At 32.9% G+C, this 253,343-nt stretch overlaps 4 protein-coding genes and 1 long non-coding RNA gene across 6 annotated transcripts; 3 read left to right on the top strand and 2 right to left on the bottom strand.

Moving 5' to 3' along the window:
- Positions 1–25,693: 25,693 nt before the first annotated feature.
- LOC127728505 (mediator of RNA polymerase II transcription subunit 1-like) lies at positions 25,694–124,937 on the top strand. Its single transcript, XM_052235889.1, has 15 exons — positions 25,694–25,993; positions 50,275–50,393; positions 59,494–59,572; positions 67,847–68,034; positions 71,898–71,998; positions 75,886–75,960; positions 76,838–76,905; positions 88,019–88,105; positions 88,661–88,775; positions 103,097–103,221; positions 103,553–103,647; positions 104,248–104,440; positions 108,436–108,525; positions 109,092–109,197; positions 112,766–124,937. Exons 1-15 carry the CDS (start codon positions 25,936–25,938, stop codon positions 117,204–117,206), a joined length of 5,940 nt encoding a protein of 1,979 aa, XP_052091849.1. The 5' UTR covers positions 25,694–25,935; the 3' UTR covers positions 117,207–124,937.
- Positions 124,938–132,085: 7,148 nt separating this feature from the next.
- Positions 132,086–163,532, bottom strand: LOC127728506 (uncharacterized). Its single transcript, XM_052235890.1, has 11 exons — positions 163,265–163,532; positions 153,969–154,114; positions 151,885–152,073; positions 150,987–151,034; positions 150,641–150,698; positions 150,408–150,463; positions 149,782–149,833; positions 147,642–147,900; positions 145,259–145,406; positions 141,407–141,558; positions 132,086–140,142 (listed from the first exon to the last, which is right to left on the bottom strand). The coding sequence occupies exons 1-11, from the start codon at positions 163,293–163,295 to the stop codon at positions 137,055–137,057; spliced, it is 4,227 nt and encodes a 1,408-aa protein (XP_052091850.1). The 5' UTR covers positions 163,296–163,532; the 3' UTR covers positions 132,086–137,054.
- Positions 163,533–176,180: 12,648 nt separating this feature from the next.
- On the top strand, positions 176,181–177,381 carry LOC127728534 (WD repeat-containing protein 74-like). Its single transcript, XM_052235979.1, has one exon. The coding sequence runs from the start codon at positions 176,191–176,193 to the stop codon at positions 177,334–177,336; it is 1,146 nt and encodes a 381-aa protein (XP_052091939.1). The 5' UTR covers positions 176,181–176,190; the 3' UTR covers positions 177,337–177,381.
- Positions 177,382–191,415: 14,034 nt separating this feature from the next.
- LOC127728535 (uncharacterized) lies at positions 191,416–209,416 on the top strand. Of its 2 annotated transcripts, XM_052235982.1 has the most exons (9): positions 191,416–191,471; positions 193,719–193,805; positions 194,323–194,408; positions 195,962–196,276; positions 196,895–196,973; positions 197,845–197,966; positions 198,758–198,847; positions 204,878–205,144; positions 207,079–209,416. In XM_052235982.1, the coding sequence occupies exons 3-9, from the start codon at positions 194,342–194,344 to the stop codon at positions 207,228–207,230; spliced, it is 1,092 nt and encodes a 363-aa protein (XP_052091942.1). In that variant the 5' UTR covers positions 191,416–191,471; positions 193,719–193,805; positions 194,323–194,341; the 3' UTR covers positions 207,231–209,416. The 2 variants fall into 2 exon arrangements, with proteins under 2 accessions (XP_052091942.1, XP_052091940.1); XM_052235980.1 differs by lacking the exon at positions 193,719–193,805 and having other exon boundaries at positions 191,427–191,471.
- Positions 209,417–228,834: 19,418 nt separating this feature from the next.
- On the bottom strand, positions 228,835–234,162 carry LOC127728561 (uncharacterized). Its single transcript, XR_007994181.1, has 3 exons — positions 234,144–234,162; positions 229,856–229,870; positions 228,835–229,064 (listed from the first exon to the last, which is right to left on the bottom strand). It is a non-coding gene; the product is annotated as an uncharacterized LOC127728561 (long non-coding RNA).
- Positions 234,163–253,343: the final 19,181 nt, after the last annotated feature.

The raw sequence follows: 253,343 nt of genomic DNA, 5'->3' as shown, positions 1-253,343 counted from the left end.
AATATCACTTTTTTTTATAAGATCAGCAATACCCTAACATAATTTACATTTCCATATTTTATAACATAATTTGCACTATCAAATACAAGTATATCAACCACTACTAACACAACGCCTCTTTCTGGGATTTCGTTAACATATCTTGATGTGTCTTTATTTTTAAATTTATGTCTTTCAACCCTTTTAATAAAAATTAAGTCATATTAAAATAGACCTCGGTCGTCAAATTTGCGAGAGTTTCATTTGGATTACAAAACTAAAAATACAGTGTTTAGATTTTTTTAAAAAGGCTCGACAACCATGAAAGGCAAAAAAAAAATAGTTGATATCATTATGAAGCTGAAACCTTATTCTAGAATTTATGTTTCTGGAATAATTTCTGAATTTTTTGGCATTTCATTATTCTGTCAAATTGTGTCTTTCAATCTGGCAGTTTATAGTTCGAATTTTCAAAATGTTGAAAAGTAAAAAAGAACAAACTGTCAAAATGAGATATCATTTTAACGAAGGAATATGTTGCTACAATTTGGTGTAAATTACGTATGTTAAATTTTATTAATATATTGTAAATGATTTTCTTTCGAAACATGCATGCATGCTAAAAAATTTAAGTAGTGCGTAAAAAAATAGACCCACACGCTACATTCTAGTAAAGGTTAAATAACAACTTGAACTAGACATGTAAATGAAATAGCAATTCAAAAGCCTTATCCTTTGTTCTATAACATCGTCTTGGTTTTATGAAAATGGTAATAACAATGAATTTTCTATGATTTCTCCAAAAACATGTTTACAGTTTACATTGACGCCATTTTGTTCAGTCAAGTTCCATACCGACGAAGTCTGAAAGTACAGACAAAATATATAAATATAATAGATTTTCCTTTTAGAAATCATAGTTTTATTTCATACACGATTTAATTCTTTTTTTCTAAATCCCTTTTCTTAAACTTAATCATTATTTGGTATTGCAGTTTATGTCACAGTTAACGGCGTTGCTGTAAAATTATACCACAAGACAGCATCGTCTAGAGGTCCGCAAATTAATTCTTAACGGTGTTAAAAAAAGAGTTAAATGTGTGAATGTGTGATATTATAAACTGTTTCTGATGAAAATGTTTATTGCACCGAGGCATTCATTAACCGGTGTGCTCGTCGCAATTCGTTTTTCAAATCTTAAACATACGACACGAATTAGTTGTCCCGTTAAGATTTTCGTATAAATGTTAGATTATACCTGCAAATTGGAATAACCAATACCGGTGTTTATTATAACACCTTTGTACTCTTAAGTTCGAATTATTCTATCTTCTAATACTACATCTGTTTACGATCATCTTCCTTTAAACTGATTACTGTAAATTCAGAAATTATTGCGAGGTTTTTATTAATGCGAATAATGCGACTGGTGAAGTATCGCAATAATAAGAACTCGCATTCTGATATCTGAGACATATATTGTATTCAGCTTTTCCGGAAATCGCAATAATTAATCTCGCATTTGTGATAATTGCTCCAAAATCGCAATAATAAATGCACACAATAATTTCTTAGTATCATACCATCATAAAATATATGAGAAGAACATAACCCGTATCATGCCAACAACTGGTTTAAGAATAAATGTGTTTATTTCCGATGCAAAGACCCTATGAGTGAATCAATATTAAAACCAAAATATGCCATCTTTAATGACCTGACAACAGTATCGTAACTATATATATATATCCCTTCTTAACAAGTCTGTTTAAAGGTTTGGTAAGCTTATGAGGTGAATGCCGACATTTTTGTGCTTTGTAAAAAATATTACCATAAAAGATTGGATATGAAATACCTGAACGTATAAGATGTCTGCATGTTGATTTATATTTACGAATGATGTCCTTGTACCGGTGCGGATGATAAAATTTAGTAAATGTTTTGACTAGTTTGTGATATCAAATATTAAAATCAAATACGTTGTTACATTCACGAGCGAATCGAACATGTTGAGATATATAAACAACATAAGATGGTGACAAGGAAACGTCACCATCTAAAAATGGATAATTAACAATAGGAAATGAAAAATCATCTCTTTTATCATACATTTTGGTATTAAGCTTCCCGTTAAAGATATAGATTTCAAGATCCAAGTTCATTTGTAGATCGGAAAGTAAAAAAATAAAGACTAGGTTGCAGCCTCAAAAATCATTTATATATTGTAATACATTTGCCTTTTGACAAAACATATGTGATTTTAATAATGCGAATTTTTTATTAAATATCAACATGGATTTGTATAGTAAGAGTATAATGTATAATGACAGAAGTCCATTGTCTAGTAATGGACTTCTGATAATGTTAACGCAATTATATAGATCATGTTTTGAGACGGTCCCTGTGTGCGTTGTGTGTGTAGTATTTAATACAGCGTGCTATTGTGCATTGTGCCAATACACCTAGGATATAATATCTCAGAACAAGTTGCTTTCTTTAAAAAAAGAAATGCAATCGTGAACCTAAATGCCTGTTTTGGCATGAACGATCTGATAATTGGTACATAAAGAAGCATGATTTTACCTCATTTTTTTAATATAAAATGTAGAAAAACTGATATGGATCCTTAATGAAGCTGCTGTTCTATGTGGGGTAAAATTTTCTTGTTAAAGAAATAATTTCTCTCTCTCCCATCCCTCTCTCTTCCGATAGATAACATTACAACATGCAATCTGATTAAAATTCAGATCTGTCTTAAAGGGAAACTTCGCAAAAAAATAAAAAATTGATATTATGTCCATTCTGTATAAAAAAGCACAAATTCATAAATATTAAAGTTTTATTCTGCTAGATAATTTAGAATATCAATTCTCTGCGTGCGGCCATTTTGACATCTTCTCGGTTTAGAAACCCCGATATACCTATAAACCACAAAGGACCAAAACCAGCAGTAACCTAACGTAGTCGCATTTATCCGACTAACTAACTTGATACGGAAAATGTAATTATTTTTTTAAATAACTATGGTCTGTCGTTTTAAAACTGTTTTTTCTTTACGATGTTTTTGAAACAAGAAATTTATATGGGAATTAGTTAAAAAGTCAAAGTTCAAAGTCATAAATAAGTGTTCCGTGTAAAATCGTTTTCGAAAATCTAATTTGTTCATAATTCTTTTATGTAATAAACTTATTTAAATAAATTCGGACCTTCTCTTATCTGATCACCAGCATGGCTAAAGGAATTATTCCCTGAGGTATTGTGAGGTGACACGTCCAGGTATTCAAGCGATTTCCTGTCGGGTTTAAAAACTCTTATTTCACAATTACATAAAGCATGTTCATGCATCGCTTCACTTCGGAGGGTATTGATTAGTGTACACGGCCGATAACTTGTAACTTTCCATTTTAAAACTATCAGGTGTACTATACATCTTTGTCTTGCGTGTCCGATAGTGATATACTAGTCATTACTAAACTCATACGCTTGTTTATAAATAACATTTCTAGTGTAAAGAATGATATTTATGAAAATCTAAATAATTCCAAAAAAAGATTTGATAAAATAAAAATCTATTTACATATTTTTCCAAGGGTAAATTGGGGAAAATGTAAGTATATACTCGTTGTCAATAATGATGGACATTTTGAAACATGAAAAACTATTGATTTAAAAAATACGCACTTGTCGATCATTGGTTTATACGCCTAGATAGAAAGTTACGGAACTATAGATAGTCGCAATTTAAAATTGTATATTGAATATAAGAAAGAACATCTAGAACCAATTTGATTTAAATACAGGTCGATATCTAACTTGCTTTGGTTCATCGAAGTTATGGACATAGTAAAATCACAGATTTATATTTCAATTAGATTGTTCTCGAACAGTTGAAGAAATTCGTCATCATCACAATTGTTGGGTATAATGTATATTAATGTGAACATGGTTCTAATAGAACCTTATGCCAATTTTCCTGTTCCGACATGCATGTAATATATATGCCACTGGACGTACACTAATGATCCCCAAAAGTTTATTTGAAGAAATAAAGAAACTTCACTCCGGATAGACTGATAGTAGTTGTAATAACGCCTGATCAGCTTGAGGGTTGATTAATTTATCCTGCAACCATCCCTCTATTGTACAAATAACAGGTACACAAATAAATTTTTGCTTTATTTGTACTTGTACAAATAAAGTCTCCTGGTACCCACTTTCATGTTGAGCAAGCGGTAATATGAATATTTCTTTCTGGGTAACAGTTCATTTTGGGGTCCTCTTCGCGGTCCGCGTTTAAACTATGTCGATTTCTTTGAAAAATCAGAGACAATGATTGGGAATTAAACAACTAAAGCTCAAGTGCCGGGTGTTGGTTGCAGGATAAAAACAATATATGTACATTGTCGGAAATATAAAATGTATTTGTACTCGCTGCGAAACAGGAGAAAAGCTCGGCGAGCCTCGCTTTTCGTCCTGTTTCTAAAGCTCGTACAAATACATTTTATATTTTCCGACAATGTACATATATTGTATATTTATTACGTTAGCTTGTGGGGGAATAAACCATTCCCACTATTGCACTTATGCATAAAATATTAAATAAGAGTAATATAAGAGAAAATATAAATACGAAAAGTCGCATATCTGGTAAAAAAAAAAAGTCTCACCAACTATAGGATTTCACGTACAATTGTCATTATGATCGAAATAACGGACAGTCATAAAAATACATGCATGTACGCTTTGATAAAAAGGGGTGCCGCAGTTGCATATTATTCATCATAAATCTATTTCAAGTTTATACTTTCCTGTTATTCTTATCAGTTAACGCAGAGACATGTAACTATACATCTCTAGTTAACGACAATCAACTATATAAATATCTGAATCTGATGTGACTTACCGTTCATCTCTAGTGGTTCATCTCTTTCTTTTTTTTTTTCTTCTTTTTTTTTTTATTTGGGCAGGAACATAAACACATTGTTAGATATAATGTTCCCAGGTTTGAAAGGGGGGGGGGGGGGTGGGACGTTGTATTTATGAATTTACAAGAAGAATTCTGTTCTTGGACGTTGTTTTCTCCTTTCTTTTTTTTTTTAGTTCAGTGATTTAAATTGAGAAAAAATCTAGTCAGAATTTAAATCACACTTCTGCATGTTCTGTATACCAGTTTCTTATCTTATTTTCAGACCGAATGAGGATGTGAATATTTTCCAGGAAAAATATTGAGTATCAAAGTATCAAAGTATCAAATTAATTTCGGGATTTTTTTCTTTCTTGGTATTTAAATCACAGAAATTTAAAGATAATACTGCTTATAGATACAAGAAGATGTGGTATGAGTGCAAATGAGACAACTCTCCATCCAAGTCACAATTTATAAAAGTAAACCATTATAGGTCAAAGTACGGTCTTCAACACGGAGCCTTGGCTCACTCCGAACAGCAATTAAGCTATAAAGGGCCCCAACAAATTACTAGTGTAAAACCAGGAGTATTCTTGTCAGTTAAGACAGACATATAATCATATGTATATATATGTCTGCGGTATAGACATGGTTTATGAATGAATGATAAGTCTTACAAAGGTACAAGATATAAAGCACATTGAACATTGATTCCGCCGGTCTGTCTCCATTCAATAAAGGCAAGTTGACGTTAGATTGATTCTGTAAAAAAATTTTAAACATCGTTGGTCAAATAGCTAAAGTATTTGTTGTGAGATGTAGAATATTTTAATAAGGACATTCCCGATTAGGTAAATGTAGATCGCTTTGGACGGACCAAACTATATTAATGTAACTGATAATTTTCTCTGCACATTTAAATATTCAAGGTTACCGATGATAATTCAAAATAGCACAGTTTTTGGTTTATACGCTCGTTTTCGTGGGCCATTTTTATTTATAAAATTATTTCATTGAAAGTTATTCAGAATTCCGATGTTACAACAAAGTACTCACCCATCTATTTAAAAACTGAGCTAACGCAAAATATAAAAAATATATATAACGGCGATTCAGGTATTTTGCCACCATATTCCTCCCCAAATAATTATTTTTTTCTGTCTCAAACCCACATTTCTCTTTTATCATTTTTTTTATGTTTTTCAAACCGGAAAATAATTTTTGTTTTTAATTATTCGATCTCATTCCAATAAGACAAAGTTGACCTTAAATTTCCTGTCAACTTTTTAATTATCTTTCTTCAAATGGCTGAAGTATATTTATACGTTGTGAGATTTAAAATATTTTGATAAGGACATTAATTCCTGAATATGTAAATAAAGATCGCTTTGGACGGACCAAATTATATAATTGCAATTGGTAATTATCTATTTCAAATATTCAAGGTTACCGATTCTAATTTAAAATAGTACAATTTTTAGTTCATACACTCGTGTTTAGAATGCCATTATTATTTATTCAATTAAATTAATTCAGTATTTCATTGTTACAAAAATATTCAGCAGTCATAATTCATTTTAAACTGAGCTTACGGAAAATATAAAAATATACCACGGCTATCCAGTTATTGTGCCACCATATTACTCCCTCAAAATAATTATATTTCTTTTTTTATTTTCTGTCTCAAACTATCACTCCCGTTTATCATTCATACGAAATGATGTTCACACCTGGAACGGTGAACCGTGACGGCTAAAATTCACTGAGTGAAGATCAAAAGATTAGAATTACAGAATGCAAACCTTTAAATACCTTGAATTTAACCACGCATTCAACAGGTAGTCACTAAGTGTGACAGTACAATACACATTGTATTTACACGGTACTAGCGGAAAATGTTTGCTAGACTGAAGTAAAAGGTGAGAATACAAACATGCATTTTTAATACACTATCAGTTAAATATGTTTGTTGAAAATATCCGTCGGAAAAAAAATTCATAAAAATATTCTATTTTATGATTTACTTTTATTACTATAACGACTATAATCATATCAGAAATCCTTAAAATATAAATCGTACATTTTATTTTTAAAAGTTGCACGGCTGATCACTTTACTTTCTTAATTATTAGTTGGTTAATAGCTACGCCAAAAGTCGTCGATGCGCTTTAAATCGCGTTATTAGATGATTAACGAACAAGACTTAATTAAATGAGATTAATTCCACTCCCGGCATGCAAAAAGACTTAAACTACGTCACAGAAGTCAGGAAGTTCGAATAAATAAAATTAATAATTCCCAATTTTCTTCTTTATTAGTTTTCATATCCAGATTAAACTTGGTGAATATGTTTTTTATGGTATTATGAACATAATAAGAAGATAAGTAAAAAATCGCGAATTTTCCCTTTAACTGACGTGCCCGTACACATAAGCATATGAGGATAACGAAACTGACATATCTCTATATTTAGATTAGATTGTAAAACATGCTAAATAAGAGGCAACCACTATTTGTTCCATTCTGAGGTGCTATTTTGGAAATTAGAGGTAGCTTCCTGGCTAAAGTCTTTGTTTTAAAGAAGTTTATGAAATGAATCATGATTATTTGTTTGTAGCAAGTTTGAAAATAGTTCAAAACCCTAAGCTATACTCATATAATTTGTTGATTCCGAACTAAGACCGTTTTGGAAAATCAATTACACTGGTTTATATTGTTTGGTCATTGGCTATCATATTCGAGATATGCTTAATCCCAATTTATTTATACCCCCAGGCAACAAACTCAAAACAGACTTTTAGAGTAGAAACAATTTGAAACCCCAACTTTATACTTAAATCAGTTTGCTCAGACATTTCGTTTTATACGGATATTGATTTTAAGAAAAATAATTTTTTACTAAGTTGTCGCCAAAAACGCTCAAGACCTCTGACTACATATTGGCTCGACTTCCTGAAAACAAATTGACGGAATTCCCAGAAACTTGCACTGATTCTTCTTTAGGTTGGACATGAAGTTGTGCACCAGCTACTTCAACTTTTAGTCTGATTTTATTTTGAGTGGGAGATGGGTTGTTTCACATACCGAAAACAAAAGAATTCACTTTGCCATTTATAACTATATGGTTTGGAGAAGGAAGTCGACACACGTGCCCTTTGGAAAACTCACACATTTTCCTAAAAAAACATACGCATCTCTTATTCTATAAAAGAATCATGAATAGATAATACTCATTTTCCTGTTATTATAAGTCTTTGGACAATTGCTAATCTATCCTCGCAAACCGCATACCGGTAGTAATTTATGACAGTTTTCAATGCCAAACATCAAGGAATATATTATACCTAAATCTTTTCATATCTTTAGAATTATTTTAAGGACTCAAACGCATATTCATTTATGAACTGTTTCGATGTGACTTGTAAATTTCGCATTTAACACACATAAAAGGTGCCTTTAAATTTCGTCGTAAATTTCCAGAGTGAACTTGTATTTTTAAATAAGATTAAGTATGTTTGCCAATGAGACAACTCTCCACTAGAGACCAAGTGACGTAGAAGTTAACAGCTATTTGTCTCCGTACGGTCTTCAACAATAAGCAAAACCCATACCGCATAGTAAGCTATAAAAGGCCCCGAAATGACAATGTAAAACAACTCATACGAGAAAACTAACTACCTGATTTCATCGCGTTGTCATTTATTATAATTATTGCTTTTGTTTCCTTATTTATCAACCAATATACATGCGTGAACCTTCAGGGGTTCACACAATAAACTGATTATTTCTGACTGTTTGCCACGTGATATTTTATATTTCAATCATAGCCTGGGAAAATGTCGGATGTTATAAATATTTATCTTAGGTCGGAAACACAGTGGTCGGAAAGCCGAAAGATAATTAAACAAAAGGATTGGGAAAATGTCGGATGTTATAAATATTAATCTTAGGTCGGAAACACAGTGGTCGGAAAGCCGAAAGATAATTAAACAAAATGATTGTTGTGTCAAAAATGATTAATTTCATTAATAGATACTAGGCCCAAGACCACAATGGTAAATTCGACCACAATTAATGATCCCGCTTTTCGTTGTCCAATATAGTTCCTTTTAATTAGAGTGTATTTTTTCTTAATTTTTTTTCTTTCCCTTCCTCACTCATTTCTTAGTTTTTTTTGGGTGGAAATAAAAGAAGAGAGATGAAATAATCTTTTGGATGTTGTATTTTAACTGATTTTGATATGGAAAGAGTGATTAGGCCAGGTGCAAAAAGGAATTCTAGACAGTTCGGTACCCAGACAAATCGGCATCCGGACAAATCGGCACCCGAGAAAGACACTTCGGCACCCAGACAAATCGGCATCTAGACAAATCGGCATCTAACATAGACAAATCGGCACCTTATAAAGATAAAATCAATTATTTTATCCTTGATCAAAATATAGTGAACCAAACATTAAAGTTACCTGGCACTGATATATGTATGTGGGTATGAACTCAATTTACAAGTTTAGTGTTAATATAGCGATTATGTTTGACTGTTTTTACAAATTACCAATTTACTTCCTGCACTATTTATGACATTATTGTCAATATTGTATATGGTATCTTTGAAGAAGTATCTTATTCTTTTTGGGTTTTTTTATTTGTGAAGACTGTATTGCAGCTTAGTCATTTGGATAGCTGTCTTGTCAACTTATTCGTAGATCTAATTTTGTTGAACATTTTTGTCACTTAAAGTTTCCCTTCATCTATTATACTTTCTTAAAAATAACTTGAAAATTTAATTTAAAAAAAAATGCCTTTCAAGCCAATAACTCCTACATGTATAAGGGATAAATTTACAATTTCGGTCAGTTAACTTAGTTAACTTAGTTGTAGATAACTTAGTTAACTTAGTTGTAGATCTCAACTTGCTGTTCAAAATTTCTCTTTATCAGCATTTAAGATAATAATAAAAAAAAAAAAAAAAAAAAAAAAAAAAAAACAGAGATATTTCGTAAAATTTATAATTCCAGATGCAATAACTGCAAATAGGGTTGTCCAATTGGTTTGAAAAATTACGTGGCAGATAAAATTTAACATGCTTATCATTTTTATCCTTATAAAAATAAGGAGATGAGGTATGATTGCCAATGAGGCAACTATCCACCAAAGTTCAAATAAAGTGGATGTAAGCAATTATAGGCAAGCCTTCAACAATGTAAATGTATTAGCAGCCATGCTCAGTTAATTGTAGATATTAAATCAGATACCTCGTGTAGGGAGAATGTAGCAATTCACTCTTTCATGGTGCCATCAGTTGTATTATGGAAGGCAACATTTTTTTTAAATTTCCGCAACTTTTATTTAAAACGGCCTCTATTACATAACGGAGATTGCAGTAGTTTCTAACTGAAGTCATAAAAAAAATCGGTCTTCACACGCTCTTATTTTTTTAGATTACAATCCCAACTAGTGTTAATCCCGAATAACTGCAACAATTTAGGCCCAATCCTAAATTCCCGGTATGATAATAGAACCTATATACAGTATTTATTGTTAACATGATTTCGTTCAAATAATGCATGAAATATTTGGCACTGGATGTTATTTCTCTTGTTCGTGTGTCTTTAGTGATGCTCGAAACCTAAAATTTATTAGAATATTAGAATATTAATATAAAAGGCATCATCGGAGTTTATTAGCAACTCATAATTTACAGAGTAAACGATTAATTATACTGCACTAGAATTATATGTATGTTCGCTCTTAATGAGCATGAAATACTTGCAACTGGACAATAAGCAAATTCAGTCAAAAGTTAATTCATATGTTACATATTAAATTTGCAATTATGATAATCATTAACAACCGGCATTGAACAAACTAATGCTTATAAATTACTACCTCATCAACTGTTTCCCCATCATAGAATTGCCGTAAACGTTATTGATTTTATTTAGGACATACATGTATTGGCGCTAAAAGACGTGAGACGTTATGGCGTTTAACAGTGGACACGTTTTGGCGAATAACAATTATCGGACACGTTTGGGGGCTTTGAAATCGGACACGTTTGGGCCATATTGAATATTACGGACACGTTTGGGGAGAATAGACACGTTTGGGGGATGGACACGTTTGGGAGTGTTACATATGTTTCTGGGTTTTTACTCATTATGGCTTGCACGCGCTTTTATGTTTATGGGTTTTAATATTAAAACAATAAAATATAGTTTTCAGGTATTGTGTTGTCTTTACAGATGTAAGAATCAAACCAGAACACAAGCTGAAACACAAGCTATACTCATTTGTCTCTATTGAGTAATTATCAGATTTATACATAAAATACTGATTAATGCATAACTACAATTAATTATGATTTTATTTTAATTAAATGATGTTTATTCAAACACCGTCATATCTAACAATCAATTATGATTTAATTAAATGATGTTTTACTATTCATACACAATCATTTAGGATTTAATTAAATGATGATTTCAAATTTTGTTATTGTATATTTTATCAACGGATTATAATATTACGGTAACAATTCTTTTATTTTTCCTAATATATATATTTTAAAAAAATGAGGTGCCGAATTGTCTTGGTCCCGAAATGTCCGGATCCCGAACTGTCCAAAATGGATGCCGAAATGTCTTCGGACTTGGGTGCCGATTTGTCTGGGTGCCGAAATGTCTTGTTACCTGCAAAAAGGTGATATTTACAGTTTTCGGAACATCTCTTGACTTGTCCATAGGGGTATGGATGTGTATTGGCTAAATTTGTAAGAGTCATTGGTTCAATCTTTCTGAATTTTGGATATATTTTTGGACTAGTACTATACATTATACACACAAAAGATTTGACAAAAATGCAAGGTGCAATTTTTTTAATGAAACAAAACGTTATAAAGAACTAATAGGGGAATTTAATTGTGGTCTGTGGCCTAAGAGGTGAATTCAGGAAATATTGAATTTGTACTTTGACAACTTCCCTGAATGATCTATTGGTATTAATTTGTCAAACTACATGAGAATAAATGATTTCCACTTTTATTTGATAGAAATTTTGTAAAAAAGTGACATTTCAGCCTACATGCCCAAAATTGAACTTTTTCAGTTGTTTCAATATTTTTACAAAAGTAGCATGCTTACTTTCTCTCTGACAGATTTTTCTGGTTTTCTATTTGTGTTTGTGGTATCTAATGTAGATGTTTAACTCATTTTTGAACACTGAACACAAAAAAAAGTAGATAAAAATCAGAATAAGAGTGCAAAATGTGCTGCTTTAATGGTCTTAGTCTAACGGTCAGTATGAAGCAAGTGAAAAATGAGGTTCTATGCACATACAAGTTGAATTCCTTTTAGCAGATTTCACTGAATCTGTATCAAAAGCACTTATTACTGGTTGTTTGACCTTGTCTGTTTCACAGACTTCCTTTATTTTCTTTTGTTTGATAGCTAGTGGTTAAAATATTGGCCTTTTGAGGCTGAAATTTCATGCCGGTTTTAAAAAGTAAAGTAAATAACTTTGCATCAAATCATACTGTCTACATATATAGTTGAAAGTGACAGTCATGTTACATCCAGGCTCCATGTTTTATCATATCTAAACAAAGATTTGAGCAAAAAGAAGCATATCTCTATCTACCATATCATTTATATGCTTTTTAATATGCAAATGTGGGGAACGACCTAAATTGACAACCTGTTTTTTTTAAGCTTGACATTGCTGAAGACCATTTTATTCACATGTGTTATGCTATTTGAAACTTATATTTCCATTAAAAGTACATTTATAACATGTAAAAGGTGTTTTTATAACTTAACAACTTCAGAAAATTGTGGTAAGTGAAAAATATTACATTTCATATAAGGCTTCGATTCATTTGAAAACCTCTATTTTTTGGCACAGGCTCATATAAAATTTACTTCTGGCCATTTTTTATAAGTCTGAAACATGAAGTATGCTATCTGTTGCTTTTAATAGGTGATAACTTATACATAGAAACATTAAAAAATGTAAGTTTTGGTATATTTTGGTTTTTAGAAGCCCAAATTTGATAGTTGAAATTGTTCTAATTCAACGCCACAATTCAGCACCCAAAGTTCAGATATAAAAAATGCCACATTTTTTATAATTGGTATCATATGGCTTTGAAACTTTGTAAACTGTTTTATAATACACTAAGCTTAAATCATGCCAAGTTTTATTAGAATTGGTCAAGTTTTAGACCCCTAATAGGCCCAAGACCACAATTAATGATCCCGCTTTTCGTTGTCCACGAATATAGTTCCTTTTAATTAGAGTGTATTTTTTCTTAATTTTTTTTCTTTCCCTTCCTCACTCATTTCTTAGTTTTTTTTGGGTGGAAATAAAAGAAGAGAGATGAAATAATCTTTTGGATGTTGTATTTTAACTGATTTTGATATGGAAAGAGTGATTAGGCCAGGTGCAAAAAGGTGATATTTACAGTTTTCGGAACATCTCTTGACTTGTCCATAGGGGTATGGATGTGTATTGGCTAAATTTGTAAGAGTCATTGGTTCAATCTTTCTGAATTTTGGATATATTTTTGGACTAGTACTATACATTATACACACAAAAGATTTGACAAAAATGCAAGGTGCAATTTTTTTAATGAAACAAAACGTTATAAAGAACTAATAGGGGAATTTAATTGTGGTCTGTGGCCACTACCAGACCAAGAGAATATTCATTCAAATTATTAAGTTTAAACTGAGACCTGGGACTATTATACTAACTATTAGTATAATAGTCCGGGGCCCAGCTGAGACTAAATTCATCCTTAATAGAATATACTTAGAAATGTTATATGTGTATTATATCTCACAGGTTTGAACACTAGTGAATCATTTATGAAAATTATATGCAACTTATGAGCACCAATGAGCAGGGATAGGTACACATAAGTTAATTAGTATCTAAATTTCAAACGGTAGTGAATGAAAAAAAATACTTGCATGGTTTCAATTCACAAGGATTTTAAATCCTTGCATTTCACAAAAAACGTAATTAATAGTTTACAATAATCATAAAAAAATAATAATTACTACGTTAATTATTTTATTCTATTTTAGTATGGTTTTATAAGTCTCTGCTTATATTTTGTATAGCAATATATTCATATAGTGGAAAGTAAGACTTTAAGAAGAGATTGATTTGATAGATAAAATGTCCATCAGTAAATTCTTTGTGTTTATTGATATTTTATTCTTAATTTTCGGAAAAGATTCATTAACAGGAATGTATGTTAATTAAATTTCAATTCTTTTTGTTCTTCAGTGTTTTTAATAGTTCAACCTTATAGCATTTAAACCTTTGCTATATGATACGATTTTGAAAATTGTATTCATTGTGTTGACTAGCTATCCTACACACGTCTTGATTCATTTACATTATATATCACCCTGTTCACACGACACACTATCGGTTTGCGTTCACCCAAATTCCAGATTAAAGGGCAATGAATCGAGTCAAAACAATTGAGGTTGGTAGTTTGACATCCGAATTCAACTATTACGTAAACATTAGATTTGAGCCTATGTTTTTTTTTTTTTTCTTTTTAAAATTTCTTTATTTCCATCAGTTGCTTGTTACATTGTCTTCAACAAGTCCAAGCTTCTTGTGAAGAATAAATATAATTTTCAATTCTATTATATTAATAAATAAAACATCAATCTAATAAATGTTTCTTAACATTAACTAAAAATTTAACTTCTTCTAACTTTTTTGAATAATACATTCGTTTTGTAAATTCTCTAATGAATAGACAAAAAACATCAAGTCTTTTCATTTTCTGATCAGATACATAGTAGGATTTATAAATTGAAAACCCAATTATAGTAATAAGATAGTTAAAGCCAAAATAATATTTATCAGATATTTTATAGCCAAAAACAATATCTTTCAATGTGATAGCTTTTTCTATATTTACTTTTTGCAATAAATTATGAATTTTTCTCCAAAAATCGTTTAAAAAAGAACATGACATAAAATAATGTTGATAATCTTCTTCAGTAAAGCATTTGTTACATAAATCATTGTCTGTTACCTTCCATCTAAACAATAACTTTTTAGTAGGTAATATACTTTGTAAAAGTTTCCATCGATACATCTTCAATTTATTTTCTTCTAAATAGTGAAAAATAAAGTTGTACAATGGTTTCAAATGAAATTCTGTCTGTAATGGTAGTACATTTAACCATACATTTATACCAATCGGTTTCACAACTTTTTTCTTTACTAATCTGTTATATAATAACTTATTTGACAAAAAAGAAATGTCAATATAATTACCACTTATTGACAAACATTGTCTGTTTACATTGACTATACTTCTCGTGGAATTCTCTGATCTAAGACATTGTAACCAATCTTTTGGAATTGCTTTTTTTATGGATGTCAACTCAGCTATCCAGTTGGATTTATTTTCAATTTTTTGCAAAATTACATCTTGTGAAATTTCCCCATTTTCATCTAAAATATCATTTATATAAATCAAATTACCTTTTATCCAATTTTTGAAAAAAAGACTTTTGTTATTAAATTTAATGTATTTATTCCCCCAAATAATTTGTTTTCTAATTTCGTAAAAGGTTTTTGGTATATCTGTCTGTCCTCCTCCTACTTTCATCCAGCATTTTAATACATTTTTATAAAATTTTGGTAAAGTAGGTAGATATTGATCAACTTTATTATAATCCATATTCATATAAACTGCTAGTCAATTTTTTCCTGAGCCTTGTAAATATTTTAAAGGTATAAGTTGCCATCTGGCAATATCTTTATTTAAGATTCTACCTATCCATGATGCTTTTAGTGATTCAAAGTGACTTTCAATGTCAATCATATTCAAACCCCCGTTTTCATAACTACCAATCATCGTATTTCTTTTAACTTTATCTGGTTTGTCATTCCAGATAAATTTAAAACATTTTCTTTCTATGTCTTTTTTATATTTTTCTGGAAATACACATGAGCTAGCTAAAAAGGTGAAGAGTGGTATAATCAAAGACTTTATTATCAAAATTTTCCCTAACATAGTGAGATTTCGCTTTTTCCAAAGAGTAAGTAATTTATCCATTTTATCTATTTTATTTTCAAAATTTAATTTCTCACATTCTTCATTATCATTTCCAAAATAAATCCCTAAAGCTTTTACAGGTTTATCTGTCCAGCTAATATTTGCAATTTTGTCTTTACTATTTTTGAGTTTTCCTATCCATATCCCTTCTGTTTTATTTTTATTTATAATTAATCCCGAATAAGATCCAAAGATTTCAATTTCATTCAATGCTAGTTCGATGTCATTTTTATCATTAAAAAATAAAGTTGTGTCATCAGCTAATTGGCTTATTTTAATACAATGTGTTTTTCTATCAAATTTTATCTGAAATCCCTTTCATATTTATTATAGATTATGCAGATATATATAATATAGAAGGGGCTATTGTTTTTGTCGATTTTAAAAAAGCTTTTGACACTCTTGAATGGAAATTTATGTTAGATACTTTATATCACTTTGGATTCAATGAATCATTCATAAATTGGGTTAAAACTTTGTATACTGATATTCAAACATGTATTATTAATAATGGGTGGATTTCAGAAATGTTTAAGAATTCAAGAGGGATTAGACAAGGGTGTCCTTTATCTGCTCTACTCTTTGTAATATCCGTTGAAATATTGGCACTGAGACTTCGAAATAACGAAGATATAAAGGGATTTCAGATTTGAGCCTATGTTGATATAATTTATGTGATGACGCAAATGCTTATTCTTATCCAGAGTATCAGTGCGTATGCTTTCCATTTACTATTTCTTGCGCAAGAAAACCATGTGCATTCATAAATATTAATTTCCCTCACGAATGTGAATTTTCACATTTCTTATCTAAATGCAGGACACGGCAGTAAGAGCTTGACATGTGACTTTCAAGTATGGTCATCATTTCTAAAGGTATTCTGACCTCTAGCTGTTTCTTTTCCTTTTTTTGAGTGACTGTCCTTTTATAAACTTTGACATTTGAAATGCTAAAGATTTTCTACCCAGGGAATAGATTACCTTAGATGTATTCGACAAAACCTTTGTTTCGAAATTTTGGGTCCTCAATGACTTTCAACTTCGTACTTTATTTGGATTTTGTAAGTTTTTTATTCGAGCGTCACTGATGATTCTTTATTAAACTAAACTCGAGTCTGGCGTACAACATTTTAATCCTGTTATCTTTATATATCTACATATCTTTTTATATAAATTGGTTTCTTTTGAGAGTATGTTCGGGTATTCATAAAACTTCTGAAAATAAGATATTCTTCAAAACCAAATTTTCCTGTAGAATATTTGGATTGATTTAAGTAACTTCTGGAAATCCTTAAAATTTGAGATGTTTATGAGACCAAAATAATTGTCGGTATATAAGAGGTCCCAATGAAGCTGATGTGTTACTTTCAAGAAAAGTATACGAAACCTTCTTATAAGTTGCATGCCACAGGGTTTCACTTCACACGGAAGTTGGACTTTAAATTTATCTATACAAAATCTACCATGAGTACAGACAGCTTCAATAATGAGTATAAGAATAATAGAAGGCATTCAGGAAACAAAATATGAAGATATGATAGATACAATAAATGCGTCCAGATTATAAAGCAAACTGAGTGCTTAAATTTGTATTGCGATTGGTTTGTGCAATTTGCATTAGACATCCGGTTTGCAGAAACTGGGATTTGCAATAGGATTAAGAAGAAGAAATCATGTACACTCCCACGTAATGAATGAAATAATTAAGCTATAAAAGGTAAATTCAAATAGTAGCTTTATATATATACACGTTTCTATTCACAACTAAAATTTAACATTGCTTTCAATAGACATGTGCAAGAATCTACACACATTGACAATTACATATTTTCAATAAAGGTGTTTTAACATCATCATTACCTTATTCTATTCACAGTCAATTATTTCAAATCCAAAGCAAAAAAAAAAATCAATAATTGTTTATGATGTCATGCAGCGCGCTCGGGTTCACGTATTGCTTTTCTTTTTTTAAAGAATCACTTTTTGCATTATCTTTGTTTCGGATAAAACTCGTATGTCTGATTTCATTCCATCATATTTCATACCTCCATGAAATATCAAGGTGAAAACAAAGATAAAAGCGTTTTTCATCGGTGACTTTGCACTGGGACTATTATGTGACTGTCCTAGCTTTGCATGTGGTTGCATTGTTTTTTTTGTGTATTTCATTTATTTTTATATTTACTCATGATTTATATATTACCCAATATACTCCCTTCGGACTGCAGAGTTCAAGTACCAATAATTTACAACATAGTCCGACAACTGGTGTCAGATTAGATGACCAAGTTCGAAAACTGATGCATGACAAGTAATCATGTATATGAGCCGGTGTAATTAACGCATCGCCCGAAAAAGAGATGCATAATATAATTTTCTTTGCAGTCGACCGCGTTTCCATTCCTTAAGAAATAATTCATTGGGGCTTGAATTTATACTGATTTTACCACGGGTTGGCCCTTTCTGCTAAATATTTTACCACGAGCGATAGAGTTGAATTATTTCTATTACGGCAATTCTTTTGGATCGAAGCACTCTATGTGAAGGCAAACATTTGCCGTTCCCGTAATTAAACACACTATTAATATTGAACTCTGTAACTAAAAAATAAAATAAACTACACAAAGGATTTACTTCTGGAGAAATGCCTATTATTGCTGCTTTAATTTTAACTGAACTTAATTATAATCGAAGCCACTATATATAGGACGAAATCACCACTATATGTGGCTCTAATGGATGCAAGGAAAGCCTTTGACATTGTTTGGCATCTCGGCTTAATGAGAGAAATGCATAAGTTTGGTTTAAACGGGGACAACTGGTTATTTTTTTAAAAATGGTATGAAAATCTCAAATCAAAAATTAAATGGAAAGGGTTGCTTTCAAAATCAATAGAGGAACGACAAGGTGTACGGCAAGGAGATATTTGGTCACCGATAGCATACAGGTTTTTATAGATTCACTTTTACAAACTTTTGAAAGAAATCAATTAGGAGCATGTATAGGACCCATTTATTGTGGTATTCCAACTGTAGCGGACGATGTTACCCTAATTTCAACAGATCCTTATGAATTATAAACTATGCTAAATGTACAGGCAGAGCATGCCAACAAACTACGATATTGACTTAGTGAGCAAAAATCAACAATTTTGGTGTATAATGCCAAATTGTCAAAGTCTTGGACACTAAATGGTAAACCTGTATCACTTTCTGAATCGGCAGTTAATCTGGGAATAGATAGAAATATAACTACAAATACCGGGGTGAAAGAAGTTGTGAGTAAGCGTATTATTACTGCGAGAAAAAACCGTATACTCTCTCATGGGTGCTGGTTTGCACGGTTTGAATGGAGTCAATCCCAAAGTTTCTGTGCACTTGATGTACAAATTTACGTTATGCCTAGACTTCTGTATGGTTTAGATGTCATATAATATCTCTCAAATGCAGATATCCAAAAGATAGAATTTTTTTAGACAACTATTAAAGCAAATACAGCACTTGCCTAAACGCACATCAATAGCTGCAACTTTATTATTATTAGGACGTATCCCTATAGGAGAAGAAATACATAAGAAAATTTTGAAAACATTTGGATATATAATTAGAAATGATAAATCTGTTGAAAGAGAAATTGCTTTTAGACAGTTGGCCATGAAAGATGAAAAATCTGGAAGCTGGTTAACAAAACTTCACAATTTAACTGAAACTTATGGATTACCGTCGCCTCATGATATCACTGAGCATCCACCAACAAAATTAAGCTGGAATAGACATGTGAATAACTGTATTAATAATAATTTTTTTACAAAATTTAAAGATGGAAGCAAAAGGGAAGTCATCCTTGAAATATATTAATTTTAATGATTCCAATATAGGAACTGTTCATAATATTTGGAAAAGCAGTAGGACTGACCCATAGTCCGTAAATATGGCTACTATTAAAGTAAAAATTGCCACAGGCATAATGATTCTTCAAGAGACAACTAATCTATGGTCGGGTTGTTGTCTCTTTGACACATTCCCCTTTTCCATTCTCAATTTTATTCAGTATCAGAGGTCTAGATTTTCAAAAAAAACTGTATTTCAGTATACTGCCAATTATGTAACATTGAACCAGAAGATATGACTCACTTTATACTAAGCTGTGTCAAGCATAAGAAATCACTTTATTCAAGAGCTGAAATCTTTTCTTATTAATAGTAATAAGCCGTCTATGCTGATACAAGAACTATTCGATAATGAAGAGAAACTTTTACATTTTATTATAGACTGCACAACATATCATTTTTCTTACCTTTAAGGAACAGGTCCGTATAGAGACATTAACAAGAGGTCTATGCTACAAACTTTATCACAAACGTTTACTTTTAATGTCGGAGTAAATTTATTCTCAGGATGGAGGTGTCAAGGAAAACAAAATTATAACTATTTATTTCTGCTAGCATTTCGATATGCATTTTGATTTATATTTTACTGGATTTTATCAATGGAATTTATTCTATTATATATTGAGGTGGATAGTGTTTGAACTGTAAACTCGTATCCAAGGCTTATAAGATGTCAACTGATTTTAGATTTTAATTAAGTTTATCATATTAGGATAAACGGGTTTAATAAAAGTAGAACTCCGTTTTTTCCGGAATCAAATTATCTCCACAAAAGCTGAGCACCATTACAAATTTGCACGTGTGGACACCTGCTTTCGTCATCTTTATGGGTATAATGCTAGAAAAATGGCCTAATAAAGGTCAAGAGTTCCTAAAATACATGTATAACGTTCGCCTAGCTTCATCTAGAGGGTTTGGCTCAGGTTGAGCTATATATGATGAACACTACCGCCTTCGTAAGGCTAGATGTCCACAATCATCTTTGGCAGAGCTGGGCATGGAGCTGTGGGTATCGGACGTCTCTACTCCTCCGAGATTTGTTCATTCAGATACTAATCATTCTTTTGGGGGTCAAAAGGGATCACAGTATGTCCAAAATACTAAATTTGAACAGGTACAAAGATTCTCGGCACCATGCAAAGGTTACAACTTCGGCAGATGTACTTATGGGGCAGCATGTAAATTTGAACATAAATGTTTCAGATGCTCTGAAAACCACCCTATTGGGGCCTGCAAAAAGAGGTAAGGATTACCAGTTGTACTCTTTGGGATACTCCCCTATTTGTGTGAATAAAGTAGAAGAATCTTTAAAATTTTATCCATCAAAAGCAACAGCAAACGAACTAATAAATGGTCTTCGATTTGGTTTCAAATTGCAATATTCCGGTTCACGATTACCTGTTCATGCAAACAATTCAAAAAGTGTGACTGTACATGCAGATCTTGTCAGAGAAAAAATTAATAAAGAGATTACTTTTGACCACCCATCTTTACCAACTCTACGCATTTCTCCTATATTTTTGGCCGAAAAGAAGAACGGGGATTATCGTTTAATTCATAATCTTTCCCATCCCCTGCATAACTCTGTAAATGACTTTATAGATGAGAAATATTGCTCTGTGCAGTATTCGGGTATTGACGACGCCGTTAGGTTGGTGCAAAATATAGGAATAGCCGGAAAACTTTCAAAGTCCGACGTTAAAAGTGCATTTCGTTTATGAAGGGTTTCACCTTCTGATTTGGACCAGTTCGGTTTACCACAGGGAGCCTCAATCAGCTGTTCACTCTTTGAAAAGTTCTCAACAGCACTTCATTGGTTTACGGAACTTACCAGTGGAAATCCTAATATACTTCACTATCTAGACGATTTCCTTTTTGGAGGCGAAGCAAATAGTCCAACTTGTCAGAAAACACTTGAAACGTTCAAGGAAATTTGTTCAGCTTGGGGATTCCATTAGCAGAAGACAAAACCGTTCAACCCACAGAAATTTTGACCTTCTTAGGTATTGAATTTGATACCTTAAAAATAGAAATGAGGCTCCCTGGGGGAAAATTGACCAATTTAAAACAAACTTTGCAGCTGTTTCTACATTCAAAAAAAGTAACCTTGCGTCAGTTACAGTCACTGATAGGGTTGTTAAACTTTGCATGCCAAGTTATCGCCCCTGGAAGGGCTTTTTGCCGAAGATTAATAGATGCTACTTGTAACATAAGAAAAGCACACCACAGGGTACGGGTATCATGCAACATGCGTGAAGACATTATAGTTTGGAGCTCTTTTTTAGACCAATATAACGGAGTCACGGTCATGATTGATAGTTTATGGACTTCCAACGATACGCTTGAACTGTTTACAGACAGTGCCGGGGGTCAAAACAGAGGAGCACTTGAAAAGCCGTTCGATCATGACACCAGGAGGAGCAGTTAGTTTTCCTCAGTGAAATTATAAGAACTGCTATAAATGAGATTATTTTAATAACAAGTGAAACTCGGTTGGGAACAATCCGTTTAATTAGGGTTCAAGGGTAATTTGTTTGGCAGTGAGTGGGTATGCCCCACCCATTTGGCGGGCTATGGCAAGATGAAAATGGAACATATCCCCAGATTGTACGCTAGCTTATATTTGGGGTTATTGTCTTCTGTGTTCCCACAGAGATTAGATTGGGTCTTCTTTGAATGTACCAAAGAGACCGGTTTCATACGATCTCTCTATTTAGCATTTAACGTAGAGGATTGTAGCTTTCATTGCCTAACAGTGAAGCATAGGCTTGTCTGCGCAAAAAATTAATACTGTAGCCATATCATCCCAAATTCTAGATCTTTGTTGATTATATTTATCCTTGAAAAACAAAAGGAGCCGAATTTTACATTGCACACATACTATTATGGTTCGAGAAAGGGTTTGATCGCACATGAGACATATTTAAAACGAAAGCAAAATTTGTTGATCGCCCATGAAACATGTATATAAAATGAAAGCAGTTTTGATCTTTGATTAAGTATTACGTTATTCCGTGTGATTTTAGCGAGAGAAATTTATGATTACTGAAAATTTTTTACACCAGGGTTTTCGATATCATAAACTAGTCAAAACATTTACTAAATTTTATCATCGGTATAAGGACATCATTCGTAAATATAACTCAACATGCAGACATCTTATACGTTCGGGTATTTCACATCCAATCTTTTATGGTAATATTCTTTACTAAGCACAAAAATGTCAGTATTCACCTCAAAAGCTAACAAAACCTTTAAACAGACTTATTAAGAAGGGATATAGTTACGATACTGTTGTCAGGTCATTAAAGGTTGCATATTTTGGCTTTAATATTGATTCACTTATAGGGTCTTTGCATCGGAATTAAACACATTTATTCTAAAACCAGTGATTGGCATGACACGGGTTATGTTCTTCTCATATATTTTATGATGGTATAATACTAAACCCCTAACAGGAGGGATTGTGCCTGATATTCATATGATGAAGACATAATCTTTCAATCAGTTTAATTGAGGTCTGGAGCTGGCATGTCAGTAACTGCTAGTAGTCTGTTGTTATTTATGTGTTATTGTCATTTTGTTTATTTTCTTTTGTTTCCTATCTAGACTCCTATCATCTGACATCGGACTCGGACTTCTCTTAAACTGAAGTTTACTGTGCGTACTGTTGTGCGTTTGTTTTTTCTACATTGGATAGAGGTATAGGGGGAGGGTTGAGATCTCAAAAAACATGTTTAACCCCGCCGCATTTTTGTGTCTGTCCCAAGTCAGGAGCCTCTGGCCTTTGTTAGTCTTGTATCATTTTTAATTTTAGTTTCTTGTGTATAATTTGGAGTTTAGTATACGACGTCCATTATCACTGAACTAGTATACATATTTGTTTAGGGGCCATGCAGCTGAAGGACGCCTCCGGGTGCGGGAGTTTCTCGCTGCATTGAAGACCCATTGGTGGCCTTCGGCTGTTGTCTGCTTTATGGTCGGGTTGTTGTCTCTTTGACACATTCCCCATTTCTATTCTCAATTTTACTAAAAGCGTTTGAGGAACGTCATATTAGAATTTGAAATATACAGTACAATTCCTTGAATAAACACAAATTTCACTATATGTTTTATTCTATTTTAGATAAGAAAAGCAAAGACAGTAAAGGATTGCATGACAATATAATGGTGTTCTAAATGCATAAAGCATATAAACAATATGATTATAAACAATAACATATGCAATGCAATCTAGACAATAGATATGTAACATGTGTAATTATAATAAAAAAACAACAAAAAACAACAAAAAAACAACAAAAAACACACACAACAAAATAATTGCAATTAATATTATGTTGACATTGACCCAAGTGCACCAGGTGAGTTTATTTTGACTTAAATAAACAAGAGGCTTGAGTAGTTTGTGCGAACAAATCTCTATATAAAAAAAAACAAAACAAGGTATACTGCAAATAACATTGAAAAAAGGATATTATGACTAATCTGCAGTAAGCCCCAAGAGCCAATGCTTAAAGGGAAGTCCCTACTTGTACTTAATGCAGATGAGTCAAACTCCTAAATTATCTTAAAAAAAATATTTTAGAAATCATACTTTTAAGATTATAGATTCTGTGTCTAGTCAGCGAAGATCATCAAGGGACGGTGCCAGAGAATATAAAATTCTTTTTATGATCAGTGCAGGCTTAACAGAGAATCCAAACTCATGTGTAAGAGTTTAATTGAAATTAGTTATTGCAGATTATGTTTTCCTTTAATTATTAGTATCTTCTATATATTTATAAAATGCAAATAGTACATTGGGATCCTCATTATTCATTATCCAAAATAATTTGTTGTTAGTTTGTAAATATTGGAAGTTTGGACACGATTTTAATATACTTTGCATCAATTCCTCTCTTTTTAATAAATGAGTGTCACGTTTAAATAAAAAATGAACTGCATCTTCAACCTCACCAGACAAATTCGGTTTTGTCGAAGAGTACCCTGGTTTCTGCCAGATTCAATCTGCAATTTGTGAGCAGATATTCTTAATCTAATAATACATTTCCTTTGCTCAAAAAGTCGCATTATTGACAAATAATTTTCAAAACCAAAACTACACTTGAATGTTACATAAATTCGTAGTTTACCATATTTATGTATATCTAGCTGTTTTTTTCCACAATGCAGTATATATAGTATTCCTTAACAATCAGACCACAGTGTATTTTAAATGTTGAATATTTTGATGGTATATGTTTTTCTATACCTGACATTTTTCTCCATTAAAACATCAATTGATCCATACCAAGAGGGCTTTTTTGTTTCAAATAGCTTTCTAGAACAATCATGCAGCTTTTAACAAGGGAAATGAGGAACCAATATTTTCTAAACGATGCCAATATCCTAAAACATGTTTGACTATGTCATAATGCAGTGGAAAACGTCCTAATTCAGACAAAACTGCAAAATTTGTACTTTTTCTATGAACACCTAAAATATACTTGCAGAATTTAATATGTAGTTTTTCACAAAATATCCTAGAGTAAATTGTATCCACCGATATGGTTTCTTTTTTAAAACGTGCAATAAGGGATTGAAATACCCCCAAATTTCAAACCCATATAAAAGTATGGGCTTTTTGTATGGTCAAAAACATGAATTGCATTTTTTACAGTAGGATTATGCACTAAAAAAATATGTCAGCTAAAGCTAAGTGCGGTCGAACAAGAACTTTAGAAAAATGAAATGAAATGCGGAATTCGTTTCGTTATATTCACAGACGTCATTTTTATAAATTCAGACGAAAATTTACAAGTGACGTCACTGTGAAACTGACCAACCTCGAAACATTTTGATGACCCCGACAAGACCCAATTTTATTATGGAGGTGCGAGAATTTCCACCTCGATAAACCATGGAAACTGTCATCCCTTAGTAGATTACAGCTATATACATTCTTTAATTTAGGAAATATTTTACATTATGATAAATATTTACTCATAACTGGGATGTAATAAGCCTGGTTAGTGCAAAACATCGCTACCAGAGGCCGCTGAACTCCGAATGCAGATAAATCAAATATGGCAGCCGAGGACGGGGTATACCCCGCTCGCTGGGAAAATCAGTGCGATTATCAAGGTATGCGTGTGAAATTTAAAGAACCACTACCTGTGTTGTATTCATTAATGATATGGGTATGAGTCCAGCTGGCAATTTGTTCATATTCACTGATGATCGCAGTTTGTATTGATCGCAAATATCTGCATCCCCATTGTGGCTTCAACTGTTGGTGTATTTTGATATTTTCCATGCCTGTGTATTATGCTACTTGGCTAGATAAATGTCTACAATTTATAGTAATATGAATGTAAGTTCACTTGTCCATTTCAATAGGGAAGGAAATACTGTTTGGGAAGTGGTTATCATTATATTTTGTAAATGTCTTCCTCTTTGCAGTAAATTGTACAGTACCATTTGTAGACGATATAGAATTGATACACTGCTTATCTATCTGTTGGTTTTTCTTTTAACCAACAGATATATATGCTCATGGAAGTGCAGATTTATTTTAAACTGATAAATTGTTGCAGGGTAGAGATTTTTTTGGGAGGGAATTGCTACAATACACCTTATCGCTATTTGGAAATCTGTGCTGGTTGACCAGAGAATCTGTGCCGCTTGAACTAATGACACCATACAACAATCACTTATTTCCATTGTGGCGTCAGATATTTTGTAACATGATGTCAAAATTTTACGGAAACCTTTGTGATGTCCAGTAATGGCGGACAAATAGCGATAAGGCTGTATTGTAAAGAATAAGGCTGTATTTGACCTAAATTTTTGCTAAAATTAAAAAAATTTAATTTCAGAATTATCTCCCATACTTTGTTATTCTGTTTTTTCAGTCCTATGTTTTCTGTTTGGACTGCTATTTATCTTTTTGGCCATTGTGTTGTTTTCTTCAAATTACTATTTTTAATTGTCCCCATGGTATCTTCTGTCTTCCTATTATATTTAGTTGAGGAAATACAAAAGTAAAAATGGTATAGGGTCTGTTCACTCCCAAAACACATTCGTACCCTACACGATTGCCCCCACATGTTCGCCCCCTTGGTTCGTTTGCACCCTATTTTTTATTAGTCCCTTACCAACGAAGTTAAAGGGGACTTTAGGTTTGCACTCCGTCTGTCTGCCTGTCCATCCGTCAGTTCGGCAAATCAGTTTTCCACATTTTTTTTCTTCGTGCTTGAAGATATTGATTTGATATTTGGTGTATTGTTTTATCATGACAAGTTACAGATCAAGTTCGAATTTTGTTCCAGTCTGATGATTTTGTGCAGAGTTATAGTCCTTGGAATTAGAAAATTCACTCAAATAATCAGTTTTCTGCACTTTTTTTGTCATACTTGAAGATATTGATTTGATAATTGGTATATAGTTTTATCATGACAAGTTACGGATCAAGTTCGAGTTTTGTTCCGGTCTGATGATTTTGTGCAGTTATGGTCCTTGGAATTCAAAATTCACTTTATTAGATAATCAGTTTTCAACACTTTTTTGGTCATGCTTGAAGATATTGACTTGATATTTGTTATAAAGTTTACACCATTACAAGTTATAGATCAAGTTAGCATTTTGTTCCAATACAATGACTACTGTATGTACAAAAATGTATTGCCATGCAATACTCTCAGAATACTTGTTCAAATACAGTTTGAATTATTAGATGTATATATCAAAATATTAGGCACAGGACGTTTGCGCTTTTTTACCTGTACCACAATAGGACATTTGCGCTCCAAACACTATGGACATTTGTGCTTTAAATGTTGATACACCTGTATTAAATTGACCAGACGCGTTTGTGCTTTTAACCTATAGTCGTCAACCTAATTTTAAGGAGTTGTAATCATAACGTAAATAAATTCAACTTATATTTGAGGCTAATAAGTTAACATTGGCACAGTCTTAAACATAGAGTTATATACTAGTAAAGGAAAAAAATATTAATGTCACAATGGATTTTTATTATTGAACAACAGTCGGTTAATTACATTAAATTCGTTATAATGAAGAATAGGGACCTCAGTCAAAAATTGAGGAAGAGAAACTAGAATATTTATTTGAAATGTTGGCGAAATACCAGTCAGGGCAGATTACAAGAGCTAAATTTGTTCATTCCCTGAGCTTCAGATATCAAGCAAAAACTGACCTGTGATGACTATGTGTGTCTTTATGTCTTTTTAATGGTTTTTTTTAGCTATATATACATTTTTGTACATTGTAACTATATGTATGTGCTGTGAAATGACTTTTTAACACGAATGTGTTATGAAATGACAATTAAACTTTTAACCATAATGGAAATTATGACTTTAACTCTTCCGGTCCTAAGCCAGGATGAAATAGGAGGGAAGTCATAAGAAGCAAATATTGTAAAAGCGCAAATGTCTATATATAAAAAGTGCAAATGTCCTATGAAAAAGAGCAAACATCCTGCTCCGAAAATATTTATATAGAAATATTTTTGGGGTGATTAGATGATTAATTATTAAATGTTAATTTTTATGCCCCACCTACGATAGTTGTAGGGGCATTATGTTTTCTGGTCTGTGCCTCCATTCGTCCGTCCGTCTGTCCCTCTTCAGGTTAAAGTTATTGGTCAAGGTAGTTTTGGATGAAGTTGAAGTCCAATTAACTTGAGCCTTAGTACACATGTTCCCTATGATATGATCTTTCTAATTTTAATGCCAAATTAAGAGTTTTGACCCCCAGTTTCACGGTCCACTGAACATAGAAAATGATAGTGCAAGTGGGGCATCCATGTACTATGGACACATTCTTGTTTATGATTACTATTGAATGGTATTTACAAAGCTACATGTAATTTGGTATGGTTGTTTTGTGTTTGAAAATCATGATTGCTGATATAACTAGCATTTGGATGTTGGGTCCTTCATTTCTGTATTCTTTATACATGTATATTAGCACCCCATTATTCTGTACTATTATTCTTTTTTGCCTATTTTTCTCAATTTTTAGGCAGTTAAGCTGCCTTATGCGAGCACCCTAGATTTGTGTTCTACCCAATAAATGCTGAAATACGTGCCATTGTTATTATCTAGCTGGCTATTATGTTATTTATAACTAATTGGACATTTTTTTAATACTTTTATTTCTGGAATACAAAAAATATGACCAGAAAAACCTTAAATGATCGTCGAACTACCCAAAACTTTTGAAGTTGCACATAGGAAGTAGTGCTCAATAGAAATCCGTACGTAGTTTATTATCCCCTGTGCTTTTGGCTACGATGTCAAAGAACAATTGTATGAAATATTTCATCGCCGAAAATCGGTAATTACAAGTCGTTTATATTTCCCAAATGGCAAAATGCGCAGGAATATTGTTCATGTACAACAAATCTCTATGATAGAGGAAATAAAGTTATATAAGTGGGGGTAATTTCTAACTTATCTTGCCAAATAAGGTTGTTGTTATTTTATGAATGAAACGAGGTCATGAAAACAGATGTGGAAATCGACGTTGATGGGATGTTTTAAGTAATGTGGACAACTCGTCCCCGAGACAAGTCGGACCGAATCCACTCAAACCGTCTAAGAAGACAACTTTGACCGTTTGTCAGATTTACTTAGGGTTTCATAAAATATTAGACTAACATGTCTAGCGGAGCCATTTATCTTTTGTTTGTGCATTGGGGTCTATTTAGGGGTATTTTGAGGGGCCCGAAGAAGGGAGGGGTTTACTATAGAACCCTATGGGATTTTATTTTTTTAAATTTTCAAATGACTATTTCTCGAAAAACAGTAGGTGATAGACACATGCAGTCTTCAGTAATGAGAACAGGACAATACAAAAAATCAACCAAAATATAGGGTGAGTCCCTGGGGGACATCCCAACCCCCTTTAATTTGAAAATGTACTTTGATCTTGTAACCGTCGCGATCCCCACCCCTAAACAATATATATACTTGAATGGGACAATTAAAGAAATCAAATGAAAATAATTTGGGGGAGTCCCCAGTGTTGTCCCACCCCCTCCTGTTTGAGAACTTGGAAATGGTCAAGATCCCCACCCCTAAAACATATATATTCATGTATGGGACAATAAAACAAATCAAAAATGAAATATAGAGTGAGTCCCTGGGGTCACCCCACCCCCTCCTGTTTGAGAACCGTTGTAAATGGTCGAGATCCCCACCCCTAAATCATATATATTCATGTATGGGACAATATAACAAATCAAATGAAATATATGGGGAGTCCCTGGGGTCACCCCAACCCCTCCTGTTTGAGAACTTGGAAATGGTTGAGATCCCCACCCCTAAACCATATACATTCATGTATGGGACAATAAAACAAATCAAATGAAAAATAGGGGGAGTCCCTAGGGACACCCCCGCCCCTCCTGTTTGAGAACTTGTAAACAGTCAAGATCCCCACCCCTAAACCATATATATTCATGTATGGGACAATATAACAAATCAAATGAAATGTATGGGGAGTTCCTCGGGTCACCCCACCCCCTCCTGTTTGAGAACTTGGAAATGGTCGAGATCCCCACCCCTAAACCATATATATTCATGTATGGGACAATAAAACAAATCAAATGAAATATAGGGGGAGTCCATGGGGACACCCCACCCCCTCTTGTTTGAGAACTTGTAAACAGCCAAGATCCCCACCCCTAAACCATATATATTCATGTATGGGACAATATAACAAATCAAATGAAATATTTGGGGAGTCCCTGGGGTCACCCCACCCCCTCCTGTTTGAGAACTTGGAAATTGTCGAGATCCCCACCCTAAACCATATGTATTCATGTATGGGACAATATAACAAATCAAATGAAATATAGGGGAGTCCCTGGGGTCACCCCACCCCCTCCTGTTTGAGAACTTGGAAATGGTCGAGATCCCCACCCTAAACCATATGTATTCATGTATGGGACAATATAACAAATCAAATGAAATATAGGGGGAGTCCCTGGGGTCACCCCAACCCCTCCTGTTTGAGAACTTGTAAACGGTCGAGATACCCACACCTAAACCATATTAATTCCTGTTCATCATTTCAAAAAGATTTGAATGACATACAGGGTCAATCTCCTTGGTGTCACATATGCATATCACTTTACTAGACCAAACCAATATGAACTGGACTTTGCCCAATGTCAGGAGACCATGGGAATGACGAATTATGGGGGCTTTGTTTGGGAGACTTCGTAACGGCATCCTGTTACAGTTATTTCTTGTTTATTATAAAAAAAAATTGATCCAAAAAATGCGTCTAGATTATTGAATTTACTTTAATTGTTTATTAAATTATTTCTGGGCCTATAATAATTTTCATTTATGGCTCATTTTAAAGAAAACATATAAATCTTTCAAGCAGTGTAAAGCCCGAGAATGTTTGACCAACTGTTTTATAATCACCTGTCATTTTATTCCAAACTTGGTATGGAGTAACATCATGCACTTGGGGGTGAAGATGGGGGTCATTTACATTGATATATGAGTTGCTTTTGAAAACCTTGATGAAATATTAATTAATTTGCCTTAATAATCAATTCATTTAATGAACATAAATGTACAATATACGAATGTTTAATGTTTGTTCTTTCAAATCTTAAAAGAAAATTGAAGCAACATTGCCACAGTTTTCATAATTACGTTTGCCTTGGTTTTTGGTTAACTGCCTACAGCGCTTACAGTGCTTTGATTTATTTTTTGGGCCCATTTGTCTGTAGTATTGGTCCACTATTCTCTATTCTGTAAACCCCATTCAGACCCTCATGGTAATGCACCTAATAAACATGTGCTTTGTAGCCTGGTTTTTGTTTTATTCGTTGTTGTTATAGCAATTGCATTGTGACTAGTCTGATGGTATCTTCCACCTTTTTATTACAAGTCTTAGAGAGCAATTACTTGGCCTTTGATCATATTGATCATCATGACAATATTCATTATTCATTTTGTCAAAATAATTCACAAAACAAAACCTGTTTTAGAATGTCACTTTATTTTTAAACAAAAGATAAAAATTATCTTTATTTTATAGCAATACACTGACTAAAGCATGATTAAAAAATGATTTTAAACATAACTTTAAAAAGGATGCAAATGTGTAGGGTGCGATCAGACCCAGGATGTGAACATGTGGGATGCTAACGTGGATGGGAGCGAACAAGTTTTTGGGCGAACGCACACGGATCAAGTAAAAAAAAGCAGTTTATACTGAATCATGTCGTACAAAATGTAATAAATGCAGTCATGATAATCATATCTTTAAAAAAAAAAACAGAACAAAACATAGATTTTGGTAAAATTAAATAATTTTGGGGCCTGCAAAAAAAATACAACCTGTATGAATCAATTAATTTGTTTACCATTTGTACATAACTCTTATGCTTATATTTCATGTATTTACTTGGTACTTGCACGCTCATTAAGTCCGAAGTGCTCACAGAAATACTTTATCAAAATTATGCATTTTTGGCAAAAGTAAAATTAGTCATCCTAAAACCTAGGCTATACCGCTGTAATCAAAGTTTTTTTGTCTTTCAATTATACACTTGGATTTCATGAGAACCACTTCATTCTTCAATAAGCATGTCAACGAAAATGACACTTTACAGATTTGATGCCTCAGAATGTAGGTCGGCCAAAAACTAGTCATTAACAATACCTGTATAGATCGGTTTCAAAGAAAACAAGTTAGGCAAGAGTTACTTCCCTTTTGATGCCATATTGGAGTTCTATGTGCACAAATTTCTTCATACAATAGCCAAATAGACATTAGAAAAGTTTTTTTCTGAACAAATTTTATTTCTTTTAGCCTTACTTTTAAATTCATTGATCACTACAATCAATAAAAGGATTTCTTATCAGACTTGTGTGTATCGCATGTTTCAATTTGGTTAGTCAAATAAGAAAATTAACTGTTAATCCCTCCAAAATGGTGGCAAAGGGAAATAACTCAAACTCTGGTTAACTTCATTCATAATCTATCTATTGACCAGGTAAGTGTCTACTAGGTCAATGGTAAAAACCGGCAAATACTAGACATTTGATATTTTAAGTTGATATTACTAGAAAAAGCTATCTCCTACCACATTAATTTTGTATTGTCTTGAGAATATGAAAGTGTTCAACTCAGCAATAGGAATCATTATGCCCTTGCTGTAGTGGATGAGGGCATTAAGTTTTACCCTTGTCCGTCTGTACATCCGTCCGTACGTCCCAAAATTGGTTTCTGCTCTCTAACTTTAGTTTGCCTTGACCAAATGTTATGAAACTTATACACAATGCTTATTACCTCAAAACACAGATCAAGTTTGACTTTTGGTGGCGTCACGTTTACCATTCTAGAGTTATGCCCCTTTACAATGGAAAAATTGCTGAATTATTCGTTTCCGTTCTCTAACTTAAGTTTGCCTCAACCAAATGTTATGAAACTTATGCACAATGCTTATAACCACAAAACACAGATCATGGTTTGAATATGGTGGTGTCACTTATACCGTTCTAGAGTTATGCCCCTTTACAAATGGAAAAATTGCTGAATTTTTCGATTCTGTTCTCTAACTTTAGTTTGCCTCAACCAAATGTTATGAAACTTATGCACAATGCTTATTACCACAAAACACAGACTCAGTTTGAATTTTGTTGGTGTAACTATTTCTATCCACCAAAACGTGTCCAATTTACAACACCAGAATGTTTTAAAACATGAAGTGCTAATATGTCCTCTATGATGTGAATAATGTCTACAGCAGTCATAAAGGACTCAAATTAGAACATCAGGTGTTTGCTGGAGTCCAAACACAAATCAAAATCAGGAGTGCGATACAAGGACATCAATGCAAAATTACTAAGTTACAAGAATGGAATCCAAAGTGGAAACCTCGAAAAATTGCAGAGTGGTAAAATTGCAGAGATGGTGAGAAAAGTCACAGAAAGAATAATAAAAAGGAATGCGAACACATTGAAAATCTTAATGTCAGTCACAGAAAATGCTTGACAAAAGATTAAACAGTAGCCCATATGTTTTCGTCCAGAATATGCATGGATAATTTTCTTTTTGTGCACTTTAAGATGAGGTTCGGGTCCCTGTAATAATATTGACTTGATTTGTTTTCAAACAACACTGTTTGATCAATTAGAAAGAGATTAAAATAATTTATTGAGAGTAAAGGTCCTTCATACTTTCCATTTCATGCATTTTGCCTCAATTTAATATACAAGAAATTTTATTCATTTTTTAGCAGTCCTTGCATAAATCACTTATTACTTTTTATACGAACGAAAAATTTTTGCGGTCGTATATTGGTATCACATATTCGTTGTTGTCGTCGTCAGCGTCATCCGAAGACATTTGGTTTACGGACAATAACTTTAGTATAAGTAAATATAAATCTATGAAATTTAAACACAAGATTTATGACCACAAAAGGAAGGTTTGGATTGATTTTGGGGGTTATGGTCCCAACAGTTTAGGAATTAGTGGGGCAAAAGGGGGCCCAAATAAGCATTTTTCTAGTTTCCAGACAATAACTTTTGGAGCAGTGTATGGAATTGTCTGAAATTATACCACAAGTTTCCATACCACAAAGGGATGGTAAGAATGGGCTTTGGGGGGTTATGGCTCAAACCGTTTAGGAATTAGGGGCAAAAAAGGGGGATAAACAAGAGTTTCCAGGTTAATGGACAATTACTTAAGTACAAAACATAATTTAAAAGCAGTGTAGGGGAGGTAATTCAAACACAACATTGACAATGTGTTTGAACTACCTCCCTTACACTGCTTTTAAATTATGTATAAAGAAATGTTGTATTGTCTTGAGGTGATTAGCTGTCAATTTATTTTTAGAAGTTACTTTTTTAAAAATGCAAGGTAATTTAGTTTTAGCCATGCTTAGGTATGTCATTTTCTATTTTAAGACTTTTATGATGTATTTAAATGGGTTATTATGGTTGCAAACTCCATTGGAAATTTGACAATAACTATAAGTAATTATAAATCTATGATATTTCAACACAAGGTTTGAAACCTCAAAAGGAAGGTTGGGATTGATTATGGGGGTTATGGTCCCTACGGTTTAGGAATTAGGGGTAAAAAAGGGGCCCAAATAAGCATTTTTCTAGTTTCCAGACAATAACTTGTGGAACAGTGTCTGGAATTGTCTGAAATTGTATCACAAGTTTCCACAAAGGGTGGTTAGGATTGGCCTTTGGGGTTATGGCTCAGTCTGTTTATGAATTAGGGGCAAAAAAGGGGGAAAAAACAAGGGTTTCCTGATTAATGGACAATTACTTTAGCTTTGTTACTTTATGTTGGTACTTTTTGCTATTTGTTTGCTAGTATGAAATATTTTTCAGCTGTTTCTAGAAACATCAAATACTGTGATTGTCTCGCCTTGACGTAGTCAAAATGCGAGACATAGGTATGCTGTTTCCGGCGTCAGCAGCGGCATCAACAATGTATTAGTTTGTGATTAGGTCTAGTTCATGGTGAACCACTAGTGGTAGGTCAATGATATTTGGTATGCAGTTGTATTAGCATTGGCACATCTCATTACCATGGAGATTATTTGGCCCCGCCCCCTCAGTCAAGGTCTATTGACTTTGAAACTTTTCATAGTTTACATGTATTAGTTTGTGATTAGGTCAATTTATGGGGAACCACTAGTGGTAGGTCAATGATATTTGGTTTGCAGTTGTATAAGCATTGGCATATCTCATTTCCATGGAGATTATTTGGCTCCACCCCCTTAGTCATGGTCTATAGACTTTGAACATTTTGCTAAGTTAACATGTATTAGTTTGTGATTAGGTCAGTTCAAGGGGAACCATTAGTGGTAGGCCAATGTTAATTGGTGTTCAGTTGTATAAGCATTAGCACATCTCATTTCCATGGAGAATATTTGGCCCCGCCCCCTCAGTCAAGGTCTATTGACTTTGAAACTTTTCATAGTTTACATGTATTAGTTTGTGATTAGGTCAATTTATGGGGAATCACTAGTGGTAGGTAAATGATATTTGGTATGCAGTTGTATAAGCATTGGCATATCTCATTTCCATGGAGATTATTTGGCTCCACCCCCTTAGTCATGGTCTATAGACTTTGAAAAAGTTAACATGTATTAGTTTGTGATTAGGTCAGTTCAAGGGGAACCATCAGTGGTAGGCCAATGTTAATTGGTGTTCAGTTGTATAAGCATTAGCACATCTCATTTCCATGGAGAATATTTGGCCCGCCCCCTCAGTCATGGTCTATTTACTTTCAAACTTTTGCTTAGTTTACATGTATTAGTTTGTTATTAGATCAGTTTAGATGAACTGCTAATGTTAAGTCAATAATATTTGGTATGCAAATTTATTGGCATTTGCAAGTATTGTTTCCATGGAGATTATATAGTCCCACCCCTGATCATGGTTCATTGACTTTGAAACTTTTACATAGTTTACAAGTTAATGTTTGTGTTTAGGTTTGTTTAAAGGGAACAACTTATAATAAGTCAATGGTATTTGGTATGCAGTTGTTTTAGCATTGACACATCTCATTCCATGGAGATTGTTTAGCCATGTACCTTCAGTCATGGTTCATCGACTTTGAATATTTGCATAACTTACATGTTAAAGTATTGCTATTTAAATTTCAACATTTGCATTATCAAAATTACAAAAAGGCGAGACATATCTCTGTGATAACAGTTTATTTGTTATTATTTTGAATATTATTATAGATATATATAAACTGTAAGCAGCAATAATGTTCAGCAAAGTAAGATCTACAAAAAAGTTAATATGACCATAATTATCAATTGACCCCTTAAGGAGTTATTGCCCTTTAAAGACAATTTTACACAATTTGTTCATCAAGTTTGCTAACATTTTAAAATCTTCTCCTCTGAAACTACTAGGCCAATTACCTTCAAAATTTAAATAAATGGTGCTTAGGGTATCTTGTTTATAAATTGTATCTGAAGTTTGTATCCAATCGACAAACATGGCCTCCATGGCTAAAAATAGAACATAAGGGTCAAATGCACTTTTTGGCTTATATCTCAAAAACTAAATCTTTTAGAGCAAATGTGACATGGAGTAAAATTGTTTAATTGGTCAAGATCTATCGGCCCTGAAATTAACAGATGAATCGAACAACTCATTGTTGGGTTGCTGCCACCGAATTGGTAGTTTTAACAAAATTTTGCAGTTTTTATACGACCGCAAAAAAATTTTTGTGGTCGTATATTGGGATGACGTTGGTGTCGTCGTCGTCCGAAGACGCATTAGTTTTCGCACTCTAACTTTAGTTTAAGTGAATGGATCTCTATGAAATTTTACCATAAGGTTCAATACAACAAAAGGAAGGTGGGGATTGATTTTGGGGGTTATGGTACCAACAGTTAAGGAATTAGGGGCCAAAAAGGGGCCAAAAATAAGCATTTTCTAGTTTCCAGACAATAACTGTGGAACGGTGTATGGATCTCTCTGAAATTATACTACAAGTTTCCATACCACAAAGGATTGGTTAGGATTTGCTTTGGGGGGTTATGGCTCAAACCGTTTAAGAATTAGGGGCAAAAAAGGGGGAAAACAAGGTTGTCCTGGTTAATGGACAAATACTTTAGTACAAAACATAATTTAAAGCAGTGTAAGGGAGATAAATCAAATACATCATTGAAATTATCTCCCTTACACTGCTTTTAAATTATGTACAAAGTAATGGTTAATGAACAATTAAGATAATTTAAAAGAGTGTAAGGGAGGTAATCCAAATACCATGTTTTGGTTACTTCCCTTACACTGCTTTTAAATTATGTTTAAAGAAATGCATATTTATAAAGGAAGACCAGTAAAAATATCTGCAAATGTTGCATCTTTTTTTTTTACAAAAAAATCCATATGAAAGATTTGACACTATATTTTAAATTCTATTATAAAATAGATTAAGTTAGCACTATGGTAAATTATGGTTTGGGGGAAAAAAGGGGGGGGGGGGGTAAAAAGAAATTGTGGGGGGTCAATTTTTTCTCATTTCACATTTCAGAAATTAAAAAGAATTATTCTTTAAATATTATTTTTTTTTCAAATTTCAAATATTGAAAAATTTCAAGAAGTAATCTTTAATTGCACAGTATGGCGCATTAGATTTTTAAAATCTTTGACCACATTTATTTATTTGTTATGCCGAATCTAACCGTGTATTTAGATTTTTAATTTTGGATCCAGTTTTCAAATTGGTCTTCATTAAGGTCCAAAGGGTCCAAAATTAAACTTTGTTTGATTTTAACAAAAATTGAATATATGGGGTTCTTTGATATGCTGAATCTAAACATGTATTTAGATTTTAGATTTTTGGCCCAGTTTTCAAGTTGGTCCAAACTGGGGTCCAAAATTAAACTTTGTTTGATTTCAACAAAAATTGAATATATGGGGTTCTTTGATATGCTGAATCTTACCATGTATTTAGATTTTTTATTTGTGGGCCCGCTATCAAATTGGTTCATATTGAGGTCAAAAGGGTCCAAAATTAAACTTTGTTTGATTTCATCAAAAATTTAATTATTGGGGTTCTTTGATATGCCAAATCTAACCGTGTATTTAGATTTTTAATTTTGGGTCCCGTTTTTTAAATTGGTCTACATTAAGGTCCAAAGGGTCCAAAATTAAACTTAGTTTGATTTTGACAAAAATTGAATTTTTGGGATTCTTTGATATGCTGAATCTTAACATGTGTTTAGATTTTTGATTATGAGCCCAGTTTTCAAGTTGGTCCAAGTTGGGGTCCAACAAAATTAATTTTGTTTGATTTCAACAAAAATTGAATATATGGGGTTCTTTGATATGCTGAATCTAAACATGTATTTAGATTTTAGATTTTTGGCCAAGTTTTCAAGTTAGTCCAAATTGGGGTCCAAAATTAAACTTTGTTTGATTTCAACAAAAATTGAATATATGGGGTTCATTGGTATGTTGAATCTTACCTTGTATTTAGATTTTTTATTTGTGGGCCCGCTATCAAATTGGTTCATATTGAGGTCAAAAGGGTCCAAAATCAAACTTTGTTTGATTTCATCAAAAATTGAATTATTGGGGTTCTTTGATATGCCAAATCTAACCGTGTTTTTAGATTTTTAATTTTGGGTCCGGTTTTTTAAATTGGTCTACATTAAGGTCCAAAGGGTCCAAAATTAAACTTAGTTTGATTTTAACAAAAAATGAATTCTTGGGGTACTTTGATATGCTGAATCTAAACATGTGTTTAGATTTTTGATTATGGGACCAGTTTTCAAGTTTGTCCAAGTTGGGGTCCAAAATTAAACTTTGTTTGATTTCAACAAAAATTGAATATATGGGGTTCTTTGATATGCTGAATCTAACCATGTATTTTGATTTTGGACATTGGACCATTATAGGTAAATTAAAAAAATTGAAGTTCTTAGACCACATTCTTTCTGTGTCAGAAACCTATGCTGTGTCAAATATTTAATCACAATCCAAATTCAGAGCTGTATCAAGCTTGAATGTTGTGTCCATACTTGCCCCAACTGTTCAGGGTTCGACCTCTGCGGTCGTATCAAGCTGCGCCCAGCGAAGCATTTTATTTGTTATTATTTTGAATATTATTATAGATATATATAAACTGTAAGCAGCAATAATGTTCAGCAAAGTAAGATCTACAAAAGAGTTAATATGACCAAAATTGTCAATTGACCCCTTAAGGAGTTATTGCCCTTTAAAGACAATTTTACACAATTTGTTTATCAAGTTTGCTAACATTTAAAAATCTTCTCCTCTGAAATACAGGTGAGCGATTCAGGCTCTTGAGAGCCTCTTGTTTTTTTGCATTAGAGTTACCTCCCTTACAAACATTGTTTGATTTCAACTAGAATTAAATTTTTGGTTTTTATACGACTGCAAAAAAAATTTTGGGATCGTATAAAGGTATGATGTTGTCATCGTTGTCTGCGTCGTCGTCCGAAGACACATTGGTTTCCGGACAATAACTTTAGTTTAAGTAAATGGATCTCTATGAAATTTTTTGATAAGGTTCAATACCACAAAAGGAAGTTTGGGATTGATTTTGGGGATGATGGTCCCAACCGTTTAGGAATTAGGGGCCCAAACCAAGCATTTTTCTAGTTTCAGGATAATAACTTGTGTATAAGTATTTCGATTGCTCTGAAATTGTACCACAATGTTTAATACCACAAGTAGAAGGTTGGGATACATTTTAGGGGTTATGGGGCCAACAGTTTAGGAACTGAGGGCCAAGAAGGGGCCAAAAACAAGCATTTTTCTAGTTTCCAGACAATAACATGTGTGTAAGTGTATGCATCTCTCTGACATTGTAACTTAAGGTTCCATATTACAAAGGGAAGGCTGGGATTGAGTTTGGGGTTAATTGCCCCAAACACGTATGAATTAGGGGCCAAAAAAGGGCCAAAAACAAGCATTTTTTAGTTTCCAGACAATAACTTGTGTGTAGGTGTATGGATCTCTCTGAAATTGTACTACAAGGTTCCATACTTCAAAGGAAAGGCTGGGATTGAGTTTTGGGGTTATTGCTCCGAGGGGGGTTTCAAAAAGTTGGGGGGGGGGGGGGATTTTTTTAAGGGATTCATAGTTTTTTTTGAAAATTTTGAAAATTTTGAATTTTTGAAAAGTTTCAAGAAGAAATCTTCAATTGCACAGTATTGCGCAATGGATTTATAAGATCTTTGACCACATGTATTATGTGTCAGAAACCTATAATTTGTCAAAAATTTGATCACAATCCAAATTCAGACAGTATCAAGCTTGAATATTGTGTCCAAATTTGCCCCAACTGTTCAGGGTTCGACCTCCGCAGTCGTATCAGGCTGCGCTCAGCGAAGCATTTTATTTTTTATTTGCTGAATCTAACCATGTTGTTAAATTTTAGATATAGGACCATTCTAGGTAAATTAAATGTCCCATTTCAAATTGTTAAGATCTTTGAACACATTTATTTTGTGTCAGAAACCTGTATTGTGTCAAAAAATTTGATCACAATCCAAATTCAGACAGTATCAAGCTTGAATATTTGTGTCCAAACTTGCCCCAACTATTCAGGGTTCAACCTCTGCGGTCGTATCAGGCTGCGCTCAGCGAAGCATTTTGTTTTCTGGATGTAAATTAAATGAGGGCTCTTGTTCAAATACATTGTTTTGTAAGTAATTAAACCTTCACGCCTTTCAAATGTTACAGCCAGGTGATAGGTAAGGCCAGGTAATTTAGTCACCTTTGATTATATTTACTTGTGAAAATCTTGAATTTTCAAGAAAAAAAAAGTTGTGAGTTTTACATGTTGAAATAATTAATATAGAAATTTATATATCTTCAGTATGCAATAAGGTAACAAGAGTGCAATTACACTGTATTCGTAATGTATTTTTCATAGGATACTAGTGGTGTCTCATATTTTATTTCTTGAAGGCTACAAAAACTAGAAAAAAATTGGTAGCAATTCCTGTTACTAGAAATATCCCAGTTGTTTCACAGCCAAAAAAATATGGATGGTCATGCAGCAAAAGTTGACTTATAATGCTGTTGAAGAACACCGTCTATTTTTTTTTGCTTATTGAAATATATGTTTGTTTACAGTCATGACAGTTACCCGACCATTCCAAATTTTGAGCGCCGACCCTAAGTCATTTTATTTCCGTTGTAAAATGAAAAATTTACTGATCACGTGTCAAAAGTGATGTTAAAGTTGTCAATGAAATAAATCAATTGCCTGATATATCTTAATGTTCACAATCGTGAATATGACAGCTGTTTAAAGGAAACTCACGACTCCTGTGATGAAATAAACACTTTGTTGCCATTTTTTTCCAACCAATAACCAAGGGAAATAATCCAAACATTAAAAATATAGGTAAACTCAGCCCATGCACAACTCGTACCAAGGCAAGACGTACCGCACGACTCAAAATCATGTCGCAAGAAATAAAATGGAAATACCGCCCTATTTACCCTATATTTTTTTAATGATGTACAAATGTAACCTTAGACATATATTTTTTTTTTGGCCTAACCATATTGGACCCCTATGGACTTATATTGATTAGTAATTATACTGCTTTTCCCCCTTCTTTCCTTCTGTCCAACCCATGAATGTTCAGTGATTTATCTCAGGAACTACAATTCAGAGCTTTATTAGATTTGGTTTCAAGCTACATGTGAGAATGCTTTACCATGTGACACTTTCTCACATTGACAATCAGTACTCATCAACTCCTTGCATGTAGACCAAATACTTATATATTCTTATACAATAATGGCCATGTATGAAAGTTTTCTCGGAAACTGCAAATAAGAGATTCTTGAAATCTGATATGAGGCTTCATATTAACATGCTATATCCTGTGATGCAATATCTCATTTCTCACTTATCAACTTCCTGTTTAAAAGAATAACTTACATATTCTTACACAAATGACCATTGATGAAATTTTCCACTCATTTTTATCAGGAATTATGAATTAAAACTCCATGAAATTTGATATTAGAATTCATGTGAGCCTGCTATACAATGTGATGTGTTTTCTCATCCATTGTTCTTCAACTTTCTTTTAACCGAAAATTTTACAAGGTATCATTAGTTTAAGTTAGCAGTAGCTCACAATTCTACTTGTTATTGATGTAACTGATTAGGAGGAAAAACATGTCTGTAGTCTATACTGTATTCTGACTGTCCTTAATTTCCAAGAGCCAGTACTAGTTCTAACCTTTTTGACTGAGAATTGGGCAAATAATGTTTTAACTGGAATAATTTTTTGAGTGATGTTCTTTATGTTCAACGCTAGCTTAATGTCGAAAATCATCAACAAGTATTGTGTAAAATAGAGTCATATCTGACTGACAAAAAGAACTTCAACAAATGGAAGCTACATGTATCTGAAAATATCAGTGAATGCAATACAATTTTAAGTTCAGTCTAGGTGGCTGAGTGGTCTAGAGCGCTGGACACAGTGCAGGCGGTGTTGTCTGGATATCTCAATAGCATGAGTTCGAATCCCAGCGAGGGAAGAACAAAAAAATTTGCTTCCACAAATTTGCAGATTTAACATTGTTGTGCTGATATTTAGAGTGATTATGAATATAATATGTGTTTCCTCAGACGATTGGAAGATACAAACCAAATTTAGAGATTGTCTTTGAAGAAGAAGTTCGATTCCTGTATAATTTCTCAAAATTTTGTTATGATATTTGTCTGTTGTATTTGTGTAAATTTTTCAAATCTCCAACACTACAAAAAATGAAATATCTGTAGGTGAATGTTTTTAAATGAGATTTGCCAGATCACATGTGAAAGCAATCACCAATCAAAATTTTAAAGATAAACCCTCACTTTACATATATTATACTGAAGTGAAATATCCCGGATAATCCTGCAATTTGATTGGTTACCTAAACACCGGATATGAGCCCATATCCCCTATGAAGGAAAACATTTAAAAAATGGTAATTTAAAGAAGTGTTGAAATCAGGACACTGCAGTATAATATGATTGTTAATAGGGCTTCACAGTGGATATGGGCTCATATTCCCTGTCAGTGCCCTATCCCCTTCACCTGGTGCCTCAGGAGGTATAAAACATGTACACTTGACAGGGAATATGAGCCCATATCCCCTTTGAAGATCCTGAATAACATATATATTAAACAAAAAGACATCTATAGGTGTACAAACAGTCATCGACAATAGACAGATGTCTTACAATATACATGTATGTCAATCTGTTCATTACCTTACATGTGTGTCTAAAAGACGGGGAATGAATATAAAAGAGTCCATCAAAGATCAACCATCAACATCAAAATCTAATAATTTAAAAAAAAAACAATAACATTAAGATAAGACAAAAGACAACCACTGATGCTGTTCTTGACTTAGGGATATGTAAATGAACATGTTGCTGGGTTAGCGTTAAACTAGTATTTTGAGGTCTCATTCCTCTCCTATTTTGAGATCTCATTCCTCACCAATTTTAATCTCATTCCTCCCCTAATTTAATCTCATTCCTCTCCTATTTAATCTCATTCCTCCCCTATTTTTAGCTCACCGGGCCCGAAGGTCCCCATGTGAGCTTATGCCATCACTTGGCATCCGTCGTCGTCTGTCGTCGTAAACTATTTCAAAAATCTTCATCTCTGAAACTACTGGGCCAAATACCTTCAAACTTTAAGTAAATGTTCCTTAGGGTATCTAGTTTATAAATTGTATCCGAAGTTTTGATCCATCGACAAACATGGCTGCCATGGCTAAAAATAGAACATAGGGGTCAAATGCAGTTTTTATACGACCGCAAAAATTGAAAATTTTTTGGTCGTATATTGGTATGACGTTGGCGTCGTCGTCGTCGTCCGGCGTCGGCGTCGTCGTCCGGCGTCGTCTGGCGTCGTCCGAAGACACATTGGTTTTCGCACTCTAACTTTAGTTTAAGTGAATGGATCTCCATGAAATTTTACCATAAGGTTCAATACCATGAAAGGAAGGTTGGGATTGATTTTGGGGGTTATGGTACCAACAGTTGAGGAATTAGGGGCCAAAAAGGGGCCAACAATAAGCATTTTTGTAACTTCCAGACAATAACTTGTGTGTAAGTGTATGGATCTCTCTGACATTGTACCACAAGGTTCCATATCACAAAGGGAAGGCTGTAATTGATTTTGGGGGTAATTGCCTCAAAATGTTAGGAATTAGGGGCCAAAAAAGGGGCAAAAAACAAGCATTTTTCTAGTTTCATGACAATAACTTGTGTGTAAGTGTTTGGATATTTCTGAAATTGTACTACAAGGTTCCATATCACAAAGGGAAAGCTGGAATTGAGTTTGGGGGTAATTGCCCGAAACGTTTAGGAATTGGGGGCCAAAAAGGGGCCAAAAATAAGCATTTTTCTAGTTTCCAGACAATAACTTGTGTTCAAGTGTATGGATCTCTCTGAAATTGTACTGCAAGGTACCATACCACAAAGGGAAGGCTGAGATTGAGTTTGGGGGTGATGAATCATAAGGGGGTTCAAAAAATTTTGGGGGGGGATTTTTTTTTTTATTTTTATTTTCTATTTTTCCTTTTTTTTTTCTTTTAAAATTTTCCATTTTTAGTTGGTTATTTCTGATTTATATTTAAAAGCAAATAATAATGATATGGTAGGAGATACACACCAAACAGGATGTGTAAATTATTATATAATAAGTATTGTGCTATAGCAAGAAATTTTCAATTGCACAGTATTGCACAATAGCAAGAAATCTTCAATTGCACAGTATTGCGCAATAGCAAGAAATCTTCAATTGCACAGTATTGCGCAATAGCAAGAAATATCCAATAGCACAATATTGCACAATAGCAAGAAATTGTCAATTGTACAGTATTGCGCAATAGCAAGAAATAATCAATTGCACAGTATTGTGCAAAAGAAGATACTTCGTATAAATTGCTTATTTCTTGATCAATTTCAATGGGGTTTTATTCTTGAATTCTTGGGGTTCTTTAATATGCTGAATCTAACCGTGTATTAAGTTTTTGGATTTTGGGCCCCGTTTTTAAATTGGTCCACATTGAGGTCCAAAGGGTCCAAAATTTAACTTTGTTTGATTTCATCAAAAATTGAATTATTAGGGTTCTTTGATATGCCGAATCTAACCGTGTATTTAGATTCTTAATTTTTGGTTCTGTTTTCAAATTGGTCTACATAAAGGTCCAAAGGGTCCAAAATTAAACTTAGTTTGATTTCAACAAAAATTGAATATATGGGGTTCTTTGATATGCTGAATCTAACCATGTATTTAGATTTTTGATTATGGGCCCAGTTTTCAAGTTGGTCCAAATCGGGGTCCAAAATTAAACTTTGTTTGATTTCAACAAAAATTGAATATATGGGGTTCTTTGATATGCTGAACCTAACCATGTATTTAGATTTTTGATTATGGGCCCAGTTTTCAAGTTGGTCCAAATCGGGGTCCAAAATTAAACTTTGTTTGATTTCAACAAAAATTGAATATATGGGGTTCTTTGATATGCTGAATCTAACCATGTATTTAGATTTTTGATTGTTGGGCCCCGTTATCAACTTTGTCCACATTGAGATCAAAAGGGTCCAAAATTAAACTTTGTTTGATTTCATCAAAAATTGAATATATGGGGTTCTTTGATATGCTGAATCTAACCATGTATTTAGATTTTTGATTATGGGTCCAGTTTTCAAGTTGGTCCAAATCGGGGTCCAAAATTAAACTTTGTTTGATTTCGACAAAAATTGAATATATGGGGTTCTTTGATATGCTGAATCTAACCATGTATTTAGATTTTTGATTATGGGCCCAGTTTTCAAGTTGGTCCAAATCGGGGTCCAAAATTAAAATTTGTTTGATTTCAACAAAAATTGAATATATGGGGTTCTTTGATATGCTGAATCTAACCATGTATTTAGATTTTTGATTTTTGGGCCCTGTTATCATTTTTGTCCACATTGAGATCAAAAGGGTCCAAAATTCAACTTTGTTTGATTTCATCAAAAATTTAATTCTTGGGGTTCTTTGATATGCTGAATCTAACCATGTATTTAGATTTTGGATATTGGACCATAATAGGTGAATGTCCAATCTAAAATTTTTAAGTTCTTAGACCACATTCATTCTGTGTCAGAAACCTATGCTGTGTCAAATATTTAATAACAATCCAAATTCAGAGCTGTATCAAGCTTGAATGTTGTGTCCATACTTGCCCCAACTGTTCAGGGTTCGACCTCTGCGGTCGTATCAAGCTGCGCCCTGCGGAGCATTTTATTGGCTTATATCTCAAAAACCAAATCTTTTAGAGCAAATATGACATGGGGTAAAATTGTTTAATTGGTCAAGATCTATCAGCCCTGAAATTTTCAGATGAATCGAACAACCCATTGTTGGGTTGCTGCCACCGAATTGGTAGTTTTAACAAAATTTTGCAGTTTTTAAAGATTATTTTGAATATTATTATAGATATACATAAACTGTAAGCAGCAATAATGTTCAGCAAAGTAAGATCTACAAAAAAGTTAATATGATCATAATTGTCAATTGACCCCTTAAGGAGTTATTGCCCTTTAAAGACAATTTTACACAATTTGTTCATCAAGTTTGCTAACATTTAAAAATCTTCTCGGAAATACAGGTGAGCGATTCAGGCTCTTGAGAGCCTCTTGTAATCTCATTCTTCCCCTATTTTAATCTCATTCCTCCCCTATTTTAATCTCATTCAGTGGACTAACAAAAGGTGCATGTGATGAAAATAAGTCATGAAAAAGTATATAACTCTATAACTACTTGTAATTATCTATTGCTAACTATACTAGTAGAATGCTTTAGATATCTGAATGTTTAAAAACTTATGAAAACAAGAAGAATATTTCAGATAGTATCAGACTATTATGGCCATTTCCTATCTGAGTATCTCTGATCATATTAGATTGAAAATAGAAATTTTAAGTTATATTGATTTTGTGTAAATTATTAATGAAATGTTTGTTAATGCAGCACTAATAAAATTGCCTTTAAAATATAAAATTTCAACCTTTTCTGTGCATGTAAACACCTGTTTTATAGTTATAACTGAAATATTTTAGAGTAAAAATTCTTCGATTCATCAGTTAAAAAGTGCTATTTGAAACACTGCTAGCCTTTGAAAACAGATCAGTAATAAAACTTGGTTAAAAAGGAATAATCCTAATGTTACAAATAAACCAGTGTTTCAATGATTTTGAATTTATATTAATAGATATGAATTTTTCACATGATTTTTTGAGGGAAAAAAGCGGTTATTAAAATGGTGAAGTACGGAAGTGGGCAGGCAGCTGCCAATAGTTTTCTTGAATAAGTTATGAACCGTTTAACCAGTGCTTTTCAAATTTTAAAATGTTATCTGCTCTTTGGTCGGGTTGTTGTCTCTTTGACATATTCCCCATTTCCATTCTCAAATTTATTTTCAAATTTTAAAATGTTACTCCTGTCAGACGAAATGGAGGTGACATATTACTATAATTTAACATGCTGTAAATTCAGAAATCATTGCGAGATTTTTATTTATGCAAATAATGCGACTGAGTGAGTATCGCGATAATAAGAACTCGCATTCTGATATCTGATACAAACATATGTTTGAAGATTTTCCTGAAATCGCAAAAATTAATCTCGCTTTTTTTTTTCTTTCTTCACAAATCGCTATAATAAATGCACGCAATAATTTCTGAATTTACAGTAATTGTTTTTCCACATACACAATTATCAACTCAAAAAGGGTGAGCAGGATTGTAAACTTAATCACAAACTGCTGCTACACAGGCTAATTGGGAAACTTTGAATAACTCCTTAAGTATTAACACTCAATCATGCTTATCACGATTTTCATTAACTGCATATGCATGTACCTGTAAAAGCTGCATTGTAGGTATATGCCACCCAATCACACATGTGCTTAGCATGATCACAAACACCTGTTTATAGTGAACAAATATTTGAACAATGCTACCTATTGTGTCCTATAACTTTAGTAAATATATTTCTACTGTTCAAGAGTTATGGTTCTTGATAGATTGATGATAGGTTGGAAAATGGCACTTTATGGCTTTTCGGTGCATTAACGTATGAAGTGTTTAAACAAAGTTTTTCAGATTTTCATATGTTGTTACTGATGACAAAGTGGAGGTCAAGTTTGATATTGACGACTTTCACTTTTGCCATGATTTTTGATAGATTGGGAAAAAGGCACAGAATGTGGCAGGTCAAAGCCTGAAAGCCACATACATTAGAATACATTTTTCTTACATCAATTTCATTTGTTCTAGCTATCCTTATAAGTTCAACAATGGTTACCTCAAAGTTACAATTAGGGCTTCAAACTGGAGGACATCTTGTTCAATAGAGAATGTGAAATTATATATACATGTACATGTAGGTCTGTGTATCATTTTTAGCTCACCTGGCCCGAAGGGCCAAGTGAGCTTTTCTCATCACTTGGCGTCCGTTGTCCGTCGGCGTTGTCGTCGCCGTGGTTAGCTTTTTACAAAAATCTTCTCCTCTGAAACCACTGGGACACATTTTAACCAAACTTGGCCACAATCATCATTAGGGTATTTAGTTTAAAAAATGTGTCCGATGACCCCGCCAACCAACCAAGATGGCCACCATGGCTAAAAATAGAACATAGGGGTAAAATGTAGATTTTGGCTTATATCTCTGAAACCAAAGCATTTAGAGTAAATCTGACATAGGGTAAAACTGATAATCAGGTCAAGATCTATCTGCCCTGAAATTTTCAGACAAATCTGACAACCTGATGTTGGGTTGCTGCCCCTGAATTGGTAATTTTAAGGAAATTTTGCAGTTTTTGGTTATTATCTTGAATATTATTATAGATAGAGATAAACTGTAAACAGCAATAATGTTCAGCAAAGTAAGATCTACAAATAAGTTGTCAAGACCAAAATTGTCAGTCAACTACTTTAGGAGTTATTGCCCTTAATAGTCAATTTTTAACAATTTTTCGTAAATTTTTGTAATCTTTTACAAAAATCTTCTTCTCTGAAACTACCTAGACAAATTTAACCATACTTGGCCATAATCATTATTAGGATATCTTGTTTAAAAAATTTGTCCAATGACCCCGCCTTCCAACCATCATGGCCAACTTGGTTAAAAATAGAACATAGTGGTAAAATGCAGTTTTTGGTTTATATCTCTGAAACTAAAGCATTTAGAGCAAATCTGACAGGTGGCAAAAATGTTCATCAGATTTAGATTTATCTGTCCTGATATTTTCAGACGAATTAGACAACCCGTTGTTGGGTTGCTGCCCCTGAGTTAGTAATTTTTCAAAAATTTTGCAGTTTTTTGTTATTATCTTAGATATCACTATAATATCTAATATCTAATACTATTAATTATGATTTTAACCTTATTTTACATGATTTCCAAAGCATCTGAGTAAATACAGGTGAGCGACACAGGCTCTTGAGAGCCTCTAGTTTAAGATACTAGCAATTGAAAAAATGGAATGTTATTGTAGGATAAAAATTAATGTCTTTGGATTTTTCAAATGAATTGTGTGAAAAGGAATGAATGTTAATTAAATGTAATAGAATTAATAAGACTTTGAAAATATTTTTTCAGAAGTGTATTTGAGATGTACCGGTACGTTTGTATGTTCATAAAAAGTATTGAAAATAATATTCATAGCTTTGGCTTGGAAAATTTAAAACTGTCTTGAACAAAGCTTTTATATAAGAATTTCATTTTGTTTTTATTGAATAGTAATTAAATCACTGCAATGACAATGAGATGGTTTATGTTGCTTGTTGCTACTGATTATTCATTTTTATTTCAGTATTGACTCCAGATGACTTTAATGAACTACGCATGTTAATGGAGAAGTTACAGTCGCGTAGTTCCCAGAATCGTAACTGGACAGAAATTATCAAGGCAGTCATAGTTGCAATAACAAATGTAAGTTAGAATTTATCCCCATAATGCATGTACTTCTTTTTATAAAGATGAATAAAGGGAGATGTGGGTTATGCATCAATGAAACAGCAACCCAGCAAAAAAAATCCCTTCTACTTAAGTTATAAATCATGTATGGATGGATTATTCAGTGATTTTATAAGATAAGATAAGAACATTTTATTTTGATTCTGCATTTATAAAACTATACAACTCAAGCTCGAAAGAGCATTTGACCGAATATGATTTTTTATACAACTGCAAACATTTTTTGCGGTCGTATATTGGTCCGAGTACACAGTTATCGTCCTTTGATTTTCGTTGTCCACGAATATAGTCCCTAGTGTGGACAGTGTGTTACTTGCTAATTTTTTTTATACCCCTTCCAAATTTATTTCTCCATGTTTTATGACTCAAATAGCAAGTAGGGGGGTGAAATGACACTGTAAAAAAATTTGGGTCATGAATTTTAAAGTAAAGTAGTGATTTGGTCCAGCTGAAAAATGTTAAAAATTAGCACTTCGGGAGCTGTCAAAAGATTTGAAGACCCCCTTAACATAAAATTGTCCATATTTTGAGTTAGAGCCGATGAAGTTTTCTATAATTTTGATATAATTTGTCCCAAAAGTAGTACAGCACACTGTAAAAATATTATTGAGAAAGCGCAGATGGGATTTTTTTAATTTTCATTTATTGTCTAAAAGAAATGCACTACGAAATAACTGTGTACTCGGACCTAAGAGGTGAAATCAGGAAATATAGAATCTGTACTTTGGCAACTTCCCCGAATGATTTGATGGTGTCAATTTGTCAAATAGCATAAAACTAAAGTATTTAAACTTTTATTTCATAGAATTTCTGCAAAAATGACCAATTTGGGCATTTTATGGTCAAAATAAGCATTTCATAGCTTTTTCAATTTTGATGCATAAGTGGCATTCTGACTTTCTATCCAACAGGTTTTTATGTGTAAATATTTGTGTTTCTATGCTTCAATTCAGTTGTATTACTCATTTGTGAACTCTGAATCTACAGAAAAGAAGATTATCTCATACAATATGTGCAAAATGTGTTGTGTATATGACCCTCGTCTAACGCCCTGTTTGGATCAAGTTAAATGTGAGGAGCTTGGAACATAAAAGTTGAAGTCCATAATAAAGACCTCACTAAATTTGTATAAAAAGCACTTAACAATGTCTTTTGTACCTGTTTCATGTCACATAATATCTTTCTTTTCTTCTTTAGGATAGCAAGTGGTTCAAATATTAGCCTAATGAGACTAAAATTGCATGCATGTTTTTCACTAAAAAGTGAAAAATCTTTGTATCAGACCATACTGTCTGCAAAAAAAGTTGAATGCAACAGTCTTTTTGTGCTCAGATTTATTGTATCATGTCACCTGAGTATAGAAATGATAGAAAAGACACAAATTTTTATTTCCTATAGCTTCAATATGCATTTTTATACGACCGCAAAAATTAAAAATTTTTTAGTCGTATATTGGTATGACGTTGGTGTCGTCGTCGTCCGGCGTCGTCGTCGTCCGGCGTCGTCGTCGTCGGCGTCGTCCGGCGTCGTCCGAAGACACATTGGTTTTCGCACTCTAACTTTAGTTTAAGTGAATGGATCTCCATGAAATTTTACCATAAGGTTCAATACCACGAAAGGAAGGTTGGGATTGATTTTGGGGGTTATGGTACCAACAGTTAAGGAATTAGGGGCCAAAAAGGGGCCAAAAATAAGCATTTTTGTAACTTCCAGACAATAACTTGTGTGTAAGTGTATGGATCTCTCTGACATTGTACCACAAGGTTCCATATCACAAAGGAAAGGCTGTAATTGATTTTGGGGGTAATTGCCTCAAAATTTTAGGAATTAGGGGCCAAAAAAGGGGCAAAAAACAAGCATTTTTCTAGTTTCATGACAATAACTTGTGTGTAAGTGTTTGGATATTTCTGAAATTGTACTACAAGGTTCCATATCACAAAGGGAAAGCTGGAATTGAGTTTGGGGGTAATTGCCCGAAACATTTAGGAATTGGGGGCCAAAAAGGGGCCAAAAATAAGCATTTTTCTAGTTTCCAGACAATAACTTGTGTTCAAGTGTATGGATCTCTCTGAAATTGTACTGCAAGGTACCATACCACAAAGGGAAGGCTGGGATTGAGTTTGGGGGTGATGAATCATAAGGGGGTTCAAAAAATTTGGGGGGGGATTTTTTTTTTTTCTTTTTTTTTCTTTTTTTCCTTTTTTTTTCTTTTAAAATTTTCCATTTTAAGTTGGTTATTTCTGATTAATATTTAAAAGCAAATAATAATGATATGGTAGGAGATACACACCAAACAGGATGTGTAAATTATTATCTAATAAGTATTGTGCAATAGCAAGAAATTTTCAATTGCACAGTATTGCACAATAGCAAGAAATCTTCAATTGCACAGTATTGCGCAATAGCAAGAAATCTTCAATTGCACAGTATTGCGCAATAGCAAGAAATATCCAATAGCACAATATTGCGCAATAGCAAGAAATTGTCAATTGCACAGTATTGCGCAATAGCAAGAAATATTCAATTGCACAGTATTGTGCAAAAGAAGATACTTCGTATAAATTGCTTATTTCTTGATCAATTTCAATGGGGTTTTATTCTTGAATTCTTGGGGTTCTTTAATATGCTGAATCTAACCGTGTATTAAGTTTTTGGATTTTGGGCCCTTTTTAAATTGGTCCACATTGAGGTCCAAAGGGTCCAAAATTTAACTTTGTTTGATTTCATCAAAAATTGAATTATTGGGGTTCTTTGATATGCTGAGTCTAACCGTGTATTTAGATTCTTAATTTTTGGTTCCGTTTTCAAATTGGTCTACATTAAGGTCCAAAGGGTCCAAAATTAAACTTAGTTTGATTTTAACAAAAATTGAATTTTTAGGGTTCTTTGATATGCTGAATCTAAACATGTATTTAGATTTTTGATTATGGGCCCAGTTTTCAAGTTGGTCCAAATCGGGGTCCAAAATTAAACTTTGTTTGATTTCAACAAAAATTGAATATATGGGGTTCTTTGATATGCTGAATCTAACCATGTATTTAGATTTTTGATTTTTGGGCCCTGTTATCAACTTTGTCCACATTGAGGTCAAAAGGGTCCAAAATTTAACATTGTTTGATTTCATCAAAAATTGAATTATTGGGGTTCTTTGATATGCCGAATCTAACCGTGTATTTAGATTCTTAATTTTTGGTTCCGTTTTCAAATTGGTCTACATTAAGGTCCAAAGGGTCCAAAATTAAACTTAGTTTGATTTTAACAAAAATTGAATTTTTAGGGTTCTTTGATATGCTGAATCTAAACATGTATTTAGATTTTTGATTATGGGCCCAGTTTTCAAGTTGGTCCAAATCGGGGTCCAAAATTAAACTTTGTTTGATTTCATCAAAAATTGAATTCTTGGGGTTCTTTGATATGCTGAATCTAACCATGTATTTAGATTTTGGATATTGGACCATAATAGGTGAATGTCCAATTTAAAATTTTTAAGTTCTTAGACCACATTCATTCTGTGTCAGAAACCTATGCTGTGTCAAATATTTAATCACAATCCAAATGCAGAGCTGTATCAAGCTTGAATGTTGTGTCCATACTTGCCCCAACTGTTCAGGGTTCGACCTCTGCGGTCGTATCAAGCTGCGCCCTGCGGAGCATTTTATTAAATGTAAATATGTGCTACGGCCTAAATTGACCCTAAATTATTTTCAGTCTTACTTGGCCTAAGACCCTTTTAAACTAATATGATATGTTATTTGTAAGTTTTCTTTCCATTTAAAGTACATTAAATACATATATAAGGATTATTTATAACCAAAAAGCTTTACAAATTTAAAATTGCTGGAAAATATTACATCTTCATGTAAGGCCCCCCTTCATTGGAAAACCTCCATTTTTAGGCACAGGTGCATATAAATTTGACTTTTTAATGATTATGTTAAGTCTGATAAATCAAATGAGTACTCTATTGCTTTTAATACATTATATATTATATATTAAGGCATTTCAAAAGTATTTTTTTGCAATATTTTAATTTTTTAAGCCCCAAATGTTGATAGTTGAAATTTTTCAATTTTAACGTCTAAATTTAACATGCAAAGTTGAATATAGAATTAGTCATATTGTCTATAATATATATCCTATTGCCATGAAACTTTGTAAACAGTCTTATAATTTATTAAGCTTTGGTCATACCAAGTTTCATTAAGATTGGTCAACTTTTTCTACCCTATTAGGTCCGAGTACACAGTTATCGTCCTTTGATTTTCGTTGTCCACGAATATAGTCCCTAGTGTGGACAGTGTGTTACTTGCTAATTTTTTTTATACCCCTTCCAAATTTATTTCTCCATGTTTTATGACTCAAATAGCAAGTAGGGGGGTGAAATGACACTGTAAAAAAATTTGGGTCATGAATTTTAAAGTAAAGTAGTGATTTGGTCCAGCTGAAAAATGTTAAAAATTAGCACTTCGGGAGCTGTCAAAAGATTTGAAGACCCCCTTAACATAAAATTGTCCATATTTTGAGTTAGAGCCGATGAAGTTTTCTATAATTTTGATATAATTTGTCCCAAAAGTAGTACAGCATACTGTAAAAATATTATTGAGAAAGCGCAGGTGGGATTTTTTTAATTTTCATTTATTGTCTAAAAGAAATGCACTACGAAATAACTGTGTACTCGGACCTATTGGTATGACATTGGCATCGTCATCGTCGTCCAAAGACACATTGGTTTTCGCACAATAACTTAAGTTTAAGTGAATGGATCTCTATGAAATTTTACCATAAGGTTCAATACCACAAAAGGAAGGTTGGGATTGATTTTGGGGGAAATGGTACTAATAGTTAAGGAATTAGGGGCCAAAAAGGGGCCACAAATAAGTATTTTTGTAACTTCCAGACAATAACTTGTGTTTAAGTGTATGGATCTCTCTGACATTGTACCACAAGGTTCCATATCACAAAGGGAATGCTGGGATTGATTTTGGGGGTAATTGCCTCAAAATGTTAGGAATTAGGGGCCAAAAAAGGGGCAAAAAACAAGCATTTTTCTAGTTTCATGACAATAACTTGTGTGTAAGTGTATGAATCTTTCTGAAATTGTACTACAAGGTTCCATATCACAAAGGGAAAGCTGAAATTGAGTTTGGGGTTAATTGCCCAAAACGCTTAGGAACAAGGGGCCAAAAAGGGGCCAAAAATAAGCATTTTTCTAGTTTCCAGACAATAACTTGTGTTCAAGTGTATGGATCTCTCTGAAATTGTACTGCAAGGTACCATACCACTTAGGGAAGGCTGGGATTGAGATCGGGAGTGATGAATCATAAGGGGGTTAAAAAAAATTTAGGGGGGAGGGATTTTTTTTCCCTTTTTTTTCCTTTTTTTTTCTTTAAAATCTTCCATTTTAAGTTGGTTATTTTTGATTTATATATAAAGGCAAATAATATTGATATGGTTTGATTTCATCAAAAATTGAAATATTTGGGTTCTTTGATATGCTGAATCTAACCGAGTTTTTAGATTCTTAATTTTTGGTCCCGTTTTCAAATTGGTCTACATTAAGGTCCAAAGGGTCCAAAATTAAACTTAGTTTGATTTTAACAAAAATTGAATTCTCGGGGTTATTTGATATGCTGAATCTAACCGTGTATGTATTTAGATTTTGGATATTGGACCATAATAGGTAAATTGAAAATTTTTAAGTTCTTAGACCACATTGATTCTGTGTCAGAAACCTATGCTGTGTCAAATATTTAATCACAATCCAAATTCAGAGCTGTATCAAGCTTGAATGTTGTGTCCATACTTGCCCCAACTGTTCAGGGTTCGACCTCTGCGGTTGTATCAAGCTGCGCCCAGCGGAGCATTTCATTGTTATTTTACTTTTTGCATAATAAAAGCTGATAGTGGTTTATTATTAAAATATGAGCCAAAGCCTTACCCAAAAAAACACATTTTACTACAAGATGTCTAATGCAAATATATGTTATTGTTAATGTGGGTAACATATCTTTTTGGGTTTGGCTGTGGCTCATTTCTGATTTTGAGAAAAATTCTTAAAATGGCCATTTTATGTCAAATATATCAGTTTTTTTATGCTTTTGACATCATAGTGACATCACAATTGACATTAAGCACTGACTAGATCATCAAATCAATTTCTAAATAGATTCAACTTAATTTTAAAGCATTGAAGAATTTAACTGTTTTTGTAATTTCATGGGCCAGATAATGTCTCTTATCATACCTCCTGGCGTTTAAATAGATAAATTTCATTAATTCATATATTTTGATTGGTTTTGTGTAAATAAAATCCAAGTGTAAGTGATTGTCTCTAATTATAAGTGTAAAATGTTGATTTCCTGTTGTTTGAGTGAAAATCCCAGAGGAATTGTGAAAGTTAATATCATTCATTGTCTCCATGTCTTGATTGATTAAGACTAATATTTAGATTGATTTATTTGTAAGTGTACATACAGACAGTTATTCAATAGAAAATCATGGAATTTGGTAATAGTTATATGTACATGTATACATATAAAGTATTTAAAGATATAATAATGGCCCTGCATGAAGGATAAGGCAGCCCTATAGTTTTTACTTTGCCTGTATGTCTGTCAACAATTATTATAATTATCTCCAAAAGAATGGATAGGATGCTAATAAAATTTTGCAGAACTTTGTTTTTGCATTATATGTAGATATGCATATTATTTTTTTGTAAAAAGGTGAATATTTTTGTGGGAATAATAACTATATTTTTTTTGTTTAAAAATCACACATTCTGAGAAACAGTTTTTATAAACACAAAAATTCCAAAAATATTGGTAGGATGTCAATGAAATATTGCACAGTTGTTGTGCGTAATACATTGAATGTAGATTGCATATATTTTTGTTTGGTGATAATTTGCCATTTAATATTTTAGATATTGTTAATAAATTACACATTTTATGAAATGGTTTTTGTCTCGCCTTGACGGAGTCAAAAAGTGAGACAAAGGTATGCTGTTTCCCGGCGTCGGCGGTGTCAACTATGTATTAGTTTGTGATTAGTTCAATTAATGGGGAACCACTAGTGGTAGGTCAAGGATATTTGGTATGCAGTTGTATAAGCATTGGCATATCTCATTTCCATGGAGAATATTTGGCTCCGCCCCCTTAGTCATGGTCTATAGACTTTGAAAATTTTGCTAAGTTAACATGTATTAGTTTGTGATTAGGTCAGTTCAAGGGGAACCATTAGTGGTAGGCCAATGTTAATTGGTGTTCAGTTGTATAAGCATTAGCACATCTCATTTCCATGGAGAATATTTGGACCCGCCACGTCAGTCATGGTCTATTTACTTTAAAACTATTGCTTAGTTTACATGTATTAGTTTGTGATTAGATCAGTTTAAGATGAACTGCTAATGTTAAGTCAATGATATTTGGTATGCAAATTTATTGGCATTTGCAAGTATCGTTTCCATGGAGATTATATAGCCTCACCCCTGATCATGGTTCATTGACTTTGAAACTTTTACATAGTTTACAAGTTAATGTTTGTGTTTATGTTTGTTTAAAGGAAACGACTTATAATAAGTCAATGATATTTGGTATGCAGTTGTATTAGCATTGGCACATCTCATTCCATGGAGATTGTTTAGCCATGTACCTTCAGTCATGGTTCATCGACTTTGAATATTTGCATAACTTACATGTTAAAGTATTGCTATTTTAATTTCAACATTTGCATTATCAAAATTACAAAAAGGCGAGACATATCTCTGTGATAACAGTTTATTGGTTTTTTTGAAAACAAAAGTATAGCTTAGGATACTAATTAAATATTGCACAGTTGTGCATATTTTATTGATGTTCAATATTTTTTTTATTTTGAGAAAATTTGCAAATCAGCTTTGGGAAAACTTGGCTTTTGTTTTAATATATCATAAAACTTGAGAAACATTCTATTTATGCTGAGAACTGATATAATGATATAATATTCTACTATAAATTGATTCCTGGTGTCAAAAAAATTATTTAAAAAAATTTTTTTGTTGTTGTTTAAAAGATACCAGATTTTGAAAAACATATCTTTATGCTAGGATTTAAATAAAAATTGATATATAGGTAAATTATACTTTTCCAAACTGTTAACTATGTCAAAATTAATGCATTGACCACCATTTTTGAATGGCTGCTACAAATGTATAATACATAAAGAAGTCAGTCAGCTTGGATTTTATTGAAACTTGACAATCACATACATGTAGAACATATCCTGAATTGTTTCCTGCTGTCAAAATTTATGAAAATTTTAACCTTTTCAAATGTATTGGTTTGTTTGTATCAGAATTTATTATTTTCTTTATGTGCCTCACTCAAAAATATGCATGGGTACTAATGACTGAATCTTTTGCCAACATGGTTGTGTTGGAGATGAAAAGGAAAACATTTCCAAAGGGCAGGTGGAAATAATATCCTAATAACAACCATGACTCTTTCTTCAAAGTCAACTTTCGCCGCGATATAGCCTTTCTGTGCTAATGTGCTAATGTGGCGTAAAGCAAACAACAATCAATCAATCAATCAAAGTCAACTTGAACAGCCGTTGGTTTGAAAATCAAATTTAGATCTTCACTAATTGAAAGAGGCTGAGATAAACAATGATTGCAGATGATAAGAGTTCAGCTCAACAGCTGACTTTCCAGGCAAAGGATGAACACAAGAGGAGTATAGTTTCCATTTTTAATTCCATGAGTCGTATAAATCTGTTTGGAGAATTTATGGCAACATTTGAATGTTCCATCCATGAAATTCTGAAACATACCACAAACACACCTAAATTTGTCATACATGTAAAAATAATAATTCCATTTACAGGTTAATTTTTATAGATAAAATGTGAAAAATGTCCGGTCAATTTCATGTAGGTGTATCAAAGCTTAAAGTGCAAATGTCCATAGTTTTTGGGGGGCAAATGTCCTTTTGTGTTACAGGTAAAAAAATGCAAATGTCCTGTGCCCTTGGGTGTATCACATAGTAATATTACTTGTTTTATCATTAATTTATAGGACAAGCGTTGCCAATCAGATGCATTGGAGAGGTCCAGCATACTGTCATGTGTGGACAAGCTACAAAAGGCAATTAAAGGTAACATATTATGAGAGCAGTTTAGTGAATACTTTTTATATTGGTATCAAGTCGTTGTCAGCGTCGTCCGAAGACATTTGGTTTCCGGACAATAACTTTAGTAAATGTAAATAGAAATCTATGAAATTTAAACACAAGGTTTATAACCACAAAAGGAAGGTTGGGATTGATTTTGGGGGTCATAGTCCTAACAGTTTAGGAATTAGGGGCCAAAAAGGGGCCCAAATAAGCATTTTTATACGCCCGTCAAAATTTTGACGGGACGTATTATGGTATACAAATGTCGTCTGTCCGTCTCTGTCCGGCGTAAACATGTCGCACCGTAACTTGAGAACAACTTATCAAAATTTCATGAAACTTAACATAGTTGTTTCTAATGATGGTCAAACGATCTGTATACTTTTTGGTGAAAATAAGATTAAAACTTTTTGAGTTACAGGACTTAGTAACTAAAACAGGTGTGTGTTTTTTTTCACATGTCGCACCCTATCTCAAAAACGATTTATGATTATTGCTTAAAATTTTACACACTTCTTAGTTATATTAATCTAAAGATCTGTATACTTTTTGGTTTTTATTCAAAATTTTATTTTAGAGATATTGAGTTTTTTGTAAAAAAAAGGGGGGTTTTCGCATGTCGCGCCGTATGTCAGAAACTATTTATGATTATTGCATAAAAATTCACACACAAGACGACGGGCGTATCATGCGCTCATGGCGCAGCTGTTAATTCTAGTTTCCAGACAATAACTTGTGGAACGGTGTATGGATCTCTCTGAAATTATACCACAAAGGGATGGTTAGGATTGGCTTTGTAGGGTTATGGCTCAAACCTATAGGAATTAGGGGCAAAAAAGGGGGAAAAACAAGGGTTTCCTGGTTAATGGACAATTAAAAAAAAGTACAATGTTATGTTTGGATTACCTCCCTTACACTGCTTTTAAATTATGTATAAAGAAATGTTGTATTGTCTTGAGGTGATTAGCTGTCAATTTATTTTTAAAAGTTACTATTTAAAAATGCTGATTAAGGAATATTAATTTTAGCCATGATTATGTACCGTCATTTGGGGTGTATAGTGCGCACCCCCTTTATGGTCCAAGAAACGTGAGAAAAAAGTTTATTGTTCGTATAAGACTCATAGAGGTTTTCGGAAAAGTTACAGCTCCAAAATCGACTAACAAGAAGTCTATCGGTAAACAGGAAGTTTTTTAAATGGACACCAATGTCGGAAAATTCCGTACGGAATACGTAATTAATATGAAGTTGCAAATATTCTGACAAATGAATAAGAATTTCATTAGATTGAGATAAATCTATATTTAAGTTTGTTTTTTTAAAACCAAATTTAAAAGATTGTTTGAGTATCAAGGACAAGATTAAATATCCAAATTAATGTTCTGATTGAAACAATAACATAATTACGATTCAGTCAAATGATTATCATTAACATCATTAGTGCTGTAATAAATTGTTAAAATCTCATTATTTTTATTTTTATACGACCGCAAAAATTAAAAATTTTTTGGTCGTATATTGGTATGACGTTGGCGTCGTCGGCGTCGTCGTCGTCGTCCGGCGTCGTCCGAAGACACATTGGTTTTCGCACTCTAACTTTAGTTTAAGTGAATGGATCTCCATGAAATTTTACCATTAGGTTCAATACCACGAAAGGAAGGTTGGGATTGATTTTAGGGGTTATGGTACCAACAGTTAAGGAATTAGGGGCCAAAAATAAGCATTTTTGTAACTTCCAGACAATAACTTGTGTGTAAGTGTATGGATCTCTCTGACATTGTACCACAAGGTTCCATATCACAAAGGGAAGGCTGTAATTGATTTTGGGGGTAATTGCCTCAAAATTTTAGGAATTAGGGGCCAAAAAAGGGGCAAAAAACAAGCATTTTTCTAGTTTCATGACAATAACTTGTGTGTAAGTGTTTGGATATTTCTGAAATTGTACTACAAGGTTCCATATCACAAAGGGAAAGCTGGAATTGAGTTTGGGGGTAATTGCCCGAAACGTTTAGGAATTGGGGGCCAAAAAGGGGTCAAAAATAAGCATTTTTCTAGTTTCCAGACAATAACTTGTGTTCAAGTGTATGGATCTCTCTGAAATTGTACTGCAAAGTACCATACCACAAAGGGAAGACTGGGATTGAGTTTGGGGGTGATGAATCATAAGGGGGTTCAAAAAATTTGGGGGGGGGGGGGGGTTTCTTTTTTTTTCTTTTTTTCCTTTTTTTTTCTTTTAAAATTTTCCTTTTTAAGTTGGTTATTTCTGATTTATATTTAAAAGCAAATAATAATGATATGGTAGGAGATACACACCAAACAGGATGTGTAAATTATTAAATAATAAGTATTGTGCAATAACAAGAAATTTTCAATTGCACAGTATTGCACAATAACAATAAATCTTCAATTGCACAGTATTGTGCAATAGCAAGAAATCTTCCATTGCACAGTACTGCGCAATAGCAAGAAATATCCAATAGCACAATATTGCGCAATAGCAAGAAATTGTCAATTGTACAGTATTGCGCAATAGCAAGAAATATTCAATTGCACAGTATTGTGCAAAAGAAGATACTTCGTATAAATTGCTTATTTCTTGATCAATTTCAATGGGGTTTTATTCTTGAATTCTTGGGGTTCTTTAATATGCTGAATCTAACCGTGTATTCAGTTTTTGGATTTTGGGCCCCATTTTTAAATTGGTCCACATTGAGGTCCAAAGGGTCCAAAATTTAACTTTGTTTGATTTCATCAAAAATTGAATTATTGGGGTTCTTTGATATGCCGAATCTAACCGTGTATTTAGATTCTTAATTTTTGGTTCTGTTTTCAAATTGGTCTACATTAAGGTCCAAAGGGTCCAAAATTAAACTTAGTTTGATTTTAACAAAAATTGAATTTTTAGGGTTCTTTTATATGCTGAATCTAAACATGTATTTAGATTTTTGATTATGGGCCCAGTTTTCAAGTTGGTCCAAATCGGGGTCCAAAACTAAACTTTGTTTGATTTCAACAAAAATTGAATATATGGGGTTCTTTGATATGCTGAATCTAACCATGTATTTAGATTTTTGATTTTTGGGCCCCGTTATCAACTTTGTCCACATTGAGGTCAAAAGGGTCCAAAATTAAACTTTGTTTGATTTCATCAAAAATTGAATTCTTGGGGTTCATTGATATACTGAATCTAACCATGTATTTAGATTTTGGATATTGGACCATAATAGGTGAATGTCCAATTTAAAATTTTTAAGTTCTTAGACCACATTCATTCTGTGTCAGAAACCTATGCTGTGTCAAATATTTAATCACAATCCAAATGCAAAGCTGTATCAAGCTTGAATGTTGTGTCCATACTTGCCCCAACTGTTCAGGGTTAGACCTCTGTGGTCGTATCAAGCTGCGCCCTGCGGAGCATTTTATTTGTTTGTTGATTCTAGCTGTTAATCCTGATTATCACACCTCAATCAGTTTTCAATTATAATTTCTTGAACGGTTTTAAACAGTTATTTAAAAGTTACAAAGTAGAAACGAATTTATAAAAATAAACTTCTCATAGACTAAATCATCACTTTACAATATCAAGTCACATGACTGGCCCACATAACTGGCGATCACCTGATACATTAGAAAAAATGGTGGTTTATCTTTTCAAAACGAGCCTGGTTTATTCAATTTTCATAATCTTTTCTTCTAATCTCCATGATGAAAACATACAAAAACAGTAAGTTATGACAACAAGGAACACAGAGGCTAATTTAACCGACAACAAAAGCTTTATTGTGTCTTTATTAAGACATGGCAAATTTCCGGATTGCAAACAGATGGACAAATTTACAAGATAAACGTAACTACAGAGATATAAAATGTTTTTTATTTGAATAAAACATGACAAATCAAGAGCAATAATATACATATTACAAATATAACATGTAAAACATAAAAACAATCCAGGTTTTAGCAAAAATATTCGTACTCCTCACTTCTCCTGGAAATTTCTTTGTGGGAGTTTGGACCTGAAAAAAGACTTAAGAAAATGTCTGTACGCATGTATAACGTGCACCCCTCTTACAAGAAACATGACCCTGGGTATAAATGTGCGCACTATACATACCAAAAGATGGTATGTCATTTTCTATTTTAAAACTTTTATGATGTATTTAAATGGGTTATGATGTATTTAAATGGGTAATTATGGTTGCAAACTCCATTGGAAATTTGAAATTGAGATTATGACCATATCTTTAGGGAAAGATTTTTTTTCTTTTTTAAAAAGTGGGGGGGGGGGGGGGGGGGGGGGAGTGAAAAAAAAATTGGGGAGGGGGGTAAAAAAGAAATTGTGAGTGGGGGGGACAATTTTTTCTCATTTCAGATTTAGGAAATTACAAAGAAAAGTTCATCAATTTTTTTTTTTTGCAAAAAAAGGAGGGGGGGGGGGGGGGGGGGAGTTTCGCAACAGCAAAGTGTATTGCACAAAAGCAAAAAATCTAATATAAATTCAAATCATATAACCATTTCTAAGTTCTTTGACTACAGTTATTCTGTGTCAGAAACCTATTGTGTGTCAAATATTTGATTACAATCCAAAATCAGACCTGTATCAAGCATGAATATTGTGTCCATTTTTGCCCCTACTGTTCAGGGTTTGACCTCTGCAGTCGTATCCAGCTGTGCTTGGCGAAGCAATTTATTGGTTGGTTGCAGAAAATCATCAATTTAGGACCTATTGGAATCTTGTTTCATTTGTAATTTTGTATCATCATATTTGTAGGTAAAGCTTGGATATAGTAGTTTTCAAAAACATATCTTCATGATAATTAATTTTATCATTAGACTAAAAATTGGGTTTGAACAAAATTATACAATTCAAGATATATATAGTAATAAAGAAATCACTTTTATAAATTTCTTTTTCATTATTATACAAGTTTAATAATTAAGACGAACCACTAAAAATTAGTAAGTTTTGCAATGTTCTAATATTTGCTATTTTCCTATACGTAGGACTCATAAAAAAATGACTATTAATATCCACATGGAATCTTGTCTATGCAACAGATCTGCTGTGCTGTATATCGTTCTCCTGTGTATTTGTTCAATTTTGAATATATGCTTTTACATGGTGGATAATAATGCAGGAGTTGTGTGGACAAACACAACTCCTGCATTATTATCCAGGTTTTCCGAAGGCGAAGGGAAAAAATCTTGTTTTTGAACTAGTAAAGTATGAGGGGCGGTCGGCTGCCAACAGTTTCAATGCAAAAACTCATAAACTGTTCAACCAATGTTTTTCAAATTTTATATGTTGTTACTGATGACAAAATGGAGGTCAAGTTCAATATTGACAATTTTGACTTTTGCCCTTCTGGAGTTATGGTTCTTGGTATATTGGTAAATGACACTTTCTGTCTTTTCCATGTAGTAGATTATTTGCCGTTCCAAGAATGCTTTTTAATTTGATATGTTGTTATTGATGACAAAATGGAGGTCACTTTCGATATTGACTCTATTAACTTTAACTGTTCAGGAATTATGGCCCTTGATAGATTGAAAAATGGCACTTTCAACCTTTCAACCAATACATTTTAGATTTTAAAATGTTATTTTTAACCAAAAACCAAATGAATGTCAAATTCGATATTGATGATTATTTTTACTTTTGCTGGAAAATATACATAGGCATAGAACATGGCAGGTCAAACAAGCAAGAAAGGGCTTTTGAAATACAGAAATCATGTTTGCTGTCAATTTGACAGCTCAGCTAAGTGTGTATATTATAAGGATTTCGTTTTTTTGTGAATTTTAACCAATTGACAGTTAAACAATGTTGAAGTCAGTCTTTATAAAGTTTAACTATATGGTGCACTTTTTCTCTACTTAAGTCCTCCTACAATTATCTTAAGCTAGAATGTTTAAATTGTGCAAATTGTTCTTGCACAAACTGAAGGTTGGGTTGATTTTAGAAATTTTAAAGTGCACTGTTAACAAAATGAGGTCAGGTGAACCTAGTATATTTTTTTTTTAATACTTCCATAAATGTTGCACTGTTCAACCACTCAGCTCTTCCCACAGTTTTACAACTAGAAGGTTTATATTTTTGTCACATACACATACTAAAGGTGGATTAGGATTTTCTTTGACTATTCCAAATATTTATGAATATACATGTCTTTGACCCAATTTTCACATTCCAGTGGTCATGCTAAATTTTAAGGCTGAAGTCTGTTCTTTAATAAATATACATGTCAGAAAATAAAAAATAAAAAATAAAAATGTAAAGTGAACCAACACCTTTTGGCAGTACAAGCTGGTAGAGTCATCAGAATGGATACTGGAGTATACTTCAGTTGTTTTAAAACCTCATAAATTATAAAAAGTCAGCACCATCCTGGTTACTGCAAGGAAATATTTTATGGTGATTAACATATTTTGCCGCTTAAGAGTGGTTGGTGTCTTCAGGACAATATAAAGATAGGAAACAAACACTGCAGTACATAACAAAATGAATCATGGGAAGAATTTATTCTAAATTTTGAATTTTAAAAAAGTCAATTCAAAATATTTAATAAACTGGCTAATGGCAGACTGAAAAAGTCCAATTGGGTTGGAGAGATGCCATTTTTATACGACCTCAAAATTTTTTACGTTTGTATTATGTTATAGAAATGTCTGCATCATCGTCCGAAGACATTTGTCGTCCAAAGACATATTGGTTTCCAGACAATAACTTGAGTATAAGTGTATGGATCTCTATGAAATTGTAGCAAAAAGTTCCATACCACAATAGGAAGGTTGGGATTGATTTTGGGGGTTATTGTCCTAACTGTTTAGAAATTAAGGGCCAAATACAAGCATTTTTCTTGTCTTCCGAAGACATTTTGGTTTCCAGACGATAACTTATGTATAAGTGTATGGATCTATGAAATTGTACCACAAGGTTCCATATCTCAAAAGGAAGGTTGGGATTGATTTTGGGGGTTAAAGCCCAAACAGTTTAGGATCCATAAAAGGAATGTTGAGATTGATTTTGGTTATGTCCCAAACCGTTTAGGAAAAAGGGGCCAAAAATAATACTTTGTATAAATTGCTTATTTTTTTTACCAATTTCAATTGGGTTTAATTCAAAGTCTTGAATTCTATGGGTTCTTTAATCTGCTGAATCTAACCGTGTATTTAGATTTTGGATTTGGGCCCTGTTTTTGAATTGGTATACATTAAGGTCCAAAGGGTCCAACATATATCTTTGTTTGATTTCATCAAAAATTGAATTATTGTTGTTCTTTGATAAGGGAATCAAACCATGTATTTAGATTTTTAATTTTTAGGGCCTGTTTTCAAATAAATCCACATTATAGTCCAAACTGTCCAAAATTTAACTTTGTTTGATTTAAAAAAAAAATTGAATTCAAGGGGTTCTTTGATATGCTGAATCTAAACATGTATTAAGATTTTTGGTTTTAGGCCCAGTTTTCAAGTTGGTCCAAATCAGGGTCCAAAATTAAATTTGATTTAAAAAAAAAATTGAGTATATGGGGTTCTTTGATATGCTGAATCTAACCTTGTAGGGTCCAAAATTAAACTTTATTTGATTTCATTAAAAATTTAATTCTTGGGTTTCTTTGATACATGTGCAATTTCAAATTTTTCAGTTCCAGAACCACATTCATTATGTGTCAGAAACCTATGATGTGTCAAATATTTAATCACAAACCAGATTCAGAGCTGTGTCAAGCTTGAATTTAGTGTCCATACTTGCCCCAACTGTTGAGGGTTCGAGCTCTGCGTTCGTACCAAGCTGCGCCCGTGAAGCATTTATTTTATATGTGGTTACATGCAGATCCAAGTTATCAATTCAGGTGACTGTGAGTTGTTTTGAGTTACAACTAAGAGCTGTATGTATAGATACAGAAATTTCATTACACAGCGGTTGAACACATGTGCCATCTGTTTGATATTTTAAACTTTGGTTTTAAAACAATAAATTCTAGTACAACATGTTTCACACTATATTTGCTTAGAATAAATATTAATGATTATTGATATAAAATTCAGGAATTTGCTTAAATGTAGGTTTATCAAAATATAGATAAACAACTTTGGGTTATGGTCAGCTTCTGTGATTATGTGAAAGGATATGTAATAAGAAAAAAAATTATTTTCCATTGATTGAGGAAAATTATAAATTAAAAGGAGGGAATGATTTGTAACAAAAAAAAAAAGTGGTTATAAAAATGTAATTGAAAACATATTTTTCAGTTGAAAATCAGCAAACCCTGCTGGAAAAACTGGAATCCATTGCCCGGCAGCAAAGCTTGAGGTTTAATCCACCAGCACTTCCAGATAAACCAGCATGCATCAGCTGTGAAATGTTTACTGTTGAAATCTCCATGGATACAAAGGGAATTGTAAAAGATGTCAGAGTTTGTCACCAGGGAGAAGCCATGGTTAGTTATGTGATTCAAAATTCACATCCTTCTTGATTAACTGGTTAAGGTGATAGAAATGCAAGCTTTTACATTTATTGCAAAGTTAAGGTCAAAAACTTTACATCTCTGTATAAAATATACAAAGTCACATCAGACTCAGAGCTTTTGAATGTCGTGAAAGATATATACATGTATATCATGCTTGGTGTTGTTGTTGCCCACCACCAGAGAGTTTGTTGCAAATAAGTTTGGAATGTGTGTGTGCATGGTAAAGGTCAATACTTTGTATATTAAAATGAATGGAAGGAGCTTATGATATCATTTTGTGAGCCTTGCTTTTTTTATACGACCGCAAAAAAAATTTTGTGGTCGCATATTGGTATGACGTTGGTGTCGTCGTCGTTGTTGTTGTTGTCCGAAGACACATTGGTTTTCGCACTCTAACTTTAGTTTAAATGAATGGATTTCTATGAAATTTTACCACAAGGTTCAATACCACAAAAGGAAGGTTGGGATTGATTTTTGGGGTTATGGTACCAACAGTTAAGGAATTAGGGGCCATAAAGGGGCCAAAAATAAGCTTTTTTGTAACTTCCAGACATAACTTGTGTGTTAGTGTATGGATCTCTCTGACATTGTACCATAAGGTTCCATATCACAAAGGGAATGCTGGGATTGATTTTGGGGGTAATTGCCTCCAAATTTTAGGAATTAGGGGCCAAAAAGGGAAAAAAAACAAGCAGTTTTCTAGTTTCATGACAATAACTTGTGTGTAAGTGTATGGATCTTTATGAAATTGTACTACAAGGTTCCATATCACAAAGGGAAAGCTGGAATTGAGTTTGGGGGTAATTGCCCAAAACGTTTAGGAATAAGGGGCCATAAAGGGGCCAAAAATAAGCATTTTTCTAGTTTCCAGACAATAACTTGTGTTCAAGTGTATGGATCTCTCTGAAATTGTACTGCAAGGTACCATACCACAAAGGGAATGCTGGGATTGATTTTGGGGGTAATTGCCTCAAAATTTTAGGAATTAGGGGCCATAAAGGTGCAAAAAAACAAGCATTTTTCTAGTTTCAGGACAATAACTTGTGTGTAAGTGTATGGATCTTTATGAAATTGTACTACAAGGTTCCATATCACAAAGGGAAAGCTGGGTATGAGTTTGGGGGTAATTGCCCTAAACGTTTAGGAATTTGGGGCCAAAAAGGGGCCAAAAAACAAGCATTTTTCTAGTTTCCAGACAATTACTTGTGTTCAAGTGTATGGATCTCTCTGAAATTGTACTGCAAGGTACCATACCACAAAGGGAAGGCTGGGATTGAGTTTGGGGGTGATGAATCATAAGGGGGTTCAAAAAATTGGGGGGGGGGATTTTTTTTCCCTTTTTTTTCTTTAAAATTTTCCATTTTAAATTGGTTATTTCTGATTTATATATAAAAGCAAATAATAATGATATGGTTTGAATAGGTAAATTAAAATTTTTTAAGTTCTTAGACCACATTCATTCTGTGTCAGAAACCTATGCTGTGTCAAATATTTAATTACAATCCAAATTCAGTGCTGTATCAAGCTTGAATGTTGTGTCCATACTTGCCCCAACTGTTCAGGGTTAGACCTCTGTGGTCGTATCAAGCTGCGCCCCAGCGGAGCATTTAAAGAAAATTGGAGTTATGTTCCATTGTCCATGATTATAGTTGAATCAACTACAATTAATGCTTTATACAATGCAATGTTTAATTTTGACTTCCACTGATAAAACACAGATCAAGTTGAATTTGGGTAGTGTCACTTTAACCATTATTGAGTTATGCCCCTTTATAAATCAAAAGATTGCAAAATTTTTAGTTTGCATTCTGTAACTTAATTTTGCCCCAACCAAACATTATGAAACCTATACACAATATTCATTACCACAAAACTAAGATCAAGTACAAATTTTTTGTTTCTGTTTTCTTACTTTATTTAGTTTGCCTCAACCAAATGTTATGAAACTTATAATTATACACAATGCTTATTACTACATAATACAGATTAAGTATGAAATTTGGTGGCAACACTTTACCATCCTTGAGTTATGTCCCTTTATAAACATGAAAATTTCTGAATTTTTCGTTTCTGTTCTTTAACTTTAGTTTGTCTCAACCAAATGTTATAAAACTTATACACAACCGTACTAAAGTAATGCGTGTTTACAAATAGAAAAATTGCTGAATTTTTAGTTTCTGTTCTCTACTTAAGTTAGCCTCAACGAAATGTTATGAGACTTACACACAATGCTTATTACCACAAAACTCAGATCAAGTTCAAATTTGGGTAGCGTCACTTTTACCGTTCTTCAGTTATGTCCCTTTATAACTATATGATATGCAAGCGGTGGCATCATCTGTGTCCACATGTGGACACTATCCACATTTATTTCACATGTGAGTCATTCATGAGTAACTCCACTCCCTGCAGGGAAAATGAAAAGCTAAACATTATTAAGCAATGGTTATCCATAAAAATATAAGAAATGATTTGAAAGGAATAACTCAGCTTTTTTTTTGCATGATCAGGGTTTAAGCTAGGATTTTGAGGGCTTAAGTCACTTTTGTGCGGGATGTAAAATCAACCTTATTTTGGGTAGCAGCAAGGGACCTAGGATGTATATTACTATCTATACATCTTTGTCAGACTTTAAAGGACTAAGGCATACTAGGCAGTTACTGCATGATTTGACTGGTTGTGGCACTTTTGTACGAAGATTAGGATATAAGATTTAGAAATCTACATTTGTAGTTCACAATTTCACTTCAGTTAGTTTCAGGGTATATCCTAATCAGCAATTTGAGCAAAAGTTGGGATCCATTTTTTTAAACCAGGAATCACAGCATAAATGAACTTGTAAGGAATATTTTGGTGCATTATTCATACTCATTATCCTTAAAAACATTTTAAAGCGTTCAATAAAGTTGGAACAATTCTAATGACTTTGAATTGTAAATTTATCATAAATAGATCACGTTTACTTTCGAATTCCAAATGAAATGAAATCAGGAAGTGACAAGTGGATAATAAATTCAGAATGAATCCGGATTCATATACGGATTGGTGTGTGTTTAAAAAAGGCAGGAAATTATAATTTTTTAAATTCAATTTGCTTAATAAGATCTATACTTGTCTCTCTTGTTTTATTTGACACTTAATTAATTTCGTATTTTAAGTTTTAGTGTCTTTAAATTCATAAGAATACTTTCACGCACGCACAGTTCATCGTAAAGGAAGCACCTGTTTGACTCGTGAAAACATTTCTGATGTTATGAATAAAGTTCTATCATTTTAATCGAAATTGTCGAAACTTTTTTATTAAAAAACTTTATATCAAATATGACGAAAATACGTTCATTTGACGAAACTACGACAAGCGAACTGCAAATTAAGATCGTATGAGAAATATTGAAATTAAAATGCGACCTGTCCGAGGGAAAACTCAAATGAAGAAACTACGAAAAACAAACTGCAAATTGTGCTTGTTTGATAAATATTGAAATTGAAATGCCGACTGACTGATTTACTGGGGAAAATAATTATGATGATCAATTATGAGATTGATAAATAATTAACGGATTAGTGACCCATCCTATGGCGATAAGCGGATTATCAGTAATCACAACTTATAACACCTGTTGTAAATGTTAATTAGCCGAGGGTCATAAATTTGTCAGAAACAATAAGACAGGTAGAATTATAGTATTTTCATGCGAAAATATTTTTACTCTTTCCAAATTAAGTGACGAAATTGATTTGGAATACTTTCGTCATTTTGAAAACCGTTTTGTAAATGACGAAAATGACGAGCGCTAGCAAAATCACTGTACATGATGAATTATTGATTTCAGAGTTGTGAAGAGCTGACAGAAGTCCTCAGTAGAGAGCAGTATGATGAATTTTCTGGACATTTGGAAGGGTTTTCCTCTATTTACAAGATACCTGGAGACAAGTAAGTTTTTTTCTGTGGTCAATAAGAAGACAGCAAGGGACACTTGCATGTAGTACATACACATGCCTCAGACAGATAGATAACTGATGAAAAAACCTGTTTCACTGCTTAAAAAATTTATGCTTTCTACATTCCCAGGGGTCACCACACTTCATAATGTAGAGAGAATTGAGACTTCTGGCAGCCAAATAGGGAGAAATGAATATCTAACGGGGAGGTTTCAGTGAGTTGTGAGGTTTCATGATAATGCTTGTTATGTGATACATTTTTAGGAGCCTTTTTAATGACTAATGTTAACAGTGTTCTCCCTAGGCTGTTTTAGCGCTGTGGTAATCAGCGCTGTGCTATTGGGCAGACCGCAGCGGTATCCAATCAAATATCAGTGCTATTGTTTTTCAATTTTCAAATTTCTGGTGTTTTTCTGTACAATTTCGATCACGTGATTGACTGGTTGATTTGTCTGAGATTGTTTATCCACCTGACGAAGTCAAATATCAGAGGGACCAGTTCAATGAAAGAACAAAATGGCGTTATTGGCAGAACTTTTACTGTCAAAAAGACCTATTTATTTCCCAGAGTTTTTCTCTTTAAGAAGAAAAAGGTGCAGAAACTTCATGAAAGGGTGGATGGTGCTCAATAAATCATTCCCAAAGTAGTTAAGTAAAGTTTTACTCTTTCTCTGACAGCGTGGTCTTGTCCATTTTTTTAATTATCTACGATTATTTCAAGACTGTCTCATGTTTACAACTAAACTGTTGAACATGCATTGCTTTAGGGAAGCATTCCCGTTGTCCAAGGATTCCTTACAAGCCCGTATTTTACGATTACTTGTCCTTGCATTGCTTTTTCAAAATGAAATAGAGGATAAAACAAAACGAAAAAATCTTGTAAATAAATATAAAATATCGTGTTTTGCCATCCAAATTTCAATAAATATTAATTGAATATTATTTTAAAATTAATATTAACAGAGGATTGCTTGGATAAGAAATGGCATTTAATGATACATAGAAACAGCCATTTGGTCAAAGTATAAACAGGAACAGGAAGTTGCGGAAGGGAGACAATTTAGGAGGGATAAAGTACTAAAACCAGTGAAGACCAAGTCAAATCTTGTCAAATATTTCTGGTGGCAATCATTCAAATATTTATAAATAAATCAAACACAACATTTAAAGGTTGTAGTTTCAATTGGCAAATATAATTTTTTTAATTGATAATCCACCTTAAGAAAAAAATTTAAAAATCGTTAAAAAAAATTATCTTGAAGCATCTTGGTATATGTTAGCCTTTTTTTAAACATGTCTGTGATAACATTTCAGTACTTATAGAAAGTAATTAGGGCCCTGCCAAATTGCGGACACCCTATAGTGACCAGTCTGTCCGTCCTTCAGTCCGTCCGTAGCAAATTGTGTCCACTCTATATCTAGAGAACCGTTATGATTTCAAAGTTTATACTTGACATGTATATTAACCAACACCAGAGGGTGTGTCATAATTTATGTACAACTTCCTAGGTCAAAGGTCAAGGTCAAAAACTTTAGTTTCAGTTGACAACCCCATGTCCTATGGTAAAGATGCAAAAAATTTTTACCACACATTATTCACAGCAGGGCCCACAGAGATGGCTGCCATCTCATTGATATCCTTTGAAAGTATATAATATACCAATTTTAATTGCGAATTCGTAATTTGAAAGATGTAAATAAAAGTCAATGAAAAAAGTCCCAATTTTGTTTGTAAATATGAAATACATAACTAGTTTAAGTCAAACAACTAAAAGTGAGAGAAAAGATATACCTACTGTGCTACATTGTATATACTTACTCTTTAAAGAAAAGGTGGAGAGGGGTGGTAATGAAATCAAGTTATTTATATTATCTAGGCATTTTAATTTTTAAAGCTAAATAATAAAAATGTAACTTATTTCCATTTCTGTTATAGCATATGTATAAAAAATGCAGGTCTTTGTCTATTAAATATAATATAACCAACATGGCAGTTATAAGTAAATGTAACATTGCATTGCCAATGCGAAAGGTGAATCAATCTAATATCGTGTGCTTACCACAGCGCTATAAAAAAATCCTGGGGAGAACACTGGTTAAGATTTGATTTTCTTGACATGTAGTCTGAATGAGTTGATAGAGTTGAAAATAAAGTATTTTGTTTAATCTCAAAAGCCAATTCATTCAAAAGTTTGTTTAGATTTTCTTATTTTTGCTTAACACTTTCCTTACTGATTTGTTTGTTCCGCGACTTTGTGTAGCCTGTTCAAATTTCGTGCGCAGTCTGCCTGGCCTGAATTAATTTGCCATGTGCAGGGAGAAAAAGTGACGTTTTTGGAAATAAGTTCTTATCTTCCTTGTTTCTCTACAAATCAGTGTCAAACTCGGCAGTGATACATTTTAGTGAGTAAGGATCGTTGCTTAATGGTTAATTATACATGACAATACCATTTTTATACGCCCGTTTACGAGACGTATTATGGTATACTGTTGACCGTCTGTCCGTCCATCCATCCGTCGTCAACATGTCGGGCATTAATTCAAAAACGCTTTAACCAATATGGATGAAACTTTGGTGAATTGTTTATATCTATTGACGTGAGCTCCCTTTTGTTTTTTTATAAATTTCAGATTTACCATTTCTTAGTTTTGGGGTTTTATTCATTAAAAAAGGGGGGATTTTCCAGTTTTCGGACAATAACTCAAAAACAATTTCACCAATTTGCATGAAACTTTTGTGAATTGTTCATAATTATTGACGCGAGCTCCCTTTCATTTTTTTTATAAATTTAGGATTTACTGTTTCCAAGTTTTGGGGTTTTATTCATTAAAAAAGGGGGGATTTTCCAGATTTCGGACAATAACTCAAAAAAAATTTCACCAATTTGCAAGAAACTTTTGTGAATTGTTCATATCTATTGACGTGAGCTCCCTTTTGTTTTTTTTAAATTTCGGATTTACCGTTTCCAGGTTTTGGGGTTTTATTCATTAAAAAAGGGGGGATTTTACAGTTTTCAGACAATAACTCAAAAACAATTTCACCAATTTGCAAGAAACTTTGGTGAATTATTTATTTCTATCGACATGAGCTCCCTTTTGATTTTTATAAATTTCAGACTATACGTTACCGATTTATGGGGTTTTATTCATTACAAAAAGGGTGATTTTCCAGTTTTCGGACAATAACTCAAAAATGCTTTCAGCATTTTTTATGAAACTTTGGTAAATTGTTTATATCTATTTTTGTAAGCTCCCTTTTGATTTTTATAAATTTTCGATTTTATGTTTCCAAGTTATAAGATTTTATTTGTTTATAGTCTGACAACAGTCGACAGATTTACTAAGTATTACTCAACAGCACAGTGTATTGCACAACAGCAAGAATAACCAATTTCAAGTTCTTTGACTACATTTATTCAGAAACCTATAATATGTCAAATATTTAATTACAATCCAAATTCAGACCTGTATCAAGCTTGAATATTGTGTCCATTTTTGCCCCAACTGTTCAGGTTGGACCTCTGCGGGCGTATCCAGCTGCCCACAGTGAAGCAGTTTATTATGTGTTTTAAACCTTTTGTGTGAGAAAAATGACGTTGGATACACGAAAATGTAATTTTTTTGTGACTAGTTTTTATTATTGCCTTTCATCTGCATATTTCACATTAAAAAACGGAAATTAACAATTTCGAGTGTTTATCATAATAGAACTCTTTTCTATCTTTGAATAATCAGTTAATAGTAATAGCCGTTTTTCCATATTTTCTCAGCAAAAAAAGGTAATTGTGAACAAAAAAGTTAATAAAAATATTTACCATGCTTTTGCTTTGTCATCTTAATTTTCAGATATTATGAAAAAATAATTAATTTCTTTTGCAGGAAGCAGAAGTCCAAAGCATACTTGGCTTTACAGTCTCTAGAAACAGATCTCAATGACCTTGCTCAGTTACAAAGGTGAAAATTTACCACTATTACTGTCAATTCAAAAACATATGGTGATGTTTTTATTATTATGGCTTTTATTTTGTTAATATTTATCTTCAATGATAACTAGTGAATGAAACTCCTCTACCCCCTTTATCAGAAAGCTTTCATATTTGGTAAGATTGTTTGTTATTGTGTGTAGATGCAAAACTTGACCATAATTTTGAATTGACCATTTTTGTACCTATTGTAATACACAATGACCAGTGAATGAAACTCCTCTTCTCCCCTTTATCTGACTTGTGTATGAACGATTCTGTAATGTCATTCTGTTTGAGTTGTTGAACTTTCACTATCATGTTTACCTTTGTAAGTAACAATATGATACCTTGTTAACACAACTCGTCGGATACAATTTGACAGAAAGCTTTCGTACTCAGTAAGATAGTTTTCCATTATATGTAAGTTGGAATACTCTACAGTCATTTGTATTTGAAATTTTCTGATGGAGTTTGACCATTTTTATATCAAATTTTGAAGGACAGAATAAACTAGTTTACATATGTCCATCCATCCTTGTTTCTGTTTGAATGTCCCATGAAATTTTTGTACCTATTTTCTCAGAAACTACAAATCAGAACTTCCTGTAATTCATTCTCAAGCTCCATGTGAGAATGTACATTGTGTATATACCTTTAGATGTGTTTTCACATTCATTGGTTATCAACTTCCTGTTTACTGAATACTTGTATATATTCCTTCACATTATAGCCATGACATCTTATATTCAGCATTACACAGGGAGGAATTGAACATTTCACAAGAGTTCAACTATACTGTTACTATACAACATGAAAAAGAGCAAGAAATACTATTAATGTTCTTAAACTAGAATTTTTTATTTCAGCTCTATCAAAGGTGTTTCTAACTGTATCCACAAGTCTCCACTGGGTATACTGCTGCCAAGGAAAGGTGGTAAGTAAAACTCATTATACGATTGCAAAAAATTTTTGCGGTCGTATATTGGTATGACGTTGGCGTCGTCGTTGTCGTCCGAAGACACATTGGTTTTTGCACAATAACTTTAGTGTAAGTGAATGGATCTCTATGAAATTTTACCATAAGGTTCAATACCACAAAAGGAAGGTTTGGATTGATTTTGGGGGTTTTGGTACCAACAGTTAAGGAATGAGGGGCCAAAAAGGGGTCAAAAATAAGCATTTTTGTATCTTCCATACAATAACTTGTGTTTAAGTGTATGGATCTCTCTAAAATTATACCACAAGTTTCCATACCACAAAGGGATGGTTAGGATTGGCTTTGGGGGGTTATGGCTCAAACCTATAGGAATTAAGGGCAAAAAAGGGGAAAAAACAAGGGTTTCCTGGTTAATGGACAATTTAAAAGCAGTGTTAGGGAGGTAATCCAAAAACAAATTTGTACAATTGGGGGGGGGGGGGGGGGGATGTAAAAAACAATAATTTTTTTTGGAGGGGGGTCAATACGCAACAGCATAGTGTATTTCACAAAAGCCAAAAATTGAATATAAATTCAAATCATATAACCAATTCTTAGTTCTTTGACTACAGTTATTTGGTGTCAGAAACCTATTATGTGTCAAATATTTAATTACAATCCAAATTCAGACCTGTATCAAGCGCGAATATTGTGTCCATTTTCGCCCCAACTGTTCAGGGTTGGACCTCTGCGGTCGTATCCAGCTGCGCTCAGTGAAGCATTTTATTTTTTATTGCTTTAATTTTAACAAAGGCATGATAAAAGTATTTATTACTGAATTTGAAGCAAAAATCTATTCATGGGAGTGTTGGTAACTGCTATTTGATTCATTACTGCCAAGAAATATCATTGCCAAAGGAGAAAACCGATTATTTGACTCACTTGGATTAATAAAATAATTTTATAAAAAAATGCTACGAAAAATCTTAAAACAGATCTGTGTACATATGAATGTAGTGCCAATTCTCAAATACTGATATATACATGTATATGCACCTTGATTAAACTGACTATCAAACGTAAAATGAGGTCACAAGACTCATATTGATTGGTTTACTAACTTATACATTTCATGATAAAAAGTAACCTTGGAGTAAGGATACATCTAGATGAGCATAACAACCTGCAAACTGTGACCTTAATTTCATGCTTATGGTCTTAGATCAATTTTATTTCTTGAGTTCAGTTGATAAGGGACCTACAGTCCCATAACTTTGTGGATGTAAGTATGCATCTAAGACACTATTATACCTGAAAATTAAAATTCAGTCTGACACTTAAGTCTAAATTAATTTTTGTCGAGCCTTCGACTTTTGTCGAAAAAGCGAGACATAGCAATCCTACATTCCGTCGGCGTCATCGTCTTCGTCAGTGGAGTCCACAAATATTCACTCTGTGGTTAAAGTTTTTGAAATTTTAATAACTTTCTTAAACTATCCTGGATTTCTACCAAACTTGGACAGAAGCTTGTTTATGATCATAAGATAGTATCCAGAAGTAAATTTTGTTAAAAAAAATTCCTGTTTTCCGTATTTTACTTATAAATGGACTTAGTTTTTCTGCCAGGAAACATTACATTCACTCTGTGGTTAAAGTTTTTAAGATTTTAATAACTTTCTCAAACTATCCTGGATTTCTACCAAACTATCCTGGATTTCTACCAAACTTGGACAGAAGCTTGTTTATGATCATACCGTAAGATAGTATCCAGAAGTAAATTTTAAAAAAAAAAATCCTGTTTTTCCGTATTTTACTTATAAATGGACTTAGTTTTTCTGCCAGGAAACGTTACATTCACTCTGTGGTTAAAGTTTTTAAAATTTTGATAACTTTCTTAAACTATCCTGGATTTGTAACAAACATGGACAGAAGTTTGTTTATGATCAAAAGCTAGTATCTAGAAGGAAATTTTTATTAAAATTTTGTACTTGTTTATCCATATTTTACTTATAAATGGACTTAGTTTTTCTTCCAGTTAACATTAGATACAGTCTGCAGTTAAATTTTTTAAAACATTTATTAGATTCATAAACTATTCTGGATTTTTACCAAACTTGGACAGAAGCTTCTTACAATAAAAAAATTGTATCGAGAGGAATATTTTTATTAAATTTTTTCCTCATTTCATTTTTGTTGAGCCTGCGATTAACAGCAAAAGTAGGCAAGACACTGGGTTCCGCGGAACCCTTACAAATTTTTAATTTAGCATTGTTCACATGCATAAATCAACATTTTTCTGAGATTGTGTATATTTCTATATGTAACCTCTTACAACCTATTTGTAGAGTCAAGGGTGTGGCCAATGTTTTTCACTTCCAAAGGAAAATAGACCTAATTTAAAAAGCATGTAAATAGCTAATCTCGCTACAAACTTAAATGTTCTATGTTTTATGGGAATAACACTGTCTGATGCAAACAGTGCATAAACAAATGTTTGGTTTATTTGATTTGAAAATTAGGAAAAAAGTATTTGTTTATTAGTGCAAATTATATGGGGTCCATGGCCCTACTACTTTTCCTTAGATAATTATATTTCAACAGCAACAAAATAAAACCTACAAATAAAGTTGGCATAGTTAGGACTAAAAACTTTTATTCAGATATATTACAGGGAGGAAAAAACAAGAAAAACTAACGTGATTCAATTTATGAATAGCTAATGGATTATGAGATAATAGAAAAATAAAACTTTTATTGAAAACATTACAGTAATGAAGTGTTAAAAAATCTAATGATATTTAAGTTCGTTGGCTGTAGTGACAGATTGATCCAAATTGAGCATGTTTAATTTGTTGTTCAAACATGGATAGACATAACATGAAGATTAGTCTTCACTAGAATAGAAAATAGATATATAAGAGATTTCCAGTAAAAACTATGAGTAAACTTGTGTCAAGTCATTCAATATATTAAATCAACTTTGACAATTTTTATAATAGATATAAGAAGATGTGGTACGAGTGCCAATGAGACAACTCTCCATCCAAGTAACACATAACCCTGTCTTGAAAAGGGGGGTGTATAAAGTGATGCTCATGTCTATCTATCCCGTCACAATTTTGGTTTTAGATTTTAACACAATGTCAGTATGAACCATAAAATGTAGTTCAAGTTTGATTTTGTCAGTTTTAGCAGTTGTTTGTTTCCAGATGTTAACTAAAGTACTACCTGACAGTACCTTTTAATTTTAACATAATGTTGTGGACGATAAACTACAGGTGAAGTTTGATTTTGAGGGATTTGACACTTACTGAAAGTTATGCCCCTTTATGGATATTCCACTTAATAGTATCTTTTTGAATTTAAAGGCAATGTTATAGACCATATTAATATACCGGTCAAGTTTGATTCTGACGGTGGGTATTTACCGTATAAGAGTTATGCTGTGAGCCATAGTATCAGGGATCATTAGATCACCTTATTCTGGTTGAATTTGTTATTCTAGAGTTATGGGACTTTTAACTGTAAATTCTTCAATTTAGAGCATGTTTCAATGGCTTGTCAATTTTTTATACGACCGCAAAAAAAATTTTGTGGTCGTATATTGGTATGACGTTGGCGTCGTCGTCGTCGTCCGAAGACACATTGGTTTTCGCACTCTAACTTTAGTTTAAGTGAATGGATCTCTATGAAATTTTACCACAAGGTTCAATACCACAAAAGGAAGGTTGGGATTGATTTTGGGGGTTCTGGTACCAACAGTAAAGAAATTAGGGGCCAAAAAGGGGCCAAAAATAAGCATTTTTGTAACTTCCAGACATAACTTGTGTGTTAGTGAATGGATCTCTCTGACATTGTACCACAAGGTTCCATATCACAAAAGGAATGCTGGGATTGATTTTGGGGGTAATTGCCTCAAAATTTTAGGAATTAGGGGCCAAAAAAGGGGCAAAAAACAAGCAGTTTTCTAGTTTCATGACAATAACTTGTGTGTAAGTGTATGGATCTTTCTGAAATTGTACTACAAGGTTCCATATCACAAAGGGAAAGCTGGAATTGAGTTTTGGGGTAATTGCCAAAACATTTAGGAATTGGGGGCCAAAAAGGGGCCAAAAATAAGCATTTTTCTAGTTTCCAGACAATAACTTGTGTTCAAGTGTATGGATCTCTCTGAAATTGTACTACAAGGTACCATACCACAAAGGGAAGGCTGGGATTGATGATGGGGGTAATTGCCTCAATATTTTAGGAATTAGGGGCCAAAATGGGGCAAAAAACAAGCATTTTTCTAGTTTCAGGACAATAACTTGTGTGTAAGTGTATGAATCTTTCTGAAATTGTACTACAAGGTTCCATATCACAAAGGGAAAGCTGGGTTTGAGTTTGGGGGTAATTGCCCAAAACGTTTAGGAATTTTGGGCCAAAAAGGGGCCAAAAAACAAGCATTTTTCTAGTTTCAGGACAATAACTTGTGTGTAAGTGTATGGATCTCTCTGAAATTGTACTACAAGGTTACTTATCACAAAGGTAAAGCTGGGTATGAGTTTGGGGGTAATTACCCTAAACGTTTAGGAATTTGGGGCCAAAAAGGGCCCAAAAAACACATTTTTGTCGAGCCTTCGACTTTAGTCGAAAAAGAGAGACAAAGCGATCCTACATTCCGTCGGCGTCGTCGGCGGCGTCCACAAATATTCACTCTGTGGTTAAAGATTTTGAAATTTTAATAACTTTCTTAAACTATCCTGGATTTCTACCAAACTTGGACAGAAGCTTATTTATGATCATAAGATAGTATCCAGAAGTAAATTTTGTAAAAATAAAATTCCATTTTTTCCGTATTTTACTTATAAATGGACTTAGTTTTTCTGCCGGGAAATATTACATTCACTCTGTGGTTAAAGTTTTTAAAATTTTAATAACTTTCTTAAACTATCCTGGGTTTGTACCAAACTTGGACAGAAGCTTGTTTATGATCATAAGATAGTATCCAGAAGTAAATTTTGTAAAAAAATAAATCCATTTTTTCCATTTTTATACGACCGCAAAAAAATTTTGTGGTCGTATATTGGTATGACGTTGGCGTCGTCGTCTGAATACATATTGGTTTTCGCACTCTAACTTTAGTTTAAGTGAATGGATCTTTTTGAAATTTGACCATAAGGTTAAATACCACAAAAAGAAGGTTGGGATTCATTTTGGGGGTTATGGTACCAACAGTTAAGGAATTAGGGGCCAAAAAGGGGCCAAAAATGAGCATTTTCTAGTTTCCAGACAATAAATGTGGAATGGTGTATGGATCTCTCTGAAATTATACTACAAGTTTCCATACCACAAAGGGATGGTTAGGATTTGCTTTGGGGGGTTATGGCTCAAACCATTTAGGAATTAGGGGCAAAAAAGGGGGAAAAACAAGGTTGTCCTGGTTAATGGACAAATACTTTAGTACAAAACATAATTTAAAGCAGTGTAAGGGAGATAAATCAAATACATCATTGAAATTATCTCCCTTACACTGCTTTTAAATTATGTATAAAGTAATGGTTAATGAACAATAAAGATAATCTAAAACAGTGTAAGGGAGTTAATCCAAATACAACGTTTTGGTTACTTCCCTTACACTGCTTTTAAATTATGTTTAAAGAAATGCATATTTATAAAGGAAGACCAGTAAAAATATCTGCAAATGTTTTCATCTTTTTTTTTTACAAAAAAATCCATATGAAAGATTTGACACTATATTTTTATTAATTCTATTATAAAATAGATTAAGTTAGCACTATGGTAAATTTAAATGGGTAATTATGGTTGCCAACTCCATTGGAAATTTGAATTGAGATTATGACCATATCTTGAGGGAAAGAATTTTTTTGGGGGAAAAAGGGGGGGGGGATAAAAAGAAATTGTGGGGGGCCAATTTTTTCTCATTTCAGATTTCAGAAATTAAAAAGAATTATTCTTCAAATATTATTTTTTTTTCAAATTTCAAATATTGAAAAATTTCAAGAAGTAATCTTTAATTGCACAGTATGGCGCATTAGATTTGTAAAATCTTTGATCACATTTATTTATTTGTTATGCCGAATCTAACAGTGTATTTAGATTTTTAATTTTGGGTCCAGTTTTCAAATTGGTCTACATTAATGTCCAAAGGGTCCAAAATTAAACTTTGTTTGATTTTAGCAAAAATTGAATATATGAGGTTCTTTGATATGCTGAATCTAAACATGTATTTAGATTTTTGATTTTTGGCCCAGTTTTCAAGTTGGTCCAAATTGGGGTCCAAAATTAAACTTTGTTTGATTTCAACAAAAATTGAATACATGGGGTTCTTTGATATGCTGAATCTAACCATGTATTTAGATTTTTTATTTGTGGACCCCGTTATCTAATTGGTTCATATTGAGGTCAAAAGGGTCCAAAATTAACCTTTGTTTGATTTCATCTAAAATTGAATTATTGGGGTTCTTTGATATTCACAATCTAACCGTGTATTTAGGTTTTTAATTTTGGGTCCTGTTTTTTAAATTGGTCTACATTGAGGTCCAAAGGGTCCAAAATTAAACTTAGTTTGATTTTAACAAAAATTGAATTATTGGGGTTCTTTGATTTGCTGAATCTAAACATGTGTTTAGATTTTTGATTATGGGCCCAGTTTTCAAGTTGGTCCAAGATAGGGTCCAGTATTTAAACTTTGTTTGATTTCAACAAAAATTGAATATATGGGGTTCTTTGATATGCTGAATCTAAACATGTATTTAGATTTTTGATTATGGGCCCAGTTTTCAAGTTGGTCCAAATTGGGGTCCAAAATTAAACTTTGTTTGATTTCAACAAAAATTGAATATATGAGGTTCTTTGATATGCTGAATCTAACCATGTATTTAGATTTTTTATTTGTAGGCCCCGCTATCAAATTGGTTAATATTGAGGTCAAAAGGGTCCAAAATTAAACTTTGTTTGATTTCATCAAAAATTGAATTATTGGGGTTCTTTGATATGCCAAATCTAACCGTGTTTTTAGATTTTTAATTTGGGTCCCGTTTTTTAAATTGGTCTTCATTGAGGTCCAAAGGGTCCAAAATTAAACTTAGTTTGATTTTAACAAAAATTGAATTCTTGGGGTTCTTTGATATGCTGAATCTAAACATGTGTTTAGATTTTTGATTATGGGCCCAGTTTTCAAGTTGGTCCAAGTTGGGGTCCAAAATTAAACTTTTTTTGATTTCAACAAAAATTGAATATATGGGGTTCTTTGATATGCTGAATCTAACCATGAATTTAGAATTTTTATTTGTGGGCCCCGCTATCAAATTGGTTTATATTGAAGTCAAAAGGGTCCAAAATTAAACTTTGTTTGATTTCATCAAAAATTGAATTATTGGGGTTCTTTGATATTCCAAATCTAACCGTGTATTTAGATTTTTAATTTTAAGTCCTGTTTTTTAAATTGGTCTACATTAAGGTCCAAAGGGTCCAAAATTAAACTTAGTTTGATTTTAGCAAAAATTGAATTCTTGGGGTTCTTTGATATGCTGAATCTAAACATGTGTTTAGATTTTTGATTATGGGCCCAGTTTTCAAGTTTGTCCAAGTTGGGGTCCAAAATTAAACTTTGTTTGATTTTAACAAAAATTGAATATATGGGGTACTTTGATATGCTGAATCTAACCATGTATTTTGATTTTGGACATTGGACCATAATAGGTAAATTAAAAAAATTCAAGTTCTTAGACCACATTCTTTCTGTGTCAGAAACCTATGCTGTGTCAAATATTTAATAACAATCCAAATTCAGAGCTGTATCAAGCTTGAATGTTGTGTCCATACTTGCCCCAACTGTTCAGGGTTCGACCTCTGCGGTCGTATCAAGCTGCGCCCCAGCGTAGCATTTTATTTACTTTTAAATGGACTTAGATTTTCTGCCAGGAAACAACACATTCACTCTGTGGTTAAAGTTTTTAAAATTTCAATAACTTTCTTATACTATTTTGGATTTGTACCAAACTTGGACAGCAGCTTGTTTATGATTTTTTTTTTCCTTTTTTTCCTTTTTTTTTTTCTTTTAAAATTTTCCATTTTAAGTTGGTTATTTCTGATTTATATTTAAAAGCAAATGATAATGATATGGTAGGAGATACACACCAAACAGGATGTGTAAATTATTATATAATAAGTATTGTGCAATAGCAAGAAATTTTCAATTGCACAGTATTGCACAATAGCAAGAAATCTTCAATTGCACAGTATTGCGCAATAGCAAGAAATCTTCAATTGCACAGTATTGCGCAATAGCAAGAAATATCCAATAGCACAATATTGCGCAATAGCAAGAAATTGTCAATTGTACAGTATTGCGCAATAGCAAGAAATATTTAATTGCACAGTATTGTGCAAAAGAAGATACTTCGTATAAATTGCTTATTTCTTGACCAATTTCAATGGGGTTTTATTCTTGAATTCGTGGGGTTCTTTAATATGCTGAATCTAACCGTGTATTTAGTTTTTGGATTTTGGGCCCCGTTTTTAAATTGGTCCACATTGAGGTCCAAAGGGTCAAAAATTAAACTTTGTTTGATTTCATCAAAAATTGAATTATTGGGGTTCTTTGATATGCCGAATCTAACCGTGTATTTGGATTCTTAATTTTTGGTTCTGTTTTCAAATTGGTCTACATTAAGGTCCACAGGGTCCAAAATTAAACTTAGTTTGATTTTAACAAAAATTGAATTCTTAGGGTTCTTTGATATGCTGAATCTAAACATGTGTTTAGATTTTTGATTATGGGCCCAGTTTTCAAGTTGGTCCAAATCGGGGTCCAAAATTAAACTTTGTTTGATTCCAAAAAAAATTGAATATATGGGGTTCTTTGATATGCTGAATCTAACCATGTATTTAGATTTTTGATTTTTGGGCCCCGTTATCAACTTTGTCCACATTGAGGTCAAAAGGGTCCAAAATTAAACTTTGTTTGATTTCATCAAAAATTGAATTCTTGGGGTTCTTTGATATGCTGAATCTAACCATGTATTTGATTTTGGATATTGGACCATAATAGGTGAATGTCCAATTTAAAATTTTTAAGTTCTTAGACCACATTCATTCTGTGTCAGAAACCTATGCTGTTTCAAATATTTAATCACAATCCAAATGCAAAGCTGTATCAAGCTTGAATGTTGTGTCCATACTTGCCCCAACTGTTCAGGGTTCGACCTCTGCGGTCGTATCAAGCTGCGCCCTGCGGAGCATTTTATTGTTTTTATGATATTTTTTTAATTGTTGCTTGATACTTATTGGAACTTAACTATTCTACAATTGGAACTTAAATATTCTACAATTCAAAGCCAGTATTATGGTTAGCCTCATTTGCTCTGTGAAATTTTTACACAATCTGGTTTAAACAGGGGAAAGAGTGAGACTTTAATAGTGCTTGTTAAAAAATGACAAAGAAATCTTATGGGTGGGTACTAAAAATTAAGGTAGGTAGGGTTAGCAGAAACAAATTTTTGTCGAGCCTGCGACTTTTGTCGCAGAAAGCTCGACATAGGGATAGTGATCCGGCGGCGGCGGCTACGGCGGCGGCGGCGTTAGCTAACTTCTTAAAAGCTTTATATTTTAGAAGGTGGAAGGTCTGGATGCTTCATACTTTGTATATGGATGCCTCATGTTACGAAGTTTCCGTCAGTCACATGTCCAATGTCCTTGACCTCATTTTCATGGTTCAGTGACTACTTGAAAAAAAAGTTAAGATTTTTTGTAATGTTAGATTCTCTCTTATTATAAGTAATAGGATAACTATATTTGGTATGTACGTACCTTGCAAGGTCCTCATGCCCGTCAGACAGTTTTCACTTGACCTCGACCTCATTTCATGGATCAATGAACAAGGTTAAGTTTTGGTGGTCAAGTCCATATCTCAGATACTATAAGCAATAGGTCTAGTATATTCGGTGTATGGAAGGACTGTAAGGTGTACATGTCCAACTGGCAGGTGTCATCTGACCTTGACCTCATTTTCATGGTTCAGTGGTTATAGTTAAGTTTTTGTGTTTTGGTCTGTTTTTCTTATACTGTATGCCATAGGTCTACTATATTTGGTGTATGGAATGATTGTAAGGTGTACATGTCTAGCGGGCAGGTGTCATCTGACCTTGACCTCAGTTTCAAGGTTCAGTGGTCAAAGTTAAGTTTTTGAGTTTTGGTCTTTTTTTCTAATACTATATGCAATAGTTCAACTATATTTGGTATGTGCGTACCTTGCAAGGTCCTCATGCCCGTCAGACAGTTTTCACTTGACCTTGACCTCATTTCATGGATCAGTGAACAAGGTTAAGTTTTGGTGGTCAAGTCCATATCTCAGATACTATAGGCAATAGGTCTAGTATATTTGGTGTATGGAAGGACTGTAAGGTGTACATGTCCAACTGGCAGGTGTCATCTGACCTTGACCTCATTTTCATGGTTCAGTGGTTATAGTTAAGTTTTTGTGTTTTGGTCTGTTTTTCTTATACTGTATGCCATAGGTCTACTATATTTGGTGTATGGAATGATTGTAAGGTGTACATGTCTAGCGGGCAGGTGTCATCTGACCTTGACCTCATTTTCATGGTTCAGTGGTCAAAGTTAAGTTTTTTGAGTTTTGGTCTTTTTTTCTAATACTATATGCAATAGTTCAACTATATTTGGTGTATGGAAATATTTTATGATCTATTTGGCAGTCACGCAGGCTTTATTTGACCTTGACCTCATTTTCAAGGTTCATTGCTCAGTGTTAAGTTTTTGTGTTTTGGTCTGTTTTTCTTAAACTATAAGCAATAGGTCAACTATATTTGTTGTATGGAAGAATTGATAGCTGTACATGCCTGCCTAGCATGGTTCATCTGACCTTGACCTCATTTTCATGGTTCATTGGTCAATGATAAGGTTACTTGGTTAATGTTAAGTTTATGTGACAGTTGTAATAAAGCTTTATATTTAGGACTATCAACATAATATCAATGATTAGTAAAGAAGGCGAGACATTTCAGCGTGTGCACTCTTGTTTTTATGAGTCGTTACTTACATAGTTACTTACAAAAAGTTAAGATCTTTGTTCTTTGATTTAACTTTGTGATTTATTAATTGTTTTTTTTAGGTTATCCTATGAAGTTAATTTACTTTGTTTCACCCTATGACCTATTGGACAAGAGAAGTAACTCACCGCATCCATTGACAGTTGAAGGTAACTAATTTACTGGAAAGCCAGTCTTGTACAAATGTAATGCTTGTAATGTTCAGGAAGAATTAATTGTGTAAAATGTTTATTAGGAAATTCTAGGCACAAGTATTTGTGATATGATTTTTAGCTCCTGTGGCATTTATTATTGTCATCATTAGTACATGGTATTGAGAATGACTCAGTATTAAACATACATAATGGTTGATTGATACAGCTTTTTATGCCCCCGCCGTAGCAGAGGGGGCATTAAGTTTTATCCTTGTCCGTCTGTACGTACATACGTACGTCCATCTGTACGTCCGTTCGTACGTACGTCCCAAAGTTTGTTTTCGTTCTCTAACTTTAGTTTGCCTCAACCAAATGTTATGAAACTTATACACAATGCTTATTACCACAAAACACAGACTAAGTTTGAAATTTGGTGCCGTCACGATAACAGTTCTAGAGTTATGCCCCTTTATAATTTTTTGCTAAAATACATTCATGATCATTTTCAATTGAAGACAACATTTTAAGTGAGATAGTCTAAATGTTTGTAAAATGAATTATTCTTTATAGCTATAACAGAATATGAGTGTGGACAGAGTGTAACTGTATGCATACAACAGTGTTCGGTGTCAAGCAGACTTCAGACAATGCCATTGATGAGTGTGGTTACACAAGATGGTAAAAGGTACGAAAATGATACTGACAGAAAAAATATCTCAAATCTCAGAAAATACAGTAGTCAACATTATATTTAGTTACAGTAATTAAAGTTATTCTGTATATGAACTAAAGGTTGACCAGAGCAGTAAAGCTGTAACATGAATTGAAAAAAAAAATACATTGTATTTTATGCGGTATGTGGTTTGTTCTACCTTGTGTTAAGTATCTTCTGTGTATTTGTGTATTGAAAGTTTTTGTCTTGCTGCCTATGATAGTTGCAAAATGCAAGATATAACTATGTTTGGTGTATGAAATAATTGTTAGGTGTAAATGTCTGTCTGACAGGGTTCACCTGACCTTGACCTCATTTCATGGATCATTGATCAAAGTTACTTTTCATGATTAGGTCTGTTTCTCAAGATACTATAAGCAGGAGGTCAACTTATTTTGGTGTTTGGAGTAATTGTAAGGTGTATATGTTTTCTGGCAGGGTTTTTTCTGACCTTGACCTCATTTTCATGGTTCATTTTTTGTCTCGCTTGACGGAGTCAAAAAGCAGGACATAGGTATGCTGTTTCCGGCGTCGGTGATGACGGCGGCATCAACATTGAACAATGTATTAGTTTGTGATTAGGTCTTGTTTATAGTGAACCACTAGTGGTAAGTTAAAGATATTTGGTATGCAGTTTTATTAGTATTGGCACATCTCATTACCATTGAGATTATTTGGCCCAGCCCTCTCAGTTATGGTCTATAGACTTTGAAATTTTTGCATAGTTTTCATGTATTAGTTTGTGATTAGGTCAGTTAATGAGGAACCACTAGCAGTCAGAGCTCTGACATAAACAAGTCAGAATAAAATGACTTCTTCAAGTCAGAAAGTGTTTAGAAATTCTGACCTGTACGCGTAAATTTTTGTTTTGCGTAGTTTTCACTCGAGTCCGTCAAACCAGAAGTTATTTTGAATTTGCCGCCGATCTACGACACATACGATCACGTGGTTTTTTGCAAGAGATCACGTGTTTGAGAGTCGTTGTTTTGGAAGTGTCTCGAACGAGAAGTCATTGAATATTATATTGATTATTTACGATTTTTAGTGAAAATCTAGGTCATTGTGGGCATTTTTAGAAAGGTAATTCATATTACCTCCGTATTTTCATGGGCATTTTTATATTTTTTGCCTATAAAGAAGTTCCTTGCAAGTGATTTTTTTGCTGTTGCATGAAGGCGCGCGACCTGTAAATACGGACGCGTGGTCTTTTAGATGACCTGGTGTTTGACAATTCTGACTTGTTCAGGTCAGAAAATGTTGTTATGATAATGAATTGTTATTTTCGGGAGATAACTCGTGTTGTCTTAAACAATATTAACATTATTAACCAGTCAGTGCAATTTAAAAAGTAAACTTATTGCTTCGAGCTGAACATCGTCACGTGATTTTTCTATTTTTAAACTCAATCACGAACTGATTTTTTAACCTTTCTGATTCGTTTCTCCCTATGAGAAAAACGATCATTGTGAATACTGATATGATGATAATGAAACGAAAATGGGAAAAATTTTGATAAAAGAAAAAAGAAGGGAGGGGTTTAACTAAAGAACCCAAGGGTTTTTTTTTTATTTTTATACGACCGCAAAAAAATTTTGAGGTCGTATATTGGTATGACGTTGGCGTCGTCGTCGTCGTCGTCGTCGTCGTCGTCGTCGTCCGGCGTCGTCGTCCGAATACACAATGGTTTTCGCACTCTAACTTTAGTTTAAGTGAATGGATCTCTATGAAATTTTACCATAAGGTTCAATACCACAATAGGAAGGTGGGGATTGATTTTGGGGGTTATGGTACCAACAGTTAAGGAATTAAGGGCCAAAAAGGGGCCGAAAATAAGCATTTTTGTAACTTCCAGACATAACTTGTGTGTTAGCATATGGATCTCTTTGACATTGTACCACAAGATTCCATATCACAAAGGGTCAATGCTGGGATTGATTTTGGGGTTAATTGCCTCAAAATTTTAGGAATAAGGGGCCAAAAGGGGGCAAAAAACAAGCATTTTTCTAGTTTCATGACAATAACTTGTGTGTAAGTGTATGGATCTTTCTGAAATTTTACTACAAGGTTCCATTTCACAAAGGGAAAGCTGGATTTGAGTGTTGTGGTAATTGCCCAAAACGTTTAGTAATAAGGGGCCTAAAAAGGGGTTTAAAATAAGCATTTTTTAGTTTCTAGACAATAACTTGTGTTCAAGTGTATGGATCTCTCTAAAATTGTATTACAAGGTACCATACCACAAAGGCAAGGCTGTTATTGAGCTTGGTTTGGGGGGAAAGGGGGGTGGGGGTGATGAATCATAAGGGGGGCGGGGTCAAAAAAGGGGTAATTTTTTTTTTTCATTTTTTTTTTGTTTAAAATTTACATTTTAAGTTAGTTATTTTTTATCACGAAGAGAAAGTAGGAATTGAGTTTTGGGGTTAATTGCTCAAACATTTATGAATAAGGGGCCAAATATTGGTCAAAAATAAGGATTTTTTTAGTTTGCAACAAAAAATTGTGTTCAAGTGTATGGATCTCTGTGAAATTGTATTGCAATGTACCATACCACAAATTGAAGGTTGTGATTGAGGTGGGGGATGATGAATCAAAAGGGGGTTGAAAAAATGTGTGGGAGGTAGGATTTTTTTTTTCCTTTTTTTTCTTTAAAATTTTCCATTTAAAGATGGTTGTTTCAGATTTATATATGAAAGAAAATAATAATGATACGGTTATATATCATGAGGAATTGAAATTTAAAATTATGTATATTGGAAATTTAAGTTACATTGGAAAGTAATAATTGGCTTTGGGGGGGGGGGGGGGTGGTTATGGCTCTAATGTTTAAGGAATAAGGGGAAAAAAGGTTAAAAAAACAAGGGTTTCCATTTTAATAGACAAATAATTGAGTAAAGAACATTATTTAAAAGCAGTGTAAGGTTGGTAATTCAAACTCATTTAAATATCTCATCCACACTGCTTTTAAATTATGTAAATTGGAAATTTGCCAATAACTTTATTGTTAATAAATGCATTGGAAATTTGCCAACAATTTTAGTGTAATAAACTTCATTGGAAATTTGCCAATATAAAATTTTGCTGATGAAGGTTTTTTGTTTACCTTTAGCCTTGACTATGAAGTCATTTTCAATTTTTATAGCCTTATGGTGTAGTTGAATTATTTAATACTTTTATGATGTGTTTAAATGGGGTTTTATCATGTTTATGGTTGCAAATTTATTGTTTTAGTATAATAAACTCCATTTAAAATTTGCCAATAAAAAAAATTTTTGTTTATTTTTAGCTATGATTATGATGTCATTTTCTATTTTACTTTTATGGTTGCAAAGAAATTTTTATTTTTAGATATTACTGTTAAATGATGCTGATTAAGGTTTTTGCTATGTTTAGCCATGACTATGATGTCATTTTCTATTTTAATATCTGTTATGATGTATTTAAATGGGCTTTTATGGTTACAAAGGAATTTTATTTTTAGATATTACTATAAAATGTTGCTGATGCTGATTAAGGATTTTCTTTATTTTTAGCCATGACTATGATGTCATTTTCTATTTTAATACCTTTATGATGTAATTTCCATTTTTAGATATTACTGTTAAATGATGCTGATTAAGGGTTTTTTGCTATGTTTAGCCATGACTATGATGTCATTTTCTATTTTAATATCTTTATGATGTATTTAAATGGGCTTTTATGGTTACAAAGGAATTTTATTTTTAGATATTACTTTAAATGTTGCTGATTAAGGATTTTTGTTTATTTTTAGCCCTGACTATGATGTCACTTTCTATTTTAATACCTTTATGATGTATTTAAATGGGCTCCCATGTATTTAGATTTTTGATTATTTATACATGTTACCAAATTGGTCCACATTGAACAAAAACGGTCCAAATTTCAACTTTATTACATTACATCAAGCATTGAATTCTACATATTCTTTGATATATTGAAATTAACAAACAATTTAGTTTATGGATATTCCACCATAATAGGTAAATTAAATTTTTTCCAGTTCTTACACCACATTCATCCTGTGTCAGAAACCTATGCTGTGTCAAATATTTAATGACAATCCAAAGTCATAGCTGTATCAAGCTTGAATTTTGTGTCCATACTTGCCCCAACTGTTCAGGGTTCGACCTCTGCGGTCGTATCAAGCTGCGCCCCAGCGAAGCATTTTATTAAAGTTATAACTTTAGAACAATAAGTGATGCACACACCTGGTCTTCATTTATGATCATGGGACATGATAAAACAAATCAAATGAAATGTAGGGCAAGTCTCCAGGGATCACCCCTATCCCTGTCATTTCTCTATTCCTCTTTATAATGTCAAATTGATTTGAATGAAATATACAGGGCTAGTCTCCAGGTTTACCCCCACCCCCTGCCATTTGCAAATGTTCTTATATTTTGTAAACGGTAGAGATCCCCACCCCTAAACCATATATATTCTTGTATGGGACAATTTAACAAATCAAATGATATGTTGGGGAGGTCCCTGGGGGTCACCCCTACCCCTCCTGTTTGAAAACTTGTAAACGGTCGAGATCCCCACCCCTAAACCATATATTTTCTTGAATAGGACAATAAAACAAATCAAATGAAGTATAGGGGAAGTACCTTGGGGTCACCCCCACCCCCTCCTGTGTGAAAACTTGTAAACGGTCGGGATCCCCACCCCTTAACCATATATATTCTTGTAAGGGTCAATAAGACAAATCAAATGAAATAAAGGTGGAGTCCCTGAGGGTCACCCCACCCCCTCATGTTTGAAAACTTGTAAACGGTCGAGATCGCCACCCCTACACCATATACATTCTTGCACAGGACAATAAAACAAATCAAATGAAATATAGGGGAAGTCCATTGGGGTCATCCCCATCCCCCTTTTTGAAATGTTCTGGATCACCACCCCTAAAGGTAAACCATATGATATTCCTGTTCGTCATTTCAAGAAGATTTGAATGACATGCAGGGTCAAACCCTAGGCGTCACTTATGCATATCACTTTACTAGACAAAACCAATTTGTACTGGAACTTGCCCAATGTCAGGCAACCATGGGAATGACGAATTATGGGAGCTTAAATTTGTTTGGGAGACTTCGTAACAGCATCCTGTTACAATTATTTCTTGTCTATTTTAATCTGCTGAGAGACCACCTTTACATATTATATTTATCAGTGTTTGTGCAAACAGAATTGTCTATTCAGTAATATATTCCTCTCACATGCATCACATCTTATTAATTACATGGATATAGGAAGATGTGGTATGAGTGCCAATGAGACAACACTCCATCCAAGTTACAATTTATAAAAGTAAACCATTATAGGTCAAGGTACGGCCTTCAACACGGAGCATTGGCTCACACCGAACAGCAAGCTATAAGGGCCTCAAAAAATTACTAGTGTAAAACCATTCAAACGGAAAAACCAACGGTCTAATCTATATGAAAAAAAAAAAAATTTTTGGCATATTTGTTTTCCTCTGAAATTACACATCTATAATTCTTACCCCAGATGCTTAGCCACATGAAGCATTTACCTCTTATTTGAGACATAGATAGTCTTTGTTTCTACAGAAGTGAGAAGAACATTGGAAGTCAGAATGTTCTGACTTATAAAAGTCTGAATACTCTGACTTATAAAAGTCTGAATACTCTGACTTATAAAAGTCTGAATGTTCTGACTTATAAAAGTCTGAATGTTCTGACTTAATAAGGTCAGAAAGACTCAGAATGATCTGAAAATACTGACTTTTTTTAATGTTTAGAGTATTTTAGAATATGAATGCACTTGTCATGCTAGTACCATAAGAAACCCTGACAAGATTTTGTTCCCAAACAACAATTTTTAAAGATGTTAAGAATAACAAGTGTACAATGGAACATAAATTACAAAGTTATAAGTGTTGTGAAAAAAGCTATTTAAAAAAAAATCAATAGATAGTTATCTTTCAACTTTTACATGTATTTAAAAAACAGTGAAAATATTATGGATTATATGTACGGCTTCTTGAAGGACAACAAAGTCACCATATTTGGTCTGAATTTGAGTGTTTTTTCTCCTCAAATTTTTTTTAACATTATTAATGTCGGCTTTTTTCTTAACTAATTTTAAACATTCTTAATTATAATTAAATTTCCCCAACATTTTGCTTACAAACTCTTTAATTTCTAAAGTCAAATTGAAAGTTGTCTTCACAGATTCAATGTGTCTGAAAATGTTATATTGAAAAAACAATACTTTTATATCCTCAAATAAAATGGGTATACCATGAGTTTAATGGTCATGCAGATATGCAATCCAGGATGTTAACAATCAGAGTTTAGATTACAGTCATATAGTAATAGGCAGAGTTTTTCTTATATAATCAATAACCAGAGTAAAGATAATTGATTAATAGAGGTTTAGTTTAATATAAGTAATAAACAAAGCTAATTAATACACTTGCAATAACATACATGTAGTTAAATTAGTAAATACAGAATATTCATAAAAAATTCAGACAGAAATACTGTAATAGGTCAAGTCATTAGGGACGACATCAAAAGTTCAATATAGGATAAAAAACTTAATTCACATCACATAGTTTTTTCACTGACCAACCCACCCCCCTCTTAACTTAATTTGGGAAAGATTGATTGACCAATATGGATTTATGTAAAATCGATTTTGGATAAACAAAACTTGCAGCAACTTTAACCCCACCCCCACCCCCACCCCCAAACTATTTGATTTAAGTTTTTTTTATCCTACATTGGTCTTTTGATGGCGTCCCTTAAAATGTGCTGACTTTGTACATGTTGTAGTGATAGTTATGGCACCCATACAACATATAGGAATCAGTCAAAAGGAGAGAAAAATTCCCGAAATTTGTCACATAGTGACATTTGTGAGTCGGAATAACAAAATATAGACTCATTAATCTCTCCATCTTTTAAAAAATTATGAACCAGATTTTATGCATATCCATTTAGTTTTTGACGGACTCTTTTAAGTCAGAACATGATTTGACCTGTTTGAGTCAATTTGCAGAACAAAATTTCAATCAAAGCTATGTGTTCTTCCTCTTAGCCCCCTTCTGAATCTGCCACTGTTGAGTTTATTAATTGATTTTTCCATACATTATCATTAATATCAAATGGCAATGCCTGACTTAATAATTTCAATAAATTTTGTTTTTGACTGATTTTTTAAAGTCAGAACATGACTTGACCTGTTTAAGTCAATTTGTAGAACAAAATTTCCAATCAAAGCTAGGTGTACTTCCTTTAAGCCCTGCAATGCCCGGCTTAAATATTTCAATAAATTTATTTTAGTTTTGGACTGACTCTTTTAGGTCAGAACATGATTTGACCTGTTTAAAACAAAATACATTTAATATTGAATATACCAAATAAACTTTTTTATTGTCCTCATTATTGTGACTTATGGGGACTTTATTCTCTCTGTCTTTTATCTGGCTCACCCATACATTTTTAAATCAATATGACAATACTATACTTAAAAATTGTAATAAGTTTAGTTTTGTTTGACTCTTTGAAGTCAGAACATGATTTGACCTGTTAAAGTCAGTTTACAGAACAAAATTTCCAATCAAAGCTAGGTGTACTTCCTTTAAGCCCTGCTTCTGAATCTGCCATTTTCGAGTTTATTATTTGATAAGTTTTTAGAAACAATTAAGTCAAATGGTTATTTATTTTAGGGGATCTTACATATATTTCCTGTGTCTTTTATCTGACGTTCCCATACATTCATTAAATAACATATGGCAATGACCAGCTTATATATTTCAATAAATTTATTTTAGTTTTGGACTGACTCTTTTAAGTCAGAACATGATTTGACCTGTTTAAAACAAAATACATTTAATATTGAATATACCAAGTAAACTTTTTTATAGTCCTCATTATTGTGCCTTATGGCTACCTTATTTCCTCTGTCTTTTATCTGGCTCACCTATATATTTTTAAATCAATATGACAATACTAGACTTAAAAGTTGTAATAAGTTAAGTTTTGTTTGACTCTTTGAAGTCAGAACATGATTTGACCTGTTAAAGTCAGTTTACAGAACAAAATTTCCAATCAAAACTGGTCTTTTCCTCTAAGCCCCCCCCCCCCCTAATCTGAATCTGCTACTGTTGAGTTAATTAATTGATAAGTTTGTTTAGAAACAATTCAGTCAAATGGTTTTAAAATAATATTTTTTATAACCAAAAGTTCCATATGTTAACTTAACAGAAAAAAAAGTCATAAAAATGCAGAAATAGAATAAAAATTTAAGATAATTTGATGAAATTTGTAAACAAAATACATTTGAATATTAAATATACCAAATAAACTTTTTTATAGTCCTCATTATTGTGACTTTATTATTGGGTGTCTTTTATCTGATTTTCCCATACATTCTTAAATGCATATGACAATTCCAGACTTAAAAGTTGCAATAATTAGTAAAAGTATAGTTTTTGACTGACTCTTTGAAGTCAGAACATAATGTGACTTGTTCAAGTCAGTTTGCACAACAGGATTTACCTCAATGAAATATTAAGATATCAAATATATACCAAATTAACTTTTATATAGTTCTAAAAATTGTGACTTAATATTTGTGATCTTTTTTCCTACTTGTATCCATACATTCTAACAATCACATCACAATCATGACAATGCCCGACTGTTACAGTTGCAATCCATTTAGTGTTTGACAGACTCTTATAAGTCAGAACATGATTTGACCTGCTTGAGTCAGTTTACAGAACACAATTTCCAATCAAAGCTATGTGTTCTTCCTCTTAGTCCCCTTCTGAATCTGCCACTGTTGAGTTTATTAATTGATAAGTTTTAAGAAACAATTAAGTCAAATGGTTATTTATCTTAGAGGATCTTGCATGTATTTCGTGTGTATTTTATCTGACTTTTCCATACATATCATTAATATCATATGGCAATGCCTGACTTAAAAATTTTAATAAATTTAGTTTTTGACTGATATTTTTAAGTCAGAACATGATTTGACCTGTTTAAGTCAATTTGTCAGAACATAATTTGACCTGTTCAAGTCAGTTTGCAGAACAAAATTTCCAATTAAAGCTAGGTGTACTTCCTTTAAGCCCTGCTTCTGAATCTGCCATTTTTGAGTTTATTATTTGATAAATTTTTAGAAACAATTAAGTCAAATAGTTATTTATTTTAGGGGATCTTACATATATTTCCTATGTCTTTTATCTGACGTTCTCATACATTCATTAATATCATATGGAAGTGTCCAACTTTAAAATTTCAATAAACTTAGTTTTGGACTGACTGTTTTAAGTCAGAACATGATTTGACCTGTTTAAAACAAAATACATTTAATATTGAATATACCAAATAAACTTTTTTATAGTCCTCATTATTGTGACTTTAGGGGACCTTATTTCCTCTGTCTTTTATCTGGCTTTCCCATACATTTTTAAATCAATACGACAATACTAGACTTAAAAGTTGTATTAATAAGTTTAGTTTTGACTGACTCTTTGAAAGCAGAACATGATTTGACCTGTTAAAGTCAGTTTACAGAACAAAATTTCCAAACAAAGCTAGGTGTTCTTCCTCTAAGCCCCCCCCCCCCTAAATATGAATCTGCTACTGTTGAGTTAATTAATTGATAAGTTTTTTTAGAAACAATTCAGCCAAATGGTTATTAAAATTTTATTTTTTTTGGCAACCACTAGTTCTATGTGTAAACTTAACAGAAAAGAAAAGTCATGAAAATACAGAAATAAAATAAAATTTTATTATAATAAGATAATTTGATGAAAATCTTTAAAAACAAAATGCATTTGATATTGAATATACCAAATAAACTTTTTTATAGTCCTCATTATTGTGACGTAAGGGGACCTTATTTCATCTGGCTTTTATCTGGCTTTCCCATACATTTTAAAATCAATATGAAAAACCTAGACTTAAAAGTTGAAATAAGTTTAGTTTTGTTTGACTCTTTGAAGTCAGAACATGATTTGACCTGTTAAAGTCAGTTTACAGAACAAAATTTCCAATCAAAACTAGGTCTTCTTCCTCTAAGCCCCCCCCCCCCTCATTATTGTGACTTTATTATTGGGTGTCTTTTATCTGTTTTCCCCATACATTATTAAATGCATATGACAATGCCAGACTTAGAAGTTGCAATAATTAGTTAAAGTATAGTTTTTGACTGACTCTTTGAAGTCAGAACATAATTTGACCTGTTTAAAACAAAATACATTTAAATATTGAATACACCAAATAAACTTTTTTATATAATCCTCATTATTGTGACTTTAGGGGACCTTATTTCCTCTGTTTTTTATTTGGCTCTCCCATACATTTTTAAATCAATATGACAATACTAGACTTAAAAGTTGTAATAAGTTTAGTTTTGACTGACTCTTTGAGGTCAGAACATGATTTGACCTGTTAAAGTCAGTTTACAGAACAAAATTTCCAATCAAAGCTAGGTGTACTTCCTTTAATCCAAGAAAGTCCTTGCTTTCAGACTGCTTCTGAATCTGCCATTTTCGAGTTTATTATTTGATAAATTTTTAGAAACAATTAAGTCAAATGGTTATTTATTTTAGGGGATCTTAACATATATTTCCTGTGTCTTTTATCTGACGTTCCCATACATTCATTTAATATCATATGGCAATGCCCGGCTTAAATATTTCAATAAATTTATTTTAGTTTTGGACTGACTCTTTTAAGTCAGAAAATACATTTAATATTGAATATACATTTAATATTGAATATACCAAATAAACTTTTTTATAGTCCTCATTATGGTGACTTATGGGGACCTAATTTCCTCAGTCTTTTATCTGGCTTACCTATACATTTTTAAATCAATATGACAATACTAGACTTAAAAGTTGTAATACATTTAGTAAGTCAGAACATAATGTGACTTGTTTGAGTCAGTTTGCACAACAGTATTTACCTCAATGAAATATTAAAATAATAAATGTTTTGCTCTTAATACATTTAGCTTAAAGTGGATGAGAATATATCTTTTATTAACATAGTCTTATCCTGAATAAGTGTCTTGTTTTTCCTTGGAAGATTTGAAGTATTGTCATGTAATGTATCCAATATTGTATTTTGTAAATCTTTTGATATTCAGAAAATTGTATGATCCTTTTTTTCTCACCTGGTTTTTCTTTGTATTTTGAAATAATTGAAAGTGATGAGATAAATATATTATGTTTAGATTCTGGAAAGGAGAAGGTATGATGTCAGATGAGCCCCACTTTTTAAAACTCTTTAATTCGAAACTAGTAATCACCATATTTTTATGGAGATTGATAACAAAGTGGTAGTAATGACTGCTTCAAATCAGAACAAAAATGACCTCTCGAAGTCAAAATGCATTAAAAAGGGGCATAAATCTTATTAGAATATGAAGATATTAAGTCACAATATTTTGTGCAAAATCTGACCTGTGGAAGTCATTTTATGATAAATTAAAGTCTGACATAAACTGACCAGTACAAGTCATATTCTGTTGAGTGCAAGAAGGGAGACAACACTTACATCAAATTATATCTGACCTATGGAAGTCATTTTATTCTGACTTGTTTATGTCAGATCTGACTGACTAGTGGTAAGTTAATGATAATTGGTATGCAGTTGTATAAGCATTGGCATATCTCATTTCCATTGAGATTATTTGGCCCCGCCCCCTCAGTCATGGTCTATTGACTTTGAAATTTTTGCTTAGTTTTCATGTATTAGTTTGTGATTAGGTCAGTTTATGGGGGAACCTCTAGTGGTAAGTTAATGATAATTGGTATGCAGTTGTATAAGCATTGGCATATCACAATTTCTATGGCAATTATTTGGCCCCGCCCCCTCAGTCATGGTCTATTGACTTTGAAACTTTTGCTTAGTTTTCATGTATTAGTTTGTGATTAGGTCGGTTTATGGTGAACCGCTTGTGGTAGGTTAATAATATTTGGTATGCAGTTGTATTAGCATTGGTACATCTCATTACAATGGAGATTATTTGACCCCGCCCCCTAAGTTATGTTTTATTGCATTTGAAATTTTGCTTATAAAAAAGAAGATGTGGTATGATTGCCAATGAGACAACTCTCCACAAGAGACCAAATGACACAGAAATTAACAACTATAGGTCACCGTACGGCCTTCAACAATGAGCACAGCCAATACAACACAGTCAGCTATAAAAGGCCCCGAAATGACAATGTAAAACAATTCAAACGAGAAAACTAACGGCCTAATTTATATACAAAAAATGAACGAAAAACAAATATGTAACACATAAACAAACGACAACCACTGAATTACAGACTCCTGACTTGGGACAGGCACATACATACAGAATGTGGTGGGGTTAAACATGTTAGCTGGATCCCAATCCTCCCCCTAACCTGGGACAGTGGTGTAACAGTACAACATAAGAACGAACTATAAAAATCAATTGAAAGAGGCTTAACTCATCAGATGGATAAAAATACAAATACTACAAATACAAGTGGACGTGGCCGGGTACTTGTACATCCAAACAACAAAAAGACACTAAGTACAGATCTGAGAGTACTCACAGTTACTGACAGCTAGTTCAAAGCCACTAACAACTAATAAAAAAAATCATGCATCTAAGACTAAATTATCAATCCGTACACATCCAACATCCAATGGATTTAGTTTACATGTATAAGTCTGTGTTTAGGTTTGTTTAAAGGGAACTACTTATGATAAGTCAATGGTATTTGTTATGCAGTTGTATTAGCATTGGCACATCTCATTTCCATGGAGATTGTTTGGCCATGTACCTTCAGTCATGATTCATTGACTTTGAATATTTGCAAAACTTACGTGTAAAAGTGTTGCTATTTTAATTTCAACATTTGCATTATCGAAATAACCAAAAAGCGAGACATATCTCTGTGATAACAGTTTATCAATATTAAGTCTGTTTTTCCGATACTATATTCAATAGGTCTACTATATTTTGTTTATGAAATAATTGTTAGATGTATGTGTCTGTCTGACAGTATTCATCTGACCTTGACCTCATTTTCATGGTTTGCTGGTCAATGTTGAGTTTTCATAATTAGGATTGTTTCTGGATACTATTTGTAATATCTAAATTAAATTGGGTGTTTAGAATGATTGTAAGGTGTACCTGTCTGTCTGACAGGTTTCATCTGACTGACCTCATTTTTAGACGACTGCAATAATTTTTGCAGATGTATATTGGTATGATGTCGTCGTCGTCGTCTGAAGACACATTGGTTTTCGCCACAATAACTTTAGTTTAAGTGAATGGATCTCTGTTAAATTTTACCATAAGGTTCAATAACACAAAAGGAAGGTTGGGATTGATTTTGGGGGTTATGGTACCAACAGTTAGGGGGCCAAAAATAAGCATTTTTCTAGTTTCCAGACAATAACTTGTGGAATGGTGTATGGATCTCTCTGAAATTATACCACAAGTTTCCATACCACAAAGGGATGGTTAGGATTTGCTTTGGGGGGTTATGGCTCAAACCGTTTAGAAATTAGGGGCAAAAAGGGGGGAAAACAAGGGTGTCCTGGTTAATGGACAAATACTTTAGTACAAAACATAATTTAAAGCAGTGTAAGGGAGGTAATTCAAATACATCAACAATTGCATCTTAAATGGTAATTAAGAAATATACTGCACAAATTGACTCATTTATGCATTGGGAATCAGACAATAGTCTTTCTAATATTTGGTTTTTATGCCAGTCTGAAATCCAAAAATGGCATAGTTATGGGAAAATTGTGAAAAAAGGCATTTTTTACGTAAACTCACTTACAGATTGAAGTAAGGTCAGATTAGGTGCTTTGTGATATTTCCTGCCATTATAAATTATGGACCATAATATTCCATAAGATCCTTGCAGAATATATTTGAGCTTCATCTTCCTTGATACTGTGTTAATGCACTTTGTTAATGGTCTCATTACACCATGCTGGCATGAAAGCAGTTGGTCATGGGTGAGATCCACTGCTGGGTTAAACAAAGATTTTGGTAAATTTTGCACTGGGAAAACCAGGTGAGCAATACAGGATCTAGGAAATCTCTACATTAGGTATTGTAAACTGAAAAAACATAATTAAAAGATTGGTGACTTTTCTATTTTACTGAAATGTTAAAGCTGAATCATATTTATTTTGACTTATTTATGTATTAATTTACACAGAAAAACAAATCATTTACTTGGTGTACTTACATCACTCTATGTCTAAATGACTGTCTTATCTTTTCAGTTTACCATCGTTTCAAGCATTATCCAATGTCAACAGTTGCATGTTATCTGCCTGTTTTGTATTGGTGTTACCACAGCCCATCCCTGTGGCCTTGTCTGTGGTCAGGTTGATTAAAAATGTTACAAGTAAGTCTAGTAAATCACATATTCTATATAATTATGATGATGTCTATTGCAGCCACAACTGGGAGAAACAATCAAGAAAGATGATAAAAATAGAACATAATATGGGATTTCATATCACATTCCAAATTAAGCCTTGTCCAACATCATACCTTTGTTCTAAGCTGTCAACTTGGTACTGACGTCTTAGTTGGATATAAGAATTAATACATTAAAACTCTATTTGATATTCAATATACACAATTAAAGAAAAAAAGAAATCAAGTGATATTGCAAGCTCTTTTTTAGTCTGAATGCCGAATATTGAATGTTCTTGACTATTTTTTTGTTATAGATTTAGATGTGATAACAGTTGGTGAAGAGAACAGTTTAATTACTTTGTTGTTAAAAGATGTGTTTAAATGTAAAGCTGAGGATGAATTCTTTGTTGTAAGTACATGTGCATCTTTTTCTAGGGAAAACAGTTTAAGGATGTGTGTTATTTTATTTCAAAATAATAAGCTTTTAAAAAGACTGCTATAAATTGATAGTATATAAATAACGGAACTTTAAAAGCAGAAAAAATTTAAGCCATAGAAAAATTGGCAGGAAATGGGTCTCTCTAGATTTTTCTTACATTAAACAGTGGCACCATTTTTCTTTCAAAAACTATGAAAAAATAACTAGGATTTTATATTAAGATTTTTAAATATGGCTTTTATTTAACTATTATGTAATAAAATTTCAATAAGCAAACATATGTTCCAAATATAAGTGAATTTTATTAACTGATTTATCAGTATTACCGTACCACTGTAATATATAAAATATTAGACATTTAATGTGTTGCCTTGAAGCTGGATTGATCTAGTTTACTAAAATTGTGTCTGAATTCATAAGATTCACAATTCATTTTATTAGACCTTCTTACATAACAATAATTGTATCCACAATCTTCAAAACTACCTGTCTATATTTAAAATGGATCTTTTTAGGTTATAATTTCTGCAAAGTTTAACAAATGTGGTTCTTACTTTGTCCTATTTGCAGACTTTGCCAGATCAACAGCATGTATTTTATATGAATGATATCAATGGTTGCTCACTGGAACAGCCTGCAGTGATGGTCAGTAAGATTCCCTTTACTCATCCAACCAATGTTGCTCAAGTCCTCAACTGTTTACGACAACAACTCATCTTTAATACAGTTATTGGTAGTAGTATTAGACCAAATGCTAGTCAAGGTAAGAACTTTTTTTTTAAGCATACAGAATTTGTGACTACAAATGAAAAGCTTATTAAAACATTGTAACTCATAAGTCTTATGATGTATGTTTTAATGATTGTTACAATTTAGTAGTATTTCATTGAAATTTTGAAGTTGTGTTTGAAAGATAAATTTTTGACAAACTAAATATTTTGGGGGAATATAATAACATTGTAGAACAATACATCTATACCAAGGTGTCAAGAAACTTTTTCCAGCAATTAATATAAAAATAAGGAGATGTGGTATGTATGACGCAGGTTTTTATACGACCGCAAAAATGAAAATTTTTTGGTCGTATATTGGTATGACGTTGGCGTCGTCGTCGTCGTCGTCGTCGTCGTCGTCCGAAGACACATTGGTTTTCGCACTCTAACTTTAGTTTAAGTGAATGGATCTCCATGAAATTTTACCATAAGGTTCAATACCATGAAAGGAAGGTTGGGATTGATTTTGGGGGTTATGGTACCAACAGTTAAGGAATTAGGGGCCAAAAAGGGGCCAACAATAAGCATTTTTGTAACTTCCAGACAATAACTTGTGTGTAAGTGTATGGATCTCTCTGACATTGTACCACAAGGTTCCATATCACAAAAGGAAGGCTGTAATTGATTTTGGGGGTAATTGCCTCAAAATGTTAGGAATTAGGGGCCAAAAAAGGGGCAAAAAAACAAGCATTTTTCTAGTTTCATGACAATAACTTGTGTGTAAGTGTTTGGATATTTCTGAAATTGTACTACAAGGTTCCATATCACAAAGGGAAAGCTGGAATTGAGTTTGGGGGTAATTGCTCGAAACGTTTAGGAATTGGGGGCCAAAAAGGGGCCAAAAATAAGCATTTTTCTAGTTTCCAGACAATAACTTGTGTTCAAGTGTATGGATCTCTCTGAAATTGTACTGCAAGGTACCATACCACGAAGGGAAGGCTGAGATTGAGTTTGGGGGTGATGAATCATAAGGGGGTTCAAAAAATTTTGGGGGGGGATTTTTTTTTTTCTTTTTTTCCTTTTTTTTTTCTTTTAAAATTTTCCATTTTAAGTTGGTTATTTCTGATTTATATTTAAAAGCAAATAATAATGATATGGTAGGAGATACACACCAAACAGGATGTGTAAATTATTATATAATAAGTATTGTGCAATAGCAAGAAATTTTCAATTGCACAGTATTGCACAATAGCAAGAAATCTTCAATTGCACAGTATTGCGCAATAGCAAGAAATCTTCAATTGCACAGTATTGCGCAATAGCAAGAAATATCCAATAGCACAATATTGCGCAATAGCAAGAAATTGTCAATTGTACAGTATTGCGCAATAGCAAGAAATAATCAATTGCACAGTATTGTGCAAAAGAAGATACTTTGTATAAATTGCTTATTTCTTGATCAATTTCAATGGGGTTTTATTCTTGAATTCTTGGGGTTCTTTAATATGCTGAATCTAACCGTGTTTTAAGTTTTTGGATTTTGGGCCCCGTTTTTAAATTGGTCCACATTGAGGTCCAAAGGGTCCAAAATTTAACTTTGTTTGATTTCATCAAAAATTGAATTATTGGGGTTCTTTGATATGCCGAATCTAACCGTGTATTTAGATTCTTAATTTTTGGTTCTGTTTTCAAATTGGTCTACATAAAGGTCCAAAGGGTCCAAAATTAAACTTAGTTTGATTTCAACAAAAATTGAATATATGGGGTTCTTTGATATGCTGAATCTAACCATGTATTTAGATTTTTGATTATGGGCCCAGTTTTCAAGTTGGTCCAAATCGGGGTCCAAAATTAAACTTTGTTTGATTTCAACAAAAATTGAATATATGGGGTTCTTTGATATGCTGAATCTAACCATGTATTTAGATTTTTGATTATGGGCCCAGTTTTCAAGTTGGTCCAAATCAGGGTCCAAAATTAAACTTTGTTTGATTTCAACAAAAATTGAATATATGGGGTTCTGTAATATGCTGAATCTAACCGTGTAGTAAGTTTTTGGATTTTGGGCCCCGTTTTTAAATTGGTCCACATTGAAGTCCAAAGGGTCCAAAATTTAACTTTGTTTGATTTCATCAAAAATTGAATTATTGGGGTTCTTTGATATGCCGAATCTAACCGTGTATTTAGATTCTTAATTTTTGGTTCCGTTTTCAAATTGGTCTACATAAAGGTCCAAAGGGTCCAAAATTAAACTTAGTTTGATTTTAACAAAAATTGAATTTTTAGGGTTCTTTGATATGCTGAATCTAAACATGTATTTAGATTTTTGATTATGGGCCCAGTTTTGAAGTTGGTCCAAATCGGGGTCCAAAATTAAACTTTGTTTGATTTCAACAAAAATTGAATATATGGGGTTCTTTGATATGCTGAATCTAACCATGTATTTAGATTTTTGATTTTTGGGCCCTGTTATCATTTTTGTCCACATTGAGATCAAAAGGGTCCAAAATTAAACTTTGTTTGATTTCATCAAAAATTGAATTTTTGGGGTTCTTTGATATGCTGAATCTAACCATGTATTTAGATTTTGGATATTGGACCATAATAGGTGAATGTCCAATTTAAAATTTTTAAGTTCTTAGACCACATTCATTCTGTGTCAGAAACCTATGCTGTGTCAAATATTTAATCACAATCCAAATTCAGAGCTGTATCAAGCTTGAATGTTGTGTCCATACTTGCCCCAACTGTTCGACCTCTGCGGTCGTATCAAGCTGCGCCCTGCGGAGCATTTTATTTCAATAGTGATGATTTTCTAAATATTGTTTAAAATTCAACAGTGGTATCATACTTTAACTTTGTTTAAACCTGTATATTTACTTTTGACCTTAATTATTTATCCCTTATAATTTTTTTTTAACTATGTATTTGCATTCAGGTATCACAGATCAAATTTATTCGTTCATTGTGTGTTAATTTACGTTTTTTGATTGAGTTAAGCCTTCCAATTGATATTTTATAGTGTGTCTTTCTATGTTGTGATGTTATACTATTGTTTCAGAAAAGGGAGAAGGTTTGGTACCATTAAAACATTTAATCCCGCTGCAAATGTTTGCACCTGTCCTAAGTCAGGAATCTGATGTACAGTAGTTGTCGTCTGTTTATGTAGTTCATACGTGTTTCTCGTTTCTCGTTTTTATATAGATTAGACCGTTGGTTTTCCCGTTTGAATGGTTTTACACTAGTAATTTTTTGGGGCCCTTTATAGCTTGCTGTTCGGTGTGAGCCAATGCTCTGTGTTAAAGGCCTTACCTTGACCTATAATGGTTTACTTTTATAAATTGTTACTTGGATGGAGAGTTGTCTCATTGGCACTCATACCACATCTTCCTATATCTAATGATTGCAAATAAGGCAACTAACTATCCACCAGAGATTAAAAATCATTTTTAAGAACTGTTAATTTCTAATGAATGTTGCTGAAGGCTAGACATAGTTATGCTAACCAGACTATTGGGTCAATGGACTAACCTATTTGTACAACGCTTGATATTCCTGAAAGTAAATGAACTGTATCATTTGTACAGTATGTAAATAGTGTTATGAACTTTTTTTTCTTGGCTGAAGGCGAGATATGGTGTTTCTATATTCTGTGGTCAGCTTCATCAACAGTTAGATTGAATCTGTGGTTAAAGGTTTTATTAGATATCAATAACATTTTCAAACCTTTGTGGAATTATACATATTTTGGACATAAGCTTCGTCATAATCAATCTTTTTGAATTGAAGCTCAATGTAATCAGGTAAACAGGTCAGTTTGATTTTGGACTCGACATTTACTGTTCACGTATTATGCTGCCGGCAGGGGTTATCTGTGATCCCTATATCACCTAATACTAAATAGAAAAGACTTTTTAAGGTTGTTCTCAACTTTCAAGCATTGATATCATAGGGATCTACAATTGTAGTTGTTTGTCTGAAATAATCTTATATAGTAACAGTTATAATGTAATAAAATTGTGATGTTTTTACACCTATTTTACAGAATGTTCTGTTGTGTTTGAGTTGAATGCCTTATCCTTACAACATATGACCCTCTCATTTGAACATCCACTACACAATACAATGGTCACAGGTAAGACATATATTTTGTCTTTACTTACAATATATTAATTTGTTTTAGATTTGTGTCTAATGTATTCACACATTATGCATTTAGATATTTCAGAAAGTATATATTAAAAAACTTGTATACCAGGGGTCAAAAGACTTTCAAGAAATTTCAAAATTTAGTATGATTGCCAATGAGACAACTATCCCACAGTCCAAATGACGTGGATTTAAAGCCTTAATTTTATATTTTTTTCAAAGGTAAACAACTAGGTAGGACAAACTTATCCCTGCCTATATAAACCTTATGGAAAGAACAAGTTTTGATATACGCAAGCTGTTATGAATTTTCATTGTGTAAATACATATTTTGCAATCCGATTTTTACTGTAAATGTGTAATTCACATAGTAAAAATTATTGTCAGATTCCACACAAAAATACCAAGTTCTTTTCACTTGCTTTATATAAGCAGGGAAACAGTTTGTACTACCTTTTACCTTTGATATGACTGCAGTGAATAGAGAACTTGTAGGGAAAAGCATTACTCTCTTAAATTGTTGTTGTTATTACATATATATATTTATTTCAGCTGAAATAGATTTGAGTGATATTACATATCCAAAGTTCAAGGTTATTTATAGTGAAGAAGAACAGTCACTTTGTTCAGAAGATTTAGCTGGTAAAATATTTCAAAGGTAAGATATAAAGTAAAACAGTGAGCCTGTAAATTATGTCAAAGGTAAGATATAAAGTAAAACAGTGAGCCTGTAAAGTATGTCGAAGGTCAGACATAAAGTAAAACAGTGAGCCTGTAAATTATGTCAAAGGTAAGATATAAAGTAAAACAGTGAGCCTGTAAAGTATGTCAAAGGTCAGATATAAAGTAAAACAGTGAGCCTGTAAAGTATGCCAAAGGTCAGATATAAAGTAAAACAGTGAGCCTATAAAGTATGTCAAAGGTCAGATATAAAGTAAAACAGTGAGCCTGTAAAGTATGCCAAAGGTCAGATATAAAGTAAAACAGTGAGCCTGTAGAGTACTGTGGATTCATTTATTTTCGTGGGTATCAATTTTCGTGGATAGAGAAAAATGGACGTTTCGTGGTATACGTAAATTCGTGGATCGCTGATTACAAAAAGAAAAAAAAAGTTCAGATACGTAATTTGTGGATTTCTTTTTAATTCAGGAGATCATATAACCTCCTTGGTTTGATCAATAATAAAACAAACAAAAAAGAAGCAATTCATTGAAAAAGTTTTGAATTGTCAAAATCCTCGCTTGGTCATTCTAGGTTAAAGTGTTCATTGAAAACTTCTATTACAATAATGGACAGAGACAGCTAATTACTTGTTTGTTTTACAATTTATAAATTCTTGTCGGAATTTTATAAGGCATTCAAAACTCTATGATTGAAAGCTCATTTCCCTAATCACGATATAATAAACAGTCATATAAGTAAAAGGTGTGAAAATAAATGTTCCTGTCATAAACAATATTACCTACGGGCAATATCCACCAAGGACGTATGTTAGTTATACGTCCTTGTATCCACGTACTTAATCCTATTGATTTTTAATCACCAGTAAACTACACTATGACACGGTAATTAACAACTTGCAGTTATTTTCCATGAACAGTTTTATTCAATTTTAAAAAGTAAATTATCACTGACATTCGATATATTTATTATTGATTTAATCAAAATACTTGTATCTTCTTTCAATAAAAACATGTGTTATGTTACAATGTTTATCGCTAGTCAACACTATACTAGAACTGCATAACATAACCGGAAATAAACATCCGACTCCATACACATTTCTCGGGATTATTCTTCGTTGAATTCTTAAATTTGTGGTTCGCTGTGACCCACGAAACCCACGAAAATTGGTATACCACGAATAAAAATGAATTCACAGTATGCCAAAGGTCAGATATAAAGTAAAACATTGAGCCTGTAAAGTATGTCAAAGGTCAGATATAAAGTAAAACTGCAATATGTCAGTAGTTAGTGGCTTGTATAATATTCAATGACTGCAATATGCTAGGAATCAATGGGGCAAAACCACCAAAATTGAAATAAATAAATACACTTAATTTAATTTTTAAACTGAAAAATTGCCCAGAAAAAATAAAAAAATTGTGAAAGAAGATATTAATTACCCAGTAAGACAGTTTATGTAAGGAAAGGACAAGAAGTTTTATTTTTACAGTAGTGTTTTAGTTTGAACAAATGTATAACTTGTACTATTTGTTAGTTAATCAAAATGATTTCCTATTTTAATTATGGTGTGAAAAAATGTTGATAAACCATTGAATATTTATATACTCTTAAACTTGAGTTCGATGAAATGAAATTGAAAAAAGACAATACAAATTGATACGCAGTTTAAAGCAAAACATGTGAAATACACGTTTCAAAAAACAAGCATAATTCTTGATTAAAATTTTACATAACTTGATTGTGGTTTTATGTTAACAGAAAGAAAAGGGTAAAAAGGGTCAAATGTATGTACAAATTTTGTTGTATGTTATGTTCATACTTTGTATTCAAGCAACAGCTGAAACCATATGTACAGTAATCCAGAAATGTTAACTTTTGCTCATAGGGATATTTTCTTTCTCCACATTGAAATGTATTATCAATGCATCTCAGAATTGTATGCAAAAAGAAATTCCCCATAAAAAATAACAATTTTTTCTCGGACATGTCATACATTTATAGAATACACTGATTTAATGATACATTTATAAATGCTAAAACTGATAACAAATCAACTGATCAATCAACTACTCTTCCTAAGACAAGGAAAATCTTTATCTGTTTTTACTACTGTTATAATTAATACATTTTTGTCGAGCCTGCGACTTTTGTCGCAGAAAGCTCGACATAGAGATAGTGATCCGGTGGCGGCGTTAGCTAACTTCTTAAAAGCTTTATATTTTAGAAGCTTGAGGACCTGGATGCTTCATACTTTGTATATAGATGCCTTATGTTACCAAGTTTCCGTCTGTCATATGTCCATTGTCCTTGACCTCATTTTCATGGTTCAGAAAAAAATACTTGAAAAAAAGGTCAACATTTTTGGTAATGTTAATTTCTTTCTTCTTATGAGTAATAGGATAACTATATTTAGTATGTGCGTACCTTGCAAGGTCCTCATGCCCGTCAGACAATTTTCATTTGACCTCGACCTCATTTCATGGATCAGTGAACAAGGTTAAGTTTTTGTGGTCAAGTCCATATATCAGATACTATAAGCAGTAGGTCTACTATATTTGGTATATGGAATGATTGTAAGGTGTACATGTCCAACTGGTAGGTGTCATCTGACCTTGACCTCAGTTTCATGGTTCAGTGGTCAAAGTTAAGTTTTTAAGTTTTGGTCTTTTTTTCTAATACTATATGCAATAGGTCAACTAAAAATGGTGTATGGAAATATTTTATGATGTACATGTCAGTCTCACAGGTTTTATTTAACCTTGACCTCATTTTCACGGTTCATTTCTCAGTGTTAAGTTTTTGTGTTTTGGTCTGTTATTCTTCAACTATAAGCAACAGGTCGACTATATTTAATGCCTAAATTGATTGTAAGGTGTACATGACTGTCTGGCATGGTTCATCTGACCTTGACCTCATTTTCATGGTTCATTGGTCAATATTAAGTTTTTTTGTTTAAGACTGTTTCTTAGAAACAATAAGCAATAGGTCAACTATGTTTGGTTTATTGAATGATTGTAAGGTGTACATGTATTTCTCGTTTGGTTTATCTGACCTTGACCTCATTTTCTTGGATCATGTTAAGTTTATGTGTTACTTGTAGTAAAGCTTTGTATTTAGGACTATCAACATAAAATCAATGGTTAGTAAAGAAGGCGAGACATTTCAGCGGGTGCACTCTTGTTCGTCTTGTTTATTCCCATATCATTTTATTATGCCCCACCTAGGGGCATTATGTTTTTCGGTCTCTGCGTCCGTCCGTTCGTTCGTCCATACGTCCGTCAGTCCCGCTTCAGGTTAAAGTTTTTGGTCCAGGTAGTTTTTTGATGAAGTTGAAGTCTAATCAACTTGAAACTTAGAACACATGTTCCCTATGATATGATCTTTCTAATTTTAATGCCAAATTCTAGTTTTGACTTCAATTTCATGGTCCACTGAACATAATCATAGAGCATAGAAAATGATTGTGTGAGTGTACTATGGACACATTCTTGTTTTATATTATATTATGTATTTACAGTAATGTATTTTACATTTAATAGGTGTCTTTCTGTGCCTGTTACTTTACGGTCAGTAATTAACAAAGTCTCAGATGAAATTCGCAAAGAGCCACCCCCAGAACCTGTGTCAGTGACTATTCCAGCAGATCGTCCACCTCCATGGCCACCAGAACACTATTCTAGTCATTTTAGTCCTGGAAGAATTCCTATGGATATAAAAAATATTTCTCCGAATAGTTTGGCATTTAGGAATTATGGATTGCAACATTCACCACAAATTTCATATAATTTGGGAAATTTAATGAGTGGAATTGGTTCTTCAATACAACCTTCACTGCCTCCAGAGGGAATTTTAATTGAACCACCTGCACCAGAAAAACCTCATAATCCATTGTTAGCTGACTTGTTAGATCGTAATTCACCAAGTCCAACTCCTGAACCCATTCAAAATCTGCCACAAAGTGAAGCACCAATTATGTCTAAACTGTTAGAGGACAGCACTGCTTCAGCTATGGCCTCAAGTATTCCTCAGCCACCACTTAAACCAAAACAAGTGCGTCGTAAGAGAAGCTCTAAAGGAGAGACACCAGTTGTAGGACGTAGTCCTAAACATCAACGTATTTCAGAAGCAGACAGCAATGGATCATTACCACACTTAGACTTTGATTCTAGTGGAGGATCGTTTGACTTTGGTGATGTCCCTAATCCAGGACAGCCTCATTCCATACATAGTCATGGTCATCCAACACTGACAAGACAGTTGAGTATCATTGATTTAACTGATTCACAGGCTGATACTCCTGCAGGATTTTCAGGAGAATCTGAAATGCAGAAGCTTGAAAGTATGGTAGGAAATAAGTTGCCAAGACAGCCACATAGACAAGACAGTGAATTGTCTCAGTTATTGTCAGATTATGGAGATACAAGCCCAACAAAGGAGACACAGTCTCCACACCCTTATTATCATAACTCGGTGCCAAAAAACGATAAAGTGTCTACCTCTCGTGAGGAGAAAATCCTCAGCGGGTCGAGGGAGGTGTTAAAGACCACAGACCCGACGTCACCCAACTACGCACATCAGAGCTTAATGGACCTACTTAGCATAAAGCAAGAAGAGCAGGAACCTTCATATAATTTTCAGAGGCAGAATTCGAATATTTCAATGATTTCATTGACCTCAAATGACCCGAGTAATAGAAAGTTAAGTCTTGGAACTGTGCGATCTAATTCTATGTCGGATTTAAGTGATAGTGACACGTTTCCGTACAAAGAAAAGTCATGTGATAGCACAGCATTTAATGCAAAAACTTCAAATAAAAACCCAGCATTGGCAGCTAATTCAGAATCCAGTAGTTCATTAAAAGTAAAACAAGAAATTAAGGAGGAGAATGTGCATGACTTAAGAACGTTACTTACAATAGGGAAGGAAAAAGCAGAGAATAATGTGATAGAAAAAGATAAATTCAAAAAGGAGGAAGGAGCAAAAAATATAAGGCTAAAAGTTTCAACTGTACAAGGGTTGAGGCAAAGTTCATTACCGAATGAGTTATTGAACACTGGAATTAATAAAAAGTCAAAAGCTCCTTTTGATTTTCATAGTGATGACGATGATGATGATCCGTTTGATTTCAGAGACAAAATGAAAGTTGTATCTTCATCGCCTACACGTCTGCATATACACAAACAAAAACTATACAATCACAAACTGAGTAAAGAGAAGGACAAGAAAAAAGAATCTAAAAATAATATTGTGTCAGGTGAAAAACGAAAAAAAGATAAAAATGAATCGAAGAAAGAAAGGAAGAAAAAACAGAAAATGATGGAAAATTATAAAAGTACCTCACTTGATGAATCTGCTATTTATAAATCTGTTACAGTGGTATCAGAAGACAGTAATAGTAGTAGTAATCTTAAGCCAATTCCTAAACTAAAGATCAATAAAAGTAGTCTTGGCATATCTGTTGGCAAAAGTCCAAGCAGGGAAGTATTGACTAGTAAAAATGAAACGGTGAAAAAATCAAAAGAAAAGTATGACAAACACTTGTCGTCAAGTAAGAAATCATCATCACAGAAAGCCTATAAAGTACACCAGCAATCATCACCGTCAAATAGTATCACTGTTAGCAAAGCAGATTCCAAACTTATTACAAAAACTCCCACCATCAAACTCAAACCAATTGCAATGCCTACAAGTTCATCAGTCAGTGTAGGCTCAGCAAAAACCCCACCAGCATACTCAACAGCAAGCTCAACGAAAGGATCTACTACTCCAACTTCAACAACGATTGGTCGCATGGGAGCAGTCTCATTAACAAAAAGTGGATCTCTTACTCCACCAGCAAGTGTAAAAGCAAGTACACCAACATCACTATCAAAATCATTCCCAAATATGAAATCTTCAAGTAAAAGTACTTCTTCATTGCCTTCTGCTGCTAAAATACCTTCACAAAGATCAAATAGTTCGTCCTCTCACAGAGGCTCATCAGATAATAAAGAAGGCAAGAAAGAAAGAAATGGACCTTCAAATAGTAGTAAAACTTCTAGTGTTAGAAAAAGCAGTTCTCCAATGGCAGGTTCAAGAAATCCAATGAACTTGTCTAAATCTTCTCACTCATCAAATAAAAACCTATCGTCATCTACCTCATCTCCCTTCTCAAACAAAAATCAATCTGCAGATGTTTTGTCTTTTCTCAACAGAGACTCAAGTGTAATTGCAAATCTACCGAAAATTCCAAAAATGGCAAAAACTAATACAGCAATGTCGTCTGGAACAAATAAATCACAAACTACAGAATCTATTTCCAAAGCAGTGACATCTTCTGTTGCTCTTAATAGCAAAGCAAACCCAACATCAACTGTAAGTGCTAAAACAAATTTAACTAATTCAAGTTTAAATAATTCTAAGAGTGCTGTGTCAACCAGTGTATCAAACTCTAGGACAAATAGTGTACAAAATACAAAACCAAGCATTTCAACATCATCAAGTCCAGCTCATACGAAGACTGTTACTACACCAACATCAGTGAAACAAAACCCATTTATAACAAAGTCGAATAATGTGATTCCAAGTTGTAGCGGAGGATTTAGTAGGTCAGTTACAACTGTGACTTGTACAACGAGTTCTTCATCAAAACTTATCACTTCAACGTCAAGTACAACATCAAGTAAAATGGCTACCTCTGTTTCACCTTCTGTTACTAGCTCTGTGAGCAGAAGTTGTTCATCTAATCCTTCAACATCTGTTTCAAAATCTGTGAGTAGTAGTAGCAGCAGTGGCAGTGATTCCCTTAAAAAACCTACACAAAATTCTGCTACACTTTCTTCTGGAACAATAGCAACTGGATCTGCTCAAAATACAAGTCAGTTGTCTTCTAACCCTGTAAGTCACAAATCCAGACCAAGAAAAGGGTCATTAACTGCTGTTATTGATAAACTTACCAAACAGACTTCATATGAATGTAGTTCTGAGGATGTAAATAAGCTGTCAGTGGAAAGTGTTAACCAGGAATCATCATTGAACTTATCTAGTCTAAATGAAAGTGATAAAAATGTGGTAAATTGTAGAACAGAAAAGACTGATGTTACTCTTCATAATTCTAAAAGTGGAGATTTAAAAGATAAAATTTCTAAGGATTCAACTGTTCAAGGCAAAATTCGAAAGGATGATAAAGAGGTTAAGAATAATAATTCTAGCCCAAAGACAAAAAGTTGTGAAAATGTGAAAAAGCATAGTGATTCACCGTCTAAAACAAATTCTGGAAAAGAAAATAAGAATGATGATTCAAGAAATTTGTTTACATCAATACTTAAAAGTGCTTCAGAAAATTCATATTCCCCAAAAGACAAGGGGTCAAAATCGAATGATGGGAAAGTGGTTGTAGATTTATCAAAAAGTGAAGAAAGTGATAGTACATCAGAAGTAAGAAATAGTAACACAAACTGTGAAATGGAATCCAGTCAATGTGAGAAGGTTTCTAATACAAATAAACATTCAAGGACACCATCACCAAAACAAAATCCAAAGAAATTCAATGGAGAAACGGTAACGAGAGAAAGTGTAACGGATAATAAATCAAAAGATTCTGATGTATTTAAAGTGCCTACACCAAAGGCTCACAATTCAGATGATAAAGACATAGAAGATACAGAAAATTATGTGATTAGAAAAAAACAAAGAATTAGTACATCAAAACCTGTTTTATCTCCTTCTAGTCCTGTGAGCAGCCCTGAGTTAGTTATCGACTGTCAAACATTGTCACCAAGAACTTTGCAGAACAAGACAAATTCACCAAACATTGAAGTGTCTTCTGATAAAGTTGGCAATAATACTATACTGAAGACAAAAAATGTTTCACCCATTCATAAAGTAAAACAATCACAGTTACAATCACCTGTACTCATAAAAATGGAACATCACTCTGCTTCACCTACGGAAATAGATGATGATTTAATGAATGAAGCTCTTATTGGTTTTGGTAGTTAAATTAAGTCATAAAATTAATTTCAAGACAGAACTGTATGCAGAAGTTACAAATTTAGGAATGAAAGATGAAAAAGAGCCTAGGCATGTTTTATGGTTTCTTTATACTTTGTAATTAGAAATTCTGCATGTTTTTACTCTATGCTATCAAATCTGATGCAGTGAACTAAGAGAATAACTTTGCTGCCAACTGGTAATTTCGTCCATCTTAGTTTTTGAATGTAATGTTAGTTCAACCAAACATACAAACTTTTTAAAAGAATGGAATTACCAGACTTTCTTTGTAAAGAAAAAAAAAGAGGTAAAATATGAGGTTGATGTCAACTTATTCCAATAAGAAAATGCTTTATTTCTGTGACCTTAAGCATGTTAAGAGGGTATCCAATATCTTGAATAAAATAGATTTGGCTCATTTAATTTTCATAAAATTTTGACAAATAATTACTTTGACCTGTTGACAAATATAAAAATATATCAAGAAATTTGAACCACACAATTTATAAAAATAATTTTCATTGGATACATAGCAGTTTGACATGCACTTATTTTGATCATTGAGAAGCTTGATTTTTCTTTTTACTAATAGTATGTGATTAAAACATTCAGCTGGTTTTTTTTTTAGAGTTAACTCCCTTAGGTGTTCTGTACCCCTTTAAGTTAAATACAATGTTTCATCAGGTATACTGATTTTTACCTGTTTAAGTGTCACATCTTCAAATCAAAATTGATGGTACAAACGGATGGTACAAACAATATTCAGTGAAACTTGCATTTTGTTTTGACAGTATAAACCATCCGTGTATTAATAGATTTAATAGTTATTTCTGTTTTTTTATGAATTATTTGCATTTTGTGTTAAGCAAACTACAGTCTTGACAAATCTGTTCGTCTGTTGGTCATTAGGACCACCACGACTACAATACTGGTGGCCTCAGTGAAAATTTGGTGGTCCTGCATTTTCTGTTAAATTTTTGCTATCAAATATTTCCATAGGTATAAATTAGATAAGACCAATTATATATGGTTCCATATTTAATAAAGATATGATATATATTGTGATCAGGAGCTTCACTTAATACCAGAAAGCATAAAAAAGAACAAAACCACCACAAACTTTCAGTTTGACATGAGGACCGCCACTACACCCAAAATTGTCAGACCTTCCTGATTTTACGTGGTCAGGACTGACAGGAATGCAAGTTTTTGAGTACACTGAAACTTAAATCAATCTTGTAAGTTGTCAATTAAATTTTATAGATTTTGAATGAAACCTTTCCTAGAATATTGTTTAATACATGAATAGTTTGTGCTGTTTAAAAGGACAAATCATGGTAAAGAGATGCTTGAAAATCTGCTTTTTTATTTATTTAAATATGCTTGTTTTTTCTTTACTTCTTTATGTTTGGATTATTTCAACCACATTTTTACGCACTATTAATAATATTTTATGAAGTATAAAATAGATTAAGTACTGTGAACATGGTGAATGTCTTGAAGTTATTTTTTTATGGCAATAAGAATTCAAGGATTGATTTTTTTTTTATGAATTTGTGAACATTAATTTTTGCATTTTATAAATTGTTTATTAATTCAGAAAAGTGTGTGATGTATATTGTATTATGTATATGTGAACAAATTCATTATGGAATATCACATTTTTTGCTTTTTCATTGTATTTATAGCTTCATTATGAATACTGAACAAAACACAGCGACAATTCAACTGCTCTCAGGAATTTTGTTTTGCTCAATTTTGTTGATGCAAAATTCATGATCATTGTGGCTTGCTTTTGACCTAGAAATTGTTTGATTTTAGAAACTGATGTAAATAATAAAAAGATATATTGATATTAAAGATTACTTTTCAAGAATTTTTTTTTTTAATACTTATATAATGGAGATTGTACTGTGGAAACCTTACTTCTTTCAAATGGTCAAAGTTACATTTCACTATAAAAAAGATTTCAACTTCTTTTCAAGTTCTTTTATTTCATTGTTTAGCATTTTATAACCAAATCTAAAATGCACATGAAATGATATGTCCATATTTTCATATTTTTCATATATAAATTGTCTGAAGTCAGTCTATAATTGACAGGTAAAAATTGTTATATGTAGACTGAACAAACAGAGTTCAGAATTTGCTATTGATATTTAAGTTTTAAATGTTAAACAATCTGTTCAAAAGCAGCTCTTCAAAAATTACAACAGGAAACTTTTTAATATATTATGAACCTTGAATTTAATTGTTCAACAAAACACACATTTGTACACTTGTAGGTAGAATTTGTTAAAAACCATGAAAAATCTAGTGCATGTATCAACAAAAGTTCATTTTTTTCCTAAAACCATGGACATGATGGAAATTGGTACCTTTAAAAATAAAGGAATCCACAGTATAAAAGTTAAATGAATGTTAACTTTTCTTACATATTGTCATCAAAATGATTTTTTTTTCTCAGTGCGTAGAAAGCAAAATGCACCCCCCCCCCCCCCTTTCCCACTACCCTATCCCCCCCTTTTCCCACTACCCTATGAAATTGAAAAAAGGAAATTAATTTTTTTTATGTACAATTATTTAGAAGTTTTCAAAAATTGTCATCAACATTTTATATTGTTGGGTAAAGAATTCTATTATTCATTGAATGAAATGAAAGTAACCTTTAAATTTTTTATTTTGTTTACAATATTTGATTTGAAATGAATGGTTTTTAAGGAATCTTGTTTCAAAACATTGCAATTGAAAGGTGAAGATAGTTATTGTCTCATCACAATAAAGGTCAATGAAAGACAACTGTTCGCTATTCAAACAACTGGCAACTTACTTTTATAAATGCTTTATAAACATATATATATATATTTAATATGGTAGATCCCTTATCATATAAATTTTTGTCGTTTTTTGTTTCAATGGCTTGAAAGTCAATGCTTACTTGTTATCAAAAGATTATTTTCTAAGAAAAAAGAATGCCAATACCGATAGGGTTCCTTAATTACTACTAATAATAGAGCAACTACGGTGTGTTCAGTTTATAGATTCGTTAATAATACTTGCTTTAAAGTGATGACACCTGACGTCAACTTCAGGTGTTGATGGTTAAAGGCCTTTTTTTAGTAATAACTGGACAATCTTATTTTATGTTATCACACTTTCAATGAAATGTATAAAACCCAATAACATGTAATGACACTTCTATTTGTTGTGTACCATATTACAAATTTTAATCTATGAAAAAAGTTAAGAATTTAAAAAAAAATTCCAACAATGTAAAAATTCACAACTGTTTGACATGGTATCTCTTAACAGTTATAAAATAAATTTTGGATAAATAATGTTTGTTACTTAGAATGTACATGATTATGTCAAGGTACAGAGAGCCATCCTATCATACTGCATTGTACAGATAAAGGAAGGGATAATTGTATAATATCCTTGATATAGAGTTTCATGTGTTAAAGTTTCAGTGCTATAATGAAGTGAAGGAAGATGTTCATTTTATGTTAGGGGTTTTCTACAGAAAAAAACGTATTTAATTTGAGAACTTTTTATAAATATTATTGTAAATGTCATCTCAGACACCAGGCTTGTAACATTGATGGAACACTGGTTTTATTCTACACAGGCAAATAAAAAGCAATAACTTTTGTATTGTATATTGTAAATAAAATTGACAAATTTTAAGCTATTGCATTTGTAGTTTTAGGAATTGCCCATAGGATTTTTTAGCTTACATGACTATTGGGTCACTGGAAGTTATAATTGACTTTTGAAACTACTAAGTGGAATGTAGTGTTGATGAATCATTAACATGATAACAGCAAAAATGCAATAAATCTTAGAAGAGGTTACCCTCCCTAAAATTACTAATAAACATACAGTTAAGAAAATAAATCAATATTTAGATTCTCATGCTCTTTCCACAAAAATATGGAAAGAGAGGAAAGATTTAATTTTTGTTTTTTCCTTATTTTCACAAAATTGTTAGGAATTTTAGACATGGTGAAATAAAAAAAAAGTAAAATGTATGAAATTGAAGAAAAAGTCCTGTGGATAGAGGAGGATTCTTAAAATCAGTTTTATATTTCTCATAAACCCATACATTAGTGTTTAATATTCTTTTTTTCCCGATTTCTACATTACAAGAATGACTTGATCTAGTTAAAATGTTCAAAGATGTATTGTTAGTGTTTATCTGTTAAAGGCTTGGTTATTTATTGTATACCTCATTATAGATAATGGGTATATAGATGTTAGGTTAGGGATATTTTTATAGGTGCTCAAATTATTAAAATAGATATAAATTAGAAGAGTAATTTCAATAAACCAAAGAATACTATTTTAGTAGATTGAGTGTGGGATGACTGGAAAGATTTTTACTTTGGTGATCAAATTGAACATTATTAAATGTACTACATCTGATAGTATTATTATATAAACCATATTGTATTTTAGCAGACACATTTGTGAAAAGTGATGGGGTACATTTAATGTGATATTTCTAAATGAGGGTACATGTATTAATTTGCTTCTGTACTAAGATTTCAGAATGGTTAAGGTTCAAGGAGGTTTGTTTTATAATTGTATATTATATTTGTATGTTATAATTTGCATAATTACCATCCCCAACAGCTAAACATGGACCATGGTGTTCAGCTTAAACAAAAATGAAATGAAAGCTTGCCAACATCTTTCATGTAAATCATGATCACCCTCAATGATAAGTGTTTCGGGAGAAAAAAGTTCCTTACCAGTGATGAATAGTAACATCAAATAATAAATAAATAATTCATTAAGGAAATATAAAAGGAAAGGGTTCTTATGCATTATTGATTATGACCCTGTAGTATTATGTTGGTGTTGAAAAAGAACCTTGCAAAGATTATGATTAATACTGATATTCATTATAATTTACTTTTTTCGTCCAGCTCAACTCATTAAAAAGTTCAGTATCACAACTTTGTTACCACAAATTTTATTTTACCTGTTTGTCAATAAGTTTGGTCTGAATTTGAACAACATCTCAATTTTTGGTTTAGCATAATTTTAGCCTAAATTTAATGACAACAAAAGATAAAACAATGTAAACTATTGGTTAGATCATTAAAACTAAACAAAACCAAATAAATGATCATATATCCAATGTATAGATGTTGTATGTGTATGATATGATTTCAGTGTGGCCAATATGTGTTTCTGGAATAATTTTACCAGGTGCTTAAGTGTCAGACCAAAATTTTAGAAAGAAAAAAATAAATAAAACATTGGAGTAATTAAAACCAGAAGGGCATTAACTGAACAACAAAAATTGTTTTGAGGTCAACTTTGCTTGAGGGAGCTGCAACTTGAGTTTTGGCTCAATTACACAATGTAAATAATACAGTCTGGAATCACTGCAACTGTTTGCTGCTCTCACTTAGTATTTTGTATTCAATACTGTTTTGGTACCGTTATAGTTTTTTTATGACTTAATTATTTAAGGGTTGAGGAAACTTTGTTTAGTCCTCTTTATCAGTGTGTTAACTAATCTCCTACATTCAAAATGGAACAATCCTTGCTGGAAAATGCTTCATACCAAATGAAGTTGTGTAACAAAACTTTTCAATGAGTTGTTGATAGATTGGTTTTACTTACTTACTGCCCTTTTTTAACTTTAACGAAATCGTATCTTCCATTTTAAAAGTTTTGTGAAGACAAACACAGTCTTCATTGCCATGGACTGAAACTTTATAGATCTGCTTCACAAATATTTATTCTGAATAAAGTTTTTGCATTGGTATCAATATTTTTCAAGTTTTTCTCTCCTAACAACTTCCACTTGATGCTAAGCAAACAACTATCAATTCTTTTCAAACAGTGGAAGTTTTCAGATTTAAGGAATGGAACTATGCTTATCCATTTTTGTTTTTAAAGTTACTGGTTTGTTCCAAAATATTTAAATATAAATGACAATAATTCAATTTTATTAAACTAGATTATCAATTTTAAATGTAGCTGCATTTGAACAAAATGAAATTTGCATACTAAAATATTTGTTAAGAATTAAGTATTTGAGTTAACAAACAATTCTTTTGGCCTTCTATTAACATTATTTTTACCAATAAGTTTTGTCCAGCATTCAACATGTATCCAGCATTGATAACAGTATTTACTTATGCATAAAGATAAATATTTCAGAAGGTAGAAGAGCGAGACAGTTATAGATGGTTTATTCAAGTTGTGGTATGGCTTTTATCTGGAATATGGCAGTTGTCCATGAACTCATTTTTATGAATGACAAACTGAATTGTTTGTTTTTTTTTGTCAGGGTTATAAGTAGTAGAACAAGTATATTTGGCCCAAAGAAATGTTGTTAGGTTTGTCTGACCAAGGTCACTTGACTTCATTAATCAACATTACCACATGTAAGGGTTTGGTATTTATGGTAAGCAAGTTATATGTAGTGTTTTCATGTTTATTGGTTACCATAAATAATTTTTCTTCACATCTATAATTTGTGAATGAAAGTAGTAATTGTTGTTTATAATGAGAGATTTGCAGTATAAAGACAGCACCTGTTAGAGTTTTATAGGTTTACTTTTTGTTTTTTGTCTTGTTCATCTGTTTGTCAATGCACAATCTCATACTTAAATTAGGAATGAAAAAACCACTTGACAGAATTTTTATACTTGTGTATTTGTGATCCTTTTATTCTATTTTATATTCCGATTTTCCAATTACCAACTGCTCCCAATATTTTGCTAAGGGAAACAACACTTGGTAGGACAAACTGTATCCCTGTCAATAGAAACCCGAAGGAAAGAAAGAGCATGTTTTGATGGTTATAATGTATGTAAACTTTTATGAATTTTCATTGCATAATCACCTATTTTGCTATTCAGTTTTTACCAGAAATGTGTGATGTACTTACAAAGAATAAATTATGGCAATCCTACACAATATACCATGCTCATTCCACTCAGTTTGTATAGACAGGAATAGTTTGTCATATGTGCTGTTTCCTCAAAATTAAAATTGAACAGTTGGTAATTGAACAATGAACCATTGATATGATTGATTTTTAGGATATCTAAAAGTAAAACCTAGACCTCCATTTCTGCATATAGGGAAGTTTTTAAGGCTATTCACCTGAAGATAACATTGGAATGAAATTCATTTTTTTTTAATACAAACTATCAGGATTACATTGAAAATATGGACTTTGCAATTTCTAATTTTTATTTTTTTTTAATGTCAGTCTAAATGTGAAAAATTAAATACTTTCTCATTGGTAAATAGAGTAATAAATTGCATTTACTGTCATTTGATCGAATGAGTGAAGCATATTCCTTTTTGACAGAGGTAATATTATTGCTTTAGACAAATGGATGAAATAATTTTCACCAAACTCTTATGTAGTTCTATTCATTTTTCAACTTTTCCAAGATGTATCTGTATTTTGTGATAGACTGAAGAAAAATTATAACCTATTTCATGTCATATAGATTTATAAATTTATATTTATGTGTATAAAATGAATGGCAATTTGTTTATTTTAAATTATGTAGATAGTCATGGATGTACAATTAAAACGAGATGTTTTATTATTATATGTACATATAAACATGTAATATATTATTGTATGTGTACAAACAAAAAGTAAGTGTATGATATCCTCAATTGTAATTTAGAGTGGAATTTGAAAATTCCATGTCACTCAACTATCTCATGTCAAAAATAATAAAATATCAAACAATCTGTTTTTTTCCCTTACAAAAGGTACTTGGTGATCAAGCAGTCTTAAGTTGTCAGTTCAAACCCCGCTTGTGTTCAATTCCAATTTTAACTGACAAGGATTGTCTATTTTCATTAGGAAGGTCAGTGGTTCTCTCTTGGTACTCCTGCTTCCTCCACCAACAAAACGTCTAATTCACTACGAGACATATTATTGTATACCAATGTCCGTCCATCAACACTTCTTACAATATCTCAAATCCACTTTAGCCAGTTCTCATGAAAATTTATCACAACATTAGGATTGACAGAAGAAAGCTCCCTTTCGATTTTCTAAATTTTTGGCCCATAAGTTTTGTCCAGCATTCAACATGTATCCAGCATTGATAACAGTATTTACTTATGCATAAAGATAAATATTTCAGAAGGTAGAAGAGGGAGACAGTTATAGATGGTTTATTCAAGTTGTGGTAGGCTTTTATCTGGAATATGGCAGTTGTCCATGAACTCATTTTTATGAATGACAAACTGAATTGTTTGTTTTTTTTTGTCAGGGTTATAAGTAGTAGAACAAGTATAATTGGCCCAAAGAAATGTTGTTAGGTTTGTCTGACCAAGGTCACTTGACTTCATTAATCAACATTACCACATGTAAGGGTTTGGTATTTATGGTAAGCAAGTTATATGTAGTGTTTTCATGTTTATTGGTTACCATAAATAATTTTTCTTCACATCTATAATTTGTGAATGAAAGTAGTAATTGTTGTTTATAATGAGAGATTTTTTCAGTCATGGGACTTGAATTGTTAGATGTTATGAAATTTTTCACAAATCACACACTAACTCCACTTTTCCTGGATTGATCCTCCAAACTTTACATTATTGTTATCATTGTAAGAAGGAGGCTCTTTTACGGTTTGTCATAAGAGCTATGGGACTTCAATTGTAGTTTATGTAAATTCACATATTGTACCATAACTTGAATTTGTTTGGATTGACTTACTGAAGACTTTACACAATTGTTGGAATCGGTAAACATAAACCATGACAATCTCAAAAAGTTCAGATGTCATTCCAGAGTTCATAAGACTCCAACTGTCGGATAAATAAAAAACATGTTTGTCTCGCCTGCGACGAAAGTAGCAGAATGCTAGACATAGGGATTATAATCCGGCGACGGCATAATCCCTATTTGTATAAAGCTTTATATTTAAGAAGGTAAGACCTGGATGCTTCATACCAAGTATGCAGATAAGTTTCCGTTTGTCATATGTCCAATGTCCTTGACCTCATTTTCATGGGTTAGTGACTGCTTGGAAAGTTTTTATGCCCCCCTGAAGTGGGCAATTAGTGTTGCCCTTGACTATCCTTCTATCCTTAAATCTATCCATCCCATTTTCGTGTCCACACTCCAAAACTCGCAGACAGAGTTTGAATTTGGGCAGTGAGTCACTTAACATTCTAGAGTTATCTGTCTTTATAACTTGGAAAATTGCAATTATGTTTCCTTCACCCAAATTTTATTAAACTCGTACACAATGCTAAGAACAACACGCCGACAGAGTTAAAATTTTGGCAGTATGTCATCAACTGTTTTAGAGTTTATAACTTTGAAAATTGCAATTTTTTCAGTTTCCACACTGTAACTTAAGTTTGTCTGATCCAAATTTTATGAAACTCATACACAATGCTAAGAACCACCAGATGCAGACAGAGTTCGAATTTAAGCAGCGAGTCATTTATTGTTCTCGAGTTATGCCCCTTTTAAACTTAGAAAATAGCAAAGCTTGAGAGGGGGCATTCCTGCTTGTATATCAGTTTTTAAGCTATGTGAAATAGTCACTTATCATGAGTAATAGGATAACTATATGGTATATGGGTTCCTTGCAACATCTATGTCTATCAGACAGGATTCACCTGACCTCGACCTCATTTTATGGATCAGTGATCAAGGTTAAGTTTACATGGTCAGGTCCCTATCTCAGATACTACAAGCAATTGGTCAACTATATTTGGTGTATGAAATGATTGTAAGGTGTACATGTCCAACTGGCAGATTTCATCTGAAATTGACTTCATTTTCATGGTTCAGTCTATTTCTCAGTTACTATAAGCAATAGGGAGTCTATATGTGGTGTATGGAATGATTGTAAGGTGAACATGTTCAAATGGCAGATTTTACTTGACCTCGACCTCATTTTTTTGCGGTCGTATATTGGTATGATGTTGGCGTCATCATCAGCGTCGTCCGAAGACACATTGCTTTTCGCACAATAACTTTAGTTTAAGTGAATGGATCTCTATGAAATTTTACCATAAGGTTCAATACCACGAAAGGAAGGTTGGGATTGATTGTGGGGGTTATGGTCCCAACAGTTGAGGAATTAGGGGCCAAAATAAGCATTTTTCTAGTTTCCAGACAATAACTTGTGGAAAGGTGTATGGATCTCTCTGAAATTATACCACAAAGGGATGGTTAGGATTTGCTTTGGGGGGTTATGGCTCAAACCGTTTAGGAATTAGGGGCAAAAAAGGGGGAAAACAAGGGTGTCCTGGTTAATGGACAAATACTTTAGTACAAAACATAATTTAAAGCAGTGTAAGGGAGGTAATTCAAATACATCATTTGAATAACCTCCCTTACACTGCTTTTAAATTATGTATAAAGTGATGGTTAATGAACAATTAAGACAATTTAAAAGCAGTGTAAGGGAGGTAATCCAAATACAACGTTGTGATTACCTCCCTTACACTGATTTTAAATCATGATTAAAGAAATGCATATTTATAAAGGAAGACCAGTAAAAATATCTGCACATGTTGCATCTTTTTTTATACAAAAAAATCCATATGAAAGATTTGACACCATATTTTAATTCTATTATAAAATAGATTAAGTTATGAAATTGTGGGGGGTCAATTTTTTCTCATTTCAGATTTCAAAAATTAAAAAGAAAAATTCTTCAAAAATTATTTTTAATATGGAATGCTTATAAGGTGTACACGTCTGCCTGGCATGGTTCATCTGACCTTGACCTCATTTTCATAAATCCTTGATAATGTTTGCCTCCTGCATGATAGGATTTTTGCATCTCTATACAAGTTTAGAGTACTGTGATATAAACTAGAATGTAAAATTTTGATCAAAGTAATTAAAGCATGGAATGTAGGTTAGATTGATAATGGTACTCTGTTGCCTGGATGCTGACCTACTCCCATATACGCATTTCTAAATAAGTATAAATGATCCACCTACTTATCGGTATCAGAAATGAACTCAAACGTAAAACTTAATAAAGGTCAATGTAACTTTACAAATAAGTCAGAGTGAACTACTTTTGCCCTGATGCTGACCAAGGTGAATCTTTGCTTAAGCTAAGATGATCCTACTACTGTGGATTCATTATTATTCATTGGATACCAATTTGCGTGGATTTCTGGGTATAGTTGAACCACGAAATTATATGTTCAATGAATTACAAATTTTCTATAAGGTTAACTGCAGACTTTGTCAAAACCACAAAACTGCAAGTTTTCCTCAATACACGAAAATTAGTACCAACGAAAATAAATTGAATCCACAGTACTTGATGATGTTGAGGAAATGTTGTTTAGTATCCAGTGACAAATGCAATATGCATATCAGGATGAGAATATGTTAATGTGTTAATGAATATGAAACCTGCTTTGTTATAGACTGCATGCTGAGCCAGATTTGTTTTGCTAGATCACAAGGTAACAGTCCACAGGAAAACATGTCACCCTAATCAGACAGATTATTCTGACTCTAAGCCGACCAGTCTTTGCTCTTACTCCCAATTGCTGTGTGCTTAGCAGAGAAGCTCTTTAAGACATATTTACACACGTTAAGATGACCTTGTTACATATAATTGCTGAGCTATGAACACGGCCGACACTGGGCTAACCGAGAGATTGGTCGGTTAATCTATATTGAGTATGCGGCTATATGGGCGGTTGGTCTGTTATACGTCTGTTAAGAGTAAAACGCACAATTTAATGTTTAACTCTGTTAAATATACAGATTTTTGGCATATTATGAGAACCAAATAAAAAAAAGAAAAGTGTCTGACAAAATGATATCTATCATAGAACATTTTCCACCTGTAAAATAATTTCATAGCCTGCACAGTTTTCAGTAAAACTAAAAGGCGTCGCGCAAGTATGTAGTTTTTATGCTTATACGCATAGCAATTTTTTGGATAAAAGGCGAAATTTTTTTTTTTTTATATATCATTTAAAGGACACAAAATAGTACTTTGGTTCTAAAAAATAAATTGACATTGAGAAATATTTCATAATTGTAGTATAACTTGAGTAATACCACATTTAAATGAATATTAGGGGAATAAAGTCTGTTAATGGGTTGGACAATTTAAATCGTGTCAGTTAAGAGTTATTTAGCCACGACAATAGTTTTGCTACCTTTATATTTTCTCATTGAAAAAGTTAATGAGATGTACTTGTGAAGAAAAAATGACAATACGGTGCAACAGTATCCTTATAGTAATAGCATTTTTATTTTCGACTTTCTTTGCATTTTATTGAAGGGTGTGTCACTTCAATATAGCGTGATATGGACTGATTGGCCACTGGAATATGCATGAATTTATTATTTACGCCAAGTTATCAATCAGCCTTATTTTTTGTGTATGTTCAAAGTCTGCAACATCTATGAATCTGTCATGTGTTGCAAGGCAGCTGGTTAAATTCCATGCGTTTTCCGGTATGCATTGTCTTTTCTACCAAGTCATCATTGTCATTTTCTATTTTAATATTACACTTTTTGAAACCATTTTTATCAATTTTCAATTTCCATTGTCTAAATTTATGTTTCATTGTTCATGTGTTGTTTCCGTATATTTTAGCCACTCGTCTTGAACCTACCCATTTGTTCAGATAACACCCCATATAGCAATCAAATTATACTTTTATTGTCATTCATAACTCTCAACAGACCAATTAACAGACCGAGTTTTATACATCCAACCCATTAACAGACCAGATTTTTAATAAAAATTGATTTATGTCACCAAAATACAGATTTTCGTGTAGATTTTTCACATAATGATATTAATGTGGTTAACAAACATAATGCCTGTCTTTTTTCGATGTTCAGAATATTGCATGCAAGTAAATTCAACCGACTTGTCATTTTTGTGTACATTTTGTGTGTGTAAAATGTGTATAAATTTACTGATGAGTAATCCGCCTTTTCATTTTATAGATCGTTTATCGAAGCTAGAAAAAAAATAATTACACCACTGGATTCAGTACTCCGAATTGTTTTGCCAGACATGAATAGTTTTTATGATACAAATATATTTAAGAAGTTATACAATGAAACATACTGACCTTGCAATGATTTTCTCGATAACACCTGATTAACAGACTTTAGCCAACACGATTAACAGACCAACCGCCCATATAGCCGCATACTTAATATAAATTAACCAACCAATCTCTCAGTTAGCCGAGTGTCGGCTGTGATGAACTGCAGACATCAAACTTAATCAAAAAAGTCAATAAATCATGAAACCTGGATGCTAAGCCAACTCCCCAAAAATGCATATTAACACATGTTTAGAAGATTCTTTTACATATAGTTTATACTGACATATAAAGTTGGGACATAAATTTAACCATCATCAACTTGGAGCTAAACAGTCAATTAACCATTAAATATGGATCACATGACCTTCTTACATCACAAAGTCAGACTCCCTTAAATGTAACTACATGTAAGGTAACAAGAATATTAGTTTCCCTGAGATCTGGCTGCCGATGAAGCTTGCACATAAATAATAAAATGCTTCGCCGAGCGCAGCCATATACGACCGCAGAGGTCGAACCCTGAACAGTTGGGGCAAGTTTGGACACAATATTCAAGCTTGATACTAACTGAATTTGGATTGTGATCAAAATTTTGACAAAATATAGGTTTCTGACACAAAATAAATGTGGTCAAAGATTTGAAATGGGACATTCAATTTACCTAGTATGGTCTGATATCCAAAATCTAACAACATGGTTAGATTCAGCATATAAAAAAACACCAAAAATTTAATTTTAGTTGAAATCAAACAAAGTTAAATTTTGGACCCTTCGAACCTTAATATGGACTAATTTGAAAACAGGGCCCAAAATAAAAAATCTAAATGCACAATAAGATTCAGCATATCATAGAGCCGCAATAATTCAGTTTTTGATGAAATCAAACAAAGTTTAATTTTGGACCCTTTGGACCTCAGTGTAGACCAATTTAAAAATGGGACCCAATATCCAAAATAGTAATACAAGGTTAGAACCCCCAAAAATTAAAGACTTAATTTAATCCCATCGAAATTGGTTAAAAGATTTGTATTTATTTTCAATTGAAGATTTCTTGCTATTGCACAATACTTAGTTAATCTGTTAAATATAATAATTTACACACCCTGTTTGGTGTGGATCTCCTGCTATATCAGTATCTGTTGCTTTTATATATAAATCAGAAATAATCAATGTAAAAAAATGGGGAAAAAAAATTTTGAACTTCTTTTCAGGAAAAATGTACTATTTCAGAGAGTTCCATAAACTTGTAACACAAGTTATTGTCGGGAAACTAGAAAAATGCTTTTTTTTGGCCCCTAATTTCTAAACATTTGACGCAATTACCCCCAAACTCAATCCCAACCTTCCTTTTGTGGTATTGAACCTTCTTGTAAAATTTCATAGAGATCCATTTACTTAAACTAAAGTTATTGTCCAGAAACCAAATGTGTCTTCGGACGACGACGACAACATGATAGCATTATAGAAACGCAAATTTTTTGCGGTCGTATAAAAAGGTTACTCCAATGTATGATCTACTTTTCAAAGATCAAGGATTGTAATTCTGTCAAACGTTTGTCAACCAATATGAAATTCAAATTCAAAATTTAACAACCAATTATAGATACCAATATACAGAGGAAAATATGGAGACATTAAACAAAAGTCTGTTGGAGATAAGGACTGACAATGGTAAACTACATGCATAGTTATAGGGCATAAATATTCAAAACCAACTTGATCCTTCATCCTACCTTAGTGGTAGAGAAAATGTGAACCACCTCTCCTTGGTAAAGATATATAATTGACAAATATTTCAGAGTTAACATCTCAAATCCAAATGTAGTATATATCATTTTAATTAGAAATCTTCAGCTAATGGAAATAACATAAAATGACTCGAAAGTAAAGTAATCCAGCATCACATTTATAGAAACACTAGGTATTATCAGTCTTATATAAAGTGCATCAAATAAGATATAAAAATGTAATGATATTCAGTAACACTATACAACTATTATTGCTATTGCATATAAAACACAAATAAAAATACAAAGTGTCACATAGATATGAAGACAGAAAAAGAAAAACAAATTATAATGTAGAACTATGAACTGCTCAGCAAAATATGGCTACATCAGGGGTACTCCTTGATTTCTGTATTATTAAACAAGAGTTGACACAATAAAATGTCTCATCTGCTGCAATATTTGATTTATTCTACAGGCCATATCACTCCATAACTGAAGTCAAGATCTAATGAAGCCTGTCGGCAAGATCATTTCAATTTTATCAAGAATAATTTCCAACATACTGACCTAACAAAAATCAAATCTTAAACCCAACCATGAATGCGTTCAAGACCATCTGCTGTTTCAGAAAGACATAAGTACAATTCAAAACAAATACATATATGCCATACTGTAGACCTGTCATGATATATTTATAGTTGCTTAGGAACAGAATTAATCCTGAAAAATAAACATAACTGCATGAGTAGCAAGAGTGTACATGCTGAAATGTCTCACCTGCTTTACTGACCATGATTGATTTAATTTTGAAATTCTTCAAGATAAATTTTGACTACAAGTATCACATATTCTTTACATTAATAATGATGCACGACAATGAAGATAAGGTCAGATAAAACCTACCAGACAGACATATTCATCTTACATTCATTTCATACACCAAATATAGTTAAAAAATTGCTTGTAGTATCTAAGAAACAGACCAAACCATACAAAATTAACATTAAACATTGAACCATGAAAATGGGGTCAAGGTCATATGATACATGCCAGACAGACAACCTTAAAATCATTTCTTGCACCAAAGAGTGAACCCATTGCTTACAAGTATAGTATCTAAGAAACAGACCTAACCAGGAAAACTTAACATTGACCAATGAACAATGAGAATAAGGTCAAGGTCAGATTAAACCCGGACAGAAAAATATGTACACCTTACATTCATTCCACCCTTAATATAGTTTATTTGACAGGTAAACAGGTACCCAACATCATCGGTCTTTTTAAGGTGTTGCCAGGTTTGAAACTAATTAATTTAGCTATAAATGACTGGGTTTGTCAAAATTATATCAAAACTGATTAAATTCATGTTTTAGAGTGAAAAATCATAGGAACCACATTGTTTGCATATGTTCCTGTGTGAGCAGGTGAAATTCATACAAAAGTTTTATCAATATCAATAATTTAGTTGCATAACTTATCAGGTTTCTCGCAAGTATTTATTTGAAAAAAACATGAATTGGCAGAAAGGTTTGGGTGTTTGACAGAAATATACACGCCATAAACATATTTATGTATTTCATCTCTGTTCCAACCTTTATTGCTGACAAGTTAACATCTATTATTAGGAAAACATGTGCCAGTAAACTTTCATCAGAATGTTATTGCATTACCAGTAATAAAGAGTATAGCACACACTTAAGTCCCTTGACAATCCGCACTTCAAAAATTTCTGTTTGTTTACTGAACCCATATAAATTATGTAAAAGTTACTGTCAGTAATTGGAAATGAACATCAAAATATAAAGTATCGGAGAAACAACTCAACCCAAAAAACTTAAAATTGACCAATTTACCAGTAAATAAAGGTCAAGGTCAGATAAAACCTCCAAGACAGACATGTACACCTTCCAATCATTGCGTACAGCAAATATAGTTGGCCTACTGCCTATAGTATCTGGAAATCACAAAAAACTTATACTATTTTTGTTAAGGGGCCAGCTGAAGCCAGCCTCTGGGTGTTGGATTTTCTCGCTGTGTTGAAGACCCATTGGTGGCCTTGGGCTGTTTTATGCTCTTTGGTCTGGTTTTTGTCTCTTTGACATATTCCCCATTTCCATTCTCAATTTTATTAACCACTGATCCATGAAATGAAGTCGTCAGGTAAACCCTGTCTGACAAACATGTAGACCTTGCAAGGATACGAATACCAAATATAGTTATCTAAGTTCTAATAATAAGGGAGAAATTCATATGACAAAAGCAGTTGCTGAACCATGACGATGAGTGCACAGGCTGAAGAGTCTTGCCTGCTTTACTGATCATGATTGATTTTAGGTTGAAGTTCTTGTAGGTAGAGGTTTTACTGTAAGTATCAGGTAACCTTAAAATGTTCCAAGATCCATGTAAATTAGGTAAAGGTTAGAAGAACCCTGCCAGACAGACATGTAAAATCATTCCATATAGCAAAATAATAAAGTGACCAACTATAGTTGAACAATTGCTTATAGTATATGAGAAACAGACATAACCAGGAAAACTTAACATTGACCAATGAACTAAGAAAATATGGTCAAGGTCAAATGACACCTGCCTGACAGTCGTGTACACATTACAATCATTCCATGTACCACATAAAGTTGAACTATTGCTTAAAGTATCTAAGAAACCAATCAAAACACTCAAACTTACATTGATCAATGAATCATGAAAATGCCATAGACATGTACACCTTACAATTATTCCACATGTTCCATACACCAAATGTAGTTGTCCTACTGCTTATAGTATCTGAGAAATGAAACCTAATCAAATAACTTTACCTTGATCACTGATCCATGAAATGAGGTCGAGGTCAGGTGATCACTTTTCTGATGGACATGTAGACCCTTCAAGGATCCTATATACCATATACTATTCGTCATTATAAGTGAGAAATTCAACTGACAAAAAAAATAGTTTTATTAAGAAGTTGCTGAAAAACATGAAAATGAGATGAGGTAGGTGAAAGATTTCAAAATGACAGAAAGTCTAAGTGATGGCAATATATCACATCAGACTTTTGAGTTTGCTAAACTAATCTTTATAAATTTTCTCTCAACACAAATAAATAACTAAAGTGATGCATAGAATATTTTAACTCTTCATATATATATTGTGTTAAAAAAGTACAAAAGATTAAGATGGTAGTCAAATACAATGATCAATGCATGATACTATTGACTAAAAACAGTGAGGTATACAAGAGTATTGAACAACATTTCTATATCTTAAAAACTTTACCAGTCTAAAAATAAATTTTAAAAATCAACCCCCTAAAAATGAATAAAGTAGTTGCCTCAGAACTGCATAGCCTAATGCCCTATATGACAGATAAAAATCATTCACTTCACAGAAAAGAAGTAAACAAGGAAAAATAAAATGTTTTTTTATCATTCCTTCAAATATATTTATGCTATTAAGGCATGTTTAATTTGTTAGTTTTACTTATATTTACTCTGAAAATGTTTGGGTCTATCTGCGGTGGGAAAGAAAACAAGAGGCTCTCAAGAGCCTGAATCGCTCACCTGTATTTCAGAGAAGATTTTTAAATGTTAGCAAACTTGATGAACAAATTGTGTAAAATTGTCTTTAAAGGGCAATAACTCCTTAAGGGGTCAATTGACAATTTTGGTCATATTAACTTTTTTGAAGATCTTACTTTGCTGAACATTATTGCTGCTACAGTTTACATATATCTATAGTAATATTCAAAATAATAACAAAAAACTGCAAATTTTGTTAAAACTACCAATTCGGTGGCAGCAACCCAACAATGGGTTGTTCGATTCGTCTGATAATTTCAGGGCCAATAGATCTTGACCAATTAAACAATTTTCCCCCATGTCACATTTGCTCTAAAAGATTTAGTTTTTGAGATATAAGCCAAAAACTGCATTTGACCCTAATGTTCTATTTTTAGCCATGGAGGCCATGTTTGTCGATGGATACAAACTTCGGATACAATTTATAAACAAGATACCCTAAGAAACATTTAGTTAAAGTTTGAAGGTAATTGGCCCAGTAGTTTCAGAGGAGAAGATTTCTAAATGTAAGCAAACTTGATGAACCAATTGTGTAAAATTGTCTTTAAAGGGCAATTACTCCTTAAGGGGTCAATTGACAATTATGGTCATATAACTTTTTTGTAGATCTTACTTTGCTGAACATTATTGCTGCTTACAGTTTATATATATCTATAATAATATTCAAAATAATAACAAAAAACTGCAAAATTTTGTTAAAACTACCAATTCGGTGGCAGCAACCCAACAATGGGTTGTTCGATTCGTCTGAAAATTTCAGAGCTGATAGATCTTGACCAATTGAACAATTTTACCCCATGTCAGATTTGCTCTAAAAGCTTTAGTTTTTGAGATATAAGCCAAAAACTGCATTTGACCCCTATGTTCTATTTTTAGCCATGGCGGCCATGTTTGTCGATGGATCAAAATTTCGGATACAATTTATAAACTAGATACCATAAGGAACATTTAGTTAAAGTTTGAAGGTATTTAGGCCAGTTTCAGAGGAGAAGATTTTTTAAATAGTTTACGACGACAGACGACGGACGCCAAGTGATGGCATAAGCTCACATGGGGCCCCGGTGAGCTAAAAAAGGTCATACACTGTATGTGCATTATTTTATAATAATATTTATATTTAATAATGCACAATGTGTTATGTAGGGTAGGCAAAAAACATGGAATTACGATTAAGTTTTCCTTTTTCTGAAAATTGCAAAATTTGGTTGGCCAACAAGTAAACCAACAAATTAAAAAAAAAACCTTGGACATGTCTAACAGAATTGCCACTCTTAACCTATGCAATTGAACAAAAATTTACACTGATGAGATAGGAAATGCTGTTTCGGACTGGTAATTTGATTTCGGATGCACATAATGGGTATGCACTATACAGATAAGCTATCTTAGTACCTGGTTGTGAGATCATTTTTTTCAACTTGTTTTGCCTTATATCAATTGATTCATTAGCATTACATACGCACTACATGTATTAATCATTTTCTACTTCGTGACCTACTTCTTCCATGTTCAGCTTTCACAGAAAATTTTGACGTCTTAATTCCATCTTTGGATTTTTCACTCCCAATATTTTTACCATGATGATTAAGTTTATTTGTTTCTTTCTGAAATTTCAACTTCCCACAAGACTTTCTTTGTTTACATGTGAAATTTAAAGGGGCACTTCTACTTAAATTGTTACTAAATTTAGAATCATTGCCCTCTTCAATACTAGAAACCAATCTAAATGGAGTGGATGTACTACAAACACCTTTCAATGGACTAGATGAAAACATTGTTTCTTCATCACAGTTTTTTACTGGACTAACAAATCCTCTCATCTTTTGTGGACTTAAATGATTAAATTCTATTTCATTGTCAACCTTTTCAATTCCATTCTGAATGACTTTTCTCCTCTTTCTTCTGCGCTTTGGAGTTCTTAACAATGAAGAGTTTATAGCACTCTTGTGGATATTATCTTCTTCTATGCTACAAAGTCTCTTTCTTTTTTTTGGAGAGAACTGTAAATTTTTTGGACTAGAGAAAGTTTCTATGATACTTTGTGTATTTGAGGGATTAAATGAAACTTGTGACAGTATATATTCCTCACAAGCATCTCCCCACGAGGAGTCAGAACGTTTTCCAGGAGAGGTAAACACAGGAACCAGGTCATGTATATCATTACTGTCTTCATTGACTAATTCTGCATTTATTACCCATTCCTGATGGGAATTTTCATCCATATCTATTTCTGTTGTTTCCACAAACGAAGCGTCGCTATCTAGACTACTTTCTGCTGTGATATCTTCCTTAGAGAAGCCTTCAAACTGTTCATTATTACCATCATCACTGGCAAGTAGCTTCCCTACACTTCTATCACTAAGTAATGACCAACTTCTATTTAATTTTACTTTCTTTGATTTTTTTATTTCCAAATTTGCTGCCTTCCAAACTAATATTTTCATGGGTGATTTTCCCTTACTAGAACTATTCCCAGAATCCTGATGTAAACATTTCTGAGATTTTTTGGGTGTTTTTTCTTTAGGGTTCATTCCTTTTTCCATACTCTTCCCTATATCATCAAGATAAAATGGTTTTGATTGACTTAATTGTTTTATTGCAGGTATCTTGTTTGTAATATTAGGACCACATTCTGTTGGATATCTTTCATTATCAGTACATGTATGTATCACTCTTGAATGTAAAGGACTGGATCTATGGCTTACTTTTTCAGTGCCTAATGTCAAACAGAATTTCTTCTTTTCTGATGAAATATCTTTGGTTTTGGGAATGTTTTTTTCCATTTCATTTAATTTTTTGTTCCTCTGTCTTTTTCGTAACATACCACCACATGTGACAGTGTTTTTCTCATTTCCACAAACATCTTTAGCTACCTTTACAACTGATTTTTTTTTCTTGTTTGGTGATTTGATTACAGTTTCAGCTGATATAATCTTTTTACTTGTTTTCAAATCCTGACAAGTTTCTGTCAAATTTATGTTTAATTTTAACCTGGAATCTGTGTTGGATGAACTTTGAGAATGAACTGGCAATTTTAGCCTATGAAGTTTTTTAGAATCAGACTTGGCAGTTTCTGGAGTGGAATTAGGTTTGCGCCACATTTTCTTTTTTGCTGATCCAGGGATTGTACTTATTTCGCTTCTTGGGCTACCTGAATTACATTTCCTACTTTGTAGTGTCATTCTATTTGCTGATGTAGGTGTTTTATGTTTTCTATTCAATTTTGGAGATTCTGTCCCAATCAGACTGATTTCACTACTCAAAGCATATACATCCTTACACTTCTGTGGAGTATCTTTGAAATCATAAACATCCATGTTGTTGTTTTTAGTTTGTTGAATATCATTTTGAATTGGTAACAACACTGGTGTCTTGTTATAACCTTTAACCTTTCTGGTAGGACTCAGCTTTGAAAGTTCATTAGTACAAATAGTCTTTTCATTGCAATATTTCATATCATTTGATACTTTCTGGTATTTTTTCTTGTCAGCCATTTCTCTGATATTGTTTGACACATTGGATTTTTCAGTCGAGGCAGTACCTTTAAAGTCAGCCTTGTCTGTTTTGTCTGTGACATTATTCCTCAATGGCAGATTTGACGTTTCAAGTTTTTGCGACCATCTTTTTACAACAACCTTTACATCTTGTGTTTTAACGTTTTTTACATCACCCCAGTCTACCCGGCATAGTGACATATTTTGTTGCATAAAGAATGATTTTGCTTTAGGAACATAATGGTTCTCAATACCAACGTTCATTTCGAGTGATTCTTCAATACTCTTATTGACTTTATCACTGTCACAACTGATTACTTTATTCATTTGTTTATCACTTTTATTTCTTGTTTTACTAACATTATGATTATGCGGTAACTGGTCATTCTTTGCACAACTTTGTTTTATCTTATCTTTGCTAATTTTATTATTTTGTAATTCATCTCCCTTAGTAGTTTGTCCATTTTTGATACAAGTTGCCGCATCCTGAACAATTTTATCAGCAGAATCATTATTGTATATCCTATCATTTTTACTTATCATCAACTGATAATCTTTTAGTTCTTTAGATGTCATATTCAGTAAATTGTCCTCATTTAAACTTGTATTCATTCCTGATGAGTTTACATTCAAAGTTGACAAACTGATCTGGACCTCACTATTGACAGTCAATCCATCTAGTTTGTCTATAACAACATCCCTTTCATTTCTACTAGTATCCGCTTCTTTTCTTTTCCTTTTCCCTTCTGATTTTTGACATTTGCTATCCTTAGTATTTGATTCATTCCCATTACATATAATCAAACATTCCTTTCCTTTAATAGAACTTTCTTCCTGCTCAGTTTTACTATCATCAACATTTTCCTCAGTTTTTATAATACGTTTTATCTTTTCTTTGACATTTTTAGTTTCACCAGCTTGTTGAACAGTTCCAGTACTAGGATTCTTCTGCTCTACAGTGAAGTCATTCTTTCTTTCTTTTCTTTGTTTTTTCATTGCAATTTTGGCTGCAGCAGATTTTCTTGGAGTCCATTGTTTGGCCTCAGGAATTGATGTATCTATATCTTCACTGAAATAATGAAAATGAAAAATGTTCACATTTTGTACCACAAAAAAACTGCAACATACTGCACCTAAGTACTCATTTCCATTAATACCTTTAAGCCATGCTTCTTAATACTTCACATTTTCCATAAAAGTTTGAAATGTAAATGTATTACCACCTAGAATATCACTTTATACTTTGCCATATATTTCATCTTTTAAGAACAAAATATTGAAGTTTAAACTCTATCTGTGGCCAGATTATTTTCCTTAACAAAACCATAAAATGTTAACTGTACAAAATAATTTAGATACCCCAATCATTTAAGCAGATTTAACAATGGTTAATAATAGGAAAGCTGACAGCTGATGTTTACGGGTTAGATAAGAATTTGCAAATAAATTGTTTATAGGCATTAACTTTTTACTATAAAGTTGCATTCGTTTGCAACATAATAATTTCAGAAAGATTCAATCCTTGATTTTTTTTATCTTGCAACTGGATTTAAAAAGTCTTACATAGGTCAATGAGGGTATAAGATGAGACTGTCAACTCACTGGAAAATTGTCTTATAAAGTCCAAAAGTAAAGGTATGGCTAATTCTAGTTGATTTGTTCAGGTTTATAAAAGGGGCATAAGCTACAAATTGACAAAAAAAATCAAACTATGATTTTTTTTTTTAAACATTTATAAAAGCGGAATTGTGAAATAATATTTCGCTATTAGCAGTCAGTATGGTCCAATTTTATCAAAATAAGCTCAAAAACATCCCTGATTCATTACTGGCTTGCAAGTCATTAATTCAACCTCATTTACATTAGTATTCATGTGAACTTCCATTTGACCCTTAACTGGAGATAGGTAAAGCATGTGCTGAGCATATTTAGTTAATAATAAGAAAAGAATGTCCACATTGAAAAGTGAAACAATGCAGCCACTGGGAAGAACCCTTTTGTTGACTGATTCTGCCCACAAAATATCAATCTTATACAGGCAAAACAATGATTTACCTATTTGTTTTAATCTATGACAGTAAATCAAACAGACAGGTGTTTTAGTGTGTTATAAATCATATATGAGAATTTGAGTTGAATTTGAATGCTAATGCCCCTTTAAAATAGAGGACATACCACATTAATTTCTAAGCAAACTAAAGCTTTATTATGGATAAGTACCAACCTTCAGCCTATTATACAATGTATATAGAGGAACAACACAATTGTGATCTTTCTGTAATGCCAAGTTTTATCACATCTACAAAGCTTTATATAATCTCTTAGTTATTCACCTGATAGTCTTGCCTTTTCTCAGATGTGTAGTGAGAGTTCTCTGTAAAAACTTAGCTGTGTTACAGTTTGAACCAGTCTTAATCAGAATATCTAATGATTCATAATTCTTTTTATCCCTAACAAACTGCTTATGTTGTTCATTCCTGATATGCTGCAATGTAATAAACAATAATTAGTTTCTATCACGACACTCTTCAATTACACTTCATGCAAAGAACAGTCTATGTAAATTAAAATAATGTTTTCTACATTTTGTTGTCAGAATATATGTGCAGTATACCAATGTACACTCTTTTCAAACTTTCAGGTCTTTGGTATAAAAATAATGAGAGATGATATGATATGATATATATCAAATCTTTTCTATATGTACGTCACGAAACAAATATATCAATCAGCATAAGGGTAAAAAGATTCCAGGTATAGAACCAAAGACAGGGTATGTCAGATTTTTTATATAATTTAACTTTGTACTTCTGGTACCAACAGATGTTATGTTGGATGGTCATTGGAATAATCATCCAAATTTTGAAGGGAAATGACAGATGTATCATTAACTTAAAATTTGGTAGCATTTTTCTTTTTCATGTTTATTCAGAATTTTGTTATGAATTCTTTGCTCAACTTTCTATTTCTAGTCATATTTGATAGCAATTTGTCATCAATCATATTTTTTAAAAGATAAAGAATAGATTTCAACATTTTCTAAAGACATCTTTTTATTGATTTTATAGATTAGCCTAGCAGCAATATTGATAGGCAAAGATCTAAGGTATCATTTGAAACAAGGCACTCTAGGAATGATTGGGGTCAAGTTTGGTTGTAATTGGCCAAGTAATCTAAAAAACGTTGTGTGCTTAGCATAAAAGTATAAAATGACAATTTCAAGAATCTGTTCAACTTAGCCAGGTATCGAATTCATGACCAGCTGTATCGAGGGAGCATGCTACCATGAGACCACAGACGCTAAAAAAAAGCTATATGTCCCAGCCACTTGGTTGTGGGAGCATAAAGTTACCATTTATCTTATCGAGTTTAGGCCAAAATAAATATTGTGTGTTTCCTATTTCACCTCCAAACAAATAAGGTAGGGTAGGTAGGCAAAAAATTTTATTTTATGAAAACATTTTATTTCATGAAAACTTATTTTTTTTCTATTGATGACACCAGAAAAAGGTTCCTAATCAAATTGTTTGATGCGCCTGCTTCTTTGATATCTAGAATAGTACTTAAATCTACAGCTTTTTAAATTTTTCTATTTTAGTTCTGTGTCAGAAATATGAAAATAAACTTTAATACAAATTTTATGCATTTCATGGGTCGTAATAGGAATATGTTCTCGCTGATTAATTATCTTAAACAAAAAAGGGCAGTGAAAAATCAATTATGGTATGTTACAGGGCTTTCAAAAAATATTTGAGCCAGCCGGACATTATATGTCTTATCCCGATTTTAATCCCTTAAGACTTAATAACAAAAGGCAATTATGGACCATGGTAATCAGTTGGCCATCATATAACCAATGATTGACATTAAAAAAATGATATTAAACTTTACTTTGATATAAACTCGATGTTCTGATGTAAAATGTTAAATTGACAGAGCATCATTCGAAGTGTGCAACATCAGCGTACTAATATCTGCCTTAGACTCTTTATTTGTGCAAAATAACGTTGTCAAACTCTTTACTTTCGTTTTTAAAAGCACATTTCCTAATACCGGATGTTGACTTGACAATGGTAAAACATGGACCAGAGAGGGATACGTAAAATCTGTGTACGTTTACAAAGCACGATTGAGTTTAAGTAGCTCTTTCCACGTTATTTCTTCAAGAAAATACTCGAAATGAACATTAGATAAAGGTATCAATGATAATTTTATCATTTTTGAAGAATTAGGGAGCATAATTAAATTTCCCACCTGCACACTCGTGTACTAGTTCAAACAACGTGGTTCTGACGATTTTTCCTTTAAAACCTTTTTAAATTTTTCATCAAATCATATTTATAAATGTATTTCTGACAATATTAATCTTTCTGACTAAATTAATTAGATGCAAACCGCTTAAATGTAAGAAAATAACTTTGAATAGACCGATCAATGTCCGGTACAAAATAGTTTACCTGTCGCCTGAACAGGTAAATTTCAGCTGTCCGACAACTAATTAACCTTGATTAAAATGATAAAGTATTAAAGAAGAGTTTGTTTTGATAGTACTTAATCATCATGTCACTTTTATGACTAGAAATGTGTGACTGTTTAAGCAAAAGGTCGGGTCAAAAAGATCAAACTTCCAATTTTTTTTTAATTACTGTAAATTCAGAAATTATTGCGAGGTTTTTATTAATGCGAATAATGCGACTGGGTGAGTATCGCAATAATAAGAACTCGCATTTTGATATCTGAAACATATATCTTTATGAAGATTTTCCTGAAATCGCAAAAATTAAACTCGCATTTATGTCCATTTTTTAACAATCGCAATAATAAATGCACGCAATAATTTCTGAATTTACAGTATGTTAAAAGAATCTTAAAATGACCGTCTCTTAAGGAAGCCATGAAAACTAAAAGTAGATGACGGTTTCATGCTTTTCCCAGACGGACAATGTCTGGTAAATTTATAAATGTCTGGAATATATGACCGTTTTGGGAGCCATGGTATGTTATTATGTTGGGCTTCGTTGAACCTAACAATGTAAATGACCAACAGGGTACACATGTGGGAGCAGATTAGTCACCCGTAAAAACACTGAACCGATGCCAAGAAGCGGTTGTTATGATTTTTCGAGGGGCAATACTCTGCCCTAGCTTGCACCCTCTTTATTTAATATACAGATGTGTTTTGATGTTTGACAGAATGTGATCTTGAAGAGTGGGTGGTTCTGACAAAATTAAATTTCTAGGTTTTGAGAAGAGAATGCGAAATCTCTTAATCTACTGGTCAAATAAATTGCAGATATAAATATGACATGAATTTTTTTCCTTTTCTTGTATAAATTGTTAAGGGACCAACCAGAGAAAATATAAAAGAATAAAAGCAGACATGGTGCGGGGGCAGATTCATTTATAAATGAACATGAATCATACACCATGTCTGCCTACTGAGGAAAGCTTCTGTTCCTCTTTCTCGTTACACTGTTGTCTGCCCCCTGCGTCCTGAGCACAATTCTGTACAACATTCTTAATAGACTTTTTTACAACAAAAGCTGGATTGATTTTAGCAGTAAATTGAACTCATTTTACTCTAAAAATTGTTCGTCAATTAACAGACAGAATGAGATACAGTCTGTCCAACCTGGTCTAAAGAAGCACAGGTACAAGACGAGATTTTGCTAATATATGTCTATATACTGAATACACCATTCATTATATACACAAATATTTAAAAAATCTTGTCTTGTACCGGTGCAAAGAATTTGAGCAAAATGTGTCAACTTCATACTTTATTACATTTATAGGTCCATCATGATGTTCTTCATAAAGATTCATCATATCGTAATTATCCGGAATCAATGTCATTATATTTTGCGTCCATGTGATCACATTTTGCATATTTGACAGCTAATACGCTACACAGTTGTTGAAAAGCCATGCTTGTTTATCTAGTCTTGGTCCATGAAACACTTAACTTATCCATATTGGTCGTTATTATCAAACGTTTTGAAGATCTATAGTATTTTAAACGAATAATCGGATCCGGACAGACCAAAAAATCTGGATTTTTAATATTTATTAATTTTTGTCAATAAAATGTTTAGGGTCGGCGTCAGAAACGGAGTTAGGGTCAGGAAACACACAATTTATATATTTGGCCTTATGACGGTTTAATTATTTTCATTTGAACAAACCTGATCTATGTTTTCATATCTGATCTGACAACATTCACAGTATCCGCGTTTCTTCTCTAATAACCTCTTCCGCTCTGCTCTACGTCTAATTTCTCCTGCTGTCATAATCCTTACTGGACCAATAATACTGTCAGATTTTTTAATTTTCCTACAAAGTAATATCTTGTAAATCTTTCACTGTAATATAGAAACTCAAAATAAAATGATTGATACTATGTAATTTTGCCATTTGGACCAGCTCATCAAAGAACTTACCGGTATTTTAGTACCATCTATCTAAAATGCAGATCACAAAAACTTGATGTTATGTTGAAACCAGACAACTTTTTTACAATTCAGTTTGGTAGCTTTAAATGTGTTTTCAGAACATAAAGTTGTTTTAAAGTAAAAACCCATAGATACAGTAATGTGTCAAAGTAAGAATTTGGTGATAGGTAGAAAAATTACAACAAGTTTGACAGAAAGATTTCATTTAAATTAGCTTTGCTGTCATAGAGATAACAAATGAGCAAATTTAACGTTAATCTACAGTAAACCTTTTGCAAAGAGCAATAATCTATACTATTTGTTGAGATTGTATTGTGGATAATTATTGCTGTTTACAGTATCTGTTTGTGTATAGATATAGAATAGTTTTCCAAGATTAAGACAAAAATGCTAAAATCTAAAATTAGTAAAAATTATGATTTAAGGGCCATAAAATATGGTGCCAAATTTTAGTAATTTCTGCAGGTCTTTTAGTGGAGATCATTTGTGTTATTTATAGTTTATGTTTATATGTTAGATTCAGGGTTTTCAATAAGTTTGAAGTGAACAGGCTTTTTACTAATTTGAAGTGGCTGATAGAAGATATGGGGGGGGGGGGGGGGGTGTCAGGGTGTGCTTGTTTTTTTTTACATTGAAAATGTTGCACTTTGAGGCATTTTCAGACTGTTTACAAGTGCATAAAAAAACAAGGTTTCATAGGAATAATATCTTTTTTTTAGCTTTTGTTTTAGTAAGTTTAATCTTATTTGTAAGTTGTGATATTGCTTATCAAATAAAAATATGTTGATATCAATAATGATCTTAATTATAATCAATCAGAATGCCAGATATTTCCAAAAGGTAAGAAAGTAGCTGATGGGTCATAATCAACCATTACCAAGAAATCAATGCAATCAAGTTGAGTAAACAAGAAACAACCTCAAAACCTGGATCATAAAAGTTACCAGTCAAAAAACACAAAAATAATCGATTCTAACCATAAAGAAATGAAGGCAGTATTTTTCCTAGCCAAGCCAAACACACAGTTAAATTTTGTGAAGAAATGAAAACTTGAAAAAATAACATGCATAAAAACGAAAATCGCAGGCCAACCTATATGAAATTTTTGTGATTTTTTTTTTTTATAATCAAAATTTTCAGAGTAGGTTAGACTATAAGACTATAACAGAAACTGGTAACAGGATAAACAATACATGTACATTGACCTGTTGCTACACTGACTTATTGAGTGTTCTCTTTCAGCTCCACATCAATAATTATACATGCATATACTTGACAACCATATCAGCATTGAATGGATCCGAAAATCATTATGATCTTTATTAAAGAATTGTCAGTCACAACAAATATCAACTTTCATTTATTTTTGCTTGTTTACTTGTCATCTAGGAGCTTTACTAATATGTACAATTATCCTTTTTCAAAGCGCACAAATGATCGCATTAAAAATCAATCCAGATGTCTCGTTCCTTATCCATCTTCGTAACGTTGTGAAGAATCTATAAATATATTATATCGCAGACCTCGAAGAGAACACCTAAACAAAGCGCAAGCGAAGGCAAAAGTTAATTTCAATCAATAACAACTTGTTTTACGCAACGATAGCAATGCTTCATTTATTCTATTTTTATTTGGAAACACAATTTGAACTGGAGATTTCCTTAATTTGAAACAGGGAAATTTCGCCGGGTGCCAGTGCTTATTGAAAACCCTGTAAAAGATTTTTTTTCTAGTTAATAGGCAAAAATGTAAGGAATTGTCAAAAACACCATTTTAAAAGCAGAGCATATAAAACAATTTCATTTAAATTGAGTCGTATCTGGTTGTTTATATGATAATAATCTTTCAGCAGTTTGATATCGGTATGTTCAAAACAGCCAACTGAATTCATTTCTTTTCAATCATTGTGCTTTCGTAATCACTAATTTTTCCTTTTTTTGATTTTCTTTTCTGACCAATTTGGCAAATGAAATAAAAGAACATTTAAATGATTCTGGGTGAAAAAGTGTAATAATTAATAAGAAATAAAATAATTTAAGTAGCTGCTAAACAAAACATTTTCTATTTTGTTGCTTTATATCATTTCATTCAAAAGTAAATTCAAATACAAACAAACCCATCTACTGGTGTATTGCTATCACATGTATCATCCCTGCATTCATCCTCAGAATGTACTTCTATGTTGGGTAGCCCAATCTTGTCTCTCCTGTCCACCACAGACTCATCATCTTTCCCAACTCTGGCACCATCAAATGGACAGGTACCTTTGGGTGTGTCTACATTTACATGTGGCCATGTTTCCAGATGTTTGTATACAATTTTATACTGATGACTGTTGTCTTCAAACTTAATAAAGGGCCTCTTTAGTTTTTTAACTAAAAATAAAAAAAAAAAGAAAAGTGAATAAGTTGAATTGATTACCAACAAATCTTTAATGCTTTACAGTCGACTGCACATAATCACATACCAGTTAATTGCATAATTATATTCTGACTCCAGAATAATCTTCTCCTGCACAAAACCATTTCCTATTCATCTAATGTTAAAAAATCTGGTTATCTGCATAGCCTAACAAGTGGCCTTCAGTTAATTGCATAGAAATTCATCACCAGCTAGATATGCTTAGTTAAAATTGACCAGGTTTTTTTTTACCGGAAACTATATTTTTCTTGAACACATTTTTATATTTACTTTGGTGTTGTTCAAATAAAGTATAAAACAGTTTCTTTCGTGTGTATATGATTCCATATTAATTTCCCTCATTGTGTACAGGTAAATTTATTTGCCTTGTTATATTTTAAGCCTTGATGATGATGATGCTGATGATGGATGGCTGCTTAACGTCCAGCTGCAAATTAAGATGCATATTCAGGAAGAGAACATGTAAATGTAATATGAATATTTCCCATACTTTGTACTAGACCGACATGCGGAGCCAGATTTTGAACGTGCTAGTTCATTAGGTAACAGTTAGCAGGAAGACACGTCATCTTACCCGGACACTTTATTCTGACTCCAAGCCAACCAGTCTTTGCTCTTACTCCTTAATGCTGTGTACTAAGCGGAGAAGCAGTAACTACCAATTTTAAAGTCTTTGATTTGACCTGGTCCAGGTTGGAACCCATGACCTCCCGCACTCTAGGAAAACACACTACCACAAGACTGCCAAGGCAGTTTTTAAGCCTTGAGGATTTAAAAATGTCAAACAGGTAATTGTTGTAAAAACATGACCACGCTCTCTAAAAAAGGTGTTAATTATAGATGGATTTCAAACAGTGACTACAGATTACATTTGGGGTGAATTTCTTGCAGATTTCCACCAAATTCACAATTCATACATAAAATTACTATCTGACAGACTATTTTATGAATTGATTGATTTGTGTTTAACGCCACTTTCAGCGATATTGGATATTTTCAATGCGGTCAATTTTATTGTAGGAGAAAGCCAGATTGCCTGAAGAGAACCACCAACCTTTCGCAGGAAAACTGACAATCCTAGTCAATATAGATTGGAGTCAAGGGCACCTGCCACATGCTGGGTTTGGACTGCTGGGAGTGATACAGTTGGACTACTTAGACCACTTTGCAACCATGGCCCCCAAATATTTTATGAACATCTGAAGCATGTTATTTGAGAGACTCATTTTACAGTACACAACTTTCATAATTTAAGGGCCAAAAATGTGGCCTAATTAAACCTCCACCTTTACTTTTCATTATATTATTTTATTGTGATAAAACTAGGGTTGGAACCCCTTCAGGTAAATTTGACCTTAGAAAGATTTAGTCGTTGTGTTACAAGCTCTTTAGGTTTTTATTTGTATATTTTGACATTAAAGACTGTTGGTCTCCTGCATGTTAGGTGAGGGCTGTTTCAGATAGACATGTCGTACAGTGAAACTTGGTTATGCACAGGAAAGCTTTTAAATAAGATAAATTATATCAGTTTTCTTAAGTTTGTTACAGGTATCTACTTGGAAAAAGATTGGAAAGATGCTACTATAACTTAAGGATGCTTGTCAAAAATAAAAATGTTCATAGGTTGCACTGACATGTCAACATCCAGTATTAGAAAATGTACGCTTAAACAAATCTTAAGTGTTATTGCAATAATAAAGAGTTGAACAGGACCTAAGTGTCCATTTGCATAACACAATAAAAATGTTTCACTCTTATGTTACAGAACTGTGAATATATGTCCACAAAATATTTCAGGGAGTAAAAAAACAAACTTTTAAATGATGGAATTTTACCTTTAAAATCATCTCCTTTTGATGTAGAACAATTTTTCTTCCCTTTCAAATCCTGAAATATGTCAAACTTATTAAATATTGGTATAGACTCATAATTTTTTGTGACTAATTATTGAAATAGCTTTTCTAGGTAAAAGGTTTCTATCATAAATTGTGGTACTAGTTTATTAGTTAATTGTCCTGAAACAACAAACCTTTATTGTCCTGAAACAACAAACCTTTATATCAAATATGAATATGGTTTTTCTGTTATCTAAAAAATTGTACACAAGTTTTATGAGCCTAAAATAATTTGTTCTTTTAGAAATGATTTTAAGTTGAATATAACTATACAGAGAATTTGGATGTTTACCTGATATATAATGATATTGCAATGAAAATACATTATGATCAAAGCTTAAAAATGTGAACTCTACTATATGATCTTGTTCCTGACTGAGTTTACAAATGGCAATTTACTTGAGCCTTTTTTATTCAATCTTGATAGGCCTTCCCTTTAAAACACCATAGATTACGTGCAGGATTTGGAGAAAAAAAACAAACAAAACATTATTAATACTTTTATACATGTTGATATTTAGTATTTCATATCTAAACTGCAAAAAGTGTAAATAAATGTATCTAACCTTCTTAGTATCATGGGGTAACTTAAGAACTTCCTTCTGTATCCATTTCTTGGCAACTGCAAAATATAACCATTACTAAACATTAATATCATGTTTATCCTTCATAATATATATTAAATCACTCACGTTCACAGACAGACATAAATTTATGCTCAAGCCTATTTCTAGTGTTATGTTTAATACAAATTACAAACTTTGACCTCATATAAAATGTTTACAGAAAATATCCCTACCTTCCAATCCAACTATCTTTACACCCCATTTCTGTGCATTCTCCACAACAATATTGTTCTGCAAAAAGTGAGGAGATAAGATCATTAATGTAGGGTATAATAATATTTCACAAAAGTTATTAGATTGGTTTTTATTATATTTAATGTACCATGTCTACTATGTACATGTATTTATACAGCACATTTGATAAAGCATTTGTATTGTTATTGCTTTCTTCATTTTGAATGATTGTTTAAATTATAACAGAAAGATGGTAGCCCTTCTGAAAAGAGAAGGCATTTCAAAAAGAACAGCTGTACAAATGTATTAAGTTTTGCTTTATTTTTATAGACTAAAAGGCTGTACCTTAGTGGCAATCTTGGCTTTGTTGTATATGGCTTTCCCCCGAGAAACCTGCAAATAAAAATCAGACACTTTACACATACAGATATCGATCATTTTGAACTTGTTTATATTGAATCACACCAATCTCAGTGTTTGAAACAGGAAAATTAGTACACCACAGTAGTCTATTGGTTTGTTGAAGAGGTTTTAATTTACATTCAAAAGATAATGGGTTGCAATGTGGCTAAATTCATTAACACAATGTAAACATTACATACACTGTGAAACCCAACTTAGTCAAAGCTTGTAGCTGATAGATTCAATATTGACAATGAGTTAAATACAGCATCTGGATTATCTGGCAAAGAAAACAAAACTATTTCCCTAGATTGCTAAGTAATGTGTTCCAAATAATGATTCCTTACATAATTGCATGAAATTATAGTACTGCAGGATGTGCCTAGTTACTATTCACGTACGACTGTATAACTGGCTACTCTAATATCAGAAGTTCAATTAAGTTGCCTACATCATGTTTTTTTATAACACAAGTAAAATCGGGACTATTTTTATCTATTAAAACAATTTCATATAAGTCCTTCTTTGTTTTAATGGTTATTCTTAAGATTAGTTCTAACTCACCTTGTAGTTTTATAAAAGAATAACTGAAAGTTTAATGATTACAAGTGTAAGGGCACTGGACTTACTAGCTTACATAGTAAACTATCACACCTCAGTGATTTTTAATCATTGCATCTAAATATGGTTTCCTTTTGGAAAAACAGGCTTGACACATGAGTTGTGAACTGTTCTCAAATTCAAAACCCTTTGATGGGAAATATTCTGTTAGTCACAACACCAGGGCTGTATGTATGCTATCCACATAATCAATATACAACTGTAGGTTAAATTTACTAACTGTTGGGTTTGTATTTTTGACACTCTCTGGATTACTTGGTGAAGGGGATGGACCCATGTTAAATGGACTAGGAGTAGAAATGGATGGACTCTCTGGAGATCCATATTTGTCGTCATTTCCTGTCTGTTTTGCTGGTGGGTTGGCAGTTATCAAATAATTTATGTCTTTACTTAGAAATGCTTCTACTTTCTGCAAAAAATAAAATAAAATCTATGTTCATTATTATGAGATATCAATTAAGCTGTTGTCATGATACCAAATATACCAAACATACTTTGTCTCACTTTTTTTTTAGAAACTTGTCAGAAACCAGATAGGTAGACATATTTACACGATCATCACCAACTTTGCTTTCAACTGTCTTTTTGCTTGTTGGATGAAATTTTGTTTAATGCATTTCCACTCATATCCGATTGTGGGTTATTGAAGACTTTTTCATAAATAAACAAGAAATGATTGTAACAGGATGCTGTTACGAAGTCTCCCAAACGAAGCTCCCATAATTCGTAATTCCCAGGGTCGCCCGACATTGGACAAAGTCCAGTAAAGTTATATGCATTAGTGATGCCTGGGGACTAACCCTGTATATCATTCAAATCATCTTGGCATGACAAACCAGAATATATATGGTTTAGGGGTGGGGATCTTGACCATTTACAAGATACTAGAACATTGGGGGTGGGGGGAACCCCTGGGGACTGACCCTATAGGTCATTCAAATGTTCTGAGACATGACGAACAGGAATATATATGGTTTAGGGGTGGGTATCTCAACCATTTGCAAGATATTAGAACATTGGCATGGGGGTGGGGGGAAGCCCTGGGGACTGACTGTATACGTCATTCAAATGTTCTAGACATGATGAACAGTAATATATATGGTTTAGGGGTGGGGATCTCGACCATTTACAAGATATTTGAACTTTCTCAAATGGCAGGGGGTCGGGATGACCCCTGGGGACTAACCCTGTATATCATTCAAACCATCTTAGCATGACAAACCAGAATATATATGGTTTAGGGGTGGGGATCTCGACCATTTACAAGATATTAGAATTTTCATAAATGGCAGGGGGTGGGGGTGACCCCTGGGGACTAACCCTGTATTTCATTTAATGTGCTTTATCATTCAGAACATTTTCAATTAAAAAGATTGTGTCTATCACAAACGGTTTTCAATTTATAATCATTTGAAAATAAAAAAAAAAAAAAATCCCATAGGGTTCTATAGTAAAACCCTCCTTTCTTTTTGCCCCTCAAAGTACCCCTTTATAAACCCTATTGCACAAACAAAACCCTGATTGCACCACTAGACATGTTAGTCTTAACATATTGTGAAACCCTAAGTTAATCTGACAAGCGGTTTTGGAGAACGGGTGCGGACAAGTTCAAATTTTAAAGCGGCATATATGGTTTAGGGGTGGAGATCTCGACCATTTACAAGATATTAGAACTTTCTCAAATGGCAGGGGGTCGGGATGACCCCTGGGGACTAACCCTGTATATCATTCAAACCATCTTAGCATGACAAACCAGAATATATATGGTTTAGGGGTGGGGATCTCGACCATTTACAAGATATTAGAACTTTCTTAAATGGCAGGGGGTGGGGGTGACCCCTGGGGACTAACCCTGTATTTCAGTTAATGTGCTTTATCATTCAGAACATTTTCAATTAAAAAGATTGTGTCTATCACAAACGGTTTTCAATTTATAAATCATTTGAAAATTAAAAAAAAAAAATCCCATAGGGTTCTATAGTAAAACCCTCCTTTCTTTTTGCCCCTCAAAGTACCCCTTTATAAACCCTATTGCACAAACAAAACCCTGATTGCACCACAAGACATTTTAGTCTAACATATTGTGAAACCCTAAGTTAATCTGACAAGCTGTTTTGGAGAACAGGTGCGGACAAGTTCAAATTTAAAAGCGGCGGAAGAAGAAGAAGAAGAAGAAGAAGAAGAAGAAGAAGAAGAAGAAGAAGAACAATAATAATAAGAACTGAGCAAAACCAATAAGTCTTCCCAAACTTCGTTTGGGAGACTTAATAAAATAAAGGTTACTGATTACATTATTGTACTCACAGCTCCAAGCTTGATGATATCTTCTTCTAACCGTCTCTTAACTTTAGTTTCTTTGATATCCAGGAAGATACTTTTTCCTGTTAAAGGTGTCTTTGTTCTTTTCTTTTCAATGAAATCAAGCTTTCTTTTACCCTTTGGGCTTGATTCTATAAATAATAAAAAAAAAAAAAAACTTTCAACAATATTACATTCCTTAGTCCAAAGTTTTTTTATTTTTTGTTTTACAGATTTTTTATGTGAAAGGATCGTGTTGGTGAGTCTAAAAAAAAAAAAATGTGTTTTTAATATTTTACCCACTCCCAGTACAAGAATTTAGACTTAAATATGCATAGAATTACTGTGTACTACAGCTTTATTATAATACTTGTGTTCTCCTTTTTTTGTCATCATTCCTTAAATCTTAGTGCCAAACTTTTTTTCTAGGCTGTTTTAAACATACAATGCATGTCATCATCATATATAAGTTCATAAAAAGGGGGGTTATGGAAATATACAAATGGGACATAAATGGTTATTTCATGTTGAATCAAAAAATGAAAAATAGGTATACTTTGCTTTCTATCAATTTTCACGTAACAGCGATTAATGATCTACTAGAAAAAATGAAAAATGGTAAACATGTTGCATAAAAATAACAGGGTTACTTATTTAAGTAGCAAATTCGAAGTTTTGTCATAAATTGTGATTTTGTAGTTTTACCAAAATTTTAAACACATAGGTTTAGATAATATCTTTTCATTAGTAAAATTGAAAAACATGAACTTTTTGCTTCTTTTAAGCAGCAAGGTTGATGCAATCATTTAGCTGCAAATTCTATTTTAGTTGAAAAAATGCTATAAAAATGGCTTTACATAATGAACTGATACTTTCTGAACAGATTTTCCCCAGCAGTGGGAGTATTTTTCCTGTAAAATTCAAGGTTTCATCTTGTAATAAAATTCTACTGTTCGCGATCAAAATTTCACTCTTCGGGGGTGTTGAAATTAGTGGGGGTTATTAAAATAATGATACTTAAAGAAGTGATTTTTTGGAAGGAAATTGAGGTATGATACTTAAACAAGTGATTTTTATGTCATTATCCTAGATTTAGTACAAGGTCATCACCTGACATGACCCGGTCATCCTATCAACACAGATGTTGGTTCTGATAATTTTAGCAACATAATAAGTCCCTGGATCATTAGTATTCTATATTTAAAGCTACAATAAAATTAAATCACTTAGACTAGTGATTAATTTGTACTACTTCAATAGGTGATTATTAAAGAAAGACAACTCTTACTTCCAACCTTTATGGACATTATGTTACTTGAATCAGTGATTTAGAAAATCACTCATTTAAGTAAGTCCCCGACTGTTGAAAAAGAAACTTGTCGAGCAAAAACTTGTTTGCATTGCAATTGCATTGAAATGAGATTGATTGTGCACAATAAAATAGAATAACTTATTGTTTTAGATTCTATCATGTACAAAATGAACCTTTAAGGTATTTATCGCAGATATAAGAAATAAGTTCAGTAGAAGTTTATGATTTTAAATAAAACAAACCAGTCTGTGATAGCATTTATCTACAAATGTGTGTTATTATTAACTTTCCATTCTTCCTGTAATTCAAGTTCAGCGCTAACTGAATTGAAATATATAGCTAGAGTTTGAAAAATAAAGACTTCCTTATGCAATGGGAGGATTTACTGTGTCTATGAGTAACAAATTTATATTATTTTCATTCTGATGAAGGCATACTTCCTTCTTTAGAGCCAAGCCAGTTTTCTAATGGTGAAGGAGATAACTTTAACTTTTCTAACCAGTTGGTCAACCATGATAGTTGAACTAGCAAGGGGAAATTTTTTAAGGTTGCTAGAACCATAAGTGCATGAGGAAAGCACCTTTAGTTGATCCGGGTTTCCCCCAATATAAAAACTTTAAATTCCACAAATTAAATATGTGGATCAACAGCAATTTATTTATACAGCTCTGAATGTCACAATTTGCTATTCCTCGAGATTGTACTGGAAAAATATTACTTGCAGAAGAGAAACAGGATACCTGACAAACAGTATCACACATTAGGCAATTACCGATCCGAAACTTTTATGGCTTTAACTTCTGAAGTTCATAAGATAGTCCGTTTTACAGATTCACAATGTACCTCTCAGTCTATTTCACAGGGCCGGTAAAAATAAATGTATATGTAAAAACGGAACTTTTTCCCTGCAGTCTTACAGTTGATTGTGTTATACACATCACTTATACAAAGTTAAAATGAGTTGTGGAAACCTATGAAGTGAAGACTTAAATGACTTGAATGTGTATGATTTAAAATCACAAAATGAATAGATAAAAAGAGATTTCTGTATTTACAATTTCATTAATACATGTTCAAGTCATTTAAACATCAAGAAGCTGCAAGCCAAATATTAAAATCATTCCCTTCAATAGGAGCCAATCAAAAAAGTTTGAGGAAAATTTTCCTTGTAGGATGTTTGTTGTAAAATGTCAAATTATCTTTATAAAAAAAAAATTCGTAAGGGTTCCGCGTAACCCAGTGTCTCGCCTACTTTTGCTGTTAATCGCAGGCTCAACAAAAATGAGGAAAAAAATCAATAAAATTATTCCTTTAGATACTATCTTTTGATTGTAAGAAGCTTCTGTCATAATTTGGTATAAATCCAGGATAGTTTATGAATCTAATAAATGTTTTAAAAACTTTAACTGCAGACTGTATTTAATGTTAACTGGAAGAAAAACTAAGTCCATTTATAAGTAAAATACGGATAAACAGGTACAAAATTTTAACAAAATTTCCTTCTAGATACTAGCTTTTGATCATAAACAAGCTTCTGTCCAAGTTTGGTACAAATCCAGGATAGTTTAAGAAAGTTATCAAAATTTTAAAAACTTTAACCACAGAGTGAATGTATTATTTCCTGGCAGAAAAACTAAGTCCATTTATAAGTAAAATACGGAAAAACAGGAATTTTATTTTTACAAAATTTACTTCTGGATACTATCTTATTATCATAAACAAGCTTCTGTCTAAGTTTGGTAGAAATCCAGGATAGTTTAAGAAAGTTATTAAAATTTCAAAAACTTTAACCACAGAGTGAATCAAGGTTGGGCGGTATTTACCACCCCCGGTATTTACCAGTGGTATTTACCGGTATTTACCGCCCCGGACAATACTCCCCAAGTGGTCAATACTGGCAAATACTGGTCAATTGAAATTTTCATGCTTCTTTTGACTGACTTATCTATCAATTCTAGTAAAAAAATGGTTGATGAGGGAAAACTTTATTCCTTTGGCATGATTCAATTTATAAAAATCAATGATATTGGTATGTTATTAATTATTAAAACATTAAAAATGACTAATTTAGTTCTTAGGGGTAATGATATTGCATACTTTTGGTATACATATAAAATTGAGCAGCTATATCAGTTATTCTAACATGTATAAATCAAGATATTTTTTTCTTGAAAAGGTTTGAATTTTACAGGTAAATAGAATTACAAGTGACTAGCAATATAGATTATCAGAACATTACCTATTATATGGCTAACAGGTGTCAAAAGTTTAATTACTATAACAACTGTCCCCTAATAAATGTTGACATAACAGGAAAAAAGTCATAAAAGTGATTTCTAAAGATTGTTTTAAACAATGAATTAATTCCTGACTATTCAACAGCATGATAAAAATGTTCTAAATGCAGGAATTTTTTTTTTTAATAAATATATAACATATATATGTAACAGTAAATTTGGTCCGGTAGTAAAATTTGTCCGCCAGACTTTTTTTCCTAGTTAATCAAGTCCATGGCCAAGATTTTACTAGGAATGTAAGTCCTAGGACAAATTTTCCTAGGAAAATAAGTCCATAGCTAGTAAAATATGTCTGGCACTTATTTTCCTAGGAAAAATTGTCCTAAGACTTGTTTTTCTGGTAAAATTAGGATCATTTTCTAGTATGAGTTCATCATCATTCAAGGTCAAGGGTAGTTAAAAGTGAGCTTCTATATTAAACAATAGAAGCTTGACCAGTGATTTACACAATGAATATCTTCAAAACAAAATATCTCTTCTGTAAACATTTATATAATAAAAATTGGACGTTTTTACCTAGGAATATTAATGACATGGACATGATTTCCTAGGAAAACTAGTCTGGGGGACATAAATTTTATTAAAATATCAATACACAACTCTAAACCAATATTTAAACATAACATAAAAATTTACCTTTTAAAATAAAGGACATGGACGTTTTTACCTAGGAATAACAATGACATGGACATGATTTCCTAGGAAAATTAGTCTGGGGACATAAATTTTATTAAATCATCAATACACAACTCTAAAACAATATTAAAACATAACATGTAAATTCACCTTTTAAAATAAAGGACATGGACGTTTTTACCTAGGAATATCAAAGAGAATGGACATGATTTCCTAGGAAAATTAGTCTGGGAACATAAATTTTATAAGAATATTAAAACACAACTCTTTAACAGTATTAAAACATAACATTTAAATTTCCTTTGTTTACATGTCACTAAATGATCTAATTCATTAAAATTTACCTTTTAAAATAAAGGGCATGGACGTTTTTACCTAGGAATAACAATGACATGGACATGATTTCCTAGGAAAATTAGTCTGGGGACATAAATTTTATTAAAAATATAAAAAACACAACTCTTAAACAATATTAAAACATAACATTTAAATTTCCGTTGTTTAAATGTAAATGATTTAATTCATTTATATTTTTCCTATTTTAATAAAAGACATGGACGTTTTTACCTAGGAATATTAATGACATGGACTTAAATTCCTAGGAAAATTAGTCTGGGGACATAAATAACTAACATCGGACTAAAAATACTAGTAAATTCTGTAACCATGGACTTTTTCTACTAGTAATATGTGTCCGCCCGGACATATTTTACCAGGACAAATTTACCACTTACATATATATATAAAACAATTTTTTAAAATTTTTTAATTGCATCTTTCAAAATAACTGTTAAGAAAATCAGATGTTATATAGTCTCTCTTAAGTGACTTACTTCATGGTGTTAATGACTATATCTGTTGTATGATTAAATTAATATTTGATAAATCTTCATTAAACCATGTTCATGAACTAATCAATTGTGACTTTTTGTCTTATTACAATGTAGTAAATAAGTGACTTTCTGCCTTGTGACTATATCTATCCATTTACCAAGTAATTGACCTGAGGTAGGGACTAGTTTTATAGTAAAGTCCTATCAAAATTTCAATTGACCAGAATTTGCCAGTATTGACCAGTATTTGCCAGTATTTCCCGGTATTTACCGCCGGCATGGTCAATACTAGTATTGACCGCTTTTTTGCCAACCTTGGAGTGAATATTTGTGGACGCCGCCGACGGAATGTAGGATCGCTATGTCTCGCTTCTTCGACTAAAGTCGAAGGCTCGACAATAAGGAAATGTGGTATGATTGCCAATGAGACAACTATCCATCAAAGTTCAAATGAAGTGGATGTAAGCAATTTCTGTAACGGAAAATATGAAACAATTCAATTGAGAAAACTAACAGCCTAATTTATAACAAAACAATTTATGGAAAACAAATATGACAGACATGAACCAAACACAACCATTGAACTGAACTACAGGCTCCTGACTTGGGACAGGCACATAAAGAATATGGCGGGGTTAAACATGTGAGCGCTCATTGTTCAGTCAATTTTTGGTAAATATACTTTTGGCAAGGCTCTGTATTTATACATCCTACCATTGTGTTATGGTCATTTTATGTATTCTTGTCTTTCATTTTTGCTTATGTACTTTATCTATAGTGTGTTTATATGCCATTTTGTTTTTCGTTGTTGAAATAGTTATGTCTTTTTATAGTGATTAAGATTTTTAGCACAATCTTGACTGCTGTACCCCAATTTTTGACATTTTAACCCATTATGTCCGTTTATTTTGCTCACACATTGTTGTCAATATAATGGAAATTTTTGCGACTGTCGTACAAGTGAGAGGTTTAGCTAGCTATAAAACCAGGTTTAATCCACTATTTTCTAATAAGGAAATTCCTGTACCAAGTCAGGAATATGAGTTGTGTTCAATTTGTTAGGTGTGTTTGAACTCTTGATTTTGCCATTTGATAAAGGACTTTCTGTTTTGAATTTTCTTTGGAGTTTGGTATTTTTGTTGTTTTACTTTTTTCTGGCATAAAAGAGGAAGTGGCTATATGGCAGATGTAAAATTTACTAAACTCGCTTAAACTCAAGCTGCAGACTAAATATAAAATCATTCTCTTTCATACAAGACTAGAAAACTTTGACAAAAGTTTTCTTTTGGAAGGACAGACAGAGCGAGTCAAGAGGTTACTATATCTGCTCCCACCTTAGGCTCAGAAGAAATAAACACGAAACTGTACTGTTTTCATAAAAAATAGGGGTTTCTACATAAATCAGAAAGATCAATATCTAAAAAATATTTGAGATTGATATTTATTATGATATTGGCTGCCAACTTCGGGATCACCAAATTATGTATACTGGACATTTTTGGACGGGCATGGTGATTTGCCAATAATTGTCTGCCCAACATCATCATTATTGGAGTGTTTGTCTCATTTCTTGATGCTTCTTAGTAAACCTAAAATTCATTCAAATGAAGAACGAAATAGGTGCAAACATCATGTGAGTAAGTTTATATGAAAGTTTCACAAAATTCAGTCAAGTGGTTCAAGAGAAGTTGCGATACAGAAGGGGGCCATTTCTTGCTAGAAAAGGCAGCTCAAAAGTATTCTCCTGAGCTTATGTAGGTTGGAGAGGATCCCAGAGTTCTTGAAATCTTTTTTTTCCTGGTGGTCATTAGGACCACCAAGACTAAAAATCTGGTGGTCCTTGAGAAAATCTCTTGGTCCTGTAATTATACCCCCACTTTAAAAAAAGGGGGATATACTGTTTTACCTCTGTCTGTCCATCCATTAGTCCGTCCGTCCCATGAATATTTTTCGTCGCATCTTTTTCAGGAGCTACATTACAAGGATTTCTGAAATTTGGTTTCAGGGTTTATATGAGTCAGCTATACTGTGTGATGCGCTTTCAGATTCATCACTCAACAACTTCCTGTTTACAGAACTCTTGTATCATTTTACACATGATAGCCAAGTTGAAAATTTTCATCACATTTTTCTCAGGAACTACAATACAAGGATTTCTGAAACTTGGTTTCAGGGTTTATTTAAGTCAGCTATACTGTGTGATGCGTTTTCAGATTCATCACTCAACAACTTCCTGTTTACCGAACACTTAATATTTTTTCACTATTAAAATTATCCACTTGCGGCGGGGGTATCATAAGTGAGCAGTAGCTCGCAGTTTCACTTGTTTTACTTGAATTTATCAAACATCTATTAGTTACATGTAAGTCATTGCTCAATACTATATTAACTCCATCCTAGTTTCTATGTTATATATTTGGTTGTTTTCAATTAAATTTTGAACTCTGCATTAATCACTAATTTTTATACTTTGTCAGTTTGATTACATGTTTGTTTTATGTCTCATGCATTATACTACAATCATTTACAGTGAGAAGTGCATTAAAATGATAGAAATAAAAGACTAAGTCTGATGTTTATTCCTCAGCTGCAAATTTTGTAATATAGAAAAAAATTTCAGTCTCTGTTCAAATACAAAGTCCTCCGGTTGGTTTGAACGAGATGGGCCATGCGGCAGCCATGATGACTTTTACGACTGGTTATTTTTTAAAAGTATTACCGTGATTTTGAGCTATGCTACAAAAGTTAAATTACATTAGTTACCAGTTCAAAAACTATCTGAATACCAAAGAAACCGACGACTGGTTCTTTTTCAAAAGTATAACCGTAATTTTGAGCTATGCAATTAAAGTTTGTTAACATTAGTAACTAGTCCAAATAATTATGACGTCTTGCAAGGCTATTTTAATTCTTTTATGTGACGCCTTCCTACGACATCATAACGCTGTAGCCATTTTTTACGTCTGGACTTTGAATTTTGGGGGGAACTTTGAGACCCAATTTTGGCATGAAATCTTCATTGCCAGCTAGAAATATTTGCATAGTTACAAAGTCTTACCTTTTTTGTGCTTATTGATGCAAAATATTTCCAGAAATATCCAAAAGTAATGATAAAATAAGATACGATTCCATTTGAGGCGAGCAAATATTTACTTTAATTTCAAAATGGTTTCCCCGAATTTCCAAAATACGTCACTTCCGGAGAGTATAAAATATCAAAATCGGTTGAATTTGATGGACCAGAATTTTCGAAACGTTCGATTTGCATTATCCGGAAATTCGGGTCTGCCAAATTTTACCAAGTTTGTCGGGACTGAAGGTTTTCGAGAACTCTTGGATCCTCATAAATGGGTACTTTCCTCATTTATGGGTATTATACCCCAAATTGGGAATCAATTTTCAGTGATATAAATATAATCTTTGCATTTACAGATATTTTTTGTTATGGCGCAAACATTCGGGTAAAGCCTAAAGGACAACATTTTGACTAAAGACTCTAGGACTGAAATATCATCTGGATAAAAGTTAACAGCCTTCAAAAAGTAGAATTTTTGGAGGCCATTATCTTTGTATTCAATTCTCAATTGAACTATTGTCTTAAAGGGGAAAATGTTGCCATTTATATCAATATTTGCACCATGACAGCTATTATGATGAAATACAAAATTTGATTTTCTTTCACAATAGATTGATAGTGATACCCGATTTCGGGTATAATAGAAATAAGATGTGGTATGAGTGCCAATGAGACTTCTTTCCATCCAAGTCACAATGTGTAAAAAGTAAACAATTATAGGTCAAAGTATGGCCTTCAACACGGAGCCTTGGCTCACACGGAACAGCAAGCTATAAAGGGCCCAAAATGACTTGTGTAAAACAATTCAAACAGGAAAACCAACAGTTTAATCTATATAAAAAACCCATAAATGGAGATCGTACCCATTTATGAGGATCTTCCCCAACCTGTTTTCGTCTAAAAAAATCATAAGAGCTATAGTTCCAAATCTTCATTCATTCAAATTATATATTAATTGTACTTAACGGTGGAGGAACAGAAGAAGACATTTTTATTGATACATGGATATAGTATTGTGTATTGGATTAGACATTCTTTCCGTATAATATTGTGTGGTGAAGGATACTATTATATTCGACTCCATTGGAGGTGTGCCTACATTGGCAGAAACTACATTGATACAGATACAGATTCCCCGAGTGGCTTACTTTTCTTGTCATGTCGCTGATTTTTCGTCATATCTATACTTTAAAACATCATCGCCTTGCCGTCGACATAGATCATAATTTTGAAAATCCAAAATACTCTAACCAAGCAATTCATTCTGTTATTTTCAGGGTGATTATTGATAAGATTGATTCAGATATTTGATAAATGCAATTTCTGTGTGTGTATTTTGGTCAGCAGCAAGGTTTAGACAGTTTTTTGATGTTATTGTGTCTACTTTCATCTTTGAGGTTGCCGCCAAACAGAGTCTCGTAGTAAATGTTGTCTGTTACCGTATTGGTTAAAAATAATTAGTCCTTGACCTTCTTTTCGGAATTTCTTTTTTTGATTGATTGTGTCAAATACCAAAAAGAAAACACAAGAACGCTTATGCCCAAGTCGAACCAAATACTCGAACCCAGTCTTAACCACTGCATATCTTTTACAAGCGGATACATTACAAGCTAAGGTTCGGTTTGAACTGACGAAGATGCTTGTTCACTGTGTCAAGCTAACAGAAATCACGTTCCAAATGCCTAGTCTTAAAAAATGTGCAATTTTGTGGGAATAGCTTAATATGAGGAAGGCGCTACCTTGAATGCCAGCTTACCAAGACTATGTCCTACATATTGATTGATTGTTGGTTTGCTTAACGTCCAGTGGCAAATATTTCATGCATGTTCAGGACGAATGTCCTACACATAGTTTTTGTCTAAAATAAAATAATAAGTTCAGATGGAAAATGTTCAGGGAACGATCATTGAACTTCCAAAGGCAGGATGGAGTATGTTTTTTTTCTTCAAAAATATTCTGATTCCCAAATTGATGAAAAAAAAATATTCTAGTCAAGCAGAGGACAAAAACATATTCTGAATCCAGATTATTCCCAAACCTTCTAGTGTCAATTTTTTACCAAATAATTTTGATAAACGTATTTACACTTTTGGTATTTAGCTAAATTCTGCCTCCAAATGACCTTAGATCTACTCCGAATCACCTTTTGACGTCAGGCAACAATCACTTTTTAATTATGCCGTCAAATGTTTTGAATTATGATGTCAAAGTTTACGGGAACCTGTGTGATTTTACGTAATGGCGGACATATTTGCATATAAGTGTAAATACGTCTATTGATAACGTTGTAGCCCTTTACGTGAAACTTAAACAAAAATTTATACCCCAACGCGCCCTTTTGAAGCTAAATAGTTGCACCCTTATTGTCCATATTGTTTTCTGCTGAAAAAAAATTTATTGTTGATTTATCTAAATGACAATGCTTAAATTCATTATCTTGTTCCATTTTCAAATCCATTTTTCTTTCTTTGCAAATTTTACAAAATTTAAAACAATAAGACATTTGTTTAATTTCAAAACTATGAATACTGTTATACAATCCATAATAACTTTATTAAATTAATTTTTTGTTGGTTTTCATGAAAAGGTGGAGGATTTGGAATATCTTTTTCATTAATATCTAAAAGTTGTAGCTGTTTTTTTTTTATTTAGTATTGCAAACAAGCTTCCTGTTTGTTGAACTATTTTTACTTTCTAAATTAGCTGGATGTTCATATTGTATTCCCAGTTTCCTGCATCTCATATATATATGTGATCAGCAAGAGGATCATTCTGATTGTTAAAAGAAGAGTTTGAATTTACAGTGAGCCTGTTTAGAATAATGTTTTGATCAGGTTTTTCATTTTGATCTAAGCATAAGGAACCATAAATAGGATTGTTAAGTTGATAATCTAAAGATTTTGCTATTTTCTAGGATGCTATTTAAAATTTGAGGGGAGATCACTGCTCAGCAGTATAAATGTATTTCTGATCATCTTCTGTTTGTGGGTTTCTACATCAATTTCATGTACTAATTCAGAGTCAGTTTTATGTCATTTTTGCATTTTGTTTTATTAGCTTACTTTTCAAGTTTTTATACGACGGCAAAATAAAATTCAGAATGGAAATGGGGAATATGTCAAAAATTTGCCTTCGAGTAATGCAATCATGTCGCTGTTGTTGTCCGAAGACACATTTGGTTTCCGGACAATAACTTTAGTTTAAGTAAATGGATCTCTATGACAATGTAGAAATTGTACCAGAAGGTTCAACTTCAATACACAAAAGGAAGGTTAGAATTGATTTTGGGGGTTATCATATGGTACCAACAGTTTAGGAGTCAGTGGTCAAAAACAACATTTTTGGGTTGTTTTTTCCATAATTTTTGGGTTTTTTCTCCAAAAATTTACCATTTTTACATTGATTATTTCTCATTTATATATAAATGCAACAAATACTGATATGGCAGGAGATACACACGAAACAGGGTGTGTAAATTATTTTATCGGTTATTTGTGCATTTTTCCTTTGATGTGTACTTCTTGATAATGTTGTCGTCAGTATCAGTGAACTGGTCATGATAAAGAAAATATATTGGGTCAGTTCGCAATTGACATGCGCCAGTGCACCGCAAAAGGATCCTCTTTCCCTTTAATTCACAAATTTGCACATGATTTTTTTCGCAGAAACGCACAAGTTATTTCAGGAATGAAACACTTGTCATTGTTTGTCGTTAGTTTAGCCTTTTTGAACGATTCACTGATTGTGTGAAAATTTGAATCCGGGTCCGTTCGCGCCCAATCACGTTCGCCCCCATGCACGTTCGCCCCCCTTTCACTTTTGCACCCTACACGTTCGCACCCAGAGTCCGTTCGCACCCTACACGTTCGCGCCCAATTTTTATTGGTTTTGTGTTTAATAATTTGTAAACGAGTTTTGGTAAGTGTATTGCTATAAATATATATTTTTTCATTGTTTCTAAATAAAGTGAGATTCTGACAAGTTTTTTTTTGTGTCATGGTAAATATATTGCTATAAACATTTTTTTTCATTGTTTTTAAATAAAGTGAGATTCTGACGACCAGTATTTTATTTTTGTGTTGAATAATTTTTAATCATGTTTTGGTTAGTGTATTGTTATAAATATTTGTTTTCATTGTTTCTAAATAAAGTGAGATTCTGACAACGTTTTTTGCATGTGTTGATAAAATCTTAATCATGTTTTGGTTAGTGTATTGCTTTAAATATTTCTTTTTTATTGTTTCAAAAGGAATTGGGATTATGAAAACGTTTTTTATATGTGTTGAATAATTCGTAATCATGTTTTGGATAGTGTATTGCTATAAATATTTTTTTTCATTGTTTATGAATGAAGTGGGATTCTGACACACATGGGATCAAAGGAGCCAAGCTGTTAAAAACAATTATCTTTCATGTTTTTTTTATTTAAAATCGTCAAAGTTTTACTCATATCAAGCTAAATACATGCAGTATTTACATCACAGCAAGTTAAAACAACCATGACAACAATCATGATTTTTAAACACTCAACAATACCACCAAATTAGGCTGTGTATAAATACCAATTAACAGTAATCATACATAATTAACATTTAATAATTAATCATCAAATCAATTTAAAACAATATTTCATTTAAAAATTCCCGAATTTTTATTTATGAAAATAAAAATATTTTGATATAAAAATCTACAAAACATCTAAAAATTTATCAGGTTTTTTAATAAATAAAAAAAAGGGTGCGAACGGACCTAGGGGGCGAACGTGTGGGGTGCGAACGTGTAGGGTGCGAACGTGTATTGGACGCGAACGGACCCGATACCTGAAAATTTGAACAGAAAATGTACGATAAACCTGATAAAATTGTGTTATCTGCAGAATTATTGATAGCTTTCCTTAATTACTATTCACAAGGACATACATGTATAACTAACATCTCGTCCATGCTATTCCGATCTGAGTTTTTATTCATACATAGTCTGGCATGGCTGGTGCTGTTCCAAGTTGTCTTCTTTCTCTGCATGTTTCTTGACATGCTTGAGAAGTATTTATTTGACCTGGTCAGTCACTATAAAGTGTTACAATTTATATTTAGACGCAACACATAAATAGTGACCAAAAAGGTACCGCTTTCACATGTATGACATGAGAGAATCTAGAAAAAAAATTAAATGTACACATAATTTTTCAGCATTTTTGTGGGACTATCATATAAAATTAAGGAGATATGGAGATATACAGTATAACCAACTTCATTATCACTGTAACTTGACATGGGAAATTCTGTAGCAGATGAAAAATAGTGGTCATGGTCAACCAGAGGCAGAGCGCCGGATTTTACTACCTCCGGCTACGTTTATCCCGAAATTTATTGATTGCAGAGGGTTTTTCTGTGTTCCCATGGCTGGACGGAACTTTTAAACTACAAATGTTATTATAAATTATGATATCAGTTGGAAAGCAAGTCCTTGGAAACGTCCGTTGTCGTCAAGCTCTATCAGCAACAATAGCAGGGGTAATTAATTAGGTGGCGCTACACTCGTCGGTGACGTCAAAAAGTCCGCGAAATAAATCGGCTAAAAAATCGACGTTTAAACTATTTTTTTCAACTTGTCATGCTTTTATTATAATTGATTTTTAAAGTTTGTAGATTTTGTGAACAATATAGTTTCAATACGACATTGAAACATTGTCGAAAATAACTTTTATTTGCTATTACTTTAACCTGTCCGTTCTAAAAATGATCAGCCATCTTTTTTGTTCGCCAAAAACATCGAATTTATATAACTTGACGTTTGCGTATCCAAATACGGAATAGAACGTTAAAAATCTTAAATGAAACCGGGTATATCCTATTTCAAATTTCTACACAATTATGAAGCCATCATTTTTTACTATTATACATCAATTTTGGTGACCACCAGTCATGTCAATTTGTACCTGGTTTTGGCTGCGTTTCTACTTCAAAACAGTAAAGTTCAACTTCTTTTCATTGTACCTGTTTCCAAAGTACTCTAAAATACTGATTTTATTATAAATATGAATGAAATTGTGAATAAAAGTTGTTGTTTTTCACAATTCCATACGATATCTCAATTTTAAAGTAATTAAACCCCTTTTTGATCCCCTACACAAATTGACGGTGACATTGTTTTCTTTTTCAACCGATACGTCATATATAACGTTTACAAAATATGTGTCAGGGTCATGTGCATAGTGAAAATTTACACATTGGACAAGTGAAACAACAAACAAAGTTCTTCTTTATGGCGTTTGAAACTATACGTCTAACAAAATTGCATTTATACTGGAAGCAAATATGACAAATTAATGATGGCCTATGGATAAACAAAAGCACAAAAATAGCAATAGAAAATGCATTGCAAAGACAATTTCTGGAGGAAAAAACATATGAAAAAAGGAAATGAAGGTCAGTTAATAGTATATTTATATTTTATAAGTTAAAAACCTTGCTTATCAATTATCTCTTTACTAAGTAAGCTACATTAATAAGAGCAAACACTAGCTTTTCAAGTCAAACAAGAAATTAATTCATAGAGATGTGTGCTTACAAAATTGAATTTATTCAAATGGCAAAATCTTGTCAAATTTAATCATCATTGATCATTATTAAAGTAAAATGCACAATATTTGTCATACCAACTTTCATTTCTGAGATTAATATCCAATTATTCAGGTAAAATATAAAATACTTTGTTTATGAATATGTAAAGCAGCAGATACAGCAACCTGAAGAGAAGAAGCCCCAATTTTTTTTCAAAATGTATACTTTCATAATCTATAAAATGCAAAAGTTTAAAATAGCCTTCCAAGACGTCATAATTATTTGGACTATAAAATACCCTGAGAAATTGGACAAGGGCTACTGTGCTAGCTAATCTAATAGTTGAATATTACATAATAATGATTTTAAATTTCAAAATTATGTCACTTTCACTTATAATTTTAAGCATTATTTTTTTACAGAATTTTTGTCATTTTTTTGGTAAACTTATCCTTTTTCTGTATGATATTTTCTAGGCAGTACTGTACTGTTCAACTAAGAAACATAGGCTTGAGTTAAAAGGCTTTTTTACTTTGAAGAAACTAAATTTTGACTCTTGGTCCCACTTTATTAAAATATAAAATATAAATGGTCAGTACTATTTTTTTTCAGAAAGATTATTTAAATTGTATACAGTATGTTTTATTGAATTAAACATTGTTAGAAGTAGTTACATTAGGAGTGATCCCATATCCCATTATAAAAATTACAAACTGAAAGTAAATTTCATCAGCCAAGGCTAATTTATATCAATATTCAGCTAGGTTTCTAGATGTAATTTTTACCAATTTTTTGTCTTTTAATTTTTACCTGTAATCCTTCTCTGAAAGTAGAGAAGTATCTCTTCTAATATTATAATAACAGAGTTGTTAATCGACTTTTTTTATTTTCTTCTTGATTTTTGTAAAATAAACTCCTTTTTATTCATTTTGGTGGGTTTTTATTTTTGACTGGTGATATCAAGGGGAGATAACCACTTGCAGAAATCGGCAAAAAAACCACCGCTTCGTGTTGAACATAACTTGACGTTTGCGTATCCAAAACTGTATTGCCTAGATATTCATATCGAGTGTTTGTCTTAATGAGATGCTTTATTAAATTTAAATTCAGCCCATCATTTTTAGTTTCCTCGAACATATTTAGATTTTTCTATCAGGAGCCTTGACAATTTTCACACAAACTTCAAGTTTGAAGATAAAATAAAGAATAAAGGACTTTGAGTTGATGTGTAAGTTTTGACGAGTTAAAACTATATATATTCAAGATTATTTTGATCAATAAGTTTTTACTATGACAGTGGTATTTTAGTGAGTAAAAGTGAGGTTTGTCTCATCCGTAGCTTTACTGAGTTTTCACGGTCACGTGACTCTATTGTTGCTGATAGACTTGGGGTCAAACCGTGACCTGCTTTCCAACTGATATTATAACTTTTAAATGAAGTACCTGTGGTTATTTAGGAAATTTGTCACTGATAATGGAAAGATGAAGCAGACGATGAAACATGACGTAAGATGTTGTTGTCCAAATTTCCGTGGTACAATAAAATTGAAATAAACTACACAAGTTACTAAAATTTCTAAATTCTTGTTTTTGTAAACAAATAAAAATTTCAATCGTATTTAACATCGAATTTATTCCGTTTTTAAGAGTTAGATAACTTGACTTGATCAACTTCGAATTTTAAAAAAAAAAATCGTACGAGATTTAACGAGAGTGACGAAACTTTTTAGATTGCTCATGTAGAGAGAGTTATCGTTCTTTATTCCAATTCGATGCTTCTACCATAAGTGCCAGCTAAAGCTGGCATATAAATTTGTCAGGAAAATGCATTGAATTTGACAAATATTTTTACCAAAATATACAGAAATGTTTATTTTTTTATTTTGACAAAATATCACTTTGTTGGTTAAAATCTGAAAAATAGAAAATTTAAAGTAAATATTGAAACTTAAATTTAAAGTTAGTGCCATTTCAAATTTCTTAAAGTGTTTAAAAAAATGTAGAATTTTGAAATTACCAAGTTGAAAAAAGAAAATAGTTCAAACCATTCTCTTTTAATTTAGTAAGCAAATTAAAACAAAGAAAGCACATCCTTAAAACCCTTGAAAAGCACAGAGTCTTAACATCACTCAACCATGGATTTAGATCTGGCTATTCATGTGAAACATAACTGCTAGTCACCTTACATGACTTCATGAACGCATTCGACGCCGGGCTACACACTGACATTGCAATCCTGGATTTTTCGAAAGCTTTTGACACTGTACCGCATAACAAATTACAATCAAAAATGGGAGAATACGGAATTCGAGGACGACTAAACAACTGGCTAAATATGTTTCTGACACAGAGGAAGATGAAAGTAGTAGTAGAGGGAGAACAGTCTGAAGAAGTAAAAGTGGACTCAGGAGTTCCACAGGGAACAGTACTTGGACCGTTACTCTTCTTATGTCACATAAATGACCTCCCGGACACTGTCAAATCATCAGTGCGGCTATTCGCCGATGACTGCTTACTGTACAGAACCATATCAAAACAGAGAAAGACCACAAACTACAGCAAGAAGACCTAGCAAACCTAGAAGATTGGGCAAACAAATGGGGTATGCGATTTAACACAAAAAAGTGCTACATCCTAAGCATCGAAAACAAAAACCAGAGATTCTACACACTCAACGGCCACATACACCAACAAGTCCAGACCAACCCATACCTAGGAGTGCAGATATCAGAAGATCTGAAGTGGAGCACGCATATTACAAACGTTGCTAAAAGGCGAACGCAACCCTAGGCTTCCTCAGAAGGAACTTACGGTACTGTCCACAGGAATGTAAGAAAACTGCTTACATTTCTCTAGTTCGATCAACAAAGGAATATGCAGCAACAGTATGGAACCCCTACAGTATAGCAGATTAAAACAAGCTAGAAAGAATACAGAGGCAAGCAGCACGCTTTATAACAGGCGATTACAGAACAAGATAAGATGACTGCATAACAAACATGCTTACCAAATTAAATCTCCAAGAATTACAACTTAGACGCACAAGCCAAAAACTAATATTTTTGTACAAGGTGGTTGAGGGGCAGGGGCGGGTCCAGGTAAGGGCGTAATGGGCGTACGCCCCCCCCCCCTTTTCAAAAAAAAAAAAAAAATCGTTATCTGCTTATATTGTATTAAATATGGCAATTTATCATATTCATTAATTAAACACATACTCTGATTTCTTTTTATACTGATTCCCCCATCCGATGGGTGACTTGGACACATTTTTTTAAACAACCAAAGCGGTAAGTAAATCTATACATGAAATGGTTGTTTTGTGTGACACTTCCCCAACGGTCATATATATATGATACCGGGTATGTTCCGACAAACGGGGTTGCACTTTTAGATAAATTGTCTGAAATGGGGTTATGTTTTTTTCGCCTTGCATTGGAAGGGGTCAGATTTGACTATCTAGAACGGGGTATTATAAATACAATGTTACACTATTGTTTCAGATAAGGGTGAATGTTTAGTACCATTAAAACGTTTAAACCCGCTGCAACTGTTTTCACCTGTCCTAAGTCAGGAATCTGATGTTCAGTAGTTGTCGTTTGTTGATGTGGTTCAAAAGTGTTTCTCGTTTCTTATATAGATTAGACCGTTGGTTTTTCCCGTTTGAATGGTTTTACACTAGTAATTTTTGGGGCCCTTTTATAGCTTGCTGTTCGGTGTTAGCCAAGGCTCCGTGTTGAAGACCGTACTTTGACCTATAATGGTTTACTTTTATGAATTGTGACTTGGATGGAGAGTTGTCTCATTGGCACTCATACCACATCTTTTTATATCTACTAAATTGAAAACAACGTTCAAACCTATGATTGCGTTGGATAAAAACCGCAATTTTTATACGTGTGCATGCAAAACAAATTTATTGGTAAAGGGGTCTAAATACAGCACAAACAACATTTTCCAAAAGACTAAAACAGTGAAAAGGTATATTTTAACAAAACGGGTATGGCTATATATATATATCAAAAGTTCAGAAAAAGCTATCGTTAAAGATGTATTTTTTCATTTTTCATGCCCATTTCATATAAGCTTTTAACTGAATTTACAACTTCTTCCAAAGATTTGATATCCACATGTTAATCAATACATAATTTGAATGATCCGAAGGCAGACTATTTTCACCAATTTGTCTATCATGGAGTCTGTTATAATACTTCATAATATGATGCTGAATTGTTGAAATCCAGGAGATTCTGACCTTCCCCATGGACACTATACCAGGGCAACCGGAATTACGCCTCCCGTTCATAAAATCCTGGCCTAGGACCATTGAAATGTAAAGTAACGCCCTATACCCTAGAATTTGGAATTTCTCGTTATTGATCTACTGCTGTTAAGATCCATCCAATCATTTTAATATACCATAGACAATTAATGGAGAGAATTCGGCATAAAAAATATCAAACCCTGACACTTTAACTATATAATATACATGCTCCAAGTCAGGAACCGTTACATTAGTGCATTTCACAATTATTTTATGTTTTTTGGCCAAAAAAAGGTCCAAAATAATTTTAGCCTCGCTCCGCTCGGCGAAGGATTGTATTATACGCCCCCTCTTTCAAATATCCTGGAAACGCCCCTGAGGGGCTGGTTCCTGCTATTGATCCAGACTACTTCTTAAATTCAGCACGACCAAGACGAACTATCACAGCAAAAAAGTTTGATAATTATCAAGCAACAAACATAATTGAAAAACAAGTGAGAAACAATACTAGGTGTTTTGACATTCCCACCAGTAAAACACCGCAACTTTCAAACTCATTCTTTGTGTCCACAACAATGTAGCTGGAACCACCTAGAAGACACAATTGTGCGCCCAACATGTGTGGAGAGCTTTAAATCTGCTCTCGCGAAACGTCAATAAATCGACGGCGCCTTCACCCCCGTTGTATAAAAGCCAGTATTGGTAACTACGACGTACCCATACAGATACTGATAGAAACAATACTTTTGGAATAACATATAAAAATACAATGTTAATATTTCATACATGAATACATTGAAACATTACGCTTCGTGGAAATCGCCATCGGATCAAGATTTTACCTACCCACCGTTTATATTTTCCATTCATTTCTCCTCGGGATTCGGTTCCCTCCGCAAATTTCGGATCGGGATATCTGATGTGAGGAACGAACGTGATGGGATCGTGAAGGGGCGTGAACGATCATATTAACGATAGCAGAATTGGATTTTTTATGTGCTAAATTGCGAAGATAAAGACGTTGTACCCTTTAATTGCGTTCAAACATGGAAGCATTAACAATATAATACTTCCATGGATCAAATAATCAAACATTCTATTATGTGTAAAATCAAGGATTTGTATAGTTATTCGTAAAATGCTATTAGTTGCTTGTGTTACTAATGTTTTTCACAAAGGAAATTTACTTGTACTTGCCATGGGTACAACCATTGATTTTAGGATATGAATGATACATTCATTGTTGAAGACCCTACATCAACTGTCAAGATGAAGAACAGGAATAAAAGCCATGTTCATTGATAATTTTTTATGTTTTCTATGTATTGGGTGCGATTTAGTCCCATGTACATGTACATTTACTCCATATCATTTCAGTTTCTATTTTACTGTTGTTTATAATCATGAACTTATTTTTAACTTCCTGCCAGTCCTTCAATGAACTCAAACCTCTATAGTTCCAGTTACAACTCATGTATTTGCAGTTTGAACAGACGAGAATTCTTGAAAATCAATGAATTCATTTAATTTCTCATTTGTTGCGGACCTTACATTTGTACATGTATATTGATTCTGTTAAATTTATTTATAACTTAACTATGATAAAAAATCAACATACAGATATTGTATGGAGACTGACTATTCTTGAAGACTGTATGATTTCCTCTAACTGTCAACATGGTCAATGCTCTTGTGGTAGTTGGGTCAGTTTCATATACTAGAAGAAAGGACAAAGACAAGCTGCGAAAATAAATAATTGTTTTGACCTTCTCTTTGGGGTTATCTTAAACAGCTATTACAAGTATCATAAAGATGTGTTGGGCTACTCAAATTACGATCACAAGAAAAAAAACAACATAATTACGATAATTTTCGGCAACTGCCAAATGTAAACGACTATCAAAGTTTATTTTCCAGCTTGATAGAGGTCCTCAATATGACATACTCAGAAGGAATCGTGATATCTTTGCGAATTAAAACAAAATATTGATCAAAGATGCTAAAACAAACTAAACATAACAACAAACAAGTCAGAAATGATTATCTTGCATTGCAATACACGCTGTTCGACCGGATATTTACTAACAGGCGCGTATAAATTTATAGTGGCGAGTACGCAACATCTCACGATACGCGAGAAGTGTCGATATACCGCGAGATTCCAATCCTTCTCACTATACAAATCCTTGGTAAAATCAAAAATAATATGTAATTATAAGATATAGGCCGTGAAGATGTGGTATGAGTCCCAATGAGACAACTCTCCATCCAAGTTACAATTTATAAAAGTAAACCATTATAGGTCAAGGTACGGCCTTCAACACGGAGCATTGGCTCACACCGAACAGCAAGCTATAAAGGGCCCAAAAAAATTACTAGTGTAATATACTTTTTGACGACGTTTCCAGTCAAATCAGAGACATATATACACATATGTCTCTGGTCAAATATATCGTCTATCCTGTTAATGCAGACATAGTAACAGGACAGACACATTTCTAATGCTGTTGTGAAATAACTACTCCCTTTTATGCAGTGATAATGTTTTCTTCTTTGATTTGGTTTCCAACACGTGTATAACTGTGACAATTTACAAGTATAATATTGTTGTTATTGGTAAATTTGTTGGTATCAGCATAGACAGGATAAAAGGGTACGCACAAAAAAAAAAGTTTAATAAAATGATAAAAAAAAAACGTAATTTGTCGTGTTAGAGTTATCATAAACATTATAAAATGCTTCATTTTGAAGATTTCAAGGCAATCATAAAACTGGGGAAAAATTCAATTGAAATAGGTTACCATGACCCTGTACGCACACAAATTAAGCAAACGTCTGACTTAAATATATTTTAATCTTATCAAGAATGGAGCTAAATCGTGTTTATTATTGATGTTTAGACTCATATATCCTACAAACTTCCATTTAAATAATATTGTGTTTGTGACTTTTTAAATATATTGCTTTGTGACTAACTACGATATTGTCACAGTTTGTGGCTTTTAAATATATATTGTGTTTCTGAATATCAACATTATACCTATAGTGCTTCATATTACTTGTTTGTTTTACATACTGCTTTATTTATTTCCTCATGCAATAATTTTTTAGCAATCTTATATACGTTGAATAAAGAAAAACGTTGCAACATCAACGCTATGCTGTGTAATTGGGTACGTTATTGTGTGGTGTCATGTTAACTATTTAAATGGAACATAGATTTATCATGTTAAAAGAGAATCGAAGAGAAATGGCTGCGCCTAGGAAATTCAACGTGTTTGTTGGATCGGAGACAGGTCTGCTCAAAGGTGTGAATACTTTGACAAATAAATGGGACAACATAAATCAGATAACTAATGCAGATAAAGAGAATGAAATACGTGACATTTGTACCAGTTCAAATTTCACCGACGAACTTTACTTTGGGACAAAATCTTACAAAGTCTTCGGCTATGATTTTAGGGAAGATTGTATAAAACGTGTATTTCAGTTAGAAAACAAAAAAGCCAATTGTAAGGCGTTAAAGACGTGCGGAGAAAATATTATTACCGCTGGAGAGGACGGAATAGTGAAAGTATGGAATCATAATCACGAACTTGTGAAAGAGTTTTCATCAGGGGTTACATTGAACAGTAATTTGTGTTTTATGATTCAGAGTCAAGATACACCAGAGATTATTACAACGGGTGGTAAAGAAACAGACCTAAAAGTATGGAATATAAACAACACAGAGAAGGCTTTATTTGAAGCAAAGAATGTGAAAAATGATTGGCTCAATTTAAGAGTGCCAATATGGGTCCTTGATGCTGAATTCATTCCATCTACGGACAAAATTGTAACATCAACAGGATATAATCAAGTCCGAATATATGATCCTAAAGTTCAGAGACGTCCAGTTTTAGATATGACATTTGATGAATATCCAATTACTGCTCTATCCCTGTGCCCATTGGCCAATAACCAGGCCGTCATAGGCAATTCAAGAGGAAAGATGGCAACAATAGATTTTAGAAAAGGAAGTGTTGTTAACATTTTTAAAGGACTTGCAGGTAGCATAAGAGACTTAAAGTGTTATAAAACAGAACCATGTGTTGTGTCATGTGGACTTGATCGGTTTATTAGAATACACGACTATAAAACCAAAGAACTAAAACATAAATTTTATTTGAAGTCACGATTAAATTGTTTGCATTTAAATGAAAATTTTAGTGAGGAAATCTCATCTGAATACATAGAAGAAACAGTACATGAACTTCCAAGTAACAACTGTAAAGACAATGATGAAGAGGAAATATGGAATCAATTAGAGGTTATTAAATCAAAAAGGAAAGGAGATATTTTAGAATCAGGAACTGCTTCAGAAATTAAAAAGAAAAGACAAAAAAATAAAAAGTGAAATGATACATGTATATTGTACAAAATAAAACATTCATTTTTGAAATACGATTAATTATTACAACATTATGATAGTTTGTTCATGTTGTTGAGCCCTTTAGTTTTATGAATTTATAACACTACTAAAATTCTGGGGACATTATTAACTTGAAAACATTTTTTTTCATACACAATGCTATAATCAACTGGTTAGAAATAAGAAGTTTAGATTAGTAAAAACTTGTCAAATAGGCAGTAATTTCCAGATATGTAGAAATTCCCAGATAGTGATAATGCATCTTCGCTAGTCAAGGGTTATGATCCACTTCCCTCCTCCCTTGTTGCACAATAAGCACGTGGCAATTGTTTACATACACTTTCTACATTTACACGTGATCATGTTATAGGCGCTTTTTGATTGGATTCAGTGAGTTTCGACTGCAACCAATGAAAATCATTACCTTGTGTCTCCGAAATTCTATCTCAATCCGCCAAGGGTGGAGAGGAGGGAAGTGGATTGTAACCCTTGGCTAGCGAAGATGGTGATAATGATACACATTTGGTTAGACAGCTTGCTTTTATGAATAACTGATCCAAAGTGTTATCAGTGCCAGACTGATTATTCATGTACATTTTCATAAGATAAATGAACACCTGTCTGCCCAAATTTTTGTCAGAGGCCAAAAAAATATTAATACATGTACATAACCTTTGTTTCTGCTAACAAGCTAAAAAAAAGGAGGGGATTGGTGAGTACATCCTGTAAGCTAATAATTTTAATTCTTCAAAACGTTTTTTAATTGTTTTCATTAAAGAAAACCGTCTGACATTAGACAAGTGCTTGTTCAAAAATGACAAAAAAATCTAAGAGTTAGCTCTAAAAATGTTGGTCGATTGGGTTAACGGAAACAAATTTTGTAAGAGACTATAGGTTTGCATTACGTTCGTATGTATGGCAAATCATTTTTCCACACTTTTTTTTGTGCTTGAAGATATTGATTTGATATTTGGTATATAAATTTATCGTATCCCGTTACAGATCAAGTTTGAATTTTGGTCAGTTCGGATGATTTTTTTGGCAGAGTTGTGGTCCTCTGACAGAAAATTCATTCAAATAATCTGTTTTCCACACTTTTTTTCATGCTTTAAGATACTGATTTGATATTTGGTATATAGTTTTACCATTACAAATTACCGATTGGGTTAGATTTTGTTCCAGAACAATGAATTTTTAACCGGTTTGGGACTATGTACATTGTATTGCCATGCAATACTCTCAGAATGCTTGTTTTGCAAATGTAACATGGCCTAAGGGAGCTTCCATTTGATTTTTATGGGGGGGTCTAGGATGAAATTTGAAAAAAGGCAGGACAGGAGTTTTGAGTAAAATAAAAGACAGGATGAGCAACTTGGCAAAAAAAAAAGGTAGGGTGACAATTTATGTAAAAAAAGTCAGGATAAACTAATTATAAAAAAGGCAGGACCGAATAGAGTGAAAAATAAAAAGGCAGGACAGAGATTCCAACTAAAAAAAAAATGCAGGACAAAATTTTTCATCCTAGCCCCCATAAAAATCAAATGGTAGCTCCCTAACATGTCAGTACTAAACTATCCCTCAAATGATTGACACTTTTAAGCATTTTTTCGAATCAGAACTTTATACTTAAAGTGTACATATTTGTTACTGTAAATAGTGCTGTGACGAAATAGGAAAAAGTCAAATATTAAAAGAGTTTAATTTCACTTCATAATACATGGCTAAAAATTTGCACAGTCCTAGAAAAATGATTTTACTTGAATTTAAGATTGGTCGTCAAAAAGTCGTATGGTGCAGTTTTTATACAGCCGCAAAAAAAATTTTGTGGTCGTATATTGGTATGACGTCGTCGTCGTCCAAAGACACATTGGTTTTCGCACTCTAACTTTAGTTAAAGTAGATGGATCTCTATGAAATTTTACCATAAGGTTCAATACCACAAAAGGAAGGTTGGGATTGATTTTTGGGGTTATGGTACCAACAGTTAAGGAATTAGGGGCCAAAAGGGGCCAAAAATAAGCATTTTTATTGTAACTTCCAGACATAACTTGTGTGTTAGTGTATGGATCTCTCTGACATTGTACCACCACAAGGTCCCATATCACAAAGGGAATGCTGGGATTGATTTTGGGGGTAATTGCCTCAAAATTGTAGGAATTAGGGGCCAAAAAGGGGAAACACAAGCATTTTTCTAGTTTCCGGACAATAACTTGTGTTTAAGTGTTTGGATCTTTATGAAATTGTACTACAAGGTTCCATATCACAAAGGGAAAGCTGGGTTTGAGTTTGGGGGTAATTGCCCTAAACGTTTAGGAATTTGGGGCCAAAAAGGGGAAAAAAAACAAGCATTTTTCTAGTTTCCAGACAATAACTTGTGTTCAAGTGTATGGATCTCTCTGAAATTGTACTGCAAGGCACCATACCACAAAGGGAAGGCTGGGATTGAGGTTGGGGGTGATGAATCATAAGGGGGTTCAAAAAAATTGGGGGGGGGGGATTTTTTTTCCTTTTTTTTCTTTCAAATTTTCCATTTTAAATTGGTTATTTCTGATTTATATATAAAATCAAATAATAATGATATGGTTTCAATAGGTAAATTAGAATTTTTTAAGTTCTTGGACCACATTCATTCTGTGTCAGAAACATATGCTGTGTTAACGCGAATAATTACAGCGCCCCCTTACGGTCATTGTCCTCCAGAGGTAATGTAGTGATCGGTAGGGAGCGTAATATAACGACTGGATTATTCGGGTTAATGCTGTGTCAAATATTTAATCACAATCCATATTCTGTGCTGTATCAAGCTTGAATGTTGTGTCCATACTTGCCCCAACTGTTCAGTGTTCGACGTCTGCGGTCGTATCAAGCTGCGCCCAGCGGAGCATTTTATTATGAGTTAAAATAATTCAAAACGATATTTTTTAAACTTTCAAAAATCTCTACTATTCAATCATTAACTTTAAAAAAATCCGGAAAGTTGTTTCTCGTCCCTGATTCGGCTGCATACATAGTTTTCCTCAAGTATTAAGGACTTGATATTACTTGTTTTTGTTATGTTTTATTGTTTTGTTGATTTATTTGGATGTCCGTAATTGTTTTTTGAGGTTGTGTTGATATAGTTTTATTGATATTAGAGGCAAAATAAGTTTACAGTTGTTTATTTTAGAAATGGGGATCAGACAAAATCCCAAAAAGATGATAAAAGTCCGTTAAAACTTGGCTTTAACATTTCAATGAAGCGAAACATTTAGTGTTATTTTCTTACAAGCAGAAGTGGGATAATTGTTTTATGACCACTTACAGTCAACCGTGGGGGGGGCAGGAGGATTTTGAAAATAAATAACTCAGCCTTGATAATAACAAAAATGAATGGTTTGTTCTGTGGTAGTTTGAAAATAAATAACCTGACTTACAATGTATTGAGAATAACTTGGCAGGTCTTTTAAGCCATTTTATAAATGTATTCTGAAGTATGAGATTGCACCATATTCTTCCAAAATTCGTCTTTTTTCATATTTTTTTCGGGAAAAACTTCCCAAATCTTTTAATAATATAACTATTAATGTATTTGCAATGTTTGAAAATGGGTTTCATATCACTTGAGGTATATTGTCTCGTGAGCATTTACCTCACTTTTATTACAGGGCCGTAACTACATTGAGGCAAATGCCTCATGTTCGAAATTTCAAAACAAAAGCGTGTCTTCATATCAAATTGTTTTCACGGCAAGTGTCTTGCAAGAAGCAAGTTCTGTTCACCCTCTGATGTAGCCCCTGTTTTTTGAGATCCATGTTTCTCATTTATTTTTATTTTTCAGTGTTGATTGTCTTTAATGTTTGTCGTTTTGTGTTTTATCTGTTCCCGGGTTTGTCTTTTGTTCATAGATTGCCCTTCTTTATGACTATTCTCTTAGTGTTGTATTCTATTTGTAATTTAGTAATTATGTTTTAAACTTGAGTTTTATTATATTTAATGACCTTTTGTCTATTACAAACTACTTTAAATTGTATCCCAGTTAGGAACTACATCAAGTTGTAATTGAAATGTGTTATAAAAACTGACTTGACATAGTTATATCAATGATAGTTAGCCCCCTCTTAACTTAATTTGAGAAAAACATAACTGTTCGGTGTGTGCCAAGGCTCCGTGTTGAAAACCGTACTTTGACCTATAATGGTTTACTTTTATAAATTTTTACTTGGATGGAGAGTTGTCTCATTGGCACACATACTACATCTTCTTATATCTATAATTGACAGGCATAACAGGTTTTTCTGCAAACTGAAACATTTTTTGCTTTGTCCTACATATTGGTCTTTTGATGTTGTCCCTAAAAACTAAAAGTCTTACACTGAACCTATATATTTTGCTTTGAGACCAGAATATTGTCAAAAAATTAAATCAGAACTTACGTTTCAGATTAAGAAAGGGTCTGGGAAACGCGCATAATGCATGATTTTGTGCCATTTTTTCTATAGCTTCTTGGGGCTTTCAGCGAACCCCAGACTCTTCGCTGATTTTTTTTTTTGTTTGACAACTTTTAAAAGAGGCTAGTTACAGGCCAGCTTTAATACCTTGTCGGTATGCAATATATTCAGTTTGCAATTCAGAAGATTAACACCCAGAGGATGATGATTAATTCTGATTGACTTAATTGACTATGTTATTTATTTAAGAATTTAAAAATTGTATGTTTTCAAATATTATAAATATAATTGTGAAAATAGATAATCAGTCCCTTGTTTTAATGAAAATGAAAAATCATGCTTCAACAGTGCAGAAAAAAAATAATCTGTCCTTTTGGTCCCCAAAAATAAATAACCCATCCAAAACAAATCCTCCCCCCCCCCCCCCCCCCCCCCCCCCCCCCGAGAATATCAAATGGTCGTCCCCTTAGTTCATTCTATTCGTTTGGAAATTGTTTATTATAAAAGTGGACACGAATGATGCATAAGTCAACATAACATAAGTCAACATAACATAACGATGTTCGCAGTCCACACTGCAATTGTAAATGCAGAACCTTTTCAAAGACCTAAAGAAAGCCATTTTGCTTAGTTCTTTGTTTTCAAATTCAGATATATTGAAGACATCCTGTCTCTCTATAACCTACATGTCAGTCAGTCAGTACTTACATTTCATATACCATAGTGAGCTTGTAATAAGGGAGACTACAGAAAATAGAATGTCTGCTTCATATCTTGACCTTTTCTTTGATATTGACACAGATTGACGACTTCAAACAAAAATCTATGACAAACTTTGGATGACGATTTTAACTTTCCAACTGTCAATTTCCCCATGTCTCAATAGTACTGTATCCTCTACACCATCGTATGGTTTTTACATATCTCAATTGATACCTTACGCTCGGGCATGTTGACACAGTACAGACTTCATGAACAGGGGTGTGCTTTTAGCATATAAACTGCTTTAAACAGGCCGCAGATATCAGAGGGATGTTCAAACTTATTAGTCGACGACGATATCAAAACGTCATGGCAAAAGTCGAAGAACGACGTAAAGACAAATAAAATTTTACAAAACAATACACAAAAAACTAAAGACCTACTCGAACCTAACTGAAAACCAGGGGTTATCTCGTGTAGCAGATTCTGTTCCACATGTGACACCTGAGTCGGTCGAACGTGGAAATGCAGATTTAGTGATATGTCCTGAATTATGAGGAAGAACCGTCGACTGAAATAGACAAAAATAAGTTTTTTAGGTCACCATCACGAATAATGTTCCTTTAAGCTTTACCGTGTCTCAACTCACTTGCAGCATCTTTTCGCGGTTTAAGATCTTTAAATACTAAGTATCAGAACAGATCTGAAATTTGCCACTTGTGTCCCATTCCTGTTTGTAACATGTTGATAATTTCGATTCGCATGGCACATGATGTATGCTGTTGACGCGACCGATCTGAACTCTTTTTGAAGTTCTTTGAATTCTCCCAGTTTTTGTTTGAAAAAAAAATGAATATCGGTAAACTACTGTTGCCTCTAATGTTTCTTAAGGACATACAGATAAAATAGCACCCGGCTCAAGTCAAGAAATCGAAGTCACGGGTATCAAAGGTTGTGTTTTTTGTGTGCTATTGTTTGTCAGTGGGTGTTTTTCTTTTATGGCCATGTCGTACGTTGTCACTTTATTTTCGACTTATGAGTTTGAATGTCCCTCTGGTATCTTTCGTCTCTCTTGTTAATCTCATATGCTTGCATATGTTGTAATAAAAAAAGTTACAACCAAGACAAGGGATTATACACACTCTAAAATAATATATTCAAGTAAAGGCTGTTTAATGCTAACTTGTCATACAACAACTGAAACCTTTACTGGGATTCAAACTTTATTCAGTAATTACAAAAACAAAGGAGAAGGTCCGGTAAGGGCTTATTTTGGCCTAAAATAAGAAGTACATCTCATGAAAGATTTTTGACATTTTTTAAACACTTAAGTGCCTTCTTCAGTCGATTCAACTAGTTTATGTAAAAGATTTAAACTGATTTGGTCCTTAAAGACGCCTTAATTCAAGCTTAAATATGAAAAATCTATCAAATATGCCACAAAACGTCACTTTTCAGATGGTTTTTGTCTAAAATGAAAGTGGCCGCATTCGTGTTCAGTCTCAACCTTTATATATGTCCTGTATTATCACCAAATACAACACATATTTAAATATTAAGACTGAACACAAGTGCGACCACTTCCATTTTCTACAAAAACAGTCTAAAAATAAGCACAAATGCTAAAATTGTGAAGATCTCTGTAATTTTGCATACATTAATGATGCTAGTACTGCAGGGGTGGGTAAAAGGAAAGGGCGTAATGGGCGTACGCCCCCCCCCCTTTTCAAAAAATAAAATAAAATAAAAAAAAAAAAAACTCGTTATCTGCTTATATTGTATTGAATATGGCAATTTATCATATTCATTAATTAAACACATACTCTGATTTCTTTTTATACTGATTCCCCCATCCGATGGGTGACTTGGACACCTTTTTTTAAACAACCAAAGCGGTAAGTAAATCTATACATGAAATGGTTGTTTTGTGTGACACTTCCCCAACGGTCATATATATATGATACCGGGTATGTTCCGACAAACGGGGTTGCACTTTCAGCTAAATTGTCTGAAATGGGGTTATGTTTTTTTCGCCTTGCATTGGAAGGGGTCAGATTTGACTATCTAGAACGGGGTATTATAAATACAATGTTACACTATTGTTTCAGATAAGGGTGAATGTTTAGTACCATTAAAACGCTTAAACCCGCTGCAACTGTTTTCACCTGTCCTAAGTCAGGAATCTGATGTTCAGTAGTTGTCGTTTGTTGATGTGGTTCATAAGTGTTTCTCGTTTCTTATATAGATTAGACCGTTGGTTTTTCCCGTTTGAATGGTTTTACACTAGTAATTTTTGGGGCCCTTTTATAGATTGCTGTTCGGTGTTAGCCAAGGCTCCGTGTTGAAGACCGTACTTTGACCTATAATGGTTTACTTTTATAAATTGTGACTTGGATGGAGAGTTGTCTCATTGGCACTCATACCACATCTTTTTATATCTACTAAATTGAAAACAACGTTCAAACCTATGATTGCGTTGGATAAAAACCGCAATTTTTATACGTGTGCATGCAAAACAAATTTCTTGGTAAAGGGGTCTAAATACAGCACAAACAACATTTTCCAAAAGACCAAAACAGTGAAAAGGTATATTTTAACAAAACGGGTATGGCTATATATATATATCAAAAGTTCAGAAAAAGGTATCGTTAAAGATTTATTTTTTCATTTTTCATGCCCATTTCATATAACCTTTTAACTGAATTTACAACTTCTTCCAAAGATTTGATATCCACATGTTAATCAATACATAATTTGAATGATCCGAAGGCAGACTATTTTCACCAATTTGTCTATCATGGAGTCTGTTATAATACTTCATAATATGATGCTGAATTGTTGAAATCCAGGAGATTCTGACCTTCCCCATCGACCCTATACCAGGGCAACCGGAATTACGCCTCCCGTTCATAAAATCCTGGCCTAGGACCATTGAAATGTAAAGTAACGCCCTATACCCTAGAATTTGGAATTTCTCGTTATTGGTCTACTGCTGTTAAGATCCATCCAATCATTTTAATATACCATAGACAATTAATGGAGAGAATTCGGCATAAAAAATATCAAACCCTGACACTTTAACTATATAATATACATGCTCCAAGTCAGGAACCGTTAGTGCATTTCACAATTATTTTATGTTTTTTGGCCAAAAAAAGGTCCAAAATAATTTTCGCCTCGCTCCGCTCGGCGAAGGATTGTATTATACGCCCCCTCTTTCAAATATCCTGGAAACGCCCCTGGTACCTGGTGCATGTGCATTGTATTGTCAAAAACAGCCCATATTTATGTAACAAAAGTAGTCTTCTTTCCAATAAAATGCTAAAAGTTTAAATTTTTGAAAGGCTATATTTTTGGGTCAAAATGGGGTCTTACCGGGCCTACTCTTTTACAGAAACAAGTTGTTTACCATCAGCAGTGCGATATCAATGATAACCCTAGTTCAGATATCAAATCAATTATACAGACCAGACCGCATGGCAGAACAATCACGACAATCGGAAACATTCCACAGACTACAATCATGTGATCATGGCAAGTGTATACTGTCGATCAGAGATGGTTTTTTCTTGACTTTTGTGGAGAGATATTTAGAGTTGCAAGCAGCAGGACAAACCATTCCTTTCTGGACAGGGTTCGTTTGACATTTGTCCTAGAGGCGCCCCTATGTTACAGCTGTTTTATATCCCCAATTTAAGATTGATATGGCCTAAGTATATTTTGCAATGACAAAATGTTTTGAAATGTCCAATGATACTGGATAAAAGCACGCTACATGTGGTACACAAACATGTGACCACCACTCAATTCCAATGCACAACAGGTTAAATGTTTGAAGCTTAACATTCATATTAGCAATATTATAGGATTTGTGGTTTAAGAATTTTTTCGTGTTCTTTAACCAATTTGGACCAATATTTGTTTTCGAGATTTGCTAAACCTTCCATGTACGACCATATGTATTCCAGCCAAGGTCAGAACTTTGTAAAAACGTTCCCATAATACATAAGTCATTTGAGATCTGAATTACTTATTAAAGTTGCGTATGTTTAGTGCGATGTTAAACTATCCTGCATAGAAGAAAATTTCTTATATTGTGTCACTTAATTTAGGATTGAATAACCGAAACGTTCTCAAATTTTAAACGAATTAAAGGCGGTTCTATCATTAAAAATGTCTTTTTAAAGTTGTTAGTCTATTTTGTAATAATTTATATTCCTATTAATACATTTTTTCCATACAAAACGCCATGACATTGTTTAAACTCAATTATAAGTCTGTTTTAAAATAATTTTTGTTGCCAGTTTTGCATGTACCGAGTTCAACGTATATGCCTAAAACTCAAGTTTCCACTTTCATGGGGGTATAATAGATAGTTATATTAACAAATACATGTTCGTTCATATTTTTCTATACATTTTGGATAGTTTTGACGGCCGCTGTTCTTATTATTTGAAAATAATACATCTTTTTAAACTGAACCCCCCCCCCCCTTCCCCCCCCCCTTTTTGTAAAGTCGCATAAGTTTTCTCAGAAAACTCATTTAATGATAGGTTTCTACCTTTTTGATGAAAAATTGAATAAGGAAGAAAATAGATTCAAGTTTTCAATCATTCTACTGCAAAAAGGGTATTTAGATTGGAATTAGATATTCAGTTTTGTTTTCCCTTGAAAACGACATGTGACCTTTGATCTTGATTTCTGAAAAACTGCACCATATTTTCTTTTGACGACCAAATTAATTTCAAAGTACACATATTTTCGAATCGAATGAAATATGATATAGCCGTGTAGTAGTTTTGAAGATTAAACTTTTACAATTCCGACTTTGTTCACCGGCCTAAAAATGGCATAATGCAACTTTTCTAAAAGATAATCTAAACTGAAATATTTGTAATTAGAAATAACTAGCTATAGGAAATTTTCAGAAGTGGCAGTTTAAATCTACTTACTTTTTTTTTGAAACCTAGGTTCTTTTGGACATTAGATGAGGTCTGTAGATGGGGGAGTGAGTGGTGGGAAATTGTGTACATTTTTATGTTTTTTGATTTTTTTTGGGGGTAAAGATTGGATTCATTCAATCAAAAGTCTTGGTTGGTTTGATATTATCAATTTTCTAGATTTTATCACTACTTTTAATATACACAAAACATAGTGCCTTGAGCACAATATTGTATACATCCTTAGTACCTTTTTTCAAGAATTTTATTAATGAAATATATACTCAAATACTTGCCTTACAAAATTATGTGTATGTGAACATAAATAACCATACATGTCAAGAAAGTTACATAAATTGTGCATGGTGCATGAATCTAGTATCTGTTCTAAAAATATCAATGATGTCATTGTTAAAGTAATATTTAAAAATTGGAGCTATCTTCCTTTATACATAAAAGTACAATATTATGTTACATTCCAATGTTTAATTTTTTGTTTCCACTACAATATGAATGCAATCTTTACCCGTCAGAGCTCACAAGCACTTTGATTATGCCATTTTTGTAGTCTTTTTGTGAAAAAAGATGAAGTCCAAATTATATTCGTTACATTTTTTGGTAATCTGATATACAAATTTATAGAAAATCGTAATACAATATAGCAGCCTCCATTAACAAGGTAGTTATAAATTGCACAAGTGCCCAAGTTAAAAAAAGTTAGATTTTGGATTTACTGATATATAGATTTTTAATGCACCCCATTATTTTATATTCTCTATGTTTTACACACATTTCTCTATTCCTTATTTTTTCCCAATTTCTTTTTCTATTCTGTTACCCCTATCAAAACCCTCATGAGTTACGTTTGCTTTAAATGCAAAATGTACATTATTGTATGCCCCATTAAGTAACACTGGTAAATTATCTTTGATATGAGAGATACATATATTATAAACTAATTTCTTTGAACTATTTGTCCAACCTGTTAAAGACTTTAGCCAAATTGAAAATTTGGGTCCATCTGATGGCAATGACTAGTGGTCATATTTTAGGTGAGTTTTTTTGCCTAATAAGAACTGATGAAAATAAATAATCTATATTTAGCAAAGGCTACGAGATCCTATCTAGCAACTGGTTAATATGAATATATAACATGTATGATGAGAGAAAACTCCTGGTACCCCACTAAACCAAATTAAAAAAAAAGGGAATTAAGTGATGAATGAATTAGAAAGGTGCACTTTATGGTGCTAAATGATTTGAAGAGATTAAAACAATATTGGTTCTTCATTTGGTTTATAAATGGACATGCTAAGTAATCTGATAAATAATTACTTTGCTTGGTAATTAGTGTTTTAACAAGGGAATAACTACCAATGTTGTGGCATTAATGTGTTGTTTAAAATTAAGGAGATGTGGTGTGATTGCCAATGAGACGACCAAAGGACCAGAATAAAAACAACTAAAGGCACTGTATGGCCTCAACAATGAGCAAACATCATACTATATAAAAAGCTATCAAAAGCCTCATCATAGCAAGTAAGGCAAACAGTAACCATTGACAACCATTGAATGTTAGGCTTCTGATTTAGGACATGATTGCTTTGATTTCTGACTGCTGTTTTAGATGTTGCTGGGTCCATGAGATGTCCCAAGACACAAGCAAGTTCTAAACGAATCTTGGACTAATAATCGTAAAGAATGTGGCAGTGTTAAACATGTTTGTTGGAACTCTGTCAAACTATAAAGATCAGTTGGAAAAGGTTCTTCAGATCGGCTTTTAGCACACAAAAAACCTAAGCGAAGACAAAAAACAAAAGGTGCCATTCTAAGAGTACTGGCAGTTGCTGAAAGGCTTTAAGCTAGTACAATACCAATTCCAACAATTGAACAAACCATGTTTTCCCAGCTTAAAATTTAATCAGTACACACTCCATAGCTTTAGTGTAAAACGCCATGAATAATCCGAGAAATCCATGACCTTGAGCAGTGCAATAATATAAATATTGACAGGATGTAAAACCAAAAGTGTTCATAGCTGTATAGCGAAACATATTTATTAAAGACATAGTGTATAGAAACATGTTTATTGTTGACGACTTGTATATGTACCATTTGTTGACCTCTAACTGTCTTTTAGTTTTAGGCATGTCTACATTAAAAATACATCATTTGAATTACCTCCCTTACACTGCTTTTAAATTATGTATAAAGTAATGGTTAATGAACAATTAAGACAATTTAAAAGCAGTGTAAGGGTGGTAATCCAAATACAACGTTTTGATTACCTCCCTTACACTGCTTTAAAATTATGTTTAAAGAAATGCATATTTATAAAGGAAGACCAGTAAAAATATCTGCAAATGTTGCATCTTTTTTTTTACAAAAAAATCCATTTGACACCATATTTTAAATTCTATTATAAAATAGATTAAGGTAGCACTATGGTAAATTTAAATGGGTAATTATGGTTGCAAACTCCATTGGAAATTAGAATTGAGATTATGACCATATCTTGAGGGAAAGAATTTTTTGGGGGAAAAAAGGGGGGGGGGGGGGTAAAAAGAAATTGTGGGGGGTCAATTTTTTCTCATTTCAGAATTCAGAAATTAAAAAAGAAAAATTCTTCAAATACTATTTTTTTTGCAAAAAAAAAGTGGGGGGGGGGGGGGGAGGATGGGGGTTAATACGCAACAGCATAGTGTATTGCACAAAAGCAAAAAAAAAAAGGGGGGTAATTTTTTTTATTTTTAATTGTGGGGGGAGGGGGGTCAATTCGCAACAGCAAAGTGTATTGCACAAAAGCAAAAAATTGAATATAAATTCAAATCATATAACCAATTCTAAGTTCTTTGACTACAGTCATTCTGTGTCAGAAACCTTTTATGTGTCAAATATTTAATTACAATCCAAATTCAGACCTGTATCAAGCGCGAATATTGCGTCCATTTTTTGCCCCAACTGTTCAGGGTTGGACCTCTGCGGTCGTATCCAGCTGCGCCCGGCGAAGCAATTTATCTAGAATTAGGCCACCCTTCAAAAATCCTGGATCTGCCCTTGTAAACTAGTATAATATTATAAGTAGCATGCACTTTACGCTATTTACAGTAACAACGAGGCAAAAGATACAATATGGTTGGTCAAATTAATAAGTTCTATTAGATCATGTTTGGTTTCCACAATGCCATGACTTTTCTGAAATTATTTAAGTACCTGTAGTAAATTCTATAGTGTAAAAAATCTCAGACACTTAGATGTCGACAAATAGAATTTCGACTGAAATTTTCAGTTTTCTCAAGTACTGGCACGAATGAAAACAAACTGGGTTGATATTCTGTTCACAGTAATTATACCCCACGCTACGAATTATAAGAGGGTATATAGCGTCAGTGATGCCAACTCCCAATACTCAATATCGGATTGCAACCCACCATATTGGGATATATGGTCACATACGATGAGAGGAAGATCTCTATTGATTTAAATGTGACTTTGTACGATCTCAGAAAATGAACTGCGTCAGTTTGTTTTAGAATGCCCTCTTTACAGTTCACCAAGATTAGAATTCTTAGAAAATTTATTTAAAAAGTTTCCAAACCTGAGGAACATCAATCTAGAAAATCTTTTTATCTGGATCATGACAAATGAAGATTTAGATTATAATACAGTAGTTAGTATATTTTCCAGATGAGACACGGAAAAAAGAGACGTTAGTTAAGGTGAACAAATGAAGTTATCCCTCTTTGTACTGTATCGCTACTCATACATATTATTTATAATCATTGTATATGTTTGTGTGGATATTAAATATCCACACAAACATATACAATGATTATATGAAATTTGTGATTTGCATTCCATATGGGCCCTTTAATTAGGAATAAAGAAATTTCATTTGATTTGATTTTGATATAAGAATAAAAAATGCCATACTATCTAGGTCTATCTATAGCATAAGGAAAACCAAAATCAGTGACCGTCTATGAATAGACAAAGGAATTACCACACACTAACTTTATATTAATGTTCCGCATTGTCGATGAGATTGATGGTAAGTTTCATTTTTCTCCACAAACTGATTTTATTCCTTATGTATTCAGTGCAATCGCTTGACATTAATCTGAACACAACACGATATCAATTTAGTCCACGGCCTCGTGGGCAACTTAGTATTTTCTTTTTTTTTTTTTTTTGTTTTCTGATAATTTCTGTTTTACTCATTTTGCTATTTTTAATTTTTTATTCAATTTTTGCTGTTTTTACATAAATGTGCCGCCCAAGCATTGCTAAATAGCGAAAAAAGAAAATATCAGCATAAAAATATTAAAAATAGAATAAGAATGGGAAGTAATTTTTGAAAACCATATAAATTTCATGTACATTCACTGCGCGTATACTGTGCTCATCCATAGCCTATGAGTGGCCGTTCATGTCAAAATAGTGATGGTTCAATCTAGATGCTCATTGAAAGCACACAGATGAATTCAATAAGTATCTAGCTACTTCGCAAACGTATCTAGAGATTTTGTATAACCATCTAAATGTGTCAATAAAAGCATTCGAGCTCATCCATGGCCCAAACAGCAAGTCCGATGTTTCGGTCGTGTTTTGTGACCGAAAATTTAAGAGTCCGTCTTCATTAGTGGTCGACTCACGAGTAGTTTGTATTTAAGGTTTATTCAATCATGTTGATACATGTATCATGTTAATTGTATTATTGGACCATTCACCGGTCGTCAGTTGTTAATTCCAGTATGATATTTAATATTGCATTTTTGTGTTTCACATATTAATTATTTTCAGGTCTTAACTAGATAATAGTTCTGTTTATTCACGTGTCTTTCATAAGCAATAATTGGTTTCCTTTGAAATAGATTTGTGCATTTAAGGTTTTGTGATGTTAAACATCAGTGTTTACTTATTTTGTTTTAAGGTTTTCACGGTAAGGAAGGATTATACTTCGTTATCATTATTAAGGTTGTTCCTGATGTTTTCAATTAAGTAAGTGAATTCTGTTTGTACGTTTGGTATTTTCAAACACTTCGTCTATTTCGTCTCATTTTAAGAGACATTTTTTATTAGATACTCTAGCTGTTTTTGTAATTCCATTTTACTGCTTGTGTTTCTAATGTATCGCAATATCTCGCCTTTAATAATCCCGTTAATTACATTTTTTTTATATGAGCTTTTTCTGTGAAGATATTGAAAAGTTTCTGTAGGTTTGATTTTTGTCGAGCCGCGAAGGCGAGCCATAGCGATCCTAGATTCCTTCGGCGTCGGCGGCAGCGTCAACGTTAAGGTTGCCTGTGGTTAAAGTTTTTGTAGACATCAATAACTTTGTCAAACCTTCATGGAATTTATGACCAACAGTATCCAGAGCAAAATTTTTATAAATATTTATTTTCATTTTCCCGTATTTTACTTCTGAATGGACGTAGTTTTTTTTCAGTTAACACTCAAACTGAGTCTGAGGTTAAAGTTTTTTAATCATCAATAACTTAGTCAAACCTTCATGGAATTTTATGAAATTAAGGACAGAAGCTTGTTAATAACCAAAAATACAGTATCCATGCAGAGCAACATTTTGAAAATATTTATTTTCATTTTTCTGTAATTTACTAAAAAAAAATTGACCTTTTTTTACAGCTAACAAGTAGATACAGTCTTGGGGTAAAGTTTTTTACACACCAATTACGTTGTCAAACCTTCATGTAATTTAATGAAACTTTAAATATCTGAAGCAAACTTTTGAAAATATATTGTTTTCATTTTAAGTATTTTTCTGAAAGTTGGACTTAGTTTTTTACAGTTAACATTTACAGACAGTCTGAGATTAATTTATTTTGATATGATAAATTTATAAGCCTTCATGAATTGTTATGAAACTTGTACAGAACCTAACCTTGAAGACCAAGAAATAGCATATAAAGAAAAAGTTTGAATTTCTTTTTAAATTCTGTATTTTACTGATAAATGGACTCACTTTTTAAGCCGGTCAACATCATACTTTTACACCGACAGCAGAAACGCAGGCGAGACACAGGGTTCCGCGGAACCCCTTACGAATTTTTATATCTAAAAACATTCTTTTTGGAAGCGTTCGCCTTTGTAATCGACTATGTTGAGAAAGTTAAATTCATTTTGAGAAACTCCGTATGTAAACTTTGGGTGGGTATGTATTGTATAAGCTAAGGTGAACAGTTCGTGTATTTCGTCAGCTGAACATGAATATACCATCCACCCATGAACACATGACTATTATGTTTCGATGTGTAAAGCTTTATAAAATATTTTTCAGTTTTTCGTACATTCGCATGTCTGCCAATTCCACCGAAGACAACAGAAATCCCAACGAAGCGTTTGACGGAAAGGTTTATTATCAAAAGTAAATATGTTATTTTGTAGAATATTTTCTAAAAGTTTCATTATTTAGTCTGTTGGTAGTACCTTTCGTGTGTTGCTCCTGGCAAGTAAACATTCAATAATGTCACAGTAGAGTAAAAAAGGAAAAGATTGTGGATACATGTATAGACATTGTACATGCATGGTAATCAGTGACACAGGCATTTCACAATGGTCAACCAAATCATGATGGCGTCTGTAAAACCTTTGAAGGAAAGTATATCTATGATCCTCATTGAGAGTCGAATGTCGAATTTCGAAAGTCGCAAAATGGGTATTAGATACACGATACAGACTCATTAAAACCTCTAGGTTGTTCACACAAACAATGTTGGATACAATGAAACATTAAAAAATGTGGATATCCTTGCCGATGTCATAATCATACAAACATTAAATACATTGTACAATAAAACCAAAATAGACAGTGTCCTTTTGCTGTCTTGTTATGCTGTGCAAGTTTCATTTCTAATCATAAAATATCAATTAATATTTTGTAGGTGAAGTTTTCCTTTAAATATGAAACTAAGTCAACAGCTCGTTATTATCATTTTCCTGGGAAAACTTTTCTTTTGTATATCGGAAAGTAAGTTACCGACAACTAGATGCTTACGTGTAAGCCAAGAATTACTTATATTTCTTAGTTATTTTGGTCATAAGAATAATTTTTGTATTTGCAAATGTACGTGAATACCATTTACAAACGTGTTTTTGTCTGGATCAATGTCATACTTTTGTGGATCATGTTTACTTTCAAATAGCCATTGCCCATACATAGGCACAGGGAAGAAGTAGAATAGTTGTCGTATTGGTTATCATACCACATATCCTTATTGTTATTAATTTGTATACATATATATACACATACATCATAGATAATTCATAAATTCAGTTAAGTGTTAGTCGGATAGTATGTCTCTGGTCGGACAGAAACCCTTCTTTATTTATTGAAGTTGTGAATAGAAATTTAAAAAGTTATGCATTAAGCTTTTGTTAAGTGATAGAGACAACTGTTTCTAATATATGTGGTGTAAAACTTCCAAAAGAATTGTTAACTTTCTAGAAGTAGAACTATTTACAGAAGCTTTACGATAAACATACATTTGTAAAAGAGAGACGGAAGATACCAAAGAGATATTCAAACTCATAAGTCACTGACAAACTGATAACACCATCGTAAACAACGAAAAAACGAAAAACTACCAAAAAAACAAACAATCGTACAAAAAACACAACATAGAAAACGAAAGACTGAGCAACACGAACCCTACCAAAAAATCTGGGATGGTCTCAAGTGCCCCGGAAGGGTAAGCAGATTCTGCTCCACACGTGTCACCCAACGTGTTGCTGATGTAAGTACAGACTCGGTTATAAGTCACATTCGATGATGTCACATTCGAGAAGATTGTGGTTATGACGATGTGAAACAGGTATTGCATAACGTCGTAAAATTTTCGAAAGGATGAATTTAACTCCACCATTTGGAACCCTTGGTTTAATAGTTTCCTTGTAAGCAGCAACCGTCTATCAAGGAAATCATGATAGGAATTGGGACACATTCTCCATTTAATTTTTCAATAAGATTACGATGCTTTTTTTTAGCAGATTTTTTTCTCCTCGGCACTAACATTTGCAGTAAGAAGAAAGACAGTCGCGAACAATTCACTTCGATCTGATTACATTACAGATCCTGCATGTGTCCACGCTTTGTTTACAAATTTTGTAAGCGAAGCCTGGCTACATGGTTTGTATTTCAATCAGATTGAATTTATTTCAGAAGATGGACGATATTTAGACCCCTTTGCATATGCAAATCAATAAATCGCAGTCTTGGACATTACTAAGACCTATAATTCAACGTCATGGCCACATGTGTAATATCTTCACCCCATGCAATTTTTCACTGTTTGTAAGTGTCTGATTTAATATGTTATTCAGTCTGACAGGCAAACGATTTTGAACATTGCGATCACTCTTCATGTTCGAACTCTTTATACATTTTATGATTTTAACAAATAAAAAAACATGGCATTCCACACAAAAAATATGAATTTGGTTTCGTTTTGGTATGTTTAGCAGATTAAATGAGTTCTTCTTAAGTATATTAGAAATATGTTGTTTTTATTTTTTTAACTTCAGTAAATTGGATTGTTCAACAAAAGGTTAACAATTATGGACAAAATCTTAAACTATTCTGTAAAGCTGACAATTGTTGTGTTGCAAATATGACAAAACGATGGTTTGGAGGTCCTCAACAGAAACCTTTATGGTTATCGTCACCGAAAGATTCCGGCGCGAAATCTGAAAACGCGAAATATATTTTCACAATAGAGACGAATGGCTTTGGACTTGTTATAAAAAATGTAACTGTTGAGGACATGAATGTCACTTACAAATGTTCCTACAATTTTGAAGAGGACAGTAATATGTTGTATTCTTCAGATGCTTTCAGTGGTATGTATACAATACTATATGAATAAATTTGTTTGTATAGTCTACCTGATCCTACATTGATAGGAACATCATGCATTAAAGTATTAATTATAAGAACGAAGCATTTATACCAATAAGTACTTCCCTTGCGCGGCGGTTCTCTTCGGGCCGTCCGGCTTTCTCCAAAAAGAAAATATGGCCACCATGATATAGCCAATGAAGCTGAAGTAGCGTTAAACACTTACTAACACACAAACAAATATCCCTGCAGCTTTCAAAAGAACTATTTTTTCATTTGCCATTTTTGGGCCTTTCATAGCTTACTATGCAGTATGGGTTTTGCTCATTGTTGAAGGCAGTACTATGACATATAGTTATTATAACCTCTATGTCATTGGGTCTGTGGTGGAGAGTTGTCTCATTTGCAGCCATACCACATCTTCTTGTTTTGATATCAAATGATATTTCCATTTCAATGAGAAACAAAAAATAGTATTAAAGACGATTTTATAAATTGGCATCTATTTTTTTTCTCGATATTTGAAAGCATTTCAGCAGTTGAAGTTAAGGATTCATTATTGTTACTGTATTTCATGAAAAAATATGCGAGTTATATAACATTTTATTTTTGACTTGTAGATAAACAGGAGGATAGCGAGAAAAATGTTAATGGACAAAATCCTGTAGAAAACAGTTTTAACTATATCCCAGTTATTGTGTATGTATAACGATTTGTCTTTTATATGCTTAAATGTAAATATGACAATACCTACTGGCTAATTAATCGATCATTGAAATGATATTAAAATATCTTCATGAAATTTTAGAAAAAACTTAGGCAAAAACTTTTTCAGAAAGTAGAGTATAGTCAACCAAATGTCTGAAGAGGAAAAAGGTACATTTATGTTTACGTTTAATGAGTATGACGTAAATACAATTATCCAATCTGATTAAAATTCAGACCTATATTAACTCGCGTGCTCGTACTCATATGAGTATAACGAAATCAGAGAACTATATTTTAATTAGATTGTGAAATTATCGGACAGGGGGGTTAATGATTTATATGTACTAAGAAATAGACTAGCTGACAAGAAAAACTAGAATTATGTAATACAAATTTGTGATTATTTCTATTCAATTTTTTTTTATTGTTACATATATATTTGTTTTGTTATATTTTATGACAATATCATTAAGAATATTGTACTTTTACTTTCAAATTTGCAAAAGTATTACCTCCTCCAAAATATGATACACTTATATAAGATGAATGTTACTTAACTTTGAATATTGTATGTTTGTAAATATTGTCATGTTTGTCTTGGAGACAACCCAATAGTTAGATTTTCACCAATAAAATGATTTTATTCTATTTGATTTAATAGCGAATAATTTTTGTTTAACTGCACGAAAATGCATTTTCTTTTTACATTAAAAAAGATCAATCTCTTCAAATGTTTGTAATTTCGTGACAGATTGTTGAATTAAGAGCGGGGGTGGGGGTGGGGAGACGATATAAAAAGTCAAACGCTTATACTCTAAACATTTTATTTTCGAATTTTATAAATGTTTGAATATTTTTTCAGGGCATGTGTTGTTGCACTTCTCCTCACTTGCATATGTACAATTGTACTCTGCAAATATGCCAAGTTGAATTCTTTACTTTATTCATGTAAACAGAGAAGGAAGAATAGAAAAGCGGGAGATGGTATGATATCTTATACTTCATGCGTGAATAAACTTTAAAACAGTTTTGTAATATTATTATTGCAACTTTTGAAAGTTTATTTTAATATAAACATTGTGTAAAACTCCACTGTAGAAGTGAGTTTATTGATAAGTGAACTGAGTAAAAATAAAAACATGACTTTTTTTTTGGTAAGATTAGAACATGTTAAATTCTTTAACTATAAAGACAACTAAAGTTGTTTAACACCGCCACATTCTGTATATGTCTTTCCTAAGTCAGGACCCTGTAATTTGTAATTCAGTGGTTGTACTTTGTTGCTGTATATCATATTTGTTTTTTGATGATTGTTTTGTACATAAATCAGACCCGACCGTCCGTCCGTAAGTGCATCTGTCTGTCTGGTCTTGTTAGCGCTCTCTCGTGTACAATTCTTACCAGATTTTACAAAACTTATAACATAGATATATATCAGCAATGTCTCGGACAAGTTCGAAAATCAGTGCCGAACATTTTTTTTAAAAGAGTTATGCCCTTTGGTGATATTAATAAAATGGAAAATTGCATTGTAAGCGCTCTCACATGTACAATTTTTTTGACAGATTTTTTTTCAAATCTACACCAAAGGTTTATATCAGCAATGTCTTGGACAAGTTTGAAAATAAGTGCCGATCAACTTTTTTAAAAGAGTTATGCCCTTTGCATTGCATTTGCTCTCAAGCCTTTATTTCTCTGAGATATTTAAAGATAATATTAAAAAACAAAAAATAGGTTTTGTCAGGCACCATCATCAATTACTCAATTATTTGCAGATGTTGAGAACGCGCAAGAACTCAAAAATTTGACATCAGAAGATAAGGAAAAGATGCAACAATCAAATGAAAACAGTTTACAGGAAAAGGGTATGTGTATACACATGATGCTAAGATACCACTATTACCAGACTACCAATTTCATTTAATACGACTACAACAATGCGCGGTGTTCCCTTTTAGGCATACACATTGTGTACTACTAGTAAAATGTGTTTACTTAGTTATACCGTTTGAAATATTAGTTTCATCGGAATGTACATGTACAAGTTTAAACTGAACGTCTATTAAGCAACGATCAATAAAGAGTGTTAGAAGATATGAAATTGTCCACACTACGTGAAATTAGCATAATACTTAGTATGACCATGGAAGTATTATATTGACATTACTTCCATGGAAAGACAGACAACACCATAGCAAATAGAAAAAGAAGACGAATAATATTACAAAAACAAAACACGAAAGATTGAGAGCTATCCCTTGAATACGAATCTGAGAGAAAAAATATAAAACACTGCAAAATTGATAACAGTGTTAGTTCTAATTAAAGTGATACGTAATATTACTAATTTGTGTGAAATTTTGGAGAAACAAATGGCAGATAACTCCTGCTAGCAACAATTTTGGACAAAACATTACAAAGTTGTTAAAAATACATATTAAAAAATTCCTTGATCGATGAAAATATAGAAAAACATAATTTTGTGATTCTTCATCCTTAAATTATTTATTGTTTCTCAACAGTATTTGAAATTTTTGATAAGGTTGTGCTGCAATAATGATCAAATTATATATTCTAAATTCTTGTTTTTAGATTGGTTTTGCATTTAATAAACTGATGCAAATACGCGCTTAGTTGAAGACTTCTAAAGAAATATGAAAAGATAAATTTTATGGTGGTTTAACGGAAAATAATTTCTATATATCCTATTTGATAAAAGAAGATATTCAAACACATTGATTTATTCAAACAGTATAACAAGCCACCAATGAAAAACCCAGTTCATATGTAGATGGGCAGACAAAGCCATTTTTTAAAAAAGAAACGAGATATGTCGGTACGCCTTCCAACTTAACGAAGAAAAGATCGGCCAACCTTAAGAAACCCAATATCGACGTTTATTTCATAATCATACACCAATGTAGATCAATATACTAATAATCAGCTCCATAGTAGAAGAAATAACAAATAATTTCCGGACGATTAATTCAGTACATGGGTTCAAAAGGAGAGGGCGTGTGTGTAATTCTGCAATAACATAGTCAACATGAATGAACCTATTGAGAAAATACTTATCATTCAGATTAGTTTCTGTAGGCATAAAAAAAAGTTGTCCGGAAAACTGTTTGATTTCAGAATGACGGAGAAAGGACGTAATGAAAGAATAACGGAGGGACGTACATGGGTCAAACTATACGCCCTGGTGGGGGCATTGTGGCACCGTTAAAGTCCCCAATTCCTCTAAAGTCCACAACACCGCTAAAGTCCACAACAATGTTCCGCTAAAAACCACAACGCCGCTTAAGTCCACAAGCTTTCCGCTAAAGTCCAGTTTGATAAATGAAAAAAAGTACAGTATCTGTAGAAGATTTTGTTCCATTAATTTAATCTTTGTATTATGATGATCCGATCAATGAATCAAACAGGTCAATTTGGACATTATTTCTAAAAAGTTATCTAGTCATAGTAAATTCGTTAGTTATTACATAATTACTGCATTCTTCAAGTACGGTTTTTTTTTCTTATTCTTTGTATATAATCACTTTTTTACGTCACTATAAATGTACAGAGCAAAAGTCTCGGGACATGTTATTAATAATGTTTTTTTTTTATGTTGATGTTTAAAAACATGAGCACCGACAAGAAATTCGACATATAATTCGATTTTGCTAGTTTTAATTAAATTGTTACTAAACATAAGCACATGGACATGGGGGTCATAATAATGTATCCTGCACTCCCCTCCAGCTATTTTTTTCAACTTTTATATAGTTTGCCGATATAAAAATAGCTGGATAGTAAAACAGCACAAATAAGTAAAAATATCAGTATAGATGACTAGGAATAGATAGGTAAACGTTATTTGTATAAATGGCTTGAAATCAGAACTTTGACAAAATATTGCCTCGTAAAAAAGGGGGAGGACAGGGTACATCATCATGACCCCATGTACCTGTGTAAATAAGAATATGTGGTATGAGTGCCAATGAGACCACTCTCCATCCAATATTTTTGTATTGATAATTGCTATCGGATTAACGTATTTAAGAACCTACATTGTATACATAATTATTATAACAAGACTGGACACACTTAAATGTCTTCCCTGTTTAAGTGTTTATAATTGAGAAATTATTTGAAAGTGAACAATTTTTTTTACAACAAGCAATACATTAAATTATCAATTCAATGATCAATGGGTGGGATAAATCTTTTCAGACAGACACGGAGGCCGTATAAATTCATCTCATGATATACCAAATTAAGTTAACTATCGCTTTAAGTATCTCGGAAGCAAACATCATCAAGAAATAAGAACTTTGACTAATGAACCATTAAATTAGGTCAAGGAAATATGACACAGACCAGACAGACAGTCATGTACACCTTAATACACAAGCTGTATACATGCCTTTAATATCAATTATAATATCTGAGAAACTGTCAAAACTATATATTACGCATTTCAGTTTAATTCTATCAGTCTTCTCACAAGTAAACAGCTGGCTTGACGGTTTTTGTAGTAAAGTTCCTAAATTTTGTAAAAACTTATCTTCCAACTTTATTTGTATTTCAAATAACTTCAATTTCAGTGAACATTTTAACTCATTTTCATACTTAATACAGGGGATTAACTGATAAAGTTACAATGTAGCGTGACTTTTTTATTTAGATAAAGTTTTTATTTCATTTTTTAATTTTTGATTTGACAATTTTTTTTAAATTAGGCAGACGGCACGCGTACGGTCCGACCGTATACGTATTTTGAATAAGTTCGTCTTCGGTCCAGACCATATATGCGTATGGTCTAAATGCGCATATGGTCTGGAACATCCGTACATTGGATTTGATGTGATTAAAGTGATTACAATTTGATATAATTAGTAGGTGAACTACTAAAAAAATGTAAAAAACAATAACATTATAAAGTTATGCTGATTTTACAAAAAGAGGAAGAAGTTATATTTTCATTTATTTAATGCAGAATGCCTGTCTATCAGTTACTTGCTAGTTATTATAAAAGACAGTGTTAGATTTATAACTCGAATGAAATAGTTAGATAAGAACTCTGAGTATTTTGTACATTTAATCTAGTTTTGAATTTACCTTGTTCACCAATAAAGAAGTACATGATTGTTTTTCTGAGAATGTGTACGGTACAGGGTCCTAAATATTTAAATTTCGGTATAAGATTATGAGTAAAGGGTTATATCGAAGCCATTATTGTACGTTTGAAAGTCAAGTCAAGTACATGACCCTGTTGGTCATGTAAGCTATGTAAGATGTTAGATTTTCCTACGAAGCTTCAGTAGAATGGATGTGAAGATTTTAGTTTAAAGAAATGCATGTCCATGGGGACCGAGCACTCGAGGTCCAAAGTTTAGAATACGCTTCAATAGAAAAAGCTTAAACTATGTGTTCCTTAAAACCAACAATGATCATATTTAGGTCAAGTGAACGAAACAAGCTTAAGATCACATGATACTCTAGTTTTAATAATAATAGTATATGTTGTACAGAATTTCCTGTTGTTTATTTAATTTGAATGTTCTTTCTATACTTCATTATTATCAATTCTCATAAAACTAAAAAACGAAAGAAATGTTGATCGCCTTTCCTTTTTTTTTTATACCAAACAAATCAAGTGAAAGAACTAAGACACAACAGCCACTTTGATTTGTTTAGTAATTCCCGGCAAACTTGAAATGAGAGTAATATTTTGATTTTGATGTTGTCAATTGGAAATGTTTGCCTACCAGGTCATTCGACCTATTAACTGATTAACCTGAGGTAAAGTGGGTGGTCAAAGGTCTTGTTTAAAGTAATCTGCAAGTTCATAGTATTAGAGTCTGATGATTTTCTCATCTAAATCTGAAACCTAGTTTATGCAAGTTCAGCTAATTTTATTTAGGAGTGTTTTGATCAAATTTGCATCTTCAAATTGTTTTACAGTGACCTATAACATATATGTTCCAGACCATATTAATATTTGGACCGTATGCGTACGGTATGGAGCGAATGCGTACTTTTTTCAAAATACGCATACGGTCGGACTGTACGCGTACGGTCTGCCTAATTTTGTGTATTAGATACAAATGTACATTACAGATCAACATAACTGAAATCTTAAATTAATACAAAAAGTTCAATTGCAATTGAAATAAAAACTTAAAATTTTAATTATTCAAAAAGTCATGTTCATTTGATATGGTAATCTTCTGTATTTAGCATGTCTGTAATACACGAAATTGAATTATGCTCGCTGAAATTGAAGTTATTGGAAGTAAATATAATGTGGGAAGAAAAGTTTTTAGAATATTTAGGAACTTGGAAAATGTAAATGGAAAGGAATATGCATGAACAAAACATGTAAATGTAAAAAATCTACTGTTCCTTGTGGACGAGAGTGCCAAAAAGAAAATAAATAATTCATTTCAATTGATTGAATGTTCGCTTATTCTCTTTATTGATGTAATTGTAACAATATTAGTTTAAGATTTTAACAAATGCGTGTATTTAAGAATTGAATGCTTCTTTTTGTAAATTAATTGGGGTGTAAAAGCGTTGACCGAAGTACATTTTGTATGAAGCGCAGAAGCGCTTCATTCTAAAAATGTGCGCAAATCTTTTATACTTGTACTCATCATGGGTAAGACATAATACAGAACCGCATCTGCGTATAATCTATTCAATTCATCTTCAACGCATTCTGAAACAAATACATTTTCCTTTTTGAAAACCAAACAAACATGCAAACTAATGAGTGATTGTAAACTGCTTAGCACCACAAAATGCATGTATGGAATTCTTTTATTTATCATTATTTTGATTTCAAACAAGAACATTATGGTTTAAAGTCTATTTTTGAAATAAGGGACCGTTTTGGCTGCTGTGGAGCATAACAGAAACTGAATGGATTTCGTTCTTATGTTTTATAGATATTTGCAAAGATATTTGCAAACGAAATATCAATGTCAAATATATCCAAGATATGTCAGTGTGTATAAATGGTTACCAAAGAAAATACAAAAAGAGCACCATAGCTAGATAACTTTTCAGATATGCCTGTTTGATTCATAGAAAATCACAATACAAAGATCTTTTATGGGGATCAAACTCAGAATCTTTTCATTTATCAAAAATATAATTCAAGCGGATAAGAAATACTTTCCAAGAACAGAAGTCCATGCTTTTTATTAGATCTATACCATTTGGAATTTAAAATAAAGCGAATTGATTTTTTAATAATAAAAATAAAGTTGTGTGGACTTTAACGGTGTTATTTTGTGGACTTTAGCGGAACTTGTTATTGTGGACTTTAACGGTGTTTTTTGTGGACTTTAGCGGAGGTCATTTTGTGGACTTAAGCGGAAAGTTTGCGGACTTTAACGGCGTTGTGGACTTTAGCGGAAATTTGTTGTGAACTTTAGCGGTGTTGTGGACTTTAGAGGAATTGTGGACTTTAACGGTGCCACAGGGCATATAAAACGAAAAGGTAGACAACAGTAAAAAAAAACTAAAAATTGAATAAAGCAAACCTAAACAAATATAGGGGATGAGTTTAGGTGCTCTAAACGGATCACCCGTTCCTGTTCCGCTAGTGACATCAAACTTGAATTATGCATGACAAATAGAAAACCGCACATCTTTTGTCATTTTATTCCTTTGTTGAAACAACAAATCATAAAAAATTGTCTCCTTACCAATAAAGTGGTGTGTTACCAAGTAATTCATATTGCACCATAATTATTTTTATTTTTGTTCAAAGTTTTCTCAAGCTAGAATCTTTCTACAGAAATTTCCAAAACACATAGTTTTTAGTATATTGAACGAAGGGCTGATAAGATAAAGTTTGAACGATTGTTATTGTCTTTTTGTTTTATTTTCATTTTCAGGCATTGAGGCTAATGCTATTAACAAAGGAACAATGACTGATTTAAATGAAGGCGAAATCACGAATGATAGAGAGTGTACTGAAAAAAAGAGAAATTCAAAGAATGGTGACGTTAAAGAAGTCGTTGTTGAACAAATTGATGCTTCAAGAAAACCAAAGCCTAAATATCCTACCTTTAGTTCTGAAGAATTAAGAATAAAAACTTTCACCGGTTTTAACAATGAATTATCACCCAAAACATTGGCAAAAGCTGGATTCTTCTCTTATGGTAAATATTACTTTTACCTTTTGTAATTGTTTTAAACCAGTATAGGTAGTAATATTAGGGTGATAAATTCAAGTGATTCTTTGTAGTTTAATATATTTTTCAACACTTCTCTGACAGCTTTTACAATTTTTTGTTTTGTGATTTTGCCTATTATCTAAAAAACTTTATTCGATAGATAGAAACTTTAAAAAGCAAATATGATCAGCGAGACACGATCTGCAAATAGGTCAGCATACTTAGATGCAATTGTCAGTTGTCAGGATGTATTCATCTTAAATGACGATTTTTTTTACATTTTTCTGTAAACACAAGAAATTTTAGTTATGGATTATATTCTGGTCTACACTGTTGGAGAGTGTCCATTGTGTCCATTGCACATATACCTAGGTTAGCGACACATGCTCTAGCTTTAGAACATTAAGTTATAGATGATACATGTTGGTTGTATGGGGTGTTTTCCTAGTATAAAGGGCAAATGAGACCGACAATTACATGTTTGACATTGTTTATAGTATTTTTATTCTTCACCTAATTTGTAAGCTATTTTCATTGAGTAATCATGGGAAAACATTTATTTACAAATATCAACGAATTCATAGCTCTTACGGTCTTCCAAATATAAGGTGACATACAACTGAGATCATAACCATGTTATTAGGACTAATGTGTGGAAGGTATAATGCATTTTATACTGCACTCGTTCTATTTGAGCAGTCAAAATGCGTTGACCGTATATTTCTATGTCATATACAGTCACTGACCTGATATCACTTTTCCTCATGAATATTTAAATAGAAATTGCCAAAATTATATTTAATTATTCATACGACCTATTCAACCTGTTCTTGTTTCCAATGTATACAACGACTCAAACTTATTTCTTTTGCAATTTTTAGAAAAAAAAAACATATTTCACTTGTTAATATTTTTGGTTTGCAAACTATAAATCATTATGTTTTATGCTTATTGTTGATATTTTAGTTCATTCTCAAACAAATTCGTTCACCATCGATTGCGGGTTTCAACAGGTAATGTACATTTCATTGTGTTGTATATTTCTCCGCCTGCATGATATGAGGCCTTTTTATATAAGGGTGAAGTTTCCCAATATTTAAATCAAATAATAACATTAACACATTAAACAACAATTGAAAATGTTTTTATTTTAGATTGCAGTATAAAGACAATAATAGTGCATTGACTTGACATATCAACGATATAAGGATTCGGCCCGAAACGGGAAAAAAGCTCGGCAGAGCCTCGCATTTCCCCGTTTCTAAGCCTCATCCTTCTATCGTTGATATGTCAAGTCAATGCACTATTATTGTCTATATATTATCCATGTTAGTCATTGCGAAAAAAATGACCGATCACTAAAAGCGATTTGCTATTGAAATTTCTATTTAAAGTTTTTTCCCAATGAAACTACAAGCTAGATTCGACTGGTATACTACTAGGAATCATGATAACTGAGGGACCCTTCACAAAGATACTCTATTTCATACATGTTGTGCATGATGTTATGATGGCAAATATGTTTCCATTGAATCTGAAGGAAATCACGTTTTCTTCCATTTTTTCAAAAATGTTAATTCTTAACAAAATTTGGCGACAGTATTTTACATGTATTTCTTATCTTAGGGTACTCTCTTTATATTCCTTTCAGTCGGATATCTCGTCATTTATTGAAGTACTTATACATTTGCTTTCAACGTTTTGGGTTTTAGCGTTCCTGATGAATGTAAATCCGGAAAAACGCCTCGGACGCATTTTTCGTTACCAATCCGAACCAGTTCGAATCTTTTTTTCGTTTCATCTAGTGCAAATGATTGCGTGTCTATCTGAGGCAAATCATATTTCAACTTTTAATGTGTATACATACATATTTGTATTATTCATTAGTGTCCAAGAAAAAGGATATTTTTTCCTTACAGGAAAAGGCAATTTTGTTCGTTGTTTCCACTGTGGTGGTGCATTGAAAGATTGGAAGTCAGGGGACGATCCTTGGAATGAACATGCTAAATGGTTTCCACAGTGCGGTTTTGTTAAAGATAATTATAATGGAATTGTTCCAACGCCACATTAAGACAGCTCCCAAGTATAATTTTATTGCATTATAACGACGATTGTTCCAGTACAATTTTATTACATTGTGACGACGATTGCCAAAGTATAATTTTATTGCATTGTAAGGACGATTGCCTAAGTATAATTCTATTGCAATTTAGAACGATGAGCCCTAATAACATGCCAATCAATGATAAAAAAAGAATAGCTAATTTGATTAGTATTAAGGGGTAGACTTTTTGATTTTTTTTAGGAGGGAATCATGAGGATGAATTTAGAAATGAGTATGTTGGCCTGGTAAGAACAGAAAGTATGACAGTATGAAAATGAATATTCTGTCACACAAAATGCAGGAAATAATTTTGTACAAAATTGAAAAATGTAATGATTAAGTCATAAACCAGCCTGGCAATAGATGAACATATATAGTCCGTCCGCAAAAAATTGTCTTCCCCTCCAAAAAAATCAAAATGTCGTCCCCAAGTCAGTTGTCTATACCGGTTTGTTTTTAGTAAATTAGAAATAATAACTGATTCAACTGAGTGAAATTACGTATTTAGGTCAAAATTATTATCTAGCCTGCGTATGTAGCAGAATTCGATGAAATTACGAGACATAGAAATCCGGCAGTGGTAGTGGCAACAGCTACTGGTTAAATATTTGTATGAAGCTTTTAAATATCTCAGACGACAGAAGGACTTGATAATCAACGTCCTAATATCTTGTATTCAGATGCCGTATGGTCTAGTTTCCGTCTGGAATACGCCGGTTGTCAGTGACCGTTCATTTTCATGCATTATTAAGTGTTATGGTTTCTCCCTATATTTTTGGTAGGATTGTTTGATATCATTTGTAGTTACTTAACAATACTGTATCGTCATTCATTTTTATTTGTTGTCTATTTTTGTATAATTATGGGACTTGTGAATATTTTGGGCATATTTTAACATTATGACACCTTATATTAATGCTATTCCTCTGAGACGATATGTTCATACTCAAGGAGATTGTTTATCACTGTATGTATTTAAAAATACTATATTGCCATAATGTGTTGTCAACTTTAGCGAACGTTATTGAACTTTGGCGATTTTTAAGTTATCCAAGCATTAGGACAATACATATCCTCTATGGACGATTCTCTTTAAGAACCATTTATCCCCAACCTGTTCGTACTTGGTGGGATTGTGTGTAATTATGTCAAGTAAAGACAGTAGGATATTGTTAAGAAAAAATGTGATGCTAAGTAGTTCCACAACAGGTTTTTTGTACAAATATTTCTTTATAAACATATTTATGTAAACCAATTCCTGAAATTTACAAAAATGTATTTTAAAAATGACATTGTCCTTATGTAATCTAGCTTTAAAAAAGGACAGGTACTCCAATGTTAAAAGAAATTCTAGAACTTGTGCATTGTGTGTATTAATGATATAGAACTTGCATTTTATTTTATTAAGTCCAATATATTCAACATGTGAATGTTTGATTAAATCATTCTATTTGCGTAAGCAATCTGTTTATAAATATTTTTCAATTATTTTAAGCCCTACAAATGTTAAAGACTTGAGCAACTAAGGGAAATTCGTATTCCGGGCACTGAAATGACTGTGATAAAAGCAGGTCTAATAACCGCTCGAAACCGTCCATCCATGCATCAGTCAGTCCGAAAGGCCTTTGGACTTCTATGAAAGGGAATGTTTATATATTTGGTCTACAGCTTGACAATGTTGAGTTGTAGCGTGTAATTGATTTATGCATTCCCCGTTTCCATTCTCAAATTTATAGATTTGCAGTGCAGCTACTTTCTATTTGTCTATAGTTTGAGATTTTACAACACTCATTGTACAAGAAAAGAATAATATTTTCATCCCTTAACATAACATCAACGGAAGTAGTTTATAATGTCCAATTGAACATAGTTTTGGAAATCATCTTCATCAGTTATGCTAATGTATAAATTTAACCTCAATCTATTACCCCAGACCCAGTATTGGTCTTGTTGATTTTAGAACTTGCGTTACTTTGAGTTGATTTGTCTTTCACTCTGAGGTATTTCATTTGTTAAATATCTTTTCTATTTGGTTGGAATCGTGTTTAATTGCATTTTTATTTGCTAATTCTGATTGTTTTGTCTTTTACTTATGTAATAGTAAGTATACATATATGTTATCAATCATTTGATAAATAAAGAATTGCATTGAATTGTGTTGATGGCCATTTCGTACCGCAATTTTGATATGATAATTGGTTCCTGTTATGGGATGTTAACCCTGTGTGGCCTTAACCAAGTATTTGTACAGTAAGTCTTTCTATACAAGTCCTTGCTTAAATGCATAAGGACGCCGTGAAAGCTACTCCTGTGTCTATATTTTCAAAGTTTATATCCTGAGTGAATATTTAATGTGTACATGTAGGTGACCTCAATCTACCACATTTTGATTTGAAAGTTTTTGCTGGCGTTATTGGACTTTTACCGTTTTTAGCCTTTGGTAATATGATACACTGGGGCGTTAACTTCTGAAATTGACTAAATCTGACAACTATTTTCAATCATTGTTATGTCACATGAAAATCTATTATTTTCAAAATGACGATATTAGTGTTCCCTAAGTGACAGCTAAGAATAAGGCAGGTCCGCCGATTTTGAGTGTATTGGTGGTCCTGACGTCCAGCTAAAAGTTTGGGGTTGTTTTTCTCTTATGTTAGGCTATCTAGTATTTTATTACACAAAGTAGCTCCTCCTTACAATCTATATCCATAGTTATTGTGCAAGTTGGCCTAATTTTATTATACCTTCATGTATGAAAATAATTGAAAACAAAACTTTTCTGCTTATCCAGGTCAACCAATTTTTTACGGGGACCACCACATTTGTAGTCTTGTTGGTCCTAATAACCACCAGACTAAAAATTATTTCGAGAATTTTGCCGTATTTCCCAAAAAAAGTAACACATAACAAAGTAACACTTACAGGAGCTACAAACTTGGATGATAATGTTATTGTGTGTAACCAATCAGCTCTACAATGCATTGTAGGGGTCGAAGACATGTCACTAGGGTGTAGAAATCGAGTCACAATAGTTCTGAATTAATACAATGATGAGTTAAAAGAGACTAGGAAGAACAATGTAACAGCTTTCGCATACTTCAAAGCAATTACTGATTATGCCTCGATCACACGTACATTTAATTCGAATTGAATTCGACTCGAATGTGAATCGAATTCGCTATTCGCGTTCACACATTCTTCTTTTTTTAATTCGAATCGAATTCGAATAAGCTAATTCGCATTATCCAATTCGCATTAGAAATGCGTTTTTTCGTTAATGCGAATTAGTTACTTCGCTTTAATTCGAATTAAACGGTGGTGTGGACACTTTCTAAATTGTAATTAAAAGTAAATTATAATTATTTAATTGATAATGCAAATTAAAAGTTAATGTCGTTCAGACAGTCAAGCGAATTTGACGCGCATTGCAATTCGTATTAAAATTTACGTTCGGACGTAAAACGTTTCGATGCGAGTTAAACTATGAACACAGCATAAGAATTGAACGTAGAACTGATTATAAATATTTTAAAGAAGTGTGTTTGAGCTAACATAGCGATAGGGGGGGTTCCGATTTTTTCATCATCAATTTTACTCTTTACAGTCAAATTTGATTTTGAATAATAAAAGAATGTTTTATAAAATTGGATTTTAAAAGTTTTTCTCTTGAGTGTACCACATGAAGGTTGTTCCAGGAACACATATCGTACTACACACTGAAATCGGTATCGCATCGCTGGACTGTACCACAACCAACGGAATGAATGGAAAACAACTGTGATATTCCTGACTTGGTACAGGCATTTTCCGAAGAAAATGGTGGATTATACTTAGCTAAACCTCCTACTTGTTTTACAGATATTTATAGTTCCGTTTTAATGACAAAATTGGGTAAGCAACCAACCAGTAGAACCAACAGCCTGATAATGATAGAGCAATAAAATAAAGGCCAATATGACATACAACAACCAACGATTACACTGAATTACTGGATCCTGACAGAGAATGTAGAAAAATGAATGTATGGGACACTTCTATCCTATTGGATATTGGGATAAATTAGCATTAATAAGCTATACATCCATTTACAGTAACAAGAAGTGGTCTGGGTTAATGAGATAACTTATAATTGCTTACATCTATGATGTTAAGTCTCGCGTTGTCTTATCGACAATCATCCGTATTTTTATACTCTTGTCTATTTCACAGAAAAATGTTTTTTTTTCTTTTTGTTATACAGAAGAAAATCGTCGTACAGGAGCAGCTAACAAATTCCTTACCCCATCCTTTTCATATATTTTGAACCATACCCTATCATATAATTTATTTACATAAAAATAGACTTTTAGTTATATTACGCTATTTAAAGGACAATAAAAGCAGGTCTATCAAATTGCTGATGCATTTAAGATTTATCTTTAAAAATACATTTTTTGGTATACATTTCAGATACTTATAATCAGATGATATACTAATAGTAATCAACATTCTTATCACAATATTAATCTTTTCTAAACCTTATCATTTATAATGAAGCTTGAAAAAGTGCCCTATGCCAGCGGCACATCCCTACCACTCCACATTGTTAGTGGCTGCCAAAGAACTGCCATCGCATGTTTATGAACGTCAATATGTTAAAAGCTTGACGTGTAATACTACGTATTATACAGATTGGAAGAAACGGTCTATTTGAAAGAAGTTTTATTTATATAAATTTTACATCAATTAAAATTACAAATACTGATCAATACATATTCTTTCAATGTCCTCTGCTGCTATCTGCTATTGCAATCTATGCATCTCGTATATTTTCTGCTGTCTGGATTAAGAACCAATTCTATTGGACTTGTAGAATAGAGAGACAAGATTCTTCACCACCAAATACATAAATGTGAAAATGTCTTGGTGTTAATGATATTGTGTCATTCACCTCCAATCTTTCAATAATTGATGTCGAGGTGGTTTGGTAATAGCCTGGCATAGACGAGAACGCATCCGCTATTATGAGGTTGTTCTTTAGGATATTGAAAGAATGTCTGGTGGTGTTTGTTTGAATGAATACGGTGATTAGATAAAACCCAGCTTTTTCGGCGGTAAATATTCCACCCTTTTCCAGTGATGTTGTGTTGCTAATGCCATGTACAGTTTTAATGTTTTTGAATGGTATTGCTTGTCCATGAGACACATTAGCATTCATTGAACATGCAGTTAAAACGGCTGAAATAACAAACGCACATTTGTTGACGTGTTGTTAAATGTAAAATATATGGCATGTTGAAGAAAGATTGAGAAAATATGATGTGGTGTATTACGTCAATGAGATATGCAAACCGAGCAACAACACATTATAACCAGAGAAGACTACAGGTCAACATACAGCCCTCAAAATTAGACTAGTGCTTTTATCATATGACAAGCTGTAAATAGTCCCGAGTCGAGACAAACTGCAATAACAATTCACAGAGAATATCAACGCCAGCACCCAATTCTTTTCTGGCCAAGGATCAGTTACCATTCATCGGTATTTCATTCAATGGCGACGGCATACATTAATTACCAAACTGTTGTGAACATCAGTCAAATGTATCGATTTTATTTGTAAAATTCAGCATAGTTTGCTTCGGTTAATCAGCTATTATAACGGGAGAGATTGTTCTTGATTTTCATATGACGATGACATACTCTTTAAATCAGTTTAATAGAGGTCTGGAGCTGGCATGTCAGTAACTGCTAGTAGTCTGTTAATTTAATGTTGATCATTGTCTTTTTGCTTAGTTTCTTCTGTTACCTATTCTAACATCGAACTCGGACTTCTTTTAACTGAGTTTTACTGTGCGTATTGCTGTGTGTTTGTTTATTTTACATTGGCTAAAGGTATAGGGAGAGGGTTGAGATCTCAAAAAACATGTTTAACCCCCCCGCCACATTTTTGCGCCTGTCCCAAGTCAGGAATCTCCGGCCTTGTTAATTTTGTATGGTTTTTTAATTTTTGTTCATGTATATGTTTCGTAGTTTAGTGTGACGTCCATTTTCTCTGAACAACACATTTTTGTTTAGGGCCAGCTAAAGCCCGCCTCCGGGTGCGGGATTTTCTCGCTGTGTTGAAGACCCATTGGTGGCCTTGAGTTTGGTGGAGTTGTTGTCTCTTTGACACATTCCACGTTTCCATTCTCAATTTTATTATGAAAAGAATACCTTTCTGATTTTATGGCGACTTAGAATTTGGAAAAAATTACAGTTTCAGACAAAACAATAGCTAATTTTGCCTTAAAAAGTAGTTTTTTTTTTACAACGATGTTAATGTAAATAACTATCATTTTGTGTAAAGTTGTTGCTTATATTAAATTTTAACTAAACATATATGGAAAAATTGGTTATTTTATATGACATGTATTACATGTGACATTTCTGCTCTTTTAAAAGTGAATATTTTATCAATAAAATTGATAGGATTTTTAAAGAATAGAAGAATTTAAGTATTTTTGTAATTTCAGGGGGAAAATAGTTGTTCTTTTCGTAAGTATTCACCCAATAATTCCAAAGACACCCCAGTTCAATACCTTTTTGTGTAGTTTGTTCCAATTTCAGAGTAATATTACTTTGGTTTGACTGTAAATTGAGTATTCTTTTATCAACTTTGTCGTCTGTTTCCTTTGCTAAAACAAATAATATATAAAATATGGTAATTATGCTCAGTTTGAATCTTACTATCGACAAAAAATAGAACAAAAAGAATTACATTTAAAAATAACAAAGTTTTATTTTTGGGCCTGTCAATTTAAATCATTATTTTTTAATTTTTAAAACGGCATATCAAAACATATTTATGCACATTTATGGCTATACAATCTGTCGATACCTGTATCTTGGCATTGCACAAGGTTATGTTTTTCTCTGACTGTTAATGACGTCTTTACACTAAATCATGTGGATGTTGTATGTGTACTGATTAATATTTTAGTCTTAGATGCATGATTTTTATTAGTTGTTACATGTATTGGCTTTGAACTAGCTGTCAGTAACTGCGAGTACTCTCAGATCTGTACTTAGTGTCTTTTTTGTTGTGGGGATGTATCATAAATGTGCTGCCACGTCCGGTCTGTGTTTTTGTTAGTTGTTTTTCTGCTTTGTGTTCAGCCCTTTTCAACTAGTTTTCATGGTTTGTTCTTATGTTGTACTGTTCCAGGTTAGGAAGAGGCTTTTGCGCCAGTAAACTAGTTTAACCCCGCCACATGCCTTATGTGCCTATCCCAAGTCAGGAGCCTGTAATTCAGTGATTGTCGTTTGTTGCTTTATATCATATTTGTTTTTCGTTCACTCGTTCTGTACATAAATCAGGCCGTTAGTTTTCTCGTTTGAAATGTTTTACATTTGTCATTTCGGGGCCTTTTATATATGACTGCGGTATGGTTTTGCTCATTGTTGAAGGCCGTACGGTTACCTATAGTTGTTAACTTCTATGTCGTTTGGTCTCTGGTGGAGAGTGGTCTCATTGGAATCATACCACATCTTCATAATTATATACAGAAAGTAACAAATCTTTGGATTCATTTCTATTTTTTTGGTACACATTTTCATGAATCGAGAAATTTTAAAGAATATTTGATTTTGCGGTTTTAACTAGTTCTTCTTACAAGCCTGAAGGAAATTTGATGTGTTGTTCAACTCGTTGTTGTTAAATTCGTGGTTTATATATACACATGAAACCTGTGTCACAGATGATCCCGGATATGCCCCATTTGTAGTAGCAACAACCGTTGGCTATATCACTTTCCTTTAGTTGACATATCAACAGCTATTTACTTATCATGAGCCGAAAAGGGTGTCACTATAGGTGACTGTACACTATAGTGTACTTGAACTGTCTATCTCTTCAACGCACCTGCCTGTTATCACGTCTTTCCTGTACGTTTTCTTTGGCTAAGGATTTTTTATTGCTCCTTTGATTATTTTTTCAGAAATCAATATCATTGTTGAAACCTATATCGAATAAATTTTACCTTTCTCTGATATATTGTGCACTTCTTCTACTAATGCCTTGTAAGAAGCAATATTCTGAGCTTTTTCTATTGTCTTTATATTATTTTCTAGCTTTTGATCCATTTCACTGACTAAAAGAACACAATTTGAAATTATACCTTTATATAAATTATATTACTTGTCTATATCTATATTTGTGATACTATAGTAAGGATTCTTTTTTTTTGTCAAGATAGTTTAATATTACGTGTTAAAACATTGAACACCTTTCATCAGTACACCACACAAACGGTCATCGTTAAAAAAAAGAAGCAGAAAGTATCTTTTCCATGCGTAATAATGCAATATTATTTGAAAAAGGTAGGCAAAACACTAAATGAATTTAAGCAATGGTGTATATATGTAAAACACTCTTTGCATTTGTACTTTTTTAATGCCCAGATGTACGTTTTTTTTTGTGTGGGGATTATTCAGACAACAATTTAATGTTCACAAAGTTTGAATGAAAATTTCATTCAAATACCCTCGATATTGGAGTTGAAATGAAAAAGAGAAATAAAAGTAAAGATCTTGTTCAAATTTACTTTTTCATACAAAAAATGTACTAGTATTTAGAAATAAGCCTTACATGTTATAACGCTATGCATGATTGAACATTATGTATACCTTGTTCAAAACAGTGGCTGATGTTTTGTTCTAGGTTGGAATATGTAATATTCTGTTGCTCTGCGAGTCTTAACGTTTTGCTTTCCAGTTTTCTGTCTGAAACATGAAGGTTGTATGCCAAAGTCATTTTAAATCTCTAGCTATAGATAGAATAAAATGTTAAAACAGATGTAATCTCCTGGACTCCAAACAGAGTGGTATAATCGAAACACACGAATCAATTATAATATTATAAATAAAATGCTCCGCTGGGGCGCAGCTTGATACGACCGCAGAGGTCGAACCCTGAACAGTTGGGGCAAGTATGGACACAACATTCAAGCTTGATACAGCACCGAATTTGGATTGTAATTAAATATTTGACACAGCATAGGTTTCTGACACAGAATGAATGTGGTCTAACAACTTAAATTTTTTTAATTTACCTATTCAAACCATATCATTATTAGTTGCTTTTATATATAAATCAGAAATAACCAATTTAAAATGGAAAATTTTAAAGAAAAAAAAGGAAAAAAAAAATCCCCCCCCCAAATATTTTGAACCCCCTTATGATTCATCACCCCCAAACTCAATCCCAGCCTTCCCTTTGTGGTATGGTACCTTGCAGTACAATTTCAGAGAGATCCATACACTTGAACACAAGTTATTGTCTGAAACTAGAAAAATGCTTGTTTTTGGCCCCAAATTCCTAAACGTTTAGGGCAATTACCCCCAAACTCAAACCCAGCTTTCCCTTTGTGATATGGAACCTTGCAGTACAATTTCATAAAGATCCATACACTTACACACAAGTTGTTGTCCTGAAACTAGAAAAATTCTTGTTTTTTTGCCCCTTTATGGCCCCTAATTCCTAAAATTTTGAGGTAATTACCCCCAAAATCAATCCCAGCCTTCCCTTTTTGATATGGTACCTTGCAGTACAATTTCAGAGAGACCAATACACTTGAACACAAGTTATTGTCTGGAAACTAGAAAAATGCTTATTTTTGGCCCCTTTTTGGCCCCTTATTCCTAAACGTTTTGGGCAATTACCCCCAAACTCAATTCCAGCTTTCCCTTTGTGATATGAAACCTTGTAGTACAATTTCATAAAGATCCATACACTTACACACAAGTTATTGTCATGAAACTAGAAAAATGCTTGTTTTTTGCCCCTTTTTGGCCCCTAATTCCTAAATTTGGAGGCAATTACCCCCAAAATCAATCTCAGCATTCCCTTTGTGATATGGAACCTTGTGGTACAATGTCAGAGAGATCCATCCACTAACACACAAGTTATGTCTGGAAGTTACAAAAATGCTTATTTTTGGCCCCTTATTCCTTAACTGTTGGTACCATAACCCCCAAAATCAATCCCCGCCTTTCTTTTGTGGTAGTGAACCTTATGGTAAAATTTCATAGAGATCCATTCACTTAAACTAAAGTTAGAGTGCGAAAACCAATGTGTCTTCGGACGACGACGACGACGACGACGACGACGTCATACCAATATACGACCACAAAATTTTTTTGCGGTCGTATAAAAATATATCAAAAAGCTGGCATGGTCCAATGACATATACTTTTTCCTCACACAAAAACATGAGCTATTATAGTTGTCATATTTGTCAAGATATTAACCAAAAACTGTGAAATTTGATTAAAAAAAAATACATTTTAGGGGCAGCTACTCCAAATTGGTTTTCCAGTTTCGCTACAAATTCATGGAAGATAGAATAATAGAACTTGACTTGCTAATCATTGTCAATTTTTTTGCTACCTGCGTTGGTTTGATAAACAAGCCTAAAACTGCAATTTACCAATAATTCTTTTCTTTTAGCAATAGTGGCTATGTTTGTGGCTTTGTATGAAATCCCCGGATACGATTTTAAAAAAAAATCCCTACGGAATATTCAGGTAGAGTTTTAATATTTATCCCGGGGCCAGTAGTTTTAAAATTGCAATAGCCAACATGGCCTTTCGAACCACGTGAGCTAATACTAGACAATAAGATAGTAAATGTATGTTTGAATTGGTCATGATGAGAGTTAGGGAGCTACCATTTGATTTTTATAGGGGGGGACGGCTAGGATGAAATTTGAAAAAAAAGGCAGGACAGGAGTTTTGAGTAAAAAAAAGGCAGGATGAGCAACTTTACAACAACAAAAAAAGGCAGGATGACAATTTATGTTAAAAAAGTCAGGATAAACTAATTTAAAAAGGCAGAACCGAATAGAGTGAAAAATAAAGTCAGAACAGAGATTAAACTTTTAAAAAAAATGCAGGACAAAATTTTTCATCCTTTTGTTCGCTAAAATATTAATTTTGAAATTATCTTATGCTTTTACCTGTTTTCTGAATCATGTCTAAAAGTGCTAGAAAATCTTGACCCCTTGCGTTGATTTCGTTCTCCATAGAGGCAAGCTTGTAATTAATGCCCTGTGTTGCTTTTTCCAAGTGTTTGGTGTCATTGCATAGCATTGATACATTTTCCAGCCATTTCTGTAAGATCACTATATCTTTTTCCATTTGACTTCGTTTTGCATCTATTACTGCTTTGTTTTGTTCTGCCGCATTTCTGTACTTGTTCAGTGAGGTGGTATTGATACTTAGAACATTAAATTCCCCTTTTAGCTTCATTATTTCGCTTAGAAGAATCCCATTTGTCCGTTTTTGGTTTACTGATTCGTTTCTAAACATTTGAACGTGTTCATACAATTCAGTTTGAAATGAATCAAAACTCACATTTAAACTTTGAATGGTAGAGGTTAGTACTTTGAACTTGTTTTCAAGAAATGTATTGTTCTCTGCTATTTCTGCACTGTCGTTCTTGAATTTCTGTTTCAGATCACTTAGATCTTTAGATAAGGTTATATGACTGCTGTTCAAATTTCTGGAAATGTTTGCTAATGTTTTAAGTTTTGTTTTAATCAAATAAAGGCTAGAACTATTCAACACATCAAATTGTTGTCTTAGAAGATCTAGTTCAGTTGTCATCAGTTCTTGTTTACTGTTGATATTCGAAATGGTCTTGTTTTCTGTCCAAATTAAATCATAAGAATTGTTCATATGAACGACATCTTGTCTCAGCTCGTCAACTTCATACTTATATTCTTCATTTAGATTTTCAATTTCTTTTTTAACATCTGTTAATTCTGTCGTAGCCGCTTTGCAAGTCTTTGTCATATTAGTAAATTGCTCTTTTAATACCTTCGTTTCGTTAACAAATTTGTTACTAAGCTTTTCCAAATCTAATTTAAATGACCGGTATGTATTGTTCAAATTTTGATCGAAAGCTAGCATTTTTTGTGAGAATAATTTTTCGAACTCTTCATGTACGACCTTCGTAGGATTTTCGAAATGCAGTTTGTTCTCAATTGTTGGTACATACGATGAATCTATTTTTTCAGCACTGATTGATGATGTCGGAACATTACTCTGGCTGCTAAATGTTGTTGTTGGCACATTATTTTTACCACTGACTGCCATCGGTCCATTTCTCGTTGAAGTCTTGTCATCAACCAAAAACCCATTACACGCAACCAGAGTAGCAAAAAATGTCACAGTTATACTTCCAGACATGATTTCTTAGCAGATACCTTAAAATCGTTTAAACATGCATATATATATGTATCAGAAATCCCGGAAGACCAATGAGGAATTGAATATACATGTACTTCCTTTTAGATATAACAAGGGTGTGATTCGGTTCTTATCTACTCAATGCACAGAGGAATGGCATGACAATCATAATCCATAAATAGTTTGTTTTATCCAAAAATCAACAATACTTATCTGAAAAGCTTTTATAACTTCAGAAAATAACCTTACTATTACATGTATATTTATTTGAAATTTACAAGACGTAAAGAACAATCCTTTCGTATTCTGACATGTGAATCTCATAGTATTAACAGAAGCAGGCGAACAATTGATTCCTTTCAATAACTGTAGCTTTATTAGTTTTTGATGCATCCGTGTCAGTGTAAACATTTTCATGTTAAGAATTGTGTTATTGTATAATATATGTTCGTTTTTGCGTTTGCGTCTTAAAAACTCTTTAGTGTCTCGCGCATGTTAAAAGTTGGTCACTGGTGGACCCAACAATGTATCATTTTAAACAAACCTTTTATTTCTAACATAGGAAATGCTGAAATACTTATATAATGGTATTGTTTTTAAGAACAACAACATTTATTTTACAAAATCAGATTATTTTCATCAAGAAATATAGGGTTTTAATGGAGCCATAGGGTTTACACTTTGTATTGCCATAATGATATAATTCCGTCTTCGATATAGGAAAAGCTTAAAAGGTGTATACAACTACTTCTACTTGATTATACTGAATACTTCGTGCATGTATTTATTTTTAGGATTGTCATGAAATTCCTCTGTGTATTGAATATAAGGTCAAAATATGCAACATCCTTGTTATGTCTAAAAGGAAGTTTATTAAGCTCTTCATTGGTCTGTTAGATTTGCTCATGTATATAACATCCCAGGACAAAACTATAAAGATGGGAGGTTAATTGAAATACTATTCTTAATTTTATTTGAGAAACTTCTACAGAAACAAAAACAAAAAACATAACATTATATGCCACGATGAACCTAAAGTTGAACGATTGATAATTTGTCATGGTTTTTATCAATACCTGATCATAAAATAAGCTGGTGTCTTCATTTTGTGCTTAACTAGAAGATGCCCACGAAATCGCGGTATAATTGGGCAAGTGTTGAAACAAAGAGTGTCAAGGGTGCCTGTGTTTACACATAAAAAGGGGGAGGGGTCCGGACGTCGGGTGCCCGTGTTTACACATAAAAAGGGGGAGGGGTCCGGACGTCGGGTGCCTGTGTTTATGTGAGCCAAAATTTGTTCCTGTGAAAAAAGTTCCAGTGGAACTTATATCACAGGAAATATGTTCTGGGAGAACTTTTTTCACAGATGATTTCTATATAATTTGTTCCATCTCTATAAAATAAGTTCCTAACTTTACCTGGTGAAATAAGTACCGGTTTGGTGAAATTTGTTCCTTACCTGGTGAAATAAGTTCCGGGTTTTATGAGATTTGTTCCTTATCTGGTGAAATAAGTTCTGGTTTGTGAGATTTGTTCCTTACCTGGTGAAATAAGTTCCTTGTCTGTGAAATATGTTCCACTGGTTAAACAAGTTATCTTATATACTGAGCATTTGTCATCAGTGAGTTTAAAGTTATCATTCAAGTGCATTATAAAAATAAGTATTATATCAATAATAAAAAAAGTAAAAAGTGTAAAGCATCCAATTCGGATCCTGTGGAGTATAGCAAATGTTTAATTATATACTCAGTAAAAAATATCAAAATGACACTTTTCAGCCAGAAAAGAGTAGAATAAGAAAAATAAATCATTCAGAAAAAAAGTATAGTTAAAGATGAACATATGTACTTATTTGAAAAGGACAAAGTAACTGATCAGTTATATCAAAAGACATGTAGAATCAAAAGACACACTCTTTTGAAACTGTGCTATGACCTAATTACATGTATGACTAGAACACGGGCCATGACAGTTAACAAAAACCAAGGAGGAATACCACATAAAACATAAATACAAATTATGATACATTACCATCGCTTTTATTTCTTATCTTTATCCTTTAGTTACAGTCATGCCTTCAATTGCAAATGTATTCCATGCAAGCACACTCAGTACAGCACTCAGCTTGCATTATAATTTAAATGTATCAAGAAAATGTTTCGCTTGCAATTTGTTGCAAAGGTACTTATTTTCTGTGAAAATAGGTTTGAGCGGAACTTATTCGTTGATTTCTATGAAATATGTACACGTTCGTTTAAAACAAATATCACAGGAACTTATTTAACTTTTTCAAACTCTTAATATTAATTGGAACAAAATTCATGGAGCTATGATTTTTGTTCCGGAACTTATTTCACATTTGGTCATAAAATTAGTTCCGGAACAAATTTTACAGTGCTGGAACATATTTTCTGTGATATAAAGTCCGGTGGAACATATTTCCTATGGACTTTGTTCCGGCGGAACAAATGTCACGCCGGAACAAATTTTTTGTTACATTTACACATAAAAAGGGGGGAGGATCACTTCGACACGTTCAACGCCCATTTCACTTTTGGACAGTTCTGCACCGGAGTAAAAAGGGTGGATGTCGTTTAATTTAGCAAAATGATGCACTTACAATACAATACAGGATCCTTATAGGCTTAACTGTCCTATTTTCTATCCTTCTTCTTTATTTCACTTCGATTTCGCGGGCAGTACGTCGACTGAGCATGCGCGAAAGCGTATAAGACACGGCCCCATGATCGATCACGGTCTCCGAATTTGGATATTTTCTCAAAAATTGACGTTTTTTGTGGAAAAAAGACTGTTTCAAAGACAAATTTAGGAAGTACAAAACACTACATTTATACGTCATACCACAAATATTTCCGACTTTGTATGGTTTGAGAGGAGTTGCGGCTCAATGAAATCGGTCTCTTCCTTTAGTAGTATAGATGATCGCTTTGTTTGCACTCTGGTTTTGTCTGTTATGTAATGTAGTAATGTACAATGTATGATGGTTAACGATTTCAATTAATCTTTTCGTTTTTTGCTTCATTCGAATGTAAACTGTTGAAGAGGCAGTGACAGGGGCGTAGCTGCCGTTTGCCACTTTAGGCACGTGCCTACACATAATATTTTTCACAAATAATAAAAAAAAAAATAATGACAACGTTATCTGTAGATGCACGTGAAGTCGTCAAAACTCATTAATTATCAACTGTCATTTGTACATTAGTCTATCATCCTTAGTGAATGGAGTAGTATTGGATAGAATTGTATGTACATTATTTTTTTTGTTATTAGTTGTTGTTGGCTTTCAACTAGCTTCCACTTGGTCTTCATCCGACCTACAATAAACCCCTTGCCAAAGTGGGCGTCAGTTTGGCTGTACGGGATGTATAAATACACAGTCACGTCTGGTCGGAATGGGACGTTAAATCCGATGCCGAGTGTAGAGAGAATGCCAGGCCCACGCTCTCTGCACTGTAAGAACACTTGCAACAACTCTTTGAGGTGGTCTAATGAAAGGCAACATTTCTGTCCCTATCTAATAAACCCTCATTTTCCAATGGCATAATTTCCAGACCTTCATCCTGGACGACTCTTTTAACAGGTACCTGTTGTATTTATTGTAAATTTGTTTTTGTCCTCAACATGCATGAACTATTTGCCACTGGACTTTTAGCAATCAATCAATCAACTAGCTTTCAATTGCTACGATTACTCTCAGATCTACGTCGTGTCATGACCATACGTATTCAAATTCCTCAGCAGGTAGGGATTTTACAGTCCAGGATATCAGAAAATATGAATTTCTTGATGATTTTGTTAGATAGTATGAACAGAACCGAGCTTCTGCATTAGGCATTGACTGTGTGTGTGTATCTGTTCGTGTGGCCGGGGGAGGGTGAAGGTTTAAGAATCAAACGATGAATGGTCGATGCCGAGCCCAATGGAACGACACGATATTGGTGTCACATTTGGTAACGTCGAATGTTAACGTAAAAAGAATATAATATAGACGTGTTTTAATATTGCCTCTTTCAGTATATCCTTTTTATAAATGTTTTATGTATTCAAAAGAAGATAAGGGTATACAACATGCGTTCTGTAGGAAAGGGAAATGTAAAGAATACGTATTGTGTTCTGTGAATAAAGAATATGTGGGATATACAGTACATGGCCATAAGGATTCGTCACTTACAATTTGTTGCTATATATTTCATATAAATGGACTTTTTTTCTTTTTCTTTTAAAAATATTGAGGGACCATTTGTGGTTGCATTTTAATCAACTTGGTACCAATAGACGCAGAACTGTCATACGACGTTTATTTGTTTATTTGGTTATATATTTGTTGTGAAGTGTTAGTTAGTTCAGTAATGTTTGTTTTCTTCTGATGCGAATAAGAAGTGAATCTATTTACAATTTAATTTGGTTGGAATATAAAGCAAATTTTCGGACAAAAAAATAAATTTTGCATATTGTAAATATTTTTTTTTAGATTTACGATTGTACTGCGTTAATTTTTAGTCAGATTTTATTGTAACATTATTTATAATTCTTCGAACTTTTATTCATGTATATTATCATGATAAAATCGCTAGTAAATTTAATGTTTTTTAACACAAAATTTTGCACCTAAAAATGATGAAAACCGTTTTCCGTCGGGGGGCTTCGTCCCCCTGAACCCCCTCCCAGGGCTTTGCCCTTAACCTGCTGGGGACCTTGAGCGGCCCCAGACCCCCTGCCGCATTTTGTGCCTACAGTTTATTTGATACCTAGCTACGCCCCTGGTGGGTTACTTTAAAAGGGTCCCATCTGATCCTAAATTTTTATGAAAAATATCCGCATCTATTACAGAAACTTTGTTCCTCTGTCTGAAGCTAAAGAATGGGACGTTTATTCATTGTAAATGTAACAGATAATTTCTTATGCTTTTAAAATATATCAATCATATCTCATTGGTGTTAGTACATAGAAAATAGAATGTGGCCTATTTGGGAGTTTAATGGCCCATCTTCATGGAGTTGAAAACTTCCTAACATTGAGTAAAATCAATGTTTTCTATGAAAAAATAAATGATAAGATGTACAAAATGGTAGAACTATCAATTTGGAGGTACATTTTACATGTAGATGTCGTATAGAAGTAATCTCGTCAAGTTTGATTTGATTCCAACATAAAATTGTAAGATTTGCTTGCCAAACTTAACTACAGTTACAAAAAGAACCATACTTTGCTATATAAGAAGCATAACAATCAATCTGATCAAAATATAGACAGAAGTTTTGACCTACACAGGGAACGATACATGACTTTTTTGTACAAAATGCAGTTCTCAACACGTGCGTTCGACATATAAATTTTATAGGTTAAAATTGTAGGAAAAGTTGCGATCACGATCTTTGTAAACAAATGAGTAATGAATAAATATTCTTTATGTAAGTATACTTCGTCTTATTTCTAAACCTAGCTGTAGGACAATTTGATTTAATTTGTTCAAATACTAAATCAAGCTCAAGGGTTAAGTTGTGCCGTTAAGAAATGAAGTCAGTAATTCCTTGAATTGTCCGATTCCAACAGTAAAACCCTTTCTTACAAGTGTGGGATGTATACATTAATAGCAGCCGCTTCAGGTCGGAGGAGGGACTTCAGATCTAGCCTGACATCCTGACCCAGTCTAATACTTCGTCGAGCAGTTAGCCAGGATCCCAGGCTACTTCAAGTGAAATCCAGTACCTCGCGTATTCAGGATGAATGTTACGATCTCTGATGTTAAATTACAATTGAGACAACTCTGTGATGGGATATGCATATTTATATTTGCCAATGAACGTTACGCTAGCAACACGCGATAAATCAAATTTTTTAATCCACATGATCTACAGATGTCTTCAGTTTTGTGAGCATAAAATACAAAAAAAAGGACTTTTACGCGTTGCATCACTGACTCCCGTATACCGTGATCTTGTGATAGCGAACGTAATGACGGACAACATGAGAAAAGTATGACTCTTAATTTAAAAAAGGTGAAAACACAAGAGACTTTTGAAATTCGAAATTGTTTCGAAGTCATCTGAAGCAACAAATGGTCGGATATTATTGTTTTTCTGTGGAAGCGAAGAAAAAACCCTGTCTTTTGCTTATTCGTCACCGTATATATATATATATATATATATAGCTTCCTTGGTGCCGTAAATGACCGAGACATAATTCGTCAACACAACGCGGTTCTATTTAGAAAAGGAGACAGTTATGACTTTTTTTTGACAAAAACGACTACATCTTTTAGATAGACGATACATTTTAAGTCCGACACGGCAAATTTTATAGTTCTCCTTTGCCTTTGCGCGATGAAAATGGTAGCAATGAATTCGTTTATAAAATTTTATATCATTTTCTAAATGTTAAATTAAAATGAAGAAGTTAACTAACTATATAACTGGCAATAAGAAACCACCGCACTAAGTCGGCTGACTTCATTTACACCAAACTGATAATTAATCAAACGCTCAAGGAGACTAATTAACAGCTATCTGTTCGATGATAATATTTTTACCCACGATTCCATAGTTATAAAACGAGATTTGGGGGGACCACCAATGGCGCTTTCCACTGATAAAGGGGACATCGTGGTCGCCTTACTATATAGAACAGGTTGCACACTTCTTCTAGTAATTGACTTCTGGTAGTATAGATGATCGCTTTGTATGCACTCTGGTTTTGTCTGTTATGTAATGTAGTAATGTACAATGTATGATGAATACGATTTCAATTAATCTTTTCGTTTTTTGCTTCATTCGAATGTAAACTGTTGAAGAGGCAGTGGGCAGGGGCGTAGCTTCCGTTTGCCACTTGAGGCACGTGCCTTCACATAATTTTTTTACAAATAATAAAAAAAAAATAATGACAACGTTATCTGTAGATGCACGTGAAGACGTCAAAACTCATTAATTATCAAATGTCATTTGTACATTAGTCTATCATCCTTAGTGAATGGAGTAGTATTGGATAGAATTGTATGTACATTATATTCCACCTTATAAAGAAACTAAAAACTAGACTTCTATCAACAAATACTCGAATGAACCTCAACCTGCTCAAAACCCTGAAATTTTATTCTTAGATACGTGATTTTTTTGTTTTTAGTTGTTGTTGGCTTTCAACTAGCTTCCACTTGGTCTTCATCCGACCTACAATAAACCCCTTGCCAAAGTGGGCGTCAGTTTGGCTGTACGGGATGTATAAATACACAGTCACGTCTGGTCGGAATGGGGACGTTAAATCCGATGTCGAGTGTAGAGAGAATGCCAGGCCCACGCTCTCTGCACTGTAAGAACACTTGCAACAACTCTTTGAGGTGGTCTGATGAAAGGCAACATTTCTGTCCCTATCTAATAAACCCTCATTTTCCAATGGCATTTCCAAATTTCCAGACCTTCATCCTGGACGACTCTTTTAACAGGTACCTGTTGTATTTATTGTAAATTTGTTTTTGTCCTCAACATGCATGAACTATTTGCCACTGGACTTTTAGCAATCAATCAATCAACTAGCTTTCAATTACTACGATTACTCTCAGATCTACGTCGTGTAATGACCACAAGTATTCAAATTCCTCAGCAGGTAGGGATTTTACAGTCCAGGATATCAGAAAATATGAATTTCTTGATGATTTTGTTAGATAGTATGAACAGAACCGAGCTTCTGCATTAGGCATTGACTGTGTGTGTGTATCTGTTCGTGTGGCCGGGGGAGGGTGAAGGTTTAAGAATCAAACGATGAATGGTCGATGCCGAGCCCAATGGAACGACACGATATTGGTGTCACATTTGGTAACGTCGAATGTTAACGTAAAAAGAATATAATATAGACGTGTTGTAATATTGCCGCTTTCAGTATATCCTTTTTATACATGTTTTATGTATTCAAAAGAAGATAAGGGTATACAACATGCGTTCTGTAGGAAAGGGAAATGTAAAGAATACGTATTGTGTTCTGTGAATAAAGAATATGTGGGATATACAGTACATGGCCATAAGGATTCGTCACTTACAATTTGTTGCTATATATTTCATATAAATGGACTTTTTTTTCTTTTTCTTTTAAAAATATTGAGGGACCATTTGTGGTTGGATTTTAATCAACTTGGTACCAATAGACGCAGAACTATCATACGACGTTTATTTGTTTATTTGGTAATATATTTGTTGTGAAGCGTTAGTTAGTTCAGTAATGTTTGTTTTCTTCTGATGCGAATAAGAAGTGAATCTATTTACAATTTAATTTGGTTGGAATATAAAGCAAATTTTCGGACAAAAAAATAAATTTTGCATATTGTAAATATTTTTTTTTAGATTTACGATTGTACTGCGTTAATTTTTAGTCAGATTTTATTGTAACATTATTTATAATTCTTCGAACCTTTATTCATGTATATTATCATGATAAAATCGCTAGTAAATTTAATGTTTTTTAACACAAAATTTTTGCACCTAAAAATGATGAAAACCGTTTTCCGTCGGGGGGCTTCGTCCCCCTGAACCCCCTACTAGGGCTTTGCCCTTGACCTGCTGGTGACCTTGAGCGGCCCCAGACCCCCTGCCGCATTTTGTGCCTACAGTTTATTTGATACCTAGCTACGCCCCTGGTGGGTTACTTTAAAAGGGTCCCATCTGATCCTAAATTTTTATGAAAAATATCCGCATCTATTACAGAAACTTTGTTCCTCTGTCTGAAGCTAAAGAATGGGACGTTTATTCATTGTAAATGTAATAGATAATTTCTTATGCTTTTAAAATATATCAATCATATCTCATTGGTGTTAGTACATAGAAAATAGAATGTGGCCTATTTGGGAGTTTAATGGCCCATCTTCATGGAGTTGAAAACTTCCTTACATTCAGTAAAATCAATGTTTTCTATGAAAAAATAAATGATAAGATGTACAAAATGGTCGAACTATCAATTTGGAGGTACATTTTACATTTAGATGTCGTATAGAAGTAATCTCGTCAAGTTTGATTTGATTCCAACATAAAATTGTAAGATTTGCTTGCCAAACTTAACTACAGTTACAAAAAGAACCATACTTTGCTATATAAGAAGCATAACAATCAATCTGATCAAAATATAAACAGAAGTTTTGACCTACACAGGGAACGGAGCAACTCTATCAAGTTTCGTTTTATTCCAATGTAAGCAATAGAAGATCTCTTATGACGGATGAGCTGGTGGACGGACGGGTAACCGATAAAAAATCCGACAATTGTACACAAAACCAAGGAATTCGAACAAACAATTTTTGATGGGATGATCTTACTTAAGTAATGTTGTGGTAAAGATAAGTTTTAAAATGTAGACGACAGAAAAATGAACTCTTTTTAATATAATTGTTTTCAAAATATCAAACTCTATTTTCACTATAATTTCAGTTCATACTCTGTCGCACATCATACGTGAGGATACCATTTCTGTGTCATTGATTCGGACTTGTTTTACAATTGTGTCCGTTATCTGGAATATTACTTTCGGATCCATCACATTTCTGGTCAGTGCCACTAGTAGTAGAACATGTAGACGGCACGTTGCATCCTATTACTAGAACCAAAAAAAAAAAGATTTGCTGGTTTGGATCATGCATATATATATTGAATTTTTTTTTTTCGATCATATTTTTGATAACATTTTAAAAACTTGCTTATACTTGATCTTTTTGCAGTATGTACACAAAAATATTAGCCTTTATTCATATATCTAATAATTTATTTTAATGAGAAAATGCATTTACGTTTATTTGCAAAATTGGCCACGGTAAAAATGTACAAATTGCTTGATGAGTCTGAAAATGCACTTTAACTTTTGGCAGGACAGTGTGTGACTTAAAATGGGGACGATACCTGTTTAGAAACACTGATACCGTATAATAAGATATATGGCCTAATAATCGAATTCTTGAGATGTGGAAGTGCTCTCACCTTATTTTATCATCATTATCATGCAAATGCAGTGAGTCAATGACCTCACTTTAAAATTTCCTTATATTTTGTGCAAAAGTTAGCCAATGAACTTGTGTATGAAAAATCTTTAAATGTTATTTTCACAATATTTCTCATTTTTTTGTTCTTGGCAACGGAGATTTAAGTCCAACTGTTATAAGAATTTTCATTTAAAATTTTGCAAGCTAAACAGAAAATGTTCAAAGACTTTTAAAATTATTCAGGTTGCAAAGATCCGTGTGTCTATAGTATATACATCCAATGCCGATTTATAAAGGATTATATTATTCGACTGAATTGGTAACGTTAGCAGGAGCGCGGAAGTATCTTCTGTATGGTAATTAAGAGGTTTATAGATTTGTTTTGAATAATAATGATATATGTAACACTTACATGTCTTGCTCATTGCTGAAATGGCAAAAATGAAGTCGACATTTTGCATAAATAGGAGAAACTTCAAATATGCATACGAATGAAATGAATGAAAGACATTTTATATTCTGTTCTAACAGTTTAAGCAGTGTCGCAATTTTTTAAACTGCTATATAGTTATTTCACAATCATACTGAATAAATCGCTGGGCACCTGCGTCTCTCATATGGTATGTGTGAATGAATCAACGTTTCTATTTTTTGCATTCTCCAAAAGAGACCATCGAGTTCACAAACATTTTACACCTGACAGGGTTCAATGTAAACTTATATCTAAGATGTCATATTAAAACACTCACAAATTTCAGAAAGAATATTATTTCACAATCAATGAAATATATTTTATCACTTTGAAAAGGAGGGTTTACATTTTTTTTAACTGGGCGCAATCTTAAAATCATTAGCAGGCGGTGCCAAATTTAAATCCTTCGTGTTTCTCAAAACAGACCAACAGTTTCAATGAAAACCTTTTAGATGTTTTTTTAAATGTTTATTGGAGGCAACTGTATTTAATTATATCGCCATTAAAATCACAAGAAAGACAGTCATATCCTCCTGACTACATGTTTAAGTATGTGAAGTGACGTGGGCTTAAGCTTTGAGGGTTAGATCTATGACAAACGTGTGGTGGCCGGTTAAGACCATTTCACGTTTTCGCTTTTTCGCCTTTCATAATCATAGGGCGAAAACGCGTAGTAGAAAACGCGAAAACGCGAATTCGAAAATACGAAAAGTCGAAAACGCGAAAACGCGAAATGGCTTCACTTCTTGTTTTCGCGTTTTCAACTTTACGTTTTCGTGTTTTCCCCTTTTTAGACTTTGCGATTACGCAATTTTGCGGGTTATTCAGTGTGCACCACATTTTTGACAGTCATTCTTTATAATTTTATTCTAAATTCCATTTTAAGGAGTAAATCATGAAAAAACGTCGATGAGGTCACGGTCACATGACAAAATTGTGTCTAAGAATAAGAATAAGAATATTTATTGAATATAATTATAGTGCCCGTTTCCGAGCATATACATATATATATATATAGTATTAATTATACAGTGATTCTTAAGATAAATTATATTAAAAAATAAATTATTAAATAACTATACTCCATACCAGATGGATATGAGATGATAGACTAAAAACTTTTAGCCAATCAGAAGACGTGTGACATCCAAAATCAAATCATTTTACAATGCTTATATTCTACTACATTTGGATTACTGTTGTTCAGTATGGGACAGAGGAGGAACGACACTATGCACACGGCACGCATATTGGACTTATATTATCGATCGGTCGCGTTTATTACAAGCAGTTCGTGCTGTGAGCATCACCTGGACAGTCGAAATTTGTCGAATGAGATTATAAACATATGCAGTAATATACATGTAAACAGTTGTAATGATTATCGCTATTTTACGAATTTTTCCTTTGATCTTGCTGACTGATAATTTCCGTTCTCAGCGGAGTCGAGTGATATGAAAATTATCGCTAGAAACTAAGGGAACACGTGCCGTTGTCAAGGAAATTAACAACGTCTTCATAGGTAAAATAGCGATAAACAGATTATCATTGATCATCTCAATTCGATTGCTTTTCTCGCTTTCGCCGTACCGGCTCAAGCGAGAAAATCAATCTAGTTGAGATAACCAACGATAATCTATAATTATACAATATACATTCATGTATATATAATAACCGAATTGGGTAGTTGTCATTATTTGCCGGGAATACACAAATGTATCCCCTTATTTAACTGCTATTTCCGTGGCCTTTTTCGTACGACATGAACATTAATTGAATACTCGTTTATGAAAGTCATTTAACTGATTTTGAGCTTTGATTCGAAACAAAACTTTAATTTGATACAAAATTATAAATATTGGACTCTTCAAGTTTATCAATTATCAGAAAAAAAACACGAAAAACTCAATAGAGAACGAAGCCGACCAATACACAAAAAAAATACACAATTAAAAAATAAAAAACTATTTTACATTTTTTTTAGTGAACATTTTAAATTAATCTTGAACATTTTTGAGAGTACCCCGGCCCTGTCCACCCCCTCCTTAATATGCAGGAACGGATGGAGAACTAAGGAGACCGTTTATGTTATAGGCTGTTTGAACAATATTCTTTAACTGTTATAAATTTCGAGGTTTTTTACTTGCGAACTAACGAATTATTAACAAAAAATTGTGCCTTGTATTTTTACAGACCGCGAATAATATTCCCTCTATTACGGAACATAATCTTTTTAGATACAATTTACCCAAACGAAGTTAAAAATACATTAAAGTTTTTATGTAAAAGTGATTTTTGATCATCAATAAATTTTTCCATGTTAAAACTTGGTGTAGTTTCCCTGATTGCATTAGAATATATTTGAAATTAAAACATGAACAAATCGAACTTTTACAATATCTTAAATTGATAAACGGAAGCTGAAATCGAACCACGTGACCTGAAAAGATTCTGCACACGGCACATGGGCTGTCGTCCCTAAACTGTAACAAGTTTTTGATTGACAGTTTACTAAAATTGCAAAAAAAGGGCAGCTAGAATTAATTTATTCAAACACGATATTTGAAAACCATCTATACTTGAACTATTTAAGGAATCTGAAATTATTCCCGTTACTTAGAGAATATTATATCACGTTTTATTGGTCAAATAGTGTGTAATTCACTATCCAATGAGCCTTATTGAAAATTGGTTTAATCCAAATGAATAATAATAATGATAATAATGATAATGATAATACTATCTTTACTCGTTGTAAAAATTAATAGTACTTGAAAATTATACTATCCAGAAAATAATACTATCCAGGCAGGTATTCTTGAAATTGTTAATCATTATCTAATCAAATAAAAAATACGAAATGATTGACAGATGTGGGCAGTAATTAACAAACGCGAAAATGCGATATCGAAAACGCGAAGTCGAAAACGTCAAAACGAGAAGTGAAACCATTTCGCGTTTTCGCTTTTTCATGTTTGCGATTTTGCGTTTTCGCCCTATAGAATATGAAAGGCGAAAACGCGAAATTGCCTTAACTGGCCACCATACAAACGTGATGATTTCAACACTCCAATTATCAACTTACTATCTCTCTGCAGTAACATTTTGTCATACACTCTACTCCGTCGTTCTCAGTTAATACGTTATGCTCATGCATGTTCACACCATATGGATTTCATTAACAGGGGAGTTACTTACACGAGGAAGAATGACCGAAATCGATACTACATAAGTTTACAGTCACCATCACGATTCGGTTGACCGATACGATGTGTCGGAGTCTCAAACTCACTAGCGACGGTCTAAGATCTATAGATCCCATAATAGTTGTCTAATCTGCAATTAACCGATTGTGTCTTGTTTTCGATTCGGACATTTTGATTGCGTGTGGGTTCGTTGAAATATATGCATAACAGGAGACGCTTACACGACCGACTAACTGGTTTCGCTACCTGTGGACTTCATACGATTCCAATAGTTTGTGTTTGTAACCTTGATTTGTCTCTTCAAAATCGATTTACGAGATTTGAACATCCTTAAACTACTGTCGTCGTAATTAAGAAAAGAGATGTGGGGTATACGTCAACGAGACAGCAATACAACAATATAAAAATCACACAAAGTCCCCCAGAAGTAACATATAACTGTACAAAAACTATAGTTTATCTATACCTGTTTACTGTTTGACAACATAATTATATTTGAATAAAAAAGGTCTACAAGAAGAATCTGTTATCAATAATTCCAATATGATATTTTGTTAAACTGCATTCCTTGAGGTATATACCTCGCATTTCAGATCTCAAACAGAATTTTGAAAGACGTAATATGTCATCTGACATACATGGATTATTTATATACTCACTGTACTCATTCGACACAGTGCGCTATCTGAAGTTTTAATCAATCTGTACTCATTTTGGCCCTTAATCTATATCAACATTTCTTGGCAAGCTTAGAAAGAGTCTTTCGACAGATTACAGAGAGAGAGACAGAGTCGCGAGAAAAGATGGTATGGTCCGTTCTAAAATAACCTCAGCGAAAAACTCTTATTGTCTTTATTTTCGTACTACGTGCGTTACCGTGTCTATTAGAATTAGAATTTTACACGTAGTTGCATACATAACTCCGTTAATATGACAGTAATTCAAAATAAAATATTCGGTAAAATGTAAAAATGATTAAAATGCAGACAATTATGTACTAGTATTTGAAATAGTTTACTTACCAACCCATAGTTCAGGCTGTAACGTCAGTTTGTCGGGAGTACAGAGCTCACAAAGTTTTGGCGGAGTCGTCAATGTAACTAATAAATAAATAAATCATAAAAATAAAAATAAAAATAAAATAACTACTAAACTTTTTAAAGCCTTAGTATACACTATTTCAGGTTTAGTTCTAAATTTGTAAGTTGTTTATATACAAACCAAATATTCCATGTAAATTAACACGGAATAAGCCGGAGAAACATTTACTTCCTATAGTAGCTTAGCATATCAGCAAACTAACAGATCTTCCCTGGTGTCAAAATAGAAAATTCTGATCGCTGTTTCGGGAAATGAAGATCAAAGGAAGCAATCTTCGAAAATAATTTGCACAATTAACAAAATTATTAGATCTTTTCAGCAGAGGTCGCTATCAAGAGTAGGAAATAAAGAGAGTGAGACAATGTTTTTATCTTTGTTGTACAATAGTGAGTCCATCTTACAAAGTTTTGTCTGCAACACTACCAATGCATCGTCGCATACATCAATGATCTTTATACATCTGTAGATGTCATTATTGGTGCCTCGTCTGAAATGGAAAATAATCGTCATAATATTTACAATTAGAATAGGTTGTTCAAAATGATACATAATTCCTTAAATTATTTACGCATTGTCACTATTTATATCGATATGACAATATTTTTAATTGGGAACCTTCGTCTTGGATGACCATACAATCTTTGACGTTTCGGTAATGTCATTGATTGATTGCTGCTGCCAGTGGCAAATATTTCATGTATATTCAGGACGAGAAAAAATGTCAATTTATGTTCTGCAAAGAAGGTCACATAAATTTGAACTGGAAACAAGCCACCTACGAAGCTCTCTGGTAGTTTTTGCAACTGTTCCTTAACCCTACACGAGGCATTGTATATAAAATCTCCATTCCGACCGTACGTGTCTGCGTTTTATACATCCCGCACAGCCAAACAGGCGCTCCCCTTTATGAAGGGTATTACTGCCGGATGGGAGAAGTACGGGGATGGCCATATTTCCACACCCCAGTCAACCCTGGTGTTAATAATTATTGAAAGTGTCCCAAAAAAAGTAAAGGCTTAGGGAAGAAAGGTAAATGGGGGAAGCATACGAGACAATATTGACATGAAATACTTAAAAATAACCGTAATCCAAAAGAAAAGCGGTTTCTTTCATGGTAGTGAGAAGAATAATAGATGCACTTTGATTAAAAGATTCAGTTCAGAATCGATCTTAACAAAATTAAAACAACAGTTTATGAATTTCATGCGTCCGAAGCGCTTTTATGGATTTACCTTCATCAGGAACGCTCAAAGCCGAATATTATTAACCCAATGGTGCGTAAAACCGACACAGTTGAACAGCTATATGACGAAAAAGGACATAAAAATAAAAGCAAAAACCATCTAATTTCAACTTTGCCGGAGGGAGTTGAAACCTTATATACATGTAAAATGTTAAATTTTGTAGATTGTCAAAATATAGAACAAAAAATAATGATAAAAAAAAACAAAATTAAAAGGAATATAATGCAAAACCATTGCTTGATATAACACATTGCAAGCTCTTTTGCGACAAGGAGAAAACTTTCACGCCTAGTTGCAGCTCATGGTGTTGCCGATAGGAAATCAAGCATTGGATTGACTATACGAAGGAACACAATGTTTATGTGTACAGAGAGAGCCAATAGATCAACAAAACAGAACCATCGTTTCTAATTTCCCTAATTTACATTACCTGTTTACAATGAAAGATCCAGATCTCTCGAAGCATACTATTTTATTATCTTGCTGTGAAGCTAATTCCAGTGTATACGGGTTTGGAGTAATAACCGTGTCGTTTGCAGCTTCATTATAAAAAAGTTTATCTTGTAGTTTGCACGGAAAAGAACAAAACCCATTGCCTAAAAACGAAAAAATAAAAAGTCGAAATCACAAAACATGCATCACCTTTTGTAAAAGACTTGTCATTTTTGTTCTATAGGATAGTAACAAATCGTAAGGTTAATGTAATAGAATCTTAACAATTACTGTCATTGGAATGTGACCTATCAAATTAGAGTTTGTACTTACCTGAGCAATACGACACATGTGGAGCAGGATCTGCTTACCCTTCCGGAGTACCTGATTCTTTTTTGGTGGGGTTCGTGTTGTTCAGTCGTTAGTTTTCTGTGTTGTATTTTTATGTACTGTTGTTTGTATTTTTCTGGTTTTTCGTTTTTTGACAATGCATTGTCAGTTGTTTTCGACTTATGAGTTTGAATATTCCTTTGACATATTTTGCCTCTCTTTTTAAAAACCCTCTAAGTTTGTTTCCAGAAACACCGGTATTTGAGAAGAGTTTAAAACACATTCATGGCTTATCCGAAAACACCTGTGCTTGAGAAGCGATAAATACATGCCTGACTCACCCAGATACAATGGTATTTCAGTAGAGTTAAACACATGCCAGGCTCAGTCCAGAAATACCTGCATTTGATTAGAGTTAAACATATGCCTTGCTCATCCTGAAATACCTTTGTTTGAGTCAAGTAAAACACTGAACATTCAGATTTTTATGACAGTTGCAATATATTCATAGTCGCTAGAAATCATTACATTAAAATACAACATCTAATATGTTCAGTTTAGGAGAAAATGTTTTTATAACCGTTTTGTGTAATATAACTTAGTATATTGATTATTGCTAATTGAATTCATTTTTAACATTTATTTACATTAATATTTTGAAAGATTATTTGCGTTTAAATGAAAAGAAATGATAATCCAAAGAAAAAAAAAATTCCCACCAAAAACATACAAATTTGCTTAAAGACAACACATTTCGTATTATATATGTGTGATGTACAATTGTAATACATACCTGCTAATCATAACATGTTGACTACCATTTTGAAATGATTAATTTAAGCATTATCATATTCAATTAAAACTGCATATTATAAGGAGTATAGTATTCAAAATTCCTAATTTCATTAAATTAAGTTTTAGTAACCTAAAACTGAAATAAAACAGATTTTATGTAGGAATCATTTCAACATGACACCAACACATCTTTCGTTAACATGAAAATAAGATTTTTTTTCATTCTGATAAATTTTAAAACCTGCTGGTGTTGATATATCCAACAGCAATCCGTGACAGAAAACAAAGAATATTGGTAACAATAGAATCATTGTTCTTCTCGAAGAAACTAAGTGCAAATGTTGTCAGGTAAAAGTAATATATATATAATTGAGATTACTACCAGTGCAGACAGTTCCTTGCAAAGGTCAGGGTTTGTCTGTGTCGTTGTTTACCGAAAGCACTTATCCGATAATGTCGGCGATTTTGATTTCGTTTAAGGATTCGGAATCGAAGAAATACATACAGAGCCTACCTTAATTTTAGTTAACCTACAATATTCAGCTGTTGCAATATACAAGCAAACTAGATTTTAATGAAGCCACAATTTTAAATTGATTGGTTTAGGATATAGTACCATTATGGCAATACCCGCATTGTTCTATCACTAGGTTATTTGCCCGACTGAAATCCCATAATCATCAGACAGTAAAATCAGTACTTAATTTGGAACTGATTGTCCAAGGAACACCCAGTACAGTCAGTGCCTAGATTTTGAGTTTGATTTTCCTAAGGGTTGCCAGTGTCAATGATTGTTCTCACAATCATCCATTCAATATGGTCAATGCGAATCCTTTTTGTCACTGATTTGCCGTAATTGTTGGGTTCATCAATTAACATTTTATTATATATCTATGTTCTTTTTATTTGTCCTTGTACATTTTTAACCTTTACTGTTTAGTCCATTTTTGGTAATATACTTTTGGTGTGGCTCGGTATTTATACATCCCGCCATTGTGTTATTGTGCTATGGTCAATTGTCTATTCCTGTCTTTCGTTTTTACTTATGTGCTTTGTCTATAGAGTTTCTGTATGGCATTTTGTTTGTTGAAATAGTTATTTGTTTTATAGTGAATACAATGTTGACTGCTGTACCCCAATTTTTGACATTTTGACCTACTATGTCTGTTTGTTTTGCTCACACATTTTTTGTCAATATAATGGAATTCTATGCAACTGTCATACAAGTGAGAGGTAAAACCAGGTTAAATCCACCATGTTCTACATTAGGAAATGCCTGTACCAAGTCAGGAATATGACATTTGTTTTCCATTCGTTTGATGTGTTTGAGCTTTTGATTTTGCCATTTTATTAAGGACTTTCCGTTTTGAATTTCCCTTGGAGTTCGGTATTTTTGTTATTTTACTTTTTTCTATCTTTTAATCCTTATTAATGTCCTATTTCTGGGTTTTTTTTGTGTTGCTTTTTTTGTGTTTTTTGTTGTTGTTGTTGTTGTTGTTGTTTTTGTTTTTCTATTTTTGAATTGTCTTTTGTACAAATTTACTCCATGTATCACCTAAAGCATTGTATGTTAAATTATATGTTTCCTTCTCTATACCTTTGTTAATTGGTTTAATAGAAAGTATCTGCTTATCTATCTACATGTGGCACTGATTGTTCCAGAGATCATCCATCAAGCGCATTCAGTGCTTAGACTTTGCCACTGTTTTTCCTAAAAACATCCACCCAGTATAACCATTAACACTGATTGCCCCAAGATCATCCATCAAGTATAGACGATGATTGTCCTCAAGATCATATATACATTGCAGTCAGGGACACTGATTGTTTTAAAGATCATTCACCAGTGAGGCCACTGCTTGGTATTGTATCGACGATCATCAATAATTAAGTATATTCAGTGCTCCGCTTGTGGCACTGATTGTTAAGAATATTATCCTTCCAGTACACCAGTAGTCAATGACACTGATTTTACCTCAGGTCATCCATTAACTGTCGTCAGTGGCACTAATTGTCCCCAATATTCTCCCTCCATAACTGTAGTTAGTGGCACTAATTGTCCACAAGATCCTCCCTCCAGTAAAATCAGTATTCAACACTTGGCGCTGATTTTTCCTATGATCGTCCATCCAGCATAGTTAGTGTTCAGCATTTAGCACTGGTTCCTATCCTCATCGTCCAGTATAGTCAGTAATCAGCTTTTGGCACTTGTTGTTCCAAAGATCATCCATTCAGTTAAGTCCGTGTCCAGCCAGCCTTTGCCACTGGTTGTTCTTGTCATCATTCGTCCAGTAAAGACAATATTTAGCCTTTGACACTGGTTGTTCTTGTGTGATTATCTATTCAGTTAAGTCCGTATTCAACCTTTCACACTGGCTGTTCCTATCATCATCATCCATCCAGTAAAGTCAGTATTCAGACTTTGCCGGTTATTCTTATGGTCATCTATCCAATATAATTAGTGTTCAGGTTGTGGCACTGGTTGCTCATATCATCATCCATCCAGTAAATTCATTATTCAGCCTTTGGTATTTGCTGCTCATATGAGCATCCATCCAGTACAGTCAGCATTCAGCCTTTGCCACTTGCTGCTCCTATGATAATCAATTCAGTATAGTCAGTGCTCAGGTAGCACTCCAAAGTTACAAAATAAAATTAAAATTGAACCACAAAATATTTAATCATCTTCCAATTCTGGCTTTCTAATACATTAAGCCAACTGTTTGTGTCATACATGTGCATATGAATGCAATCAATATCTTCCATAGATTTGATTTTCAAAAGTTAAAATGGTGAAATATAATTCCTTTTTAGCTCACCTGGCCCGAAGGGCCAAGTGAGCTTTTCTCATCACTTGGCGTCCGGCGTCATCCGTCGTCGTCGTTAACTTTTTACATTTTGAACTTCTTCTAGAGAACCACTGAATGGAATGAAACCAAACATGGCATGAATGTTCCTTATGAGGTGCTGACCAAGTGTTGTTACTTTGTAGCGGATCCAACATCCAAGATGGCCGCCAGCGGGGGACTTAGTTTAACATAGGACCCTATGGGAAATACATACAAATGTCTTCTTTTAGAGAACCACTGAATGGAATGAAATCAAACATGACATGAATGTTCCTTATGAGGTGCTGACCAAGTGTTGTTACTTTGAAGCTGATCCATTTTCCAAGATGGCCGCCAGCGGGGGACTTAGTTTAACATAGGACCCTATGGGAAATACATACAAATGTCTTCTTTTAGAGAACCACTGAATGGAATGAAACCAAACATGATATGAATGTTCCTTATGAGGTGCTGACCGAGTGTTGTTACTTTGAAGCCGATCCATAATCTAAGATGGCCGCCAGCAGGGGACTTAGTTTAACATGGGACCCTATGGGAAATGCATACAAATGTCTTCTTTTAGAGAACCACTGAATGGAATGAAACCAAACATGGCATGAATGTTCCTTATGAGGTGCTGACCAAGTGTTGTTACTTTGAAGCCGATCCATAATCCAAGATGGCCGCCAGCAGGGGACTTAATTTATCATGGGACCCTATGAGAAATACATATAATTGTCTTCTTTTAGACAACCACTGAATGGAATGAAACCAAACATGGCATGAATGTTCCTTATGAGGTGCTGACCGAGTGTTGTTACTTTGAAGCCGATCCATAATACAAGATGGCCGCAAGCGGGGGACTTAGTTTAACATTGGACCCTAAGGGAAATACATACAAACGTCTTCTTTTAAAGAACCACTGAATGGAATGAAACCAAACATGGCAAGAATGTTCCTTATGAGGTGCTGACCAAGTGTTGTTACTATGAAGCCGATCCATAGTCCAAGATGGCCGCCAGCGGGGGACTTAGTTTAACATAGGACCCTATGGGAAATACATACAAATGTCTTCTTTTAGAGAACCACGGAATGGAATGAAACCAAACATGGTATGAATGTTCCTTGTGAGGTGCTGACCGAGTGTTGTTACTTTGAAGCCGATCCATAACCTAAGATGGCCGCCAGCGGGGGACTTAGTTTAACATAGGACCCTATGGGAAATACATACAAATGTCTTCTTTAAGAGAACCACTGAATGCAACGAAACCAAACATGGCATGAACGTTCCTTATGAGGTGCTGACCAAGTGTTGTTACTGTGAAGCCGATCCATAATCTAAGATGGCCTCCAGCAGAAGACTTAGTTTAACATAGGACCCTATGAGAAATACATACAAATGTTTTCTTTTAGAGAACCATTGAATGGAATGAAACCAAACATGGCATGCATGTTCCTTTTGAGGTGCTGACCAAGTGTTGTTACTTTGAAGCTGATCCTTCATTCACGATGGCCGCCAGATGGGGACAATGTTTAACAAGGGACCCTATGGACAATACATACAAATGTCTTCTTTTAGAGAACCACATACTGAATGGATTGAAACCAAACATGGCATGAATGTTCCTTATGAGGTGCTGACTAAGTTTTGTTACTTTGAAGCTGATCCTTCATCCATGATGGCCGCCAATGGGGGACTTCCTTTAACATAAGACCCTATGGGAAATTCATACAAATGCTTCTTCAAGAGGTGCACTGAATGGAATGAAACCAAAACATGGCATAAATGTTTCTTATGAGGTGCTGATGAAGTGTTGCTACTTTGTTGCCGATTTACTGTTCAAGATGGCCACCAGGATTTTTTTTATCAAATTACAGGACCAATATTAAACCAAATTTGGCCTCACTCATTATTAGGGTATCTGTTATGATTTTAATCTATTTTTACATGATTTCCAAAACCAAAGTAGAATCAGGTGAGCGACACAGGCTCTTGAGAGCCTCTAGTTTGTGTATCCATGGCAACATTCTGCAATTATTGACCATACAATATTGCAAAAAGGGGCATGAAAATGTCCCCTTTTCTGAAATTATTGATATTAATCTATCAAATGATCAAATAAAAATTGGGTGAAAAATAAGCAACACGGACATTTGGTGGTCAACATATCGTTTGCCAACAATAGTTAATTAAGAAAAAATAAAACTCTTCATTATTCTTTTATACAATTTTCACAAGTACAATAGACTCATTACTTAACGCTAATATACCGACTTATATCGTCTTGTTGCCGTTATTGATTAATACCCTAGGTGTTGCGAGTTCAAGACTAAGTTACAGAAACATTTCCCTCCCCTAATTTGAAATCACCGGCGACCCTTTGCGGTAGTTTTTAGTAATATAAATATGTCGGAGTCAATGAAATCGACACAATTAAAGCTGAAATAAAATTTAATCCTACCCAAGCAAAATCAATAGAAAAGATGATGATCCAACTCACGAGCCTTGTCCGATCGAAACACTTGACCATTCAGGGAAGTTATTAATTTTGTGTGAGAAACATTTCTAATAGTATGAAGGTCTGAGTGAGCTTTACAGAATACAGAAAAATACCCTGAAATCAGTTTAAACTTAAAAGAATAGAGAATTTAAAATGGTGCTAAAATATAAGAGAAAGGAAAATCAAATTATGGACAAAAAGAATTAATAATAAATATATGAAGACCCCATTCAAACCCTCATATATAACCGGTAACTACTTTAATTGAAACATCGATGTGTGTTGACTTTTTCCCCTACGTGTAGTCCTTCAATTAGTACAGATTTTCATTTGCTTTTATACCAATTAATATAAAATATACATTAATTAACTTGCACAGAAAATAATCAAATACTGTTTTCATTTATTACGAAGAGTTCACAAAAACGTAAATGTTTCCGTTAGTACGTCGCCAGGTGTCACTTTCACAATTGGAAAAAAATCAAAACCATGTAAGAATTTGAAGACCTCTTCTTCTTCTTCCAAATTAGGCCCACATTCAACATGATGAATATTCTGGCAAGTTGCGCATGATTGAAAACAGGTTAAAAACAAATTGTTCCGTTGGTTTAGTTTGTGGTTTTGGTCAATTGAGGCTTGAATATCTCAAGAGACTTTGCTGTGGCGATATCTGGTGGCAGTTTCTTCAAATCCTTGACCGTGTTTATGAAGAAGGACCATTTCCTACAGTCTTTGGTGGCTGTCTGTAATAGGTAAGTTTAGTGTCCTGTCCGGTTTGAGCTTTTTGTTGTTTTTTTTTAAATATTTACTCTTGCCTATGGCTACAAGGTCGTTTATTATTTTGTAACACATGATGAGTCGAGCTTCTTTTCGTCTTGTTTGTAAGCTTTTCCATCCTAATTCAGTTATCATGTTGCTGACACTTGATCTATTTCTATGTCTGCTGGTTACATATCGTGCAGCTCGTCTTTGTATTTTTCAATTTTATGTATGTGGTTTTGCTGGTACGGGTCCCATACTGTCGTGGCGTATTCCATTTGCGGTCTTACTAATATTTTATAGGCATGCTCTTTGATGGATTTTGAGCTAATGTGGAAGTTTCGATGTAAGAAACCAAGGCTTCGGCTGGCTTTTCCTGTGATGCTGTTAATGTGTTCTCCCCAATCTAAATCATTTGCAATGGTGCAGCCTAGGTATTTAGTCGATGTTTCATGCTCCAGAGCATGGCCGTGGAGTTGTAGTCCCACTTGCTTGGCTTTTTCTTTTTTGTGACTGTGAGGACGCTGCATTTTTCAGGATGGAACTCCATTTTCCAAATTTTTCCCTTTTAAGAAATATTAGGGCGAAATCCAACTAATTAAACGTTCGTGGAGCACTTTACATATAGCACGTGTTTTAACACTTCCATGAGAATGGTCATTCCCAAATGGCTGTTTCTCAGCCTTTTCAACAAAGGCTCGTCTCAGTCAAATTAACTTTAGTATGGGTCAGAATAATATGTCTGGGTGAGGTAATATGTCTTCCTGCTCGACTCTAGAACAAAGCAGGGCTTATATTCATATAACATTTACATGTTCTCGACCTGAATATGCATATTAATTTGCAGCTGGACGTTTAGCAGTCATCCATCAACATCATCATCCAAACTGATTATCTATATAGTATACTTTCAAAAACTTTCCAGGAAATGAGTGAAAATGTACTTTATGATTATCAAATTAGTTGTGAACTGTGATCAGGAAAATGTGTTTCCTGTGAACTGTGATCAGCAAATTTAACATTTCGTGAACCGTGACGAACCTCCCCCCCCCCCCCCCCCCCCCCCAAAAAAAAAAAAAAAAAAACTAAAGTTATTTTTAAAGAATCGAAGAATTTTACCACTTTTTGCAATATTAGGGACCAAATAATGGCTTTGATCATGATACCTCCTACTTTAACCATAAAAACTTGTTAAGTCAGTGCTGTTTAGTATTTACAGCAAACTTTACTTATACATGATATTGTTTAGATATGTGTATTAAAACTCTATCATAACATACCGATTTGGTATAAGTCTGGATTATAGTTAACGATATCCGATTTTAGTTTGAACTATGTCAAACTAGACCATAATTCAGATGTACAGCTAATAGAATTTTAAAAAATGTTTCTCGCTGATGAACAAACGAAATTCATCGTGTGAAACATTCGAGATTTCCCCGAGGATCCTCGGTAAGTTTAATTCGGAAAATTCAATGTTTTTTTGTGGACGTATGACGGTGTATGTGTTTTTGTCGTTTGATTCCTATCTCACTGACGTAAAACACACACACGCACTTTATTCGTGATAGAAGATAAATAATTGTGTTAGTATGACAGAACCTTATTTTTATTTTACTGTTATCTGTATTGTGGATACTTTCCAGCACATCAGTAATGTGACGTGTCTCTAATCTTACATGCACACATTTGAGATTTATATAAGACCTTCTTGTCTGTTTTGTTTCCTTTATAGATAAAATTTTCATTGGTTGAGAGGTGTCATTGTTAGTGCTACACGTAGAAGCAAGCAAATTTGAACGTAAATGACCTTACTGATAAGAGAACAAAAATAAGACGAACTAAATTGCCACCTTTGCAATGTTCTGATATTTAACTTTGTTCAAATAGTTTTGGCAGAGAAGGGTACTCATTTATAATCTAATTTTCGTGTAGATGGTAAACTCTATTTAGAGAGAAACTATTTAACTTTATTCAAATAGTTTTGGCAGAGAAGGGTTCTCATTTATAATCTAATTTTCGTGTAGTGGGTAAACTCTATTTAGAGAGTTTGCAACATTCTTAGATGAGCAGTTATGTTTGTCTTCAATTTCTGAAATAAATTTTTTGACCTTCAGACCTTAAAACCATAAGGAGCCGAAAACATGGAGTGAAAAATTAGTGTCGACTCTGAGAAAAAAACAGCAATGTATCAAATCAGCTTTGTAGTATCAATGCATGATTTAATTATAGCATATAGCATATCATAAGATATATGACCTAAACAAGGCTTTTCGACATCAGTGCTTTAATTGGGGATTATTGTCCTTTCCATCGCTGTTACTTGGATAGATATCGCCAGAAAGAGAAGCGAAAGATACCAAAGAGACATTCAAACTCATAAGTCAAAAATAAAGTGACAACGCCATGTCAAAAGAAAAGAAGAAGTCTTAAAGACAAACAACAGCACACAAAACACAACATAGAAAACCAAAGACTGAGCAACACGAACCCAACAAAAAACCGGGTGTGATCTCAGGTGCTCCGGAAGGGTAAGCAGATCATGCTCCAAATGTGGCACCCGTCGTGTTCCTCAGAAACTTGCCAACTGGTTGTTTGATTAAGGTTCAGTTGTTACTTCTACGCTGTACATATTTGCTGTAGGGCTTCAAATTTCTTGTTCATCAAGGATTTTTATAGAAAGATCATTAGTTCCATAAAATTGATTTCATGCAAAACTACCGAAAACTGTCATCTTGGGATTTTGTCATTTAAAGTTAGATGTCACCCGGACCAAAAACAATTTTTTATTTATACTTTTCTAAGAAGAAATTTGACACAACTTGTCTCTCGGTACTATTTTGTTTCCTCTTATGGTACACTCTTGCTCAAGGTAATTTCTCACGGTACTTTAGAATACTTGAATTCAGGGCTTACCAGTTCTTGAAATCGCCCTGATCTTACTACATATTGACCTAAAATTAGAGCTGTTGTTTCGTAGGTTTCTCTCTTTGGTGGTGACAATATCGGTTTTATATCTGTTGGAATGTTCATTATTTCCATCTGTCTTGTCATGTCTTTTCTTTCCTGTTCGTGTTTTGGGCAGTATAGTAAGAAATTTTCTGTTGTTTTTTCTTCGCCGCATTCAACTTTGGTTTCGGTATTTATTAAAGGGGCATTAGCTTCGAGATATAAAAAAAAATAAAATACGATTTTTTTTGTTCAATAATTAATGATAGTGAAAGAGTGAAATAATAATTCGCTTTTAGCATCCCGTTTGGTTCAATTTTGTCAAAATAACTTAAGAAACATCGCTGATAAATTATTCACTTTCAAGTGAATAATTCAACCTCTGAGACGATTGAATCCGTATTCATGTGACCTTCAATTTAACCCCTTAGCTAGAGATGGGGTACGCATAAACTAGGCGTGTTCAGCTATAAAAGGGAAAGAATGTCAGCATTGAAAGTGAAACAAAGGTAAATCATTTGGTTGACTGATTCGATCCACAAAAACTTATTCTTATACAGGTAAATACACTGTGTCTAAACTACCCCGGCAAAAAATGTTTGGACTCGATAGTATCTAATGTTCGGTACGGTGACGGACAATCAACAGACAGAGAAAAGGTAGAATTTATGTTTATTTATTTGTTTTTTAATGACATTGAAGAATAAACATACACATATAACTATTTTCGATTGTGTGATGTAATATTTTCTACAACCGTTCTAGATTAATGGAGAAATAAGTAAAAAGGCACATGAAAATGGTGAATTGAGTGAACCTTGCTACGAATTTGTTTAATTTCTTTTTAAATTGTGCACATTGTACGGAAAGAAAAGTACGGAAAGAAAGATATTAACACAGAGATTGCATGGCTAGTCACTATGAGCACCTCAATATTTGCATTTCTGTGCATGGAACGAAAGAAATGGGTCATGTCAAAATGGAAGGACCCTGTTTCGTCAATGTTGTTTATTACACAAGGACCCTGTTTTGTCTCAGTATAGGACCCGGTTTTGTTTTGTTTTGAAACCACAAACTTATGAAAAGCTACGTTAGCACGGATCTGGACATTGCCCATCAGAAGAAATTAAATATTTGAGTCAAAAAGATGTTATAAAGATGTTATTGCAATACAAACATGTGTTTAAATATATTTCAAACGGGAACTTTTCGAAATAGGGAGTAGACATTTTTGAATGCTATACGTATACCTTATTGATCTTATCTTCGAACTAAGTTTAAATGGAAATAAATACTTTATATCATGTACTTACATTAATTCCTTATGATAGAAAAAAGAAGATGTGGTGTGATTGCTAATGAGACAGCTCGTCACAAGAGATCAAATGACACAGAAATTAACAACCATAGGTCGCCGTACGGCCTTCAACAATGAACAAAGCTTATACAACATAGTCAGCTATAAAAGGCCCCGAAATGACAAGTGTAAAACAATTAAAACGAGGAAACTAACGGCATAATTTATGTACAAAAAAATGAACGAAAAACAAATATGTAACACAGCAACAAACGACAACCACTGAAATACAGGCTCCTGGCTTGGGACAGGTAAATATATACAGAATGTGGCGGGGTTAAACATCTTAGCGGGATCCCAACCCTCCCCCTAACCTAGGAAATTGGTGTAACAGTACAACATAAGAACGAACTATAAAAATCAGTTGAAAAAGGCTTAAATCATCAGATGGATATAAATAGAAATACATCTCAAAAATGTTTGTTTGTTTTCTATACTACTGTAATGATGTAAAAATAAGAAGATGTGGAATGATTGTGTTACCATATCAATTTATCAAAAGAGTAAGGATAGTATGCTTTACTACACTATACGCTATGTTTACAATATATTTACTCATTCGTTCATCCATTGACGGACAGTGAGAGAAAAAGCTCCGTTTTGAAGGCCGTACTTTGACCTATAATGGTTTACTTTTACAAATTGTGACTTGGATGGAGAGTTGTCTCATTGGCACTCATACCACATCTTCTTATATCTATTAGAACGTTTTGGATATCTCAATCAAAATGGTTGCCTTTCGAACGTGCATTTTATGTCCGCTTCGAAATACACAAGTTCTAAACTTCCCCATAAGAAACAAAATAATTCTATCCTGACATGCTCTACGCTCATTTTAACATAGGTAGGCATCATATTTGTCAATATTTTATACCTGGCTAACCGCTTGGTTTAAAAATTTTAACAAATATAATGCCTTCCTATGTTAAAATGAGCATTGAACATGGCATGAAAGAATTATTTCTTTTTATAAATAAAAGTTTGTTTGCAACATTATAACGTCCAATATCTTCGTCTTCGTAGAACAACCTAATTGGCAATTTAGCCCGTGAAAAATGACAATGAGACAGCTTTCCATCAGAGACCAAATGACGTAAAAGTTAACAAATATAGAACACCGTATGGCATCTAACAATGAGAAACGTCCATAGCCAGCTAAAAAAGGCCCCGAAATGAAAACTGTAAAAAAAAACTAATGTGGAAACTAACGACCTAGATTTATGTACAAAATAAAAAACGAAAAACAAATACATGTATGATATATAGCAACAAAAGACAACAAACGATTTACAGGCTCCTGAATTCGGTACTGGTACATACAGAATGGCGAGGTTGAACGTGTAAGCCCCCCCCCCCCCCACCCAACGCTCCCCCTCCAAAAAAGAAAAGAAAAAGTGGTATAACAGCACAACATATGAACAAACTATAATATAAAATTCAGTGAGTTGAAAAAGGCTAAACTCATTTTATTAAATTTTATGATGGTATACGATATAGTTACATTATATCAGTGGCGGATCCAGGGGAGTAGAGGGAGTAAGCCGACCCCCCCCCTTTTTAGTGGCTAGAAATAATTATTTTATCATGTTTTTTACGATTTATATATGATTTTTTATTTAGCATAAAATCGTTTTAAAAAAGTTCCCCTTGCTACGCTCGGCGGTATAAAATCAGTTTATGAATACGCCCCTTTCAAAAATCATGGCCTCGGTCTGCCCTTGCATATTGACAATTTTAAACTTGACCAAATTGCTTAAATTGTAGAACATTTGTCAATGTACGATAATCATTATACAATGAAAAGATAAACCTATATATAATAGTTGTACTATATAGGGCAGTTGTTAACAACTTGATACTAGTGCATTAAACAATTTGTTAATGTTAAAAAAAAAAGAAAAAAAAAGAGAGATAAAACATCGTTTATTTATAAAAATTACTAATCAAATAATCATTATTGCAATTTCCGGATGGCCTAAGACTTTTATACTAATTTATACTTAGTTTTTGTAACAAGGAGGGGTAAACAGATTTTTAACGCACTATTATTGTGATCCTTTGCGCCGCATGGAAATTCCTTTTCTTGGGCGATTCTGCATGCACATACATTTGTCTTCGTCTCTTGCTTTATAATGAACGTTTAGTTTCAGAATATTTATTTTCAAACGATTATACTGTCTTCCCTTTAAGTAGAACGGAACACTAAGATAACCATCTTGTTGTCCCAGAAAATCACATATCAAATGTGCGTCCTTAAACTTTCAAGCCGTACACTAATTTAGTTTGAACACTTAAATTTACATAGATGATATAAAAAAATCTAATTCCGTTTCAAAACCTTCATTTCTTTTTAATTTTTCCTTTTTAATTTATACAAAACAAAATTGAAATTTGCTTTGTTCTAATATAGCAGGAATTCAAGTGTTTACGGATTCAAAAAGGTTATAAGTTATCCTCTGAAAGAAAATGTTTTTCAACGATCCCTCAAACTGCTGTTGAACGCCATATTTTAATTTTCGTCATGCGATTATGCATTACTTTCTATGACAAAACCGGGTATGTTTTGTGAAATTTAAGGACAAAACCGGGTCGTACACATTGACAAAACCGGGTGCTTCAATTTTGACATGACCCACTTCTTTCATTCCATGCACAGACATGCAAATATTGAGGCGATCATAGTGAAAAGTCTTGAAATTTCCGTGTTAATATCTTTCTTTCCGTACATTCTTTCCGTACAATGTGCTCAATTTAAAGAGAAATTAAACAAATTCGAGGCAGGGTTCACTCAATTCACCATTTTGATGTGCATTTTTACTTATTTCTCCATAAATCTAGAACGGTGGTAGAAAATATTACATCACACTATCAAAAATAGTTATATGTGTATGTATATTCTTCAATATCATTAAAACAACATATAAATAAACAGAATTTCTACATTTCTCTGTCTGTTGATTGTCCGTCACCGTACCGGACATTAGATACTATTGAGTCCAAACATTTTTCGCCGGGGTAGTTTAGATACAGTGAAATAAAATGATTAACATATTTTTCTAACCTATAATATGAGATCAAACAGACCTAGAAAAATCCAATTACACGTGTTTGCTTTCTATTTATATATCTATATTTATGTTTTATCAGATTACATTACATATGGTGACGTGTAGCATTCTTCTTTTTTTATTGGTCATTACGACCACGTGATTCAGAGGTTATTTAAGTATATTGACGCTATGTTTCTATTTATATACATATATTGACATTCAATATTAAAAAGCTTGCAAAATACAATGTAAAATATATATTGACGGTCAATATTAAAAATTTTGCAAAATTCAATGGAAAATATATATTGACGGTCAATATTAAAAATCTTGCAAAATATATTGTAAAAATACACAGAAAGAGTATACACCTTTCCATTTTCTACTGGTATGCCCGGCCCCCCTTAGCAACACATGGCAACCCAGCATCCTAGGTCAAGCTAATCAACAAAATGGCGGTTATTATGAACATTGAATAATAACAAAGTAAAGAATTTGTTATAACAAATATAAATAAGAGAAATATATTGTTCATATATTTGTTTTTGTGTTAAAGTATGATGAAATAGTTACTCCTGAAGAGTTGAGAGATAAATTTATGACATTTTGAAGAAATTATGTCTATTTATACTGAATAAAAAGAAACAATTAAAATACTTTTGCAAATTTCAAGCTATTAAATTACCCTCATTCCCCAAAAATATAATCTAACAACTAGATATAGAATATGATATTGCATGATTGAGAAGATAAATTACAGGTTTAATTAAGCATGGCTTATGAATGCTGATAAGTGTGTTTACTGTGTAGACAAACACAGCATGGGTCAACTTGTAAAACAAGCATCCTTGCTCCAGTAGCTATTAGATTATTTATCAAATAACATTTAACCGGTTTTCTTTTTTTATATCCATACATATCTTATGATAATTAAAATTCTATCACTAAGTAAAAAATAAAAGAAGAAAAGAAAATTAAATTATCATTTGCTTACATTGTAGTTTTTCTTTGTTTTAAATTTATATACAACTCTTGTCCTTAACAGGAATCTTTGCACATTGTACTCACCCTTTTTTCAAATTAAGAAAATAAAATATATCCGATACTTCTCACTTCCTTTCATTTTTTTTTAATTCGTACACAAAATTTGAAAAAGGTCAAGTACAATCAGCAAATACTCTCACAGTAGACCAAAGTCATATCAAAATTAAACATTATCTTACTTGTTATGAAGCATCTATTGAAATATATTTTTTTATTATTATTTCAGTTCCCCCTCTGTCTTATAACAAAATGCTAGCGATGAGGGCATTACAAACAAAAATACTTTAATTTTTATACACTTTGTACACAAAAAGACTACAAATATCTGATTCACTACATCATTTTATGCAGACTTTCAGATCAGTAATTCTTATTTCCATCTCATTCCAATGAGGTTGTATATAATTTTTCATCCAGATTAATTTTAAGGTGGGAAAACTTACATTATCTCTAAAACAATTTGATTGTTAAAGAACATGGAATAGTTCTTGTATAAATATTATACTGGAAAATTAAAATTTATATAAAATCTGTCAATCCAAAAGATGATCAATACCCTGAAGTTTTCATTTTAAACTGCTTCCAAGTACAAATATTTTAACATTTGTATTAAGTTAGGGATGAATTGTTCTATGTAATTGAAATTGGAAAGGTGTCAATTATTTTGTTGCTGAAACTTTACTATATTATTCCAGAAATTTTACATACTAACTTGAATGTTTTATTGTATAAACTTTTAAATTAATGCAAAAAAATATCAATTTCAACTCAGTTTGTACACCAATTGAAATCTTGTGTTTCAGAATGTATATATTTTTTTATTTTTCAAATAGCATGTAAACAATATTTCAAAAACAATAAGCACTGCCATTATATTCCTTTTTAATTGATTTATTAATATCTTTCATACATTGAAACAAATTTTTTATTGTTTCAAGTTGACAAATTGATCTTCCTCTACCCTCTAACATTGATTCCTTTCCCAAAAACAAATTCTGGACGATTTAATTGTGAAAATTTCAAAAAATGTTAGATCAAATTAACTGTTTAGATAAGAATGTTTGACCGAGGTTATGGCCGACAACACGTGCTGCTACCAAATGTTTACACATGTGGTAAATTTACCACATGTGATTGGTCAATTAACTGATGATTGACAGGAGAGTGGAAAGGTGTATTGAAGACCATTTCCATAATACACTATTCACATATGTAATATATAAATTAAGGACTTTCACTTAGTCAATACGTTATATACGGACCTGTTAGATTATATTGAACCTCTGACTTCGTCCTCGGTCAATATAATCTGAAAAGGTCCATATATAATGTATTGACCTCGTCAGAAGTCCATAATTGATAAATATTACATATGGTTTGATGTTTCTTGTTTCTCATTGGTTTATTTGATCACGTGTTTCCCAATATATATTTTGTATTTTTTCACCATTTTGACATATTGACTCGACGTTATTATTTTAAAAAATGATATTGACTGCATTTTACTAAAAATAGTAACATCGAGTCAATATCATTTCCAAAAATAGTAACACCGAGTCAATATCATTTTCAAACTTACACTATTTACATATGTAATATATAAATTAAGGACTTTCACTCAGTCAGTACGTTATATTTGGACCTGTTAGATTATATTGAACATCGGACTTCGTCCTCGGTCAATATAATCTGAACAGGTCCATATATAACGTATTGACCTCGTCAAAAGTCCATAATTGATAAATATGACCGTCGGTAGGCTTCGGAGGTCACATCGATGGTTAATTAGTTGGCGTCTAGACTAAAATACACACGAAATGCTGATACATATT

The sequence above is a fragment of the Mytilus californianus genome, unplaced genomic scaffold, assembly GCF_021869535.1.
Source record: "Mytilus californianus isolate M0D057914Y unplaced genomic scaffold, xbMytCali1.0.p SCAF_2, whole genome shotgun sequence".
Taxonomy (NCBI): domain Eukaryota; kingdom Metazoa; phylum Mollusca; class Bivalvia; order Mytilida; family Mytilidae; genus Mytilus; species Mytilus californianus.
This window is presented reverse-complemented; position numbering and strand designations above follow the sequence as displayed.

Bases quoted from the DNA above. Each gene is read 5' to 3' on its own strand.
- LOC127728505 (XM_052235889.1), top strand. From the start codon at position 25,936: ATGGCAGCCGAGGACGGGGTATACCCCGCTCGCTGGGAAAATCAGTGC. The intron at 59,573-67,846 runs GTAACATATTAT...CATATTTTTCAG, and splicing joins GCTACAAAAGGCAATTAAAG to TTGAAAATCAGCAAACCCTG. The intron at 71,999-75,885 runs GTAAGTTTTTTT...TTTCTTTTGCAG, and splicing joins TACAAGATACCTGGAGACAA to GAAGCAGAAGTCCAAAGCAT.
- LOC127728506 (XM_052235890.1), bottom strand. From the start codon at position 163,295: ATGACGAAAAATCAGCGACATGACAAGAAAA. The intron at 147,901-149,781 runs GTAAAATTCCAT...TTTTATTTTTAG, and splicing joins AAAAGGAGATGATTTTAAAG to TTAAAAAACTAAAGAGGCCC. The intron at 140,143-141,406 runs GTGAATAACTAA...TCATTATTTCAG, and splicing joins AGAAAAGGCAAGACTATCAG to TGAAGATATAGATACATCAA.
- LOC127728534 (XM_052235979.1), top strand. From the start codon at position 176,191: ATGGCTGCGCCTAGGAAATTCAACGTGTTTGTTGGATCGGAGACAGGT.
- LOC127728535 (XM_052235982.1), top strand. From the start codon at position 194,342: ATGAAACTAAGTCAACAGCTCGTTATTATCATTTTCCTGGGAAAACTT. The intron at 196,974-197,844 runs GTATGTATAACG...ATATTTTTTCAG, and splicing joins AACTATATCCCAGTTATTGT to GGCATGTGTTGTTGCACTTC. The intron at 205,145-207,078 runs GTAAATATTACT...TTTTCCTTACAG, and splicing joins AGCTGGATTCTTCTCTTATG to GAAAAGGCAATTTTGTTCGT.